Source organism: Podarcis vaucheri (genome assembly GCF_965113315.1).
Source record: "Podarcis vaucheri genome assembly, chromosome: 6".
Lineage (NCBI taxonomy): Eukaryota > Metazoa > Chordata > Lepidosauria > Squamata > Lacertidae > Podarcis > Podarcis vaucheri.
This window is the reverse complement of record NC_138764.1, coordinates 57,930,644-58,219,001: the sequence shown is the minus strand read 5'-3', so window position 1 is coordinate 58,219,001 and position 288,358 is coordinate 57,930,644. Positions and strand designations below refer to the sequence as shown.

The following is a 288,358-nucleotide window of genomic DNA, read 5'->3' as shown; positions in this document are numbered from 1 at the left end:
CTCGGTAGTGGCACCCCCTCTGTGGCACCCACCCTCCCACCAGATGTCAAAGAGAAAAACAACTGCCGTACTTTTAGAAGACACCTGAAGGCAGCCCTGTTTAGGGAAGCTTTTGATTTTTAACAGAGTATTGTATTTTAATATTTTGTTGGAAGCCACCCAGAGTGGCTGGGGAAACCCAGCCAGATGGGCGGGGTATAAATAAATTAGTAGTAGTAGTAGTAGTAATATTAATGTGGCAAGCTACAATCCTTCTGCAAATGCAATGTTCATAATAGTGTGGCACTGAATTCCACCCAGTGTCTCTTTTCCAGAACTTTATGGTGCAACATTCTCTCCCTAGCTATAGCCACATCTATTTTGTTAACAAATGATTGACATGGAGCCACAGGCAGCCATTTAGAGGGAACAAGTGGCAGAGGAAGCAACCACAAGGCACAGTTCTGATAACAAGTTTGGCACCTTATTAGTCAGGGCTTATTATACATGCAAACATTGTCTAGATTTGTAAAGTAGATAGACTAATGAGCTTTTGTGACTTCACAGCTTAAGACAGACAGTTCTTACATTCCATTAATGTGTATTCATTGGTCCATGTCATATTAGGATATGGTCCAGATTTAAGTGTCCTCCAGCCACGTGTGTTCTACAGGTCCCATCAGAAGTCACTTGCAGTGAGAGCTGCTTAGTCAGAGTTCCCAAGACAGACAAGTTCATCATTTCAGTATTTTTCTCCATTTGTGAATCTGTACACATCTCACTCTCCCCCCACCCCCGTTCCCTTTTCCTGCCATCACATCATCAACTCAGCTGATAATGAGTGGGAAAGGATGATAGCAACTGAACCTGCGCCCTCCCTGGTAACCATCACCAGAATACCCACAAAGTCCTCTCTCACTGGAAAAGAAGACCACAACAAACAACCCTTTTTCCTCTTAGCATGGTTGTAACAGACACGTTGCCACTTTAAATGAGAACACACCTAACAACCAATCACAGGAGTGTAGGCAGTGGGTGCCTGGTCACTGGCAGTGGTTTTGACAACCGAATGAATGTTTTGCAGTGTGTGTGTGACTGGAAGGAGTGGGCTGCAGGGTGTGGAAGACTCAGAAATCGCACAACCGTTGCCAAGGCAGAGCTGAGAATCTTTCTGACCTTTACAGTACATGCCCTCTTGACCTCAATACTACGATTGTGTTGATCACTGGTGCTGAGCTCTGTGTGCCACTACTTCTTTATTAAGATTTATACCCTACCCTTCAAGAACATAGCATCATAGAGTTGTAGAGCTGGAAGGGACCACCAGGGTCATCTTGTCCAACCCCCTGCAATGCAGGATTTTTTGGCCCAGTGTGGGTTTCGAACCCATGACCCTGAAATTAAGAATTTCATGCTCTACTGGCTGAGATAATCAGGGCAGCTTAATGTTTTTGTTTTGTTTTGTTTAAAAAACTATAAAATAATACATAAAAGAAGCTAAAATTGTAAGATCTATAAAATTATCATAAAATTAATATCATAGTACAGTGGTTAAGTACAGTGGTTAAGTACAGTACAGTTGTACCTCGGGTTAAGAACTTAATTTGTTCTGGAGGTCCGTTCTTAACCTGAAACTGTTCTTAAGCTGAGGTACCACTTTAGCTAATGGGGCCTCCTGCTGCTGCCACGCGATTTCTGTTCTCATCCTGAAGCAAAGTTCTTAACCTGAGGTACAATTTCTGGGTTAGCGAAGTCTGTAACCTGAAGCGTCTGTAACCTGAAGTGTATGTAACCCGAGGTACCACTGTACAAGACATTGTCAAAGTTTGAATGCTGATGGGGGGAAGTTTCTGCTCTTTCAGATTGTGTGCCAAATTATTTTCTTATCATCATCATCTCCTCACCCTTCCTCCCAAAGGAGACCAGGGATGGCATATACAGCAATGATAATGCATTTCAAACCCCACTGTCCTGCCTTTTTACCCCCTTTCATGTTTCACTTCACTTTCCTTTTCCAGCTGTGAGCCTAGAGGCAGGCAATTGTCCTTTAAAATGCATTGTGGAAAGCCTGGTAATTTTCCAAAGCCTTACAAATTAAAGGGAATGGCAATTATGAGAATACAGTGGTACCTCTAGTTACGAACTTATTTTGTTCTGGAGGTCCGTTCTTAACCTGAAACTGTTCTTAACTAGAGGTGTGCTTTCGCTAATGGGGCCTCTTGCTGCCACTGCGCCGCCGGCACACTATTTCCGTTCTCATCCTAGGGCAAAGTTCTCAACTCAAGGTAACTCTTCCAGGTTAGCGGAGTTTGTAACCTGAAGCGTTTGTAACCTGAGGCGTTTGTAACCCGAGGTACCACTGTAACCAAGAAGATGAAAACCCCTATGATCAGCAGCCAGTTTATGGTTCTAGGAACATAGGAAGCTGCCTTATACCGAGGGCAGACCTTTGTTCAATAGAGCTCAGTACTGTTGGCACAGACTGGCAGCAGATTTCACACAGGGTTCTCTCCTGGCACTACCTAGAGATGCCAGGGATCTTCTGCATCTGAGATCTTCTGCATGGAAAGCAGATGTTCTACCACTAAGACGTGACCCTTTCTGAGAATCTTGGAATATTACTTAAAGCTTCTGAGTTCAGCAGTACTGGCCCTTTAAGAGTGCAGAAAGGAGAGGGCTGCATTGAGCTTTTGTAGATCAATTTGGAATGTTCAGGCAGCTGAGTAATTTGAATGATTGAATCCAGGCGCTCAAAGTGGGAGGGTGGGAAGAAGCATAAGAATTCTATGTAAATTCCAACACCTGCCCCATATGCTATCTTTCAGGGCCCACACCTTTCAGTGCCTCTTCAATTGTTGTGGTTATGATTTGAGGGCGGGGCAGGGGGAGTCCAAATCTTTAAATGTGCTGGATGGTTAAAAAAATATTAAACTTAAATTACTGTTTAAAAATGAAAGTAAATAAAAAGCATGCAAAGCTTTCTGATTCAAAGGAGAGTTATTTAGATTGACAACATGATAACACTTGCAACATACAAACGGATTGCCTATAGATGCAGACTTCGGACAAACATATTCATCTCTGGAATGAGTTTATACAAAATGTAGTAGGTTATTAGCAACCATATCTATATGAGGATAATAGTATCACATATCTATACAATAATCCATAGAAAGGAAATTGATTTTATTTACTGTATTACACTGTACTTTCCACGTGGTTTTACTTTTTTTCTTCTCTTCTCTTTTTCACATTTCCTTTTTCTTTAAATTTTTCTTTTATCACATTATTCCTTCATAAAAGAAAACTTTTCAATAAAATAACAATAAAAAATAAAAGACCTGTAAAGATTTTTTTGATTGAAATGAGAGTTATTTAGATCACCATTTTTACGACATGATATGAAAACTCTGCTTTGATTTTAAAAGCTGCAGATATCCCTGCTGTGACTTCACACACACACACACACACACACACACACACACACACACCATCTTTCCTTGTTCTATGTTCAGGCTGCAGAGCTACAATTTCATAGGGGTTGATACAGAAGACATTAACAATGCAATCTTAACCAATTTCCCTCAGAAGTAAGTTCCATTGAAATTGATGGGGCCAGGAGAGATGCGTGGCTCATGCGTGCTGCAGGGCCTGTGGTGAGTGCAATCTGGCATTTTGTCACCTCCCTCAGTGGTGACACATGGGGTGGCCTACATCCACCACACACCCCTTCCTCTGCCCCTGGATGGATCTTACTCCCAGGTAAGTAGAGGAGGACTGCAGTCTAAGGGTGTACCATTTAAGTTACACCATTTTTCTCTTCCCTGACTTTATACTGTAGGTGACAATGGTGTACTAGAAACCAGCAACTTAAATGCTGTTTCAGTGGTCATTTTGCCTCTCTACCCATGTTCAGGTGGACTGGCAACTTTTTTTTAAGTGCTATATTCATTTATCTATTTTTGCAAAACTTTGTTTTTAAAAGCATGATCATTTGTTAAAAATTATTGTGAAAGCACTTCAAAGATTACTAGGAGGTGGGTTCATCACAGCCACAAACCAGTCAGACAACTAGCTTTTGCAGCAAATTGGTTCAAAGGGATCTTTCCCCCTGAGTTCAACTCCATTTTATTAAAGCAGAATTCAATCAGTCAAATAACATTACCTACAGGACTGCAATCCTATACCTCAGAATAAGCCCCATTGAATTCAGTTGGGCTACTTTTATCTTTCTTTCCCTTTGTAAATATGTATTATTATTTTGTCTTTCCAAAATATAGTGGGACTTACTTCTGAGTAAACACATTGGATTGCACTAAGTTTCTTTTTGTTATCACAGCAAATAGATTTTGAGCCAAATTGGAATTTCATGTTTATTTATTATCATTTAAATATTACACTGCTTGATTGTATTTAGCCTCAAAGTGGGTTGCAAAAGATACAACAGTAAAATCAAGAAAAAAGATTACAACTCTACCATAAACCCTTATATCCACGCTTCCACATTCTGGGAAAATCCAAAAGCCTATTATGATGAAGTTTTAAACATCACATTCATTTAACATGCAAACATGTTAATGTCATAACAGCAGTAAAAATTACCAATGTAGTTTCCCCTTCATTCTGCATGCATTTTATTTTCTCTAGCAGCCTAAGCTCAAATTTTGTTGGGCCTTGAAACAGTGGTTCTTCCATGAGATTCCTCATTGTCTCCCTACATTCTGTAAAATTTTCACGTATGGACACACAAAATGCAGAACAACCCCCACCCACGCACCATCGTGCATGCATTCCATTCACTCTTGTAAGCAGCACATTCATTGCAAAAGCACACTCATGCACCACACCAGAATCTCCAAGACTCAAACCGGATTTTGTGTAGGAGTTTTGCCAATGTCAAAAATGAAAAGAAAAATTGTGACAACCCTATTATAGTGCGTAAGTGTTGTGGTGTCATCAGCATTAAAACGGAGAAGCCAGATTTCATCTCATCTTCCCATCACTGCTCTTCATTAGCGGGCCTTATTTGCTTCTGCTTTATAGAAAAGGATGCTGTAAGGAACTAACAATTGTCTATTTGGCTACAAGGAAAGTACGTGTAGGGTAAATGTAAAGGACCCCAGGACGGTTAAGTCCAGTCAAAGGTGACTATAGGGTTGCAGCGCTCATCTCGCTTTCAGGCCGAGGGAGCCGGCGTTTGTCCACAGACAGCTTTTCTGGTCATGTGGCCAGCATGACTAAACTGCTTCTGGTGCAACGGAACACTGTGACGGAAACCAGAGAGCATGGAAACACCGTTTACCTTCCAACCACAGTGGTACCTACTGATCTACATGCACTGGAGTGCTTTTGAGCTGCTAGGCTGGCAGGAACTGGGACAGAGGAATGGGAGCTCACCCCATTGCGTAGATTCGAACCACTGACCTTCTGATCAGCAAACCCAAGAGGCTCAGTGGTTTAGACCACAGTGCCACCCACATCCTGAAAGTACGTAGAAGTACAAGGTAAATATAGAGGCATAAGATGATCTCAGCTGGTGAGAAGTGGACCACAAGAAGCTTACTTATCTTTTTGATTTTGGCAAATGTAGTTGAAATTGACATTGCTACAAAAGATTCATAATACACCTCTATCTCATTCTTCCAATATTTACTATACAGGAAATGATTGGGTGTAGAATAGACAGGTGCAACAGGTGGAGGAGGTTAATGATATATCGACCTGCACATCAAATTAGCTGATGTTTAGTTACTCTTTGTAAACGTATTAATATGACTGCTGTTTTCTAAATCTGTACAATTGTTCAAGACAACTTTTGTTCCATTTTGTTTTAAACAGATATGAAATCTCTTAGAATAGAATCATAGAATCATAGAATCATAGAGTTGGAAGAGACCACAAGGGCCATCGAGTCCAACCCCCTGCCAAGCAGGAAACACCATCAGAGCACTCCTGACATATGGTTGTCAAGCCTCTGCTTAAAGACCTCCAACGAAGGAGCCTCCACCACACTCCTTGGCAGCAAATTCCACTGTCGAACAGCTCTTACTGTCAGGAAGTTCTTCCTAATGTTTAGGTGGAATCTTCTTTCTTGTAGTTTGGATCCATTGCTCCGTGTCCGCTTCTCCGGAGCAGCAGAAAACAACCTTTCTCCCTCCTTATCTTATTTATGCATAATAAATACAGACCCTAAATAACCACCCTACACCCTGTGGGAATCTTCTGCACAGTGAATTTCTTGAACACATAGAGAGTTTCACTATAAATGGATGCAACATATCTGCTGGAAATTCCCAGTATTGTTTCTTTCCTGCAGCTGGAATTTTATTATGGGGACCAGCCACCACATGTCATTGTTTCCACAACACTAATCAAATGGCAGGTGCCCATCTTGACCCATTTCCTGACTTTTGGTTTTGAAGTGCTTGCATTTCATAGCATGTGACATATGGCTGCCCTGCAGTTTCTCAGCTGGAAATAGAACCCCGTTTTTATGTTTAACAGCACAAGCTGCTCTCTTTGTCTCCATTCTGCCTTCAAGGGCTACAGAAGTGCCTGTAGTGTTTCTGGTTTAGAAGATGAGGAACGGCAGCTTGGATGGTACAGCAGCTGGTAGTTGGTGGCAGAGGGGCTCAGGAACGTGGGGTGGGTCCCAAATGACACTCCCCAAATGAACACCTGCGCTTTTTAAAAATGACAAAAGTGATGTGTGTGAGAAAGAGATGATTGTGTTATGCCAGAGATAAAATAACAATTAACACTGGCATGCAAAAAACCCCAAAAATATCAGAAAAGACAAAACCATTACTCAAAGACATGTGCATTTAATCCAGCATGGCCCAAGGTGTTACTTTGCCAGGACTTCTATTAACCCTTCTCTGTGCGCTAGGCCACTATTATCCTCATTTTACAGGTGAGGTTGCAGGAGCGAGGCCTTAACTAAACGGCTACCGGACTGCAGCCTCCGGCTCAACCTGAGAGCAAGCCCCATTGAACTCAATGGGATTTACTTCGGAGCGGACATGCCTTGGATTGCGTGGGGAAAGTCTCTGCTGCAGCAATTCGGGATATGCGGATGGGGCTTGGCAACTTCTTGTTCCCACGAGAGAGATGTTGTCTTTGCCACACTCGGGACGTCTGGGTTAGGGATAGGAAGGAAATTCCCAGGTGAAAACACACCCACCCGGGCATCGCGATGCGGAGGAGGCCCGTCGTCTGAAGAGGCGAGAAGGGGTCGAGCAGAGGCTTCTTTAAGCGCTTCCTAGCTCTGCAGCTTCTCAGTGACAAATCTGGGGAGGGGACTACAGCGCAAGGGGGAAAAAGAGGCTTTTTTTTTTAACAAAGTGGGGGAGGGCCCGTCGAGAGGAGGGAGCGTGGCGCCGATCCAAGGTGATTTCCCGTAAACCACATGTTCCGGAGGGAGCCCTTTATAAGGCCGACGAGTCAGGCAGGCGGCACTGAGCGGACGGAGGCAGCATTTCCTGGGCTTCGCGCGAACTGAAAGCACACAGTCCCAGCCCCCTTCGCCGGCCGCTGTTGCTGCAAACGGGATTAGCCTGCAAGAGGGAAAGAAGGCGCGCCCGCCGACGCTGCTTTCTCGCCAACCCGGATCTTAAGGCGACGGATTGGGGCGTTTTCGGAGCGGGCTGCGTGCAGGGCCAAGGTAAGGAAAAGCGGAGCCCGTCCGAAGGGGACTGCCCGGGTCTCTTCTCTCTCCCCTCCCACAAAAATATATTCGAGTTGATAAGACTAGCAAGATAGGCAGCAACGCGAGCCCCCCGCCGAAGTAAGAGGGTCTAGGGCGCAGATTCCCCCCCTATTGGGTTTGGGAGACGGGGGTGGTGGGCGTGCTTCCTCGCGAGTAAGTCCGTGGCTGCCCTTTCAGCCGCGCAGCCTGCTCCTCCGAGATGTGTGGCGTGTTTACGCGGCGCTTTACTCCGTAGCAAACACGAGGAGGGCCGTAGGGCTTGGCGCAAACTTTGCAGCCAGGTTTTCTGCTTTGGCTGCTAACGCGCAAAGCGCTACTGCTGATCCTTGTGTGTGAGAAACTTTTCCCATCCAAGTGTCCCGGTTTGTGCATAGGGCATAGGAGCCAATTTCTCGGGGTCCCCCTGCCCCCACCACAAGTTGATGGGCATTGCCATTCAAATTGTATGGGTGAGCCCCGTCATGTGATTGATCATGCAGGGTGGAGCTTACCTGCCCCCCCCCATTCAAGTTGGCACGCTTGGCATTGCTTTGCGCCCACCCGCTGCCTGGATCCAAGTATTGAGGCTTCCCTTTCCCTGCGTTATGCACCGCTTGCTCTCCGCCTCCCCACCTCCCTTTCACGCCCTCCTGTCATTCTGCGCGGCCGACGCTGCAAGCTGGTTATAAATCTCAGGCTTCGGAGGCGGGCGGGGTGGAGGTCTGACCCTGCCGCGCAACTCGGGCGCGTGTTCTCTCGGAAGTAAGGCCCGCGGCGTTTTGGATGCTTTAGTTGAGATTCCTGCGTTGCGGGGGTTGGCCTAGATGACCCCGGGGTCCCTTCCAGCTCCACGATGCTATGGTTCTACTCCCCGTGCAAGCACAGGGCTAAATAGCCTTGAGTAGTTACAGTGCAATCCTACCCATGCCTACTCGGAAGTAAGTGGATTCAATGGAGCTTACTATCCGGTAAGTGCGGTTGGGATTGCAGCCCCAGTTGCCTCTGGCATGATATTTCAGCTTGCCGCACTGTCAATACCTCAGGTTGTTGTATCAGTGCCATCTGCCACGAGACATTAACAGTGCAAATATTGGCTGGAGTGGAGCTGCCCACATGATCCTTGTGGATTACTGTCCTCCGGTAACAAGTGTGCTAGCTTTGCCGCTCTGCCTTTCTATGCTCTAGCTGCAGAAGAAGCTTTATGATGCTCATATGAGGGTGCTCACTCAGAGGAGGTCTGGGTGTGAAGCTGGGCTCGGCCTCCTGCAACACAGAAACACCAGGGGTGCCCTCTAAGCATATGCAGATTGTTATCCCTTGCTGCAGATTAATAGCTGTGCATCTCCACTTCTTTGGAGTGAGAGGATGGGGCATCCGGTTCAGAGGGTGGGACTCCTAGGAAGACTTGGCTTCCAGTATCTCCCAATGCAATTAAATGCTCCCTCTTGGTTTTTAGGCTGAACAAGCAGGGACAGCCCTAGCGCTGGGCAGAGTGAGGCAACTGGCAGCAGATGCTGAGTCTCACTGAAGTGTTTGAGGGCAGAGCTGTGTGTGTCATACACGCAGCCTCCTCTGTGCCCTTGGATGCAATTGAGGTTAAGATCCTGTTCCTAGTGATGAAGAAGGTTCAGCCGTCATTCTGGTCAGCATCTGTATGCAGAGTGCATGTGTGAGTTTGGGGAGCAGAATATTGTCCTCCTTCCCTGATAGCAACATGTCTTGATTCTGAGCTAGATGAGGATTACAGTCTTTCGTTTTACACTGAAATACTGGGGAAAGTCCTAATGTGCTCTGCATGCACTCACCTGCTGAAGGGATAGAAACTTTAATCTCCTGAGCTTTCTGTTACTGGGCAAGGTTAAATAAACAAAGCATGACTCCGAAGCCTCTTCCAAACCTTATGTGTGATGTTTTTATTATTCCCTCCTCCCCTCCTTTTATGTTTCCTGTTTTCTGTGCCCAGTGACTGGACCGGCAGCTAGGTGCATTTGAGGGACTTTCCCAGGACTCAGTGTAATGCTTTCTTGCTAATGAATGTCATGGCATAGAATGAGGCTCATGTGAGCTTGGGAGCAAAGTGTCTTTTTTAAACTGTGGAATGGAAGATGCCAAGGAAAACGGTGGGTGGACATGCAAGGACATGTCAAGGGGAGACTCTGCGCTTGAGTAGGAAGGAAGGAGGAATGAAATGCCTGGGCCAGCATTTCCTACCCCTGTGCCTTCCAGTTGGCTGGGGCTGATGGGAGCTGCATTCCAAAACATCTGAAGGACATCGAGTTGAGGAAGGCTGGCCTGGACTAGGTGGAAGAAGAGCATGAGAGCAGACTAGGCAGAAGGTGGGTTTAGTGTCTCGCTAGGGTGGCACCAGTGGCTTCACAGCTGTTGCTGGAACACAAAATACAATTGCTTGAGAAGAGACAGGGAGGCAGATGTAGGGGGGGGGACCCCATCTGCTAGTCTCTTATATCACACACACCCTGACTGTGTGTGCTGCACCCAAATTGGGCTGGACAACTGGTTTTGTTCTGTGCTGGATACAATCCACAGTATTAAAAGTTCTACTTGGAGTACACCTGTTTAATGGACCTTGGTTAGTCATGTCCATTATGTTTTGTGGGTTTGTAGTTCTGCGTAGAACAAACAATGGTTGCAACCCTTTTTGGTTATGGAGATCTTGTTTTTCCCCTGGAAGTTATTTGCGAGTAACTCTCCTTGCAACAGAAGCACAAGGAAGCTGGAGAAGGTTACAAACTAGCCCCTCCTGCCTGCCATAGGATACCCACCACATTGTCCTAGGCAAAGCCTTCCCGAGGAGGGAATTCCAGAGACTGGTTGTCTCTGCCTTGCCGCAGACAATGAGCAGGACCTCGGAGGCCAGTATCAACATCACGTGGGCGAAGGCAGTTAGCACTCTGGTTAGCAGACTGCTGAGTATCATCCAAGTGCCCAGCTGTCCAAGGGAGCTCCTGGAGATGTGCTGCCAGAACGCTTTGGCGGGGAGAGAAGTAGCGAAACAGACACAAAGTTCCATCTATGGCAGTGGCCAGTGTTGGCTGCTTTGCGGGGAAGAAAGCATGTGACGCTTACATAAAATGACCTCAAGGAAGTTAGTGGATGCTTGAACCCAAGTTAGACTACAGCCCTTCACCCTAGTTTTCCTATTTAGTTTTGTCCTCTGTCTGAAACAGTTGCACAGCCTGTTAACGTGAGCAGAAGTGTCTTCTGGCACTGAGCTCCAGAGCTGAAATGCATTATGGAAGGAAGTAGAGATAAATGCTCCTTTAAAAAGAAAAGGAAAATGCCTTCATGATCTGATGGAATGGCCAAAGATGCGAAGGGGAAATTCCGGGTGGGAAAGCTTAAGGGTGACAAATGATGCTTGCTCGCTTCCAGTGGCACCTGGGCAAGTTTTGGCCGTATGACCCTTGCTATGGAAAATAGAAATTGGTGCTGTGGAAGAAAAGAGGATTGGGACAGAGACAGCAATGAAGGGAGGATAAAATAATTTGGAAGAGGAAAGGAAGGCTGATTAATCGTGAGAGAATTTGAGCAATAAAATCTCAACATATTGCGGAGAAGCAAGAGCTGTTTTTGTTTCCTTCCTGGGGGGAAAAGCCAGTGCTGTCACAGACTGGCAAAGGCATATTTATCTGAATGTGCAGAATCCAGCTGAGGCCTAAGAACTGGGAAATTCCCAGCTTGGCTACAGCTGACCTCTCCTTCTCCTAATAAGAAAGAGGAAAAGGCGGTGGGGTGTGGGGAGGAATGGGAAAGGAATGCTTGCAGGCCAGATTTAACTCTTCCAAAGCTGCTGGGAAGGGTCCTCTTTCTGTTTTAATTCTTACACATAACGGGAGCATCCGTGGAGAAATAGGACACCTCTGTGGTGCAGACTCCATACATAAATAGATGCCCAAGTGTAGCGCTTTCTGCAGGTCACCATGGGTGGCAGAAGGAAACGGTTATCTTTGGAGGCATGCCCAAAGTGTGGAATTGTAATGTATTTATTTATTTTATATAATGGCAGAGTCCCAGCACCAAAAAGCCTAGTGGGAAAGCGCGAAGCATATGGGTCTCGGAAGGAAGTAACGAGATGATAGTTAAAACCTCATCTCTCTTCATTTAAAAAATGTGAAGTGCAGCCATAGCTATAAAGTCTCCATCCAGAAGATGTTAATAATTCCTATACATAGCAATTAACTCAAATCCCCTATAGTAAGATATCCTGGCTAGGTATTGGCAGTGGGGGGGGGGGCAGGAGTGAGAGGACAGAGTTGGGGGAAGCAACTGATTTTCCAGCACTTGTGGCTTGGAAGGATAATGTGCGGCAGACCAGCAGACCACACTGCAGGGGAGAAAGCACTGGATGCTCTTGTAAAAAGAGTTAAGTAAATTCTACAGCACTGTATTATATCTAAAAATAGCAAAACAGGCACATCCCTGGGCTAGCCAGACATACATGCTTTGGGATGCGTTTTTGCAGTGTAGTGTGGATTTATGTTGAGCAGAAACAGAATTTGAATGAGAGAGGAGAAAGCAGATAGTGTTTTCTTTCCCTTCTCATAATGCTAGAACAAAGGCCACCCAACAAATCTGAATGTCGGTAGAATCATAAAATTGTAGAGTTGGGTGGAATCCTGAGGATCATCTAGTCCAACCCCCAGCAATGCAGGAATATGCAGCTGCCCCATATGGGGATCAAATTTCCAACCTTGGCATTATCAGCACCATGCTGAGCTATCTAGGTTGACAGGAACCCTATGGCACTTAGTGTTCCCAGGTGGTCTCCCATCCAAGTACTAACCAGGCCTGACCCTGCTTAGCTTCCAAGATCAGATGAGATCAGGCAAGTAGATTCATGACAGAGAAAACTGCTTAGTCCCTTAGTGCATATGTTAAATCATGGGATTTGCTCCTGCAAGATGCAGTGGTGGCTGTCAATCTGGATGGTTTAAAAAGGGTTCGGACAAATTCATGGGATATGAGGTTGGCTCCTAAGCATGGTTGCTCTGTTCTGCCTCCAGTATTGGACTTGGTATGCCTCTGAATACAGTTTGCTGGGGAGCAACCATGGGGAGAAAGGGGTTGCACTCGGATCCTGGTTCTGGGCTTCCTATAGGCATCTGGTTGGTCAATGTGTGTGGTGGGAGGATGTTGGACTAGATGAGCCTTGGGTCTCATCCAGCAGGGCTCTTCATATTTTCTTAGGTTTGTGTTTATGTCCACAAGGTTAGAGGGTGCGTGAAGGTGCAGGCTTCCCCCATGTTTAATCCTGACTCTGTCTCATTTGTTGCACAGAAAAAGATGATCTCCCACATTGCAGTGGCCTTTCTTCTCCTTGTGGCCTTCGCTATCCATGGAACAGAGCAGAAGAACAGAGGTTGCAGCCGCTTAATCCATGATGTTCACCTGAATCGCCTGCTGGACCTGGTGAGTTTCTTTGCAATTAGTACAGCAAAGGTGGCAAGAAAGAATGGATCAGAAGATGAATCACCTGGATCTTATGCTGGGCAGAGGCACCTCTCCAGACAAGCCACAAACCATAGCCAAGGTTTGTTCTTGGCCTACCACTTGTGGTTTGTCTGGGGGGGGGGGAGACAAACTATGAGCCTGGGTTCAGGCCCAAAACATGGTGATGGCATAAAGTTACCAGTTCCTTTGGTCAACAGAAGGCAGTGCCCCTGCTGTTTGTTAGTTCAGTTTGAGTCGGGATGCTGGATGATCTTGTTCAGTTTGCCTTTTTAAGCAAATGCATGAAAACTACTAAAAACCAACAGGAAATATATTAATCCATCCGTGCCTGGAACTGTTTGTTTCTCTGTTCACAAGCTGTTCTTGCCCTGAGGGCAGAAGTTGAGAAGGGGGAAGGTAGAAAATGAAAGTAGAGAAGACATAGTGGAAGGAAGTTGAAGGACTGCTTTTAATTGAGATAAATAGTGCCATTTTAATTGGGGATAAATGGAGCCAATATTGTGAGGAGGGAGTGTTAACACTGAGCATGCTACTAAGGAGGAGGTTCAGCTGGATGCAGCCTGCACTGTGCTTGATTCTGCAGGCTAAAGAGCTTTTAGTGCAGCTGTGTGCGTGCGTGTGCACTCTCTCACACCCATTTCAGTGCTTCCCCGATGAAGACTTTTAGTAGCTAAAAAGGGAGGTGTGGCATGGGGACCACTCCACAGATGCTTAGGAGGGTAATAAAGCATAGCTCCAGCAGGAAGTGCTAATGCAATTATAGAATGCTAGAGTTGGAATGCACCATTCTAGTCATGGGGAGAGCAGGTTGGGGTGATTCAGAACCACAACATTCTGGGAACAAGTGCCTGGAATTTTCCTGACTCTTGATCCTGCCTGGATCACTGGGGAACTGCTGGGAGGTCTCTGCCAGTGGTTAACTGTCAAAGGTCCTGGCTTTGACCTTGCCTACAAGGAATTCTGTGGGGTTCAATCAAGATTCTTTTCCACTGTCAGTCACAAGTGATTGTGGCAGCAAAGCATGATAGTTAGTTAGGAGAACTAGAAGCAACCAGGAAAAGAAAGTTTCACAGGACCAACTCAAGGGCTTAATCATTGGGAGAATGTGGCTCTCTGTGGCATCCTGGTTAGGAATTGATAACTTGAGAAAAGTGTGTGGAGGTTCTGGCAATTATGGGAATGGGACCTGCTGGCAGTTTACTTCCTGCAGAAGTTTAGGAAGACCTCAGATCCTCCATCCCCTTATCAAAATAACCTCATAAGCCTTGCTGCCCCCCAAGGTGCTGTGTGGTATCTGATAATTGGTGTAACTATATTGAGAGAAGGCTGGAGTGGCTTGGGATCAAAGCTTACAGTTCTTGTACCTGCAGCATTATGCAGAACCCTTAGTTGGACCCTCTTCCATTTTCTAGGTTTGCATAACAGCTTGCTCATTCTGTAGCCCAGACATGCATCAGGCACTAAGATAATAGTCTTGGTTCCAAATATGCTGATCAAGAGCATCTCCCTCTTCTCACAAGACTGCATAGGTTGGCACAAAAGCCTCCAAAAAGATCTTCTCTTTGAAGTCTTTCACCTGCCACAAATTCTTGATTTGTGCTCGAAAATAGGTTTGCCACCTTGACATCCATGTGGCTAACGAAGTGCAACCCTTGAAATGCTTCATGTTTAGTAAGACATTAGTCAGCTACCTTAAAAGCCTTTTCTTGTGTTTATGGAGAAATTCAGAAATTAAATGGTGAGATAAAATTAAATGCTTATATGCTGTCCCCATCCTTTTGCCTTTGGGAGATGCCCACTTGCGGAGGAAGAGGAGTGCAGGGGGTATGCACCGCCCTCGGCAGCACGATCCCAGCAGGGTGCCATCACGGCTGCCCCCCCCCCCCGGCTGGGCGCCACGCCCCTGCAGGTGGCGTGACCCATCCCCAGGACTTGTGACCCGCCCCTGCGGATGGCGCGCCATGCCCTCGGGATGCGCACCAGCCCCGCCACCACCTGCTCTCCGCCCCCTGGTGCCATAGCATGAAGCTCTGTCACTGGAGATGCCTTCTGCAAAGCTTGTTGCTATGAGTTGCTAGTACATGCAGGTTCCACTACTACACAAACACTTGTTACAGAAAATTCACTTATTCAAACATGAGGAATTAGTATCTAAACCTTGCTATACATAATGCAGATTCAGATACCCCAACAGCTGGACCTGTGTGAAGTACTGTAAACAAATAAGCAGCAGAAGCAGTAATAATAATAATAATAATAATAATAATAATAATAATAATCCCATTTGACTTCATTGCCCCAGCCACTCTGGGCTGCTTCTAACAAATTAAAACACTAAACACAGTAAGACATCAAACATTAAAAACTTCCTTGTACAAGGCTGCCTTCAGATATTCAGATAGTTGTTTATTTTCCTGACATCTGACAGGAGAGCGTTCCACAGGACAAGCATGACTACCAAGAAGTCCCTCTGCCTGGTTCCCTGTAACCTCACTTCTTGTGATGAGGGAACAGTCAGAAGGTTCTCAGAGGTGGACCTCAGTATCTGGGCTGGGTGATGGGGCTGGAGACACTCCTTCTGGTATACAAGGCTGGAGCCATTTAAACAAGCCTTTAACTTTTTGTGTTTTGCTGGTCATTGACAGCTGTTTTGCCAGAAACCATGATGGGAGGGAGGGGGAGAGATCAGACAATTAAGAAGGCATTTGGTTTCCTTCCTTGTTTGCCTTTTGCAAGGTTTCCCTGGGTTTTTTCATTCGGGTGTTGAAATTCTGTGGTTGGGAACACCTTAGAAATTCCTCCACTGGAGTCAGTGGAAATCTTCTGCTTGTTATGTAAATGCTCGCTTCACAAACAAATTCCTGAGAATGCATTATGCTTGAATAGCAAGACCTGTACGTATTGTCACTTTCCAGGATTCAGCTCTCTCCCCTGGAAAGCTAATTTCTGGCTATTTAGATGAGCACATTCTGTCTCTAGTACACAAGTTGAGGAATGCTAAAGCACCGTGCAGCGCACAGCTTGCCACTTAGCACACTTCAGCTGCTGAGGTATATTAAAGAGTAACTATGCATTTCAAGTACATTCTTTAGGCTATAGCCAACTACTCTCTTGACATTTCCAAGCAGTGGAGGTGGTCAGCGCCATTGCAGAGTAATTAAGGGGTTTTTACTGCCATCTACAATGTGTAATAGTCAGGGTGTGAGGTTGAAACTGAGTTTTGGTGTGAGATTAGGGGTCTTAGAATCATACCACTAATTTCCCCTCCGAAGATGCCGGAGGAGAAAGCTCTAAAGCCTTAACATTACCTAAATTACTATGTAGAATCAAGGACACAACTGGTACTAATTATCGCTTGTTTGAGAGTGATAACACAGTGTCTGACTTGTACAAATAAACTTCTCTTCACAAAGTCTCTTCTGGGCTAAAAGTAATTTGATATAGTTGGTCAAAGCTAACATTTGATCACTGCTCCACGATTGAGATTCTTACTTAGCTGTAATTTGGGCTTGCAACCCAGTGGCGTAGCGTGGGGGGTGCAGGGGGGGCTGGCCGCACCGGGCGCAACATCTGGGGGTTAGGGTTAGGGGGCGCAAATCCATGGGTTAGGGGGCGCAAATTACTTGCCTTGCCCCGGGTGCTAACAACCCATGCTACGCCACTGTTGCAACCACAAACCATTAAATGATTTCCTCTTTTAAAAAAGCTGAAAAAAGTAACTCGGGTTTTTGCAAAGCTGTTTTTACTTCTGGTGGACTTTGCTTATCTTAAAGGAGCAATAAACCTTAATTAGGAGACTAATGAATGAAGACCTAGATATCTTGTAGCACATCAGGTGAAATGAAAATAGTCTGTTCAGATTTAAGAAAATGCTCAGGAGAGAGCTCTGCTGTAAAATGTGTGGTCTGGCTTGCAAAGTGCTGGAATATTATTATTTTTTAAAGGTTCTGCTGCTGCCCCTTTAAGTTTCTGTGCAAGACGCCAGGATGCAAATCAAAATGTTGTACTGCCTGCCAAGGATTAGGTTGTTTAGCTAGCTGTTGCTGTGCTGACCCCAGAGCTGTTCTTCTCGGTTCTATAGAATCCAAAATCCTGTGATCTCTTGGCCAAATGGAAACGGGACCGCGTTTGTAAAACCAAAACTGAAAGTGAGATGCTCATACTGCTGCATATGCTTCCCTCGTCTTTTAGGGCAGTGAACCTAAACTTTGCCCCTTCCCCCGCCCTCATTCTGCTTGCTTCTGCCTGGGCTTCTCTGTGATGAATAAATGTTGCTGGCGGCTGCTCTCTCCTGATAATGAAGCAATTGTTTCCAGTTTGACATGCCCTCCTGGCAGTCCCATCTCGTGTTGGCCTGCCGCAGAAGCTCCAAATCATTCCCTGGCGTTTTTCCCTGCCGGCACTAGGCTGAGATCGCTGGAGAAGGTGTTCTAAAGTGCTGAGTCAGCACTTGACTTGGAAGGCACAGGGTGGTAGACGCTTGACTTCTGCCTCTGGGCAAAGAGAGCCAGCTGTTTGCTTTGGTAAGGATTAGCAAAGCTCAGAGCTGGCTCAATGGCCACAACATGGTTCTTGCTGGTTCATAGAATGGCCTGCTGCAAGAGCTTGGTGCCCCTGGTGCACTGACACTGGTCAGGGCAGAATATGCTTGTGTGCATGCTTCCACTGCTGCACTAATGTGCAGTGTATGTTTTCTAACAAATTGCAGTTCAGAAAATAGCAGGGTGCACATTGCAGGTGTCCTCTGTGATCTAAATTATATGTGCTCTGCTGAGCGGATGTGATGGGGGAGCCCCCACTGCCTCAGCTGCTTAGTCAGCCAAGATGCTGCACATAGCTGTCCTGCACATAGCTGTCAACCGTCCCTTATTTGGCGGGAAACTCCCTTATCTCAGCGCTGTTTCCCACTGCTGGACTTATTGCTCACCCAATAAGGAGTCTAAGAATGACTGGGGGGGTGGAGCTTGCATGCATTGTGCTGATCAAATCAGCCGCATTGCCTGGGGACTCACCTTTGCTCAGCGCTTCCCAGCGGAGAGGTGACGGTGGTTTTCCTTGCTGCATCCCCTTTGCCAGGTTGTTGTTCTGTGGGAACCACGGCTTGAGGCTTCGTTTGGCTGCTGGTTGACTAAAATCCCTTATTTTGGCTGCTGATCCCTTATTTTCAAATCTGTAAGTTGTCAGCTATGGTCCTGCAAAACTGTAAAAAGAAGAGAGTTCTTAGATACTCAAGCACTCATTTCTAAATCTTGTCATTCTGTCACTACTTGGCTGCCCCTAATCTCCGTAAACTGCTTCAGCACAGAAGGCAGTAGACTATAGTCTAGCCCTTTGTGGTAAGCAGAGGGATGTCATCCTATACCTCCAGAATTGTCTCCCCCCTTCCTCTCCCAGCCCCCCAGCCCAATAAAATATTCCTAGCAGTGTAGCCTGGTGGGGATATTCTTTCCTGTATTCCGGATTCCTAGATGAAGGAAACTGCAAGTCCACTAAAGTTGCTTTGACTTGACTGTGCCTTTTTGTTACAGGTTGATAGTCAGATGATGAAGCCCTCATGTGAGCTGTCCTTTGAGTATGTGGATGAGAGAGAGCTGGTGAGTTGGAATTGTGAGACACACATCTGCTGTGCTGCTGACACATCTGTGGGACTTGGTGTGTGTTTTCCAAGGAATGCCTTGTGTTTAGACAAGGGGCGGGGGGGGGGCATTTTTCATCCCTGTTGGGCAATGTTCTGAGGACCACATACCACTGCTAGGGGTTGCAGAAGTGGGAATGGCCAGACATACATCACTCTCCATCTTCCATCAAGGTGGTTGCATTTTAAGGGCACATTCCAGCCAAGTAACAGCCCTGGAGGAGGAGAACAGAGGGATTGTGGCCTTGGCTGGCTCCCCACCCCCAGTTGAGAACAGTGGCTTTGAACATCATACCTTCAGGGAACACCTTGCGCTATTGTGCTGTTTGTGTTTTTAATACTATACTATGATTTGAGCATTATGAGCCTGTGCAAGCCTTAGGCTTAGGTTCAGGTGCTCCCTCCCCCCACCTACACACACACACACCTCCCCCCTCCTTGCACAGTCACAAGTACCTTGGAAGTTTTCATCTCTGGTTGCAAACCAACCACTTTTATGTTGAAACCCAGGGGAATTATGGTGTGGTGAAGATCCTGACCTATGATCATGATCTTAAGAATCAAATGATGGCTTATGATCCTAGTTGGTTGTCTATTCATTGCTTAAACTAAGCAGACTTCCCCTGAGTTTGGATATAAATGAGGAACTTTGGTTTGGAATCAGGTGCTTCCAGTCTCTTCCTTGTGGCCATTCTAGGTGAGAAGGAACTGTGCAAACACAAGCACAAGCACATCACACATACAACTCTAAACCAGGAGTCGGCAAACTTTTTCAACAGGGGGCTGGTCCACTGTCCCTCAGACCTTGTGGGGGGCCAGGCTATATTTTTTGGGAGGGGAAATGAATGAATTCCTATGCCCCACAAATAACCCAGAGATGCATTTTACATAAAAGGGCACATTCTACTCATGTAAAAACACGCTGATTCCCGGACCATCCGTGGGCCGGATTTAGAAGGCAACTGGGCTAGATCTGGCCCCCGGGCCTTAGTTTGCCTACCCATGCTCTAAACCATACTTCAACTGTTGAACTGAGTCCCTAGCTTAGCTGAGGAACCCCTGTGTATCTGCCAAATAATTCCATTTTGTTATAGATTATTCTGGGGCAGGCATAGGCAAACTTGGCCCTCCAGATATTTTGAGACTGCAATTCCCATCATCCCTGACCACTGGTCCTGTTAGCTAGGGATCATGGGAGTTGTAGTACCAAAACATCTGGAGGCCTGAGTTTGCCTATGCCTGTTTTGGGGCATATCCTGGAACAGACACTCTTCTCCTGTGGGATTCTGGCTGGGCCTGTTGAGATTTAAACACATGCCTGTGCTGTACTGGCATAGCTTGTTTGAGAGGAAGTTTGGTAATGGCAGAAGATGTGCTGCCTTTCCAGCGACTTGTCTCTCACTCCTGATCTTCTTACTGAAGCACCTTTGTTGAAGCTTCTGGGGAACCCTGAGTTCACTTATTTAGAGAATGTGTGAGCTAAAATCCTGCATAGATGACCTTGTGGTTAAGTCACCAGTCATGGATTTGGTAGACAAGTCCTGTGGTCTCTCAGTTTGCTTCATGGGGTATTTCATCCTGAAGGACACTTGGAGAAATTTCTCTGCTGGCTTCAGACTTTGGGGGGAATTATTTTAAAGCAGCCCTTGCTTGGGGGTTCCTCAAAGCTGTTATTGCCCATTCTCTTGGCCTGTTCTTCTGGACCCAATCCAATTACTCAGAGGGAGAAGCCAGATCAAGAGAAGCTGCTCCTCTTTTTCACTCTAACCACCATTCACTTGTTTGGAGAGGGAAGGTGGAATCTGCAGCACCAACAAGGAGAAGTAGCAACTGGGGGCTGATGATGGTAGATGCCGTGCATTGCTGATCTTTGACACCAGCCATGAATCTTTCTATGATGGACACCTGTCCCTGTTGCCTTCTAGGACGACCCCGAATGCTTTCTCAGAGCAGCATACTCGCCTCTAAGAAACATCCTTGAAAGTATTGAATTCAAGCACAATACTCCAAACTCTAACATAATGAAGGAGGTAAAGGACTGGCACATAGAAGTTGGAGACTGCATGGAAATTAATAGCAGTGATGAAGAAGAGAGCAAGGTAACCTCTTACTTATCAGATTTGCAGTTCTCACGGATGCTAACAGATCTGTGGTGAGACTTAGGAGACTAAATGGCCGCTGAAACGTGCGCTCTATGGAAATGGGAAAGAAGCTGGGGACTGACAATACTTGTGTGACGTATGCACTTGCTCTACTGGCTAGGGTGGAGAACCCTCTGGCCCTTCTGATGTTGCTGGACTACAGCTCCCATCATTCCTGGCAGTTGCCTATGCTGGCAGGAGCTGATGGTAGTTGGGAGTTCCACAACATCTGGAGGGCCACAGCTTCCTCATCCCTGAGCTAGAGCATTCTCTTTGAAAACAGCAGTCTGTTAGGCTGCTCTGCACATGATGCTACTCACTTCTTTAGCTCTGGGGTGCAGGACTCCATGAGTCAGATCATGACCCTGATGTAGGGGACGGAGTTTTAATCCATGATGCCTCCATCCAAATTACTGAGCCAGTATGGTGTAGTGGGTGATGTGTTGAAGTAGGACCTGGGAGACCAGAGTTCAAATCCCCATTTGGGCATGAAGCTCATGGGTGACTTTGGGCCAATCACTGTCTCCTACCTTACAGGGTTATGGTGGGGATTAAAGGAGGGGAGAGAACCATGTACACAATCTTGAGATCCTTGGAGAAAAGGGGGGGACGTATAACAGCAGTAACAAAAATTAGGCAGCACCTATGCTGGTTATCTGCAGCTGGAGGAAGACTGTTGACAGTTCTAGCAGCATCACAAGTGATGCAAGTTCTTCTCTGCGCTACTGGGACCTCTTACACTGCTGAGTGCTCTCCAAATGAGGTTCAGAATCCATCGCTGAGAATTCAGAGGTGCTGGAAGCCTGCTTTGTGTAGCCAGATAGCCTTTGCTGGGTCACAGTGACTGCCTCTTGCTGCATATGCTGCCTTGGATATTTTTTATGGTGGCTGTTTGGTTCTGGTAGATTAAGATAGTGGCTCATTGATTCCCACCCCCCTACTTTCTCTTTTTGTCTCTTATAGCACTGCACCAGGCCATTCTCCCGGACTGCAAGGCAGATGCTGAAGCTGGTGCATGAGTACTTCAGCAAAGCTAAGGAAATCTTGTCCAAAGGAAATTTCAGCCATGATTGCAGCAGTGTCTTTGAGAAATGTTCCGACTCAAAAAGGAAGAGTACAACATCTCCAGGTAACAGAAAATTCTGGGTTTTTTTGCATCTCCTGGCAGCTGCTGGGGCAGCATTTGAGGAGCAGGAAACTTCCAAGTTAACTTGGCTTTTCCCAAACTAGCGCTGTCCAGATGTTTGGGGCTACAGCTGCCATTAGTTAGCCCTAGCCATCTGGGGGGGGGGTGTCAGTGCACTGGTGAAGGCCGAGGCAAATGGAACATTCCGGGTTGGGAGGGTATTCCAGAGCTGCTATTTGTGCGCATTTGTTTGTGTGCTTCTGTGTATTTACACTTGTTTGTGCGGTTACTAACTGCTAAAGCCTTAAGTCAACAGAAGTTTCATGTTTTTGAAATGAGCATTATCTCTTTGATCTGTGGCAAGGGCAAAACCGACTATGTTAAGAGTCCAGCAATCAATTCAAGGCCCTCTGCATGCTCATCAGGACACAGTCGGACTTTTAGCTTTCACCTCCCCCTCTCCCAGTAAAATATGTATTTCCCTCACATGGCTTAAGAGAAGATTCAAAATGTGTTGACAAAGGCTGTTCAAAGATCCCTTCTGAAGGGTTTCTTCTAACCTTGGAAGTTCTTTGCTCATGCAAAGTACCCTCTTGATGTACCCTGACCTTTACAAATAACAGTCTTGTCTGCTTGTGGTCAGACCATGAGGAAATCCCAGGTGGCTTGGCATACCATGTCTATATGTGACCTGCAGAAATGGGATCTTCTGCCAGGGCAGAGGTTTGGAGATGTCATGCTTGTGGTGGCCCTCAAAACAGATTGGCCAGGCAGGGAGGCGCTGGGCTACGCAGACCAAAGTGGAGAAGACACTGCATTGCTGTTGATGTTCTTATACACATACATGCAACTCTCAGAAACAGCCTTAAGAAAAAGCCATCCTATTGTCCGCCTTTTAGAAGATGCTCACGTGGTCAGGCTTAATGCTTTGGCCTCAAGTGAACCACTTCCTAGCTTGGTTTGCCTGCTCATCTGGTCCAATAGGCACAATGACGCTGCCCATTCTCTGAGTGGTGCTTGGTTTTGCCGGTGTGGAGAATGCAGTTGCTGTCTTCCTCTTGAGTCCATATTCTATGTTCTGTCCCTGTGTGCACATCACCTGCAATGCTGGGAAGGACAGCGAAGTAGGAGCACCATGCTTCCTCCCTTGATTCTTGCTTGATCAGCTGCTTCTTGCTTGACCAGCTTGCTCCCTCTGCTGTTCTGCTCATGGAGGCATGTGCAGAAGCTGTGGTTGCCCTTGCTTTGGCTTGCTAAACTAGCTGAATCTTGATCCAATGCCGTTCCTCCAGAGTTGGTTGTCTGGCCTCTTTGGTATCCTGTGTGCTCTCAGTAATCTTGGGCTGCATGTGATGCTCTTGGGAGTTGCTGTTCCCAGCTGACCTTGCAGTGTCTTGTTCCATTCATTGGTCCCCTGGAAGCCTTGCTGCCTTTGCTTCATTTACTTGTTTTGTTGCTTTTTTGGCACTGGTCTGCCCCGCCTTAGCATGGTGATTTTTGAGGGAAGGGGCTGATCTCGGCTTGAAGCATCCATTCTGTTCTTCTTGCTGGTTATTCTATGGCCATTCTCTTCTCTTTATCTGGATCTTTCAGGTGTGGTGACTGACCAGGACTGCCCGTGTCCAGCCACAAGCCCCATGAGTGGCAGAGGCTCAGCTTCTCTCCTTCCAACCTTTGAGCCCTCCTCTTCCATTGCAGACCAGCTGGACAGCAAAGAGGCAGCTGCCAGCACTCTCCAGCTCTTTATGCAGCCTGGCACCATGCAGACTCCAGGAGGGTCACAGGGTAGCACCAGGCCCAGGATGCCTAGGAGCACCCAAAGGGGCCAAGGAGCTCCAGCGCCCACGGATTTCGTAGCTAGCACTGAGGCTGTCATGTCCTCACTGCCAGAAGAACTAGCGTTGGCAGCTGTGTCCCAGGGACTTGACCCTCTGTCCATAAACATTGCATCCTTCCTGGACTCAGCCGTAACCCTTGATTCCTGGTCTCCCAGGCTCAAAAACATTTCTCCCCCTCCTTCAAGCCAAAAAAGCATTGAACCTATGGGGACAGGGTCTCCTCTCCCTGGTTCTGGGGCTGGCAGCAGCCAGACATGGCCCCATGAATTCCCTTCCCATTCTTCCCCTTTTTCTGGCTCAACCAAACCCTACCTCAGAAAGCAGTGGCTTCAATCAACTGAAATGGATGTATCTGATTGGGCTGTGACTGACACAAGCAGCACATCTGGCCTAACATTGGCATCTCTTGCCAGTTTGGACTCTGCAGAGAGCGCAGGGGTGCCCTCCAGTGGCAGTGGGGCAACCCTCTCGCCCAGTGACCCCACACTCTTCCCTGTCTCTGAGGATCCTGTCTCTGCTGCACAACAGCTTTCTAGATTGGTGGTGACCACAAACAGTCCATCATCTCACAGGCAGGTACCCCCAGAAAGCCACTCCTGGGGGGCGGAGGGAAGCCGAGGTAGAGCGCCAGGAGTACTGCACAGCACCCAGCTCCGAGAGAGACGAGCGGAACAAGAAGAGGGCCCAGCCAAGGGCAGGGAGCCGGAGGATAGCATTCCAGGTCCCAGCTCTGATCTGAGCTTCATTCCTCCGAACACAGACAAGCACAGCGTGAAGCCGGAAGCCAGAAATACCCAAGGGATGGCTGTGACTTATGTGGTGGTACCCAGTGTCCTGGGAATCCTGTTGGCTGTGGGTGGCCTGCTCTTCTACTTCCATAAATCCAGGGTAAGGTCCAGACCTGACTTAAACTGTTCTCCTTTATTCTCTTTGGGTTGCAAATGTGGGGCATACATCATACCTTGTGAATACATCAATGGAGAAGGCAGAAGTGGCTGAACTCAAAGTACACTCCCTCCTCTCAGGGTAGAACGTTATTGGATGTGAGCAAACATCCAGTTGCATTTCTTTTATTGGGATGAGGGGAAGGATTAGCCAGCTAGGTCTTAAGGGGTATGCGTCTCCCGGCGCATACTTCCCACTGTCGCTGTGTCCTGCAACTGAATGTAATCTCAGACAATCCAAGCAGTTCTACAGCCACAAGTTAGATATGTTTTTTAGAGGGAAAACTTCTGTGGCTCTGCACCACAAAGTCTGGAAGAGTTCTTGGCAGTAAGAGCCTAGTGCTGGGGGTGAATGCTGCTGTCCTTGATGGGTGATGTTGAGCGGATGAGTTCTCCTTCCTGTGACATAGTTCTCTCATCTGTCTTAAGTAACAACGGTCACATTTTCCAGCCTATATGGACTGAAAGTCTTCTGGGAGTTGAAAGTGATGCCTTTTCCAGTAGGAACCAAATGGATATGTAGCAGTGGACCAGCAAGGTCCATTGTACTTCATCTTACCAGTGGTGACTGACCACCTCTTCCGGTTCTGGATAGGGCTTAACCATTCGCACGCACACGCTTGATTCATGCCCACTGCTTAAGAAGTCCTATAGGAAACTGAGAGCACCTCTTGATTTGTGGAGCTGCCTTGCAGTCAGTGTATATGTTCAGAAGGTTGACTTATCGCTACTGTTAGGAGAGGGGGTGTAGTTGTTTCTTGCATGCTAAAATATTTGTTATGCTTGTAGTCCTAATAGCAGCGTTCTTTTAATGCTGCCTTTATTGTTCACCATCTGCAGTGAGATCCCTGTCTCATGTAACGACGGGGGGGAACATGAGATACTTTTTTTTAGATGTAGGAAGAGTGTGGTTGAGATGGTGTTCATGGAACTCTTATGGGGAAAAGTAGATTTAAAAGGCAAAGTGTTAAATACGGTATGGGAAGACAGGGCAGGAACCTGGTGGCATATCCTCACTTGTGCCTGTGACACCAGTTCTATGGATGCTAATGGCATTGGCATAAATAATAAAAATAATTTTATTATTTGTACTCTGCCCATCTGACTAGGTTGCCCCAAGGAAATTCCAGTTATGCTTGGGTTTGGGGCTTGGGATGGGCCTTTACCAGCAACTGGTGAAGTTGTTGGTTAGTGGGTGAACTGATGGCCTCCTGGCCCTCAAAACTACAATGAGAGCTTGCTAGGGCAACATGCCTGCTTGTCCTCCTAGGACAGGCATAGGCAGAATCCGGCCCTCCAGGTGTTTGGGACTACAATTCCCATCACCCCTAGCTAACAGGTCCAGTGGTCAGGGATGATGGGAATTGTAGTACCAAACATCTGGAGAGTCGGAGTTTGCCTATGCCTGTCCTAGGACAACCATAGCACCTCAAACGGCACAGCCAGTTTGACAATACTAGCCATGCAACTTCACTCTTGCTTCATATCAACATTCCTTATAGTAGTAAATATTTCCTTTCTTCCACACAGATGCTAGCCAGGAGGCGACTGCAGAGAAATGAGAGAAACCTGGAAAGACAAGAAGGAAGGTAAGAAGGCGGAAGGTTTGCATAACTCAGATGTATAGGGTGAATTAGGCCCCTTGCTTTCAGATAGCTAATTCCTTGAGATTCCATCAGCCTTGGGAGGTTACAGTGAGTTGTAGAGCCCATGTATGAAAACTTAGCCTGTTCCCCACAGAATGCAGTTATTGGGTACACCAACTATTGTTGAGAGGAAAAGATACCAGATGGATTTCTACCATAGTGAGGGAGATGTAGTCTCGTGATGTATCAGTTCTTGCTTTTAGTCTTCAGTGTTGGATTCTAATCCTTTTTTTCTCTCCTTTCCCCCCTAGGCCACTGAATAGAAGGGAGGGAGATCTGGAATTGCAGATACAGGAGGAGGAACTATGAGGTAAGAGCAGGTTTTGATCTGATTCAGTAGAGCTACCCACTCCCTCATTCTGTATCTGCAGCGGCCAGCCAGACTTCTAGCCATCATGACTAGTAGCCACTGATAGCTTTATCCTCTGTGAATTTGTCTTAATCCCCTTCTAAGTTGGTGGCCATTGCTACATCTTCTGGAAGCGAATTCCGTAGCTGTAACTGCACTGTGTGAAGAATTCCTTTCATTTTGCCTGCCTTGAATCTCCCACCACGCAGCTTCACTGGATGATCTCAGATTCTAGTACTGTGAGAGAAGCTCCCTGTCCACTCTGGCCCTCTTTTCCAAGAGAAGGTCTATTTGCAGGGGTTGTGTATTCGTGGATGCAGCTGAGGCAGATCCTTGTGCCACAAACAAATCTGGATGGGTGTGGGGAAACTGGGACCTTTAGACTCAGAGGCAGCGTCCCTCTGATTCCCAGCTACTGGGAACAGACCGAGAGCAAGGTTATTTATTACCTTCTTGCCTGGCATGTGGTGCCTTGGCAGATGTGTCTGGCTGGCAACTGCTGGAAACGGGATGTTCTGATCTGGTTCCCCATGGCTCCTGTGCTTTTTGTGTGTGGGCTCAGAAATTGGTTTATTGACCAGCCGAGTGCCGTTGGGCACATGCAACCTACCACCTCCTTTCTGCGTAGGGACATGTTTCCCGCAAATGTGTCTTAAGTGCAGTGGAATGTGACTTTGTCCTTGGGGGCAGCCGCAGATAAGGATCTATGCAATTTGTGGTGCATTCTTGGTTTGGGGGTGGGGACTGAGGAATGGCTTAGAGAACTACCACTTGCTTGCAGGACTTTCCTTTCATTGTTGTTGTAACGCTTGGAGTCACCCTTGTGTAAAATGTGGGAGCAGAAAGTGGCCCTCGTAGGATGTGCCGGAGTCAAAGCTGCTGGTCGTTAAAACCTGCCCTGCTTCAAAGACTAAATGAGTCTCATTTGAAGGTCTACTGCCTCCTCCTCCCCACATTCCAGTTTAAGGCTCTTGGCCAGATGCAGACTTTTGTTGTTGCATCTGAGGATGAAGGGCGGTATACAAATTAGATAGATGGATGGATGGCCAAATCCTCTCCCCTATCCCAAAGAAAGTTCTGGGGGAAAACTATACCTTTATTACGTCAACATACTTTGGTTGACCTAATAAAGGTATAGCTCTAATACAGTGGTACCTCGGGTTACATGCACTTCAGGTTACAGACTCCGCTAACCCAGAAATAGTACCTCGGGTTAAGAACTTTGCTTCAGGATGAGAACAGAAACCACACTGTGGCGGCATGGCAACAGCGGGAGGCCCCATTAGCTAAAGTGGTGCTTCAGGTTAAGAACAGTTTCAGGTTAAGAATGGACCTCCAGAATGAATTAAGTATGTAACCAGAGGTACCAGTGTATGGATTTTGGAATACATTTCCCTGAAGTTTTGTGATTTGCTTCCCATGGCTTCATTTAGATCAGCCCCACATGACACTAGGCTCAGCTCAGGGTTTGGGGGGCGGGGAAGTATAACTGCTCAACTTTCTCCTCTTCTGTTTAAAAGTGCACTCCTAAAACTGCCTTCCCACTGGGGGGAAGGTAAGAAAATTTCATACCTGTCAAGAGGCAAAATAAGAAAAATCCTATGAGTTAGTCCTCCATTTCATAGAAACACTGAGTCAGCTCTCTAAGCAAGCTAAATTTGGCTAGTAAACTAGCTTAGTTTTGAAATCTGTATTTGGCAATAATGCTTTCAAAAATCGGACTCTATTTAAAAGAAACACAAAACTTTTGGTAGTCTGTCTTAGTGCTTTGATCCTTCCTATGGTGCTACTGTTGTGATTGTCAGCTGAGAATGGATTTTTAATATTATTGTTGCATTTTTGTTGTTGTTATATTGTAAATATGAACTGTGTTCTGTTCATAAATTGCTTTAATTTTCCCTGAAGAGAAAATTATTAAAATGGAAATCTGCCTTGGCCAAGTCCTGCAGAGTGGCTTGGCCTATGCTTGAGCCACACATGCCCCCTTTGTGGTTAGACATTGTGTCATTGTAATGTTTGTCTTCTTCTTTCCAGCTGGACCCCTTTCCCTCTGGGATGACAAGCCACGTGGGGACTGGGCAGTAAGCCCCTCTTTTTTTAAAAGGACAGCCCTCTCGTTACTACTGGGAGAAATTAACACAAACTGTACTCTGGGAACTGAAGCAATTGCAGTCCCTTCTCACGAAGAGTGTTTTCTCTTCCCAGACATGTTTTAATTTTTTTGCGACTGAAAGGGATTCATCGGGAAATGGACGCTATATTTATTCCTGGCATTCAAGGTTGGCTTTCACACTTAACTGCAAGCTGCCCTCTTTCTGCCAGTCAGACAACAAGCTGGAACTTGGTGGGAAGGGTGGAAACTGTTTGGAAGCTGACTTTGGACTTCAAAAGGCCTCTTCTGATGGTGAGAGAGGGAGTTTCTAAGAACCACTGTGCCCTACTGCCTTCCAGAGTGGAAAGGGTGACATCCTCTCCAGACATGGATGTTGAGTCTGTCATTTGAACAGCTATGTATCTGGGAAAGAAGACTCTCTTCCAAGGCTTCCAGCTCCTTTGGAGAAGACATAGGATCTTGGGCCTTATATCTATATATTTTCCTAGACATAACTCCCCATAGATATGAATAATGGCACGTTGTGGTTCTGTAGAGAGAATGGGCACTCTCTCCCCACCTGCCTTTAAGCCATGTGTATAATGTAGCCCAAGGAAGGACACCCATTTTCCCTCCTCCCCTGCAAAACATCCTCCATTTTTAACTCCCCAAATAGCCTAATGCATTAATCCGAGAGTTTGCTATCCCAGTGGCCTTCTATGTCTTCACTCCAGGGACCCCCTTTTATTAATCCCAACCTACAAAATGGGACCCGCTTTTAACTTTTTAACTTTTTACCAGGACTAGCAGGGGTCACTTAATAAAATTTGATTTTAGTTGCACTTTAGGGCAGACTAGTTAAGGAATACAGCACAGTCTTATGATGACGACTCCTAGCTTAAGATGGCTTTTTAAAAAATGGGGTTAGATAAATGTAGCACCAAGCAACTGCTCCATCGGTGGAAAGATTTCTGCTTGTGCAACGGCAAGCCCCCCAAAAAATCTGTTTTGGGGATCTCCCAACTCTCCAGTGCAGAATAAGGGAGAGAAGGGTGGGTAGTTAGTTGCACAAATAGAAATCCTTGTTCTGTTGGGATTCTGCCCCATCTCTGTTCTAGCAGGGCTTTATGAATGGATCTCTCTGTCTTTATCAGATAAGCAGAGCCCTGCTGGATCAGACCCGAGTAGCCCACAGGAAGCTGGCAAGTGGGCTGTGAGCAGAGTAGTCCTTTCCTGCTGCTCCCCAGCATCTGGCATAGTGAATAGTGTAGAATATAGCGCCACTCCCAGTTCCCCATACCCCACCTGCATTGTGTCTTGACCCAGAGAGGAAGTGATGCCTTGTAAGCCAGGACATGAGCAGATCCGGCACTGAAGTGGCTGCCGCTGTAACTATATCCATAGGAGAGATGCAGCCTCTTCCAGCTGTGTTTAGATTATCCACTTCCCAGAGCCTGCTGAACAATGCAGGGCACTGCAGGGAAGTTCAGCAGTACAGAAGTTAAATATATTGGCCCTGTTCAGTTACCCGCCTCCCCACTAAGGTGAGCTTGGCCCTTGGAACTGCCAAAGCTGTGCCATTTTACAGAGATTGACCCCCCCCCCCGCACCCTTGATCTCTTGTACCAATGGAAGGAAAGTGTTAAGACCCACCCCTCTCATCTTCCACAAATTAATTTAGGAAACTTGGGGACTTTGGTAATCTGTGTTCCCATGCCTACATTTTCCAGGTTTAAGCAGAATGGTGGGGGAAACTTGCAGGGAAACATTGAAAAGTTGGGGTGTACATAACAACAACATAAACTTTCTGTTTCTCCTCCAGATGCCCCTGCGAGCTCTATTCCTCCCAGCTGGGTTTACTTAGAATTTGAGAAGATGGGTGGCAGCCAAGGGTTAAGTTGTTGTTGTTGTTGTTGTTATTGTGTGAAGGCATTTTCAGGGGAGAATCTAATGGGGGCTACCTGCCACCGTACCCACGGCCTATCCCCTGCAGTGCTACACCCTCAATTTAGAGTGCCAAACGTATCATGGGTTTGAGGACCACCCTGTGTTTATTGTGTATTTCTGCTCTGAAGCTTAATAATTGCCGACCCGGGAGCTGCTACTGGAGGCTTTCTCCAGAGGGACCCATACTTTCCTTGCTCCCCTGTGCATCTCTTTCCATGTTGTAGTGGAGAGCTGATGCGGAGAGGGCCAACGGGAGTTGCCGCAGCCCAGCTCTGAAGTGAAGCAAAGCTCTTGCACTTTGTATACTTAACATGTTTTGCCTCCCACGTGCTGAGAACATTCCCACCCTGGATTGAGTGTGTGAGTGTCGATGAGTGAGTGCATCTGGTCCAGCCTCTTGCCATTCCATGCCTCTTCTCCATCCGTCCTCGCCACAACCAGCAGCCCTTATCTGCCTCACCTCTTGCCCTCCCTGCTTTCTCCATCTCTGCTTGTAGCTGTGACGCTGAGCTGGCCTCAGGGTAACGATGCTGCCTTTCCCCATTTGTGCTTTAATGTAATGGATGAAATGTTGATAAACTGTTTGTATTGGAGGAAGGTGTGGGTGCAACTAGCCAGGCTCTGTAAGGGGCTGATCATGCCATGTATGTTGCTCCATTGATGTGAGCAGGCCTCCATGTTTGCACCAAATGCTGGTGACTCTCTTATTCAATATGCCAGTGCATCATACTATGCCTTATAGTGTGTTTGTGTGCAGCGTTCTGAGACCCTGAGGGCATACGGCCTGGTTGGTGTTCAGGGCTTGCACACACTAATTTTGATCTCGCCAATTCAATGACCGTTGCAAAAGTGGTAGAAGTTGCCTTATTTTATTTCTGCTTGCACTTGCATTGCAGCAAAGGGGCCTTCAGTGAAACATCATTTGCCTCCCCTTCTTTGCTCCTAGTTTAGCTGCAGTGCTCATGGGCAGCTTGCTCACAACTCAGAGGCAGACAAGTTCCTTCTCTGTTTTTGGCAGAGACCAAGCATTAGCTACTTGTATAGGTCAATGAGCCATGGCATAGGACTACCTTTTGACATGCATCAGCTGAAGAACAGTCCCTGTTTGTTTTAGCACCCTGTGGCCAGGTTTGCAGTGGCGTTTGGATGCAGCAGTCAGTACGTTCCATCTTGCACACTTATTCACCAGCATCGCAAAACTTAGGATCTGGCCTTAATGCCTTAACAGCCACCCTTCCCTTGCCTCTTTTTATTAATATAGGGAAAAACCAATGAAGAGGAGTTCCTTTTTTAAAAAATGGAGTTGCAATTCTGGTTCAGACTGTGTTCTTTATATATATATATATATTTTTACAAACATTGAAATATTTTATATTAAAGACTTTTTTAAAAAAGCTGTTTAAATGTTTATTTAAAAATAGGAAAGTTTGTATTTAATAATAAAAACACGAATGTGTGTAACACTTTTTAAAGTTCTGTGTGACGTTGTCGTTTTTACAATTGGAGAGGAGGGGTCTACAAGGAATTTATTGGGGTAAATTATTAAGTCATGCTTCCTAAGCAGCTTGGAGGCGGTCAGTCATCCAGACATTGTACAGGGCCAGAGCTGCATAGCTTAAGCATCCAAGCATCTTGTACTGTCACATTTTCTGCGCTACCTAGCAGAAACTACATGAATCCTAAGATGGAACAAGAAGTTCTATGGATATAGCACCACATAGAGATGGACGAGGCATGCAGAGGGTGAGTTCAGGTATGCACTAATAGAAAATCACAGTTAGTAGGGGAAAAGGCAACTTTCCGGGAACAAGAAGTGGAGATAAGGAAGAGCCCTGATGGATTGTGCAGCATCCTATCCCCACAGCAGCCAGATGCCTCTGGGATGAGTAAGTCAGCACCTGGGCATTTTAATATGGCCTATGTTAACAACATTCAGCTTTGTAGTAGCAAACATCGCTGTTAAAAGAAAAGACATGTTAGTGACTTGAAGACTTGCGAAACATATCTTCCTCACTCCTTGAACATATGTTCTCACTTTATGAACAAATTAAGTTCTTGCTCAGGAATGGGAAGCACAGATAAGGAGCTTTGGGGTGGGATGGTTCCCCCCCCCATAACAATTTTTATTTGGCCTTTTGAAGCAGAGTAAGAAAAAGGCCATCTGCCTTGTATCAGGTGTGAGGCATTTTAAACATTTGTGCTTTTTTTGGGGGGGGGGCAAAATACACAAGACTGGGCTGCAATTTTGTCATATTTGCCAGAAAACATTCTGATTTTAAAAGTGAACACGCCTAAAGCATACCTCATCAGTTGAGAAATTTATTACAATTCCCTGCGGGGGTGTATGGGCTCTTCTTTCCTTCTCTCCCTCCCACTTCCATGTTGTCCTCAAAACAACCCTGTGAGGCAGGTTAGCCTGAGAAGTTGTCTGGCCCAAACTCAGTCTAAAAACCTCACGGCTGAGTGAGGAGCTGGGGGTGAATCTTGCCCAGCGTTTAGCCGCTGCTATGCTGCAGTGCAGAATGTTCAAAGTAGTTTCCATCCTCCTTTAACCTCTTGAAACAAATACTTCAAATGAACTTGTAAAATCATTAGGTTTATAGTCCACCTTTCTTCTGGGGAGCTCAAGGTGGTGTATATGGTTTCCCGCTTCCTTTCATCTTTACAGAGCAGCCCTGTAAGGTAGGATTGAGAGATAGGAACTAGCCCAAAGTTATCCATTGGCCCTTGTCCCTGAGTGGGGATTTGAACCCTGGTCTCCAGCACCAACCGCAACAGCAAGTACTTTGCTTGCTGAGAGAAAACTGCCTTTACCAGATCAGGTGCTCAGAGAAAGGCCACAACACCACAAAGACATAAAAGTGTGTATCCCAGTCCTATGCGTGTTACTTGACGAGAATGGCACTGTGTGTAACTTGGCCACTTCATGGTAAGCAGGCTGACAACTGCAATCCTAGCTTATATTGAGACCAGCGATGTGGGCAGCCTGCTTCCAGACAGAGCTTATTGCTCTGTGTGTCAACGCAGGGTGGGGCATAGAATGTGAACATTGCAACACACTTTTCCAGAATGCAACAGAAAGAAACTGACAATTCATTTATAACAAGCTGGAGTTGCAAAACGTTGCAAAATGAGAACTGGAGGCAGTGCAGAATTTACATATACGCTAAACAAGCTATAGCTTAAGGCCCCACTCTCTTGGGGGTCCCCCAAAAAATTAGAGGGGGAAAAAACACCTGGATGTACATTTCAAAATATAAGATAAAAAACAAATAAAACCTGCATACAGTTAAGAGCTTAATAATTATTTCACTATTAATATACTACTTCTTAATTGTATTTCAGTTCAACAATTACTTTAATAAAATACATATTTTGTTATGTGCAAATGGCTTTAGATACCTATTAGGTCCATAAATTACCATATATTCAACATACAAAACAGTGACAATTTGTTGTTGGGAAAGGACAGCTGGACATATAAAGGGCCCCATTACCTTCAGTAGCTTAAGGCCTCATCAAACCTAAATCCGGCCCTGACTGGAGGCAGAGTCAACTTGGAACTAGCCTGAAACGGAGCCTAACTTGAAGAAAGTACGGTAGTTTGATCCTATGTAAATGTAGGCTGCACTTTTTTTTTTTTTAAATGCCAGAATGATTTTTGGGACCCTTTCAGATTAAAAAGCCAGCAGCGCTAGATTCTATCCTCCTGTTGTAAAGCCTTGCTGTGAGGCAGGGATCTGTTTGCAGTTTTGTTTGGGGAAGACCGGAGAAATATGTGGAGACTCCAGCAAAATGCCCCTCCCCACTTGCAATGGGTGTGGTAGATGGGAAACTAAATGTGTATTCCCACAACCTGACATGGTGACTGAGCAACATGCACTATACAAGGATTGTTTGGGCAGATGCTTGCGATACCCATGCTGAACATTGTTGGCAGTGTTAGCACTTGTTAGGACAAGGGTTGCCAATGGGTGCACATGTGCCCACAGAGGCCTTCCCTGGCACCCACAGGGTCCCCTCCCCCTGTTGAAATTACACTTAAAAGAAGCATATTGTAGCTAACAGAATAAGGTTGTGTTGTGTGCTTGTGTATGCATGGTGCCGAACACAGTTTATGCAGCTTGCAATTGTGCCCACAGGACCTGAAAGGATGAGTGAGGTGCTTCACAGAGCAGCTTGCTACATGGCTGTGTGAAGTGTCTCTCCTTCTGTTAAGCCTTACTCAGGTGTGTTTAATGAAGACAGTTCACAGCAACTCCCCACCCTGGACTCCATGAAACAGCTCACCTGGACTGTCTGTCTCCCAGGCTGCATGCTCTCTTGCTCACCTGCCTGCCTGCCTGCCATCCCTCACACTACAGGTGGCATGGCCACCTATTGGTGGTTGTGCTACCTGCAGCATGCTGACACCTTACATTTTTATGTATATAGGAAGAAATGCCATGCAGCACATTTATTATTCATGACAGAACAGTTATCTTAAGTCTATTAACCTAAACTAAAATAGTAAGTTTAAATAATGCTCCTCTTTCTAAGTCCCTAGAGATTTCCATTACCATCTTGTTTTAGTAGTAGATAGGTAGCTGTGTTGGTCTGCCATAGTCAAAATAAAAAAAATTCCTTCCAGTAGCACCTTAAAGACCAACTACGTTAGTTCTTGGTATGAGCTTTCTGAAGAAGTGTGCATGCACACGAAAGCTCATACCAAGAACTAACCTAGTTGGTCTTTAAGGTGCTACTGGAAGAATTTTTTTTTATTTCATCTTGTTTTAATCTGATTTAATTTTTAATCTGATTTAAACCCAAATTCCTAAACAGGAGCACCAATGAAAACACCAACCAGTATACAAAGCAGAAAATTTACACTTGCCCACTGACTATAGTTCAGATTTTGGCCAATTTATTGTATGCTCTGAAATTCCACTTTCACATGCACAAAGCCATACATCTCTCTGTTCTGGCTAATTGCACATGCCAGTGGTTCCAAACATAAATCAAACATCAATGGAGAAAGAGGGTGTTCCTGTCTTGTGCCTTTCTCTAAATATAATGGACCCAAAAGGATTCTACTTGTCCTTACTGGAGTTTTAGCTTTATAAATTCTTCAGGGGAATCCAAATCTCTCCAAAGTAATAAACATAAATTGATAATAAATCTTGTCAAATGCCTTTTTGGCACCACGACAAATAATTGTACCTGGATCCATTCTTTGATTATTCAAAGCAAGCAAATTAGCTTACCAAGCGGAGAGAAAAGAGACTCATAGCTGAGGATTATTAAGTAGGAAGGCCCTTTGCTGCCTGTGGGCATGGCTAAGCTAGAGAGGGAAAGTGGTTGTGGAGCTTTTCTGAAACAAATGGATCAGATTTCTCCAGATGAATTCCTGGAACCCAGAGAAGCTGATAATCTATGGGAAATGAGCATAGCTGCACACCCTCATTCCCTGAAGCACAGTACCTTGTGCATCTGGCAGCAACACTGAGATGTTATCTTCAAGACCCAGTTCAAGCTTGTGAGTTCTCTGGTTTGTCCTTGTAAGCTCTAAGGAGTGTCTGTAGAGCAAATTCTGCCCAACAGGAAAGTAAAGGAAATTAAGTGTTCATTGGGATTCGTCAGAGCTTCAGTCCTTCACAAACTACAACAATTAAAGAAGTAAATTATATTTCCAAGTAGCATTTGCAAAGATATAGCAGGCATTCTCTTTCTCTGAGGCTTATACCACTTCCTTACAGTTTTTTTCTGTAATCAGTGTGGCAGTGATGGTTTGAAAATTTTAAGAGCAGTTTAAGAGTAGTGCTGAGTCAGGTGCAGATAAGTTGCTGTAGCATCGGATAAGGGTCAGGAAACCCGAATGAGTCACAGGAAACAATTCTGATAGAAAACAATGACAAGGTATTCAATACAGTCCCCATAATTCAATCTCTGCCACGTGACCTCAGTGCCCAGGAGTGCCCTTTTACCAGCTTTCATAGAATTGTAGAGTTGGAAGCTTGGCCACTGTTGTCCAGATTGGATTATTGCAATACGTTCTCTGTGGGGCTATCTGAAGTTGCCCCAGAAGCTGCAGCGAGTGCAGAATGCAGCACCTCAGCTGTTCACTGGGGCTAATAGTAACTATAATTATGATCTATTTTATTCATTATTACCCACTCTTCATCCGCAATTCATTGGGTGGGTTACAACAGTTTTAAATTCAGAACTAAAAACAATTAAAACAGATATCAGTCCCCAAAACAGGCTGAAAATACATCTTGCAGTGGCAAAGGCCAGGATAGAAAGGTGTGTCTCCACCATCATGTTACACTGTTGTTAAAATAATTGCACTAGCTTCCAGGCTAAATTTGAGGTCCTGGTCCTGGTGTGCAAAGCCCTATAAATCTTGGAATCAGGTTCCTAAATGATCATCTCACTCCTTATACACCCAACCAATCACTGCACTTTGCAGGAGAGGGCATCTGATCAGTAGATCCAATCTGTACAACGCCAGAATTGGCCCACTATCAAGGTGCCACCTACGCTATGGAACTTCCTCCCATTGCATATCAGACAAGTACTGTCTCTATTGTCTCTTAGGCATCTGCTGAAGCCTCCCCTCTTTCAACAAGTTTCTGAATGGAAATTCTTATGCCAGTGGGTATCTGCGTTGGATTTGAGGTGGTCTGCACTTGTTTCAGCTTATTTATGCAGTCCTTCTACATGTACTTTTATTGTGTTGTGAAATCGCTTTGAGATGTTTCATAGGAAGCAATTCGTAAACAAAACAAATAAATAAAAGCCACAACTATTAAGATTAAAGACCGACGATTCAGTTAAAGATGCCATAATTTTCATGTTCTATGTCTGTTTCACAACTGCACGTCCTTTCAATGTAGAGAATGGCCTTCTCTCACGCTGTCTTTATTTAAACTCCCTCCTAGTGTGTTCTGGAGTGGATCTGGGCAGCCACCTGGGCCTGCCTGGAGCCTGAAGACGGATGATTTCCTTTGCCTCATTTTTTACATGGCCCGTGTTGGGAGGGCTGCCATAGGCTAAGCTTCTGCCGCAAGTGACTTGGGAAGACAGATATGGCTCCCTGCCTTCAAGATGGATATCAAGTGTTTTCTTTCCTTTGTGGGCTTCTGCCTCTCACATATTTCAATCCAAAAACCTAGATTCCAAGCTTTCGGTTGCCAGCAATATACATGCAAATCAGGAGTAGCTGCATATTTAAAATTTCTCCTGCTGCTTGAGCCTGGCTTCTCTCTCCATTTGCAAATTTGTTTGACTGACTGACATATTAGCGCACAAATAGATTGCAGATTCTGTAGTCTGTCTTCCCCTTCCTTTCCAGAGAGTATGTGTGTGGGGGGAGGGGCCAGTCTGCCTTTTTATTTTTAACTAAAGTACCATGTTTACACTTAATCAAATATGTATTGATTCCTCACCCCTTTCTAAAAAATGCAATCTTTAAAAATAATAACCATGGGAAAGGCACTTCAGGAAAGAGGTGGTTCTCCAGCCAATGAGTACTATGTGCTCGTGGCATCTGCTGAAAAACTCCCTTGAGTTCAGCCTAGGAGAGAAGATTTTATGCCTATACAAAACGCAGGGACTGCCACCACCACCTCTAATTTTATCATCACAACCCAGTTTTCCCCTGAGGGGTCATCCAGTGATGTTGATGTTTTAAACTGGTCTACTGATGTGTGATGCAGCTTGCCCAGGTCATTTTTTGCATAGGCTAACCCAGGAATTCCTCTGCAGCTTGTATTTTCCTTCCAGATTCGAAATAATCAAATCATTTATTATTATCTACTATTCACTAATAGACTCTGTTACCTCATATCTGTAACAATATACTGTATATATAAGATGTTTAGGGCAGCCCTGTTTAGGGAAGCTTTCAATATTTGATGACTTATTTTGTTTTGCTGGAAGCTGCCCAGTATGGCTGGGGAAATAGATTATTATTATTATTATTATTATTATTATTATTATTATTATTATAACAATATGTATGGGCAGTGCAGAAAGGTAATAAATAAATAGCTTGGCCCTGGTGAGTGGGTCTACGATTGCACACCTGTCAACAGTCCTGATTTGAATGGGACACCCCGGCATAAGAGAAGCCGTTCTGGCTTCTGATTACATGTCCCGCTTTCAGTGCCGAGCTCTTACGCAAGTCAACTGGTTCCTGCAGGAGCTCAGCACCAAAAGGCACACGTCTTTCATATGAGCCCTTGAGTTGGAGGTGGAGGAGTGGCAACTGGTGGTGGTACAGGCCAGGCAAACTACAGTTCCCAGGATTGGAGGGTGGGGTTGTGGTGGAAGTGATGACTACTAAAGTGGCACCACAGTGCTGTAAATGCATAGGGTGGATGTGGCACAATCACACTGAATTTTAATTGCATCTCTTGTTTCCTCACACAACAATGGATCGCTTCCTACACTGAGGAAGTGATACCATGTTTAGCACCAGACTTTGGGGCACATTAAGTAAACCTGACCTACTTCTCCATTATGGCCCCAGTTCTCCAAAGGGCATCCTCCTCTTTCCACTTCCTCATTCCCTGTTTCCATCCTTCTTTCATTCCCTGTGCTTGGCATTCTCCTTTTTGTAACCATTTCACATTTCTTGGCCCTGTACCGTTCCTTTCTGCTATCCCACTCTGCTAAGCCACTAACTGCCTGTTCTTGCCACAGTCCCTGACTTCTCAGCAATCAGACCTCATTGTGCTTCCTTTTCTCCTGCTTACAAGATCTTGAATCAAGATCTACACCAGAGCCACAAATCTTTAAAACTCCAGTTAGCCTACTTTGCAATAATGAAGTTCTTGGTTTATCTGGACCCTAGCTGGTGCTATATTTCAAGTGCTTTCTAGTTTGCAGGGGAATAGGTTTGCCAGACCTTCAGGTCTGGCCCTATCCCTTTAGAATGAAAGTTATGAAGCAAAATATGTAAGCAGCATTCAAAGCAACTGCTTTGTGGGATATGAGCCCATTTGCACCTTTCAGTCTTTTCAGCCAATGAATGAAGTCATTGTTATTCTGGCACCTGAGACAGAATTCCACAAGGGCCTCTCCCTTTCCTGGCAGCAAGCATATAATGATAAATTAAATTACTAACAATTCCTCATGACACCCAAATTAAACTGCCTGAGCAGGCTGCCTCTTTCTGCCTAATGCTAAGGTCTGCTAACATACATAGCGCCGACCTTTCAACCTCCTTGTTGCAAAGCCCTTTTTATTTATTTATCCTCAGGCAATTCTGGATCTTTTGGAGCTGATCAGGTGTGGATGGATGTTTTATAAAATGGGCTGCTGGCTTTTAGGGATTACCAGCTTTGGGCTGCTGCTGTGATTCATATTGTTACAAGCCACTGCAATCTCCACTGAATGGCTGCACGAGATTCCGGGGGTTCCGGGAACTCATCCAGGGTTGAGATTCCATTGGGAAACCAAGACGCAAGGGAGACGAGTGCCCTTAGGAAATATGGTTTATTGTACACATATTCACACCTGCGTCTACTTTGGAGAGAGTTGAGAGCATCACACAGAGCCGTCTTTCCCATAGGGCTTAGTGGTGCATTGCGCCACAGCACTGGCCTCTCAGGGGCGCCCCAGCGAGTAGGGGAGCTGCGCCGCTTTTTCCAGCGGCTTCCTGTTTTCCTAAAATCCACTCACCCCGTGCATGCACAGTGCTCCTGCATCCTGGGTGACGCAATAGTTGTTCGCTGGCGGGGTTGTGAGGGTGTGTGTGTGCGCGCGCGCGCGCGCTTCTCTAAACTGGGCGGCTGTGCAAGCGCAGCTCATGGCTCCTCTTTGGGAGCCGAGGCCTTCTTGGGGATGGGAATGAAACGAAAGGAGGCACACGTGAGGCTCCTTCTCCTCCTCCTCCTTTCCCCTGTGCTGCACTCGCTCTCTCAGTCTTCTGGTCGGCTTGCTTTTGCCCTCCTGCTCCTCCCTATTTCCTAGCTGCACTCTCCTTCGCTCAGTCGTGTGGCCCGGGCGTGCAGCTTGCCTCCCAAGCCTCCTGTGCATGGCAGGAGCGCGGGAGGGGAGCCCCGAAGAGGCGGGTGGGAACGATTTTGGCTGGGATGCTGACAGCTTCCTGACCACCCTCCTCCTCTCCTCTCCGTTGTTGGGTTAAATGCCCTCTCCTTCCTGCTTTCCTCTGTCCCACTTTCTATCCAGTAAAGGAAGGGGTACGTTCCCCCCACCCCCAGCTCTTGTCTCTCCTTCCCTGTAGTGAAATCTTGTGGAATTCCCAAGCCCAGGTCAACAACTCTGGGGAACCTTTCCTTAAAAAGGTCAACAACTTTGGGGTCCGTCCCCCTTAAAAAGGTCAACAACTCTGGAAAGGGGGGGGGCGGAGGGATCTTTGCACCATGGCACCGGATATGCTTAAGACGGCCCTGGCATCAAATCTCAAGAAGGGCTTGTTCCCCACAGCAGTGCAGCATTGGAGTCCAAGGCATCCTGCGTGCCATCTCTGTGCCAACTTGCCAATATGTTTCTGGCCTTCGTAGCAGCAGCTCATGCAGTTCTGCCTCCACCCTTCTCCTTTCCAAAGACCCTTGCCAGAAAAACCATGAGGCACCTTTTCCCTGTGGGCACAGCCTCCCTCTCCCCTGTAGTCATGGAAGCTGAAATCCTAGACCTTTCTCTGTCCACAGTAACCATGGGAACTGCCCTCTCTGCCCTGATGATGGTTTTCATGGATGGGTTATCGACTTGCTTCCAGGACCGTTTTTGTCATTTTTAATGACTTCTTCTATCCCAGGTGAGGCCCTGGCCTGGAAACGCAGCTCAGCCTGTATTTTTCAGTGGCCTGGAACCTTCCCTTCAATACTCTAAACAAATACTATCTAAATTCTACCATTTATTAATTTCTAACATTCACCCCTAAATGCTGTTACCCCAGATCTGTAACAACACTGACCTAATATAGTTTTTATTGTACTGACTTTTATTGCTTTTATTGTTCTCTGCCCTGGGATTCTAGCACCTAAACATTTACGAAATAATTTAATATTGGCTGTTTCCATAAGGTGATCCCCTTGGACACCTTAAAAAGCCTTTCAGACAGCTGACAAGAAAGCTTGAAAGCTTGAAACAGCCAGGCTTGCACATCATGACACTGGTCCATGATAATGATCACAGCAGATTCTGAGTAGCTGCGACAAGCTGTTTCCAAGAATACAGCTCTGTGGTTTCCTCTGGAGACTCTCTGTGGCTTTACACTTAGTTATTTGCTTTTAAGGTGCTATCAGCTGAGGTCTCAGGGCTTGCTTTGGGGTTGGAGGGGGGCGGGAAATAACCCATAGCTGTGCAGTCATTTTTTTCAGAAACGTTCATAAGCTTGTTTCCATACATGAATGGTTTTGACCTCACAGGCCATCTTGAATGTAATTCCCTTACATTTCAACTTCTGAATTCATGCTACGTTCTCCTCCCTTTCCCTTTCCCTTGCTGCTTAATTCTTTAACAGGTTCAGAGGGAGGTGGAGCAGAGCAGACCCGACCCCAATGGCCATGGAGAAAGTCACTGGTGGAGTGTGAAAGGTGACAAAAAGCAAACTTTAAGAGTTTTTGGTCCATGGTCTCTCCTGGCTTCAGAGGCGCCCATACAGCTCCGTGCCAAGGGTGCAAGGGAGCCTAGGTGTGCCTCTGAACAAGTTCATTGGAAGCGCAGATAAAGAAATAAATACTTTGCATTCCCTTAAAGGACCAGTGATTTAATTGATTGCAAGCGGTTGGATGAGATGACCCTCAGGCCAATTCTACAATTCTAGTGTGGGGGACATACTAAATGGGCTTCTGGGGTCCCCTTCTGTGCTTCTATTAGCTGTAAGATGGGATACAGCAGAAAAAGAGACTGCTAACACTGTCAAAATACAGTAAATTAACTGTTTGGTTTCATTATGTAAGCTGACAATATTTCTGGAAGATGAGCTGAAGTGGGCAAGTCCCCTTGCTGGAGAGGGTGTGTGTCTGTGTGTGTGTGTGTGTGTGTGTATCAAAAAGACAAAGAGCTGCCAGTCCTGGAGCTGGAAATACATAGAGGCCTGATTTGCTTTCTTTGAGATTACAAAGCTGTGGCTTTGGTGCCACCTCCTAGAAAACTAATAGTGAAGCAGGTTCAGTTAAAGCACTGGTGCTGTGAATCTTTGATATGTGTAAATAAACCTCATATCACAGAAAATGCTATCCACCTCCAGTGACACTAATTTCAAGAAATCAAATCCAAGGTTTTCTGTTGGGATGCTTGGAATCTCTTACCACTCAGAGATTTGGTTGCACATAACATACCTGCAAGTCAGGTTGATTCTGAAAAGATTTAAGTGATTGATCCACCCCAGAGAAATAACTGTGTAGGAAATCTGTACAACTGAATGAGTTTTATTGATGGACATAAATCCTTCTTAACTGAAACTAATGCTAACGCAAATGTCTTCAGGATTAGGAGCATAAATGGTACCTGGGCCTTCATGAGACCAAATGCAAAGGCTTCTCGTTGCTCAATAAATCAAAACCTGGAAAGGGTGCCATCGTATCCACCTTTACTGGGAGAAAACTTGAAAAGTCATAAAGCAGTGAGTGAAGGCACTGAAGAGTAGAACCATGCTCAAGGAAGCTCATGTGTCCATTTCGTTTTCAAGACCTGGAATCTAGATGCCTTATTAAGGACCAAGAGGCCTCTGGGAGCATCTGTGGCTTCTAAAGGACCAACACTTGGCAGAAACTGTATAGAGAAGTGCAACATTGCCATCTTAAGGTCAGCAATGCAATGTCCAAGGAGATGTTCATTTCAGTATATTGTGATCTGTTTGCTCTTGACTACATCATCTCCTTCTTCTCAAGACCAGATGCTACTGCCCTCAGGGCTGACCCAAAAATTATGGTACCTCAGGTTACAACCCTTATAAGGGAGAAAGCCTCAGTGTAAATTGCTTCTGAATAAACATGCATAGGATCGAGGCTGATGACACACAGTGGATGTGCTGGACCAATGTTTTGCCTCAGTAATGGACTAGATGAGAGCCAATAAATTGAAGCTCAATCCAGATAAGACTGAGGTACTCATAGAATCATAGAGTTGGAATAGACCACAAGGGCCATCGAGTCCAACCCCCTGCCAAGCAGGAAACACCATCAGAGCACTCCTGACATATGGTTGTCAAGCCTCTGCTTAAAGACCTCCAAAGTAGGAGACTCCACCACACTCCTTGGCAGCAAATTCCACTGTCGAACAGCTCTTACTGTCAGGAAGTTCTTCCTAATGTTTAGGTGGAATCTTCTTTCTTGTAGTTTGGATCCATTGCTCCGTGTCTGCTTCTCAGGAGCAGCAGAAAACAACCTTTCTCCCTCCTCTATATGACATCCTTTTATATATTTGAACATGGCTATCATATCATCCCTTAACCTCCTCTTCTCCAGGCTAAACATGCCCAGCTCCCTTAGCCGTTCCTCATAAGGCATCGTTTCCAGGCCTTTGACCATTTTGTTTGCCCTCCTCTGGATACGTTCCAGAGGAAGGTTTGTGGTCAAGCAAGACTCCTAGATCCTTTTCACATGTACTGCTCTCAAGCCAGGTGTCACCCATCTTGTATTTGTGCCTCTCATTTTTTTTGCCCAAGTGCAATACTTTACATTTCTCCCTGTTAAAGTTCATCTTGTTTGTTTTGGCCCAGTTCTCTAATCTGTCAAGGTCGTTTTGAAGTGTGATCCTGTCCTCTGGGGTGCCACCCCTCCCAGTTTGGTGTCATCTGCAAATTTGATCAGGATGCCCTTGAGTCCATCATCAAAATCGTTGATAAAGATGTTGAATAAGACCGGGCCCAAGACAGAACCCTGTGGCACCCCACTAGTCACTCTTCTCCAGGATGAAGAGGAACCATTGATGAGCACCTGTGGGTTCGGTCAACTGTTACTGGACAGTATACTGTTACTGGACAGTTCCCTAGAGTTGATGGGAGGTTGCTGCTCTTGATAGGGTTACACTCCCATACCCTCCAATATTTCTCCAGTGAAAATAGGGACGTCCCGTTCCATAATGATACTTTTACTATTTAAACCCCACACATCTTATTGGGTTGCCCCAGCCACTCTGGGCAGCTTCCAACATTTATAAAAACATAATAAAATATTAAACATTAAAAAAACCCTTCTTTATACATAATTGCCTTCAGGCGGCTTGGGAGTCGAATAACTCCATACCCTCCAACATTTCTCCAATGCAAATAGGGACATCCTACCATACCCCCAACATTTCTCCAACGATAATAATAAAAATAAAAATAAAAAAAATAAAAATAAAATTTATTTATACCCCGCCCTTCCCAGTTCAGAAAATTGGGCTCAGGGCAGCTAACAACAAATTTAAAACACTTAATTGATGTTACAAAAAAATAGCATAATATACGGTATAAAACGTGAATAACAATAAAATCAAAAATCAATTTAGGGGTGAAATCCATCCAATAACATTAGATGATCACCAGGGCTAGCTGCCTAAATTAGTCCTATTTGGGCCAGCAAGGAGACCAGGGGAGAATTAGCTGTGGGATCCCAGAGCGGGTAATCTTCATACAAAGAGGAGGGGGAGGGAAGAAAGGGGAATAAAAGATCAGGCTAAATTCAAATTGAAAGCCAGGTGGAATAGTTCTGTCTTACAGGCCCTGCGGAAGGAAGTTAAATCTTGCATGGCCCTGGTCTCATGGGACAGAGCATTCCATCAGGTCGGAGCCATCACTGAGAAGGCCCTGGCCCTAGTGAAGGATAATCTAACTTCCTTAGGGCCCAGGACCTCTAAACTATGATTATTCATGGACCTTAAGATCCTCTGGAGAGGCGGTCCCATAAATACGAGGGCCCTAAGCCACAAAATAGGGACATCTTAAGGAAAAGCGGGACGTTCTGGGATCAAATCAGAAACCAGGACGACTTCTCTAAATCAGGGACATCCCTGGAACATAGGGATCCTTGGAGGGTCTGCACTTCCTGTGAATGAGTGGGTATGTCTGCACTCCCTGTGAATGAGTGGGTGTGTAGCTTGGGGGTTACTTCTAGGTCCTTTGCTGTCGTTTGAGGCTCAGGTGGCCTCGGTAGCATCAGCTTTGGCTGGTGGCCCTGTCACTACCTGGACAGGGATAGTCTAACTTCTGTTGCCTATGCTCTGGTAACCTCAAAGTTACTGCAACCCATTATACATGAGGCTGCCTCCAAAGATGATTGGGAAACTTCAGCTGTTGTAGAATTCAGCAGGCAGCTTGAGCATACTGTATAATGTGATTCCTGGCCCGACAGCTCAGGATCTCAATACCTCAGGGACCACCTCTCCCCATATGAACCAGCCTGGACCCTACATTCATCATCCAAGGCCCTTCTTTGTGTGACTCCTCCATGAGAGGTCCGGAGGGTGGCAACACAAGAATGGGCCTTTTCTGCAGTGGCTCCCTGTCTGTAGAATATTCTCCCCAGGGAGGTTTGCCTGCCAGCATCATTATATATCTTTAGGGGCCAAGCAAAAACTTCCTTCTATAAGCAGGTCTGTGGCCTTTGACTGTCTGTGGCCTTTTAGAAGTGGGTGGGATGTTTTTAATGGGTTTCTCTTCCCTCTTGGTTGTAATGTATCCATGTGGGGTTTATGTGGGGTCTGTTTGGTTGGTTGTAAGTTACTTTGGGTTGCCCTGGGCAAGAGAAAGCAACTGACAAATTTAATAAACTATGAATGAATAAATTAATATGTATAAATAGTGTATGATCACTTTTTGTATGATCCTCATTATTTATTTCATAGCCTTTAGACCATGAACAAGCATGGGGAAATCAAAGAGAAATGATTAAACTGGAAGAGTCTAAAACATTACATCTGGTCGTATATATGTGTAAGGAGTTGGTGCTGGCGGGAGAGGGAACAGACCCAAAATCATGGGAAGGTGAGAGCAGAGTTCTGCTTAGTGAGTCTTTCCAAACAGATCTCTAATGCCCCAGAGCACAGATGCCTTTGACAGATGAGTTCATAAAAAGTGTGGTGTGGCAACACCTGCACTTTGGAACTTCCTGCCTAATGAGATCAAGTTCGTGGTACTCTTTACAGTGCCTGCTAAAAACATTTATGTTTAGAGAAGCCTATGCAGATGCTTAGAAAGTTGAGGTAATTCTAATCTGTATTTTAACTTTTGTATGTTTTAAAGTATGGTTGTGAATTTCCCGATTTTATTGTTTGATCTTTTTTGTCAACCGCTTTGAACTTTATTACAATCAAATGGTGTATACATTTTATGAAATAAATACAAATCGTAAATAAAAGAGATAAAATGGAACTGTGTCCTTTCAAAGACATTGGGGTTGTGCTTGACCAGGAGTCAGACTGATATGCCTCCGAAAGTGCAAAATCCCCAGTGTGACTGTACCAGCTCGTGGAAAAAATCTGACAGCTCTTCCAGCCACTTGAAACAGTCATCCAACAGCCACCAGGAGCAGTGCTATTTAATATTTTAAACGCTATTACATTTTAAGTGTTAGTTAGTATTTACATTTTTGTAAGTTGCTTTGAGAGTGCTTTTGTTGCTCCTTAAAGCAACAAATATGGGACGCGGGTGGCACTGTGGGTTAAACCACAGAGCCTAGGACTTGCCAATCAGAATGTCGGTGGTTCGATTCCCCTTGATGGGGTGAGCTCCCATTGCTCAGTCCCTGCTCCTGCCAACCTAGCAGTTCGAAAGCACGAAGTGCAAGTAGATAAATAGGTACTGCTCCGGCAGGAAGGTAAACGGCGTTTCTGTGCCCTGTCCTGGTTCGCCAGAAGCGACTTAGTCATGCTGGCCACATGACCCGGAAGCTGTACGCTGGCTCCCTCGGCCAATAAAGCGACATGAGCGCTGCAACCCCAGAGTCGGTCACGACTGGACCTAATGGTCAGGGGTCCCTTGCACTTTACCTTTAAAGCAACAAATAAATTAATAATACACTACAGTATTAGCAGGGCCAGCCCACCCATGAAACCACATGAGGCAATTGTCTTAAGCAGCAGGATCCATGAGACATCAGATCCTTATGTTGATGTTACTTCCCCCCTTGTTCCTGATGTAGATCTCCCCTCACCCCTTTTTGCTGCGGTGGCGAGGGGAATGCCATTTTGGGGTCCAAGATGCCTTGGGCCGGCCCTGCTCTTAGGGAGGCACAATGCGCAACGACTGGTCGCAATCACCGAAGCTCAGGCTACGGCCATTTCGCGGCGCCTTCCGCCAAGTGGCGCTGCAGCCCCTGAAAGCGAGACTCCTCCGCCAGATCCTTGAGCGAAGGCGTCGCGTGCCCGACCTGTGCGTGTGCGAGCGGCTCGCGGGCGACTCCGAGCGTGCGTGGTGACGTGTTTGGCCCCTTGGCCCCGCCCCTTGCTGAAGCGCGGCGGCCGCAGTCTTGGCGGTTGCAGAGGGAGGTCGCGGCGGAGCCGGTGAGAAGCAGCAGCTGCCTTCGGCCTCGGCGCCCGGACGCTTCCGCGCTCGCCCTCACGATGTCTTCTGTGCCGGACGCCGCCGCCGGCGACGAGCTGAAGCAGACGAAGGAGATGGAGGACGCCGAGAAGTACTCCTTCATGTCCACGCTCACCAAGGCGCCCAAGAAGGTGCGGGCCGGTGGCCGGAGGAGCGGGGAGCTCGGGGGGCGCTCGCGGGGCGGGGCGGCAGCGGCGGGGCTCGGCGCCTCAGGCCCTCCGGCGCCAGAGGGGCCGGGGCTTGAGCCCCCCACCCCTGAAAGTCACGCCCTCTGAGTGGGGGGAAGCCTTTCCTTCCCCTTGACCCCTGACGCGCTTGCAGGTTCAACGGGCGCTCTGCACATGCCCAGGGGAACTCTTTTCTGCGTCGGCGTTCCTCGTGTCCCGGCGCTGAGACCTGACCCTGAAAACTGGTTCCGGGGCTTAAGGCATGTAGACGTGATCCCCTCCGGCGGGGACTGGGGAAGAGGAGGAAACAGGGGGGAAACTCCAGGAGGAGGAGATGTGGAGGAGTCTGGAGCTCTGGTTCAGCTGTGGCAGCTCTGGGCAGGTGTAAGAACTGGGGAGGAAGGTCCTTTAGGACACGGATCCTCAGCTTGGCAGGCCTGGGCGGTGTTCGTGCGAACACTTTTCTTTGCAGCTGAAAGGCTGGACCGTCTGCCTCGAAGGTCTCTATCCCCATGTCTGTCAGTGGAAAGCATTTCCGTCTAGCAGTCGCAGAGGAGATTGGACTCTGGTTTCCTCCATCCACCCGGCTAGCTAGGAACAGTGTGGAGCCCAGCATGCATATGTGATATCTGACTGCTGTCTGTCAAGACTGCCCCTGGGAACGAGGTGCTATGGATGCTGTGCAAGCTAAAAGTGGCCTGTAGCTTTCCCCATATCATTATGTCTCTCTCACATACGTCCTCAGTATATTCTTCCAGTATATTATGGGTCCTAGCATAGCAGTATAGGCTTAATCCAGGCAGTCTTGTGGGAGCTCCCACAAGAGTTATTGCTTGACTTGTGTGAATGTACCTTCAGATAGAGGCATGGTGTCTTGTGCTACCTGGAATATGCTCTCAACTTTTTGTTTGTCATTGAGAATGTCAATCCAGAGTTGAGAAAATGCCTTCATGCTATTCCTAAGTGCTGTTTAGTGGAAAGGGCTATTTTTGCTTTGTATTCCTACCTGGTTTAGGATTTTCAAAAACCATCTACCTGCAGCCTCAGTGATTGTAATTGTTAGTAATCATTGCTGTTAGTGGAGCTGTAACTGTGAACTCTTCAGTTATGCATGGGCAGATACAGCCAGAATTCTCGGCTTAGATTTCCTGTGGGAAGTCCTTCTGGGCTGAACATTGCGTTCTCCCTAGCTTTGTGTTGCATGGCTCTGAACTTAAACCTGAATGGAGTATGAGGCAAAAGCTCCAAAGACAGCAGATCTTTTCTTGGGAGAATGGGCATTTTCCTTTTGATGGCTGAACTGAAGCAGAATTAAACTTGTGAATAAAGTTTATTTCCTTAAACTCACATTTGAAACCTTTTGTGAAACCTTTTGTACAGCCCAGCCTTTCAATGACTAGCAGAAACATTTTGGTGCTAGTTGGAAGATCAAACTTCATGCTTAGCAGGTGCCCAAGGACCACGCCTATAACATTCCAGTTTGCTCCACCTGAATATAATGCAAAACCATTAGTTCCACCTTAGAAAGTAAAATTTGAGAAACTAGAGATGTTATTCCTTTTGGCTTTGGCAAATTCTAAGTTACAAAATAATCACAAGTGTGTTAATAAAAATATACATACATATTTTGCTGTGCCCATGAACTCCAGCAGGAAGCATTCCTGTCCTCCAAAATCAACTGTCAGAAAAGGGATATGGTTACCTATTCCAGACACACATCATCTCTGATAATGTTTCTGTAATTTGTGTGGAGTTGGTGGTTGGGGTACCTATCAGGACTGTTTCTGTGACCTTGTACTTTTGATGATCCAAACATGGATGGAGAACTGCATATATGAGGTTGGCAGAGGGAGGACGACCTCAGGTGGCAGATGCTGGGGAGATGGTGTCAGCAGCCCTCCAGTTGTACCCTTTTGTTGGAGCACAGAGCTGTAGGTGCCACATGAACTTAACTACACCTTCTAAACTAACCTGCTATCCTCAGCTGTGGTGGATGATGCTGTCCTGTCCCTATCCAATCTGTTCAGTTTCTGTACATAAAATGAGGCTGGGGCAGGGGCCTTGTCCTTAAGGTATCTTGGGCCAGCCCTCCACCTGATCTGAGATCTCAGATTATGGAAAAGACATCCAAACCTACCTCATGAGTGTTCCCCCATTAAAAAGAGCTGTGAAGGGCTTGGCATCAATGCTGTACCAGGCATGGCCAAACTTGGCCCTCCAGATGTTTTTGGACTACAATTCCCACCATTCCTGACCACTGGTCCTGTTAGCTAGGGATGATGGGAGTTGCAGTCCAAAAACATCTGGAGGGCCAAGTTTGGCCATGCCTGCATAAATGTTGTTTATCCAGATATAGTTATACCATTGGTATTACAGCCAGTTTGCTTATGTGGCTGTATTTAGGACTGCATTGTATTGTATTTAGTTGTATATGTGTGGCCTCAATATCCCATTGAAGTATAATATGCTATGTTGTTGGTTCGAGTGGTTTAGAAGAACACTGCAGGGAAAGAAGTTCTCAAATTTCTGGTTGCAAATAGTTGCACTTTAAAGTTGCTTTAACTTTAAGCCTGTATTTAACTCCAATGTTGTCATTTATGCTACTTATATGGGTCTCAAGTTTGATTGAAATATTGCTTAGAGAAATATAGAATGTGCAGCTAATGTCTGAGACTCATAAATCAGAAAAGACCGTTAAATCTTGGTTGATCTGGACATAAATTAATGTTTTCAGCTACTGTTTATTCAAATCTTATCCAATATGTAATGTTAATAGTGGAGTTCCTGTGACACACTTTCCTTATCAATGTTTTTAAATGTAACAGAAAGGAGGTTTAATTGGATCTGTGAATTTCTTTGTCCTCATCTATTCCCAGAACCTTGTCTGTTTATTTAAGAAGGTGTACATAAGGTATCTTTTCAAGTTTATAAACATAGTTTATTTATACGCCACTTTCCCGCTGTAAACATATGCCCAAAGTGGTCTGCAATTTGAAAACAGTTTATTAGAAAACATATCAGGAAAACTAAAAGCAGTTAATTAACCTGATAAGTTAGTGTTGCAGTAGAATAGTCTAGACTTAATTTTGATATTGCCCTGTATATATGTATTTACAGGCTAGTAATAATAGGACTAACCAGTGCTAGTAGTTATAGTCTTGCTGCCCTCCCAAGGGGCCACAGCATCCTGGCTTAAATACGATTCAGAGTGGGTGGGGCTATGTTCCCCCACCCCCACCAAATGGTTCAAAGTCAGCTTGGCCACCTCTCCTCCAGAGGAGGCTGGCATCAGTAAAAGGGACTTACTGGGAGAGTATCAGTGATGTAACCCCTCTTGCCAAGCCTTCCAGGTGTTCCAGCTGCTAGCATTGCTCCTACTGTGATCCTTGTGACTATTGTGTCACCTAATTTGTGTCGATTGGCATCAGGATGGATTATTGCCCATACATTGTTAGCCTGCCCAGAGGATCAGTGATGACTACAGCTAGGATGTCGGATTGGTGGTATGGGTGGCCCTTTCTTTATTTTCAAAAGGTTCATTTTTGTCCATGTTCAGGGAATGGCCGTTTCGTGGGTGCAATGCTCTGTAGTAGGCAAGAGGTTTTGTTTCTGACTCCTTTGAACTCTGCTTTTATGAATTTAAATGAGTGAAAACTAGTGCTCAAATTATACTTTGCCTTTCATAAAATAAACAAGCCAAGACTTATGGGTGCAGGCCACTTAAACTGCCAAGGGTGTAATTGAGAAGATTTGTTTAGCCAATGGGCTAAGGCACACTTTTTATATTACAGCAGTTAGAATGCTAATAGTATAGTGCTGCAGCTTTACCATAGTACAGCTTGAGTTCCTACATACAGACTGAGGAGAGAGGGTACTATCTTAGTCACTATAAGTCTACAGCAGAGTACAGCAATACCCCCCACCCCCATTAAAAGAGAGTTCCTGGGTTGCTATGGATGCCACAAAGCTCCCTCATGGCTGCTTGTGATAGATTCAAGAAGAATATGTTCTTGCATTTCTTTCTATCTCCTCTCTCCATCTTCCTAACAGCTGGTCAAAGAAAGTAGAAGGTCAAGCATATTTTGCTCTTCCACCCATACCAAATATTGGATTGTTTCCTTTCATTGTACTGTCATATTCTAGCACTCCTATATAATCCGTTAAAATGCTTCAAGCTGTGGCCTATTCCCCCGCCTCAAAGCTCTTACCACCACAGTGCTAAAATCTCCCCTTGAGTCTTTGTACATTCATATCATGAATAACTCCTTCTTCAGATATTTACAAGTGGCTCGTAGATCTTCTTAGTTGCATCAATATTAATCAATCCCTCTATGCAAATTTGTGTTTCATTGTTTGCTTTTAAAAAAAACCAACCTTACCATCGTCAGCCTGGGTAGCTCAGTTGGTTAGAGCCTGGTGCTGATAAAGCCAAGGTTGCAAGTTTGATCTCTGTATGGGACAGCTGCATATTCCTTCATTGCAGGGGGTTGGACTAGATGATCCTCAGAGTCTCTTCCATCTCTACAACTCTGTGATTAGGACACAGGGTTGTGTTTTACTGTCTTACTCAGAGTAGACCCATTGAAGTTAATAAACCTAAGTTAGTCATGTCCATTAATTTAAGTAGCTCTAGTGTTGAATACTAATCGCAGCTTTAAAAAAATGTTAATAGCATGTAATAAAAGAAAACAAAGAGAGGTTAGGAGTTATAAAAGAGAGATTAATGTTCAAAAACAGCTTTAAGTTTTAGTCACTCCTTGGATTTCCACCCCCACCCCCCAAATCGTGCCACTCATGTAGGTAGCAGACTGAGGCAAGTGGAGTCATGTACTCCCACTCTACAGAATCCCTTCCAGTGACAACATATTAACAAGTATAAAAAAGTGTTACTCTTCCTCTCTGCCCACTTCTTTTTTGTGCTTCTCAGCAATCAGTATTTCTGCTTCTCAGCTTCATTGCTCATTGCAGCTCCCTCTAGTACGTTCCTTATGCTTACATATACACATTGGACTGACACTTTCCGCAGTGATGGGGTTTTTTCTGCTTTACAATTGTATACTGTCAATTTTGTAAATATACTTTTGGGTTTCAGTATCTTAGGTGAAGAATTTTAGCAGCAAGATTGCTATAGGCACAAAGATGGAAAGATACAGCCCTACCTACTATAAATGAATGGTTGATAAAATTATTGGACTTAATTGAGATGACAAAATTAATGTGTTTAATTAGAGAAAAATCATTATTGATATTTATTAAGGATTGGAAACTTCTTATGGACTTTTTGCATGAAAGAGAAAATAAACTTATAATATCTGGATCTGAAGATTGAAAAAATTAGCTAATAGAAAATAGACTAGGTAAAGGGACTCCTGACCGTTAAGTCCAGTCATGGATGACTTTGGGGTTGTGGCATTGATCTTGCTTTACTGGCCGAGGGAGCCGGCATTTGTCCGCAGACAGCTTCCGGGTCATGTGGCCAGCATGATTAAGCCACTTCTGGCGAACCAGAGCAGCACACAGAAACGCCATTTACCTTCCCGCCGGAGCAGTACCTATTTATCTACTTGCACTTCATAGAATCAAAGAGTTGGAATAGACCACAAGGGCCATCGAGTCCAACCCCCTGCCAAGCAGGAAACACCATCAGAGCACTCCTGACATATGGTTGTCAAGCCTCTGCTTAAAGACCTCCAAAGTAGGAGACTCCACCACACTCCTTGGCAGCAAATGCCACTGTCGAACAGCTCTTACTGTCAGGAAGTTCTTCCTAATGTTTAGGTGGAATCTTCTTTCTTGTAGTTTGGATCCATTGCTCCGTGTCCGCTTCTCTGGAGCAGCAGAAAACAACCTTTCTCCCTCCTCTATATGACATCCTTTTATATATTTGAACATGGCTATCATATCACCCCTTAACCTCCTCTTCTCCAGGCTAAACATGCCCAGCTCCCTTAGCCGTTCCTCATAAGGCATCGTTTTCAGGCCTTTGACCATTTTGGTTGCTCTCCTCTGGACACGTTCCAGTTTGTCAGTGTCCTTCTTGAACTGTGGTGCCCAGAACTGGACACAGTACTCCAGGTGAGGTCTGACCAGAGCAGAATACAGTGGCACTATTACTTCCCTTGATCTAGATGCTATACTCCTATTGATGCAGCCCAGAATTGCATTGGCTTTTTTAGCTGCCGCGTCACACTGTTGGCTCATGTCAAGTTTGTGGTCAACCAAGACTCCTAGATCCTTTTCACATGTACTGCTCGACGTGCAGGAGCAGGGATTCGAACCACCAACCTTCTGATCTGCAAGCCCTAGGCTCTGTGGTTTAGACCACAGCACCACCTGTGTCCCATAGAAAATAGACTACTTTAGTGTTATTGAGTGAATACTATATTTGTCTGCAGGACAGAGAACTAGAAGTCTTTTTCATTTTCTTTTCTTTCTCTCTTTTCTTTCTCTTTGCCCCTTTTCTTCTTTTTTCTTCTGTTCCTTTTAAGATTAGATTTTTAAAGCATTTCATTTATTATGGTGTATCATAAAAAGTTACTTTGTATTGGGTATGAACTTTTGTATATAATGGACAAGTATCAATAAAAAAGATATTAATAAAAAAAGAATTTTATATGCTGGTTAATTTACCCTAAATGGTATTCCTCTAGTGCTATATGGGCACTACAACTACAACTGCAACAGAAAACTCAAACTATTTTTCTTATTTTTCTTAAACGAACATTAAGAAATTAGAAAATGTACAGTTTGTTGTTCTGATTAATCAGAAATCAGAATGTGATAATGCATATTTGTGTATTTCCCTGTTCCTTCCTATTTTTCTAGCATATGTTCCATACACGATTTGTCAAAGTCCCAATTCTGCAGAAATATTGCAGTTTGAATAAATTGCGTGTATTTATTTTGCATAAATTTGCAGAATTCAAGCTCTGATGTCTTCTCCACATTAATACATAACATGGATATATTTTGTATAACACAGTCCACTTAACACAAGAATCTCCTTCCTTTTTCCTTCCCTGCATGAATGGATATGAAAAATCATCTTTTTTTTCTTCAAATCTACATATGCCATCTTGAAAAACAGATAGATTTCCTCTTAACATGCAATCAACTTCTCCAGTTTTCATTGGTTTTTGACCAATAGCTTATTTATATCTTGACTAGAAGCAATATTCTCAGCCAAATTGCTTGGGAAAAGATTTGCCCCCTGCCTCAGTTTGGCCAAACCCTATACAGTGGTACCTCGGGTTAAGAACTTAATTCGTTCTTAACCTGAAACTGTTCTTAACCTGAGGTATCACTTTAGCTAATGGGGCCTCCTGCTGCCGTCACACAATTTCTGTTCTCATCCTGAAGCAAAGTTCTTAACCTGAGGTACTATTTCTGGGTTGGCAGAGTCTATAACCTGAAGCGTCTGTAACTGGAGGTACCACTGTATGCCCATTGTTTCCCAATCCTACATTGCCTTTCAATTATATATCTAAGAAGTAGCTGTGGTAGTGTTGCCCATGAGATTGTTGCTCACCCCTGCAGACCCACATTGATTTCTGACCATTCATTTTCATTTTTGTTATGCATAGAAATTGTTGCTCAGAACGTCTTGCAGTGTGTATGGGTCTCTAGTTTTCCTGCTCCTCTCAGCACATTTTTGTGTGTGTGTTCAACATTGTTTGGTTCTAAGCAGTGCTTTTTTTCTTAAAAACTGTTTAGGGGTCCTCTCATTTTGACTCAAGAAAAATCACCATTTTATAGTTCAAATTGGGAAAAATAAATACAGTGAATGGACAAAAGTACAGAGATTCACAAAATGTTTAGGGGTATGTGTCCCCCTAGAAAAAAAGCATTGGTTCTGTGTCTTTCAGAATTGGCCAAAAGCTGCTGCTGACAGGGTTGTTCATCCTAGAAGATAGCTAGGCAACCTTTAGAAGTAGCATTGTAGAATACAGTGGTACCTTGGGTTACAAACACTTCAGGTTACAAACTCCACTAACCCGGAAGTAGTACCTCAGGTTGAGAACTTTGCCCCAGGATGAGAACGGAAATTGCGCACTGGCAGCAGCAGGAGGCACCATTAAGTGAAAGCGCGCCTCTGGATAAGAACGGTTTCAGGTTAAGAATGGACCTCCAGGACGAATTAAGTTCATAACCCAAGGTACCACTGCAAGTACCCGAGGTACTTGCTTGCCGCTTAGTGCTAAAATGTTTGTAGTAATGCAAATATCTGTTAGAAAGGGAAAGACCTAATATGCTGCCCTTTCAACTTCCTGATAGCACAGCCTGACATACGGTAGATAATCCAAGGAGTCCTACAGGTGGACAGATGTGCAGACTTAAAATGGACTTACTAGTGCTTGAGTTGATAATAGTCATTCAACATCCCTTAATAGAAGAAAGTTTTGTCATTCAGATTCTTTAGAGCAACTCTGATGGGTTTCCCAAGAGTCTCATTATAATAAGTTCTTCAGTTGTTGATGAAATGATCAGCTCTAGAAATGCTCAAGTTTGCATATCTCCTTCTCTTCGTTGTTGTGTGTCCTCATAGCAACAATGGAGATGTAGTTATTTAGCTGGTTGTGAAGTCTGTGAAAGACATACTGGGGGATGCTGAAGGGCTGTAGATTTTGAAACAGCCTTATAAACCCACCCACCCCCAATTTTGCATTATAGAGTAGGTTCTAATGCTCCCTTTGGGCTTATGACAATCATTTTGGGGGGTTCCAGTTTGTGTAAACTTAGAGATCCTTTCCTGATTTATTCTAAATATTGCTATGGTAACTGCCTCACAGTGTGTGGTTGGAACATAGCAATCATGTTTATGCATCTAGAAACTCTAGTTGTAAATTATTTGTGATCTATTCAGTAACCAAACAGGAACATGGCAAAAAAAAAAAAAAACTACTAGGTGTTCTTGGGATCCAGTAGCTCAAAATAGTTTTGTCTGATTTGAGAGACCCCCTTACACTGGCAGTATACTCCTCAGGTGGATAATCTATTGTAAGCTTTAAGAATGTCACTTTTTTCCATTCCAGGTGAGAAATGTGTGGCATAAATGACTGATGCAGATGTGTGAGCAGAAGGGCTTGTAAAATACCGTAGTTGTAGTCATAGTGGTAGTAGTAGTAGTGTTGCTGTTGTAGGTTAGCAATTTTGCAGTTATTTTCAAGGCTGCTTTCATTGAATGAATTTTTAAGAAGTTATATTTCAGTTATTTGACTGAATTTTTGCTGATGCCTCTTAAGGTGCAGAACTTCTTCTAAAGTCATTGCATATTATGTACCAAAAGTACTAGTTTATGTTTGAATCCATTAGTTCTTGGGGACATAGCCGCCTTCAGGGCTTACCGGCACTGAACTTGCTATCTTTGGCTGCCCTTTGTGCTGTTCCATTGTGACGTTTCCTCAACCAGAGACCAAGTAGCTTTAAATGTTTGTTTTAGTGAAACACTGAAAGGTTCGTCTGTAGTCTTGTAGCACAGCTTAAAAACCTTTTCCTTAGGATGTACGCAGTTCAGCATGCTACTCAAAACTGTCCCTGATGGTGACAACATGAAAGTGATTTTGAAGGAATGACAGCACAAGGTTGACTTGTGGTCATACAACTTGCTTAAAACGTTAGCCAATCCTTTTTAAAAAAAGAATCTAGTGAGCAGCTTTGTAGAAAGGATATTTCCTGTTGACATGGTTCAAGTTTTAGAGCTCAGGAACTGCCTTTTCTTTTTCATAGTGAGCTAGTTGAACTATATTATGTGTTGTGATCAATACTGTGCCCTTGGTAACAGGCTTATTGCTGCTGCAGAATCTGTTCACTTTAGGCTTGTAACGGGGTGGGGTGGGGTGGGGAATCAAGTAGCTGGCCATGGATTGGGTATTCTAATCAAGTTGGAAGCATGGTGGTGTATGCTGAGAATCCAGGCGTGAGGGTGGGACAGGGTGCTCTATTTCTGCATACAGGTGGATGATCTTGAGCTAAATATCTGGTACCATTGCTCTCCTGGCACTAGAGGTGGGAGGGCTGTCATTCATAGATATCAGAACTAGAGCATGGGAGTTTGCTGTTAGAAATGGGCAGAATCAGACTTCTTGTTGAATCAGTGGGAATTCCTTCTTCACCTTCTTGCAAAATTCTTTATGTAATTTGAACCTATATTCTGGAAGCTTTCACCTTCAGCCATTCATCCCACACACACAAGAATCCTGGTCAGAATTTTGTGCATTCTTTTCCAGCCCCACAGGGAGAGGATTAATTTGGATCCAGGCAAGCTCTAAATAAGAGGGCATTGCCAATTCTTATTAAAGTTGGATTGAATGACTGTATACATAACAAAGCATGACCTTCCTCTGTCTTGATGAAGCTAATTCTCCTGTGTTCTCATTGCTGCAGCTGTGTGGGCTGAATATTGCATTTTGCAATTAAGCTAGGGCATGATTGAAAATACTTTATAGCCTGTATGAGACCAACCAAAAATGCATTTTAGGGATTGCCACCCTTAATACAATAGAGACAGGACAACCACCTCTCATAAACAGTTTAGCATCCTTTTGAAAAGAAGTGCCAAAAATCACCAAAAGGAGGAGGGAAGCGTCTCACAGTAGTGAAAATGTTTGCAAAATCTGCCTCCATTTCAGTTCTCCTCTACTTTCAAACGTTTTGACTCTTCCATTTTTTGATTGAGCACAGCTGCTTGTGTCATCCAAAACCAACAAATGGTGGTTTAGAAGATCACAGAACATCCCTTCTGTCATTTTTATTTGGATTTGTTCATGAGGTCCATAACTTTTAGTATATGCTGAAAGGGGTAAGTACCTCCAGTGTGCAGGAGTTGTGATCTTTTCAACAATAAAGGATGTTTTGCTTTGTGTTTGGTGCTCACCGAGTTTTTCTTGAACCTTGTTACCTGCTTTACAACCTGTGCCTGAATATGTAACCTTCATTAAGATCTTTGCCAAGAAACAACTTTATTTCCCCCCCATTTTAAAAGCAATTAGCTGGTTTTTATTTAAGACCTTAGGGTAATTGCTGTCCATGCATCAGTACACTTAATATTAGCATGTTAATTTATAATGTGGCCCAAGGGTTGGATATGCTGGAAATAATGGCAGTCTGGATCTCCTCTTGACTCTTCCAGGTGCTGCCCTTGGGTAATCAATTAGTATGCACCTTTATTGTGTCCAAATGTATTTTGTGTTTGGCGCAAAATGACATGGCTGCCACTGCACCTTTAGAACAACCAAACTACCTTCCTTCCCACCCGCCCTGTGTCAAACACTGTCATTATCAGTGTCCCATTCCTAAACTTGCTCCTTTTTGATATTGCCCCTGCTTTTAAATGATGCTAGGCCAATAAGAGAGAGCAAAATCATTGGCATGGATGGGAAATCATGACCTCCCCTTTTTTCTTGCAAACTATCAGGTACTGCAAAATGAACTATTATTAATATTCATTTCATTTCTATGCTTCTTTATATTGTTAAGGAAAAAACCCTCAAATGTAACCCTCAAATTGATGTGTAAACTTTACTCTCAAAAGGGAAGGGGGTTATTTGGAACTCTGCTAAGTAAGTAGTCTGAGGAACTGAACATATAATTTCATGTTGAAACTCTGCAACTGACACATCAAGATAGCTTAAATTCATTTGATGTTTAAGTTGACTAAGCTAGTGGTGCCATGTACCAAGCGTGATGGGGTGAGCTCCCATTGCTCTGCCGCAGCTCCTTCCAACCTAGTAGTTCGAAAGCATACCAGCACGAGTAGATAACTAGATACCGCTGCGGTGGGAAGATAAAAGGGTGTTTCTATGCTCTCTGGCTTCCGTCACGCCAGAAGCAGTTTAGTCATGCTGGCCACATAACCTGGAAAGCTGTCTGACAAACGCTGGCTCCCTGAACTGATTTGAGTGCCACACCCCATAGTCTAAGTTTGACTGGACTTAACTGTCCAGGGGTCCTTTACTTTTACCTGCCATGTAAACAAACGGGAACAACAACCAAAAAATGAACTGTAACAGATGGAAGAATACCACTGTGAATTCATTCAAGGCCTTGAAAACTCCAGTTCTGGATCCTGCAGTCTTTCTGTTCCTAAGTGCTTCCCTTTTATAGGTAGCCTTTGGCATTAAAAAAAAAAAGTGGGAGTTAATGAGTTGCAGAAACGATTCACCTTTGCCCAGCAGTATTTGTAAGGCTGTAATGTTCAGCTGCTGGACATGGGCAAATCAGCTTCTAAGTAGCCCTGCTAGAATTCTTGGCTGAAACTTATCAGTATTCTACCCTAATAAATTGCTGGTGTGTTAATACAGTAACAGCACTGAAAGAATAAATGCAGCAACAGGAATTACTACTCCCATAGCAACTGTGTAACTCCCCCACTAATCATTACATTATCCTCTAGCGGCTCCCCTAGTAATCACATACAGAGCATGAGTCGTCTTCATGCTGCAGCACTGAAATTACATTGCTGCCAATACTTTGCTTCCATTTGCAAGGGCCTGGACAAATCAAGGTTATAAGAATAGGGAGCAGCAGCCATTCTCTTTGTTGTATTTGGGCCGGACACTGTAATATTTGGGATAGAATTTCTGCATAAGGGAGATCTAAAAGTCTCTCCCCCCTTCCAACCCCTGATAATTTCAAAGAGCTTCTCTGCTAGACAGTCAGCTTTTGTGAAGCTCTTGAAGGTAACTTTTCCCATCTTCTCCCCATTGCATGACAAATATCCCCTCTCCCAGCACCATTTTGCTTATAGCCTAATGCAGGCATAGGCAGACTAGGCCCTCCAGATGTTTTGGGACTATAACTCCTATTATCCCTAGATAACAAGACCATCAACAGGGATGATGGGAGTAGTAGTCCCAAAATATCTAGAGGGCCGAGTTTGCCTGTGCCTGGCCTAATGTGCCTAAGCAGCCAGGAACATGTAATAGTTCTTTGTTTTAGAAATTTTGTATCTTGGGAAACTTTATAGGTTCAAAATGGTACAAATGTGGTTATATCATGATATTGGCCTTCTTATAGCCATCCGTTTTCTCCATGTTTCTTTCAAAGTAGAATCATGCCTTATCAGAAAATTCTCTTTAAGCCACACAAGGAATTCTTCAGAAGTAGGTGTTTAACTGCTGCCCTAAGGCAAGACTGTTCTGTGTCATCTGTGGACCTCCCTCTGTAAATGTGTGAGGCTGTAGCATCTGCCAGTACTAACTGGGATTTTTGGTGGGTTCTCTTTTGATAATAGGCAATCTAAGGCTGTTTAAAGATAGTAACTTCAAAGACTTGATGTTGCTATCATTGCCCATAGCACACACACACACACACTATTTCTGGTCAAACATGTTTTGCAGGTTTTTGAAGTGCTTCAAGAAATACTTTGAAAGAGCCAAAACTGGCCTCTGAGCACCATGATCAGTACTGCCACAATAATATTAAAATATATTTTATAATGCAGTCCCCCAGTTTCCCTCTCCACCTCATTTAAGAACACTTTCCCACTTTAAAACTTAATTAGGGGTGGATATTTTTAGACCAGAAGCTGCTTCTGATTCTTTCTGGTCAGTTTCACAAGTCATTGACTAGTACAGGGCTCAAGTAAGTGACTGGAATTAGAAATTGGGGACAGGCATTCTCTTTCTCCTTCCCCTCCAACTTCCATTATTGCAATTGCTGAACAAGGCTTGGGTTACAGTAATAGTAAAAGGGAGATTTACACCCATTACTCTACAGAAAAGTATCACAATGCAGCCTAAAATATGTGGCCTAAGCTAACTCCTGTCAGTCATCTCCAATTTTACCCTGGGGGATAATGCCCTGCAGTTCCAGGATGTCAGAGGAGCTTTCATGCTTTTGTATGACTGACACAAGCAGAACTGATGCATTTCCCCCCTCTCTCTTAAATCTGCTTTTTATTAAATATGACAACTTGCTTCCAAAAATAAATGAATTAAAACAATTAACATCCCAAAGTCTCTAAACTTACAAATGTTACAGGAGCTTACAAGGAAACAGGTCTAGGCTCCTAAGAGGAAATTCTGCTGAGATAATGATCTTTTCTATGGGGTAACTAATCTTTACTGATGGCAATAGTCATTCAAAGTAGTTTGGGTCTGCAGCCTAAATTGTAGTAGTAAGGATCACATAAAAAAAAAAAATTCTCTGGTTAGAAAGACTGTGTGAAAAGTACTTATGGTATTTTATTTGTACTTAAAAAAATTATATACTGCTAGATTGTAGTAAAATCTCTAAGCAGTTTATAAGAAATAGTAAAATCATCAATTGTTGTTGTTGTTTAGTCGTTTAGTCATGTCCAACTCTTCGTGACCCCATGGACCAGAGCACGCCAGGCACTCCTGTCTTCCACTGCCTCCTGCAGTTTGGTCAAACTCATGTTAGTAGCTTCGAGAACACTGTCCAACCATCTCATCCTCTGCCATCCTTCTCCTTGTGCCCTCAATCTTTCCCAACATCAGGGTCTTTTCCAGGGTGTCTTCTCTTCTCATCAATAAAATCATCAATAAAAGCAGATAAATGCAATTAAAACATTTTAAAATAATTAGAATTAACAGTTCAAAAGATTAAAATGTGTCAGCATTTATTTGTCTGGGTAGACTTACATAAATGAAACTTTCAAGCCGGTGGTGCAAAGAGTTCCCTGGGAAGAGGAATTTCTTGTTAAAGCATTCTGGAAATTGTAGTTGTGTGAGGAGAAATGTTTAAAATAGCACAATACTTCTTTGAATGTATAATGCACATGGGACCTTATATTTTGTACTCTGGGAAGCTGGGTGCAGCATTTATGTTCATGTCAATTTATTCGTCTCACTGAGTGTTACAGACAGATTTTTTAACTTGGTAGTTTCTGTGCTGCAATTTCTGGGCTTGGAAATTCTCACCCTTTCCTCCATTTTTAATAATGTAACTTTAAGGAGAAATCACAGATTTTAGCAGCTGTGGCTTTTCATGTGGTTATGTAAGGCAGTGTGCATGCAACTTTAGATAAGACGCTTTAAAGTTCCATTTCAACTACTCATATATTGCACCCACAAAAAGCTGTCATATAAGTGGCAAAACCATCATTTACTTGGGCTCTGTCTTGGGACAATTGCTGGCTCTGTTCTGATAAAATGTAGAAGTCTTGTGTCAGAATGAATATGCTGTTATGAGCAAAAAGAACAGGTCATATTAGGACATGCTGTGGTATTTAATTTCTGTGGAAGCAAAAAAGCAGTGTGCAAATTTAGTATCCCCTCAGTGCAAGTGAGCTCCTGTTAGGGATCACTCTGGCTCCCACTCTGGGCCCTGGGCAAAGACAGTCAGTGTCTCCCCTTCCGAGTACCTTGGAGGGGATGCTACATGTGATTAGCACAAAGACTCCAGTTCTGGTGGCTTTGCCTGATGTTTCCTGGGGTAAAGGAGAAAGCACTTTGTTGTTTTGGGACTTCAGTCAATCCTGTGTGAGGGATGGTAGCAGAGAGTTTATTGTCTGGTCTCATTTCCCCCCTGCCTCCAGTAGTAAACCGCTGTCATATCAGGTCTTTTAATTATTTTTAATATATGTATTCTAAACTGTCGATCTTGACTTTCACTACAGTGAACACTCAATTTAGTAGCTCCCCCACCCTTTAAATTGCCATATACTAATGTAAGGGACAGAGAGGTGATGGCCCGGGTACTTGTCCATATTGTTTTGACATTTACATCCAGCCTAATGCTCTTCACATACTTCAGAAACAAACATGCTGGTACTTATAGTCTGCTGACATGTAAGATGTGCTTATAAGGGGGAAGGAAACAAATTGGCATAAATTGAAATAATCCCGACTCCTTACCTCTTACTGTCCAGATTCTCCAGAGTGAGTATGTTAAAGCTTGGGATATGCAAATAAACTGTTCAAACCTTCTGACAAGCGATAGTATTGCTTCTAGAGTTGTATCTTTTGGGACGTTGTGAAGACACTGTTTCCTGTTTGCAGCAGTTAGTAACATGAATGAAATGTTTGTTTGATTTAGGAACTCTAGAGGTGGAGAGGAGTGCCATTCAGCAAAAATATAGAGGATCTGCACAAGGAGATACCATGCCTGCAAATTTCATTTCTGTCCGGCTTTGCAACCCAATTACTTCTTCACTGTTCATGAGTATTTATTTAGATTCGGACACCAACCTTCAAAACAGTCTTCAGTCACACGCTGTTTATTTGCCCAAGTTGCTTTTTCTTTTTATTATGAATGGTGGCTGATCTTACAGGTTCACCCCTACCTTCTTGTCTTAAGTCAGCTGGCAACTGGGATTGGCTCTCCCAATTTGGATGAGATTGCAGAACAAGTTAGTTCACTTATAAATTGCTTCCCTCAACAGAGTGTCTGGAAGCAACTTACAAGCATAGAACATGGTGACACAATTAAAAAAACAAAAACCATACGCCACAAAAGTTTTTTCCTCTTAAGGAAAGACACTGGCATGTTGAGCAATCTCCATGTCTTTGCCAAATGTGCTAGACAGGAAAGACTGTCACAAAATTGCACTAGCAGTTTTAGAACATCCTGGTGGGTGTCTGTATTGTGGGAACAACAGATCTTGGTGCTCTGTAGGTGGGATTGTACCTCTGCTGGAGGCAATATTTAGTCACCTTGAGTGACCAGACAGTAATCAAACTGCAAGCTTGTTTTGTGAGAATGAAATTTGAGTCATGGCTGTGGGGCAAGAATAATGCAAGAAAGTTCAATTGAGGAATGTTGTGTGCTTATCTTCATAAAGCCAGAGGATTTGTCACTCAGCTGTAATGAGTACAGAAGAAAGTGATTGGGGTTACAGGAGCAGCCTACCCATGTCCTTTGTGGGGCACATGTTGCAATGTGTGGTGGGATAACATTATATGGCACCATGTGGGGCGGCCTTCCCCAATCTGGTGCCCCCCAGATGTTTCAGACCAGCCTTTCTCAACCTTGGCACCCTGTATGTTGTTATACTACAACTCCCCTTACCACTGGACCTGCTACCTAGGGATGATGGGAGTTGTAGTCTAGCAGCATAAGGGGACTCAATATTGAGAAAGGCTGTTTTACACTAATTCCCATCAGCATGACCTGTGGTCAGGGACATCTGGAGAGCGGGCTGAGGAAGGCTGGTTTAGAGAGTACAGCTGAAGCTACAACCATGGGATGTTAGCTTTAGCTTTTGACATCCTCATGCCTCTTCATTTCTGTTTGATATCCGCCACTTTACAGGATCAAGAATTTTGACTACTTCTATTTTGGGTGATATCCCTACTCCATTGTTGAATTTACTCCCACATGGTTCTCCCACCACCCCCTTGGGTGTGTTTCAGGTAAAGCTTAACTTCAGTAAAACCAACTGCTGTTCACATGGCTGCATTTCACATAAGGTTGCTTAGAAATCAGAATGACAAAATAGCTCCAATTGCAGATTTTTATGGGCTTATATGTTTCTTCAAGATTAGTTTATTCCAGTCTCTAATTCTGAGCAAAGGGACTGGCTGCTCTAGTTTATTTCATAAGAACCATATGTGCTGAACAAATAAGCCACAAAAAGCTACGTGTTCTATTTTTTTCTATAAAAAGCAATGTAATGTGCCTAAATGAGTATAGTAATCTCAGGTATGCAGAGAACAATTTTTGTGCTGAGCAGCAATAATTTGCACCCTACAGAGCTTTTTCTTCAGTTCGTGTTTTTAAAGGATCTGGAGGCCTGTGAATGTTTTATTTTATGCCCTCGGTTCTTAGCCAAGGATAATCTTCAGGAAAAGATCAGGAGTTGGGCCTTAGGTTTGTGCACCCTTTTAAACATTAAAAGAAGTGAATGACCAGATTAGGAGATTTTATTCTGAGGGTTTCATTCTCTTTCATCTAGAACTAGTCTACATTCCAAAATGGGGATCTCCCAATTTATTGCTCACTTTCCCCTGAGGTAAGGGAATGCAAGAGCCTGTGCAAGACTGAGGCCTAATTCATTTCATTCCTGGAGGATAGCTCATCCAAAGGCTGGGATGGGAATAATGTCGATGCAGGCCTTGAGATGTCCATGTAGAAGTTGCTCTTTTTGTGCAGCAGTGCAGGTCAATAGTAGAAGGATCCAAGCTCTAGAATGTAAATCCTTCTTCCCCATCTTTATCATGGTCATGGAAAAATTTGTAGAAGAATTGTTCTTGTAAGTAATATTTTACTCTCAGGTAAATTTATTAAAATAATGAGAAATTTGGGCTGTGATTCCCCAAACCACTTTAACGGAGAATACTTCCAATTAAATGGTTGGTTCTTTTAAAATGCAGGTTTTTCCAGCTGTACAAATCCCCACCCCTAGAAGAAGGCAAATGAACTCAAAGGCATTCTGTTCCTGGCTTACACCATTCATCGGTGAAGTTTTTGCCATAGAAATCATCTACTATCCATTGATGATTTATTTTTTTATTTGCCCTAGAGTGACTAACAGGTGCAAAAACAGGAGTATTTTAAGGGTATACAAGGATGTGATGAAGTATTTCCTGCCCAAAGATGAAAGTGAAGGAGGTTCTGGCACCCCAAAAAGAAGGGAATTTTAAATTGAGTTGGAGCAGTTTGTTTTCAGTATGGAAACTGAGCACATTCTATACATATATATTTGGCGTATATGCCATCGGTGACGCTACCTATCATTTAAGGGCTTAATAAAACACATATGCCTAAGATGTCTATTTCCTCTCCCCTCATTTTTCCAACTGCACATTATCAGCTTTCCAGCAGCACATTTTTCCAACTCTAGATTTTGTGCCAACTACACACTAAAAAAACCCTTTGTTAAATTGTGATGTTGGTCCTACCTGAGGTAATAAAACTAAAACCTGTGGATTGCAGCCATAAAACTGCAACCATAATTTTCTAAAACAGAAGAAAGTGTCCATCTTGGGGAAAGTCTGTCCGTGAGAAAGAGTTGTAATTACAGTTGTGTTTCCTTGACTCTATTTGTAACACAAGTGGTTTATAAATGTTGGTCTACCATATTAACACATTACCATGCTGCAATAATGGCAGTAGTGCCAACAATACTAGATTATCACCTCTTTGGGTTGAGTAGCACTTGACATTGCTCCTTAGAATCCATCTTCCTGCCTCACCTTAAAGGAGGAACACAATCTCTTCCTCTTGACATAATGTACTAGGGTAAGGGCTGTTCCATTTATTGATGTATATAATATGGTACAGCTCTCCTGCAATTGTACCAATTCAGAACGAAGGTGTGGATAACATGATTAAATGTACTCAATGTTAAAAAAAGCTTTTCAGTGTAGGAAATTAACTCATGAGTTAGGATTTGAGATATACTATCTTTCCTTGTCTCCGGAGTGTTGTAGCTTAGTTCTTGGGAAGCAAATTGGGCCTTAGGACAAATGTGGTAGCTGCAGCAAATCCATTGCATCAGTTGGCCAGCTACATATTAATGCTGGAATCTTAATCCACCTACCTGGGAGCAAGCCCAACGGAATTCAGTAGGACTAACTTCTAAGTGAATATGGTTAGGATTGTGCTATAAATAATCATTGATTAGTTCCCCCCCTTTCCCCCACAAAAGCAATTAAAGGTTGTAGAGTAATAAATATTGAGCCATTCAAATAGTCTGCAATTAAAATTATTGCAGCAGAATGTGGTAATTATAACATTTCCCCCTGCAGTAAACACGTATCATTCTTTCTTTCTGTAGGAAGAGACTCATGAAGTAGTTAGTTATTAAAGAAGTTAGTCTAAATAGCCTCAGGGGTAGCTTTTTGGAACACCGAGTACCTGAGATCTAGGCCAGTCGGATATTGCATTTTTTTGTGTTGCAGTGGAGACTATAAGGTTTAGCTTTGGTTTTAGTTTTTTTATATGTGGTTTAACTGAGAATGTTAGTGGAATGCACTGTCACTGTCAATCTTGCTTTCAGGATTAAGGCCTTCAAACTTGAAACTTTTTCAAGGTGTTACATACAACAAATGCAAGGTGAATTAATATTGGGGTTGGAGTATGAGAGGCAGGGGGACTAATAATGGTCACTAAGAATAGGGGTTGGGGGCTAAGTGAGCCCAGTGGGAGTTTTGTCCAGCTCTCTTGGCTTCTGAATTGTCACCAGACATAGCATGGGTATTTTGGAACTGTTCTTGCAAGTGTTCATGCTGGAAATGAGCTTTAAAAAATTGCAGGTAAAGGGCAGTATATAAATTCAGTCAATCAATCATTCAGTGCAGATCCAATTCCTTATTTGTTTTTTTTTCTTTTTAAAATAATCTTTATTAGGTTTTCAAGAAAAAGTGAATACATAAGTTATCTGTTGAATGCCGATACAATTGCATTGCACTATAGTATTTCCCTCACTCAGCAAACAAACATACACAGAGCTATTATAACAAAAAAATCAATTAATTAGTTTAATTGAGGCAAAACTAAGCTATTATAACAAAAAAATCAATTAATTAGTTTAATTGAGGCAAAACTAAATCCCACTTCCCCCCCAACTAACAGACTTTTTGGTTCCAAGTATCTTTAAAATGTCCCGTTACCCCTCAGCAGGTAAGTGTAGCAAAGAAATAGGAATTTACATGCAAACAATAATACATACGAAAAGAGCAGTTTGGGTCAAGATGGTCACACCCTCATATAACGTGAAGAAGGAGAGAAATAGTTTTATAACTAACGAAGGTGATAAAATCATACCACTCTTCCACAAGATAAACGTTCTTTGGTTGTCCCTAATGGCTTTACAATCATTATTTTTTTAACACGTTCTTGAGCTTTTCCTATTTCAGTCTTCTTTGTTGTCTTCTGCTTCCCGACTCCTTTACCTCTTATTTTTCAGTATTCAGCTGCAATGTGTTTAATCTTTTTCAAACTCCCTGAAGTGAATAGGTACTTAAAGTCCTGCTGCATGGCTTGTAGATGAGAACCTTAATTTTGTAAAAGTTTAGTTGTCAGGTCTATATGTCATAAGCCCATGCAGGCACATCCCAGAGGTCAAACTAGGGTAAGTAGGTCCTGATGCCATCTTATAGACTTGAGAGCCAATAGTCTTCCTAATATTAACAAATGCATTTAACAATTCAGGTTTCACAATAGAAACTCATTTTATATTGATCATGTTAGTATCTCTCAGTTGATATTGGGGATAGTATGTTTTAATAGTAATAATGCTTGGTTTGGTATTAGTCTTACAGTTAACCTTTGTTTACAAAGTAAGGGCGATGCTGACTTAAGTATGTATGAGCTTCATGGATTAAAGGTCGAGGGAGAATCTAAACTTGTTTCCCCCTACATGGTGTTGAAGTATTGGGATCTAAAATATTTTCTTTGCTGCTAAATACTGTGCCACACCCGGTTAGGAAAGCAAATTCCAGCAGCGAAACACTTGTGAGTTCCAATGAAAATATGACATTGTGAAGATTGCTTTTGGCTTTGGGAAAAATTAAGTCTCTACCCATGGTGAAAAGGGGCAGTTTTCTGCTTTCCTGGGTGAAGTCAAACTAGCAGGCCTTGAATATAGCAAGCTGTCCAGACCTTCCCCAAAACACGTGCTTGGCCGTCTACATTCCACAGCTGTGTGTGCAGGAGACACTCTGTACCAGTCAATATTGGTGTCAGAGAGATTTGAGAGAGGATTTTCCTTTTAATGTCATCTAGAGATCACAGCACATGAACAAAGAAGATGATATTGTGAGGTCAACTGTTGAGGTTGCAGTTGGGTCCTGTCTTTTTCCCAGGGTTGTATTCCAGCCCCGTGTCATACACCATTTTGGATTCAGGCTAAGTTTGAAATTGATTTAATGCTGGAGTAATTCACTTCATTAGTAAGCTGCTTGCCATGTTTGATAATATTTTTAGACAGGACAGATTTTACTAAGCTGCAGAGTTCAGATGAGCGCCCTTAAAGCCGGTTCAGGGATTACAGTGGTAAATTCAGCAGTTGATTTCATTAGCAAGCAGTTTCCGAGATCCAAATTGTCCTTTTTAGAACTTAAAAGCCAGATCCAAATGCAACTTGTTTGTTCCTCTTTGTATTCTGAAGAAATAGTGGTGACAAATGGGAGCACTGGCCAATTTTTAGCAAATCAGTCTTTGCTCTGGATAAACAGGGACTTTTCTTGGGAGTAAATGGGAATCCACTGTTCGTCTGGAGCATTGGGAAAAGGTATGCTTATAGTTTCTATGCTTTCTTAACATAGTGGGAATTCGTTTTGACATACAGCATTTGCAAACTTTAAAGTTAGTTTGTTACCAATATGACAAACTGTAACCTGGGTTATTGATTATTTTTGCATGATGTCTCTTGGGTTTTGAATTAGAAGTTTGACTTATGGTGGCTGTCCTGATATTTTTTTTTAAAGTTTCCCTGATTTGTTTTTAAATAAATGTTACATTTATGGTTTACAGCAAAGACATAGGAAGCTGCCTTGTATTTAGTCAGATCATTGGTCTGTCTCACTCAGTATTGTCTACACTGACTGGCACTTTCAAATGAGGCAGTTTCTGAGGACATACCTGGAGGTGCTGGTTATTGAACCTGAGACCTGTATGCAAAGTAGATGCCCTGCTACTGGGGTATGACAGATGTCTGACATTCTAACCACCTGTTAGGACTTGCACATATACTAGGGTTTCCATATTTCAAAAAGTAAACTTCCTGACACCCACAAAGTTGTTGAACTTTTTGGGGGAAGCCTCTCCCCAAAATAGTGATTTTAAGCTTTTGGAGCTGTTTCCGCTGCTTTTCCCACCACGTTGCCATACATCTAGATTTTTCCTGACATTTTGCCAATTCAGCAAAATTCCCCCAACCCCATTTTTACACCCAAAAACCAGGACATGTCAGGAATTTTCCTAACGTATGGCAAGCCTAACATATATAGTGGTGCCTTGCAAGACGAAATTAATTCGTTCTGCGAGTTTTTTCGTCTTGCGAATTTTTCGTCTTGCGAAGCACCATTTCCGATAGGAAACAGTTTTAAGAAAAAGGAAACAAACTTGCAAGACGTGTTCGTCTTGCGAAGCAAGCCCATAGGGAAATTCATCTTGCGAAGCAACTCAAAAAACGAAAAACTCTTTCGTCTTGCGAGGCATTCGTCTTGCAAGGTACCACTGTACCAAATGCCTCTTGCTGGATCTTCATATTAACAATAACATTGTTACCTCTGCCACCCATCTTAGTTTGTTGCCCTTTCCTTGTGCATTTCTCTGTTCTCAAAGTTTCTGTTCTGCTTTTAAGGATGTATTGCCACATATATAAACACATTCATTGTTCAGGGGCCCCGTCTAAGCCTAGATTAACATCTTGATTTGTAGCAAATAGAGGAGTCTGGATTTTCAACTTCAGGTCTTCTACTGACCACCAAAAATCAGCAAGCCTGCATCACACATTGTGTTGGTCATCCAGTCACTTGAAGATAGCTTTCACTCACTTCTAGGTCAGCTGTACTACCAATAGTACAGAACATAATCAGTGGTAGATCCCTTCAGACACTTCTTTGTTGCTTTATAGGATCGGAACAGTTATTCTGCCTTATAGGATTGGGACAATTATGGTGCACATAGGTTTATTATGAAATTTCATATTTAAGCTACCGTTTCTCAAACTGCTTATAGTAGTATAGCCAGTCTTCCTGCCATTGTATCTTGACACCAACTTCATGAAGCAGACTGTCCAAAGGTCACTAGTAAGTTTTGTGGCTAAGCAAGGAATTGAATCTAGGTCTTGCTGTAACTGCAGACTGCTACACCACACTGAGTTACTGGCTAATGATAAAGTTTCCTTATAGATATGCTGATTAAAGGGCCTTTGCTTGGATGCCACAGAACAAAAGCACTTGAGGTATAGCTGAAAAGAGGTGGTATACACACAGAGACACAGACACACAAACACAAACAAACAAGTATGCATGCATACAGCAGACATCCTATCACCTATGCTGAGAATGGATGTAGCTGCCCTGCCAGTTGAGGGCACTCCTTTTCTGACATAGTTTTGTAGCCCTCTTTTTCTTAGGAGGAGAGGGTATTTGCCTCACATGCACAGCTATCATTTGTCTGATTAGGTGGTTGCAGAAGGGAGGCTTTGTGGCTCTTGGGGCAGGCAAAAGAGCCTTTGGCATCAGTTCACAGTTCCCTCTTAATTGCTCAAAGCTTTGTGGTCTGTGTTACATAGAGTTCACAGGACCAGAGTGCAGCTTTACCTAGCCTGTAAAATCTTGTTGAAATCTCATTTGCATATTTATTTATTTATTTAGCAAACTTTATATACCACTTGATAATAAATAAAACTTCTAAGTGGTTTGAAAAATAAAGCAGACATTAAAGTTATCTACAAAATAAATCTGTATCTCTGTCAACTTGTGTGTAGTTATTTTATACTCACAGTAGTCCTTGATTCTTTCAGCAGCTAAATTTCTAAGGACTTCTTGGTGGCCCCAAGTGGTTATTTGACCTCTCACACCTAATGCAGACGTCTGCTCCCCCTTCCACTCTCTGCCTCTGGTGCAGTGGTGAAGAGGAAAGCAGAAACAGCAGTTTTCATTTTAAACTAACCACACATTTGTTCTGTCCATTTTGATTAAATAGTTTGAAGAATAGCAGTTTTGGGAGGAAAATCCATCTTCTGATATCACTACAATTGAAATGAAGTGAAGTTTGTGTTTGTGCTTAAATCGTGAGTGATTTCATGGTGGTTGAGATGCCCAAGTTGTTTTTTAGATTGTCAAAGATGTTTCATAGTTTTGTGCTAGTATAGCAACTGAAATTCCACTCTAGTTGGTCATGGCAGTAGTGGAATACTGTAAAGATATTACGTAGACGCTCTTCTGAATAAAAAGGAAGCTGTAACAATTAAAGCCCTTGTGAGCCTATTCTTTACTTTGGGCCACTCTCCGCTTTCTCAGAGGAGAACTGGTTTTTCTGTGTGGCCTCCAATTGTTGATTGCTAACCTTCATGTTATAGCTGATGGCTTGTCTGGTAGTGCTATAGAGTACAGTTTGTATTCCTGTGCTTTTCTGACTGAAGGAAATTGTATTTACCAATATATCCCTTTTGGTCTAAAGATCTTCACAATTGTGACTGCTCAACATTTACAGTTACTGACTTCTACTGAAGCCTTGAATACTGCCATATAACATGCAATTAATGGGACTTGACAATGCAGTACTTAAAATGTCAGAGGCCAATGAAGCTCTGCCTTCACAAGAACAAATTCTTTTGCTCCCTGTGGTGGTACCCTTATGGTGATAGCAATGGTAGGTGATGTGATGTGAGGGAAGCCTAATTTAGGCGGATAATTTTGAATGCTCTTTCATCCATTTTGGTATCTACTTATTGTGCTTTTTCCATTTTTGAATGTCACAGCACTTCATTAATCCTATTCGTCATGCTTTTGTTCTGAGGGAAGCATGGCTCCTACACATCAGCTGTGGCAAAGAACACACACCTTTATTGGGCTAGTGAAAACAGCTCAGGGGGCCTGCCAGGCAGGAGAGGGGGAAAACATGGTAGATTGAATTCAATCAAGCCAATGTAAACAGATTATTTTAAATCACAAAAGAAAATAGACTTTCTTTATTTTTTCCTATTGTAGAAATCAAACTAACTAGTTGCTGTAGCATACTCCTTATAAAGCTAGAAGAATAATCCAAAACAGTTGGGTGTTTAGCACACATGCTTTGTGAACTACAGGATCATCTCCTTAGGGGCAAATTTGGGCAATTGTGAAATAAACACAATTGTACGTATGCATAGACCCTAAGAAAGAACACTTAAGTAATGGCTAAATTCCAAATAACTTTTCAGAGGCTGGGGTTAGTAATTACCAAGCAGATTAGTGTTTCTCTGTGAGGTGAAAAGTAAGAGAATTGCCCAGCAAAACTTAATTCTCATTTAATTTTATGGAAGAGTAAATCATTGAATTAATACTCTCCCTTTTTTAAGTTAATGGGACTTAAAACTTGGTTGTCCTGTTTAGTTGACATTCTTCAATGCTCACACTCTGCCACAGTTAATACATACACTACTGCATCAGTATAATTCTTGATCAGAGGCCTCCCCCCTTCTTAAATGGAAAGCAAACTTTAATTTTTTTCTGTTGTAGTAATTAATGGATTCTATTTTAAAAGGTTATGTGAACTTTTGTTTGTATTATAACCAGATTTCATTTTCAGAGACACTAGATTTGAGTTTTATACATTCTGAAGACATGTGGAGGATTGGCCTCTACTGGATTTGGCTTTCATTCTTCGTTGCACTAATTCTTTCAACAGTTGAACGGGCCGAAACATTAAACTTTGTTCAAGCTGGAATACTTCTCCCTTCGGGTTTCTCATCCAGGATTTGATTTGCTGAGTATCATTCATTGATAAGATCTGAATGCAGTGCAGAGTCTCTGGTAACTCACCAGCTAAGTATGATAAATTGGTGTTTAGCATGGGAAATACTTTTGAACCTAGTTTTTATTGGTTGGTCTTATCAGTGAAAGTTACAAAGCTCTATGCTAGGCATTTATTAAATAAGGATTAGACTGAAATAAAGCAAACAGGTTTATGAAGAAGGGAGTTCAGCACAATGAATTGCTTACTAAATCTCGCTCATAAACATACTTCCTGACATGGTGAACAATGTGCTGTTCCTCTAGGACTTAAAATAGCATTTGACACAGTCTGTAGGGATTGGTTTGTTCAAAGTTCACTTGTTTTTGTTCCTAGACCTGCATGAAATCAGAGGGCAAGGTTAAAGTAGGCTCTTGGTAGCACTCTTTTCAGCAAAGGGGGATTAACTTTTTACTAACTTACTAACCTATTTTTTACTATTAGGCTTTAGTTAATGACCTCCCTTTTTGTTTTTGAATTGTCACTAGTTATTTTGCTGCTTGACATTAGTGAATTGTTTCAGATATGACACTAAGCCATGATGGGAATCCATTAATTTTTGCCAAAGACATTGTTAAAGCCTGCATTTGAATATAAGAGAGAGAGATGGGGGGGCTGCCATAAATTTTATTATTGAAATAATTTTTGTGCATTATGAAGTTCAGAGCTTAGAAAAGCACCCTTCAGGCCATAATAGTTGAAAGATAAGAGGCAAGCCTTTTCCATTATATCCCAGACTTCTGTTTTTCCAGTTCTGGTTCTTGGCAATCCCATTGCTATCATGCTGTTCTTAAGGCCACACAAGCAGCACATGGGGCTGGTTTGTTGAAATAATCAAATCACATGGTGAGAACTGTTACGATCCTTGAACTATGTGCTTTGTAGAATTCAGGGCAGGTTCTATATTTTGAATCAGTTGGGGTTTTCAGGTTCTGTTCTAGTTTGATGTAACTTTCTTTATGAATTAACTAAACTATAAATGTATAAAACAAGCCTTTTTAATAGAATTGCTAGATGACTTTTTTTTTTTGTGTATCTTGGTGAGTGACAGGGGCTGTCTCAAAAACAACACAGGGAAGTTTTGCAGCAAATATTTGAATTGCCAGTAGTGTGTGGGGTCCAAGATAATGTCACTCCACTTTGTTTCCTTCTCTCAGCCTCTCTGATTCTGTTTTCTCAAATTCCGGAACAAATTCTTTGCTTTCTTGAGTCTTAGAAGTACTTGAAAGTTTGACCCACTTGTTCTAGAATTTTGATAATAGTAAGCAAATTGCAGCAGTAATTCTTTCTTTGCATTCAAATTCACATTTTCAATACAGTGGTACCTCGAGTTAAGTACTTAATTCATTCCAGAGGTCCGTTCTTAACCTGAAACTGTTCTTAACCTGAAGCACCACTTTAGCTAATGGGGCCTCCTGCTGCTGCCGTGCCGCCAGAGCACGATTTCTGTTCTCATCCTGAAGCAACGTTCTTAACCTGAAGCACTATTTCTGGGTTAGCGGAGTGTGTAACCTGAAGCATATGTAACCTGAAGCGTATGTAACCTGAGGTACCACTGTAGTTTTTCCACGGTGCCATTCTAATATTACATGTTTCTCCTCAGCCTAACGCTACAGATTTTTCTCTTGCTCCCAACCGAGGTGCTACATGTGTTTAGTGTATCGTAGTTGCAGGTGGTACAATCCAAACAGTTCTTTTTTCACAGAAAAGCCAAGGTATTGTAAGAGAACAGGAACCAGGTTTTTCCAAGACGTGTCTTGTGCTGTCAGTTGTGAGCTGCAGTTCCTGACTGTATGCCATTGTCAAGATGTTCTAAGCTCACAGCTCTTTCCTGGTTTATCTAAATTAATCTAGGGATTTTAATGTGGAATAGCTAGTATATTTCGTTTCTTATGATCACATTGGTTTTCATTACACACTTTGAATACATGATTGATTGACTTGAATAGCAGTATTGTTGTTGGCATATGACGGCTGTAGTTTAATGATCTAAATGTTTTAACTGTTCTTAAACCCCTGATGTATCTTTGGGTTACTGGGGGGGCGGGCGGGGAGGATAAAGCTGGTATTCATCAAGAAAGTAGCATGAAGTTTGTTATGTCTAATGTAACCTTCTAATAGCACAAGTATATGGGGGCGGGGGGGGGGATTCACCTTTTGCGCAGAGAAACTGGAATAAAAGAGCAAGCCTTTCTCCTAATGGGTTTGAATTTTAGTAAGCAACATTCTTCCCTGGATTGCTTAGTTGTTTGTCTTTGTGGAATGTGTGGAGAAGTGAGCCTGCTCAATAAAATAAATAAAACAAAGTGGTATAACTATGTATGTCTTCTTACTCCTTTGCATTTAGCAAATCCAGTTTGCGGATGATATGCAAGAGTTCAGCAAATTTCCAACCAAGACTGGTCGCAGGTCTCTTTCTCGGTCCATTTCACAGTCTTCCACTGACAGCTACAGCTCTGGTAGGTGTTTTTCTTTTCCAGACCTCTTATTTCCTGTTTAGCTGATATTTTGAGCATTAACCCTGACCCAAGACTTAAAGGCAATTGCTAACTTTCTTTCTGGCAACCTTATTCAAGATTTTCAAAAGTATTGCAAAACACTGGAATACATGGCAGTTGGCAGTGCTAGCCTTATAGTTAGGGGTGCATCTCTTAGGAAAAACACCATTCTCTCTCAAAACTTTGTCACATTCAGCTATGAGCCATAGTGGCTTCCATCTTTTGTACCCTTTCATGGTCTCTTGGAAAGCAAAGCCCCTTTGTATACCTCTGGTTTTAGTGATTACAAGTCATCACCTTTTCCTGTTCAGTTGCACGTAAAGCTTGAAAGAGTCCTGTAGTATCCCTTGTAGCATCCCTTGTGCGTGTATACAATACTAACCTTTTAGTTCTGTCGTGTTCTATGGTAGTTGACATGGATTTAAGAAATTTAATTCCAATTATTTCAGTAGATCTACTTCAAATATGACTTCGATAAATATCACCCCATGTATTTATGCACTGCTCTACCTTTACTGTAAAGCATCCTTGTAAGGTGTTTTAAGGACTTGGTATGTTAGAAAGGAAGCCTATTTTTTAATAAATAAAAAATAAAAATCTGCCTGCCAATAATCTTCGAAGAATGTTGATATCCTGCAGTATTTGAAGCACACACGGTGCCACCTTATGCTAGTGTGTATAAGCCAAGAAGTGAAAAATTTGCAACAGGAAACCAGATTGACCAGGACACTTCCACTGTTTTAAGATGAATGATCAGAATGAAGTTAAAATAGCACAGATGGTAAAATGTCAGCCCTTAGTAAGAAATACGAATTGTCTTTATTTCTTTCGCGTATACTCCTTCCTTACCAAACACTTCTGTTTTGTTCTCTAGCGGCATCCTACACAGATAGCTCTGATGATGAAGTTTCCCCAAGAGAAAAACAGCAAACTAATTCGAAGGGCAGTAGCAATTTCTGCGTTAAGAATATCAAGCAGGCAGAGTTTGGCCGCCGAGAGATAGAGATTGCTGAGCAAGGTAAAGAGTGAGCTGCTGAAGCTTCCTTCTCCTTTGGGTACCACAAATTATATCCTGTTTGTCAGCAAACCCCCTTGGTAGTAGATTAGCTGTGTCAAAATGTCAGCAAGCAATTTAAACTTAAAACAAAAACAAAACTCTCAGGATTGTTTCAGCAGGTGTTGCTAATGATGCCAGTTGCAACTGTCTATGTACTCAGTCTTGTGAACAACAGCTGATGGTCTATACATGAACAGTCCTGTTTTACCACTTCTGTGTTAGGGACAAATTAAAAGGCCTTTATATTCCTTATATTCCTTTTCATTTAGGTTGCAGCCTTGACAACTTCCAGCCTTTTCTGACTTCAGTGTTAGGTTGCCAGCATCCTTCACTGACATCCAATCTGACATTCAAGACAGTTGCCATTACAGATCTTTGCGTTTCTAGACCTTCTCACATATATAAATGTCTTTGAGCTGTCTTACTATGGGAACCCAAGAGGATGACCAGCCAGTGGATGGCAAAAGTTTCATTGAAAATTTCTCTTCTGCTTTTGTAGACATGTCTGCACTGATTTCACTTAGAAAACGAGCTCAAGGGGAGAAGCCTTTGGCTGGAGCTAAAATTGTGGGATGCACGCACATTACAGCACAGACTGCGGTGAGTTCTCTGCAATTTGCACACCAGCTGCCTTTCATCTTAACTGCTACCTATGCCACTCACCTTTGTCCCTTTCTGAATAAAGAGATGAGTGGAAAAGTGACTCCGTTGTCTAAACAAGAGCATTTTTGTTGTTGTTGTTTCTCAACCATCCTGATGTGTCTGTACATAATAGTGTTCGGCAAAGACATTTGCTGTTATGGCAGTTCCAGGATTCAGGTTGTCAGCAGTATCCACTGGGTATGCCTGATTTGATTGGGGGTTGGGTCATAACTCTGGCCTGGTATTGGCCAAATCGAGCCAGCTATTTCTGCTGCGTTTTTGGTTGATTATGCTTGCATCACCCCCAGGTCTTGATTGAGACGCTGTGTGCACTGGGAGCTCAGTGTCGTTGGTCTGCTTGCAACATTTATTCGACTCAGAATGAGGTAGCTGCTGCCTTGGCTGAAGCTGGTGAGTACACGGCAGCAGCACAGAGATTCGGTATCAGAATTAGAAATGCAAATTCTGTTTTTATTAGGGTAGCACTTACTACTTCTGTCAGACTATTCAGTACAGATGAATACATGATGTACCAAGAATATTTGGCTGTGTTTGAAGCTCTGCTATCAGATTTGTACAGCTTGTCACTAATGATGCAAGCTTCTGAACAATTCATTTAAAACTTTGTTTCAGGTAATTACATAAGAAAAGCCCTGCTTGATCACAGCGGCCAACCAAAGGCCTATAGCTAGCCCACATTCCAGGCAGCTGGCATTCAGAGGCACACTGCCACTGATGGTGGAGCAAGAACATAGTCATCATGGCTAGCAACCATTGGTGGAAGCATTATTTTTGAAAGAAGGACCAAATTACTTAATAAGCAGAAATTTTGAAGCAAAATTCCTCAGCGATGAAATAAGTGCAATCTCATTTGAAAGAATTGTAGTTGGATGTAGTCTATCTTTATGCACATGGTGGCCTTGTGGAAAGATTTTTGGTTCTGTTTGTAAAATCACAAGTTCATGCTTTATCTGTGGCTCCATCGGTTAGTCTGCTAGTAGAATTATACTGTACTTTATTAGATCTAAATGTATGGAAGTAGCCATGTTGTATCAGTTGCACTTGCTTCATGTTAGAAATTGACACAAAGACTTACTGCAAATGAGTGGTTTAAGTACATAATTATGTGGAAATAAAACACAAAAACTGGTGCAGACAAGAGAATGAAGACGAATTTACTGTTCTTTCAAAAAAGATTTCTAGCATTTTTCTGTCACTGCTGAATATTGTAAGCTTGTATAACTCTAACCCGTATGTCAGTTTGTACAGACTTCAAGGGGGGAAATACTGTTGCCAACTTCACTGTCCTAATATTTCTGTAAATTCTCTGCATGCCTGAGTTGTTGGGTATTTTGCAAACCCTTGTCAGAGAGACATTCCATAGCCAGATGGACTCCGTTGAACCTGCTGGGAGAACCTAGATTATGCTAAGAGAGCTTGTTCGGCTTTGCTTTATTATGTTGTATATGCATCTCTTGTCTAATGAAACTTCTATCACAATTCATTTCTTATGCTGAAAGTGCCACAGGACTTTGTCTTATACTGGCTCTGTTCCTGCCTATTCTGCCAAGAATCCACTCTGATAGACAGTTTAGAACTAGCAAGCTAGCTACAACTGCTATTACATGTATAGTTTCAAGAGCTCCCAAAGCAGAGTTTAGATTGTACATAAAAAAATGCTTTAATGTAGTCCATTTAATACAATATAATTCTTAACTAGGATGTGCTTTAACTTAGTTACAATTCATTGACCAGAGAAAGCCTCCAGAGATCAGTGCCTTGTTATTTATGTGTTGTATAAATATAAAGTCTTTTCAAATAGCCTGGTCACTTAAATATGCTAAACAGATGACAAAAAAGGCAATCCGGAAAAAAACAGTGGGGCAACTTTCAGCATGGGTTAGATAAAATGGGGTTGAGAGCTGCTTTGTGCCAGAACTGTGCTTATTTTGAGTCTGCTTCAAGCAGCACTGCTATAAGAATGATCCAGCAAATTCATTTTCTTTCGCTAGGTGTTGCTGTATTTGCCTGGAAAGGAGAATCCGAGGATGACTTTTGGTGGTGCATTGATCGCTGTGTTAATGTGGATACCTGGCAGGCCAACATGGTAATGAAACATTTTCCCAGGTTTCCTATATTCTCACACATTTGTTAACTTCTCCTTTGGAAGTGTATTTGGTGGCATCCGAAGAGGTACTTTAGGCACATCCAAGGGTTTTGACATGCCCATTGGAACTTCTGACTTCATCCCTTTCAGCAGACCACTGTGTATTTTTCTGTTTCAAAAGAGGTTTTTCACATGGGTGTGGAGCTAATGTTTAGCAAAGGCATTTTTTGGACATGCAGAACTAGTTCAGTGGTTCTTTGGATCTAGTCTACTGGATCACACTGTATTTAGTGTTCATTGTCCAGCCACATTCAACCCCTTTTCAAGTTTTATCCTCCCTTCTCTTCTCCATTCAGTGGGGCTTAGCTGAAAGAATGGGAAAGTGTATTATGATTCAATACTAGTTAATTCCTGTCCATTTGCAGCTCAAATTGGAGGGGTAAGGTGAAATTCACCCTCCGAAAACGGGCAGCTGCTTTGGGTAATATGATGGGGATTGCAGCAAAATTACCAGTAGGGTCCTGGAGTGGGCTGCTGCTTCTTTATTATTTTGTTCCTCCCTGTTGCAACAGCTCCTCTTTCAACCCTGCAGCCATTTTGTTTCCCCCAGAATGCCTTGGGCACATTGTGTGTTCGTGTGTGTGTTTTCGGGGGGGGGGGGGGAGGGAGATTGGTGGCTCATGGCAGCTGCATTCTTGAGGGTGAATGGCCAGGCTGCTGGGAAAGGAGCTCAGCTTTTTCTGTCACAAAAAACCTGCCCTGGGATCAGTATATTGAAGGGTGGGTTTATAAGTATAATGAAATAAGTAAAGAAAAACCTGCTGCTCATGGTCAGCGCCCACCCTCCACAGGTATGGCGGTGAATTTCACATGTATCAAATCTGTAAAATGCCACTCCTAAATTTACCACCTATAAATGGGGTTTTTAATTTGTTGGTGCAAATTTGCAAGTTTCAATAATTGTCACAGTCATACTCTGTTTAAAGCACATCTCTTTCCCCAAAACAATCCTGGAAAATGCTGTTTACTCACTACAAAGCTACAATTCCCAATACCCTTAAAATAAAGTTCCCAGTCTTCTTTGGGGGGGAAGTCCTGTGCTTTAAATGTATACTGTGAATGTGCCTGGTGAACCAGGGGAATGAAGCACACTTGTTGGTTTTGAGCAAGTCACTCTATTGCAGTCTAACTTAACTCTGAGGGTTGTGAAGATCAGAAATAAACAGAGCTATGTTGGAAGAAGGGCAGAATTTCACTGTGGCAAGGCAGTCGTGATAATAGACAGATATATAGAAAATGAGATTTTCTGAAAGGAGGATGCTGCCTAATGTTCCCTAGCTCTCAGTTATCACACTTCTTGCACAAAGTTGAATCATTAAAAAAGAAAAGAAAAGAAAATGTCTCCCCCCCTTATGTAGATTCTGTTAATTGCCATATAGCTAAATGACTGATCAGAGTCACTAGAAACTAACTGAATGCTTACACACGATAGAATCATTCACATTAAAAAATAAACTAGAGATTGCTCACTTCATAGTATAATAAGTGGGGGCTTATCTGTCTTAGATTATCTATTTTTAAGAGAATGTGAGAATTGTCTGTCATATGTCCTTTGCATCTACTAGAAGAATTACTTCCCATGAAATTAATTGCATGACTTGTGTCCATTGCTGCCATTATGCTTGCCCAACATATATTTTCTTATGCAACACAGCATCTTGTCCTCTCCTCTGCAGTCCCCTGAGCACCCTCAAAATCTGATCTGGGGTGTTGGGGGACCCTCCAGATCAGATTTGGGGTGCATGCAAGAAGAGGAAAGGGGAGTGCTACTGCATGAGCAGAATTCCACATGTGCAGCATTGAATACTCTTTTAGAGTACTGTCAGCAGGACCCGATACCCTTTGACTTGGTGTGCTAGATTTACCACATAAGCATAAATCTGCACTGAAACAATGCCATTGCATTTTTAAGGGAAAATTCTGCTGTGGTTTTCCCTTCCTAATAAAGTATTAGTATACGCAATGACTTCTCTGTTTCATGTATCTACACTAGCTCAGGAAAAAGCTTTTTGTTAATAAACTTTGTAGTTACTGTATAGCAAACCTCTTAGCTGTTGATTGATTGTTGTTCCAGGTTTTGTTTTGTTTTTAAGATAATCGGCTATAGATGAGCATCCCCTGTTTCTTTTTCTGTCAGGTCAGTTATGAAAAGGGTAGATTATCCTTACTCTGAGTATACAGCTCGAACCAGTTTTCAGGCTTCCACTTGAATTTGTGCGATAAAATCTAGTACTGGTTCTCTGGAAGTATACCTTGTAGAATTCGTATATTTCTATTTATATGTTAGAAAACCAGGCCAGGTTTGTTGCTTGGACAACATCCTGCACGGTAATAATGGTTTGTGAAGCAATATCAGAGTTCTGATCCCTTAATGGTTATGTGACTTAACAGTTTAATTGCCTAGAAGTAATCCTTCTTTGTGCCTTAAAGTGAAGTTAGATGTGGCATGCAGTATAAATAATAATAATAATAATAATAATAAATTTTATTTATATCCCGCCCTCCCCAGCCGAAGCCGGGCTCAGGGCGGCTAACAACAATAAAAATAGTTCAACATTCTAAAACATTCATTATAACATTAATTAAATCAAATTAAAATCAAATTAATGGCAACCATCAAGCAAATTTTTGTGCAGATTGCCAGAGGAGGGGGTCAGGCTGCGCCCTGACAAAAGGCCTGGTGGAACAGCTCTGTCTTGCAGGCCCTGCGGAAGGATGCCAGGTCCTGCAGGGCTCTAGTCTCTTGTGACAGAGCGTTCCACCAGCTTGGAGCCGCGGCCGAGAAGGCCCTGGCTCTAGTTGAGGCCAGCCTAACCTCTCTGAGGCCTGGGATCTTTAGGGTGTTTTTATTTGCAGACCGTAAATTTCTCTGTGGGACATACCAGGAGAGGCGGTCCCGTAGGTACGAGGGTCCTAGGCCGTATAGGGCTTTAAAGGTTAAAACCAGCACCTTAAACCTGATCCTGTACTCCACCGGGAGCCAGTGCAGCTGGTACAGCACCGGATGGATATGATCTCGCAGCGAAGACCCCGTAAGGAGTCTCGCTGCGGCATTCTGCACCCGCTGGAGTTTCTGGGTCAGTCTCAAGGGCAGCCCCACGTAGAGCGAGTTACAATAATCCAGTCTGGAGGTGACCGTCGCATGGATCACAGTGGCTAGGTCAGGGCGAGAGAGATAAGGAGCCAACTGCTTAGCCTGGCGGAGATGAAAAAATGCCGCCTTTGTTATAGCTGTAATCTGCGCCTCCATAGAGAGGGAGGTATCGAAGATTACACCCAAGCTCTTCACGGATGATGCTGGCACTAATTGCACCCCCGCAAGAGACGGGAGTTGCCCCCTCAATCCCATATCGCTCCGTCCCAGCCAGAGGACCTCTGTCTTCGAAGGATTTAACTTCAACCGGCTCCCACGTAACCATCCAGCCACAGCTTCCAGACATCTGGTCAGTGTATCTGGGGCCGAGTCAGGATGGCCATCCATCAACAGATAGAGTTGGGTGTCATCGGCATACTGATGGCAACCCAGCCCAAAACTCCGGACAAGCTGGGCGAGGGGGCGCATAAAGATGTTAAAAAGCATCGGGGAGAGAATCGCACCCTGAGGCACTCCACACACCAAGGAGTGGCGCGATGACAATTCCCCCCCAAGCGCCACCCTCTGTCCCCGACCGGAGAGAAACGAGCGCAGCCATTGAAGGACTGTGCCCTGGATCCCCACGTCGGCAAGGCGGCGGTCCAGGAGTTCGTGATCGACCATGTCAAAGGCTGCTGACAGGTCTAGAAGAATCAGCAGCCCCGACCCGCCTCGATCCAGCTGCCTGCGGAGATCATCTGTTAGGGCGACCAGAGCCGTCTCGGTCCCATGACCAGCGCGGAAGCCGGACTGGAATGGGTCGAGAGCAGATGTTTCATCCAGAAACCTACCAAGCTGTTCAGCAACCGCTCTCTCAATCACCTTACCCAGGAATGGAAGATTCGAAACCGGGCGGTAATTGGATAGATCTAAAGGATCTAATGATGTTTTCTTTAAGAGCGGACGCACCACTGCCTCCTTCAGTTCCCCTGGGAATATCCCAGTGCCAAGGGACAAATTGATGATATCACCCAGGGGGGCCCGCACCTCGTCTGGACACGCTCTAATCAGCCAGGACGGGCACGGGTCAAGAGGACAAGTGGTGGGCTTTCCAGCTTGGAGGAGTCTGTCCACATCAGCTGGGGATATATAGCAGAATATCTTTGAGCTAATTATATTTATCTTATTTTCAGATCTTGGATGATGGGGGAGACCTGACCCATTGGGTTTATAAGAAATATCCAAATGTATTTAAGAAGATCAGAGGCATTGTAGAAGAGAGTGTGACAGGTGTGCACAGGTAATCAACCCCAAAGGATCCTGCAAACCTTTGTCTGTCCTCTTCAGTATGAAGCTTTGGGAAGTTGTAGAGCCTTGCCCATATCTGGTAAGCAAGCATCTAAAAATTAAAGCTCACTTTTAATCATGATGACCCTGCGGGATGGTAATAAGGATGGGGGAGGAATAAATAACGCCATAAAAGAGAAAGGTATGGCTGAGGTAAGGCAGAACCTAGGGCCTTTTCTACTATTTTAGTTCCCACACTGTTGAGCCATGGGGCTTCTCAAGTGTAAACTCAAAAGGTGACATGTTCTTCATGCAACATTCCTCTGGTTCCCCTTTCCCACATCTTACGTTTATAAAGAAGGAGGAATGCATTTTAATGTCCCACTGACTATTCTCTTTGGCCCGACTATTCTTCCCTATACTTTGGCTACTCGTAGAAACTGCATGAGCTGCTGCTTGTTCTTTTTTCTCCTTTCCTCCTTCCCCCATGGGTATTTCAGTACCCAGTACTTGGTACAGACGCATTCAGTGCTAAGTTACCAGTGGTCATGATTTTCAGTATGGTTTAAAAGAAACTGGCTTTTGAGTCAGACGATTGCTCCTTCCAGTTCCATATTCTCTACACTGAGTTACAGTGGCTCTTCATGGTTTCTGATAGGAGTATTTTCCCAGTCCTACCTGCAAATGCCAAGGATTGAACTTGGGACTTTTTATTTATTAGATCATTTACTGTTTTGTATAGTTTACCACTGAACTATATTTCACAGTTGAATATAATACGGGGGAGGAACATGTTTCTCTCTCTCCAGAAATCGAGAGGCGTAGTCCATTAATCACTTTGGCTTACTCACTGATGTGAAGCATTTTTTTTTTATTTTGCTAATTACACATATGATGGCTGTAGGAAGATACTAAGGGTGCTATGTACATCAGGCCTAAATACAGCTAAATTCACCTATTTTATTTTTTATTTTTTAAATAGAACTATATGTTTACTGGAAGCAGAAGATGTTTGGGGGAATCAAGTGTATATTATAAGAATTGGTACTTCTGCTGTTGCTTGAAGACAAGATGCAGAGCTGATTAATATGTGGTCTTCAGGCTGTTATTGAACTCTTAACACCTGTCAGCCTTGCCAGAATAGCCAGTGGTCAGAGATGATTGGGATTGTCATCTAGCAACATCTGGAAGGCTGCAGATTAACCACAAATATGGAGCTTGGGTGTTAGCCCAGGGAACAATTTAATGTTCTGCTGATTATCCTGTTTTTTTCTCACAGTATTCATTTCTGAAATCTTCTCTTTCTCTCTTTTAGGTTATACCAGTTATCAAAGGCTGGGAAACTCTGTGTTCCAGCTATGAATGTAAATGACTCTGTCACCAAACAGAAATTTGATAACTTATATTGTTGCAGAGAATCCATCTTGGATGGGTGAGTCTGGCACTCAGCTTTGGGAGTTGGGAGTTAAAACCCTCAGAATCAGCCCCCAGCTTCCATATTTTTCCTATTCAGCTCCTTGTGTTGTGGAGTTGAATACTGCTGTGATCGTATTATCTGGTGGCCGCATAGGGTCATACTGCTGTGGAATTAAGAAACATTGGCCACATTAGGGCATCTTAATAAACCACTCAATGAACTTCGGCAAGTCTTCAGCTCGCATTCTCCACCCTCTCCTCCTCCTTTATGACTGGGAAGAGGACTTCAGAAGCATTTGCTTTTGGTTTCAGCTAATTGCAGCTTCCCGTTTAACCCAAAGATCTGGTTTACACTTAGGATAGTTTACACAAGCCTGTTTCATGAACTATGGCTTGAAACTGGCTTGTTCTTGCCAGCTATAGTTCCATAAACCACAGTTCCCAGTTCAGATGAAACAGGAAGGCTCAGTTAGTTAAAATCAAAAGTATGTGAATGATTCTGAAGTCCTCTGGCCCATGCAGGACAAGGAGAGGCAAGCTCCAGATTTCCTGTGGCTTGTGCACGTTACAGTTTATCGAGACAGCTAAGCAAAGCCATTGTATTGAGTCAAACATGTATTTTGCATGTGGTTAACTTCTCAAAAAGAGTCTCTTTCTCTCCCACAGCCTAAAACGAACAACAGATGTGATGTTTGGAGGAAAGCAAGTGGTGGTGTGTGGCTATGGTGAGGTGAGTTGTAGCCTGGCTGATTCAGCAGCTCTCATTAGTGTACAGTACAGTACAGTTACCTTTGCTTTAGCATTCATTACCTTCTGTATTCATGATCTACCTTTTACTAGTAATGACTCCTTATGTGATTACTATAAGGAGCGTTAGGAACAACTTGTGTTGCAGCAGAAGATTATGCATCCAATTGTAATGGCTCTCACGGTAATTGCAAGCTGATGATACTAGCAAGCGTTTTCACATCATTAGAAGAGTCTCTACTCTCAGCTGTATTTGTACAGTAAAATCTGGAAAGAATTTAAGAGGTGATTAGGGCACACATTATGGTTCAAGTGTGCTAAAATTTGCGCAGATAACAGTGCTTCAACATGGGTGCTTCTAGCAATGTATGAATAGCACAAGTTGAATTATGTAGATTTTAGGGCTAAACTACATGTGCTGCGGCAGCTTTGTATGCTAACCTGATTGGAGCTGCTCTAGTCATGTTAATAGGCCTATGGGGATGGAGGGAGGTCTGATTTTAATGGCAAAATGAGCTCTCTAGTGTGGAGTGGAGAATCTTTGCACAGCTCCTATATTTGCAGCTGAACCTCAGTATTGAAGTTACCTTGTCTGGAAGAAAAGCACTTAGGGGGCAGGATTGTGTAAAGTGATATTAGGGAGAGTTCTGAACTCCTCTTTTTCTTATTAGTGCTTATCTGATTCTTTCCCAACTTTTCATATAGAGAGACAGGAGCAATGGAGCTATTATCCATTTTTTTTAAAAAAAAGATTAGGCTATAATTTGTTTTCTAGTGTACATATGTGGACAAACTAAACTAGTACAGATGGCTGTCTTAACACATGGCAGAGTTTCCTACCATGTGTTTCACTGCATTACTAGGGAAACATAGTGCACATTTTTATGCCATGCATTTTTAATGTACCGTATTTTTCGCCCCAAAGGACGCACCGGCCCATAGGACGCATCACGTTTTTTTGGGGGGAAATAAAGAAAAAAAATTTATTTCCCCCCCAGGCGCTTGTGGGGCAGGCAGCGGGGAGAAGCGCTCTTCTCCCCGCCGCCCGCCTGGAGATCAGATCCGGGGACAGCAGGAAGACGCGCTGCGTCTCCCTGCTGTCCCCGGAGTGGTGGGGCAGGCAGCGGGGAGAAGCGTTCTTCTCCCCGCCGTCAGCCTCCAAACCACTTCGGGAGACAGCGGGATGGCGGCGTTCCGCCTCCCTCTGTCCCCCGACCTTGTGGGGCTGGCGCTGGGGCTCTCCTGAAGCCCGGAGAACGAGAGGGGTCGGTGCGCATCAACCCCTCTCGCTCTCCAGGCTTCAGTGAAAGCCTGCATTCGCCCCATAGGACGCACCCACATTTCCCCTTCATTTTTGGAGGGGAAAAAGTGCGTCCTATAGGGCGAAAAATACGGTAGTAAAGGTTGCCCCTCTCCTGTGGCAAAAGTTTTCACATAGTAGAATGTAGTAAACCATGGCCGCTGCTGTCTGTGAGCAAACAAACAAACGGCATTTATCTGAGTGATGAGAGTTGAATGGTGACATTTTGCTAAAATGAATATTTTAGCTTCCTGTTTTCTTTTTTCATTTTGTTCAAATCTCATATTTCAGAGGATTTATATACTTCAAGTATTTGCTGTTCTGGAATGGTTGGGAGGAATTTTTTTAAAACTGAGAAATAGTGCTATGATGCCTCTGAAGTTAAAGAGACTGTGTCTGTATTCCATTAATATTGACTATAAAGGAGGAAATGCCATATTTTACTCCGTGAAGAGAAAAAGACAGCATTTCCATTCCTGCCTATTTGGCTCTGAGAAAGGAGAGGGGAGAAATGCTGCCTTTTCACTCTGCATCTCTAAAAAGAAGACAGATAGCTTTTCTCTCCCAGTCTGAGCATTATGATTTCTGCCTGCGATTCTAAAGAGCAGGCAGCAGAGATTTTGTTTCCTGATCTCAGAGCTGATTGCCACAGTTCTGAGATCAGGAGATAAAGGGCTATGTCTGCCCTTGGAGATTATTCTCCAAAGAGCAGGCAGAGCGCTGTATTTATTTGTTGGTTTGTTTATTTATTCCTCCAAGCATTTAAATAAGAAGAAAAAAGCAATATGGTAATATTGCATGAAAGCTAGACAGACAGGATAAAAAGAAAAGTATATATATCACAAATAAAACTGAGCATTATACAAAACATGGATTTAAAAATTTAGTCAGGCCCAGGGACCAGAAAAGCTTGGGTAAACTTAAGTTTTATTCTCAGTGCTAAGCTATAGCTTAAAGCTACAGCTGCAGGAACTGGTGGGCCACTTCCCACAACTTGCCAGGCTGGATCTGGGCTGTGGGTTAGCCAACCATGCCATAGCAGCAGTGGGAGAAGCAACTAAGGGTGGAGGAAGAGCAAACCTAAAACCAAAATACTACAAAGCTAGTCACTGGTGGCTGTATTACTATAGTTGAGTATATACAGAAGTCAGCAAACTTTCCAGAATTTCCCATGTGATAAACTGGTCTGAATTCACCCTGTCCATCAGTGAATCAACTGATTGTATATATTTTAATTTTTGCATACAGATATCATATACAGTGGTACCTAGGGTTACATACGCTTCAGGTTACAGACTCCGCTAACCCAGAAATAGCACCTCGGGTTAGGAACTTTGCTTCAGGATGAGAACAGAAATCATGCTCTGGCAGCGCGGCAACAGCGGGAGGCCCCATTAGCTAAAGTGGTGCTTCAGGTTAAGAACAGTTTCAGGTTAAGAATGGACCTCTGGAACGAATTAAGTACATAACCAGAGGTACCACTGTACCACACTTCATGGTCCTTTGGCTGCATTGCTTCCATTTTCTCTCTCTTTACGCATGTGTGTGCTTGTGTGTATGTAGAAGTGTGGGGGGGGGGTGGAAGAAGACAGAGATGGGCTGTAATCCAACAATGTTTCTCAATAAATCCTGTGTTTTTAAAACACTTGTATTTGCTTAGATTTTGTAGTTGTTTTTGTGTATTCCAGGTTGGAAAGGGATGCTGTGCAGCTCTGAAGGCCCTGGGAGCCATAGTTTGCATCACAGAGATTGATCCTATCTGTGCTCTTCAAGCCTGGTGAGAAATGAGGTGTTACAAATGCTGCTGTCTGAGAGAACAAGCCTTTTCTTGTATTGCTTGCTGTTCTTTTTTGGGCTACTTCAAAAGGTTAAAATTAATTAGCCTACTAAAGAAGAGCCTCTCTCTACCCAAAACTTCACAATCTGAGGCTATACATGCAAGAAGACATAAAGCTTCAGGGAATCTTCCATTTCCTTCCATTTCATTTGAGGGTTCCACAATTGTTTGTGACCTTGTACCTCCATATGTAAGAGTCCTTTCCCTCATAAGTTTGACACTGTTCTGTTAATAATGGCTAATGAATAGTTTGCCGAAATGCATTTGTCAATAAGAAGAATATTGGGGTGGGGGGAGGAGGAAATAAACACATGAATATCCTCTTAAAAAAGTAGTAGATGCTAAATACTAGGATAGCCATCGAGAGCTCCAGCAGCACTAATCTGATGTAAGATGGAATAATTGTCAAACTCCAGTATGATTAATAGAAGCAGTAAAAATTAACTGAATATGCCATTTGACTACTTTGCAGGGTTTTTCTAAAAAGTAGGATAGAATGTCTACTTTAAATTTTGAACTCATAAAGATTAATAGCATGCTGCTTTCAATAGATCTTGCAGAACTTTCTTTTTTACCTCTGAACACTCTGATCTTTCTCCAGAAAGCCCATTTCTCTTCAGACTGCCCCACACAACTTGTCCTTTTTCAGAACTGCTACAGATATCAGGAAATGTCGAAGTTATTTCTCTAGTCCCTGCCTACTGAGCATAGGAAGAGCTTCGGTGTCCAATAAGTCAATCTTCTGTAACTTACCCCAAGATCAGCTGCTCTCGAACAGTAAAATGGCATATCCTGTTTCTCTTTATTTCTTCTGTTGCTACTGTTGTTTCAGGCAGTGTCAGTTATTTCAATAATACATGTGAAAAGGATTAATTTATTGGCAGTGGGTAAAAAGAAGGGTGAGGTATAAGTGAAACATCTATATGAAATGTTTGAAAGTATGAACCTTAAATAAATGATGTGTTTCTCCCTCTGTTTCTTCCAAATATAGACAAGGAGATAATGATCTCCATTTTAACTGTGTCTTGCTTTTAAAGAAGCAGAGGTTCAATTATTGTAGAATGGGTATCTAGCAAGTTTTATTAACAATATAACTTGTAGTTCAATAAAATGAAAATGCACATTAATGACCCCTTTCTTCAAAACCTTCACACCTAATAGCTGTTCAAAGCTTAGCTGAAAAAACACTTCTGAAAAATGTATTGGTGAAAACTGCAATTATTGTTATTCATTAAAATAAACTATTGCAGCAGTTTTAGTCAACAGCTATATAGGAATGCATGTACATAACTACAGTGCGACTGTCAGTGGATTCTCTAAGCATCAATCAAATGTTGGGGAACAGAGTTTGAGGTTTAAAACTTAAATAGCCAGAGCAGCTTGTTCAGTTTCACGTTGCCATGTTTGATGTCCCTTTAATCTCTTACCTTCTCTTTGGCAGCATGGATGGGTTTCGGGTAGTGAAACTCAATGAAATCATTCGCCAAGTGGATGTTGTCATAACTTGCACAGGTAAACCAATCTGGGAAGGACTGTGCATGTGTTTTGTTCATATTATTCCCACCTACTCCACACGCTGAAATCCTTCCGATTTTGCCTTTTTGCTCAGTAACAAGTAGTAGTATTTCCCCACTCAAACTGGAAACCTGCAAAGGATATAAAGAGGACATAGGTTGTATTGCTTTCTATTGTAGGTTGTATCCAAATAAGTAATTGTACAAGTAGAATGAGTTCCGCTCATGTAACCCCCTGCACCTTTACCATAGCTGCTCTGAGTTCCTCCCCATGAACCCTCTGGAACAGATTTGGAGGAAGGCAATATTTGCATGGGGGAGAAGAGGGAGGGAAAATTACACTGTGCAAGTAACTCATGCAGTTACTTGGTGGGATTCAATTCACTGTGTTGGGATTAAAGTTGTAGCTATAGATAAGGGGAAATTTGATGGCTCACCTGTCTGAGGCTTGCTTTAACTGCCTCTTTTTACTGCAGGAAACAAAAATGTGGTGACTAGAGAGCACTTGGACCGAATGAAGAATAGCTGCATTGTATGTAATATGGGCCATTCCAACACTGAAATTGATGTGGTGAGTGTCTGTTAATCTTAATTATGCTTTCAGTCATCTTAATAAATCCTAGTAGTTGATCCCTGCCTCAATCTCTCCTAGGCTAGTCTTCGTACCCCAGAGCTAACCTGGGAGCGTGTACGTTCTCAAGTGGATCATATAATCTGGCCTGATGGCAAGCGAGTTGTTCTCCTAGCTGAGGTATGTTGGCAAAGGCCTAAACAGAAGCCTTTATAGGGTTCATCATAAGGAATTGTGTCTCTTATTTTCAGGTTCCCAGGGTATTGGAAGGCTAATCAAATGGGCGGCTAGCTATGTATCAAGGAGAAGCTGTTCTTCTGAGAAGAGAAGAAGATGCAGGTGTCCTTTGGGTAGTTCAGAGATGTTGTCTGACTTGAGCTTTACAGCAGAGTTCCAAAGCTAGCCAGACCAGTGGGAATATGAAGATCTCAAAAGTTTTTGCTAAACAGATTTTATCCTCCTCACTGCTAAATCACGCCTGTCCTTTTCAGTTCATCATAGATCTTAACTTTTCACCAGGAAAGGAACCATTAACTATCTAAAAACATCAGTGGTTATTAGTCCTGGTCTGGCCACATTGCTCCTGATTCAAACTATGCAGTTATATCCCAAGTTTGCTGGGCCTGAAGAGTTTAGCATTGCACTTGAATCTGAAATATTGCATTTCTGTTTGATGGTGCTCTCTGTGCACAAGAGGTGATTTCTCAAAAAAGGTTTTTTGTTGCTGTTTCCCTGTCATTCTAGGGAAGACTTCTGAATCTGAGCTGTTCAACAGTTCCAACCTTTGTTCTGTCCATTACTGCTACCACTCAGGTACATGATTTAGCCTGCAGGTTCCTCTGCCTTGCTTGATGCTGTATTTATAATGTGTTTGTGGGGATGGAAAATATAAGATACCATATTTATATTAGTTTTCCAACTCAAGTCTGAGTAAAAGCCTAGTTAGAGGATTTATTTGAACTGCATTTTGCCTGTTAGTTCTGATCTTTAAATAGAGGCATTGAAAACTATTGTCCGCTAGAGTTCTAGAGAATATTATGTGCTCAGGACAGGCAATGCAGAGCATATGAACTTGCATATTTATTTGAAGTATTCATCACAGATGAAATTAAATAAAATGTGGATTTTGAAGCAAAGGCTCAACTAGAAGGGAATGACATGGAGAACTGAGCCAAATGATCAATTGAGCAAACAGTTCACCGTGGGAGGAAGTTGTGTCGATTGCTGAAGCCCCACCCCTTTACAACTTGAAGCCCTGCCTAGATCTCCCATTCGTTTCTGAACTTTTCTTGTCTTATTGCCTACATGTGTTTCAGGTTCCCCTCCCCCCACAATGAAAGATCAAGGTTCTCAAGATCACCAAATCCAGTGTCCTTTCATAGTGAACCTATAAATGAATGAAATACTTACAATTGCTGCTTCTCACTTATTATTATTCCTTCTTCAGTTTTTAAAAAGCAGCATAACTGTCCACTGTTTTGGTATCTGTTTATGCCTTTGAAAACAGAGTTTGCAGTCTGGAGAGGTTAAAAACTAAGGAAACAGAGTAGATGAATTGTTTGTTCAGCTGAACAGTGTTACACACATACAGGGGAGATTGGCCTTTCCCCTCAGTAAAATGCCTATATGTACCTTAGTTTGTTTAGGCACTAGGGTGAGTCTTAATAACATTTTAGCATGTTTACATTCCCTATTTTTTTCCCTACTGGCTCAGCAAAGATGCAACACATAGATTTCCTTTTCATTAACTTGGTGTATTCTGTACCAACAAACTCCTCACTGCAGTTTCAAAAAAGAAGCTAGATCCACAGAACTGTTGTGTCATTTATCCCAAAAGCTTGGACAACCACCTCTAAGCTCAATGTCTAAAGTATCGGTGCTGAACATAGACTACTAGGCTAGCCACCAGGCATGTCAAAACTACTATAATAACTTTTCAGAGTGTGCTGGAAAGAATTGATAAAGCCTGCAGTTGTTACTTCCAGCATCTCTCTGATCTTCACAGGCTCTGGCTTTGATTGAGCTTTACAATGCTCCTGAGGGACGATACAAACAAGATGTGTACCTTCTGCCTAAAAAGATGGGTGAGCAAACAATGGTAGAATTTTTAGCTGCTGCTTGTTGATCAGTGAGCGGTAGCCTCCTCTCTTGGAACACCAGGCTAGCACAGCATGTACAACTGTAATAAACATAGTTTCTTCACCACATGTTTGTGCTGGGCCCAGCCATGCTTTGAGAATAGGAAGGAATTTTTAAGAACTTTAGTATATCGAGAATTTTAGTATATACAGGCCTTATGGGCAATGCCCATCCATTTCATGTCAGGCTTCAGAGTTGAAATTTAGATGTTTTTAGATAACTTCCCTCTTTGTCTGAAATAGCTATATTTTTATTAGTCTGTTTGCTGTGATTGTAATCCTGGGTATATAAGCTAGGGATGTCCCATTTTGGGGATAATACTATCAAAAGATGGGAAAATAAACCTTTGAAATAAAATTAAAAATGCCAGGGGTCTGCCAGTACCAAAATACAAAATCCACTAAAAGGACTACATTGAATTTTAACATTCTTCTACATCGTATGGTATATACTTTTCAGGGGACATATATTTGTTATTTCTTTCTACATGTACATTGATTGAATGTCTTGAATATGAAAAATACAAGGCAGAAGCATCTACTGTACCCTCTGGCAAGAATTGTTAAATGAAAAACACCTGTTAAAGATTGAGTTTAGAATGAGAGATTCCAAGGTCATTTCACCTCTTAGGTTATAACTTGTCTCATGATTGAATTCAGGGTAAAAATGTTAAAAGCCAAAGTTCCAGACTGAATGCTGTGGGGCAACGCACAGCCAAAAATATACCCTGCCTATTGACTGTCTCTGCCTCAGTATTCATGTAATCGCTGATATTTGTCCATAGTGTGAAATAATTATAGATGAGCTTTGCTAGACCTGCAAGTGGCCTTCCTTATTGAGCCTAGCATTGGTGGGGAAAGCTTTCAGGAGTAGCTGGTTAAAGATGTCTGGGTGCTATAAACAGGACCTTAGAGATTCTAACACGTCTTCCTGTATTCTTTCTAGATGAGTATGTTGCCAGCTTGCACCTGCCTTCATTTGATGCCCATCTGACAGAGCTAACAGATGATCAAGCGAAGTATCTGGGGCTTAATAAAAATGGACCCTTCAAACCAAACTATTATAGGTAACCTTCTCCATTAGGGGAAACTAGAAAACATATAGGGACTTGCCTATAATTCAGATACGACAACATGAATTGTAATTTTTTGAATAGTTTTGTTAGTGTGATGAGCAGGGTAGTTGTGAGGCTTCTCTGAACATCCTGGAAGGAAGATTGGGGTTCAGATAATAGTAATAAATACAGGCAAAATAGAAAACCCTTCTAGCTTAATTGTCTTGAATGGAAATACAAACATCTAGTGCCAGCTAATGATGGATTTATACACCAGGCAAGGGAAGACTAGAATTGGACTGGCAGTTCTGATAACCTAAGGCAGGAGTGCCTCCACTTGATCCTGTGTCTTGGTGGGCACCCAGTGCTTGACTCTGGCTTTCTTTTTCCTTTACTGCAGGTACTGATGGACCATAACGCTGAAGGACCAGACTACATAATCTACACAAGAGCTTTAGCAAGAATATTTTTAAAGAACATATTTTTTGTGTTACTTCTAAAAACTTTTTTATTTTTATTTTATTCATGTGATTTTACTGCCCTCTCTTATTCTCTTTAATATTCCTCTGTCTTTGTGTCTGACTTTACAGACAACCTGGGATTTCCCTGCTGCATCACCACTAAAATAGTACAGTTTCAGCTCCTCAGCTCTATTACTAAGGAAAGGATTTCCCTGGGTAATGAAGGGCAATCCTGTCCTCTGCTCATTTTATTTTTTAATTTAAAACTTTCTGGAGCACCTTAGTTGTAGTTGGTAGAACTGCAAAATATTAAGAGTACTATTTTTTCTGTGTGGAATTATCTACAAATTCTAAATTGCCTTAACGAGCCCCAATTTCTTAGCTGCTAGATCAGTGCTCCTTTTCCTGTACTGGAACAGAGTTATATCTTGTGGCCAGTTAGGTGTATATTCAACAAATGCCTAATATTGTGTTGTGAAGAAAACAGTGGGACAATTTCAAATACTATTTATTTTTAGTTAGGCTATTTTTCCTACATGAAATATGTAGCTGCATGCCTGGTTACACCAATCCTAGGTAGACTTTAACATTCTTTTTAAGTTGCTAGGGTGCTAATCTGAATTGAAATGGCTATTGACTATCCACTGTCTTCACTTTTCCATAGCTTTTATATGTTATGTTTTTTCTTTCTTTAAGTGAAGATGTACCAGAACCATATTTTAAAAGGCAATGGGTGAGAATTCCTTTTCCTTCGAGTTTGGACATTTTTAAGGTAGAATCATAGAATTCTATGAAGATATCAGTAATACATTGCAGAATTGGTAGGGGCCACTAAGAACCAAATCAGTCCTTCTGAGCTGAGATGGGTATCTCCTGTGCTCCATCCTTTCATTTGTCCAGCACCAGGGATATTTGGATGATGTAGTAGCTTAGCTTTTCATATCTTACAAAGCCAGTGTGGGGGACCTTTGGCCCTCCAGATGTTGCTGTACTACAACTCCTATTCAGCCCCAGCAATGGGTGATGTGAGTTGTAGTTCAGCAAACAATTGGAGGGCCAAATGTCATCCCCCCACTGCCGCCCACACCTGCTATAAAGAATTATTCATTGTGTAAAGCACCTTCCCTCCATCTTCAGGCTCCATTTGTAGCAAATGAATATTGAAGGTGGAATCCCTTCCCATTGGCACTGCTGTTTTAAGTGCTCTGCTGCTTTAATTACCTTGGCTTAGGCTAGCCTATTCTGTCTGGTTACCTTGATGCACTGGTACCTCTCCTGCGAAACTACGGTGCAGCCAGATTTCACATTTTAGTGCCATGAAAGAGGAGGGAGCTCATCTTTAGAGAGGCAAATATCAGGCTAAGGAAGGTGGTTCAGGCAAATACTGCCTGCATCTGATCACTTCAGACTTGTGCTGAAGCCTCAAGGGGCAGTGATGAAAAGCTAGAGACTACTGTGAATCATAGTGAATATATGATCAACCTTGAATTTCTGTGGCTTTTTATGTAACCTTTGCAGAAAACTTGATGTAAATACAGATTACATTCCTAGTTCCATCTTCTTGAAATCTATTCCACTATTGTATGGCATTGGCTGTGGTCTTTCCTGATATCCTTCACTGAGGAGAATAATTTAACTGTGATTTGATGAGGAGTCTGAGCCACCAAACCTTTGCACGTTCATGCTTGCTCTCTCTTTCCCAGAGCCCTAGGTGACCTTTCTCTTGTACCTTTGGCCCCAGATAGCTGTCTGCTTCCTTTCTGGCAGCTACAGGGTGGCCACTTGGCCTTGCAGAATGGCTGCAGGCCATTGACTGACTTGAATGTGGGAGATCCCTTTGCCTCCAGCTCCTCCTGCCCACCCCCTTTTCCAGAATCTGACTTCCATTTGGCCAGGCCAAATGAACTCTGTTCTTCCTTTTTGTTGAAGTGATCTCAGACCTGAGCATATGTGCTTCCTCTCAGTTCCTTCATCAGGATGGCGTCTTAGTATTTTGTTTCTCAATTTCACAGCTCTAATACTACAAGTTCTGATCCCAGAATTGGCTTGGATCCTTCTAAGCCAAACAGAGTGCGCTCCCAAATGTCCTCCATGAAGCTCAGGGAGGGCCTCTTCATTCCATTTGTCTGCCTCTGTGTTGCAGTGTCAATAGATACCTTAGCTAAGGGCTTCATCTCTGTATAAGCCATGGAATAAATTCTCATGCCTGGCAACACCTCAGTTCAGTCAGAGGGAGCATGTTATAGCATCAACCCAGGTGGGGATAGGTTTATTTTGTATATGAATGATTTTTAATGAATGCAATATTATTCCTTGCAGATGAGCAATAAATCGTTACGCAAAATCTAAATAAAATGATTAGAAAAATACCTCTGGCTTGAGTTTTTAAATATCACTGCCACAGTTTGCGCTGTCCAAGGAAACAAGTTGCCAGCACACTTTCAACTGCAAGTTTTATTCCATCCACAAAGCAAATCATTTATCTCATAGGATGTCTGTGGGTTGAGAAGATATACAAATCCCTGATGTCAGAGCACAAGGAAGAGCTTGGTCTCCCTGCTTCTCTTCCTCCCCGAAGTAGATTTTACAGCAGGAATGGAGAAACCCTACTCTGTGAGTCAGATGTGGCCTGTAGTTGGCCCTTCAGGGGGTGCTCAGTGGGAAGCAGCTGAGGGGGGAAATGCCATGGTTTTTTGAAACATAACAAAACATACCAAAAATATACACTACGCAAATATGGGTGAGTCCTAATAAAATGTTATCAATCTTTATGAGAAAACAAAATTCTGTATAAATTAACTAGGGCAAATGCTTTTGTTGGGTGAAATGCACACTTTCAAAGTTCCTCTGAAGTAAGATCTGTTGGAAGAAGATCAAAGTAAATTTTTAAAATGTTTCAGCAGAAAGGTAGATTACTGTTCCTTGCAAAGATGCAAAAAAATGTCCAGGCAAACTGCAGTTGCACGCATGCAATTTTCAGGATGCAGATGCATTTTGAAATTTTAGGTTTCAAATAGCTGTAAGACACAGCTTTGCAGTTCCTCTGTACTTTAACATTGCTTGCATTTCTCTGATGGAATTACTGATTACTCTTTGCCTTTTGCACAATTAGCATAGAGACAACAGTGATTAGGAGCTTTACTCTTTTAAAACTTTTTTTTAAAAGCTTATGGAGAAAACGGCAAGAAAATGGATATTTGAGTGGAGTTGCTAAGAAAAAAGCCCCTTGTTTTCATAGGAAATACCATTTTGTATGTCTCTGTATATGTTAAGAATGTGTGATTGGTGTGTTGATACGGCCCCAGCCCTACTTTTCAGGAAGGGAATAACTGCCATTAAGTTAGCATTAGAAACTCTGTCGAAATAGAATCCTATATCCAAGCTTCCAGAAGCAAACACACTTCTATGGCTGTCTAGCCACACTGGATGCAAAACAAACCTAAGCTTGTTCTCATTGCTAATAAAATAGAGATGGTGTTGGGCTTTCCATGCAAGCTTTAGTTGTTGAGTTCACATTAACATATCCTACACTGAACTATTTGGTATGTATAAATGAATGAATGAATGGTCCGTAACATTTCTATTCCTGTAAGTCCACAGTCCGTAAAAGAGTGTATGGATATACCAGACATCTTGATCTTGCTTGCTGTAGTCCAAGAAACTCTTCTCGTGGTGGACAGAGGCAGTTCATATTGTTCCCTCATTTACTTCTTTCTTGTGAACACATTTCACATATTTAATGTTTTCTATTGTTAAATCGGTGTAACTGAATATGGCCTAAAGCATTCTGCAATTATCTACAATCCTTTTCCTCAATGGACCATCCCTGATTCCATTGGACCCCCTCAATCTCAGATGTTCCTATTGCTATCACACATTTCTGTTCTGCTTCTATATGGCTACTAATACTTTAGTAGCCTGGTCATGTGCATACTCGTTGGTGGTCCCCAATATTCTCAAGTAGCAGGCAAGTGAAAGGCTATCCCACCAGTGCTACATCACAGATATGCCAGTGATGCTATCACAAGTGTATATTTCAAGCATTTGTGGCTTTTGCCAATGTTTTTGATAAGGTAAGATTGTACAGTGCTTTTATTAATGTCCTTACAACTACCCTACTGCAGGTTTTTTGTTTTGTTTTGTTAAAAATCAGCTCATTAAAAGATTAAACAAGCTGAAGGTAAAAGTGATAGGATCCACATAGTGTTCAAGAAGGTTTTCTTCTGCACATGAATAAATACTAGCATGAGCTGGTACGTAGGGCTCAGCTTGCAGAGTGTTAATAATGAATGTCCACAGTGTCTCCCTCTTTCCAAGTTCAAGATGCTGTTAAAGATACATAGTAAGCAGGCAGATGTTAAAAACATGCAGCAAATTGTTAACACTGAATAGTGGCTTGCTATGGAAACTATTTAAATACAGTGCTGCATTGCAGTGTTAAAGGTACTGATGACCTATGTGTTTAGATTTATAGAATGTTTGTAAGGCACTGTAAGACTATGCTAAGAAACATTAGGCCTTTTAAGCCCTATCTCAAAGGCACACTGTTCTATTTAAATAGAATGCATGGATAATCGTAAAATCCTTATTGAGCTGCTTCACAAGTGCAACCCTAGTTGCTGTAATAGATTTTCCCAACATGTGCATGTAGGAGTGAGCGATCCAGAAAGTGTGTCTCAGATGTGCGTCTGGGGCTGTTTTTGAAATGTCCAGTTTCTCTTTCTTGCCCTTCCTTTACAGTATTTAGATGCGTAATTTTCAGAGCGCTAGCCAAGTTGCAACGAGAGTCTTGTGGCATATAACGAATTTATTGTGCCTTAAGCATTTCTATTTGAGTCTCCTCTGTCAGATGCACGAAGTGTCCTCAGTTGGCCGGAATATATGCGTAAGTGGGGGAAATGTGAACAGTGGAATCGAATGACAGTGAGTGAAATGCAGGAAGTGCTTTCTGTAATTCACTGCCGTTTGATTCCAGCGTTCACAATTTTTTCTTTCCGCCCCTGCGTGCAGCCTGTGTCTCTCGCACCCTTGTGCACTTGTCCACCATGAAGCTGCTGCTTTTGAGATGACGTTTTGAGAGCTAAACCCTTCTGCATAAGCGCGCTTCACTTGCACCGTCTGCGGGACTTTACGTGACAGCTCCCGGCTATGGCCAAACGAGCCTCCGTTGCCTTGGGAACCATTTCACAGGCTTTACAAAAACCGGAGAAATGCCAGCTTTCAGGCAGCGCCGCCTTTAGGAGGATAACGCGACGCAACCAAGATGGCTGCCGCGCCAGGTCACAAGAGTCCTTTGATCCGCTCGCCATCCTCAATCTGTTCCTGAAACAAGAGCTTCTCATCTTAGCCGCACCCATCCGCCACGCTCAAGATGGCGTCGCTTCCTGCGAGAACCTAGCGCTGCCTCGGCCCAGTTCGCGCGAGAACTGCCGGCGCGTCGAGATGGAGCCAGGCGGCGGCGGCGGAGGTCCGGGCTTGCTGATTGTCAACAACAAGCAACGGGGCGCGGGGCTCGGGCTGGCGGCGCCGGCGACGCCGGGGGTGAAGGGCCGAGAGCCCAACCGCAACCAGCGCAAGGACTCGGAGGTCAGGCGGGGCGGCGAGGGGCTCCGGGGGGGAGGGGAGGACGTGTCCTCGCCCACTCGCCGCTTCCTACCGAAGTCTCAAGGAGCCGGGAGGGAGGGAGCGGCTCCCTCTGGGTGACTCGGGCTTCCCTCACCTGTCGGGCCTTGCATGTCACCAGCGGTTTAAAAATAGAGATGAAATAGACGGGGGGGTCGGGATGTCCCTGCGCGGACGGTGGACGTGCAATCTTTAGTCTCCACCCGAGCCTTTGCTTCCCTCCCTTACTCACGCGAAGCCATTTCCCAAATAAAGGCTCTTTCCCATCCCCATCCCGAAGAGGAGCCTGCCAAGGTCACAAGGCAGCTGCTTCCTCCTCGTGCAAAAAGTGCAACTTTTGAAAAAACCCTCCTCATCCTTTTGCCTTTCTAAAAGGTTTTTGCAGCACAGACGCTTGCTCACAAGTAAGCTGCCCTGTGCCCAAGGGCTCTTACGCTCGGGTAAGGGTTGCCTGTAGGGTGGCAACCCGGAAGATTATAAATCGCCAGTCCTATCTGTACACATTTACTTGGGAGTGGGTTTTATAACTCCGAACAGATCTTGTCTGGGTTGCACGGCAGTCCGCGAAACTTGAGTTCCAGGCAAGCCTTAAAAGTTCGAAGTTGCCGAGCAATGTGGCAAAGCAGGTTTCAGGGAGAGGAGCATTGCTGTAGTCATCTGCAAGTTACCATAGTAACAATGAAGCTGCGTGGGGAAAGTCGAGAGCCCTTTCATGCTGAGCCTAACACCCTTAGGGGATTCTGCCTGGGGGGAAAAAAGTTTTATTCTAAACTGTCCTCTTCACCCAGGGCTATTCGGAATCTCCAGATTTTGAGTTTGAATATGCAGACACAGACAAGTGGGCTGCTGAGCTGTCAGGTAAACTATCACCTTCTTTACTCTAATATTGTGCTTTGTTTCAAAACAGTTTCATTTTATTATAATGGATGTTGCTACAAAGTAAAAATCAAGCCTATTTGAAAACTCAACGGATTTGTTTGAGCTGCTCCTTCCTATATTCATTGTTAGTTGCTTTCAGGTTTTATCTTGGGATTACTGCTGTGTGAGGAAAGTTGTTTTGAGTGGAAGTGATATCCACATAAAAACTCTGTTTATTATTTTCTGACCCACCCTGGATAATTTTTTAATGAAGGGCAAGTTAGAAATGTTCTAAATAAAAAAAATAATTCCGCTATAAATAAATAGTGTGTCTTAGTTTTTGCTTTAAATATACATATGTACTTTTGAACATTCAGTCAGTAGTATATGTTCCTATTTTACTTCAATAGGAGAGATGTGCAGACATTGCTCAGATTCAACTATCATGTTCTGCTTGTAAAACCCAGTGCAAGGACATCTGCTAGAGCAGTGGGGCTTTCCCACCTCCCCTGTGGGCCCCCTGCACCTTCCCAAATTCACTCAGAAAGGTATCCAGTACTAGGAGATATCCAGTAATATTACAGGGAGGGAGGAGAGGAAAGATGGTTCCATCTGGCAAGCAGAAATCCTTGCACTGATGGAACTATTTCCTTTGCGCTATGCAGAATCCTACCCATTATGCTTAACCATTGCTTGTTTCTGTAACTACAGTTAAGTGTTGCTTGTACCTGAATACCTACATCATGATTAAGGGTTGTCTGCAAACTACTTATGTTAAGTCATGAGTCTGAAGTAGGTTTGTTAACCATGTTTTGTATTAACCATGGTACATCTACATCAAGCAGTTTAGTTCTCCCTGCATCTCAAGGATCTTCCCTTGCAAACTTATGAGCAGGCCTCATTGGTGTGGTTCCCACCCTACAGGGGCAGAGCTTAGCTTGAGAAAGCTCACCCATGGCAGTAATTTTCAAATAATACCATCTTCTATAACACTCTGTGTTATGAACATTCTTCCACTTGTTATGACAAATAGCTGTCTCTAGTCATGTTGCTTTAAACCATGCTCAGGTATTGTATAACATATAACTTGGTAATTGTAAGATTTTGTGTATTTATTATCTCATGGCAGAACTGTACAGTTACACTGAAGGTCCGGAATTCCAGCTCAACAGAAAATGCTTTGAGGAAGATTTTAGACTGCATGGTAAGAGTGATGTATTGTCTTTTTGCTGTGAAAATGTCTTGTAGAGTTGCTTGGTGTGTGCTCTAGAAGTTGGTCTTTGTGTGCTCAAAATGTAAGATCTTTCTCTTTGTGATAGAAATAAAATACCAAAGGATTGATTGCTAAATCAAGTATGTTCTTACATCTTTTCATGAAACTTTACTTTTATTTTAATCTATTTATTATTATTATTATTATTATTATTATTATTATTTATTAATTTGTATACCTCCCTTCTTCCAAAGATCACAGGGTGGTTCACAACATAAAAATACAAAATGTGAGCACAAAATACATAATAAAGAACCCCAAAACAAACCAATAACACCCCTCCAAACCAATGACACATTTAAAAGGCTATAGAATGTTTCGACAGCCATAGCCCTGGTTATAGAGAAACCTTTTCATCTGGTGCCTAAAGGTATGTAATGAAGGCTTCAGGCAAACCTCTCCATGGAGAGCATTCCACAAATGGAGAGCCACTGCAGAAAAGGTTCATTCTCATGTTTCCACCCTGGACCTCTCATGGAGGAGGGAAACAAAGAAGGGCCTCAGGTGATGATTGCAGGGCCTGGTATTGTGGTCCTGAGCCATTTAATAGTTTGTATTTTAAGCAAATCTTGAGTTTTTGGAAGCAATGGAAGGTATTTAAGGTAAATGAGAGGGCCTGATCTCATAGCATAGGATTCTTATTTATGAATTTTCTGAATGTTCTAGTGTGCCAGACTGAAGGGTGCTTACCACAGCTTTTAACTCATAAGAATTGTAAGGGCTTTTGGGTTCTTATGAATTCAGCCAGACCTCCCAGACTCTTCTAAAGCAAAGTTGCCCTGTGACTTGTGAGGCTAAAGCTCCCTGATCTTTGAGGGTCTGTTTTGTAGTTTCAGAAAGCAGCCTTATATCAAACTGTTTGACTTTACAGTGCTGGATAAAAAATGGACAGAGTTGGACACCGATCAACATCGTACCCATGCCATGAGGCTTCTTGATGGCCTTGAAGTCACTGCTCGGGAGAGAAGACTGAGGGTAGCCCGAGCCATCCTCTATGTTGCACAAGGTATACCTTTATTGCTGCCAGAGGAAATACAGTGGTGCCTCGCAAGACGAAATTAATTTGTTCCGCAAGTCTCTTCGTCTTGCGGTTTTTTCGTCTTGCGATGCACGGTTTCCCATAGGAATGCATTGAAAATCAATTAATGCGTTCCTAGGGAAACCGCCTTCAGACCAGGTCCGGGGACAGACTGTCCCCGGACCTCTTCTGAAGGCTGGGGGGGGGGGACAATGGCTTTTCTTCCCACCCCCAGCATTTTAAAAAACCCTGGGACAGCGGAGGACTTCTCCGCTGTCCGGGCAATCTTAAAATGCTGGCGGGCGGCATTTTAAAATCGCCCCGGGACAGCAGAGGACTTCTCCGCTGTCCGGGGCGATTTAAAAGCCCCTGGGAAGGCAGGCAGGGGGGACAAAGACTTTTGCCCCCCGCCAGCCTTCAGAAGGTGTTCCCGCCCCCCGCCCCGCTTTGGAGCACCGTTCCGAAGCGGGGCGGTGGGGGAAGGTGTTCCTGCCCCCCCGCCCCGCTTTGGAGCACCGTTCTGAAGCGGGGCGGTGGGGGAAGGTGTTCCCGCCCCCCCCCCCGCCCCGCTTTGGAGCACCGGGAGAAGCGATCTCCCCGCAGCCCCTTACTTCAAAAGAGGTCCGGGGGCAGCGGGAAGCGCTTCCCGCTGCCCCCGGACCTCTTTTGAAGCAAGGGGCGGTGGGGAGAAGCGATCTCCCCGCAGCCACTTGCTTCAAAAGAGGTCCGGGACCTCTTTTGAAGCAAGCAGCTGCGGAGAGAAGCGCGGCCGCTTGCTTCAGAAGAGGTCCGGGGGCAGCGGGAAGCGCTTCCCGTTGCCCCTGGACCTCTTTTGAAGCAAGGGGCGGTGGGGAGAAGCAATCTCCCCGCCGCCCCTTGCTTCAAAAGAGAAGACCCGCTGTCCCCGGGGCAAGCTTTGTTTTGCGAAGCTAGCCCATAGGGAAATTTGTCTTGCGAGGCAACTCGAAAACGAAAAAACCTTTCGTTTTGCGAGTATTTCGTCTCGCGAGGCGTTCGTCTTGCGGGGTACCACTGTACTCAGTTATGAAATGTTTGCTAGTTGCTGTGTAATGTCTTCATGGAATATTTATTAACATGGTACTTGAGTGAAACAAAGCCTGTTTTTTAAAAAAGAAAGAAAGAATAGAGATGTAGGAAATTTGTTGGTTACTACCTTTATTGCATAAATGACTGAGAGCAGTATTCTACTAAATGGATCCACTAGTGCAGAGATTTCCACTTGTACAATGAAACCTCCTCCCTCTCTGCCAAATATGTGTGCCAAATCTGTTCCAGAGAGTTGAGGAGAAACCCAGAACAGATTTAGGAGGTATGCAAGGAGAGGAGAGGGTGGAGAACTTCCGTTGTACTAGCAGATCTATTTAGTTTCATTTTCAGTTTCATTTTTAGTTGTTTGGGGCTAGATTCTAGACTTACAGTCACTTTTCATAGTAAACCAAGATGGTTGTCCATCTTTGCTCATAGTGTGCCTGAACATCAGAGTTGACAGAGGCAGCAGTTTGTAGTTGACTATCACATATGCAGATATAATTAACCTGAGTAGTTGTTATTATTATCATCAAAGTTATTTCCCACCGTTCCACTCAAAGGAACCCAGGGCAGCAAGCGCACAAATAATGAAACAGTTTAAACATCTAAAAGCAATTCCAATTGAAATGCAACCTGTAAAAGGCTTGTTGAAAGAAGAAGGTGCCAAAAAGACAACAGAGGTGGTCCCTGTGTAGTATTTAACAGGACAGAATTCCAAAGAGTTGGTGCCACATCACAAAAGATCTGATTCCTATATTTTGCATAATGGACTGTCACCCCCCCCCCCTGCTCTGTTAGTATCTGTGTGAGGCCCTCACCAACAGAGAACAGTTATTTGCTGGGAAAATAAGGGGTGAGACGATCTTTCAGGTATCCTGGTCCCAAGCTGTATAGGGCTTAATGCACCAAAACCAACACCCTGAACGTAGCCCAGTAACTACCAGTAATTGGCAGCCAGCGAAGTTCTTTTAGCAGCTGTGTAACATGGTGGCAGTAGCCTGCCACAGTGAGCAGTTGAGCCATCTCATTTTGCACTACCTGCAGCTTCAGGACCAACTTCAAGGGTAGCCCTGCATAGAAAACATTGCAATAATTCAGCCTGCAGATTACCAGCGCATGGGTGACAGTGGCCCAGTCCTGAAATGGCCATAGCTGTCATATTGGCCAAAACTGGTAGAAGGCACTCCTGACCACTAAGAGCACTTGGGCCTCTACTGAAAACTATGGATCTGGGAGCACTCCTGGACTATGAGCCTGCTCTTTAAGTGGGAGTACAACCCTATCCAAAGTAGGGAGTTGGCCAGTTATTGGGAACCAGCCACCCAAAACGCTTCCATCTTGCCAGGATTCCAAGTCAGTTTGTTGGCCCTCATCCAGCCCACCACCAAGTCCAGGCAGTGGTCCAGAGCTTGCATGGTCTCCATATTAGTACAGATGCATGATATTGCATTAGTGACATATTTCCATTGCACCAAATATTCAGGCAACAGAGGTTGTTTGGTGGGATTATCCCTTGAGATGTTGGTGTGATCAAGTGCCATCAAGTCCCACTGGAAGCCATGTTTTATTTTATAATTGTGTAACACTCTTGTTCTCTGTCCTGCAGCAGATGCTGCAGGAAGCTGACATTCTAGCCGGTTGTTTTCATAGTACTGTATTATAATTTTTGTGTTATTATAATTTTGTGAATTCTCTGCCCTTAAGCATAAGAATCAGGAAAAACATATCAGTTATGAAGAACAACAACATGCTTTATCTGTAAAATGGAGAGCAAATTGGTATGATTTTTGTTTTTGTGGCTGCAGGCACATTTGATGAGTGCAGCTCTGAAGCTGAAGTTCAGTCCTGGATGCGGTACAACGTTTTCCTTCTGCTTGAAGTTGGCACATTCAATGCTTTGGTGGAACTTTTGAACATGGAAATTGAGTGAGTTCCATGTTGCTGTAGAGTTGGCCTCTGAGAGGAATGTAGGCTGTTTAGATAGCCTGGTTATGATCTGCCCCACCAGGGTATATATTTTTACAGCTTGTGAATGATCAGATGCCAGATTCATTCTGGTATCCATCCAATTTTTATCTGATTCCATAGAAAGCCCTAGAGTTTAGGACTGGAGTATTAAGGCAGCAGGGTAACACTGCAAGTTCTTTTCACCTACCTTTCCAGTATCTGATTAAGAAATGCTATTATTCTGGTAATGGAAATAGAAAAGTAATCTAGAATAACTTGATTTTTAATTATTCATTTATAATAATTGTATTAATATTATTAATGATACTATTATTATTATACTTTGTAGTGCCAAACAAGAATCACTTACTTTTGAGGATGGCTTTGTTGTGCTTGCAGCTAAAAACTAAACATGGATCGATAGAAAGATTAGTATATACTGGACTCAGATGAATGCCTCTGTAGCCCAGTCCTTTGATCTCAGTAGGATCAAACATGTTCCTACTCAGTTATCTAAAAAAAAGGGAACACAAAGTTGTTATCGCATGTCTAGTAATTTGGTTCTATGGAGCAGATGCTTCTCTCGTAGTTGAATTCAGTCCAGTTTGTAAGATCTCATAGCAACTGTTTTGGGCAGCTGCTGTTGGAAATGTGAAGGAATTAGAGCATGTGCAGAGTGGTGCCTAGCTGCAGAGAAAGACCACAGGATATGCAAACTGCACAGTGATGTTTTAATGTTATAATCTTAATGTGACTTGTGTAAAAAAAAGCCTTTGATCCCAGATTGTAGGCAGCAAGAGCTAAGTTGATGTTGCTTCTTTTCTCTCAGCAACAGTGCTGCCTGCAGCAGTGCTGTGAGGAAGCCTGCCATCTCCCTGGCTGACAGCACCGATCTGAGGTGAGGAGTATTGGCATATAGGCCACAGATGTGATGAGATTTCCCTGTGAAGTTTAAAAGAATGCTTTGCTTTGCTTTCCTCCGCAGCCTTTCCTCTATTTGCATATTCTCTTGTGTCTTTTTGAATCATGGCATTTAGAGGTGGAAGGGACCTTTTACACCATATAGTGCAACTTCAGCATAGCCTCCCAGCAGGGGTGGTAATATTTTTTCAGCCAATAGTGGACAGGACAGAGGAAAAAGTGGGCAGAGCAACTAATGTGAATTTGTATACCTTCGTATACTAGGCAGCTTCTTCACACACATCCCTCTGTCTTCCATCCAGGCAAGCAAGAAGCATGATCAGAGTTCAAGGGGCATATTCCAGCTAGGCAAAAGGAGAGGCCAGATGAGGGGTATGGCTAAGGAAGAGACTTGAGTACCTGACAGAGAGGCCTGAGAAACTGCATGTGGCCTCAGGTCTGAGGTTGCCCATCCCTGCTTTCAGTATCTACTTGAATAGTTCTCTGACATTTGTGCAAGAATCAGACTTATAGATTTGATGCAGCATACTGTTGTGCCTTCAGCTGTCTGCATTGATCTAATGGACTTGGGTGTGTGTGTGTGAAAAGATAGGTAACCAAACCCAACGCAGCTTTGCATAGAGTATGTTAGGAACAAACACTGTGTACTAGCTAACACTGTGTGCTAGTGACTGTGCACAGTACAATCACCTCATCTGTAGTGAAACCTCTATAGCTGGAAAATGGCGAGTTCTTCCAGGAGATGCTTGTGGTTTATGTAAAGATACACCCACTAGACTGAGTACATTTTTTTTTTTTAGAAATACAGGTTGCTAAGCAACAGTCACCCTGGCAATATAGACTGGGAGCAGGAGGAAAATGCTGGCTTCTTTCAGTAAAACTTGTCATCTTCTTGTTGTGCCAAGCATATAATGTTGCTACTTCTGATTAAGCTGGGGGGGGGGACATCACTTGTGTACACTTTGCTAGTCTAGCCCCCTCTCTCCTACCCCTGCAGTTTTGAATAAGCTGAGCCATATTGTCAGAGTTTGCCTTTCTAACTTGCTTGGTCTTTGCAATCCATTTTGCAGGGTGCTGCTGAATATTATGTACCTTATCGTAGAGACTGTCCGTCAGGAATGTGAAGGAGACAAGCCTGAGTGGAAGACCATGAGACAGACCTTTAGAGCAGAACTAGGTAAGGATTCTGTTGCTGCCCATTTTGTGTTTGTTAAGGCTGTTTTATAAGTCTCTTGATTTGAAGTAAGTATCAGTAAGCCAGTAAGGTGCAATTACTTTGTTGCAAGAAAAACTGCCCAGCTAGGTATGGAAAGGTATCTTTTTTCATTTGCGCTAAATGGGCAGGATGTTTAGAACTAAACTGAAGCAGGGACGGTGTATACATAGACCAGAAGAAATACAGTGGTTATGGACAATATAATGGCTGTTATGTTGGACCTACTAGTGAATTGACAGCAGAGGATGGGATTGGAATATATACAGCTAGAACTGAGGCATCTTCATGTAACATGGCCATCGCCAATATATTGCCTTTCAGGGGCACCTCTGTATAACAATGAGCCATTTTCCGTGATGCTCTTTGGAATGGTGACCAAATTCTGCAGTGGCCATGCCCCACACTTCCCTATGAAGAAGGTGTTGCTGTTGCTCTGGAAGACTGTCCTGGTAAGAGGTTGTTGCCTACGAATAATTGGTCTTTTAACAGATTGCTTCTTTTGCTGTAACTAAAAACTCTGTACCCTTGGGATATAACCAGGATTACACAAAGAGATGTGGTGCTGCTGTTTTAATTTATTGACTGAGATCAGTTCAGAGACAAGCATGCTTAGCGTTTAAGCTGTAGGATGTGCATAGGTCCGGAGTCCATTTTATTATTAAAAGCTCTATTGTAGCTAACCAATAAATGTAAACCACTACAAGGACATCTGTGTGTTGTATGATAATATCCTAGGTTGAGTTTGCCACCACCATTGAAAAATCTCGTGGAAACTTTGCAATACACAGCAGTGGAGTTTTGGGGATGGGGATATTATACCCACAGGCACAGGACCACTCCCTTTTCATGCACTGTGCAGTGCACCTACAAGCTATGAACAGTGCTGGGTTGAAGCAGGATCTTAGATAGTGACTTGGGGAAAAAATCCCTTACTGATCTCTTCCATCATTGTTGACAAAACAGACACACAGGAGAGCCTGCTCTGTAATTTGTTGGGCTTATTCCTTTCATATATGTCCTGATAATGCCATTTGGCATATCCCTGTAGCAGTGCTGCTGGTTTCTTATGCTGGCTGCTAGCTGAGTCTGGGTATCCTCAGGGCTTTTTGATTGCTTGAAAATAGCAGATGGCATCATGGATCCAAGCCTGAGCAAATCAAGCTGCCATTGACACATTGGAAGGGATATCATTATTAATGTGAAATGAGGCTTCTGGGTTATCTTGTTTAAATTAACAAATTTATACATATTTTGAAACTCGGAAGAAAGAGATGGTGAATATTTTCTCGCTAGCTAAAGTATCTTAGGAAGAGGTTCAGTTTACATGGGAATCCCAGGACTGACAAAGAAGCACACTAGCTGGCCTAAATCTGAAAACCAGGCAGTCCATAGTTTTATTTAATTATGAAATGTTTATCCCACCACACCAAATTGTTTTAATTTTTCATATTGAAAGAAACGATTTCTGGATATTGATCAGAAAAGTATCTCAGGTTAGTTAATAAATGGACTTGCAGTGCACTAATGCATAATCTTTTTAAAAAGAGCATAGAAATAAATGAAGTTATTTTAATTGGTGCCATAATGAAACTCGTGTTGGCTTGCTTTTTCTTTTTGAACTGCTGAAATGTATAGTTTAAAGACGGTGGTGCTACAACTAGGATGCTATAATATAATCCATTTGTGGATTATAAGGACATATTTTCAGCTGTTTAAGACTAAGTGATCATGAAATCAATAAAGTGCAATGTTGTTGTTAGTTTTCAAAGGACCTACTTCTGTGATCAGTACAATGTGGTCCAGCTGCCGCTCAGCTAAACACACCTATTTCAGATAAGCCTGCCTGGCTTTTCAGAGTTCTTGGTGTTCCTCTGGCTGTTTGGTATCTGCCGAGTAAAGACATAATAGTACAGATACCACAGACAGGTATCATATGCTACTGTTTAACCTAAGGTGGTCTTTCCCTGTCAGTGAGTGGATGAGAATTGCCCAGAAGTCTCATGTAAGCCCCTCTGAACTTCTTGAAGAAAGAGAAGGATATGCTAAATACAGTGGTACCTTGGTTTTCGAATGTAATCCATTCCAGAAGACCGTTCGAGTTCTGAAACGTTCAAAAACTGAATACTCAATAACCAACAGCTAGGCCTCAGGATCTTGCACTCAGCAGAAGCTGCATGGCATGTTTGACTTCCAAGGCATGTTGGAAAACCGAAATGTTCATCAACGGAGATGTTCAAAAGCCGAGGTACCACCGTATGTGTGTCTGCTAGGAATGTGGAGCTCTCACCTTCATGAGCGAATGTCTTTAACTTCATTTGTTTGAAAGTTAGCTGTGAAAATGTTTCATATGAGCACAAAGACAGGTTTAAAATGCTATGTTCTTTGGTCTCTGCTGTGCCTTCTCATATACACAAATGGTTCTTTGAAGAATGATAGACATTCCTATAACTGCAGCAAATCCTCCATTCCTCCGTCTTGGTTTACCTTTAACAAACTGGTTTTTGAAGAGTTTATGAGTGACCAAAGAGATAATGGAAGTGAATGACCTGCAATTATCCTCTTGCCATAGTGCACCCTTGGAGGATTTGAGGAACTCCAGGATATGAAAGCAGAGAAAAGGGAGATGTTGGGGCTCCCCCCACTTCCTGAGGATAGCATAAAAGTGATTCGCAACATGAGGGCTGCCTCCCCTCCAGCATCTGCTTCTGATTTGATTGAGCAGCAGCAAAAACGGGGTCGTCGAGAGCACAAGGTAAGTCAGGGTACAATCCGGGTTGGATGTAATCTTCCTTTGTTTAGGAAGACACTGAACCTAAGGAGAAGGCAGACTATAACATCATTTGCTGTGTGTTTATTCTTCCAGGCTCTTATTAAACAGGATAACTTAGATGCCTTCAATGAGCGAGATCCTTACAAAGCTGATGACTCCCGGGAAGAAGAGGAGGAGAATGATGATGACAATAGTCTTGAGGGAGAGACATTCCCTCTTGAAAGAGATGAAGTGATGCCCCCTCCTATCCAGCACCCACCGACTGACCGACTGACTTGCCCAAAAGGTTTGCCTTGGGCACCCAAGGTCAGGTGAGCACCTATATAGGATTGTTGTATTTAAAGAAAATCCCAGAACTGGAAGGCTCTCATCTTCAGCCTCAAACCAGTGCTCAACTACTTGGCTAGTGCACCTAATAGATTTCTGAATGTGATAACTATAACGAAATACGTGCTCTGGCTTCTCTCGTTGACGTTGTGATGATGTTTGGGAGCCTTGATGTCTTTGAGGATGCTTGAGAGCAGAAGAGCCATTCTCATATTTTTGTGTCTAGCATATTAAGGAACTTCATCTCTCCAGGGCTTTGTAGTGAATGAAATAATCTTGAGGAGCCCTAAAGTTCTGTCTGAATATGATTCTCTTCTCTTCTCTTCAGAGAAAAAGACATTGAGATGTTTCTGGAATCAAGTCGGAGCAAATTCATTGGCTACACCTTGGGAAAGTGAGTTAGTGGAGCCCCAAATTTGTTGCCTCTTGTGCTTAGCTTGTTTGTTGTGGATCTCTTCTTACTATGCAGTTACGGTAATGTGTTGGGTAACTGGCAGCATAGACTTTTTCCTGAAAACAGTAAAGACATCAAGCTGTTCAGGCTTCGTTATTTTTTTAAAGCATTCACATAATCGTTTCTCATCCTGTGTTATGCCACTACTGTAATACTGTTCGGACACTGAGTTTCTGCTGCCCATCTTGTCAGCTCCTGAAATCTCAGGAGGTCTGTGCATGCAATCATACATGCATCTGAAAACTATAAATGCAGCTAATATGTTTTATGGTATTGTGCTGTAATTTGAGTAACCAAAAGGACTAAAATACTTAAACAACAAAAATAAGGTGTGCCGGTATACACAAACACACACGCAATATTGCTATGGACAGATGAAGAATAGGGCCAGGAAAAGACTTAGGACACCCACCATGTGTAGAGTTGCTAAATAAATTAGCATATCAAGTGGTAACAGACATTTTCCAGGTTTTTGGCTGGTACAACTAAAAGCTTAATAGGAATGGTGAAAACCTGCTACACTAAGTCACAAAACCATATTGCAGAGGGTACATATGAACTACAGATTGAATCCAGATAACCAAACTTTTTCCAAGTCTAAGAAATAATATTTTTTTCTTTATTATGTATTAGTGCTTCATTGTAATAGAAAAAAAAAATATTACATTTTAGATGCAACCAATTAGATCCTCCTATTTATTTCAGGTTCTGTTCCTGATGCATAATTAATTACACAAACTGAACATTCTTAAAAATCTAGCATGCTTTTATATTTTAAAGTTGAGAGGAAGGTTCCTATAATTTCCAAGCATTGCATTCCTGTTTTTTAGGTTGCTAGGTAGCCTGAGAGAATCATATCTGAACTTACTAATAAACAATTTTTATTGGCTCAATAGGAGCAGGAAGCTCTTGCACAAATGAAAGAGAATTTTATTTCTTGCACAATTTATCAGGACATGCCTAGCAAGTATTGTAAGCTGCCCGGTGATCCTCGGATGAAGGGTGGTATAGAAATTTAATTAATAAATAAAAATAAAAGGTGCTGTTTGAAAGCATTACAGAGAGAAGAGTGAAATCCCTTAATCAGATTGACTAGCTTTCTGTTCACAATTTTACCAAAATAGCTCATTTGTATCACTTATGATATTTACTGGCTGACTGGTTTTGCTTTCACCCCCTCTAGTGACACTAACACAGTCGTGGGCTTGCCTAGACCCATTCATGAGAGCATCAAAACTCTTAAGCTGGTGAGTACTCACTGTGTGGACTTCTGAATTTGCATGCGTAGAAGACATCTCATCTAATTGGTTACTGCTTGCCCAGGCTAAGAAATATATCCTAAGCAGGAAAAGTGCTTGAATTTACGGGGCTTCCAAGATAATGAGGTTAACTTTCTTTGCCCGGTCTCTTTACAGCACAAATATACATCTATTGCTGAGATTCAAGTACAGATGGAAGAAGAGTATCTGCGTTCTCCCTTGTCAGGGGTAAGTATCATAGGGCAAATGTTCAAAAGGGGGAAGACCTGTGGTTTAAAAATCATCTGCATGAAGAAGTGGAAGGAGAAAAGTGTGAATCTCTGATTTGGAACTGGACATTTGGCTGATCTTTGCTATCTGCATATGCTGTGAGTTGGTCAAAGAGTAGATCCCTCCTGATTCCTAACCTGCAAATCAGATTATTGGCTTTGGATCATGAGAACTCTGCCCATGAGACACTCTTATTGGAAAGAGAGACTTAGGATCCAACCCTTATGTGGTATGATGCTGTGCAGCTGCCTCTGGAAGGAGTTCTTTATTAAGGAAAGTTTTGCTGAGTTTCTGGATGAATGCTCATAATATTCAGACTAACTTAGCATGCACTTGAGGTTGGAATGAATGATGCTATTATCTCCTTGTGTTAATAAAGGGGGAAGAGGAGGTTGAACAAGTTCCTGCAGAAATCTTGTACCAGGGTCTACTTCCTAGCCTGCCACAGTACATGGTGAGTTATAGTTTGCTCCTAATGTTCATTCCCAAGGCTTCAGCACACCCTTTTCCCATTTCTTAAACTCTAGCCTTTCTACCATTTTCAAGATGGGAGAAATAGCTAGACTCTGTTTGCATTTCACTGCTGGCTTATGCAAACTCCCATTCTGATATATATCTTCTTTGCTTGCCAGTATGTGACAAGCTATTTTCTTCGATGTTTCATATTCATCTCTTCCCGTTATCTGTGTTTTTGAGTTTCCTTCTCCTCTTTCCTGTTCTTTGGCACTTCTGAAAGCCTTCTTTGCTTCACTCAACTTTCACCCACAGATTGCCTTGCTGAAGATCCTGCTGGCTGCAGCACCCACCTCCAAGGCCAAGACCGATTCCATTAACATCCTAGCAGATGTTTTGCCAGAGGAGATGCCGTGAGTCTCATTCTTAGGGGGAAAGCATATGGTGAATGAAGGGCAAAGGCAATGAATGGATGTTTACTTGACATTCAGTGGTTGGGCGTTGAGTGGGCAGGCTGACATTTATTTGTATATTTAGACATTCCTTTCCTGCTGTTCTTTATAAAAAAAATTCAAATGCTTTTCATATGATGGAACATTTGATTGTCCTGAACCTTGCAAAATGATGTGTGCAGCCTAGAATTAAGAGATCTGCTAGCAGAGAAAAGAAGTGTTTGGACTGGACCTGGAAAGCTGTTTTAAAATGGGTCTCCTTAGAAATAGCAGGCCTCTTAAGTATGGAGAGGGATGTTAAGTCAGCAATCTCTTGAGAAGCTTCAAGGCAGCTTAAGTGCTGATGCTCGTGCTTCAATAGAAGACCTTTTCCCCCTGAATTTGAATGTGTCATTAATACATGCACAGTACTTCTCCATGTCTGGAGCAACAAAGATTTCATAAGATTGGTAAATAGGTTCTGCCACATAGCATACATGGGTTCAAGGCAGTACTTTTTTCTTTTAAACTTTTGTTCTGCACAGTACACCCTGAAGTGCTTATGTTGGCAAATGGAGCCTTCAACAGCTTGTTGAATTCTTCATTTTATTGACATATTAAACAGAGTCAGGAAGGGCTTGGAGAAAAGTATTGAGGAGTTGCCATCTCTTCCTTGATCACCCATATATTAACTAAAATTAAAGCAACCTTCTTTACTGGCCTATAGAAAAGAGAGACCATAAAGTGCTACTTAAAGGAGAATTGCCCTAAAATATAAATAATAGCATTAAGCACAGACAGATCTGCCCTACCACAGTCACCATCACAGGCCGTCGAAGCTAATACTGCTGCTTTGCCTTCCAGAACAACTGTGTTGCAGAGTATGAAACTAGGCGTTGATGTGAATAGGCACAAAGAAATAATTGTAAAGGCCATTTCTGCTGTTCTGCTTCTACTGCTTAAGCATTTTAAGCTAAACCATGTCTATCAGGTAAGCATGAAATGGCATGAGCAATCAGCATTGGAACTGAAAGAGAGATTGAAGTGAATCTGGAATTTGCTTGGCTAACCATTCTTATCACATCTGTTTCCTTGCTCCAGTTCGAATACATGGCCCAGCACCTAGTGTTTGCCAACTGCATCCCCCTTATACTGAAATTCTTCAATCAAAACATCATGTCATATATCACTGCCAAGAACAGGTAGGTGGGAATATCTCTAGCACACCTGTATCCCAAAATGCTATGACAGGAAATGTGACACTATATTTGCAGTGGGACACCTAGATGGTATCTGGATGGGATATCTAAGAATAACTAGTTATCCTTCACAATTTTAACTTGGAGAAAGGAAGATGTTTCATCCCACTGATAAAAAACACCTGCTGAGAAATCCTTCCTCTCCACCAACCCTACTACTTGTCTGTAAAATGGATAGGTTTAAAATGTGCTTGTTTGAAAAGGCATTGAGTGACGTTCATGTAGATCCCATGGCCATGAGCATTACTGGACTCAACAGACAGCATTGCCCTTGTGGGCTAAAACATTACTAAGCAGTTGGCTGATCTGCTTATTTTTGTTGGCAGTAGGTAAGTATCTGGGATAGGCAGATATAGAAAGATGTTCATGTGTGAAGCCTCTTGGTTGTTGCCAGCTGAATAGCAGTGGGTGGAGATGATGTCACAATCATTTTTCTCATATGTTTGAACCTGGCAGGGGCAACCATTTTGGACACGGTATATTTGACTAGATAGGTCATCCATTCTGATCCGTTTGGGGTTTTTTGTGTTTTTTAGCATCTCTGTTTTGGATTACCCATACTGTGTGGTGCATGAGCTGCCTGAGCTGACTGCAGAGAGTCTGGTGAGCTAAACTACCTGGACAGAAACATATATAGCTGAGGGGTGGAGATGGCATTGTCAATAAGGGGCAATTTCTCACTTTCCTTACTTGGTAATATTTCCTTTGTTTTTTTTTTTCCTATAGGAAGCTGGAGACAACAATCAGTTTTGCTGGCGAAACCTGTTTTCCTGCATTAATCTACTTAGGATACTGAACAAATTAACAAAGTGGAAGCACTCAAGGACTATGGTGAGTAGAAGGGCCTCCTCTCATAGGGCTGTTAAGGCTTTATTGATGATGTACCATCCTTTTGGCCTTAAGCAAATGGATGGTGACCAAGGCACAGATGAAGTCTTAGAAAACTGAGAGTGTTCCTTTGCTTTCTCAGATGTTGGTGGTATTCAAGTCTGCTCCCATTCTGAAACGAGCCCTCAAAGTGAAGCAAGCCATGATGCAGCTTTACGTTTTGAAGCTGCTCAAAGTGCAGACCAAGTATTTGGGGCGACAGTGGAGGAAGAGCAACATGAAGACCATGTCAGCAATCTACCAAAAAGTGCGGCACCGGCTCAATGATGACTGGGCTTATGGCAATGGTATGTCCTGGATCTGTCTCTCCTCTTTCCACCCACTCCCAAGTCTTTCATAAGCCTTTAACTGCTATGCCAAGCCAGTTCCCTTAAATCACCCATCTGCCTTCCTGTTAACAGATCCCATCAGTAGTTGCTAGGAGTGTATGGTGATGGCTCCACTTATCCTAAACAGAGCAAGCTGAGGAATGTGCTTCCCCACCTCTAAATTGATGTTGCTTGATAGACAGTAACTATAGTGTTGAACTTGGACCTCAGAAATACGTGTTCAGATCCTTGCAATGAACCATATAGTGTAGTCTTGGACAAGTCACTGGGTCTCAGCCTTAAACTATTTTCTACTGTGGAACCTCAGTTTTTGAGCATCTCGGAAGCTGAACAATTCGGAACACAAATACAGAAAACCTGGAAGTGATTGACTCTGTTTTCAAACGCGCCTTGGAAATTGAACTGCTCCTGCTGCATGTTTTCCCATTTTTTTCAATGGATTTTGCTGACCGCCCATTGATATTCAGTTTTTGAACATTTTGGAAGTCAAACAGTCTTCTGAAACAGAATACATTCAAAAACCGAGGTTCCATTGTACTAGAGTGACCATAAATGACAAGATGGAGTCACTCCATACTTCTTCATAGAAGGTTGGAATACAAGTGTGAGATATTATTGATGTCTATGTCTGCTGGGAAGTCCCTATGCATCTAATCCCTAGAAGTTGTATTTCTTAAAGATCTGCCAAATAGGATGACATAATGCTGGACTGCCTGTATGACATTGTATGGCATTTTCATTGTGGGGGTATGACTGGAGCTCTTTGGCTCCTTCAGCTGATTGTTTGCTTCATGACTTTTGCAGATCTGGATGCACGTCCTTGGGACTTCCAGGCTGAGGAGTGTGCTCTGCGTGCCAGCATAGAGCGTTTCAACTCTCGCCGTTACGACCGGGCACATAACAATCCTGATTTTCTACCTGTGGATAACTGTTTGCAGAGTGTTCTGGGCCAGCGCGTAGAACTGCCTGAAGATTTCCAAATGAATTATGACTTGTGGCTGGAAAGGGAAGTTTTTTCTAGACCCATCTGTTGGGAAGAATTGCTCCAATGACGTTTGAGAAGAGGGAATTGGAGCTAGTACGTGTGCCCAAGGACAAGGCAGCTTCCCTTCGGTCAACCGGGCATAGAGAGAAGAGATAAAACTGGTTTTTCATATGGCTTGTAATCTGCAGTTCTTTCCTTCTCCTCCAGGTGGCGGCATGGATTTATACTGCTCTCAAGGTTCTAGCAAATATGGCTTTCCTACATCTTTTGGGCTACTTCAATTACTGATTGGTTTAGAAGGTGCTAAATGGATTCAGAGCAGTTCACTTTGAGACTCAGATCAATTGAAAAACGCTGAGCAAAATACCAGTGTCAGCTTTGATTGCTATTCACATGCTCCTTGTTGGGCTTCTGTCCATTGACGTTGGCCAGCTATTCTGTTCCAAAAGTAGTATGGCAGCTTTTTTCTGCTATGCCCCCACTCTTATCCCAAAAGGACAGAACCCTTTCTCTGTTAGGATGGAAAACAGTATCATGGTGGTGTGAATGAAAGGAGAAAAGATAGGTGGTGCATACAGTTGTTCATACTAATAGGGAAAGGAACTATCTGGAGTCCCATCTAGTGCTTGTATAATTGAAAGGATTGGGAGCAGGGAATAGGATGTGTTCATAGCAGCTGCTTCCAGTCTCATCTTGTGGATTACAAATGGCTTGGCCCTTCACAGGGAAGGCAATTTAACTGGATCAGGGATGTTACCTTCTTTTGTTCCTGTAGTGGCACCAAACAGCTAAACAACTGCTGATCGTGTCCCAGTATAATTGAATATTAATATCTATTTCTTTCCATTGAGCAATCTTCTGTTTTGAAGGCTTCACCATGGAAAGAGAAACTCTTGACATTTTCCCATTTCCATCAATGTGCCATTCTTTCCTCCTTCGTTTGCTTGAAAGCCTCAATTTTTGAATAGCTTTGCTGCACAGATGTGCATGCCAATGTAGTTTGCTTAATTTGACCCCTTGCCAGGGCACCTTGTTTGTGCCTGTGCTTCTTGGTTAAATGTCGCATAATCCTGGTCTCCTCAGTCTGGATGTTGGTGACCCAAGCAAGTAACCCATCCTACCTTGATGCTCCACCCAGTCTAGTTCTCATAAACAGAAGATGAAGTGGCAAGCCTGTGTCTGGACTTTCCCACTGCAAGTCACGCCCACAGCCATCGGGAATAGTACTGTCAGTCCAGACAAAAGTTTGCCACTTCCAATGATGTTTTGTTAGAACCTAGTCTCTGGGTTCCTGCAAACCAGGACTGTGAATGTGGTAGAAGTAAAGGCATTTACTTTAAGTAGATAAGTGGACCTGACAATAAAGTAGGTGCTTTCACTTCCCTAGGAGATGGTATCTGCTCTGAGAAGACTCACAACCAAATCTAAGTGTAGCCTGCTGTATTTATAAACATTCAGGAATAGGCAAGTACAGTAGGTCATCGCCAGGTGCAATATGGTAGAATGCATTTTCCTATTTGTTTGTTTGTGCTTTGTAGTCTGATTATATGCTCAGGCTACAATTCTAACATATTTGGAAGAGTGCCCCATTGAACAGGCCTCCTGAGTAAATATGTTTAGGTCTGGGGTGCCATTAAAATGCTACTATGGGAGTGGGTGGGACTGCTCCAGCACTCCACATTGAGCCTCGATTACGTGTCCCCAAACACTCCCGGCTGTTTAACTTTCATCGCTGAGGTTACAAAGTGTCTCTCAGGCAGACAGCAGCAGGGACCAAGACACACAGTGTCAGCGTAGAATAAGAATCAAGTTTTAGCAAAGCCAATTCATTTGTTTTGAGCAAATGTCACCAGGCAGACACTTGCTCACAAATTGTAACGAACTACAGATGGGGCTCCAAGCTTCTTCAAGGTGTAACATACTGAGACCGTAGGGCTCCCCCCTCCCCATCTCTGCATTGTTAACAGTGTGATGGTGACATGATCATGCAACAGAAGCACATGGTCGCATAAAAGAATGAACAAGCATTAAAAACAACAAAATGCCTATCAACTTACAGTGGCTACTTTTGTGTATGAATCCTGAGATCTGTACGTATCTCCTGGAAAGAAATCCAGACAATTTCTGCTCAGTGGAAATTAGGGACTTCAGTGGGCGAGTACAGCATCTTTCTTGCTTTGCCCTGCTACCCACAGACTTTATAGGAGGCCTGGTTGCATGGTGGTTCCTTGATATGTACTTGCTCAGTTTATCTGTAAAATTTCTGATACCGGCAAACATCTGGCCATTTTTTCCTTCTGGAGCACTACACTATTGGATTTTGTTTTTAAATTACAGTGAAAATGAAATCCAGCTATTATGGGTAAATTATTCTGTGAGCACTTGCTGGTCTGTGACACAACTGATGGGGACAGTTGCATGATGGGGACAGACAGCAAACTTGAAAGCTGCCTTCCTCCCCTCCAGGAGTCCATTGATGTCTGTGGATGGAGAGGAAGGATACTTGCATTTTCCTTGGTCATTTCAAGCAGACTGAGTTATGTTCCACAGAATTGATCCAGGAATGCAGGCAGTTAAGATCCTTTCCAGCACGGTCCCCTTGCAGTAGTAGATTTGTTTATTACTTAAAGTTTTAATAGGAGACTCTAACCAGGTAGAAGAGAGCTTTCCAAACTTTTTATGTCGGTGACACCCTTTTTAGACAGGTATCACTTCACAATGCAGTAAATTTATTTTGCATCATTTCACAACACAGTAATTGTTTTACTAGCAAACCAGAGGTTAAACTTAACCTCTTTTTAGCCTCAGGAGCAGCTTGGGGAGCATTCACGTGACACACCTACACACTGCAGCCGACACACTAATGTGTCGCAACACACAGTTTGGAAAGCTCTGTGGTAAAGTAAGGAATTGCAAACTGTGGGCAGTATCCAGCTAACATGTCCCGTCATCACAAGGATTTCTACTTATCCCCTGCACATGCCCTGAAGGGGTTGCAGGAACCCCTAGAACAGGCTTCCTCAACCTCGGCCCTCCAGATGTTTCGAGACTACAATTCCCATCATCCCCGACCACTGGTCCTGCTAGCTAGGGATCATGGTTGTAGGCAAAAAACATTTGGAGGGCTGAGGTTGAGGAAGCCTGCCCTAGAACATATTTAAGGGGCACACAAGGGGAAGAGAGGGGAGATCCGATTGTGCCAAGTGGAAATCCTTGTGCTGGAGGGTTATGTTACTCAGCGTTACTTTAGATACCCGCATTTTTTATTATTTACTCCTACTTATTCCTCAAAAAAAAAAAAAACAACGCCTCAGGGCATCTCTCAACAGAAATAATTTAAAATGGCAATGAACAGTTTTATGCCTTTTCTGTGTGATCTCTAATCTTTCTGAAATGTGTCTAGAAGAATTGTTCTAATAGCATACGAAGTGAAATTTTTGCTAAGCTGCTCAGACTATGGTTTTCCTTGCTGAAAAATGAGAAGAGTCTCATAGCAGTGTAATTAGATAAGAAACAGTTCCCCTTTCTGGAAATGAGACAGCGAGTTTATTCTATTTATTATGAAGATTTATAGTCTACCTTTTTTACAAAATACCTAAGGTAACTTACTATAAAGATAAAAATACACTATTAATACAAGAGAATGTGCAGTAAAATGGTAAGTGCAATTCAATGCAAGCAAGTGTAAAGTGATACCTATTGGAGCAAAAAATATTATGTCACATAGTACAGTATAAAACTGCAAATATAATGTTGTTATACAAATCTATTGTGCAACCACACTTGAAATACTGCGAACAGTTCTGGTTGCCTCACCTCAAAAAGGATACTGTAAAGCTGGACAAGGCTTAGAAAAGGGTAACCAAAATGATCTAGGGGCTGGAGCAACTCCATAGTAGGAGTATATAACATTTGAGGCTTTTTAGTTTCAGAAAAAGACAAGGAGGAACATTCTAGAGGTGTAAAAGTTTGTGCATGGGATGAAGAAAGTGGATAGCTAAGTTTTTCTCCTATATAATACTAAAACCTAGAGTCATTCAGTGAAGTTCAATGTTGGAAAATTCAGCACAGACAAAGGAAAGAACATCACAGAGTCCATAATGAAAACACCCAGAAGATGTAGTAATGGTCCCCAACTTGGATGGCTTTTATAAGAAGATTAGACAGACTCTTGGAGCATAAGGCTATCAGTGTCTACTAACCACAATGGCTTTGTTCTTCCTCCACTGTTGGAGGCAGTATGTCTCTAAATACCAGGTGCTGGGAATCACAAGTGGGGAGAGTACTCTTTGACTCATGTCCTGCTTATGGACTTCTCATAGGTATTTAGTTGGTCACTATGAGAACAAGACGATGGAATGAAGAGCTTTTGGCCTGATTGAACAGGGCTCTCCTTGCGTTCCTAATATCAGATGGATCCTGCTCCTCAGTTGCTTTGTTTTCTACAAAGGCAAAGGCCCAGAGATTGTGTATTGATGATTGGAATGCATAAGCAGTTTTTGAGAGACGAATTGATTCATCTAATAATACTTGGAGTGCAGACAAGGCACACTCAGGCTGCTCCTTTGGCTCAGAGGCAACTTAGCATTTTAGTACACATTTCTCCAGATGTAGTGTTTTGTGTGCAACATTCCCCAATATACACATTTTTGTATGCTCACTTCACTAACATTGTGCATTTCTATGCACACTTTCCCCTAATGTTTATATATTTTGGCACATATCATTTCACCGCATAGCAAAATGCAGAGAAGTGTGAATTTCAAAGAATGTCGATTTCAGTTCGTGCTGTATCAGGAAGTGCAAATTAGGGAGTAATCATATCAAAGTGCAATCTGAATTGAAATTATCCCCCATCCAAACTTCCCCCCTTTGTTCAACACCTAAAGTTCACAGTGACTGGCCCTGGTAGAATTGTGACATCAGAGGAAAATCAGCCAATCGCTGGCTTCCTCTTTGTCCCTTCCCATTCCCTCATTCAGGCGGGGCTTGATTTACTAGCCCATTGAGCAAGGCAATGCTGCTCACAGTGAAGAGGCTGCTTGGGCAGCAGTGCCGCCTTCGGGTGTCTGGCGAGGAGAGGATCTCTCTGGTGAAAAGCCTGGTGTGTGAAGAGCTCAATGTCCCCGAGAACCAGCAGACCCTGTTGTTCCAGGGGAAAGTGCTGGAGGGGGAGCACAAATTATCAGACTATCTCATTGGCCCAGAGTCCATCCTCTATCTGGTGATTAAAAAACCTGAGCAAGCTCACCCTGAGGAGCCCTCAAAGCCGACCACTGCCCAGCCCCACTCAGTGTGGTATAGACTCTCGCAAGTCCTGGAGAAACATTTCAGAACTTCCGACGCAGTGAGGGTTCTCGAGCGGGTGCTGAACGACTACTATAAAGGCCTTGGCTTGCTGAGCCTGGAAAGCATCGAAGAGTTAGCCGGGGACCTCCTAAGTCCTGAGGAAGGTGAAGGTGAACTGGTGGCTACAGGTGAGCTCCCCCAGGAAGAGGGGCACCCCACAGCCCCAGTGTCTGAATTCAGGAAGGATAAAGCGACCCAGACTGAGCCACAAGAAATGCTAGGAGGAAGGTGGTTCTGGAAGAACTCTTGAGTAGACTTATTTAGAGATGTCTAAGAGAAAATTAAAATAGTGATGGTGTATGGAACATGGAGCTGTGTCTTTATGTACCAAGGAGGAAGGAGGTGACCATTTTTAAAAGGACCAGAGCTTCAGTTGGTATTGAAACTAGTGCTGTGCCAGATTTTTCACAGGCAAACAGTTTTGGCATGAAAGGGAATCCTTGGGGAAGGAGAAAAGTTCACTGAACAGCCCCTGAATGCATTTACCCCTACTGACTGCTGCTTTGGTGGCATTCCCCCCCCCCCCCCCGGCATCTCATTTCTGGCTGTGTGATCCCAGCTAACTGGCTGCCTTGTTCCTAGTGTGGTGATGTCATGGCACCACACAGCAAATCAGAGCTGGCAATGTCCAATATTCCTAAGGCCAAATGAAGCCCTAATTACACTCACTCTTGAATGAAGGAAGCCTGCATTGCCTCAATGATCCGTGTGTTATCATATTGCACTGGCCATTTAATTGTCTGACAGCACAGCAAGGCAGGACGCATCAGCACCATTGTCTTGGCAGCAGGTTGATATATTCTGTCTTCTCCCATGAATAGTTTTTTGTTTTTTTTTTGGAGGGGAGCCACACCCTGAAAAATCACCATATATGGGGCATTCTGAGGGAGGTGCAAAAACACCTATGAAAGCAGTCTCCCTGTTTCAGACCTGGCTCTATCATAGGTTTATCTCCCCCACCACCACCATCACACTAGGCTTGTATCCAGTTACAGTACATGGTCCTTGGTTCTATCTTTGGCATGGCTATTTAAAATACTGGTGTCCAAAAAGCAGAAGATCTCTAGCAAGACTACATGAACTGGTTGAGCCTGACAGCCCTGGTTGAGATGGACAATTGTCATGGTTTGTCCTTGTACGCCATCTCTCTGTACATTGAATCAAACATTATTTTCTTAAAGTCAGTGTGTCATATGGGAGCATATGGCTGGCTGGCTTCCCAGGACCACAGGCAGGAACTCAAGCATTTCTGTGGCAGCTTCCCAATTTTGTGCTGGAGCTGAAGCAAACAGTTGAAGAACCATTCCCAGGATCCATTTTACATGCTTCCCCCAGCAAATGTGTTGGATTCTGCATGAAAAGTGACTGTTCTCCTACCTCCAAGTAGAGCTATTCCACTCCACTTCCCAAGAAAGCAGTCTCCCAATTAGTAGTGGGTTGTTGTTTCTTCACATATACTAAGCTGGTATCAGCAAGCTGCTTCTGAAATGCTCATTTTGACATGGTTCCCAACTTGTCATTGTGTTCCTCCGCTGAGATAACTACCCAAGAACTCAGCAGAAGTGAAGGAATGTTTTCAGAACTGGAGATTAAAACTGACATTTCACTACAGAGGGAGTGGGGCAATTAAAGCACCAGACTTATGAAGAGTGCTACACCCTGCTGTGGAGATGAGATCGCTGTCTTCAAACATCTAAAAGGTTGCCATGCAGAGAGTGGAACAGACTTATTCTCTGTTGCTCCAGAGGGCAGGACCAGAGCCAGTGGGTGGAAATTGCAGCGAAGCAGATCTTGCATAAAAATGAGGAGAAACACCCTAACAGTAAGAACTGTTCAACAACGGAACAGACTGCGTCAAGAAGGGGGCGGCTGGGGAGGGGGGCGGCTGGCTATCTTTTGCTAGAGGAATTTGAGCAGGGCCTGGATCTCTCATGGATGCTGTAATTGCATCCTGCATTATAGATGTTACATTGAGGCAACAGGTTGGACTCAATGACCTAAGGTCTCATCTGACTTTGTGATTCACATGTGCATAGCATCAAATTGTCTCATGGGGAGGGACATACTTTAAACATAAAACCCTACAAATGTTAAAACGGTACCTTCATGCCACCACATCTCTTGTCAGCCAAAGCCAACCTTTTTTAAAAAAATAGTTTTACATTGCCTTTGGGCTATGTTCATGTAAGGGGAAGGATATTCCACAGCTGAGAGACAGACATGGAGAATACCTCCTTGTCTCCTTGCAGTTCTTACTTGGCATATGTATGGTAAATTTAGTCTATCTTAGAAAGTGTGATGGACCATAATTAGAGCCAGGCTCAGGTATAGATGTTGAATCAAAGGTGTAATATGTGCCAGCAGCTCCAACAGAGCTATTCAGATCAAAGAACAAGCCATAGTTTGTCTGAAGTGATTCAGTGCTTGATGAAGTCTGCAGCCACCACACTTTGGACAACATTTGAGCTTGACCAAACATTGACTGCTGAAGAGAATCAAGAAAACATTATTCTTTTTGATTCTCATCACTCAGTGACTACAGAAGTCATCAAAGCACCCTGAGATCTACAGATGGAGGATGATCTACTATTATTACTATTACTACTACTACTACTACTACTACTACTAAGTACTGGAAAAAAGAGCAACTACTGTATGTTTGCAGAACCATAGTTTGTCTCCCAGCCCTAGGGTATTATTATTTTATGTCTTTTCATAAGAGAAAATTAATGCCCATGTAGAAAAAGTGTCCCTTTGGTAATATATAAAGGGTTGCCTGAGTGTCATTTTTGCAACAGGTACATGCATGTCTGTCATGACTGACCAGCCCATGAATCCACCTTCTCTATACATTACAAAATGCACACCTTTTCCTGTATTGTGCGATGGCCACCCAGATGTTCTTGGACTCCAGCTGCCCTCATTCCTGACCCTTGGCCATGCTGGCTAGGGCTGATGGGAGCTGGGACTGACAAGAGGTGAATCTGGAGGGTCACAGGCTTCCCACCCCTGCTACATGGAAATTGATTTTTCATATATGGAAAAGTAATATGGGAAGAAGCCGTAGATCACATATTTATGTAATATTGGCTGTTACAGCAAGAGTGCTGTGCATTGAGCTTTTCCTAGGCATTGAAACAATCAAGCTCAGCACCATGCACCACTGGTCTAATAACAGCATTGTAGGCACTCTGCCCTCCACAGTTCCCATCAAACCACCAAACATTCCTTTGGGGTAAAATTAAATTGGCAGTAACCAAGTGCTTAATTAGCATGCAGTAGTAATTCTGTTTGTAAACACCAAAGCCAAAGGAATGAAGTTTGAGGCTGTGGAAGGTGGAATTGTTTAATGAGATGAAACGCATAAAAAGGACTGAGGGAGAGGAAAATCTGTCAGTAATATAACCAACACTGGGGCTAATATGTCTGCATCTGTGCCTATATGAGGAGCACGAAAAGTGGGAGCTTTGGCCAGGCAGTGTCCCCTCAACAAACAGGGCTGTTGTATGCTGGTGGCAGGATGCCCCACTAACTGGATGCTGCCTTCAACCCCAGCTTCAGCTTCCTGACCAGACCTCAGGGCAGTTTCCCATAGAGTGCATTGCAGTAAGCTAATGTTGAGGTTACTGCTGCATAGACCCCTGTGTGTCCAAGCTTTTCCTGTCCAGGAATGGTTGTCACTGGCGTCCCAGCCAAAGGTGAGAAAAGGCACACAAGCAGTGATGATGGATCAATGATGATTGTTGTTGTTGTTTAGTCGTTTAGTCGTGTCCGACTCTTCATGACCCCATGGACCAGAGCACGCCAGGCACTCCTGTCTTCCACTGCCTCCCGCAGTTTGGTCAAACTCATGCTGGTAGCTTCGAGAACAGTGTCTAACCATCTCGTCCTCTGTCGTCCCCTTCTCTTAGTGCCCTCAATCTTTCCCAACATCAGGGTCTTTTCCAGGGAGTCTTCTCTTCTCATGAGGTGGCCAATGATGATTACCTCCAAGCTATATACCTGATCCTAAGGGAAAACAGTCCTTTCCAGAGCAGCCAACTGATCTATCACCCAGACCCACAAACGGCTCACCCGCCGCTGGGCCCCATTCTTGCCAGGATTCAGTCTCAGTTTATTGGTCCTTGTTCTACCCAGCGCTATATGCACCAAGGTGCTTGTATGAAATTGCACAGCCTCACCTGATTCAGATATTACGGAGAAATAGAGGGAAATGGGGGAGAGTCATTTTGTTTGACTAAATATAGATCTTAAGCACCCTTCTGAGCACTTGCTTTTTCACGTGCTGAGAGACGCTGCTGTGGTGTGGTCCTGATTTAGGGTGATTCGGGAGGAAATGATGCTTTCATGACCACCGAAGGACAATGGTGAAGAAGAACATCACCTCCCTCCCTCCATCTGCCCATATTGCAGTTTAGTGAGCATTAATTGCCTTATGATGGGAAGAACGAGAGCACGCCGGACAGTAATAGTCTAATCCCTGAAAACCGACAAAACAAGGTCCTGTTGAGATGGAGAAGCGCGTGACGTCAAGGAGAGGCTTAAAATATACTCCCGGGTTGAGGGAAGAAATCACATGACAGTTGTGAAACATGAGCTGCCCTTTTGAAGCACAAACCTAGGCAGAAGATTAAAGGGTGTGAGGGCAGGAGAGTAAAATTGCAGCTACTAAAACATTGTTTCTTTTCCATCCTTTTCTGAAGGCTCTGGCAGCATCCTGGGAGCCAGAACAGAATTATTTCATTCAGTGTACAGCCTTTTTGTACAAATGGCTGGCTAACCAGTTCCCCATCTGCTTTGCTTAACTGCCCCAGCTAGGCAGCCAATGAAATAAAAGCCGGGAGCAGTTCCTGGAAAGGGATAGCACTGAAGGGACCAGCTGCTGGTTCATGTTTGACTGCCCCCTATTAGTTGTTGCAGCTGGTTGATGAATGGAGCTCAGAACTGCATCCTTCAGCTTGCTTGCTTATTTGCAATTAACTATGGACTGTTTGCCTCGGCTTGCTTATTGGCTTGACATTAAATCTATCCCTTCGTTTAGCTGAAGGCTTATATATTTTGTGAATTTTAGCCAGAATCATTAGAATTAGCGCTGTGTAAAAAACAAACAAACAAAAGCCTCCCAGTGTTTTTCAGTTATTCTCCATCAATAAATAATGATTTTCTCCTAGGTGGGGTGCTGGGTTTTTGCTGCACTTAACTTACTTTTGAGGTGGCTGGAGGGTATTTCTTTGAGTGTTGTTTTTTCATTCTCCAAATCATCTCCCTGGTGGTCTGCACTCTGCAACCTTCCCAAGTGCCCCTACATATGGTTTTGAGGAACTGCAGGATGGGAAGACAACAGGCCATCCAGGGGTTGTTCTGTAATGGAAGAGGACATTAATTCATGTCCTCCCCACCCCAAAGCCACTTGTAAGTAAATGCAATCTCTTCTAAACCTAGAAGTTCCTAGAATTTCACCCCGAGATAAAAGGCAGATGATAAACCACCCTCTTTCACAAGAGATAATGATTATCTGGAAATTTAAAGGCAGGACTTGGCACAGGGCTAGTGAAAATGGGATCATCATATTCAAAAGCTGTGAGCCTGTAGTTGATGTGGTGGCTACCTCTCTCATTTGAACATAAGAACTCAAAAAGATATTTCATAGATCAGGCTAAGGACCCATGTAGTCTGGCATCCTGTACCCCCAGTGAACAACCAGAAGTATGTAGAAAGCCTGTGAGCAGGAACTGAATGCAACAGCACTCTCCCTATTTGTGATTCCCAGCAGAGCCATACTTCCTCTGACAGTGGAAGAGGTGTGTGTGTGTGTGTGTGTGTGTTTGTGTGTGTATTTGTGTTTGGACTTGTGTTTGTTGGGGTTCTGGGTAAGATGAGCTTTTGCTCTAATCCAGCCAGGGGTGGAGAACCCAGTGGATTCCAGATGTTGCTGGACTAGGGCTCCCATCACCCCTCGTTATTGACCAGGCTGTGTGGGAAAGGTGGGTGCTGAAATCTAAGAACATCTGGAGGGCCACTAGATTCCAGTCCCTGAGCAAGGCAGTGCCACATTTGCATGCAAGTTGCCATGCTAAAATCTGCCCTGATAATGTAGGGCTTGTTCCCGCAGTCACGTTCTGTATGATATAGTTTCTTCAGCAGCAGTAATGTGTCTCTGCAATGAACTTTGGGAAGCTGAACTAGTCCTGTGAATGCTTTGATGCTTGTTGCAGAATCTGCTCCCTATGTCATGAAAAGTATTGTGGAAAGTAAGTCAGACCATGCATGATGTGAGGAATTGTGACCAGGATACACACTGGAACATTCACTGGATACACTTTAATCTGCCAGGAAAGTTAATGTAGTTTTGGCTTTCCTGTGTAAGAAATGGTTGTCTGAGTGAGCCCCCAGACAAGACTCTACAGAAATCCAGGACATTCAAAGGTGGGGGCAATTTACTTCCGGGGAAAAAGACAGAGGCTCTTTTCTCTAGTCTAGGGAATAGTTCTTCCTAGTTTGTCCATAGGGTAAACCCAACCTTATTGCATTTTTCATTCAGCTAAAATTAGAACAGAGCACAGTACTAATTAGAAGTGTAGTCAATGCAGAGTAACATTACACGATTGTTTTCTACATCTTTCTGAGCTTAGTGCTTCTCAAATAAATCGGCACTTGCTATTCCCATAATTGCATCATGATGACTCATGTTCAGAGTGTAACTCTCTGTACCACCCCAGTTGCAAGTGTAAAGTGATTCCTCATTTTGCCTTTATGTAGCAGCAAATTATTTCTCATTTTGTATGTCGGCATACCAGTGTTTCACTGCATGCATGTACACTAGCCTCAGGGGGCATTCCCCTTGCCTCTAGAAACCTCAGAGAGAAACACCTGAAACCTGAAGAAAATAATCTCTATCAACTCTCGCTGACATTTTATAAGGCATCCTCAGTATCTCTAAAAGACAAAATAACATGATGGTGAAGATTCCAAAGGGGACACTATTTCCTTGCTTCCAGTCTCCTCCTCTCTGTACCATTGAAAAGGGGCTTCGGTCCAGAGCAGGGAGGCATAACATTTCATTCCTAGCGTGTTAATGTCTAGCGCACTGGGGCATCCACTTACCATATTGCTTCTTCAGAAAGCACTAGCAGTGTCTGCTGCTGGGACAGCCATCTAAATGGGTTACTGACCTGACAAGGTGGGCTACTTCCTGGTCTTAAAGATGGCAGCTGAAGCCTGAAAAGGCACAATTTAGAGAAAACTCAGACAGTCACGATGTCTGCATCGTAACCAAAGAAACTGTGCTTGCTGAGCATTTCCCTGCTGCATACAGCTCTCAAAGGGCTCATGGGATGAGGAGACGGCAGCTTCAGCTCTGACCCAGTCTTGTTACTATTAAAACACTACCTCTTTCCTAATGCTTCCTAAAACATCAGCCTGCAAAATCCTCTCTTGTCAGCATCCATACTTGCCAAGATCAGTCTTTATCTCCTTGTGTTTTGACTTTCCTTCCCACAAAGACCCAAATGTTGATTTTTCCAAATTATCCCCCCCCCCGCCCTCATCCTACCTTCCCTCTCCATCAGCTATGAATGAATGGCTGGTGGTCATGTGATTCTATCACCATGGAGACACATGGCAGCTGTAAGATGTAAGAATCAGGATCATAGGAGGGCGGCTGCATAACCAGCAAGTTATTTATAGGTTGCTGTTTGTGAATTTATGGAATCACATCTGTCTTTGAGCATCATGTTTCATATTCACGCTGATTCCGGTGGGGCAGGGCATTATTCTTTACAAGCGTGCATTATACAAATCCCCCAAGTCTATGAATTAATGCAGAGAAGGAAGGGTTCTCGGTAGCTTATACAATCTCTGAGCAAGCTTAGATCAGGCTGGTTTAAAATTCACAATAATTTTTTCATCATGAGATCCTCTCACAAACTTACTCAGACTTCTCAATACATAGGTCAAACCACATCTTTGAACATAAGCTGCTGATGGCTGCTCCATGAACACATGACGGAAAAGCCATACAGCAACCTATGATCATTAAACAAAGAGGTTTCTTTTTGTTTTTTCCATGAAAATAGGAAGCAGGAGCCAGTGCCTGTTGGCAGCACAAGGCGAGATGTGGGATCACCCAATACAGGGTTGAATCTGCCAATTTTGGGTTGCTCGGTTTCTCATTTTTCCAATTCAGTTCACCACATTTCTGCAGCAATCTTTTGGGGGGGAAAGCGTCATGAAAATTATTCAGTATTTTAATGCAAATTTATCCTAATAAACACATTTTTGAATGCAATTTTAGCTGATGTACACATTTTTGCAAACATTCTTTCCGAATATGATGCATATTTGTTTGCTATTTTCACCAATATATTCTTTTTATGCACACTTTAACCTCATATTTGATTTTTTGCAAACACTGGTTGGTTGGTAATTGCATCACAAAATTTGGATGAGCGCAAATTTCAAAGTTTTGTTTCTGTTCTGTTTTGTGATCTGAGAATATTGATTCAGTTCACATTTAGAGGTGAATCTGATGGATTCACCTCTAAATGTGAACTGAATCAATATTCTCCCCCATCCCTAACTATAGGTACCCATTTCTGCCCCCTTTCTTAGAAGGTGAACATAATCTATTCAGCCCAACCTTAAACATTTTGTTATCTCCTAGGTAAAATATGAATAATGTGATCCAGCAGGCAGAAAGTTGTATCCAGATCTGGAGGACTTAGAAGTATCCATAAGCTTTCTTTGGCAGAGCAAATAACAGTTTGAGGTGGGGACTGCTTATAGCAGAAAAATGATGGGAGAGGGTGAGGGGGAAAGAGCTAACCCATTGCTGGTTATTGCTGCTTTAACTTACCACCCACGGGGAAAGATGAGTGGAGGTGTCCGGATATTATTTTCTTAATTTTTGCTTTGCCAGTTCCATGCTTGCACAGCAGAGAGATGCAGACTGAACTCTTCTCTGGAGGCTGGACCAGCTTAGGATCCAGTGGATCCTTGCCAGCCCTGTCCTGCCCCCCTTCTACACTATTCAGGGTTTAGATCATCAGTAGCTTGTGCCCATCAGTGGGCACAGTAGCAGCTTTTGTGGAAGCAGATCCTCACCAGCAGCAGCAGCAGTGCCACAGCCGAGAGTAACACCTGGCTCCCTCCTGCAGTGCATATCTAGGACTAGGATTGCTCTGCTCAGTAGGACATGAGAAACAATAGGAAAGACGGCTTCTCTTTTTAATGCTGTGGTAGCCTTTCTTCATTAAATTGTCAGTGCAGAATCACAAATTTGTTAAACATCTAAATGAGCTAGGTTCTGCACAATGGATAAATAAGGTGATAGGCCAGCTGGAACGTATTTTAGTGGGGTCCTTTTTCTTACTTATAAAATAATCCTGTTTCCACCAAAAAGAGAGAGAGAAAAGACTTCCACCAAACAGAATGAACCACTTGTCACACCTAAGGCTGTCCAGCTGCTCTTGAGGAGTTTCTTTGCCCTAACTCAGACTCCTGCCTCCCACACTGCTTTAGAAAAAATATAAACAAGAAGAGAACATTTGATTTATGTCTCCAAAGACACAGAACTTGACAGTATTTTGTGAGATGTCTCAAGGGACATAACCCACTGTCTGAAGCACACAGGGAAAATTCTGATAAATTGCCATTTAAAAAACCAAGGAAGCCAAATGTCAAAATATAAATAACTTTATTGCACAGGCAGGGTGGAGGTAAAAGGGAAAAGGAAAGATAACAACCATCTATAGATACCCAGGCCAGCAGATAAAATGGATAAAGAAAATCTCACTGAGTCACTAATGTGCTATGTGCTTGGATGAAGTCTTTACCCACAGGCAGTTTTTCTTTTTAAATACCTGCACCATCAAGAAAGACACCCATATTGAGGTTATTGCAATATGGGTGCAAATGCATTTATATTTAATATTTATTTGTTTATTAAACTTATATCCTGCCCTTCCACCCAAAGGAAGGAGCCCAGGGCAGCAACCAACAACTGATATAACAATAAAAACGTCCTTACATTATTCCAGTAGAGATGTAGACAGGGAAAGATCTTGACTTAAAGGCTTGTTGGAAGTAGGTGCTGAAAAGACAACGGAGATGGCACCTGTCTAATACTTACAGGAAGGGAATTCTAAAGGATAGCACTAAGACGCAATTGTGAGAAGCAGACCCTCCTGATAATGTGGCATCTGCAGGAGGACTTCAGCTGCACAGCAGTGATTGGTTGGGTATATAAGGGGTGAGGTGATCTTTCACATATCCTGGTCCCAAGCTGCAAAGGCTTTATACACCAAAACCAGCAGCTGGAACTTGGTCCAGTAGCTTCACATGTTGGCAATATCCTGCCCCAGTGAGCAGTTGAGCTTTTATGCTCCTTGACCAGCCAGGTGCTCGTGCAGGAGGTTGCAAGATTGAATGCACCCTCTCACCAAGCTCTGCATCAGGCAGGGAGGGGGCACTTGCCCCAGTCCTTGCAGCGCTTACCAACTGCCTCGTCAAAAGACAGCAACCCAGAGTGAGACTTGGTGTTTTATTGCTGGGTGGGTCATGGTAGAATTTGGTCAACCATGAGTGGTTAATTACATTGATTGCTGCTGAACTTGGCCTCTCCCTCTCTGCCCTTCGGCAGTGAGCAGACCTCCATTTTGGGGGGTGGGGGAGTAAAGATTGTACCACCATGCAGCAGAACCAATTGCCACAGGTGGCTCTCCCTCCCTGCTCTTGGTCACTGAAGACCTCCAGTCCTGGGGGGGAAATGATTAAGAAGCTCACAGCTGGACAACCGACCATCAGTTGCCAGTAATGGGAGGGGGGAAGTGAGATGGGATGGAGGGCAATGGGTGGGGACACTCATGACCAGATGAAAATAGACTTTGAGTGGAGGATATGCCACCCGAGCAGTGGAATGTGTAAGAGTGGCTAGGAATGTGATTACATTGCATCATTTTATGCAATGTGCTTAGTGGATCCTTCAGAATAATACTGCCATTCTGCCAAAGGCGCTTTACCATTTAAAACACCAAAACAAGGACAAGCGGCCTCAGGGCATTGGTGCCACTTCAGGAGCTGATGATGGCACTAGTTCCTTGGTTTGGGCTTCTTCCTTTTCTGCTTTCCTCTCGGAGCACACAACTTTTTAGACAGATCCCTGTCTGTGTGGTGAGGCTGCCCTGGCTGGATCTTTTCAAGTGTGTGGCCTTTAGACTGCTCCCGAGCTTGAGCTCTCTGAGCTGGGAAGTTCCTGATTCTTCAGACCCAAACTCTGGGCCCTTGATAATACTGCCTTGCCTATATGCGTTGGAACTCTTCTGACCTTCCAGGTGGCAGCACGTCCATCCACACCCCAGGCTGCTCGCGATTGCGGACACTTTCCCGCAGTGCCCAAGCGGCTCGCCCGAGGCATGCCGGGAAAAGCGCGCCTTTCACCGAAGCATCAGGTGTTGGTTGGCCCTGCCAGGGAGGGTCCGCGGAGCAGCAGCAGCGTCCAACCCCGCTCGGGCCCCCATGCCACCGCTCTGGGGCGCCGGGTGTGTGTGCGGGAGAGGCGGCTGGCTGCTCCCCCGCGACCCCCTCCCGCCGCCGGATCCCCGAAGGGCGGCGAGCCCAGACCGTTGCCAGCCGAAGCCCCGCGCTTTCCCACTGACGCGCGTCGGCGAGTGACTCAAGCCTACGTCACGCGCGCCCGGCCAAAAGACGCTCTCCTTGCCTGGGGAAAGGCGAGCCGCGCCAAGGTGCTCTCGCCTCTACGACGACGACGCAGCCTGCTCCGTGGGCTCTCGACGGCGACGAGCCGACGGACCTGAGAGAGCCGCAGGAAGAGCGAGCCTTCGGGGAGGAGGAGGAGAAGCGGCAGCAGCAGCAGCAGCAGCAGCAGCAGCAGCAGCAGCAGCAGCAGCAGCGGAGCAACTGGGCGAAGAGCGGCCCGAGCGCAGCGCGGCCACCTGGGGAAGCCGAGGCGCGCGTCAGGTCAGGGCGCGCGGCTTTGCCTTCTTCCCATTGCCCAGCCGCCAGAGCACTTTCCCCGGCGAGTTGTCACAGGTCCGCCCGGCCCAGCGCAGCCGCCTTCCGTCCTGCGTCCCGCAGGAGTTCCTCGACGGCGCGCCGACGGGGCGGGCATCCCGCTGGTAAGGAAGGTAAGGAAGAGTGAGCCCTTTGGGGGCAGGGGCGGCGCCTCCTCGCGCCTTCTCCTTCGTCTTCCCTCTGTTTCTTCCCGGTACGCAGGTAGGATCTGCTTGTTTCCATCGCTTTACCAAAAGGACACGGGGGGGGGGAGAGAGGGAAAGAGGAAACTCCCGGTTGCTAGGCGAGGATGGAAAAAGGATCTCGCCTAGCAACTGGGGAGGAGGAAGGCAGGTGGACCAAGGGTGGAGAAAAGGGAAAAGGGAGCAAGGCGAGGAGGCGCGTCACCTGAAGCCTAAAAATAGCCAGCGATGCGGAACGGAAGGAGGCACGTTTGGGCGAGATAGATGGGGGGGGGGGGAGAGAGAGAGACGAGCAAATCGCCCTTTGCTGAAGCCCGGAGGGATTGCCACGATCCCTTCCGAAGAGATGCTTGGAGAGCTGACATTTTAAGTAAGTATGGGGTGGGGAGCGGGGTATATAGATCGTCAGTGGCCATCCTGAAATCCACGCAGCCTGAAGTGTGACCTTGATTGTAACATTGGGAAAGGAAGCAGAAACCACTCCGTCCTCATGAATAATGAAACGCCGGCGCTTGAATCCTGGCTCGCTTGGCCCCACCTCTCTCTGGGGTAATTCATCACAGAAGTTAGGGGTATAGAAGACGGGCCACAAGAAGCTGCATTCATTTGACTCCTAAGCTGTGGTTTAGGGTGGGGGAGAGGATGCTAGATGTTTGTCTTGTTTCTTTTTTAAAAAAAGCCTGGGCATTTGTGAAAATGTTGGTTGCATTGGATCTGCTTTTAGCCTTGGTGGGGAAAAAAGATGCCATTGTTTTTGATATAATTCCTATGCATTGAATCTTCCTTTTTTAGTATGCTCTTTTTGAAATGATCAATAAACCCTTTTAAAATACAATCCAAGTCATCAGCTATTGACGTACGTACTTGAATGGGGTTTGGAAGTGGAAAGTGATAGATCCAAATAGCCTTCCTATTAAGAAGCAGCTCTGACTGTAGCATAACTGCCTAAAAAAATAGATTGTGTGTATGGTGTTTGCTCCTGATTTGCATTTGCAATTGGAAGCATGTGTGCAAAGTTCCATTAACACTTTTGCTTAAACCAGAGTGAATCTGGAATAAAATTCCTATCTCAGGAGCTATGTGCAAGCTATGTGGGTGTTTTAGTGCCCCAGAAGAAATGTTTAAATGGTGCCTACTGCACCATTTAATGGCACCATCCTCAGGCTGCTGGAGGATCATCCCCTGTCCCACCTCACCTGGTCCTCTCTGATAAGGCCTCCTTCACTACCATTCCACGTCCTGCAGCTGGATGAACAGACCCCTTATTGGACTATCTGGTTTCCATTTCCTCCAATATGCCCTGCACCCCATGCCTTGATGTTCCATGACTTCCTAACCATTTATGCTTCATATCCAGCCTCAGCTCACTTTCCCACCTCTTCCCTCGCTCATAGCATCAGGTCCTCCAACCTTTGTTCATTCCTTGTTGTGCATAAGCAGCAGAAGCACATGTGCCAAGAGTTCAGGATGTACCTTCCCTCTTCTGCTGCAGCAAGAAAAGTACTGTTCCATATTAGTATGTTCCTAGATCTCCACCACGACCACCTAATTGGAAGGCCAACGTGGCATGTGACTCTCTCTACAAATGACATTGAATTACTATGCAGCATGCCACTATAGCTTAATAATGAACTTAGAAAGCTGACATATATCAAGCTTGATATTGTCCACACTAACTAATAGCGGCTCTCATGGGCTTCATACAAGGGTCTTTCCTAGGCCTATCTGGAGATGCAAGGGATTGGACCTGAGACTTTCTGTATGCAAAGCAGATGCTCTGCCACTGAGCTATGGCTCTTCCCCTGGTTTTGGCCCTTCCTGTTTGCGGACATATGTTTCACAGATCCTAAGGTTAGATAAAACTGTCGGATAATCCAGCAGGGTCTCTTCTGTTGCACAGCCCATATGGATCTTCCTAGCCTGTGACTTATTTTTAGCTGCAGAGAAGCATCCTTTTAGAAGGGCATCTCTATCCATCTTGATGTTCTCAAGGGAATAATAAAGTTTCCATTTGCTTGTCTGTCTTCTAGAAAGCTCATTCTCTGATGCTGAGAGTCAATAGGGACTCTCAGACAGAATGTTGGGTCTAGGAGTTCAGGGTTCCATTTCTAGCTTAGCCTCTGCGTGGCCCTGGGTCTGCTCCCCATTTCTAATGTGACAAGAATAATAGTATCATAGAATTGTAGAGTTGGGATGGACCACAAGGGTGCAAGAATATTTTTTCCCGGCATGGGGCTCAAACCCACATGAGATTAAGAGTCATGCTCTACTGACTAAACTATGTGCGTATGTGTGTATGTGTGTGCGTGCGTGCGCAGAAGGAGGATGAGAGATTTAAAATGAGTTTTAAAATGGCAAGGCACTTGGCGCAGCTAGAAGTGCCACATCCATTATTAATCATGGAGAATGCATTGCTGGTGGCCTCTGGGGGGGTCCTCCTGACATCATTCAGCAGTGCCATCTCTCCATCTGTCCCTCTCCTCTTGCCCTTCCTCAAGGGTGACCTTTTCTCTTTCAGCAGCTTTGGGCCTCACACCTGCATCGCTCTGCTCCTCCTCTGTCTTCATGTCTCCCAGGGGAGTTAGCGAAGCCATTTTTTTTGGCCTCCTTTCTTTGTTATCAGCAACCCTCCAAGATCAGAGACAGAGGGGAGGGGAATGTATATCAGAGCAAGGGGAGAAAGTGGGTATGTATTGGAAGTGAACCGTATTCCTGCGGGTACATATTGGAAGTGAACTATAGTCCACGAAAGCTTGCGCCATTGTAAGTTTTGTTGACCTAATTTAAGGTGCCACAAGACTCTGTTGCTTTTGCTGCAAGACAGTAAGATGGTGAATATAGTTTATGTTGGCAATGCTGTCTTTCATGAAGGTGCAGCCCCCAGTTTTAATCCTGAGTCCCCTGCTTCTGATTTCCATGGGAAGATTAGCCTTCTGTTTTTGTAGTAAAGAACCAATTTGCCCTCAGGCTCTAAATAGAAAAACTCCACCTTGTGAATGCATTCACATCATTAAGGGAGTCATATGATTACTGGCTTTCACTGCCTTCAAATACAGGGTCATATTGTTATAACTTATATATGCTGCTATGATACCAAACAAGAAATGAACATGGCCTGTATTGGATGAATAGCCCCTTTTTACTCATTTTCTGGCCAATGATGGTGCAAAGTCTCTCTCTCTCTCTCTCTCTCTCTCCTTTGAGATATGAAAACAAATGGAGACATCTATGAAAGTATTGATGTGGGGACACGAAGAGTTGAGATGTGTTTTGTAGTTGACTCCCTAGCTCTCCCTGAGAGACTCCCAAATGCAATGCTGTGAAATAAGTCTTGAGCCCCTCATAAGAGTGCTGTTGGAGTAAGCTGTGACGTCTTTTATTACTAGTAATAAAATTATTAATAATAAAGGCCTACAAGTGGAATTCAACATGGCATTAATTGGGGTATCTGTGAGTGGGACGAGGTCTGCTTGGCAAGGGAACTCCCACATGCTCCTGTTTTGGGTACCCCGCCCCCATCCTCCAGAGCAAAGATTTAGGGAGCACAAGGGGAGGAGAGGCAGCTTAATTCTTGTTCAGTGAGTGGACTTCATTCTGCTTGTGCAGCAACACAGCTGAATCCTACCTGATAGCACTTTTAAGATGCTAAAGGTGACCACAGACCAGCCAAGCAGCTCTTAGATGCAGCATAAGTGCTTCTCTGCTGCCAAGTGGAAAGAGGCTTGCTGTTGGGATGTCCCATACAGTGGGGGGGGGGGCAGGGGGGAGGATACTTGGGTGTCTCTGTGTTGAGGATGCACAGGATCCTAAGCACCCTCATTTACATAACATGGCCTTAAGAGGAGTCCTGTACACTGCCATGGTTAATTTCCTCCCACTGACGGCAATGGGAAGGGTGGTGGAAAATGGCAAAGAAAAGGGTAAGAAAAAGCAGTCTCCTGACCCCCACCCTTGCCTGGCAGCAAGCTGTCGGGGTTTAAGAAGTGTTTTTAGCTCCACTGCAGAATCCTTCCCTCTCCCCAATAGGATTGTTCTGCCACCATGCAAAAACACTATTTCCCCACCCCCACCCCTGTATTCCAGCTCACAACAAACCTGTGCCATATGTTGTTATTATCCATGTTTTGCAGCAGAATAATTGGGCTGAGAGAGTGTGATGTGCCCAATACCCAGTGAATTCATGGCTCGGCAGGGATTTGATCTCAAGTCTCTAAGGTCCAAGATTCTGGGCATTGGCCCATTTTTAGCATCTGATAGCAGGTCTTTGGAAAGAAGATCCATTATATTGTTAACAATGTTTAGGGCAGTATAACCAACAGCAGCAACAAAATTCTTCGCCAATTTTGCTCAAATTCTTATTGAAAAATCACACCCCAGAATTGTCTGACTGATGTAAATTTTTAAAGCAGGCCAATTTGACTATTGTTGCATGTTCTGTAGAATTGCTTCTGTTTTAGATTATTACTGGGGAAAACAGAACAAATCCAGGCACAAGAAATCCTGCTCAGCCCTCCTCCTGATATTTGATAAGGGAGTGCCACTCATCTACTTCCAAGCTTGTCTTCATAGCCTCTTGAGAGCTAGAAACTCTGTTTTCCCCATATGAAAGCTGTGGGGCTTTTTAGGGTGCTGAATTTTGTGCCCAGTGTCATTTTTGCACTTGAGAGATACAATCACACCATTGAAGGATATACTTAGCTCTGGCAATATCCATTCAGACAGAAGGCCATATGGGGTGAGTTTTGTGGGTTGTTTGTGTGCTAAAGGTCACCAGCATAAGGAACAATCCCCCTCCCCAAAGAAGCTGGAAGGTGCGAATAGAGAACCTGTGCTAACATTGCACATATCAGCATACAAAGTGTGTCTCTTGTGATACCTCTCTGCTATCCATTGTAAGGCACCAGTGCGAGCTGAACAGTGGGCTTTGCTCTTAAGCAATTCTTACTCACTTCAGTGAGTGCTGCTTGCAGAGGAAATTTTCCCCTGTGAATTGTGCCTGAAATAAATGAAACAGGATAACACAATTTATTTCTTCTCACTCCCTGGGTTAATTTCTATTATTCACATCCGTGCAGCATCAGTGTAAGAAATTAGGATCAGGGGGACTTTAGAAAGCTGACTTACACCAAGTCAGACCATTGGTCCATTCTGTATTACACTAACAGTGGCTCTCCAGGGTTTCAGGCAGGGGTCACCTCCTGTCCTGCCTGGTGATCCAGGGGATTGAAGGTGGCACCTTCTGCATGCAAAGCAGATGCTCTCCTGGCTTGACCTCGCAAAAAACTGCACTAGGAAAACTCATTTTAAGGCTGGGAATGCCAACCACCACAATAGCACAATGCCTCTCATACAGAAGTGCCACTGCAAGCTGACCCAGTTTGGAGCAGCACGTTTTTGCCAACATCATCAGATGCCATGTATGAACATGGCAAACTATAGTATCCCTAGGTGTGTCTACTTTACTGAGCATGCAGAGGGTTGCTGTGCAAGGGTAACATGACATGGGAAACTACTCTCTTCAAATCTCTGCTCTCACATGAATTTATTGAGTGGCCTTAGGCACCTCCACCCTCAATCTGCCTTAGTCATATGTTTAATGGTGATAACACATGCCTACCATACATAGCTGAATGTAACAGCAGTTGCTTGTGGGCCTTGGGGTTCCAACCGTGTCTGCTAAATTCTCTTTAGCCCTCAGCTGCATGGTTTAAGGCTGCTGCCTTTGCAACATCAGAGCAGCTGAGTCGAAGACAGCCAGAGGACTGATGGCACATTACTTGGAATCCCCACGTGGACTTTGGAGCAGATCAGTCAATGGCATCATCAAGAGGGATGGCATGGCAGACAGCAGGATGAAGGAGGAGTTTGCAGGAACAAATGACATCAGAAGACAAAGAATATGTTTTATGGGATAATAACCATGTAGCTCATTATGCTACAGGCATATAGCTATATTGTAATAATATTCTTTTCATGACGTCTAACCTTGATTCAAGACTTGCTTCAAAACAGTTCATTTGATATTGGCACAGAATGAGAGAACTGTAGAGTTGGAAGGGACCCTGTGAATAATCTAGTGAAACCCCAATGCAGGAATATGCAACTGTCCCATATGGGGATCAAACCTGCAACCTTGGTGTTATCAGCACCATGCTGTAACCAACTGAGCTATCCAGGCACAATCTTTTGGATCTGATGGTAGTAAAAGGTGTATTGGTGGTTGACTTCCCAAACCAAGCTGATGGTAAGAATGTAGGTCATTCTAATAAGCTTACTATGCTTATATTTTGATAATTGGGATCAGTGAAGCTTTCTGATGGGCTACTGGCAAATATGAGGAGATGTGTGGCAAAAAGAAAACAAAAGAAAGTCCATATTCTGATATGGCCTGCATGCAGTAAAACAGGAAGCTTACATTGTCCCAAAAGAAGGAAATTATGACACATGGAGAAAGAATTCTGTCCTTGGTGCTGAACGTCTCATCTATTGCAGCATTAGTGTTGAAAAGATAAGCTGGTATCAAATGCAGCACTACGTAACTGTCCTGTCAGCACAAGGATTCTGTTTGTACAATGGGACTTTGCACAGTCTGTTCTAGGGGTTCCTCCAACCTCCTGAGCAAATTTGGGGAGGGTGTGGGGTGCACACAGGTCTTCCCTCTGTGTCCAAGCAAAGTAAATAAGCTATCCACTGCACAAGTGGAAATTCTTGCGCTAATGGGATGGTTACTTAGCCCTGTGCTAGTTACAAATCTCATCTTTTTAACACAGTCTCTCTATCTTATAATTTATAACTGTATGCTGAACTGGATGGAAGGATCAACACCAAGGACAGCAGCTTCCTCCATGTGATCACAGGCCTTCCTTATTTACCAGCCTCCCCACCCCCCTTTACTCCAAGGCAGCCTTACCTTACAAAATCAAATACATTTACTTTGCTGTTGCATGAGGTGTGGAATAAGAAAAGCCAGGTCTTCTGTCCGGGAACAACCTCTCCCAGAGATCTTGAAAAGCTGTTTCCCGTCAGACAGTTCCAGGCTAGATTTGCCTCAGTATAGCACAGCTTTGTCTGTTAAACAGCACACTTTCTATAGGTTTATACACTGCTAAGAAAGTTATTCTTTGCTTGTGTGGGTACTGTTGGAGAGTCCCAGTTCTCCCTAGTAATGTTTATGGAAACCAGCTCAGACAATAACTGTGAACTTGCAGAAGATCCAGTGAATTGCTTGTGGGTTTTAGAAAGCCTCACGAGGGGATAGGAATGCTTAACAGTGAGATATTTTAGACTGGTTTGCTTCTTCACCTCATTATTTCCTTCCTTTTGAGAACTCGCAGTTCAACCATCCGGTTCCTACTTCTATTAGAAATGCTATTTTAAGCTGCCTGTTGCTAAGATACACTGTCAGTTCTATGCACTTGCTGTATCGGTAGTGTCTAAGAACGATGTATCCAATCAGTTTAATTAGTTTCCCCAAATTAAATATAATTTACAATAGGATTTAGTTTGGTAAAAACATGCCATTGTGTTCTCTCACTGCTTACAACAGTCACTTCAGGGATAAGTCACCTTCAGAAAGTGCGTCCTTTTCTGAGCGCCCTCAGATCTCATGTTTCATGGCAGGATCACCACAGCATCAGGAGGAACCTTTTTCCTGGTACCTAGTAAACAGCTGAAACCTTCTTCAACCTAAGGCCCAAGGTTCTCATTGATCCAACCTTTTCTGTTGTCTTTTTTCCATATTGGCTTAAATATGACATTCTTAGAACTTGGTGTACTACACTTCCTCATCGTTACCCCAGTGATAAGGAATACTTTCCACCACAGAGCCTTGTGACTTTCCCCAAGTCACAGAACTACTGACCTGGTTAGGAACATTCATTTCTTTGAAGCACATGAAAGGAGAAGGCCAAGCCAAATGAATCATTGTTCTTGCTATGAGTACAGGTCAATAGCTAGCCAGTTAGGTGAGGTGTCTGCAGTTTGATCCATATGAAGTTGTGTACCATTCTCAGATGAAGAATAATTTCAGATTCTCTTGCTTCTTGGGTTAGGAAGGATCTTGGTTGCTGGTAAAGAAAAAGAAACCTGTCTTAAATGATGCAATTAAATGTACTAAACCCTGCACATTGAAACACAGTGTTGTATAATAGGAAGAGTGTTGGGTGTAGAGCAGGGAGAGCTGGGTTCAAATCCCAACTCAGTCAGTGGTTTTACTGATGACCTTGCACAAATCTTGGTCTTACATACTCCACAGTGGTGTGATGAAGAACAGGAATAATCTCATGCACTGCACCTTGACCTTCTTGGACAGAGTGCTGGAAACAAATGTGATAAATAAACAAACATTGTCCTAAACCTGGACTCTATAATGTGGGTTTCCTCAACTTGGTGCTTCCAGATGTTTTGGATCACAACTCCTATCTTCCTTGACTATTAGCTCTGCTGGCTGTGGCTGAGAGGAGTTGAAGGCATAAGGTTGGGAAGGCTGCTATAATGGATTGCTGGGATGCAGCTACCAACATTCTGCTGTCTCATATTGTGTGTTCCAGTTTTTCTCTAGCGTGTTAGATCAAACTAGCAAATGGCCAAGGAAACTTCTGTTCCACTTGTTGCACAGAAATATTGCAGTTACAGGTAGCTATGGAAGATGACACCACACACATAAAAAGGGTTAGTAAGGGAATTATAGTGTCACATAACATATTCAATGAATTAGTGGGTTCCTTTTCATTCATGGATCTCAGACATTCACGACATATGTGGCATCTGGTGTGGAGTAAGTGCAGATGTGGGTCCAAAGGAACAATCAGAAGCTTGAACTGAACTCTGCTGATGGGTGGTGTGTGTGCACACGCCCAGCTCGAAAGGGCAAGGAGTTTCTATTGATGGGCAGTGAGGGCACTCCTTGTTCTGGGAGCATTTTGGAGGCATTGGCTGTGTGAAAAAGAATTCCCTCATTCAGCCAGTGCCTGAAAATGCAGCATTCCCAGCTGGTGGGCAGGAGAAAGAACTTATTTACTAGGCCTATGCTCAGTGCTTCCCAAAGTTCCAGGCATAGAACTGGCTACACCTCTTGTGCTGTGGTTCCCAAATACCAACAGCCAACTGGCTATTGGGCATTTGGGAATCATGCACAATGGATTTTGACAGATGGGCCAAACAACACAGCTTTCAGTCATGGGATTTCCGCAGTGATGTCACAGGTAAATTGTTCTGCCCATCTGTCAAAACTGGTCCCTGGAGCAGTAATGATTTTCAACCCCTGGTTTAACTAGTCATGCGCTGCATCAAGATCAGCAAGCGTGCCAAAGTGCAATCAAACTTGTATTGTTACCACACACAGACCCATTCTATTTTATCAAGTGCATTTTTTTTTTGATCAATGGACAATAATGATAATGATTGATGGGATTTCTGTCTTCATGGTTGATGAGTCATTCAGTTACAGCTGTAATAGTTAAGAGTTACTAAGGCCTTTCACTGATTCATACTGCATTAATTTGAGACTCAGAACTCTAGTAGTATGGTACTGTTTGTTCTGGGGAGAAATTATTCTTACTTATATCAGCTTTTCACTCTGTATGTATTTTGATGATACTTTGATGGTTATTTTCTTCTTAAGAATGCCCTGAGACATGAGACTTTTTTATAAGGGCATATGTGTGTGCTTGCCCATGAACCTTTCTCAAAATCAGCCTCCCATTGACATTCTGTCCCTTCTGCATTTCTGACAGCATAGTGGTCTTTGCATAGGCTGTCTGCCAGGATTCTGAAAGAATTTTTTTTCCAAGCTGGGATCATGAGCTGCTGCTGCTGCTGCTGCTGCTGTTGTTGTTGTTGTTGTTGTTGTTGTTGTTGTTCTTGTTCTTGTTCTTGTTACTGCCTTTCATGAGGAGCAACCACTGCATTCTGAGTGGTGCAAAAAATAAATAAATATGGCCAGTGTGGGGACAATTATCATAATGAGACTTTGTTGCCTGGTTTAGAAAGTATTCTTTGGCAAGTACATCCCATATAAGCAGAGTGAGCTATATCTACAACTGATAGCTCATTCTACATGAGAAAGCCAATAATGCATAGTCAGATGTTGTTAAGGTAACTCCCACTCTATGGGACCTGAGGTGAAATTTCGCAGAAAACAAATTTGCTCCTAATATTGTCAGGAATATGCTAATAAAAACTGTTTTTAAACGACCTTTTCATTGCCTTATTCACACATGCTTTCAAGGAAACCAAATCCCATAAATCTGGAAATAGTTCAGTATAAAATTTTTGCAGAGTGTAAAACTGGCAGGGTTTCACTGGAGTCCAGGGGACTGGGCTGGTTTAGCTCTGTTGAAAGACAGCAGCCCTTGAATGGAGAGGCAGGAGTAATCAATGGCTTTGCATGCAGTGCCAAACATTTTGCAGATACAATCTGTTGTAAAACTGTCATGGGCAATTTAACCTACAATTCCTGGCCATCCCAGTTGCTCTGATAATGTCATCAGCTGAGAGATAACCTTGGTGCTTGCTGTCGTCATGGAAGAACTGCCGAGGCCTGCCCAGTTCTTTAGTGCAACAATATTTTAAGCTAAATAGCACCTGACACACTGTTGGCACCAAGCACAGGTAAAACAGAAGTTATAGCACTTAGCTATTGCCAAACCTCAGACTTTCACAGATTCCAGACAACAAGGAGGAGGGACTAAGAAAGACAACCGGGTGGTGAATTACAGGACCTTATAGGGTACAGCATTGTGAGAATGTAACCATTTCACGGTCCGTCCATCCCCAGACATACCCCTATACATATATTGCTTCGGAAAAATTCTGCTTAAGTCCCAATTTCTGCAGCAAGTAAAGCTTCAGTTTCTATAGACTATGCATATAGAGAAAATTTGCATATTTATTGAATTTATTTGCTTCTGCACAACCTATGCAGAGCACTGCAATTCTACCTCCTGTATCTCCTATTCAGTCTTATCTCCTCCCCAGAACCCAAGATTTCACCAGGCATTGCTTGCACACTTTCAAGCCTTGAGGACTAGAAGTGTGCTTTTTTAAAAGGAAGAAGAAGAAGAAGAAGAAGAAGAAGAAGAAGAAGAAGAAGAAGAAGAAGAGTTTGGATTTGATATCCCGCCTTTCACTCCCCTTCAGGAGTCTCAAAGCGGCTAACATTCTCCTTTCCCTTCCTCCCCCACAACAAACACTCTGTGAGGTGAGTGGGGCTGAGAGACTTCACAGAAGTGTGACTGGCCCAAGGTCACCCAGCAGCTGCATGTGGAGGAGCGGAGACACGAACCCGGTTTCCCAGATTACGTGACTACCGCTCTTAACCACTACACCACACTGGCTCTCGAAAACTGAATTCTCAGGCAGATGCCTTTCTGAATTTGCATATTGATGAATCACATGGCTCTGGATACTCAAGAACACCGAAGAAAGTAGAGAAGTGTAATGTTTTAATTCATTTGTTTTTTGTTTTTCAGATCTCGTAGATGACCAGGATCTGAGAGCTGACCTTCAAAACCTGCACCTGCCCTAGCAGATACCCACTCCATCTTGGGCTCCCCTCTGCCCCCAAAATCCCTTCCTACATAGGAGTGGCTGAGCCAGACAGTTTCGATGCCTAAGCACAGCAAGGTGACCCAGAAGGAACAAAGTACTGAGCATGTCACTGAATCAGTGGCTGATCTGCTGGCCCTTGAGGAGCCTGTGGACTATAGACAGAGTGTCTTAAATGTGGCTGGAGAAAATTGGAACAAGCAGCAGGATGTGGATGACACTGGTGAGGATCGGCCAGCGTGGAACAATAAACTGCAGTACATTTTGGCTCAGATTGGCTACTCCGTGGGGCTGGGGAATGTCTGGCGCTTTCCATATTTGTGTCAAAAGAATGGCGGAGGTAAGTGAGCAAGGTAGTATAAAAGTCATCTGTTATGGACACATGTTCTGCTTTCCTAATATAATAATACAAGAGGAAGGGAGCATAGGCTTGAAGGCCATAGGATGTTATCTCAAACTGAGGCAGACAATACATGGTACTGACCATGCTGACTGGTAGTAACCCTCTAGATTTCAGACAGGATCCTTTCCTGGCTCTTCCTGGAAATTCTGGGTAAATCATGTGCTCAACCATTAAGCTATAGCTTTCCCTTCAATGGATTGTTGTAGTCACTAGTCTGCATGATCAGGCTGCTCATTAAAGAGTTAAATGAAGAACAGTTATCCTGAATCTTATGACACGTTCTAAGTATCTATTCTATACAAACCAAGACTATTCCTCCACCACGCTCAGCGAGTAAGTCTCCTTTCCTGCTTGATAGTGTGCAAGTATTATTTACCTGGTCATCTTGAGTTCAGGTAACAATTTGTGATGGTGAAAGGCTGCCATTATTCTTGGACTGTGTCTTTTTTTATAACAGCCATGTATTTTCCTTGATTGTGCACTGCAAATCCATGCCTGAACCACACTGAACCATTATTATCTCAAAATATGTGAAATATATAAACAAGCCCTTGCTACAAAAGGCATTCCTCTATAGCTTGGTAATGATTTTCACAAAGTTGAACTCAGCCAACTCTTCTATCTGTTTGAATTTGCCCTAGTTGAGCTGATTATGCACTGTTAATTTATTTCAGATTTACAGGTTGTGCTCTATTTCCTAACAAATTTGCTTTCCATGGTGTGATTCTTGCTCTCTGTGACATAGGATGATAATATTCCATTAATCTTTTTCTTTTTTTTAACCACCGAGTTGCAGGAAAAGCAGATTAAAGGCATAATTGCAAAGGATGACTGTGTAAGGCACATTGCCCTTTGGTTGGCTGCACAGATAGAGGTGACCACTGGTGTTTTCCCTCCTATCAAGTGCTGAGTCTTCAATGTGGTCAATAGAACATTAAATGAATGGTTGTTGCACCTTGAAGGCTTACCTGCTTGCTATTAAGCTTATGCTTCCTGGATTATCCATGGATGAAGCAAAGTGCTGGCTGAGTATCAGTTGGGTGTAATGCGACAGGAATGGATTATTGATAGATAGATGCTTTTGTGATAAATGCAATTCCTTGGTTGATAAAGTCTGTATCGCTTCTTGGTTCAGCAAGCTTTTTCTGCTAAAAAATACTGCTGTATGTGAAAGTAGTAATTTGTGTGTTGTTTTCTTCTCAGTAATGAAGTGTGCATATGTCTAGCAGAGAGAACAGATTTTCATTAGGAAAAGGGTGGTATTGGGCCAATTCTTTGGAACATTGTGTGCTCAAGAACTTACAGGATGGTGCTGCATGGGTTGAAAGCTGAACACCCAGGTTAGGGTTGCAAACGGGAACCCTCTAATTGTACATATAATCTTGTTACAAAACCTGGTTTTCCCATTATGTGTACTGATGGCTACTGTGTGCCCTAAATGTGTAGGAAGCACCTGAGTTTCTCAGCTGACTTGTCTGTCTTTGGAACTGGAGTGCATTGCTTTGCTAGTGTATATGGAATTTTGAAAGCCATTGCCTATTGGGGTCACCAGAGTCAGAGGCAATGACGTAATCAAAGACAAGGCAGTTCCAGGTTCCAGGGAAGGAGGTAGACAAGGACTAGAAGCAGATGACTGGGTCAAGAGGCCCCAGACTAGGCAGAAAAGAAGTTTGAGGCAAGGGAACTGGTGAGGCTGCTCAGGGAGGCAACTTGTTCAGGGTCAAGAACCAAACCTGTCAACAGTTACATAGAACCAGCCAGGCCCTTACTGGTTCCTCTGACCTAACTTGGTTGGAGAGCAGCTATGCTGTCTCTGACCAGGACTGGCCCAATATATTTTGCTGCCTTAGGCAAAGGGCAAGATGGCACCATGCCATTTCCCAGAGAGAAGCTGACTGGACTGGCGGTACTAGCAATGGAGTAGTGTTCGTCTTAATGCCTGAAGGCAGCAGGGTAGAGAAAGGGCTCTGCCCTCTAACAGAAAGCACCAAGGAGACGATGCCAATCACTCACTTCTGCTGCTGTCTAAATTACATGAGATGTGAAGTTACATGTTTAAATAAGAGTCTTCAGTCTGGCTGCTTTTTCTTTAAAATAAAAGGGGACCTGATCCAGAATGTACTCCTCATCCAGATCAAGGCCCTGCAGTGGTTTTCTGCTAAAAAAAAAACCACCCGTACCTGTTTGCTCTTGGTCTCCACAGTTTCTGTTTCTTGGTATGCTGTGAAATGGTTGGTTTTCTTTATTCTGTTTTGAGGTCTTTTTCATATTTATTATGAGCCCTGCTGGAAATTATTTTAAATAGTGTCGTGGAGGAGTTTTATGCAGAGTACTGAGTTTGAGTTTACGGTGGCTTGTGCTAATAGTGGTTGCTTTCAGAGCCCTGAAATGCTTCGGGAGGAAAGGTGAGATATGATGATAATAATAATAATAATAATAATAATAATAATAATAATAATAATAGAAATAATAATAAAATTAATTGTAGCTAAGACCTTTTCCTAAAGGGGAAAAAAGAAATCTTGTTGTCATTTGCTTTGATCAGAGTCTTCCAGTGGATTCTTGTCAGGAGCTGACCCAGTTGTGTGAAGGATTTTTATATCTTTTTGAGAAGCTGTGAGTTGTGTCAAGAATTAACTCGGTGATGTTGTGCTGGGTGCACTTAATCATTTCCAGCCTGCTTATCTGACTACCCTGAATATGAAGCAGGATCAAAATCCTGCCTACACAGCTTTCCTGTCTTATTAGAATTATGAACGTGCCAGGAATATTGATTTTTCCTTTTTATTTGAGTTTTTGGTCAACAGCTCTGTTTTCCAGCATGAGAGTTTTTGGCCTCTCTGGCCAACTGTTTATATTTCTCAGACTGCCCATTTGTTTCGTACTCTCTTCAACTAGCCAGAGATATATGGCCCTGCTATTTAAGTGGAGTCCTTTATGAAGCATTTTCATCCAGCCCTTCCAGGAATTGTTCTCTTTAATTGCATAGCTGGCACTGGAACAGCCATTGTGAAGGCAGAAAATAACCACACTGTATATACATTTAGATATGGAGTGTTAAAGTGATCCTGTGTGCTGTAGTTGTATTAACCTCTCCCTCTATTGTCACGGCACCATTTTAAATTAAGAGACTTGCTTCAAATAATGTTTAGAGACAAATGCTAACTGGAGCTGATGAGAGTTGGATGGGCCATACAAGTAAGAAGTGGTTGTCTCCTAGGAGCAGTCATGGTCACCTTCTCATGCTGGGACCTGTGTGATCAAAGACGGGCATCTCTAATGACTTTTTTCTTTCCTGCCAGGTGCCTATCTGGTTCCATATCTCGTATTGCTCATCCTCATCGGCATCCCTCTCTTCTTTCTGGAGTTGGCTGTTGGCCAGAGGATCCGCCGGGGCAGTATAGGAGTGTGGAATTACGTCTGCCCTCGGTTGGGGGGCATTGGATTTGCCAGCTGCCTTGTAAGTGCTTGCAGAAGGCTTGTGGTGGCTTTGGGACAGTTGTGTGGATGATAGACAAGTGGTCTTCCACATGTGCTGTCTAGCAGACATGTGCATAACAGACCCATTTCCCAATGTAAAGAGGGCTTAGTTATTGCAGAATATAATTAGAAGATACCAGCCTGTGAAGGTGGTTGGTTAGAAGCTCAAGACTGATGCCTTGAACAGTTCTTTCCCCCAACTATGGAACAGGATCAGACATTTACCATCAAGTTCTGATTTCCTTTGATTTCCCCACATGATCCTATATATATCTGAACTAGGATGTGCCCTTCAAGAATGTGCCCTAACTGATCCACTGTTCACACCTGTCAAACAAACCTCTTTGTAGTTTAGTCCTGATGATTCACTCTGCAGAGGGTCAAGTGATGGGCAGGTGGGTGCTAGCAAAAAGGACCATTTCCCCTCTGGGATTGATACTGGAACTCAAGCTTAGCTCCACAACTCACTCATGCCCCCTAAGCACCATTGTGCCATTCAGCATCTTATATAAACTGCTGTGATGACAACCAAAGCCCTGGATTGCCTGTGCAAGAGCAACACTGCTTCCTTGATATCTGGCAATTTTGAGGGAAATAATCACTGGACATGCCCACATCACAGGACAGAGCAGATTTTGAGAATGCATGGGGAGACGAGAGGAAAGAGAAGTCCCATTGCATAGCATTGGATATTTGTTGTTGTTGTTTAGTCGTTTAGTCGTGTCCGACTCTTCGTGACCCCATGGACCAGAGCACGCCAGGCACTTCTGTCCTCCACTGCCTCCCGCAGTTTGATCAAACTCATGCTAGTAGCTTCAAGAACACCATCCAACCATCTCATTCTCTGTCGTCCCCTTCTCCTTGTGCCCTCCATCTTTCCCAACATCAGGGTCTTTTCCAGGGAGTCCTCTCTTCTCATGAGGTGGCCAAAGTATTGGAGCCTCAGCTTCACGATCTGTCCTTCCAGTGAGCACTCAGGGCTGATTTCCTTCAGAATGGAGAGGTTTGATCTTCTTGCAGTCCATGGGACTCTCAAGAGTCTCCTCCAGCACCATAATTCAAAAGCATCAATTCTTCGGCGATCAGCCTTCTTTATGGTCCAGCTCTCACTTCCATACATCACTACTGGGAAAACCATGGCTTTTACTATACGGACCTTTGTTGGCAAGGTGATGTCTCTGCTTTTTAAGATGTTGTCTAGGTTTGCCATCGCCTTTCTCCCAAGGAGCAGGCGTCTTTTAATTTCGTGACTGCTGTCACCATCTGCATTGATCATGGAGCCCAAGAAAGTAAAATCTCTCACTGCCTCCATTTCTTCCCCATCTATTTGCCAGGAGGTGATGGGCCCAGTGGCCATGATCTTCGTTTTTTTGATGTTGAGCTTCAGACCATATTTTGCGCTCTCCTCTTTCACCCTCATTAAAAGGTTATTTAATTCCTCTTCACTTTCTGCCATCAAGGTTGTGTCATCTGCATATCTGAGGTTGTTGATATTTCTTCCGGCAATCTTAATTCCGGCTTGGGATTCATCCAGCCCAGCCTTTCGCATGATGAATTCTGCATATAAGTTAAATAAGCAAGGAGACAATATACAGCCTTGCCGTACTCCTTTCCCAATTTTGAACCAATCAGTTGTTCCATATCCAGTTCTAACTGTAGCTTCTTGTCCCACATAGAGATTTCGCAGGAGACAGATGAGGTGATCAGGCACTCCCATTTCTTTAAGAACTTGCCATAGTTTGCTGTGGTCAACACAGTCAAAGGCTTTTGCATAGTCAATGAAGCAGAAGTAGATGTCTTTCTGGAACTCTCTGGCTTTCTCCATAATCCAGCGCATGTTTGCAATTTGGTCTCTGGTTCCTCTGCCTCTTCTAAATCCAGTTGCACTTCTGGGAGTTCTCGGTCCACATACTGCTTGAGCATTGGATATAACCCAGTGCATTTCAATGTTCCATTCTCCACCATTCATTTTAGTATCACTTTGTTTGGAAATATGTTTTGCTGTCCAGGATCCAAACATTTTCATTCTTCTGTTGCCAGGTCTGCTTGTTTGTTGGGCTCTACTACAATGTGATCATAGGATGGAGCATCTTTTACTTTTTTAAATCCTTCCAGTACCCGCTGCCTTGGAGTGAGTGCCCCGTCATAAGGAATGGCACAGTGGCAAGTGAGTCCTTTCTCTTTCCTGCTTTGCATGTGGTAGAAGGGAAATGAGGCACACTTCTTTAGGTGATAAATAGCGTTCAGCTCTGTGACTTATAATCTTCCAGAATCTTATAATTCAAATGTGATAGTTGTTGCAGTAGTAATCAGTGTTGGCTGATACCACACAGCGCAGATGGGTGGATGCATTCATTTATCCTTTTCCATCATTGTGGGTCTCAAGGAGAAATAAGTCTTCGCTTGCCCTGTGCACTGTAGTTATTATAGTAAGGTAATTCAACATTACTTTTTCTAGGGGTGTTGAGAGTAGCTTCCAGTCAACAACTTAACAATAGTTCAGGTTTGTTTCCAGCTGATAGGGTGTGGGAATTGCGTTTGGGCATTGGTTGGTAGGAAATGGATACTTTCCAAAGAGTGCTATAGAGACACTCTGGAGGTTAATGGAGCATTTAATAGAATGTGAACATCTCCCAGAATATATATAAATCTTTTATAGTGGGTGTAAATTGCCCCATTTATTTAACTTTTAGTTTCAGTGGCAAGATCTTGGATTCTTATTCCTTTCTCCTAAAGTGAATTTCGGCATCCTTCCTGAAGTGCCCTATGACTGCTTGTCTCTCCTACATAGCCTTTAAATGCTGCCTTGCTTTGCTGTGGCACAGGTGTGTCTAAATGAGAAGTCAAAGCATGTAAAAAAACACAACTCCATAGCTTTTGTCCCTTTTCAGCCGTGGAACCAGAATGCGACAAAAGCTCTGCTACTACTTACTTCTGGTACCGGGATGCCCTGGACATCTCCAACTCCATTAATGAGAGTGGTGGGCTTAACTGGAGAATGACTTTATGCCTCCTGGCAGCTTGGACCATTGTAGGCTTGGCCATGATCAAAGGAATTCAGTCTTCAGGAAAGGTAAGTGTTGATGGTGGCAGCCCAAAGCAGAACAGAGATTGCCAGAACCTACAACAGGTGGACCCACTTATAAAGTGGTGGATCCAGGGATGGGAAACCTGTGGCTCTCCAGATGGTGCTGGACTACAACTCTCATCATCCCTTCCCATTGGCCATGTTGGCTGGGGCTGACAACGTCTGGAGGGCCACAGCTTCCCCATCCCAGACCTACAGGTTACAGAAGACAATAATGTTTGGGACGCAATCTTGTAGCCAGGACAAAGCGTTCAGCAGCTTCCACACATCCTGAATGGTTCATGGGGCCCAGGTAACCACAATGGAATAAGAAGCTAGGAAAAAGGAAGGGGTGAACACTTTCCCAACCACCTGGTCCAAGAGTGCTTGCTCCATTTTGCTTGGCTTGTGCCTCAGAGCAGCCACCTGAAAGTAAGAATAACATGTGAAAGAGCCCATAGTTGAATGAATGAAGTCAGCAGTACCCGATAGCAATCACAGGCACAGCTTCCTCTCTTTTGGGATACAGCTGCTCAGTTTACCTATCTTAGGGCATATCCACATCAAACCGGTTAGCAGTCACTTATTTCCCCATGAAGAACCACAGGAATTGTAGTTCTGTTTGGGGAGAGGGCTCGGGATCTTGAACAGTGAATTCATCAAAGTACCGCATTGGCCTGAATATAAGCCGCACCCAAATATAAGCCACTCCTTTAAAATTGGGGGGGGGATACCCAAATATAAGCCGCTCCCTTCCTCGCAGCTCCTTGCTGCATACTGGGGGGGGGGGAGCCCTGCTGTGTTGCCAGCCGCCTTTCCCCTTCCTTGCTCTCTCCCTTCCTGGCCTTGGGGGAGAGGATGGGGAACTACGCATGGGGCAGGCGCCACTTCACCGTGCTCCTGGCGCTGTTTGCCCCGCACTCCTAGCTGCATACCGTATGGTCGCGAATATAAGTCACACTTTAACTTTTCACAGTTGGAATTTGGGCAAAAAGTGCAGTTTATATTCAGGCCAATATGGTATCTCACCAAACTACAGTTCCCAAAATGCTTTGTAGAAAGAAAAATACTGACAGAAGTTTCCAGTAGGGTAGATTTGGGCTTATTGTTCATCCTTAAGACTTTCTTTATATACAGTCTACTGCTGGATTATATATAAAGTAGGATCTCCCGCTTTCTCTCCCTCTCCCACTCAGGTGATGTATTTCAGCTCCCTTTTTCCTTACGTGGTACTGATCTGTTTCCTGGTCCGGGGATTGCTCTTGAGGGGGGCGATAGATGGGATTCTGCACATGCTCACTCCCAAGGTAAGCCCACCACACTCACCATGTGCCTTTAGACCAGTCAGAGAAATGTCTCTTACTGGGAACTATAGCTAGCAAGAATCCTATGTCTCTGGTGATCATCACAATCCATGTCCTATGTTAAACTGATGCCTCTGTGGCGCTGCCTGGATGGCACCAGAGCAGAGCAAATTTTACTTAGGTATAGGTGTTGCTTTTTTAGTCAATGGTGCTACTCTCTCTGAAACTGAAATGCTGATGATTAATTGCTTTGGGCGTGCCTGTCCAGGTCTGTTTCATTATTCTTCCTGCTTATGATCAGAATTGTACCAAATTAACTAGGTTTGCCAAAGGACAGCTGCAAAATGGATTGACTCATTAGCTGTTTAATTAATTCATTAAACAAAGATGTAGGTGATTGAAATTATGAAGCTGGCATTAATCCTGATTAATTTTGAATAAGAGATTCTAAAATACAAGCCCCAGTGTCCAAGTTCTCATTGTAGGTAGAATGATTAGCAACCACACATCTTCCATTTGCAATACTGCGCAGGCCCAAACTGTAAATGGCATCTCCATCAGGTTTGTCCAGCTTCATGGCAGCAGAAGGTCCCACCGGTATCACACTACACACGAGCAGCATGCAATGGATGCTTTAGTTGAGATTCCTGCATTGCAGGGGTTTGGACTAGATGACTATATGATTCTAATTTGGTAGGGCTCACTTGCCATGCCACAAACCATGGTGGACTGAAAGGGAGTAAAGTGCTTAATAGTTTGCTAGTACATTAGTTTGCAGAGAGCACTTGCATAGCTTGCTAGCATAAGTGTGACTATCCTGTGCAGTCTATTAAGTGCATTCTGTAAGCAGCAATCCTTAATCAATAAGGTTAATCAAGCTTTTCTTGATAAAGGGATGGGGGCTAATTGTAACTGGCAGGGTTCATTTTGAAACACTGAGTTTGTTTTCTCTCAACTGTCATTTGGACACTACCTGTGTTTTCAAGCTTTCTTCCATAGGAATCATAAGGGCTAGTGTTTTTTGTTTTTGTTTTGTTTTTCTCTTTTAAAGGATTGTGACATTTTTTCAGGGCATGATATTCCATGCCTAACTGGGTAAGCCCACAAAGTGCACAGGCAGTAAAATTCTAAAATGCAATGATGAATAAGGCATTCACAGTTCTGCATCTGAGATCCATTTATTTCCATGGGACCTGATTCCCTTTCTATTGTGCCCTTAGGCATCAATAATTGAGTCAACAGAGGAGAAAGATAGAGAGCTCTCTCTAGCATATGCACAAAGAACAGATACCCAGGCAATGATGTGTTGTTCTCAGCTGCCAATGTTATACATTTAAATATAAATGTGCCTTATGTGGACCAAGCTGAGCATCTCTGATGCAGGATGGATGACTTGGCTTCCTTCTCATCTCTCCTTACAGCTAGATAAAATGTTGGATATCCAGGTGTGGCGGGAAGCAGCCACTCAGGTCTTCTTTGCCCTCGGACTGGGCTTTGGCGGAGTTATTGCTTTTTCCAGTTACAACAAGCAGGACAATAACTGCCACTTCGATGCAGCCTTGGTCTCCTTCATCAACTTCTTCACCTCCATTTTGGCCACACTGGTAGTCTTTGCTGTGCTGGGCTTCAAAGCCAATGTCATGAATGAAAAGTGTGTGGTTGAGTAAGTACTCATTCCAGTCTCTCTCTCTCCCTGCCTCTCCCTTTCTCTCTCCCCTAAAGGCTTCTCTGGAGGGCACAACAACAGCAACTATCTATTTTTCAGGGTACCTTATAGTTACTTTAAAAAAGCATCCAGTGCAGCGGGTGCAATTCTGTTCTGGCCTGAAGCTTTGATAGCCAGAAACTGTAGTTTCCTTCTGGCCAGGTGGCAACCTAGAGTGCTCTCTGGAACCAGGAAAACAGCTTTTCACCTTATTTTTTGCAGAATGTGCTGTGAAGTAATTGGACTAAATCCTGCCACTTCATTCATTATTATTCAGTATGCATTCAGCTCATTCCTTCACAATTTTCTCGCCTCCATTTTATCCTCACGACAACCTTGTAGGTAGGTTAGGTTCAGAGACTGTGACTGACTCACCCAGTGAACTTCATGGCTGAGCGGGAACCAGAACCTTGGTCCCCCTTGTCTGACATTCTTAACTAACCACTGCACCACACTGGCTCCCATCAACTGCTGGGGTTCATTTTGCCTGTTTTGCTGGAAGAAGATGCCCTTCCCCCAGAACAAGGTGAACAAGGCCAGGCAATGGCTCTATAATGACCTTTAGCTTCTCCTCCATAGGAACGCTGAGAAGATTCTGGGTTATCTGAATACCAATGTCCTCAGCCATGCACTCATCCCACCCCAAGTGAACTTCTCCCATCTCACGGCCAAAGACTACACCGAGATGTATGGTGTGATAAAGACAGTGAAGAAGGATCATTTCGATAAGCTGGGCCTGGATCCTTGTCTACTGGAAGATGAGCTTAACAAGGTATGTTTATAGCCAGACTTGCTTTTCACGGTATATTTATAGCTGGGCTTGCTTTTCATGGTCATTTTCGACCCTAGATGCTGGTTCCGCTCTTGTACATCATTGAAGTCTCAGAGCGAGCCAACTTGCTTGGGAAGTGCACATGATAGAGCTCTCTTGGGATTGTACCACTTCTGCATGGTGCAAGTGGGGGGTCTCATGCTCATATGCACCCCATTTTCTTGTTAAAAACAACCACCTCTCATTGCATATAGAAAATTAACACCTTCTGTATAGAAAATTAGCATATTAGAGAGAAGGCTAAGGCAGAAAGCTTGTGATTTCTGTTTAAGATCACTCTTGGTTGCAGTTCTTACCATGTGCTGATGAAGACTTCACTGACATAAGGAATAAGGAACTGAAGTATGTCAAAATCATTGCAAGAATTGAGCTTGTGAGAGGTGGCCGACTATAACAGTGTTATGGAACAGATGTGTCTGGGTGCTGTGAATAGTAGAGCCTATGTTTCGTATGCTGAAGTTCCCAGGTTTATTCCCCAGCATCTCCAGGTGGGGGTGGGAGTGTCCCTTGTCTGAAAACCTCAAGAGCATCTGATGCTGAGCTAGACGGACCATTGGTCTGACTTGGTTTAAGAAAGACTCCTGTCTTCCTGAGATTACTGAGGGAGGTGAAACTGAGAAATGAATACGTCATGTAATTTCTGTGGGATACATGCATTGAAAAGTCACACCTTTCCATGACTTCTCAGAACATGTATATATGTAGTGAAACAGATGCTTGTTCAATCATTTGTATGCGTTATGCATCATTTTCCTTATACCCACAATGGTTTGGCTGTTTGGTTCTGCGAGCCTATGATTTTACAGATAGAAATCTATTTACATGAATACATGCACACCTGCTTTTATGATGTAATCTTCTGCCCAGAGTAACGCAAGCATCTTCTTTTGGCTGTGTACAGTCAGTGCAGGGAACTGGCCTTGCATTCATAGCTTTCACAGAAGCAATGACCCACTTTCCAGCTTCTCCTTTCTGGTCAGTGATGTTCTTCTTGATGCTGATAAACCTGGGTTTGGGGAGCATGATTGGGACCATGGCTGGCATCACCACACCCATCATTGACATGTTCAAAGTGCGCAAGGAAGCATTAACAGGTAAGTTCTCTCTTGGGGAAACTCAAGAAACCATTCACAGAGTAGCACTGTTGTGCATGCAATGACATCATTTAGTTCTGGCCAAGACTTGTGCTACAAAATACGTTGCTGGATGGGATCAAATTGTAATTCTTAAAAGTCATGGCATAACATCAGAGCTGAACCAATGTTTCTATTACTGAAATATATTTGCTGTCCCCAAAAAGAGCAGAGGGATTTGGGGGTTAAGGGGTGCCTGTCAACATTGGGAAGCTCACACACTGTGATAATGTGGCAGTATCTGGGGAACTGATGATTTTGGGTCATTTCATAAGACCAAACTGTGGAGGGTTTATGGGTGAGTAGATCTGGGCTGAGTTTGGAAAGTTTCAAAATGATTTTGTGAATATTTCATCAAACCTCCACATTTATCATACCACTACAAAGCTGATCCAAATGGCTGCTAGTAGCATATTCACCGTGCAATCTAAGAATGTTTTAGTTACTTCAAAGTAAATCACAGTGGTTTCAATGGATAGTAGCCCAGATGTGCCTCGGGTTATGAATTGACCACTTCATTGCATGCCAAACTCTGGTAGAATCAATTCAATGCACATGTCCAAATTAGCAAGCTATGTAAAACCCCATTAAGCAACCCAGGGTATGAAGCACTGGTAACAAATTCCATTGCAGTGACAAAAGCAAACACCATCATTTAAACTCATCATTCAAAAAAGCATCCACATCTGAAGCCTGATGTGAGCCTTCCAGTCAGGACCTATCATTGCAGATAAGCTCAGTAAAGTTAAGGGGGTGTTTCTGAGGTATATAATACCTTCTCTGAGCTCCACATGCCTACCTGCCTAGATACTTGCAGATTTGTATGTAGCAGATTTTGTTTTACATTTCTCTAAAGATTACATTGCATATTAAAAGTTTAAGAGCAATTTATAGGGCACTCCTATGAATGTTTGCTTAGAAATAAGCCACACAGTGTTCAACGGAGCTTAATCTCAAAGAAGTGTGTCTAAGATTGCAACCTTAAACTTTTAAATAGTGAAATCAAGTACTTAAAATTCACCGAAACCAAATGTTGTGCTTGCCTTAACTCTGTTTCCCCATAGTGGCCAGTTGGGGCTTCTACGTATAGGATAAAATTTCTTGCATAGAAGCCACATGTGGAAAGTTGGGTGAATCCCACACATAGCTTGCCACACACGTGTCTGTTTTACCATGATCACCAAGTAGAGGAGGTGCCAGTGGTGGCCTACTTCTGTCAGGTATATGCACATTAACAAAGTCGATGTGCATTCATTTATCAGCAAGCTACATGCAGGATATGTGGCCTTGTAGGTAAGACATTTTGTCATGTATGAAACTGGCTTTGGAGTTACTTTTTCTGCAGGAGTGATATTATAGCCATAGAGCAACAGACATACCAACTTGAAGCTCACTGACCCAACTCCATGATATAGGACAAACAGGGGCAACAAATGCATAATTTTTTGAAGTTGGCTCAGTCTGAAAAATCAGGAATCTCATCAGCACAGCTCTATTGTATCTTCAGCACGGGGTCATTTTTTCCATGCACCTCAATATATATTCAGACTCTACTCCTATGGTGAATTGAATTGAATGAGTCATGTTGGAGAACTGACATGTGGGTACTATTATGACCAGAGGTGATGTGAAAGATGTTTTGTAAGATTCAAAGTGGGCATTAGACTGCAAAAGTCAGAGTGACCTAGGTTACTAACATCCAAATCCAGTTCATCCTGGCCTGGAAATTGGGAAAAGGGTGCTTTCGTCAAGTGAATCAAGAAATGGGTGACTCTTCAAGAGGAAGTTAAGTTATAATAATTTTTGCAACAATTCTGCAAATATAAGGAACTTGGGATCTAGTTAGTATTGCACAGGTAGACATGAATTTGGGACATTTTAAGTGCTGGACTTCACAGCCTCAATAACACTTAATGAAGAGAAGATGTTTCCCTATATCACAGTGAGCAACAATGTGATAACTTTAACACTTTCCCAGATTATCTAGTATAGCCTCAAACTCTCCCCTGTCGAAGTAGAGCGCTTGTCACCGATATACCCTGAAGCACTTTTTGTACGTTTGAATAGCTCTAACATATTGATGCACTGTTTGTGTATCTGAAGAGCTCTAATCTCTCTCTAATTCCTGCCCTTAAAGTCTTTCCCATGCACACGCATCTCATGATACTTGTAGTATGTTGCTGCTCTTTGGTAGAAACAATATTATCAGTTTGCCTTTTGGATCCTGCAGCAGTTTTGCATGCCCTCGTGTGGCTGACGGTTACTGTGATCTGCTCTTTACAGTTGGCTGCTGCATTTTTGCTTTCTTCGTGGGGCTGATCTTTGTGCAACGCTCAGGCAACTACTTTGTCAACATGTTTGATGATTACTCTGCAACGCTGCCACTCACCCTCGTAGTCATCCTGGAAAACATTGCGGTGGCTTGGATTTACGGCACCAAGAAGTAAGCATTTATTTCCAGGAGGGTTAGCCTGTTCATATTCCTACAGGCTTGTCTGAATTCCTAAGCATTTGGCTTTGAATGCTTTGCCCCTCTTACCACTACAATGGGTTTCATTGTTCTTGAAGCACTCAGGCTTCTTGATGCTTCTTTGGACTTCTGGCCCCACCAGAGTTCCCATCCAAATCTCTCCATCCAAATCAAGGGGAAGTAAAGAGCAAGGAACCTTGTGCTTCATCATCTGTTTGCTTTCTTCCTTTCTTCTTCCTAGATTCATGCAAGAATTAACAGAGATGCTGGGATTCCGCCCTTACCGGTTTTACTTCTACACATGGAAGTACATCTCGCCCATTTGCATGGCTGGCCTGATGACAGCCAGTGTGATCCAGCTAGCTGTCAGTCCTCCAGGTTATAATGCCTGGATCCGAGAAGAGGTGAGTTGGCAAATAAAAGTGCATCCCCCCAAAGGCTACAAATCCACAGGCTGTGTACCAATTGGCAACCAACCCACATACTATACAGTGAAGCCACAGGGTCCTCGCTGCAAATGGCTGTGATCATTTGTGCAATTGTTAGGCCAGCATCCACTTGAAGGACAGAGAGGCCTCATCCTTATACCAGAGTACCTTGCATTTCCTCCTGCTTCCAGAGCTGTGGCCACGGAGGTTGCAGATACACCATAAAACCCAACTAGCCAGTATCCTGCTGGAGATGATTCCAGACAGAGCTGGCATGGATTTCTGGTCATCCTTCCAAGGAATTGGGAGTGAGAGGCTATCTTAGCCATGTAGAGTAACAGTGGTTGAAATCCCAGTGTTGCAAATGCTCCCTTGCTTTTTAGGGTAGTCCAAGGTTAAGGAGCAGTATTTCAAGGTATGGAATCTGAACATTCATGTAAACGTTTGTTTATTCTGCAGGAAAATTGTTGGTCCAGCTTTGTGTAACTATGGGAAGCTACTGCCTCTTTATTAGCATTTTATTTAAGTGGGGGTTGCCACCTGCAAGAGCAAAATGTTCTAATGCAGTGTGCTCTTGAGAGATTAACCCTTTGGCAGGTGTTTCAGGGTGCGTATGCAGAAAAGGGAACAGAGGGGTGAGAAAGACCTTTTGGCAAAAATCCTTTCCATGTATAAGATTTTCCCCTTGCAGTACATGCTGGCCCTTCTCTTGGAGATGGGAATACAAGCAGCATACTTTACTTGCCTTGCTGCCACAGAAATAGCAACTTGATCACTTCAAGGACCTCACTTGTGTCGAGGCTGATGAATGCCAACTGCCAACTGCGTTTTCCCTTCTCTTCCAGGCAGCAGAGAAATATCTCTATTACCCCAAATGGGCAATGGGCATCCTTGTCTCACTGATCATCCTGGCCACCCTTCCTCTGCCGGTCGTCTTCATCCTCCGCCAGTTTCACCTGGTGTCAGATGGTTCCAATGCTCTTTCTGTCACTTACAAGAAGGGGCGTATAATGAAGGACATATCCAACTTAGAAGACAACGATGAGACACGTTTCATCTTGAGTAAAGTACCCAGTGAAACCCCTTCCCCAATGCCTACACATCGTTCTTATCTAGGCCCCGGGAGCACATCCCCAATGGAGATGAGCAGCGTTGCCAATGGACGCTACAGTAGCGGGTACCTTACGGCTACCACTCCCGAATCTGAACTGTGACCGTCAACCAGCAACCTCCCTCTGTTTGCTGGGTAAAGGAGAGGAGGTCCAGGAGAAGGAACCTCTGCTTTAGAACCCCTTCCCAGAATTTACAGCAGACAGGGACTAGATGATGTCAAGAGAGGGTAGACGTGGGAAGGGGCCTTCTCCAGCTGAAATGCCAGATCCCTCCTCAGTGAATAATAGTAATAAGACATTGCAATAAATTTTTATAGGCATAAGGCAATTTTTAGCCAATTGGCATTGAAAAACACAAATTGCTCCTATATAAGAGGCTGGAAAAGGGGGATAAGTTAAGGCAACAGCCAAAGAAAAGAGCATCATGTTTTCTGGATCTCTCTCCTTGTCCATCCCGTTCCTCTAGTTGGGAAAAGAGATATGCCTCATTCCACTGAGTATGTTTAACCACTACCGTTCATAGCACAAGGAAGATCAGTCCTCTTGGTATGGATTCTACCAGACCACCTGTGGTTTTACACTCTGATAATCTCCAAATAGCACATTCTTGGTCAACACTTCTTGCAAGTCTGGGCCAAGATATATTTTATGTAGGCAGCACATTACAATGCCTGGCGATGCCATCATGTGATACCTGCCACGTCATTGCTGATGTTGGATCAAAAACAGTAAGAAACAATGGGATCTCGTTTCAGTGAAGTTTGCATTGGTATGCGTGCTAATGTTACTTGCAGTATTCCTTCACCAAACATCTGCTCACGCAGTGGTGCAAATTCAGGTATGTGCCATGTGCATACGCTAGAATCAGAAAACTGTTCCATCAATGTAAATTTTCTGGAATTTGTGGTGTCACTCCCGATATCTACATAACTCTGAGCAGGCTGTGACCTCAGCCATTTTATCAAATACACCATCTGACATAAACTTTTTCAGTAGCAGCCATACTCTGCAAGCACTGTGAGTGCATGCCGGAGTCTTTTTGCTGTCAGTTTTGCGACATTAAAAGCACCTTTAAAAATAGTAATAATAATAATAATAAAGGTTCTTACTGAAGAGAGTGCGCAACATCTTTCAAGGTAGTCTAAGTGTGTTGGGTCTGTTGCATTTTCCATCAGATGGTGCAGTCATTGCCTTTTACTCTTGTGAATGTGGCTGTGCATGTGTCACAGTCATCTAGGATGCAGCTGATAACATTTTTAATGAATAGTGATTCAGCTCCATCCAACCTCTGGTTAGTCACATTCAGCTGGTGACTGAACCCTATCTTAAAGGTTTTCTGTTATTTTCATTTTAGTAACTAGGAGGTCATGCAGTTCCTGTGTGGGAGTACACACTTAATGGGGTTCTTTAAAAGAATGTTGCTCATATATGCCACTGAATTTTAAAAAATCTCTTAAAGATCTTTCTTTCTTTATTTCTTCATTTGCAGTTTGAGCCCTCCCCTCTGCACAGTGAGTCTGTGGGAGCACACATTTTGCCTGCTGGAGAACAGCAGAAGGGCACCGCTGCCACAAACCTGCCCCCGAAAAATCAAAGTGCAACAGACTCTTGTGCTGTTGCATATGATATTTATGCTGCCAATGGCTAAATGTGCAGAAGCTGCTTTAAGTGCTTTATGGTTAAGGTGATTTGAGAGCATATAGTCATGGTCACTGATCTGTAGAAAGATCCATGGCCAAAAGCTATATTGCTTTCTCCTGCTGGAAGAGTATAAGATGAGGAAAATGGAACTCTGAGAATCTTTTCATGCTTGCTAACATGGGGGCAGCTTGTCTCATGAGCAGCTCTTTCGTGGCCTTAAGTTAGGGGACATGTCTGGCTCCGGAAGCGCATGCTTGCAGCAGATAGCAGTGTTGGTTCCAGTGACAGTTGACTGATCCAACCAGGTGTGCTGTGCAAACCACTTTAAATGGATACCCACAGATACTATCTCCATGCATTCATTGCAACACAGCCTGAGCTTACAATCCTGTGCTCAGGCATTTGGGAGTAGGGTTGAACAGATTGGTCTACTTCTCATCCATGTCAGCTTTTCATGTGTTTATTCATAAGTCAGTTCTACCCTGTTTCCACATTAATTTTCAGATTTCTTTTTAAAAAATCCATATGAAAATTAAATGTAAGTATGTAGATTGAAATACATACTTAAAAGTGGCTGGGGAGGCCCAGCCGGATGGGTGGGGTATTATTATTATTATTATTATTATTATTATTATTAATAATAGTTCATCATAACATGGAAATCATATATTTATTTGGATTAAATATATATATATATCTACACATAAATATAAGGGACGCGGGTGGCGCTGTGGGCTAAAGCCTCAACGCCTAGGGCTTGCCGATCGAAAGGTCGGCAGTTCGAATCCCCGCGGCGGGGTGCGCTCCCGCTGCTCGGTCCCAGCGCCTGCCAACCTAGCAGTTCGAAAGCACCCCCGGGTGCAAGTAGATAAATAGGGACCGCTTACCAGCGGGAAGGTAAACAGCGTTCCGTGTGCGGCTCTGGCTCGCCAGATGCAGCTTTGTCACGCTGGCCACGTGACCCGGAAGTGTCTCCGGACAGCGCTGGCCCCCGGCCTATAGATGTGAGATGGGCGCACAAACCCCAGAGTCTGTCAAGACTGGCCCGTTCGGGCAGGGGTACCTTTACCTTTACCTTTTACACATAAATATATTTCAAGTGTTTCAAAACATATTCAGTATGAAAATAATAATAGCTAAATGCTACAGCCCAGCTACTGTAATTTACAGTACAGTACTGTAATTTACAGCTGGTGTAAATACTAAATTTATTGGGTATTATGTTACTCCTTTCCCTTTCTCTAGTTGCAGGACCCCTTCCCAAAACAGGCATCAGTAAGATCCCCATCCAGATGTAAAAGGCATGTTAAACAGAAAGAAGGCATGTTAAACAGAAAGAAAGAAAGTGAGGACTAAGTTCTGCTGCAGAAAAAAACAATTGTGAATTATGAGTTCCATAGTCATTTTTAAAAAACAACAACAGCAACCACATTTTGGTACATTTTTAGGCCAATAAGTGAATTGTAAAATTAGGAGAAGTGTGAAACAACAGCAACCACATTTTGGTACATTTTTAGGCCAAGAAGTGAATTGTAAAATTAGGAGAAGCATAATTACATTTCAATCCATGTATTAGTCTGGGAGGTGTGAATGAGATCAGTTCACTTAAAATGCAGACTAAACCAAATTCTTCTCCATCCCTACCTTGGTGTAAGCACCACTGAACATAGTGGGAATTCTGAGGAAAAAAATGCACATGCTTGCACTTGTAGTGGGAATTTCTCCCCACATCACTTTCAGCTCTCCCCACCCCCTCCAATCAAAGAGGCTTGTTGTAGCTCAGGAAACCCCCCAGACCTGGCTGTTCTGTGTTGTGGGCCTTGCTGCACTGGGGCAGTTGCCATGGCAAACAATTCTGTGTTACCTGACCAGAGCACCTGCTGTCTTTTGCCATTAGCAGTAGCTACTCTCCGCAGAGTCTCAGCTTGCGGAAACTTTTCGGCACTTCTTAGACTCCCAGGACCTAGAGTACAAAAAAAATAGGAAGACATTTAGTGAGGTGGCAATCCATCCTAGGTCCTGTTGGAACCGAAGGGAATTCGTCATATCAGATGGAAAGCTCCTTGTGTCCTGGTTTGTTTTTGCCTCTTCTTCGGCATGCAAAATCTCCCTGCTACTCTTTCCCCGCTCTCTGCTTTACCCTCTTAAGGCAGGAGTAACCAACGTGCTGTCGTCCAGGTGTAGCTGCACTCCAACCCCCTCCAGCTCCACTCAGCATGGCATGGCCAGTGGTCCAGGAAAATGGGAGTTGTAGTCCAGCAACACCTTAAGGGCATGCCTCCAGATGCCTATCCCTGCTATCGTTCTTCTGATTCAATTCACCGGAAGCCTCTTGCAGCCTCCTTGAATAAATTCCACTCTGTATTACTTGTTTAGTCCCTGTAGAATTTCTCTTGAGTTGCTTCATGCAGACTCTCGGCCTCTGGGGAGCTTAGCTGCTTTGGAAACCAATCCCTTTGCCTGACAATATTTTTTAATAGATGCATCTCTGAACCCCCTAAGCAAAAATTAGCTGAACTCTACATGGCCCTTTGAAAGTGAGGAAATGGAGAGATTGTTAAGTCTATTTCAGTGTGAGTCAGCAACAGAAGCAAGCGAGGAAGCCTGGCTTCCCAACCCAACCCTTTCCTCTCTTGCCTTTATCCCTTTAGCTTAATATAGCTGGAAAGGGTTAGGGTATCGTCTTTTTTTTTTAAAAAAAGAAAACCCTACATTGAGGCACACCAATAAATGTTAGTGTCTATTTTGTATGGGAATGAAAAATGTCAAGGCTTATTCATTATGGAACAGCAGGTTGTGTTGTCAGGAAAATGCCAGGCATGTGAAAAGGGAGCAGAACACCAGACTGTCTAAAATCCACATTCTCTCTGGTTCCTGAAACAAAGAGCTGCTTTACAGGGTTTACTGATTATTTGGTTTGCCTGTGCCATTGCATATGCATGCCAGTAGTTCATCACATTTTACACCTTGGCAAGACAATGGCCCTCTTTCTGTTCTCTGTTCTGATTTGGCTTCAATCTGGTTTGTTTTAGTTTGGTCTGCTTTTTAAAGCAGGAATATCTTGATTTGCACTTCCTAGATGAATACATAGATTTGGGTGCAGCCATCCTTTTGCACTTCTCTGAATTTTGTGATTTTTACACTCAAAATGTAAAAATATGTAAAATGCATATTTTAGGTTAGAATGTGTATGAAAATTTGTGCACTGTGAAAAAATACATTTAAAAATGTTGATTTTTCTGGGGTTTTTTTTAAAAAAACCACTGATCCCTGCAAAAGCATAATGGAACAGACTTATGAATGAACACATGCAAAGCTGATCTATCCATCCCTAGTGCCAGTGGGTGGCAGTGTTTTGCTATGTCCAACCTCAAGGTTGCTCCACACATTTGAGGCTCCCTTGTTTTCTCTGTACAGTTTTGCATGCAGGTACACGGCCAAAGGATGTGAATTAAGCAGTACGCAGTAGCACGTTTGCAGGATAAGTGCAGCACTTCTCCAGGCCCCACCCTGCAATTATGGGAATTGTTCAAAGCCTCTTCATGTACTGCTGGTCTACACTAATATTTCCCCACCAGTGGTGTGATCCTGTGAAGAAAACACGTGGAGACCTTGAATATGTGACATGACCCAAAAGCATCTAAAATAGCAGGGAAGAAGGAATGGTGGTAACCTGTAAGGCACAGTGTGCTGTTTTTACCTAATGACAGCCTGACACACTCTTTTGGAGATCATGACAGACTGCCAGCTCTGTGTTGCTTTTTCTTTAATCCTAAACACATTGCTAAGGAAATAAGCCCCATCAATTCCAATGATACTCCTTTCTACCATCAGAATACTGGTTGCAAAGGTGTAATGAATGCCTATTGCAGGACTTGGATTACACAAATTGCAAAGGGTTCAGAGGAGACCCAACCCATTACCTTTTGTGATGGTTGCTGTTTATAGAAGGTGTGGGTGTGGGTGTGGTTTGACTAAAATTGAGGAGCATGTCAATATAATTGATTTGATCAAGGCTCGGCAGAGACTTGTCCCGGCACCATCTTCGTCAGTCAGAAGCAGAGAATAAATGAGCTTTGAATCTGAGCAATGAAATGGAACATTGTCCCCAACACAATGCCTATCTTGTGATGGGATTTTGAGGCCTTATGTTTTGGGTTGAAGAGGAGGCTTTGGCCTTCCACTTACTGTGTGGTGGTGGCAACTTTGGAGTTGTGACAAAGGAGAGATGTAGCTGAAAGAATTGCAATCTAGAAGTTTCCTTCTTTTGTGTTTCTTCCTTTTGTGTGTCTTTCTCTGGCCCCTCGTTGGCATCCATCTGTCTTGAGAGGCAATGAAAGAGCGCACCATTGTGGGTAAAGCCAAACCATTGGAGGGTTACAGCACCTGCTGTAGCTGTACAGATATGAGAGAGACTTGTTTTATTGCAGCTAGGGCAGATGAAGGCATCCAATTTCGCTGTTGCAGATGCACCATGGCGTTTCCTTGTTTCTTACCTTACAAATATGGTTAATTGAGCTTAGGAGGTGGCTACTGTAGCCTAGTGGGGAACTATGGAAATCAGCTTCAGAAGGTCTGCTGATGAGCTGTTACATAATTAGCCCCCATAGGAAGTCCATTACTAGTTCCATTGTTCTCTTTCCCAGCCTATGCTCTTTCTTCCTCTTCTTCCAATGTTATCTCCTTTAGAGTGGAGGTTGCTAGGGACTTGCAAACCTCTTCATCTATATGTATTTCTGTTGCTGTGCATTCTCAGCTTATGCACATTAGCACATTATTTTCCAAGTTCCATAGGACTAGAACCAATGTAAAGCAGTGCACCTGGAGTGAGTAGTTCGGATGCTCAGGTGAAGCAGATCTGTGCCATGTTGCTATGGATCTTGGCCACCATTTGAGTGGGCCATGCCTCTGGTTCTGAGGTGGGTCCATTGCATTTCCTTCTCTTATCCTGTGGCATAATGCCAGCAGCAATGGGAAGAAAAAGAAACACTATAGTATATGTGTGTATATAGAGAGAGTAACCTATAGTTTCTATTTCTATTGTATATTTATTCTGTAAATGTTGGTGTAAATTCTGTTAAATGACAAAGCATATTCCAAAGTGATCCGTGAACTATTTTCATTCTCAGTGCTGTACAGATCTATTTTACTGTATATTTGATATATTTATAATTTTTTAGTGTACGACTGGTGACCACACCCTGCTGAGCTGCCCACTTGGGGGTGGGGTGGGTGGGGAGAGCACAGAAGGGCACTGCCTTCATTATTTCTGTGGAAATATAACAGTATTACATTGTGGCATTTTGCTAGGCGTTAGAATTGGGAAGTGGTGGGATTAAATGTTAGATGCCTTGAGCAGTTGCTCCATTGAGTCTCCTTGTGTTAGGGCTTGTAACTGCTGTTGTGTGTGTGTGTGTGTGTGTGTTTTATTAGGGTTAGCTCTATCTATAACGCAGTCACTTTCAAAGCCATTCCATAGCTTTACGTTATGATGGATGTTCTCAGTAGATGACCATGCCTTGAGGGTGTCCGAAATTTATGGCTCATTCCTGTCAGGGATAAAACAGGCACACTACATGCTTTTGTGACCATGCCCAGGCTATATTTCATAATTACAAGAATGAGCCAGAAATTATGATCACTGTTGAACTGAAGTACATAAATGGGTGGTGTTAGATGGGGTGCTTCTGAAGTCAAATTTGACCTTCCTCTTTAGTGTGGGGAGGGCCAAGTGGCCTTTATATAGATATACATACCTGTTGTTTGCATGACCCAACTTTGCAAAAATTGTAGCCATCATATGATGACGGATCAGTTGAGAATATTCTCAGAAAAAATAATAATCCTGATCTGCCATTGAGCTGCCCCCTTTAGTTGATACCTGATCCGACCACTTAGGATATCTAGTTTCTTATAGCACACACTACAACTTCCAGAAAGCACAAAAGCCCAGATGGGAAAAAGCAATATTCCAGTGGCCCCTCCATTCAATGCCCCTATCTGGAATGTATCCCATAGTTCTAGTATTTTCACTCTAAGTACTCAGGAGCTATTGAGTGAATCCACTTGGTAGGGGTCCTTTTCTTTTACACATTCATTCTATGTATCCTGATCCTTCAGGCACAATCAGGTCATACCAGGTTTCTGCCTTTTGGTGTAGCCACATAAATACTGAAGTTGCTGAAATGTTTACCCTATGGAGGAATGCCAGTCATACCCAGCACACTAGTTTTATATGTTTAACTTGGCTAGCAGCCTCCAGACAATAGCACAGGCAACAGAGGAAATTTACATTCCAATCCAGAAAATGAAGTCTCTGTGTAGTACCAAGTTCCACATGCAGGTCTAATTCTTTGGATCAAGATCTGTGGGCATGAACTGGCTGCATCCAAATGTGAGTGCCATCAGTTTGTGCTGCGTTGCTTTTGGTTTGATACAGATCCAGGTGTGCATCCCCACCTGCAATGCAAATCAGTCAGATCAGAGCTGGATGGACTTCAGACACCCTCGTTGTTTGATAGTATATGCCTTTTTATCTTGTCACGAGAAGGGCTTGAAGCCAAAGCCTTCCGATTTTAACCACAGCACCTCTGTTGCTTTAGGGTGGAACAGGTGAGCTATTAAGAGTACAGGGAATGTAGTTGCCAATGAAATCTGAAAGCATAGATCCATAGATATGGCTGGTTTCGTTATGTGGATGGAGTAAATAGTCTTATATTAACAGTCCAGTCCTATGCAGAGTTAAATGTGCTTGGTTTTGCATAGGTTCAACCTGCACATTGACCACATGGGGGGGGTTCATCCTGTAACAATGACAAATTGAGTAGACTTGGCCACATCCGAAAAGATCCCAACGTTCTTAGTCCTTGGGTTTCATCCATTGGAGCTTGGCTGAGCTCATCAGTGTTTTCTACCTTAAATTACCTACACCTGGCATTCCAGGAGTTGAGGGAAATGCTAATCTTTACCCAATAAGGCTGCTCTGGATTAACTTTACTCTTACCAGCTGATAGTTTTCACGTTGCCTCAAAACTGCTTAATAAACCTTGGCAACCCCATCCTCCATCACCTTTAGATCAAACTGCTTGTAACATAATGAGCTGCAGTTTTAATCAAATATATAGCTAAAATAAAATAAAGTAGCTGCTAATGCAACGGGGAATCAGGTTCCTGACCCTGCACTCTTAACCAATTGTTCCCCCCTTCCCCTGATCTCTTACAGGGGCAAGCTTTTTCTAAATGATCAAATATTACTCAATCTTCTTGCTAGAGCCATGTCTTTTAGATTTTTAAAGTAGCAGTGGGTCCAATAGGTAGCCATGAGGGATGTCAGCACAAGACAGGAACTCTGAATCCTTCACTCTGCTGTGAAAGGATTCTTACCTCCAGCTGTGGAGCATCTCCTTCACCGCAGCACAGTGACATCACATTGGTGTACTTGACATAGCAGGTCCAGGCAGAACCACTCAGAGATCTGTTCCAAAAGAAGGCCCCCCAATGAGATGTTGTCTTGTTCTGGGAAAACACTGTGCTATTAATACCATGGCGGAGGTTTCCCAGAATCCACTGTGGAGGTTGTTTGGCAACCAAAGCCCAATTCAGCAGGGGAATACAAATATCCATTGACTTCATAGCAAGCCCCAAGAGGTAGATGCAAGTAGTATTGTTAGCCTGAAGACAACTCGGGTGTCCTGGGGGAAAGAGGCAGGGAGAGGGTGCACTTGAGCCTAGCATCCAGTGCCTGACAGGCTGGCCTCCATAGCTGGGCCCTAAATCCCTAACTGGGATGCCTCTAACTGCAGTGAGGAAAGCAGAACTTGGAGCAGGTGTGGTGGCGCTGGCGAGTTTTCTAAACTTTCATGCAATGAAAAAGTACATGTCTCTGATGAAACTTTGCTGTAGAAATAAAAACAGCAGCACAGATTGTAGTGATTTGTCTCATATACAGTGTAGCCAGTGTAAGCACCATATGCACCCTGTGTCAGCGGGAAAATTCTGTTGTATGGGAGAAATACTGTAACAACTCCACAGCAGCCTGCAATTAAAAGAGTTTCTTCTTTATTACCATGCAATGTCTCCTGGGTCTCCTTTTTTACTTGTACATAATGCCGGGTCATTGGAGAGCACTTGTCGTTAAGCTCTTGAGGAAAGAAGAGTATGGCCCGGTGCACAACTCTTAACTCACAAAGAAATCCTTTATTCTGATCACACCAGGACTGGAGAGATGGTGCTGCTACATCAACAGAACAGCTGTTGTATGCAGTGCATGCTAGGCCAGGGGGATAGGGGTGGGGACACACAAAACCAGAGAATGTAAAAAAATAAAATGGCATCAAAGTGGCAGGCATTCAACACACATGTCCCTGGAAACTCCACCAGTGTCCAGAAATTGTGGATTATGCTTGTAATTTTTGTTTGTTTGTTTGTTTTATTTACTTATTGAATTTATATACCGTCCTATCCTGGGGGTCTCAGGGCGGTTCACAGAATAAAATCAAGATATAAAACCACAAAATACATAATAAAAATAAAAACAACAACCCAATAGCCTCCCCCCCCCAACACATTTTAAAAGGGCATAGGATGTAAATCAGATCAACCAAAGGCCTGATTAAAAAGGAATGTTTTTTGCCTGGTGCCTCAAGGTGTTTAATGAAGACTGCAGGCGAAATTCCCTGGAGAGGGCATTCCACAGATGGGGAGCCACTGCAGAGAAGGCCCGTTCTCGTGTTGCCGAGGACGAGGCACATGAAGGAGGGCCTCAGAGGATGATCTCAGGGTCCAGGTAGGTTCATATGGAAAGAGGCGGTCCTTGAGGTGCTGCAGTCCTGAGCCATTTAAGGCTTTGTAGGTCAAAACCAGCACTTTGAATTGGGCCCGGAAACTAATTGGTAGCCAGTGCAGTCAGACCAGTATTAATGTAATACGCTCAAATTTGTATTATTAATTTTGTATCCCTGCCTTCACCCCACAGGAGCCCAGGGTGGCAAGCATCAAGAGGTAAAAACAGTACAATTTAAAATTAAACACATTTAAAACACTTTAAAACATTTTTTAAAAAAACAACAGAAAGCACTTTAAAAACATTTAGAACTTTTAAAAACATTTAAAACAAATAAATACACTCGGTTATTAATGTTATAGTTGCCATGGCTACTATCTATTATCCATCCTGGGTAAACAGGTATGTTTTTAGATTTCTCCTAGTCAGTAATGAGGGAGACAGGAAGACCTCTCCAGGGTGGGCATTCCACAAATGGGTCAGCACCAACAAGAAGGACCTGTACACACCAACTGGAAAGGAGCCGCTGGACTCACATGCCGCCCAAACTTAGAGGGAGCCAATGAACTCATGACAATGGGGACACGTGCCCAGCACACAGCCTACATTGCAACACACAGCAGCATATCACTGACAGTTCTTCTGTCCCAGCAGCATATCCAGGTAAGAGCCCATTTCTGCCTATCCTAGATGTTCCTACAGGTAAAGGGCATCCTCTTGCTCTGGCAAAGACAACTGCTTCAAGAGGATGTATCAAGTGGTGTCAAATGCTAATTGATAAAAAGCCACTGTTCACTGCCCAATGTTGGGAAGTAGGGTTGCCACTGATTCCAGAATATAAAATTTCCTAACTGCCCCACTGCTCCAGGGAAACATGCCTAGGCTCGTGGTGCGCAGGCTGATTTCTGCATGCACGTCCATCACTTACACTTTTGAAACCACAGGAAAATATTTTCCTGCCAAGTTGTTTCTAATGTGGAATATATTGTGGTCATGTTATTAGGTTTAAAATGCCAAGAACAGGGATTTATTTAATTTCTGATTGATTCTACAGAAATTGTCGGAAGAGTTCTGCACTAACAGCAGCCTCGTCCCTGGGATTGGTGAAAGAAGTGACGCCACTGTGGTGTTGGTATAAGCACAAGATGTCTCCCTGCTCCATGGGAACTGGCCAAAGCTCCTCTAATCTTGTTGATTTCCTCCCTTTCCAATACGTTGGCATTTTTGTTACTTTGGCACAAAAAGCATAGACTCCCTACATGTCAAGTGGGGAAAGGGAAGGTACAGTACTTGCTTCCAGACCCAGGGCTGTCTCTTTAAGGACTTCACTTCTCAGCCAGTGGAGTGGGTATGGAGCTGGACCTAAAAGGATATAGAAGGCATAAATCAGAGCTAGGACTCAATCAGGCACAGTGATCTGTCCATGGTCCTGCAAAGCTTTGTGCTTCTATTCCTGGGCAAAAGGGTGAGATGGGAAGAAGGAATGCTGGTAACCTGTAAGGCACAGTGTGCTTTTTTTACCTAATGACAGCCTGACACACTCTTGTTTGGGACTACAATTCCCATCATCCCTAGCTAACAGGCCCAGTGGTCGGGGATGATGGGAATTGTAGTCACAAAACCTGAAGGGCCGGAGTTTGCCTATGCCTTCCCTAAACCATTGCTCTCTCAATTCATCACTCCATCTGCAGGTGATGAATTGGGAGGGGGAGGGTTGGCCTTTTTTTTTCCATTTGAATTTGGGTCCTAAAATACCTCCCAAACAGTTTTTTTTTGGGGGGGCTTGCAATTGTAGTGGGGGCAGTTCTTATCCTTCCTGCTCTTTTCTTTCCTGCTCTTCTTTAACTTTGCCTAAAATTGCCTCCTTTGTTGGCTACTGCCATAGCACATGGGTGGTCGTCAGAACATTGTTGCTACACTATCAAAGCTGCTAACTTTTAAAATCTTACCGAAAAGAAGAAAACAGTTCAAAAGAGCAGGAGGAACATCCCACTACAACTGTAAGCTCCTCCCCATAATCATTAACTCCCTCCGTTTTGGTCTATCTTAAGAGTTTTGGTCACAATGACACCCCAAATTTGGATGAACCCCTCAACCTCACACCACACATATACATGCAAAACCAATCCTACTCTGGACCTGTATTGGTTCTTGCTATCACCCTGACATTGAGGTGGATCCCTCATCCCGGCCCCCACTTCCCTGACTGTCCATAATCTCTGCTGCCTTGGTACAGGGTAATTATCAAGGCATTATCCTTGCTTTATGTTGATAGCGGAGTACAATGCTTTGGCATCCCCCAAAAAAGCAGAGCAGCACCACTAATAATTAGTCAGAAATGAGAGATAATTTGATAAAGACTTACTTTGGAATCTTTCCAATTACACCGGCTCCCTTTTAATGTTTCATGTTTTTGTTGCTGCTTCTAGAGATTAGCCAATTAGTTAACCATGGTATTTGGGGTAGAAAATCTATGCCTAATCCATTCATCATACCAATGATTTCTGCCTTAATGATAACAGTGTTACAGGCTGGCACTTTCTTTAGTTTTGGGGCTGAGCTCTGCACCCTTAACAGCAGACAGCATTGGCTGATGGAGGATCATTCCAAATGTGCAAACAGTGAGCATAACTGCAGTTCTAAATGCAGATACTTTGCCTGGCTGGATTGCTAGTCCTTGCTCTGCTAATTTAATTCCTTCCATTTACCAGGCTCCTTTGGCTCAGGCAGAACTAAGCGGAACCTTTTCCCCATAATACAGTTCTGAGCTGCTCTTTATGACTTAATTACAATCTTTTTTAAAAAGAAAAAACCCCTACTTTCTTTGGGTGATGGAAATAAGCCCAAAGTATGAGGCAATCTGGGCTCTGGGAAATCCAATTATAATCTTATAGATGATAAACTCCACCTCCCATCATCTTTGACCACTGGCCATGCTTGCTAGGGCTGATGGGAGCTGGAGTCTCACAACATCTGGAGGACCACAGGTCCTCTACCCCCGGTCAACTTTATACCTGACTGAGCATTAATTCACTGGGGCCAAGTATTAATGCATAGATGTCACAGAAATAAGCCCATTTGCTTTAAAACAACAAGGTGATAGACCTGTGTTGGTAACATTGCTAGAGTTACTACAATTTTCAGAAACACACACAAAATATACTCTCAAAATATACAGTTTTTTTGGGTGCAATACAATATTGAATACATCCAACAGCAAGCTACTAGCCACAATTGCTCTGCTCTGCTTCTACAGCTGAAGGAAGTATACTTCTGAATACCAGTTGCTGAAAACTGCAAGAGGGGGGGAGGGCTCGCTCTTGTGCTCAGATCCTGCTTGCGGGTTTCACACAGGCATCTTGTGAGAACTCGATGCTGGACTGAATGAGCCATTGGCTTGTGTTTTACTCTAGAGAATTTACCCCATCTCTGAAACTCATCATCTCTAAAATATGAAACTTCAAATTTCCAGCAAGGCTTCCTGGAGAAGTCTGGAAGAAAGGCTCAGGTTTATACGAGAAGCAGAATTTCCACTATGCACCATTAGGAGCAAGTAGGCAGAGAGAAGTTTTTCTCCCTCTCTCCTAATACTCAGTGGTGTCCATTGAAGTTGAACGTTGAAAAGATTCAGGATAGAGAAAAGAAAGTACTTACTCATGCAGCGCACAGTTAAACAATGGCATTTGCTCCCACAAGGAGGAGTGGCCGCCACCAGCATAGATGTCTTTAACATAGAGCCTGAGAAATTAATGGAGGAGAAGACTAGCTTTGGCTACTAGCCATGATGGTTATGTTCTGCCTCCACTGTCAGATGCAGTATGCATCAGAATACCAGTTGCAGGGAATGGTAAGTAGGGGGAGTTCTGTTCCATTTGTGCCCTGCTTGCAGGTTTCCTAAAGGCACCTGGTTGGTCACTGGAACAACAGAATGCTAGACTAGATGGGACTCTGGACTGACTCACCAAAACTGAGGTTCTTATGAGGGCTGTGTGTGCTCAGCATCCTGCCCAGGTAGCTGTGTGGATACTGTGCCATGTGGTCTCTCCTTCCTTCCCTTTTTGTGTGCTGCCCTCCAAACCTATGCCAGGGAGGAGCATAAGGGGATTTGAACCCATTCCTGTATCCCTGCCTGGAGACTGGCAGTTGAGGGTCATTGCTGCCTGCAGAGGCGGAGCTAGGTGCTCTGGCACCCAGAGCGGCATGCACCGGGGGGCAGGGCTAGCTGCTCGCGGGGGTGGGGCAAGTGTCCCAGGGGTGCGGCAAATGTCACAGGGGGGTGGGACGAGCACCCCGGGGGTGTGGGGGGTGTGCCTGCCCACCGCGAGCCTCCCGGGGGTGCACAGCCCACCACGAGCACAGCAATGTCACCCCCCTCAGGGATGGTGCAGACCACACCTGCCTTGCTCCGCCTCTGGCTGCCTGAGCTGTTGGGACTGGTGAATTGGGGATGCTTTGGCATCATTGTACATGTTGTGCTGTACCCCATCATTGTGAGTTTATTGGTCCTCTCTCTCTGTGGGTTGTATGCAGGCATCATCACCAGCAAAGTTCCTAATTGGTGGGTTTTGGCAGTATTTGCAGGGATGGGGGCACCTGTTGTTTTCACACCATTTTTGGATGGTGTGTGTGTGTGTGTGCGCGTGTTTTGCATGTTTTCTCCAGCTGAGCCCAGCAGCTGTTCTGCCAATGTAGCAGCAGTGCGTCTCTCCCCACCCAGCATAATTGGTGTATAGAATTTTTCTGTTTAAGTGATTTTTCTTTTCTCTCTGTCTGCAGCTTGCACATAATTATAAATCTTACATCAACTCAAGTGCCCATTAGATTTAAATAGAGGAAACGCTTTTCTAGTCCACATTAACAACACACACAGTGGTACACAAATAATATACGAGAAGACACACTCTTATTCTTGCCAGCAGGGGAACAGTCAATGGTAATAACAGCTACAGTTGGATCAGAGTCTAGGCACATTGGCCTAGGGAGCTTTCAGACTGTTGCTATTTTTGAGTGGGAATCAAACACATACTGGCAAACTCAGGTTGCATGATCACAGCTAACTGGGGGTTGGTTTGCACAACAAACCCACTTCCCTTCCCCAAATATTGGACTATATGCAAATAATGAAGTGACAGGGAAATATACTGGAAAGCGTATTTAACCTCCCTAAAAACAAATCAGAACAAATGCTTGTTAGATAGCCAACCACTGTCTAACCTTCCTGTGAACAAATCAGTATGAATGCTCAACAAACATGTCACCTTAGAAACAAATTTTGCTGAGTCCGATGGGGCTTCCCTTGAGTAATTTTGCATAATAGGGTTAAGCTGCACAAGGCCTTTTCAGCATCAAAGTTTTGCTTCGCTAGGTAGATAATACATGCCCACTTAAAGACTATATCATGGGTGCGCAGATCAGGAACTACTGACAGATTTCTGGGTGGTTTGCAGTAGATTGGCAAGAGGTTCTGGCCTTCAAGTGTTTAACAACAGCCAGAACAAAACTATTCATTCCACCTAAATTTGGCTGCTAAATCAGATGGAGTGGGGTTGTGTGAAAGCCAGACAGCTCAGTTCTTTTCTGGTTCTGGAAACGAATCCCTAGGTTCAGAATGTGCCCAGAGGCACCTTGTTCTTTTAATGCTAACTGTCTGTCTTTTGCACCTGACTCTAGATGTCAGATCTTGGGGTTCTATTGGAAGAACAAAGTAGATCTCACAAGCCTGAAGTCTGCCCACCCTTTCCCTATATCCAACTCCTAGGCTCGAAAACAACAGAGACTGGTGAATTGGTCAAGGGCGCTCTGCACACAAGATTGATACTGCCTCCAAGCTGTCATTATTGTGGGGGAGGGATTCAAGTGCACATTGCTACTTTAAGTTTGCACAGTTGAAGTGCATTAAAGGGGTTTCATAGTGCAACAAATCTTCTTTAAAAACGAACCGGTTATTACTATTATTTTGCAGTTTGGGAAATATGCATTGAAAAGCATGGGATGAATGAATGACTAACTAACAGGAAGACGTGGGAACACCCTGCAAGCAAATCAGGGTGGATGCTCATTGTCCTATAACTGCCCCACAAATAAATCAGAACAAACTCTCAAGAAAGACCAGAAAGAATCGAACGTCCCCATGATTTTTGTACAAGCAAATGACTGACTGTTCAATAAACAGCTCGTCCAGAGGGACCCCGTGTCATAGATGCAGAGGAAGCAGCCTTATAACCGAGTCAGACTATTGATCCATCTAGTACAGCCTTGTCTACACGGCTTGGTTAACGGATCTCTAGCATTTCGGACTGAAGACTTTTCCAACTCCCCACCAGGGATTGAAACTGGGACCTCTAGGCATGCAACCTACTTAGACTTTGCTTTCACGTGCCATCCTGGGAGCTGGGATGCCCCATTCTCAGAACCTCCAGCTGGGGGGCGGCAAAGCAGGATGTTCGCCACGTTGAAGGTGCTTCCTCTGAGACGCCGAAAGGTGCCGTTGTGTGACGCTGTGGATGATGATTTGGGGCGATGGGAGGACGACCCTCCTTCCCCCTCTTTCTCACGACCGCAACTTCCTCCTCTGAATCTGAAAGGCGGAAAAATTATACTGGTGGGGTTTTTGGGATGGCCTCGCTCGCCCCCTCTCTCATGCCAGCTCCCCAAAGAGGACTCTCCGCATCAGCTCGCCCCTCCCTTCCGAGGGCAGCTTGTTCCCCGTCTCGAGTTGCCCCCCTCCGGAGGAGGAGGAGGAAGCCGCGCCGAAGAGCTCAGGCAGTCCCGCCCCGTCCACACCCCCGCCGGCGCCGGAGCTGCCAAAGCGCGCCGGCACCGACGGGGTTAATCTCTCCCCGCGCAGCTCCTGCGAGGCGAGGGAGACGAGCCCAGCCGAGCCGGGCTGGGAATTGAAGCGCCCAGTATCCGGGCAACAGGCGGCGGGAAGCCACTGGCTGCGGAGCCGCCGGAGCCGTCCTGCTCGCGCTGCCCTCCGCAGAGCGCCCCCTCTGGACAAAGGGGCGAAATGCTCCCGCCTCCGTCGGCTGCCTCGAGCCGAAGGCCAGGAGGAGGCTGTGCGCTCCGGCTCTTCCGTGGAGCCTCGACGCCGCAGGGCATCGCGCAACAGAGAGCCTGGCGCGGGGAGCGCAACTCGGGCGGCAGCTGTCCATGGCTCCTCTCCGCCCGCCCCCAACTTCTGGGCGGCCCCCCAGTTGCCCCTGGTGACCAGCCCCCCCTCTCCCTGCAGGCTGCCCCTCCCAGCCCTGTCGGAGGGGAGGGGTGGCAAGAAAGAGGCCAAGTCGCCCAGGCGGTGCGCGGTGCTTCCTCCCTCCCTTCTTCCCTCCCTCCCTCCCTCTCGCCCTCCCACCATCCGACCATGAGGCAGCTCGGAGCGGGCTCGGCTTCCTCCAGTTCTTTCGCAGGCGCACCTGAAGGCCGGCAAGACCCTTCGCCGTCTCTCCCGGCAGCAGTTGTGAGGAAAGCGCAGTCCCAGCTGGACCCGACGACGGCCACCTCCGACGGAAAGCGCGTCTTGCCGGCAGCTTGAAGCGGCTTCTCCTCATCAGCCTTGCTTGGACCTCGCCGCGCCCCCCTCTCTCCTGAGGGCAACCAGCTCAGTCAAGCAGAAGCAGCGGTGGATGGTGCGCCTGGTTCGCTCGGCTTTCCTCGCCCGGAGGCTCACGTCTAGGAAATAAGCGGCGGCGGCGGCGGCTCCTTCCTCGAGCGCGGGAGACGTCCATGGTTTGCTTGTTTGTTTCTTGATCGCGCGTTGACCTGCCTGGGAGCCAAGGCGAAGCGCGGCAATCCAAGAAGGCAGGAACGGCGAGACCCCGGGAGTGAGTTGTTTGCAGATCTGTGTCAGAGAGAGAGAACCAGCGTGGGAATCCAACACTGGAGCTCTTTCAAAGTTTAAAGTCAAGTCAAGCCCTCTCTCCTCTCCACTTTGGGAAGACTCAGCAACCTGCTGAGGACCAGAAGAGAGAAAAGAGGAGAGGAGATGATTTCTTCCTCCTCCTGTTCCTGCTGCTGCAATATCCGTCTGATTTGTTCCTAACACGGTGTTTTTCTTTACCAGACTCCTGTGCCCTCGATAAACACGCGCGCACCAGTTCCGTTGCCATCTGCTTCCAGTTCTGCCTCCAGGCAGGGGGGGGGGGGCGAATCCTGTAGCTCTCCGGCTCGCCAGCCAGGCCCCTTTCCTTCCGTGTCTGGTCTTCGGCTCCCCCTCCGTCGAGGCACTTGTTGCTGCTCGGTGGCTGAGGAGCAGAACACTTCCCGCTGGCCTCCTCCACGGCCACGCACGCACACACAGAGAGACACGCGCGCACACAAAGACGCTCTCCCTCTCTCTCGAGAAGGAGTGTGCCTGCTCCGAGCTGAATGCCAGTCCCGGCCAACCTCTGAGACCCCCCGCTCCTGCCTGGGAGAGAGCGAGAGCGCGCGTCCTCGCCCAGCCGCCCAGCGCAGCTCCTTGCCGGACGGGAAGGGTCATCCGAGGGCACCTGCGGGCCACCTAACCTGATCTATGATCAGCTCGGTGTGTGTCTCCTCTTACCGCGGGCGCAAATCCGGGAACAAGCCACCGTCCAAAACATGCCTGAAGGAAGAGATGGCCAAAGGCGAAGAGTCGGACAAGATCACTATCAACGTGGGGGGCACCCGGCATGAGACGTACAAGAGCACCCTGCGCACCCTGCCAGGCACCCGCCTGGCCTGGCTGGCCGACCCGGACGCCCAGAGCAACTTCGACTTCGACGGGCAGAGCAAGGAGTTCTTCTTCGACCGCCACCCAGGCATCTTCTCCTACGTGCTGAACTACTACCGGACGGGCAAGCTGCACTGCCCCGCCGACGTGTGCGGCCCCCTCTTCGAAGAGGAGCTCACCTACTGGGGCATCGACGAGACCGACGTGGAGCCCTGCTGCTGGATGACCTACCGGCAGCACCGCGATGCCGAGGAAGCCCTGGATATCTTCGAGAGCCCGGAGCCCGGGGCTGGCGAGGAGAACGAGGAGGAAGGAGCCCGGGAAATGGCTCTGCAGCGCCTGGGCATGGACGACAGGCCACCGGGGGCCACGGGAGCAGGAGGCTGTTGCCGCAGCTGGCAGCCCCGGATGTGGGCACTCTTTGAGGATCCCTATTCATCCCGGGCAGCCAGGGTGAGTTGATGGGCATTTGGTGGGGGCACCTATGGGAGCGGGGGGGGGGCTCCCCACACACTGGCCAGATCCTCATGGGCCCCCAATCACTCAGTTACCCTTCCTGCGCCACCCCATTGTTACGTCTTTTGTTTCTCTCCAGAGACAACAGTTGCTTCACATTTCATTTTTAACATTTGTTTCAAAATGTTGTTACTAAATTATTTCCATGAGTTACATTCAGTTTGAGACATTTTTGTTATGGGCAGTATGGGATTGCATCCACTCTTGAAGGCTTTTGAGTCGAGTTTCTTTCTTTTCTTTGTGATGACCCTCCTGCTCATTCGCTGCTATTTTCTCTTCCTCTTTCCCTTCATGTGACCTTCTCTCCTTGCTCTCCCTTGCTGGCACAAACGTGAGAGGGCAGCGTCTCGGTTCTTATTTTCTCTCTGTGTGTGTGTTTCTTTTCTTTTTATACACACACATAGAGTAAAACAGCACCCCTGAATTTGTATGGATGTGGCTTGCCCCCACCCCAGACAACGATCATCCCAGCACAACTCTCAGTAGGCAAACACAAGGCCTTCAGATTCCCAAGGCAGCCTTGGAGCAGTCTGCCCCAGCATTATGCATGCTGTCCCCTCTTCCACTCATGGAATTCAAGATCTGAAATATTTTTAGGAAAGCCCAGTAATAATTACCTCTATGAGTGGGGATCACATAACAAAAACTACCATAGAGAGATCAAAATTTTCATAAGTCGTGGGTCCATGACTTTTGAAAAACAGGGGTCTGTAGTACTTAGCTGATTAGGGACCACGGACCTATATATTTCCCTCCTATGCTTCTTCCAGGTTCACCACTGGCTTACATGTGTCCTTTCACACCTCTCTCTTGTGTCTATGCTTACATGCGTGTGCACAGAAATTCATGTCTTAAGCAGCCAAAGAAAGAAGAAGCTGTGGGTGGGAGTTTGCCCTTGACGACCCAAGGAGGGTACATTGCCCCCAACCTTTCTTTCTATTTATTGTCCTCTTTGATCCACTATTCAAAAACAAGCTGTCCTTTTGTTTAAGGAAGCTGTGATGCAACCCACTTGTTTCACCCATGATAGAAGTAAATTTTATTTTCATCTTTTAGAATTCTAACTTGCAAGCAGATTAGTGATACCTGCCATTCCTACCTATTTGCAAGTTCCGGAACAAGAAATACAGCCTGATGGGAAGCCACCTGCTACTTGCCTGCTTTTTCGCTTTGAGAGATACTTTTTCATGCCTACTGATGGAGACACACCCACTTCATTCCCATTCAAACCCACACAAATTAATAGAGGCAATCTCCACATGCGTTTGCTTTTTAATGTACGCATAAATCAAATGCATTATTCACATCCAGCCATACGCTCTTGCTTTTATACTCAAGAAGTAGTGGTTCATATCTCTGGTTCCTTAGTCACACCTATCACGTAAATGCTGGCACATATACTCTTAGCTCTCTCTGTCTCACATCCAGAAGCATTGCTGGCATTTAGAGGTGTAAAAAATGCAAGGGAACACTCTGAGCTCAGCCTAGATCCTGGCAGAGTTCACATTAAAATGTGTGCGTTGGTGGGTGGTTGGACTCTCTATAACCATCATAAGCAGCAAATACTCTTTTGGCACCTTAAAGACTAACAGGTTTTGGTGGACATAAACGTTCATGGACTGGGGTCCACTTCATCAGCTGCATGAAACATTATCCTCCATTGCAGGTATGGTATAGGTGTATGCACATACATCCAACATGTTTTCTTCCAGCCAAACAGCCAAATCCCGAAACCAGACATTCCAAAGATGGCATTACCAGCCCCTTCTGTGGTCTCAAAGGTCTTAGATTTCCAAAGCTGCTCTCAATTTATGAGAGGGTCCAAAATAGACTTGCTGAAAACAGCCTCCAGGGATTTTCCCACACTGCCTTTGCCTGTCTCTCGTCTTCTCCTGGAAAATGCTTTCCCCAGCCGTTGACCTCGGTGATGCCTGATGATATGATTATCAGAGCTAGAAACGAAAAAATCTGCCCCAATGTAGTGATAAGTACATCTGTCCCTACCTTCTCCCTGCAAACCATTTAAGAATATGATCAGCCCAGGTCATTGCATGAAAAAAATCTCAGTACCTGTTTTGTTTTTGTTTTTGCAAAGGTTTCTGTTTCTTGGAGAAAGCAAAGCTTAAGGGGCTCTCACTGTCAATGGCAGATGGAGAACCTGGCAGGAAATGTGACTGTCCTCTCCCAGGGACCAAGGCACAGGGCCATAGAAGAATGGCTTCGAAAAGCATCTAAATTAAAAGGGAGAGGATATGTATTAAGATTTGGCGGGCATTAGCTAGATGGCATGACCTGGCAGACTTTGCTGTACTCTGGGGAAGCTGAGAGCAGTTGACCCAGGAAACTTCATTTACCTCCCTCTCCAAACTTCCTTACAACTGTGATAAAGATCCTCATATGGTATAAACAGGTGCTGTTCAACTCATTTCAAGCTCTCAATACTTCCAGCAAGATTACCGGTATCTCAGTTTGTATCAGCTAAGTATCCAGTACTGCTAATGTTACATCCTAGTGTTGAGAAGGGTGTTTTAAATGGTTCATGAAATATGAATGGTTTGTCTTAGAAAGTGCCCTTGCGCTTCATTTAGGTGGTGTAGAAATAACCCCCCTCCCCTTAATGGAATCCTGCTCTGAAAGAAACAAGTGTCAATGTATTATTTGCCACAGAAACAAGATCTCTGATTTTTGTTGTCCACTAAGGCTTGACTTTCCAAAGACTGCCATAGATTCCATCTTTTTCATCACTGGAATAAATTCTAGCTGGCCTTAACTGGCCTTATTAACCTTTGTTCTTCATTGGGTACATGACATTTTGATTTGCTTTCTCAGGCCAGAAAATGTTTTTAATAATAATAATAATAATAATTCTGTATTTTTCTTGACTAAGACAACATAGCGGGAAAGGTACAAAAGTGATGTTACTCAGTCTCGCTCCTTCAGTGTTCCTGCTCAAAAGATGTTGCCCTTTGCATGTAGTTGTATGAAAACATGGGGAGCAAAGGACAGTCCTTTGGGGCCAAGTTGTTCATTGTAATCAATATTATTCATACTTCCCTGGCAAGCAAGAATGTCTGGGTTTTTCAAGCAGATGGCATTGGGATCAGCCAGGCAGGCCCCATTTCTGGCTGGACCCCATTACTCTTAGCCTGCCCCCATTCTCTCCCTCCTGCCACAAACCAGCATCATAAGACATCTTGGTCTATAAGGTTGTGCTGTGAAGGGGAGGAGCCTGTGGCATCATTATCAAAAGTGACAGTTTTATTGGTGCTTTGGCTGGAGCTAAGATTCCCTGCTGTGGCATTGACTTCTGAAGGTTGAGTTTTGAGAGCTGTTTTTTTCACACATCTACGGAAGATATTTATCAGAAAACAAAATGGGCAATGAGGCACAGGGCAACGACAGAGTTCATACTTCTTCTGGAATTACACTAACTCTAGTTAGGAAGTCCCTCAGCACAACAGAAATTGATTCCTCCATACAAAATGCAGAGAAAGCAGCTTTGGCTGCAGGAAGCCAGCTGACTTTGGAGTAACAGTAGGAATTGGCGCTTTGTGCTAGGAAGGAGCCCTGTCCCCCTGCCGCGATGAACAAAGGCATGGCATGCTAGAGACTCACACAAACAGCTGTAATCATGGACATGAAACATTGCAGCAGTCTGCTCAGCAGGAGAGAGCAGAGTTTAAAAGCCCCAAATGAAAGCAGATCTCCCACCTTAATTTCTGCTGCTCACAGCCAGACATAATTTTGCATCCTGACTCACTTGCGGACTGTGAAGAACAGTAAAGGCAGAGCTGTGTAGTGGGCATAGCTCACCAGGAATTCATGCAGAGGTTCTTTGCTCACACTTTGCCTGCCACTAGAAGGCAAATGTTTCAGCAGTAGCAGAGATACTAGGATCTGACAGTGTTGGCCAGTGTGATATTGTGGTAATTGTGTCAGACTAGGCACAGACAAGGGGAGATCTAGAGTCAGTTCCCCACTCAGCCATGAAGTTCACTAGGTGGCCTCCATCTAGTCATGCTCTGTCAGCCTAAACTGCATTGCAGACTTGTTGTGAGGAGAAACATTGGGGTGTGTGGGTGTATGTCCCTTAGGTTCCTTGGAGTAACAGAAGGGTGGGAATGAGATAATAAATTAAGCTGCTAGACTGCTTTTGTTGCATTGCATATTGCATAGAAACAGGAGGAGGAGGAACAATACCCGAAAAGGCCTGCCTCCACCAAAATGACACTTCCACACCTGGAATATACCCCAGGCCAAATGGAGACAATTGCAACAATGTGGTGATGGGGGTTTTCCTTCCTCTTCCTCTTCTTCTTTTCTCTGCACAGAGAAATGTAACAGAAAAGGTAAAAACGTGCTTAGTAAGAGTGGCAATCATGTTAGCTACTGTTGCTGTTCAAGTAGATGGGGGCAGCCCTAGAAACTACACTGAGGACTCAGCAGTAAATAAAATCTTTTAAGTGTGTTATAAAGTGCAATATACAAATGTGACTCTAGATTGCAATGGTGAGCTATGACAAATTCAGTATATTTTTCAAAAAAAAAAAAAAAGCACTTTCACAGCGGTTTTTTATAAGTGTGTAGATTCTACCTGAGTGCATAAAACCACTGAAAGAGGAAACGAGCATGCCAGCAATGCATGTACAAGCCACAGGAAGAGGCTTCAATGACTCTTTGTGTAATCAAGAAAGTGCATGATCTAGAAAACAGGAACAAGCACACTACATATGTGAAATTAAGGTGTTTCCCCACTCCTGTAATGTGCATCACTTTACACTTGCTTACACTGAATTGTATTTCCAATTTTACTACTCATTCATCCAGTTTGGAGAGATCCTACTGGAGCTCTTCACAATCTTGGTTTGCTTTGTTTTAACCACCCTAAACAATTTGGTATTGTCAGCAGGTTTCCTCACTGCTCCTGAACTCTAGGTCATCTATGGACAAGTTTAAAAGCACAGGTTCCAATGGTGATGCTTGGGAGCCTGTGCTTTCTACATCTCTCCATAAAGAGAAGGGTCTGTTTATCCATACTCTCTGCTTCATGTTTCTTAACCAGTTACTGATCCTCTCTTATTCCACAGCTGCTAAGCTCAGGATTCTGTGGTGAGATGAGGTACTTTGTCAAAAGCTTTCTGAGAGTCTATCTCTATGCCTGTTGACATTATTGAAGAACTCTGATAGGTTATTAAGGCAGGACTTTCTCTTGTGGAAGCCATGCTGGTTCAACTTCAGCAAGGGTAGTTCTTCTGTGTGGTTGGTAATTTTGTAGAACAATGTTTTCTACCAGTTTCCCCAGATGTTGAGCGAACCAATCTGAATACCATATGAAAAATGGATGTTACATTGGTCACTTTCCAGTTCGCAGGTGTGGAGACTGATCTTAGGGGCAAGTTATGTGCTTTTGTTATAAAGTCAGCAGTTTCACATTTGAGTTCTTTAAGAACTCTCAAGTGATGGCTACCTGGAGGCAGTGATTTGTCAGCTTTTATTTTGACAAAAAGACATTGAACGTCATCTCTTGACATCACGATTTGCCTCAGTTTCTCATACTCCCTTGCTGTGAAAGTTAGGCACACGGATGTGCCTTATAAGTGAAGACAAATGCAAATAATTAATTCGGCTTACTTCATAAAGTTCATGTAGGATAGTGGTTGATCCACCATTCAGAACAGATGGGAATCACCTTTACCCCAAGTATCTAAGTGGAGATGGCTAATTTAAAGGGGTTGTGCTTAGAGACTGGGGCAATTGTTCCACAACCCCATGAAATATTATGAAATCAATATTTGCTGATGAGTCTCCTCTTGAGCTAAAATCAATGATCCAATGCAATGACTAGATGTTAACTGAGGCCAAGCAGTAAAAATGAAAAGCTCTGCAAGGCTCATCACCAACTTGGTAAAATTGTTAGGTGCACTGATTTGTTAAATAAAGCATCAAATTATTCTGAGAGAAATGGTGTACACGTGTGCGTGTGCATGTGTGCTTGTGCTTATTTCACATTTGTTCCAGTTATTCATTTTCTGAAACATCTTGCATACTATGGAGCTTCAGCCAAGAGTATGAATTCTTCATTAGTATGTAGAATGGAAAGGCCATCAGCTTTGGAGGCAGGGTGTCAAAGCAGGGTGAACTATTGTTATTTTTTAATTGCTTTAGAATTTAAATATGCTTTTATTTTTATTCTAAGTTTCCGTTACCTTGTGAATAGCAGAAACTTATGCATGTATATTCAGTAGCAAGTCCCATTGAAACCTCTCAAGTAACTCTGTAATTCTATACACACTTAGCTGAGAGGATGAGGAATATTTGTGGACAGATATACATAGGACCGCTCTATTACATTTCAGTGGAAATTACTCTCAGGTACGTATGGCTGCAGCCTTAATGCCAGCTACACACACACACACACACACCACTAGCCTGCTTTAAAATGAAATCTGAGTTTAATGCAAATAAATATGTTAAATATTTACACTAATAATCTCAGAAAATTCAATTGATAACTTTCTGTGAAACACATTGAATTAAAGGTTGAATAAGTAGGACGGGGGCGGGGGCGGATGGAGCTGTGGGTTAAACCACAGAGTCTAGGACTTGCCGATCAGAAGGTTGGCGGTTCGAATCCCCGTGACGGGGTGAGGTCCCGTTGTTCGGTCCCTGCTCCTGCCAACCTAGCAGTTCGAAAGCACGTCAAAGTGCAAGTAGATAAATAGGTACCGCTCCAGCAGGAAGGTAAATGGCATTTCCGTGCACTGCTCTGGTTTGCCGGAAGCGGCTTAGTCATGCTGGCCACATGACCCGGAAGCTGTATGCCGGCTCCCTTGGCCAATAAAGCGAAATGAGCGCCGCAACCCCAGAGTTGGCCACAACTGAACCTAATGGTCAGGGGTCCCTTTACCTTTACCTTTAAGCAGGACAGGAGCACACAGAACTTTCTGATTTGGGATTCTCAGCAACTGGCATTCAGAGGCATATTGTCTCGACACTGGAGCTAGTACTCAGCCAACATGACTAATAGCCATTGATAGCGTTTTCATGGATTTGTCTAATCCCCTTTTAAAGCCAACTGAGTAGATGGCCAACTCATCTGGCATTTATTCCTATACCATGGAGGAAAACAGATTTGCCCAATAACCACCAGCCCTTGCTTCTGGAAAGTTATCAGTTTCAAAGGCAGTTTGCCAAGTGATGGGGAGAGTTGTGTTGTTTGGGGAAAAGAAACTTAAAACTCCTCTGTGCTCTCTGAACTAGTTTTACTCAGGATCCTAGCCTTAGCCTTCAAGCAAATCATCTGGCTTAGTCTGCTCTCATGTGGACAGGAAAAGCCAAACTAAAATCTGTGAATTTCACAACAGATCCCCTTGTATCTAAATGGTAGGTACTGTATATATTCCGTAGTACATGTAGCCTCACAGTTTAGGGTTTTGGATTATACTCCTAGGTAGTATGAATCATTTATTTAATTGCAAACCAGTGCTTTAATTAATATCACATCAAAATGATATATGGACTATCAAACTTACTTCATCAAAGCTACCAGACCTTTGCTCCAAGTCATCATCAACCAAAGCACAGAAATAGCCTTCTTATGTTCATGTGGGTTTTAATCCATGCATTGGTTGGCAAACTAATGTGCAGGGGGGAAACAAACAAGAATGAGGTTGGAACACAAACAAACACAAGTAGTCCCAACTGGGTAATTGAGTTCTTCCTGTTTATTGTTAGTATCAGTGGCGTGTGAGACTGGCTGGCCTTTGGGATACAGGAGAAACTAAAACTACTGATGAGTTTCATTGCCATCAGAGGCATGGAAATTTCACGCTGCCCAACAATTTGGTCCAAAAAGGACATCATAAAGCAATGAGGAAGTTGGGTATGGCATGTTCAGTCCTCACCTAATCTTGGCACATACTTATTAGTATTATTCCTTGAAGGTTAGCATAGTGTTGAAGGTAAAAGACAGGAGACAGACTGCCTGCAAGCTCAGAATTTTGAGGTATGAACACTCACTGTTTCCACAGTCTCCTCCCTCCAACTTCTTTGACTGATCAATCTCACTGAGTTGGGGGTGTGGCTGGAACCGAAAACTAAGATTCATTCAAGAAGGAAAGGATCCATTCAAAAAAGATTCCTCCTCTCCTCAGAGACCACGGCCACATCAAGTGGGTAGAGAAAAACTCCAAGCTTGTCATTTGATCATGGCTATGCCTCTTCCTAGGCTCAAATCAAGCATACATCTTCATTCTGTATCTTCTTTGTAGCAATTAATAAGTGCACTGGAGAAAGAGAGAGGTGTTGTTTTCTACATATATTGTTTTTCTGCTCCCATGGCCTGTTCATTTTAATCACTGAGCTTATTTTCTCGTCCTCCTGCAGATAATTGCTTTTGCCTCGCTTTTTTTCATTCTGGCGTCCATAACAACCTTTTGCCTGGAGACTCACGAAGCCTTCATCATAGATGTTAACGTGACTGAAACGCTGGTGACAGGCAACACAACCGAGACCTTTGTGATGCGAAAGCTGGAGACGGAACCCATCCTCACCTATGTTGAGGGAGTCTGTGTCCTGTGGTTCACTCTGGAGTTCCTAGTGCGCATTGTTTGCTGCCCAGATAAATTGGTCTTCATCAAGAACCTTCTTAACATCATAGACTTTGTAGCCATCTTGCCCTTCTATTTGGAGGTGGGACTCAGTGGCCTATCATCCAAAGCTGCACGGGATGTGCTGGGCTTCCTGAGGGTAGTACGTTTTGTTCGGATCCTGCGGATCTTCAAGTTGACACGCCATTTTGTGGGGCTTCGGGTACTGGGCCATACACTTCGGGCCAGTACCAATGAGTTCCTCCTCCTTATCATCTTCCTGGCTCTGGGGGTTTTGATCTTTGCCACCATGATTTACTACGCTGAAAGGATTGGAGCCAAGCCATCTGATCCGAGTGGAAGTGAGCACACCCACTTTAAGAATATTCCTATTGGATTCTGGTGGGCAGTGGTAACCATGACCACATTGGGCTATGGCGACATGTACCCCAAAACCTGGTCGGGCATGCTGGTGGGGGCTCTTTGTGCACTGGCAGGGGTGCTTACCATTGCCATGCCTGTCCCAGTTATTGTCAACAATTTTGGAATGTATTATTCCTTGGCGATGGCCAAGCAGAAGCTGCCAAAGAAGAAAAAGAAGCACATACCTCGCCCAGCGCCGCTTGACTCACCAACGTACTGCAAGTCAGAAGGCAACTCACCCCGCAACAGCATTCAGAGTTATAACAGCCCTCCGGCAGCTGCAACGGCAGGGGTGATGGAGAGGAAAAGATCAGGTGAGGTGCAAGAGCTTGGGCTGAACTAAAGCCAGAGTGAGAAAAATTGGTGGTGGGAGACTAGAAGCAGCTAAACACCTTGCAGAGACTAAACAGGCAGATTCTCCATCATGTATGTTCCTCCATTAGGCCACTCATATCATGATGCTGAATTCATAGTTAAAACAGAGGTTGGCTTTGAACAATTCTCTCAGCACGTCCCTCTATTAAATGTTCCCTTTTGTGTTTATGGATCAGGGTAATTGGATATGTTTAGCCAAAGCTTCTGACTTGGTCAACATGTCAGCATGGTCTCATTGTACCAGCTAGATCTTGAGCCAACTTCTCTACTTTGATGTAAATGAGAAGTAGCTTTATTCAACAAATTACTTTGTTCTCAATATCTAATGGCTCCATGTAGCATCAAAATTAGCAAGTGTTTGCTGTGGGGGACAGAGATGTGTTATGATCAATGATCAAAGACATTATGATACATTTTCACCAATGGCCTGCTTGCATTATTTATTTAATAAATTTATTTTATTAATTAATTAAATTTCTATACTGCCCCTCATTTAAGGATCAGAGGGCGGTTTACAATATAAAAAACCAAAAATACATAACAAAAACAATAACCCTGCATCCATAGTTAAAAAGGCCATAAATTATTTAATTAGCTGAAGGCCTGAGCAAAGATATGCGTCAAAGGCGCCAGGTGAGCCTCCCTTGGGAGAGCACTCCACAAACAGGGAGCCACCACAGAAAAGGCCCATTCTCAACTGGAAGAAGGGCTAATCTTCCAAGTGTCAAATCACCAACAGAGATCCCTAAACTGCTGAAGAGAGTGAATCCTAAGCATAACTACTCTCATATCTCAGTGTCCAAAGCCACTCAGTATCATGTGAAACACAAGGGGAAATTACCTTACATGGATCACTGCAAGGGGCAGTGTTGGCATGCCTCTCTCAGGGGAGTTGTGCAAGCTTCTCCTTTGGACATTACACCAAGGATGTCCTTCTTTTTGAACCTGTGGGGACCCTGATCTGGATCATGTCCAGAGGGGAGAGCTAAGCTGTTCCCTTTATGCTGTTTTCCAATGGAAAATCACCCCCCAAAGCTGCTATTTGCTGCTGTTAATAGTGCAGAAAGATTCCACAGGGAAATAGTGGGGGTGGGGGGTGGGAGGCATAACAATCCCCTGTTCATGGTACTTCCCAAGACTGCTTTGAACCATGGGATTCAAATAGGTTAAGCAGTTTGACCATGTAAAAGTAAAAGAAGATGCATGGTCTCTTGCCCATCAACTCCCAATATCGTGAGCCATTTGACCTTTTCTGTAGCAACAAGTATTGATAAAGGGTCTCTTCAGCACCCCAGAGTCAGCCGAGTAGCCCTTGATATGTGTCATGTGTGTGGGAAGCTTGTGAACATGACAGGCAGGTGATTTGTTTCTGATTGTTGCAGTGCTTTCCCCTTTCAGCAGCTGGCACTTGTTGTTAAGCGAGGCATAGTTGCTGCCCAGGGCTGTGGCTCTCTAAGGGATTCCTCTTGCAGGCTCCTGTCTAGCAGTCGGGAGTGCTCTGGGACCTCTGCGACGATCCTAAGTGTACAGCACCACTTAAAGGGGACGAGAAAAAGAGAGAGAGAGAGAGAGAGAGAGAGAGAGAGAGAGAGAGAGAATAAGAGAGAGCGAGAGAGCTTTATTGTCCTTTGCCACAACAGAGGCAAGAATTTGCATGCAAGAGCCTTCCAGTAAATGAGTCCTAAAGAAACTGAGGTGGACATGTGCCCATGCACGACTGGAACTCAGAAGAGCATTGATAACAATAGAACTGGAGCATCTAACACCCGCTGAGGATCTGCCTTGAACGGATTCTCTCTAGATTTAGTAATAACAAAGGGCTTTCAGACACAGGTCTCAGGAGGATGTCCTTGGCTCACCCTCCACATCACTGCTAGCAGGAAGCCAGCCTTTCAATTTGCTTCTTAAGATTTCCCACCTTGTTAGTGGCCGGATAATGCTTTTAGGCTGGCCTGTCAAAGAGGCTCAATGGCAGGCTGATTGGAGCCATTCTCAAGTGCCAGTCTTGTCACCCAGGTGAAGGAAGCTGTCCGGATATGCAAGCTCTGTTATTGGCAGAAAGTTGGACCAGGTATGACATAACTGGCACTAACTGGCCTTCTTGAGGAATCCAAGAATGTCAGAGCATGGCGGCTGAGCAGCTCACTTGGTTTCTTCAGACTGTGGCATTGGTATGAGGTAATGAGTAACACACTTGTCTATGAACTGGAACAGGACTGTAGGGACGGAATGTAATCAGAGGCATCTCATACAAGGCTTATCAAGTACCTGATACAGTAAGCTGCTTGCAGGAGACTCCAGTTTCTGTAGAAACCATAGAGCCATTGCCATAGCAGTAACATTTGCTATATTGGCAGGCAGTTTCTGCAAGCGCTCTCTCTTTCTGCAGACTTATGGGGAGGAATTTAATGTAGCACTCAGCAGATTGCTCCATCAGTGCAAGCATTTATATTTGCCTAATGGAACCATCTGCCCTCTCCTCTCCTTGTGCCCTATTCTGGGGGTTCTAAACCCACAAACCAATTGGGGATGTGGGGCATGTGAGGGCAGAGAAGGGTGGTGGGGGAGATGCCCCATTGTGCTAGTGGAAGCCATTGCATTATAGAGTCAAATCTTCCATATGCATTACATTTTCTATAGCATACAGTATTTGATAACAGTATTGGGGAGCATTTGGTATGGCATGTTTTGCAATGGCGAAAGAGCTGGATGCAGACCACCTCTACCCCCAAATCTGAAAGACAAGAATTTGATCCTAGATTGTATTGGAAGCATCCCAGGATCATGGCCGGACCATCAGGTGGTATAAACTTGAAGGGAGATGGTGGGATAAGAACGACTGCCTTGTCTCCCACAGCACAGAGGGACTTAAAGTACATGACTGAGTTGCAACTTGGTAGGTCTAACCTGTGCTGCCCATGTAGTCTCCACACTACGGCTGCTGCTTTAGCATCAAGAGAGCATTATCCTTCCCCACTCCCCTCCATACTGTGCAGCTGCCATGTATGCCTCATCTTCTCCAAGGACCTTTGCCCTTGCACTAATGTCCAGTTTGCATCTTCTCAGAGGCATCCTGTCAGCCACTGTTAGAACAGGATGATGAACTAGATGGACCACCGGCCTGATCTAGCAGTCTCACCTTATGTCTACCTGCTTTTGTAATGGGACTTGTGGCTTCTCTTCTTCCCCTCCAACCCCTTCCATGTATCCCCAAATCTGCACCAGAGCAGATTTTGTGGGAACCTCAGGGAGAAGTGCAGGGGAGAAAAGGAAGGAGAAGCCCTGCTGCAAGCATGGATGCGCTGATTATGCTATGTTGGCTCTCTCAGTAGCACATGCCTAACATTTTCCAGCAAAGTGAAGATTTACTTCAGATTCACTGCCTCTCTTTTTCTCTACAGAACTCCTCAGTTTGCAAGGCAAAGTCTCCCCGCCCCAATTTATTGCATTTATAGTCCATATTTTTCTCCAAGGAGCTTGAGGTGGTGTACATAGTTCTCCCTCAGTTAAATCCCACAGCAACGCTGTGAGATAGGTTGTGAGGCAGTGACTGGCCCAAGGTCACCCAGTCAGCTTTATGGCTGAATGGGGATTTGAACCCTAGTCTCCCAGGTCCTAGTCTGACACTAGCCACTAGGCCGGCCCACCCATTGCTTCACACACTGTGGGGAGCGAACTCTCACTGAGCCTGCCAGAAGGTTTTCCAGAACCTTCTGTGTCTTTTGCTTCTTTGCCAAGCAGGTACAGATCCAGTCTCCTCCCCCCCCCAAAACAATTACCTCTTTGCCTATTCTTTCTCCTTTCCAAGATACCAAGCAGAACGGCGATGCCAACGTGGTGCTGTCAGACGAGGAGCAGCCTCTTTCACCGCCTCACGAGGAGAACCAGCCCATGAGGCGCTCCAGTACCAGGGACAAAAACAAGAAAGCGGCTACCTGCTTTCTTCTGAGTGCTGGAGATTTCTCTTCCACTGCTGATGGTGGCATCCGGAAAGGTATGAAGGAGACCTAGAGGCAAGCGCCGGTGGATGGAGGGGAGGTTGTGGACGAAAGAAACATGAGGCAGGAATCCCAGCTGGGCTGCTTTGCAGTCTTTGTCACAGCTGAAAAGGGAAGAAAATACTGCTTTTTAAAGCCCACAGCCCTACATGCTCTTTTCCTGCTTGTGATAGAGTTGCCAGGTTGGGACCTGGAGGACGTTTATGTAAGTCTCCCAGTGAAGCAGTAAACAAAGGTCGCATCCACCCCATGTATTTAACCACTTTAGCAGTCACAGCTTACCTTCAAAAGCACCCTGGGAACTGTAATTTGCTAAGTGTGCTGGGAATTGTAGCTTTGTGAGGGGTCTCCTCTCAGCACCCTTCATGAACTGCAGTTCCCAAGATGCCTTGGGGGGGCACATCTGTTAAAATGTCCTAAGAGTGCTTCAGAAAATGGCATGGATGTGACTAGGGCAGCCGTGACATCTCCTTCCCTCTACCTTCTTGGTCCTGTCAACAACCCTCCTCTGACACCTGCTGTGGCAAGCAAGACTCCAGGTATGGTTGGGAAGAGGATGGAGGGCAAGATCAGGGAGGTAATGCATGAGAGAAGCTGTAGCTGCCTTGCCCCTCACATCAACAAGATATTTCAAGGCATATGAACACTCGGGCTGCGGCTCCGTTTGCCCACAAGAAGCAATACTCTCCTCTTACATTCAGGTAGCTCATCAGAACTATCTTTAACCAAAGCCACAGCTGGTTTGTGCTTCTGTTCCATCTCCAACTATTTAGGCTATGTAACTCATGTCTTTGGAGCAGATTTGTCAAGGTGTTCAGGTTGGGTTTCATAACCTTCCACCCCACCTCATCCTTTCTTTCAATTTTCATCAGACTTTGAGAGTGGCTGTATTTGATTTTACTCTTCTTCATTTCTTCATCCATCTACCCCACCATATGTCTACACCAGAGCCCCTCTAGAGATGGTCCTTCACAGTTTCTTTCATCATGGTTTGCTGCCCCTTGTTCTTCTTTGATGTCGCTTTAACTACTCTTTGTGCAATGCTTGCCTCTGTGTGCTTCCTCCTCTTTGACCGTGGGCTGTTATTTTGGTTAATAGCTATTTTACATGCTGAAGAGGCCCAAATAACGCCTATGTACTCTTACATTTGCATTGAAGTGTGAAAAAATATCAGGTTGCACGCAGCCTCCATCTCTGATGGAATATAGAAACCGTTGGAGCTGTGCAATGACCTGAAAAACAAACAAATAAAATGAGGTGTCTGCTTGTAGGGCAGAGTATGGGGATGCATAGGTAGAAAGAAGAGAAACAGTGAAAATGGGGGAGAAATGAGACAATAGGGTGAGGACATTGAGAGAGATACATACACACAAATATAGGCAATAGTTCTGGAAAGTGAGTAGCTGCTTAACTGTGGTATCAAATTTCACATGGGAGGAGTGGGATCCTTAGAATTGTTACATTAATCAGAACATTTCCAGATCCACCAAGCGTCTCCATTTTCCAGGGACAGTCCAGGATTTACAGAAGCCACCTCAGTTTCTGATCTGATCCCAGAATATCTTGCTTCTCCTTAGAACGTCCCTATTTCCATAGGAGAAATGTTGGAGGGTATGGAGTTATCTAACCCCTAAGCCATCCGAAGGGCAGTTTCTTGCATCTGTCCCTTACATCTTTCTTTCAGATTTGCCTTTGCATAGAGACTCAGGTTAAATGCATTTATCTGATTCCCTTCCACTTTATCTATTAAGCCCATCTACCTGTTTAGTTAACTTCCTTCGGTCTCTGCTCTATTTATGCCTGCCAGCCTTTATTCCAAATGGCTTTTTAATATCCCTTCCCAGCAATAAAGGCATATTTTTCTCTGATTTACAACTCTTGTCCTTGTTAATACCCCATGAGTTCAGAGCATTTGAGCTCTGATTTACACTAGCAAGTATAGGAGGAGAACAGTGGGTAGATTTTAAAAAAAGAGAAGCAGTTCACAGTAACTAGCCTGGGTAAGTTTATTGATTTCAATAACACCAGCAGTCAGCAGCTATTGGCAGTACTTTTAAGACAGACACAGTTGAGAAAACATAATCAAATAAGGCTGAGTCATTAGTATGAGCAGTTCTGCTGGCTCTTTGCCTCTTTGTTGAGAACTGAAAAGCAAGCCTTAGCTCAAGGACAGGGAGCCTGTGGCCCTGTTCTTGTTGCTAGACTGCAGCTCCCATCTTCCCTGATCATTGGCCAAGTCCAACAACCACTGGGTCCCCCCACAACTTTCCCCTCCCTTCCCCAGCCGCTTAGATTTGAAGCCTTGTCAACACACAGCAGCAGTCATACCCTGGGGAATGGCTTCAACCGGCCAGCTAAGCCAGGTGTTGGTAGCCAATGGGTCTCAAACCCTCGGTAAGTTAGGGACTTCCTCTGCATGTGAAGAAAGGCTCCAGCAGATGGAGCAGACAAGACCAATAGTGGGTCCAATGGTCAGGGAAGCTGTGTTTGCATGTGATGTAGAGGCAAGATGGGACTTGTCCACCTTGGAAGGTTGTTCATCTAGGACAGCGGTTCTCAACCGGTGGGTCCCCAGATGTTGTTGGACTACAACTTCCATCATCCTTGAGCTCTGGCCTTGCTAGCTAGGGGTGAAGGGAGTTGTAGTTCAACAACATCTGGGGACCCACAGGTTGAGAAAGGGTGATCTAGGAGAAGGAAAACTCTGACCCTAAACCTCCACTGCCTTGCAGATCATCTTTAAGAAAAGGCTAGGGAGCAAACCCTTCACAAATCTGGAGTGGAATCACCAGATACTGCTTCAGTATCTGCTCATTCCTGTCTCCAAATCTGCAGGTCATCCTGTCCTGTTCCTGTCTGACCTATGAAGTTGACAGGGACCATCATGGGGTGTGTAGCCTTCAGAGGTAGCATCCCACAGTGAACACTTGGACTTGTCCCAAGAGGAAGGGATAGGTGTCTGTCTCAGGAAACATCTAGCTGCATTCTCCAGTGCTCAACTGGGGTCATGAGAAGCTGGTACTGGTGCCACCTACCTGCAAAGAAGTAGCAGAGGAGTTTCCATGCTTTCATAGGATGGTGAGGTGAGCATCAACAAGGTTGCAACAATACTTTCATTTGGGACTGGTATCCAGATGGGGACTAAGAAGGGTATTTTGAGCAGGCTATTTAGATCATGACATGTTTCTATTGCTAGCTTATAACAGTCTAGTTGCCCCTACTCATCATCTGGAAAGGCCCTAACTATGGGATTTGTGGATTTTATATATTAATTCTCTCTCTCTATACATACATATATATATATATATATAGAGAGAGAGAGTTATTTATTAATTATATATTATATTTTAACTATATTTAAAATGTAGATGAGCAAACTACATATGAGATATTTACATTTGGTGTACAATGTAAATCACACCTTTGTTTCTGTGAATGTAGTGAGTCTCTGTTGCAAGAAAGGATCATTTAAAAGCATACTGAGGGTCTTGGATTCAGTCCATGATGGGTCTCCTGTGCTTGTAAATAGTTCTGCAGAACCAGGAGTTATATTGGGTGCTGCTTCTCACAACAGCAGAAGACTGTGGGCTGCTATTGATTCTGGCAGTCCTCAGCTGAGCTCGATGGTGTATGTCTAAGTGCACATACATGGATGTGGAAGTGAGTAATTGATCATGAGGCAATGCAACTCATTTCATGTCTCTTTCTCCAGCATTAACGTATGCCCATAAATCTCTGTTCTGTGCGATGAGTGCCTGCGCGCTGAACCTATGAAGTATTGTGATACCAAAGAATGATCTCAGCTCCCTTCCTGGTGGCCCAGATCTCTTTGTGAAATGCCTTCACGCAGTTCCCTGGCAACAAACAAAACCCATTTTTAACCACTTAGGGTGACTTCAACCAGCGTCTGTGTGCATTGCTGGGAAAGCTGCCTGTCTAGTTAAGCTGCACTCTTAGCAATTAGCAGAGCAAACAAAGCAACAACAAAAACACCTTCTCACAACCATCTATTGCTTGGCAAATTTTCTTATATTTGTTTCAGAAGTAGCTCTGGATCATGTGCTTTTTTGATATCAGTTGTCTATGTCTGGACAGGAGTTTCACTTGCTCCTTCTTGACACAGATATCAAGACAGAAAATGCAAATAAGTACAGTACAATTGTATTCCAACACCATACTGCTTTTTTGGTTCTGGCATTTCCAGGTTGGTTGTGAATTGGAGTCATGGAATCATAGAATTGGAAGGGACCATGAAGGTCATCTAGCCCAACCCCCTGCAATGCAGGAATTTCAGCTAAAGCATCCATGTCAGAAGGCCATCCATCTTCTGCTTCAAAACCTCCAGGGAAGGAAAGTCCACCACCTCTTGTGGGAGTCTGTTCCACTGTGGAACAGCTCTTACTATCAGAAAGTTCTGCTTGATGTTTAGTTGGAATCTCCTGCCTTGTAACTTGAATCCATGGGTCCCTCAACCATTCCTCATAAGGCTTGGTTTCCAGACCCGTTATCATCTTGGTTGCCCTCCTCTGCACACATTCCAGCTTGTCAATGTCCTCCTTAAAGGGTGGTGCCCAGAACTGGACACAGTATTCCAAGTGTGGTCTATTACTTCCTTTGACTGGGACACTATACTTCTATTGATGCATCCTAGAATAGCATTCGTTTTTGTTTGTTTGTTTGTTTGTTTTTGCTGCTGCTGCTGCTGCTGCATCACGTTGTTGATTTGTGTTAAGTTTGTAGTCTTCCAAGGCCCCTGGATCCCTTTCACATGTACTACTGGCAAGGTGTCCCTCATCTTGTATTTGTGAAGCTGGTTCTTCCTGCCTAAGTGCAGAACCTGACATTTGTCTCTATTGAAATTCATTTTGTTAGTTTTGTTAGTTTGATGGCATCCATTTCAAAACTAGGTCACACCATGGAAACAGCACAACTGCAAGCACAGTCTGAAGCAGAACTGGGAAACCTGTGTCCCTCCAGATGTTGTTGAACTACAACTCCCATCATCCCTGATTGTTGGCCACACTGGCTGAGGCTGATGGGAGTTGGAGTCCACAGCATCTAGAGGACCACAAATCCCCCACCCATGGGTCCAAAGGCTTGTGGAGATGTAACGATGACAGTGGCTGGTGTATGCCAGCATAAGGTATACAATTTGAAGTGAGCCTATTTTTTTAAAAAGGATAGCTGTCTTTTCAAAACACCTGCTCCATTTGCTTCCCACGCTAACAGTTTAGCTTATGAAAGCTGAACTTATGCCATGGGGAGCTATTGTTTGGACACAGCTTTAGGCACAAAAATTGAGCTGCCAACCTTTTATTCTGATTATTACTTCCCATCTATGCTGTGTAAAATGGAAATGCCTAAGAGGCTGGGCTCTGTCATGCTACACATCCCCTCCTTCTACACCCTCCCTCTTCCCCCACTGGTCTCTTTACCCATCCTCCTCTCCTGCCTACTCTCAAACAAAACGCACAAATATTATACTGCTGATACTTATTACCATTGCAAGGTACAGTATAGACACAAACAACCAGCAGGACACTTAAGGCTGCCCCAGGGCAGACAGGTGGCACAAGGGATGCCTCTGTTTTGGCTGCCTTGCAATGGTAGTCAAACCTGCTGCCCTCGTCATGCCTCTTAGCTATCTCATACAATCCTAGAGCTGGAAGGGAGCCTGAGGATCATATAGTCGAAGCCCTTGCAATGCAGGAATACACAGCAGTCAGGGACTGAACCTGCAACCTTGGCATTGTCAGCAACATGCTCTAACCAACTGAGTTATCCTGTTGTCTTGGACTGCAACTCCCACCAACCTCAGTTAGCATGGACATGTTGGCTGTGGCTTATGGGAGCTTTAGTCCAAAGCATTTGGAGGGGACCACATTGGTGCAGGCTGATCAAGGATTTCTAGATGGCCTGAGCTGGTAGATTCCTCAGCTTCTGCTTTCTAGCTGCACACATCCCTTTAACATCAAATGGAAATCATTCTCGGATGTGGCTGAGCTTTCTGTTTCTGAAACTTGAGGAAGGTGAAAGATAAAATGCAGAGACTTCCATCAGCCTGTAATTCCTGTGCTTTAGTAGCTCTGAATGAACTCTGTACTACGCCAGTGAATAATCCTCTGCTTACATCCGGCAGGTTTGTCAGGCACTTGTTCCATAGGGGCATACTTGGCACTTGTGCAATTTTTAAAAATTAAGTGTATTCATTTACCTATTAAGCTTGCCATTCTCAACACTTTGTGAGTCATGCAGTAAATATGCTTAATACCGCACACTCTGTTCATTGGAGAGAAATAAAATAGGATTCAGCTGATCAGAGAAATGATACATTCTTCTTGTCATCACTCTGGTGTATCTGAGAAGAATATCATTATTTGTAATCGGCTCAGCTGCATAGCACCCCGATGTGGAATAAGGCCAATTTTGCAAGTCAGAAGTCACACAAGAATGCATTTGACGGACAGGTGATCAAATCCAAAGGAGGGCGTGGCATTTGGAACCTTAACAGTTATGTAGAAGAGGGAATTTTAGCAGACACAACTATTCTCAGCACTGCAGGTCAAGTTGCACTTGCTGAAATGCTATCAAGGTACACTTAGGGCTTTCTCACCCACTGGGCAAAAATGGTGCACCACAGGTGTGCACAAGAGTCCAATCTGATCAGATGTGGGAGCTGAAATAGCATCCTTGATTAATTTAATTTTAATATAATTATAGGAGGTGTAGTTTGCCCAATCATATTTAAATAATCAACTGTCAGCTTTGTTAATTCCTTCTGTTTTGTTATGACACCACCATTTGGGATATTTTCAATAGGTTTTTTAAAACACCGCTGAGTTGAATCAGCAATTTTTTTTTTACCCTTGCTGAAATTTGTTTTCTTTTTTATTAGTTTCTACATTTCCATCGTTTGCTCATCTAAAAGGAATGGCTTAACATCGAGGGCTGCATAAAACCCAAATAATCTATATACAGGAGCCTTATTCTGCTTCACATCTCATCACCCTCATTGCTCTTGTGCACTGTGGGTCTCCTCTGTGACCAGTGGGGGCGGTACAGACTTCCAGCTCTTGATATGTAGATGCTTCTGTAGATGCCCAGTTGAAGCAAGGCATTTAGATCATGCTGCTTGCACTTTAATCTGGGTACAGTAGCACAGAACTGATGCCCAAATGAACAATGCTGTGGACAACCCTGTGGATTGAAACACTTTGTAGCTAGTTAGCCAGAACTTTTTGCCATTTGGACATAACTGAGAAACATGGAAAGAAAAGGGTGCCGCTCGGTGAAAATCCCCTTGACTTTGGAACTTAAACAAAAATCAGTGCAACTTGAAGCTCCTGTCTAGTGCCCTGGGTTTTTAAATGCTGAACATGCATAAACAAACTCCTATGCACTTTTACACACCCTCATTTCTATTAGCTGCCTTCCTACCTGCCATACCTGTGAGTTGAAAAATAGCTTTTGAGCAAGTTGCGGGGCTGGGATGTATACAACTTTCAGTGGTATTCAACTAAGGTGTTCCATCAGTACAAAGATTTTCCCTTGTGCAATGGAACTTCTCTCCTCTTCCCCCTGCCCCATCCATAGATCTGCACCGGAGGGTTTGGGGAACCCCAAAACAGATTTAGGAGACCTATGGAGGCAGCAGAGAGGGCAAAGTTCTGTTGCAGAAGCAGAAATCCTTGCGCTGATGGGAGTCTTTCTTAGTGCTACTTTGGACAAAGTCCTTAGTTTCATTATATCTTGTTTTTATATGGGGCAGTCTATTAACATAGCAAAAATGAAAATTCCCTGCTCCCTCAGAAGCTTACACTTCAACTGTTAGGGAGGACAACAAAGGAAGCAGCCGGTTGTGTTTTATTAGAGCACCTCTGCACAACTCACAATTCCCACCCCCAAAGTCCACCACAGACCTCCAGCTTTATATTGTGGCCTATTGGGTGCATAAAACACCTCTGCTTTTGCAGTCCTAGACAGGCAATGAAAGGAGGGAGGAAGGGGGAACCTAGAAAGTTTATCAAGGCCCTGGTAGGCCAGCATACACAGTGGTGGTTTTGTGGTCTGACATTTTGTGGAGCTGGGCTGCTGCATATGTTCCTTGATAGGTTTTTGCCAACTTGTAGAAAATTGCTGCTTAGTGTCATTTAAATGCAGGCTTCTAGCTCCCCATAGATGAGTTGCAATTATCTGTTAATATAGCAGTCAAGGGTAAAATGAGGTGTGTGTGTCTGCCCTGAGGACCAGGGGTTTAGCACAGTCACAAGCAGCTTATTCGTTACTGATGAGACAGCTGTGGCCTTTGTCCGGCAGGAAGTCCAATTAAATTACCCCAATGAGCCTTCTCCTTCACCATTCCACTTCTGTGCTTGTATGAGGCGCTTGCAGGAAACCTGGAAAGGACATTGGGATTGAAACGTATGTGGAAAATATTTTCATAGTTGTTTTCACAGGGTCTTTGGCACTGAACAAAAGAGTGGGAGCACCCAAGTGGGTTTAGGAGCCATAATTGGGCGATACATAGCCAGGTGGCTTCTGTTATTGGCTTTCTGGTGTTAGATAGCCGGGGGTCTGAATCTGATTTCTGTTTGAACCAAGGACAAGCCTGTTGCTATTTGACATGGAAAATCCTCTGTGGACCAAGCATTCCTAATCAGCAAGGATAATATTGTTTCAGGCAGCGCTTATTAGAACTGACATGCAGCTCTGCTATGCAATTTTTAGACTTGGCATTATGCAACTTGGTATATAAAGCATGACTAATAGCCCTGCTGCTGTGAGAACAAAAACCAGAATTAGGGAGTGAGATACCAAGAGGCTTATTGGAAGCCTCCTTGCTGTTGATAAATCAATAGGTCTTGCTCCCCACCCTGCCCTGCTCTCCTTCTCAAGCACATAACATGTGGGGTCTGTCTGTAATATCCACACAATGGCAGTGAAGAATGTTCCCTAGAATGAGCCTCCCCAAAGAGACACAGTGAGAGGAAAATTTCAAGTTAAGAAGAAACTTCCATGGAATAAAATGGAAGGCCAGAGGCGCAGAGTTAAAGCCACAAAAGAGGGATTAAACAACCCCCCATTCCCTCACCATTGTCTTCTGGTGAAGGCTGCAATTTTAAGTTTATTTATCTGAAATGTTTTCCCCTGACACCAACACACAAAGGTGAAGAAAGACTCAAGGGATCAAGATGTGGCCTGGAGGGAACGAGCCAGAGAACGAGCAATTACCATTAAATATACAGATCAAGTGAAAGACAGTGGTTGATCTTGCGTTCCTCCCTTGTCGCCTTTCACTCTTCCCCCACCCCACTTAGAGCACCAACCAGGGCTACATGGATACCCCATAGGAGGCTGTGGAGTGGGGAGGGCCAACAAAAGCCAGCAGCATCTGCAGCTACCTTGCCTTCTAGTTGATTGATCAGTTTAAAGATAAATGTTTACTTTTCAGCTATCTGGCTGCCATAGTCTTTGCTTGCTTTGGCATCACTGCGTGGTGCAGTCTTCACAGGACTGGGCAGTGCACAACAATCCATCACGTGTTAGACACGTGACTCAGATTTACTGGGACCATCCGCCTTGGGTTTGCTTCTGTTTATTTTGGCAGGGACTCCTGTGCCTTTACCGGCTTTTAACCTCAAAAGCCTTTCCTGGCATGAGAAAACTTACCGTAGTTGCCTGAATTGAGCTGAGAGCCCTGAATACTCTGCCACTAGCTGATGTACAAAGTAAAAATGGCAAAAGTGGCATCTGCAGGTAGAGCACTTCACTGCTGTCCTGCTAGTCCGAAAGCTCTAAATTGATCTTCAGGTTCACCTACTTTTATTGAGACTTATCGGGAAGGGGAGCAAGAGAGATGTTTGTTAGGCATGCTATGCTAAACCTGCTAATTTCAAACTTTGTGCAGGCCACTGGACCCGAAAGGTATTTCCTTCCCTGCTAATTTAGATGGATTAGATCTCATCCCTTGGGAAAGGCCACGCTCACCCGTGCAACTGCTGATCTCTTGACCCATCCCTGGGAACAGGATGCAGCTGCCTGCAACCAATCAGCTACAAATGTGTCAAGTGACTGAGGTTTGAATGCAGAGCAGTCCCAGAGGAGCTGACCTGGGAAAGCATCTTAAGCCCATAAAACAAGACGTGCTAGTTGGGAAGGTTAATACACTTCTATACCAAGAAGGAAGTGCCTGTCCTTTGTGAGTGAGTTATTCTTACACTACATAGAAAACTCTCCCGGATCAGTTCAGAGCAGGAAGTGGGTTCAGATTTGGTGCATACGCATGCATGCATTCAGGGAAAACCTTGTGCGTAAGTGGTCTAACCCAATGACAGGGACCGTCTCCGGTTGGCTATAAAAGGAGATCAGACAAATTAATGGAGGATGAGGCTATTGGTCAAATGGTTGTATACTACCAACAGGATCAGAGGCCAGTTGCTGGGGTTCATGAGCTGGAGAGTCTTGTTTGTGGGCTTCCCATAAGCACCTGGTCACCCACTGTGGAAAGAGGATGCTGGACTAGGGAGGCCTTTGATCTGATCTAGCCAGACTCTTCTTATGCTGTCCACCCGCCCAATTACTGTAACTATTCTTCTTTTGAAGTTACATTACTTGTGCCATTGCAACTGCCATTGCATGCAAGGGGATAATGTTGGAATTCTCCTTGCCTGCACTTTGACTGGGTCTGCTTGCTTTGCTTTTGCAAATCACATTTCAGTTCACATTTAAAGGCAAGCCTACCTGATTTTTCACTTTACAAACAACATGCAAACCAAAGCGCAGTCATCCTTTGAAATGTGCGCTTCTCTGAATTTTGCAATGCAGTTCTCTGGCCAAGGAATATGTACAAAAATGCATATTGTTACATGCTACCCCAATCTCTGAGCAATGCAAGATTCCAGGGGTTCCAGGAGCTTAAATGGGGTTTGTGTTTCCTTCAAATTGTTTGGGTGAGGGTTTTATTACATTTTTTATAAACAGACTGGAGGAGGGGGATACCTACAATATTGTGTGTGGAAATTGCACAAGTGTCTCCAGATAGCCAGCTGAGGTACCAAAAGAGCCTCTTTGCCCTGCTGAGTGAGGAGAGGTTCCCCTTCATTTTTATAAGCAATAGCAGAATTGTGCGGGAAGTCTCTTTCCTGGTAGAGGCCCCAATAAGCTTGCAGCAAGTCCACACATTCATCACTTGATGGCTGCACACCACATGGTGCATTTTATGTGTGAAACCGCCATTGCAAATGAAACACTGTGGCAGACACGTCAGATCACAAACATCAGAATTTTTGATCCACGAAGTTCACACAGCCAGATGCAAATGAGAGTGTTAAGTCTTCAAGAGATGTGACATTAATGATGCATGGCTCAGTTAGTTAGAGGGTGCTAATAACACCAAGGTTGCAGGTTCGATCCCCATATGGAACAGCTGCATATTCCTGCCTTGCAGGGGGTTAGACTGAATGATCCTCAGGGTCCCTTCCAGCTCTACAGTTCTGTGATTCTTTGTGTGAATCTACCCATAGCTACTTCTGACTACGGCCAGATTAAAAGCCCATGAAAGCTTGAAGCAGAAGATGCTCCATTAATGTTCATGTTCATGCACACGATTGCCGCTTCCACCCGGGTTTTGCTTAATGCCTCCCAAAAGAAGTATGACAGGCAAAATTCAACAGAAGAAGCATTACCCAGCAAAAAGCTGCAATAATGGGGAGAGCAGCGCTTGCTGGATAGCTCTTATAAAGCTGTTAATGGCACACACTTACATCCGTAAAAAGGGTTATGAACACACTGAAAGCTATTCTTCTCATAATTGACTGTGCTGTGATATCAGTAACAGAAGGATAACCATTAGTGGATTCCAAGCAAAGACCGGCCTGGCAATTAAGGCTGTGGATGAAAAATCCAGATATTGGCATTTAATTATTGACTGAATGCCATAAAAGCTTGGGCAAGCCACTCCATTTCTCTACACCTAAGTATCTGGCTTGTAAATTGAGGGGAATCCAGGCAATGATTTCTTCTCATCCAAATAGATTCTCTGCAAGAGGCATATTCTATCTATTACTGTCTGGTTCACAGTCATTCAGAAAAGGGAGGGTAGGAGCTGTTTGCTCTAAGCATTTTCACTTTCAGTTCTCGTATCTGAAATATGATGAGAAATAGTTGCCTCAAATGGGCCCTTTTACTAAAGATGTGCAAAATATTTCCACTTTGTTTATAGCATTGTCAAATATCAGAATTGTTTCAACATTTACTCTAAATATAAAAAAGCTATGAGAATGTTTTCAAAATTCCTACCAAAACACCACTCTGAAAGAACATGACAATTCTGTTCTATTGATGTCCCTTTGCTTTATATATCCAGCTCTACTACCTGACCAGGTCCTGCTAATATCTAATATAAGCTGCTTCAAAACATTTATAATTAAAATAAATTCTCTCTCCTTCCTTCCTTCCTTCCTTCCTTCCTTCCTTCCTTCCTTCCTTCCTTCCTTGAACTCCTGAATCAATGGTATAGAAACTAGACCAACAGTGATTATTGATTGATATAGGCATTGTAACTGACAAGTGTCTTTCCAATTGACTTCCCAAGCAGCCTCTGCTGCAATTTACAGGAGCTCTTAAGCCCCAGTTTCATTTCATTCAACTGGGTTGTGTGTGTGTGTGTGTGTGTGTGTGTGTGTGTGTGTGTGAGAGAGAGAGAGAGAGAGAGAGAGAGAGAGAGAGAGATTCTGTTCATACATGACCTTTCTGTATAGTTAACAAGGTGAAAAAAATTGAAATATTGTATAATGAAATTGTCAGATGGGTAGAGCTGAAATATTCTGCTACTCAAAGTAAGGGCAATCTGACCCCTCAATTGGGATAATTGGGATACCTGCCTAGGATATAATCTCAGGCTGTTTGTCCTGCATATTTTTAGTAGGCTCAGTCCAGGGGGCAAATCACAGCCTAACCAGAGTATAGAATGCAATGCTCAAGAGCATTTATTGATGTTACTTTTTTAATACCTAATATCTACAGCAGAGTTATCAAACTCAGACAATGCCCCCAGCCCCATGCACACCTTTTAGGCATCAAAGGGTATGAGCTTTCGGCATGCATGCCTAGTACCTAGGCTGATTCAACACTCTCCTGAAGTTCCATCAAGAATAGTCACTCTGTGCAGAACTAGTGACTTGTACAGAAATATATATGCTCCAAAATCCTTACATGGGGTCTGAAGCATGGAGTCTGTCCTGGCTTTGGACAGATGCTACTATGAAAACAAATTTTATTCATTGGAAGGTCCTACTTCTTGTCTATACAATGATAATATGGTGTTAGTAGGCATTTGTCCAGGGTCGGGGGCATACAGGTAGGGTAACAATGCTTTAACCCTCTCTGTGGTTGCTTCAGCATGGTGCTGTCAGTCTCCACTGAGCTTTTGTCTTCTCCCTCTGACTCAGCCAAGCTACCATATGTGCTGTCTGGGCAGTTTCTCCAGCCTTTAGAAGGCCGAATGACTCACCACCGCTCTTCCCTTTGAAGCACCTCTGGATTCTCCAGCGCACAGCTCTGATTTTCTCCCTTACTATGTTTTTGTTTTTTTTTATAAACCATTCATGTCTAGGAATCAATGGGAGGGGGAAAAAGTATCTAACAGTGTTTTCAGTGCCAGGTCTCTTAAATCAAAAGAGCTGAAAAGATGCCTTCCTGTCTAACCAGCTCCGAGGAAAGCTTTTGTCATGGGACACAGAGACAAGCATACACGAAGCATTGATTGGAAAACTATTTTTCCCCTTTTCTTTTCTTTTTCCCCTTTTTGGAATCTTTTGCTGGGACGGAATCTGAAAATGCTTGTTTTTGCAGGACTGTTGAATCCTCAGTGACTGTCACTAGAAGCTGGGATTGGCTCGAGCAATTATCCTGTTAGAAATGTAAACTGGGAGAATGTAAACTGGGAGGACCTTCCTGTTTGCTGTAATCCTGCTTGCTATGTATTCAATATGTGAAAACATGTCACGGGCATCCCAGGGTTTCTCCACACTGCCAGTGTCATCATGGGCTCTCGTCCTGTACCAGCACCTGAACTCTCTTCCATCAGCAACAGCAGCATCCTCTCTCTCTTTTTTATTGTGTTAACTGACCTGTTGGCTGGCATAGCTACTGAGCTCCACTGTAGTAACTTAAATGGTTCCTGGACCTTGTCATAGATGGACGTTGCTAATCTTAGATAACTTTCTTGCAGGCTCCTGCAGATGCTTCAGTATGTAAGTGCCAAGCATTGTCTGCAGCTCTTGTTTTTTAGACTCTGCCGTATGTGTGCCAGACTTCTTCAATGGAAATGTTCCCTTTCTAAAAATGATATTCGTGGAATTGTTTGGGAACTGGAACCCACGAGATGTTGAGAGGAGAAGTCCTGACAAAGTAGCTTTGTGGACTATTATAACAGGAAAAAGGCAGGACTGTTAAACTGGAGAGGTCGCTATGTTGTTTCCCCCTCAGTGCTACTACTGCATCCCAGACAGTATTTAGTACTATTATCTCCTGTGCTGTACACATGTCTCTTCCTGTCAAACTGTACCTAAAAATCTTAATAAAGAGATGTGGGAGCTGAATTCTAACTTTTGGGTATTCCTGCTGTTGCCTGATTCTTGGTTACTGGGAAGGTTCAAGCAACCTAGCCGTTAGAGTGAAGTTCTACTGAGCTGCTGTGCCAGTGATATAGACTGTAATTATCTAGCCAAGAAGACTCTGATGCCCGCGGCATGGTCATCTTCTGCATCCTGCAGCATCAGTGCAGTGCTCTTGCGGCAAAAGCGAAGGCACACACCAACTCCCTTTTGCACAGCTCACTTCATGTGTTAACACGACTTCATAGCCTCGCTTAATTGAAAGGGCTTGCACAAGGATGTCACCGCATGCTATCTGTTTATCAGCAGCAGTGGAATTGGCTAAGTCAGCTGGCAGCCTCCCTATGGAGGCCTGAGAAGTTCCAGGCAGGGTGGTGGCGATGGGGCTGAGGTTGTTGCGATTCAGCCAAGAGGCCAAGCACAGACATGCCCCTTTTCTATTCCACCCCCCAACAATTACGTGTTTCTACATCACACGATAACCCTAGCAGTTCTTCCGTCCCAAAACTATTATGCTAGAAATGTTTGCATAGCTGGGGAGTCCTTATACACAGCAACCTGGATCCAGCTCCCACAGATTGCAATGCATCACGAGAGCTTGCTCTGTTTGTGTTAAATGCAGAGTGTCTCAGCCGGGTGGCTTAACTCTCACAAAGCCTGAGGTTGTTCAAGGAAATGGGACTGGAACTGAGGAATGTTGCTTTAAACCCAAACCCCACCCAGCCCTGCTGCTTTCCATGAACTGAGGTGAAACTGTAGTTTCAGTAACACATTCCACAGGAGAGCACTCTTTTCTTGCCTGCACTTTTAATCTTACAGACACACACACAGTTCTGCCTCCCCCCCCCCACAGCACACTTTTTCTACAGCTGCAAAAGTCCTAAGGCTACAACTGCTGTTTCTCAGCATCAGTTGCACCCTTGATGATCCAGATCAAGAGGACCCTGTGAGGAAGTGTCAGGAAGACCAAGGTGAGGACCCTAACAAAGTGTGAGTGGGTGCTGTAGTTCTAGGAAGGCAGCTGGTAGCCGGAGAGATTGCCAGATCCACGAGTTCCGGAGTGTGCTGCTGTTTTTCACCTCAAGTGCCAGACCCTGACTGAGAGAAATGTCTTTCCAGCTTTCCTGCAGCAGCATCCTTCTCATCCTCTGCTGTGGGCAGGAAGGCAACAAGCTGTAGACAAGAGCCAGAACTGAGCTGTCCCTCACCTCTGATCTGAGGTCCATCTTTGGCAACAACAGTGGCAGACTGGGTTCAGCCCTTATTGTATCTCCCTGCCCTAGAGACCAAGGACCTTGGAGAGCTGCCAAGGTTCTCTGGCTGCTGGCACCAGCCCTGCTCATCTGAAGCCAAGGCCCTCAATTAAACTGGAAAGAAAAACAGCATCAAATCCTGAGCAATCCAAGCTTTGTGGCTGATGGCCAAGCCTCAATTACAGATAAAAACTCTCTGACGCACAGAGAGAAACTGTATAGTGCCCGCTGAGATGGGGAAAAGCCATTTGTAAATCAGGATGGCCTGAAAGCTGCACTGCTGGGTCCATAATGACATTGAAGGCATTGCTGGGGTGCTAATGATATTATACAGCAGGGCTTGTTTCCAAAATTGCTGCTGATCAATATAAGCAGATGCAACTTTCGATGCCTGAGAAAAATATGAGAGCTGCTCTGTACATGGTACCAGCTTCCTCAGTGGCCAAGGCATTGGTTTAAGTGCAGGTAAGTTGGAGGGCTTGTCCACATTTGAACATTATTTAGCAATTTATTCACTTGTCCCCCGTGCAATTTAGACCAATGTAGTCCATTCCCACATGTATTTGAATGAGTATTGAAGAGCAACTTCAATCTTTCCTGTTCATACTAGTAGGCATTCCCCTTTGTGCTTCTATCCGCCTTCTGATTTGTTGATTCCATTATGCCAATTAAGTACTGACAGGGCATGCATTTGCACCTTGTTTTGCCTTTCTAGTCTACCCAAGACATATGCAAAAGTGAACAGGAAATTGTAGATTTGCTTGTGCAGTTTTCTAGTTTTGTGCAAATCTGAGGAATCCAAAGAAACACACACACAAGCTTGTGATGTGTCCCTACTAGCATGTTAGAAAAGAAATGAAAGCAACTGTAAATTCTCAGCACACAATTTTTCAGACTGCTGCCCAATATATGATTCTGGCATAGGAGTTTTTTATGTCGTTTGCTTGTGCAGTGTTCTGGTTTTGTGCAAATCTGATGGATCAAAAGAGAGAGAAAAGAAACCCCACTGGAAATCATTCCAAGCACAGCTAGAAAAGTAATGGAAGCAATGAGAAAATAGAAGACATGGAAAGGGGAATAGCATAAAGTGAAAATTAATCCACCCACCCCAAAAGAATTAAACAAATAGTCTGCAGCCCTGAGTAAAGTGGTTGGAAGCTTGAGTCTCCACAACTTATCAGATTACCTCTATCAGGTAAACCCCAAATTTACAAGGGAAGAATTATGTTGTTGGAGGGTAATGTTATGTGGACTATAAAAATTAAATGGGAATGCAAACACACAGAAAACTCCAGTGTGGACAAGCCAAAAGAGCTATTTATGTACAGAATGCTCCTTAAATGAATCTGTCATGAAACTCACACTCCATCATTCAAATCCAACTTGACACCAGTGAAATAAAAGGAACATTAGAATGGTGGAGGAATCAAACTATTAACCAAGGTTAGTGACTCAAAGGATACAGCTAAAAATGCAACTGTGCATGCTTACTTATGTATATGCTTCCATTAGGCAGAATGAGGCATCTGCCTCAAGATGCTGATTTTGGATGTCAAAGGGTTACTTAATTTATTATGACTGTATGTTTTTTTATTGCCAGGGGGTGGTGAAAGGGCTTGGGGGAGTTTGTGCTTCATGTGCCAAAATAACTTGATTCTGGGTACCATGTATGATCCCTGTAAGACAGTCACTGTTTGCTGCTATTCCTCAAACAATACTGAATTGATCAAAGCTCCCTGCTTTGTATAAGCAGTGCTTTTGCACCAAAACTCCACAGACTGTGCTCTTGTCTTACTGTTTCAGGTTCCCTGTAGCTCTCCCTCCTGTATGCCACCTGCTCCCTGAACTTTCCTGTGGCTTCCTCCTTCCTCTTCTTACTCGCCCCACCCTCAAATTTCTGTTTTACCTTTCACCTATCCAAACCTTCTTTAAGTTGTCAATTGTAATTGCTCACGTAAAGACTAGAAGGCCCTGGATTCGACTAGAACATGAACATTCAGATCTCTGTTGTGACCCAAAACACTCTTGGCTATGCCACCAAGAGTTGCTCTGCAGAGGCTATGGTCCACCAGCTCCCTACATGACATTTTACTATTCTCGACAGATACCACTGCAAAGGAAACACATTTTTGCAATTTCATCACCAAAGGGTAAGATATCGGGAATCACTTTCAACTCTCTGTAAATATCTCATAGCCCAGCAAGATTGTATGTGCATCAATGACATCTCCATATAGACTTAGGAGCTGTCATTTGAATATTCTCCAAATCTCTCTGCCTGCCAAATTTGATTGGCAGTGGAAGGAAACTCTTTTTACTTCCTTTATACATTTACACTTACTGTCTTCTACCAGCACTTAGGAATGCTTCCGTCAAACACAGTGAAAGCTTGTGCTGAGTGGAATTCAAATGGTTTGCCTTAAATTCCTTCTTACATAGATGAGCCAACGGTGCTAGCAGAGTGGGGTGTTAACAAAAAGCTAGGTTGCAACATGAACCATGGGACTAGGCAAATACATATATCTGGGGTACTGATATTGTGTGTGTGTGTGTGTGTGTGTGTGTGTGTGTGTGTGTGGGTTTGGTTAGATTTGGGATGGGCCTAAGCATTTGTTTGGGGGACCTGTGTGTGTGTGTTGAAAATATTTTTATAGAGCGGGTGCTCATTACAAGATGAAACATGGTGATGATACTAAAAGGTTCTAATGTACCATGCTTAATGGCTCACTTATGATGGCCACACTGAGACAAAGAATTCCAGAGAATGCCCCATACACTGCATAATGCCTCTATATACTCAAATAAATATTTCAGCTCAGTTTATTTGCAGGTCTTACTTCCTGGAACAAGAGCCTCAAGTTCGGATTCGATGTACCCAAACTATATGCATTCGGTGTATAAATATCAAGCATTCCAGTCAGGCTTTAAGGGCCAGAAGGCATTCACAATGTTCTTCAGCAGCAGCTGGTAACTACTGGGCCTGGTGGAGCATCTAATGGGGTCCCTCGAGGCCAAGGGGTCACTAGACGGGGGCCCAACTTTTTATGGTTTTCTCCCCACCCTTCTCCTTTGCAAAGATACTGTTACACACCACCCCAATATCCTAGCAGTGTGAGATTCCAGGGGTTCCAGGCGCTTACCCAGGGTCCATGTTTCCTTTGGAAATGAGGCACAGCAGAGACTGGGGTGTTGTTTCTTTACACATATATACAACCTGAGCCTACGGTGGAGGGGTTCACAGTACTGACATCCCAAGAGGGTCTTGCTTCTCCCATAGTTGCACTATTGGACTCAAACTGACCTCAGCCATGGTTCAGACTCTCTCTCCAGCTTGCTTACTTTTACAGAATGTCACATGTACCAGACATCATGCAAAAATGCCAAATCCTAAACTCAACTCTAAAACTCTACTTACTTCAAAACTCTCTTTTGTCTTCTAAACTATCTCTGAGTTGAGACAGGGCCCCCTCCCATTTGGCTTTCTTAATGGCCGATTACCTTCCCATTGACTTTTTAATGGCTCATCTCCCAGGCGATTTACCTGTCTATTCTGGCAATTGAATATGCACTAGATCCAGGAATTACAAAGGGGTCCAGGCATTCAGCCTACCCACATAACTCATAACAAAATGTGGGTAGTGCTCTGTCCCTGTTGACCAGGCCTCCCATGATTCTTGTATATGTTCATTTAAGTGTGTGTATAAGTAGGTATTTTATTTATGAAGATTGGGGACAGTTTTCCATAAAAGTTCCCTCAATGCCACAAAGCCCTAGAGGACAAATGACAGCTCATTGTCTTTTGGAATAAATTTGCCCCTAGACAATACAAAGGGGAGTGTGTAAAGATTTGTTAAGCAGACAAAAGTACTGATTCAATTCCCAGGGAAAGAAAGGAGACAAGCAAACTAGGCAGAAGAGGGATTAGCAGCCTTTTGAGAGTGTTCAAATTTTACAGAAAATGTTAGGAGGAGAAGGAAGGGAGGAAATAGGTGAAACCTAAAAGGTAATGGGAGCTAGCTAGCATAGGAGAGGAGATAAAAGGCCATGAGACAGACACAGAGGAAGAGAAAAGAAGAAAGCGCAGAAAGCAATGGAATGAATTCACAAACCCCAAAATAGAATCTTCACTCAGCATGCCTGGGTTTTTTGAACTTGTGAGTAGTTGCTGAATATAATGAGAACATTTTGGTAAAGAAAAATACTTTGAAAGTGGGCTCAAAAGAGCTGATGAGACAAAGACTTTTGATCTGGGAAAACAACCCAAACTGTCATCTAACGGGATTGAATCCAAACAGATGTCAACTTTGTTTTTTATTTCTAGTCCACAGTTCAGACATATTTCCCCCCAATCAGAACTGAAAGACAGTATTTGTGTAGCCTAATCGCAAACTTGTGGCAAAGAATCAAAGACAGAAACTGAAACCCGAGTCTAGATTGCTGCTGCCTTATGGGGAAAACATCATGCCATCAGTTCAGTTTGGCATGGAGAGGAGAAAACTCTGGGGTCGTATTCTTCAAATGCACACATGCCTGTCCAACCTCTGCTGCAAGACTTCCTATGGGGGAGAGGCCACCCAGCCTCTGGGCAATTGCTTCCATTGCTGAACTGCTGTTGCTGTGAAGATGCTTCTACTAATGTTCAACCAAAAACTGCTCTTCTGCATCACATTCTAATCAGGGGACCACATGCCAGTGGTGAGCAGAGCAACACATGTAATTTTTACTTTTGTACACTAGGCTCATTGCTACACACATTTGCACAGTAGTGGCAGGTGGGGGTGGGTGGGGCTACACTGCCCTCCCAGCTCCCCAACACCATGGGTTGCTGCTGCTTACCAAGAGGGATGCAGGTGGCACTGCGGTATAAACCACCGAACCTCTTGGGCTTGCCGATCCTAAGGTCGGCAGTTTGAATCCGCACTACAGGGTGAGCTCCCAGTGCTTTCTCCAGCTCCTGCCAACCTAGCAGTTCGAAAGCATACCAGCACGAGTAGATAAATAGGTACGGCTGCGGCGGGAAGGTAAACGGTGTTTCCATATGTCATGGTGTTCTGTGTGCCAGAAGTGGTTCAGTTATGCTGGCCACATGGCCCAGAAAAGTTGTCTGCAGACAAACTTTAGGCATAGCTGTCAACTGTCCCTTATTTGGCGGGAAAGTCCCTTATCCCAGCGCTGTGTCCCGCTGCTGTCCCATATTGATGATGTCCCTTAAATTTCCCGGGTTTCAAAGGAAGCAGCTCCTCTCCCTCCCTGCCTGCCGGCTAGGGAGGAGGGAGGCTCCAATAAGGAGTCTAAGAACGACTGGGGGGTGGAGCTTGCATGCCTTGTGCCAATCAAATCGGCCGCGTTGCCTGGGGACTTGCCTTTGCTCAGCGCTTCCCAGCGGAGAGGTGACGGTGGTTTTCCTTGCTGCATCCCCTTTGCTGGGTTGCTGCACTGTGGGAACCACCGCTTGAGGCTTTGTTTGGCTGCTGGCTGGGCTTTCTGCCTTTGGCTTGGAGGGGCTCAGAAGTTGAACGTACCTGTGCTTGGAAAATCCCTTATTTTGGCTGCTGATCCCTTATTTTCGAGGCTGCTGGTCCCTTATTTTCAAATCTGTAAGTTGACAGCTATGACTCCAGGGCAGGGCAGCAGGGAGCTTGGCACAGTGTGAATTCGGTGGCAGAGCCAGTCTGACCCTTCAGCCACTGCGCCAAGCGCCCTGCTGCCTTGCCTCTCTCCCTTGGGAAGCAGCAGCAAGAGGTTGTGTTGGGAAGCCAGGAGAGCAGCACAGATCCACATGACCTACTGCCCTCTCCTGCAAATCACATTCTCCTCTCTATCCTCCATCCAGACAAGCAAGAGGCATTATCAGAGTTCAAAGACACATCCCAGCCAAGCAGAAATACCTGGGGTGCGAAGCAGAGATCTGAGCAACTGAACTCAATTAAAGCAAGACATAACAGTGGTGGCAGTCGGTGAAGAAAAGAGCATATTTTCTTTCAGAAAACTGAAAACTGCCAAAGAGAATTTGTTCAGGTTGTCATGTTTAACCACGCTACCTCTCCAAAGGTCGCTGGTTCTCCCTTCTTTCAAGTGCCCTTAAAAGGAGAAGCAGAAAGCCACAGCTTTGTTCCATACATCTTCGCTGTGCCTTGGCACAGTGAGATGGAAACTAGAAGCAAGGCCAGTGCCTGAACTTATTGCAACATGAAATCATGTGACATTGTCACTGGAGGTGATGAATGGTCATGATCCAGCTGAAGTTCGCTGGGGCTAGGTCTTGCTTTCAGTAGGACAGAGTAAAGTCATGCTGATCTTATTCTGAGAAGACCCACTGAAATTAATGAACCTGACTTTCTTTTCTGCCAGGCCTTTGGATCTGAATTATCTGTGGTCTTCTTCAGTGGGTGTTTTAACCCTGATTTAAAAATATATATGAATATGTTTTAGATTCTTCTTTTTGTTTTATACTGGTTTAAATGTATGTGTTGTTTGTTTATTGCTGTGTAATAACAACGTAGTTCTATTTATTTCAATGGGTCTACTCTAAGAAACATTTAGTTGTTTAAATATGGTGGTAGAACATGAGACTGTTTAATCTCAGGGTTGTGGGTTTGAGCCCCACATTAGGCAAAAGATTCCTGCGTTGCAGGGGGCTGGACTAGATGACCCTCCCTGTCCCTTCCAGCTGTACAAATCTATGATTCTATGGATGTAACCCAGTGGCTTTAGTCATACCAACGCTAAAAGTTAAGTTCTGTTTAATTACGGTACCTTCTACACTGGAAGGGCACTCTCATGAGATACCCACACCACACAGTAAAAACAGATAACAATAACAATAATTGCAGCATACAGTCAGAAATGCTATGGAAATATATTTATTTCAGAAACAAGAAGTACACAGTGTTTCTAGCCTAGATAGACTAGATAGATTTATGGTAACTACAATGCACCACCTCACTTGTTACTGGGGTAAGAGCCCATTTCATTTTCCCATGAACAATGGCAAATTCTTAATCTAGTCTGCAGTTCTTTGGTTGGACACTTCTTCACGTGTTCCAGTCTGGCTTAATTGTAGCTGATTCATAGAAATTCTGAATCTCAGCAGAAGCTACAGCAAAAGCAGAGTCAGTTTAAGATGCTTACCAAAGTTCAGGAAGAGAATGAATGGTGTGTATTTTTAGCCCATGGGGTAGCTGAGTGGTATTAAAATTCAGTCTGTGTTACAGACACTTGGGTTGAATCAGTATTCCAGCATGAGTCTCGCTCTCTTCATACTAGCATTTTCAACTGAGTGTCTGAAAAGCGAGTGTTACCATGGAGACTCGGCTCCAGGGCAACAGCACTTCCTGTCAGAAAGCGGCTACACAGGTAGAAATATGGCCCAACAGAAACCTAAGCAGCTTAGAGAATGTCATACAGTCCATCTCCACAAAGCAAATGTCTTTAATAAACTCCATCTGGGAGATACAGGCTAAACAAGAATTAGGATTCTTGGTCTGAAGATCCCCTGCAGGAAAACAGGCTTCAAAAGGCATCCATTGAAGCACTGTACATTTCCCCAAATTTTATTTCTCTGGTTTTTTTCATAGTTCCAAAAAACCAAAGACATTTTTCTCTCAAAGACATCTTTGAGAGAGAGTCAAAGACATTCCTGGAAGGAATCAGAAATGTGTAGATGAAATGAGAATAGACAAGTGACAAGATTAGAATAAGGACAACAATTTCAATATTAGAACAGCAGAAAGTTGAATGGGTAATGTCCTACCCTGAGGCTGAACATACTTTTGCATACACCCCAGTTCCAAAATCATGCAGTGTTTCAGGGGTGCAGTGCTTGTCCGGGTTTGCTTTGCTGTGGTAGGAGGTCATTGGAGGCTTACTGTCATTGTGTAATATTTGTGTGCATTTATAAATGTGCATTTATAAACGTGCACCATGAATCTGCAACAGATGCCTCCAAACCTGCTGCATCCATGTCAGATTTCATGGAGAACAACCAGCATCCTAAGATTTCCTTTCCTCAGCAAGGTCAACCCACTTCTTCGCTGCACTGAGGTCTTCACATCAAGTAGCTGGTTAGGATGGGCATAGAATTTGAACACACACCACCACCATTTAGCTAGGAATGCTGCTGCCCCTTGTTCTTGCAGAATAGTGGTCAGCTGTGTTCCTACAGGACTCTTCAGTAGCAGCAGATCACCCATATCTTGCTCTGGGGAAGGGTTCAGAGATTGCCTGCCCCTCTGATACTTTGCCACAACAAATACTGTTTAAGGTTTAGCTTTTAATGTTTAAACTTTGCTTGCTACTCTTAAATCTAAAAAGGATTTGCTGAGATATCTTTGAGGCTGCCTGGCCCACCCTGCTTTGCTTTGCTCTGTAAGGACCCCACATTCCCAAGGGTCATTCATCAGAATGAGGCTTTGTCAGCTGGGAAACCTGGATAGCCACAGAACATCTACACTGCCACTGCTGCTGTAGCTGCAAAGTCATAAGGAGGAGGAGAAAGGATGAGTCAGCACTGGAAGGGAACAGCATGTGGGGTGGTGGCAGCTTTGCTTCAGGTGGTAGAATGTCTTGCGCTGGCCCTGTTTCTTCACACACATAGCTTGATGACATTGCCATCAAAAAGGCACATTCCCTTCTCCAAAATGACTTCCCCCCATTTACAACTGTCTCTGGCCAAGAACTTGCTCATCAGCTAATCTCCACCCAACAAAGCGAAGGTACTGGCAGATTTTCCAGAACTATTAACAAGTCTAAACCACTGAGCCTCTTGGGCTTGCCGATCAGAAGGTTGGAGGTTCGAATCCGCACAATGGGGTGAGCTCCTGTTGCTCTGTCCCAGCTCCTGCCTACCTAGCAGTTCAAAAGCACACCAGTGCAAGTAGATAAATAGGTACCGCTGTGGCAGGAAGGTAAACGGTGTTTCCATGCGCTCTGGTTTCCATCACGGTGTTCCATTGTGCCAGAAGTGGTTTAGTCATGCTGGCCACATCACCTGGAAAGTGATGTGATCCCTTGGCCTGAAAGAGAGATGAGCACCGTAACTCCATAGTCACCTTTGACTGGACTTAACCATCCAGGGGTCCTTTACCTTACCTTTACTGGCAGCTTTGCCAGAACTATGATCGAGTCCATTGCATGCCTCAGGCAACCTACACTGATGAGAAGCCCATTCACAGAAATCTTAAGAATCACAAATCAGTCATCTGGAAGGGATGCCAAGGGATCTAGCCCAAACCCAAACCCAGCATTACAATCAAGACATGTTGACTGTCATGGTAAGTCAAACTATGGCATATCCAAACCATGCAAATCTGCAGCTTCCCAAAGATGACCTCACAGCTACTTTGTTCCTCCAGAGTCTTTTTCCCCTCCCACATCATACTGAGCTTGTCGTCTGAATAGCCTAGCCTAGACTAGCCTAGCCTAGAGAAAAACCTTGGCTACAGTGCATGGTTATTGAGGAGGAAGCTGAACCATGAGTCTGGCTTCAGATAACACACTAAGGCAAACATTGGCTTAGCTCAGCATGCTGTGAGAGAGAAAAAGACCAAACCAGGCCACTCTGACCACAAATGGCCTCCATCAAAAGCATTTTCCTTTGCTTGTGAGTCACCATTGGACCAGGAAGTCCTCCTTGCCATACATTTATTATTCCTGCTGCATTCTAAATGGCATTAGCCACATTTACAGGAGTGTGAAATTGAGCTGGTTATCCTCCATTGCATGTTTAGTTATTCTTTCGTATGAGTTTCTTGCATTTCATTCTATTGATTTTTCAGAGTTTACCATACCTAATTTGGTGCAATCCCTCCATTTTTATGCCACCTAAAGAAACGTTCCACTTCAATGTATAAGTAAATCCATTTTGGCTGTTCCTAATGGCACACTACTGCTATGTGCACAAAGGGCAGCTGTTTCATATTCTAGCATACGGTTAAATACTGAAATTAAAGTGATTGGTCTATAATTTCCTATATAATAATTTTCCCCATTTCAAAACATAGGAATTATCCTTACCTTTTCCCAGACTCCCAGCACCATGTCTATCTTCAATGAAGGCTCAAAATAACTGCCAGCATTTCTGAGTCAGTTCGTTGTTTCTGCTTTTTGACTCCTAAGGCGTGATTTAAATCCATTCAAATGTGGCAAATATTCTTTGTTACCAGGAAGTGCGCTTCTTCCTCCCCTCCCCTCTTTATGTTAATGTTGTTGATTTGTGGCTTTACCTTTTCCCTTTTTGTGACAACAGAAGTACAATCAGCATTGAGCTTTTTTAAAACACACACACACACACACACACACACACACAAAAACAGTTAGCAGTTCATGCTCCCATTATATAACTGACCCCCTTATGCTTGAGGTATGTATTTAAAATCCTGCTTCTTTTTGCTTGCACCCTCCCATTTTGTTTTTTCCCTTTTTCATTTTATTCAAGGGTAAGTACAGATGTACGTATATAGAAATTAAATAAATAAATAAATAAAGTAAAGGAAGTAGTCATTGCACTATGGCACACAATTACCACATTGTTGGCTATGTACAGAGGCAGATTTAGGGCAGTGTGAGTGTTGCGGTCACACTGTGCAGCTGAGGAAGGCACCTTCTCGAAGCCCATTTAGCACTGGACCAGCTTCAGGGAGGAGGCGTAGGGCTCTGATGAGGTTCTAGAGTCCTCCTTTCTTCTTCCCAAAGCTGAGCAAGTGCTTATCGGGCTTTGGGAAGGAGGTGGGTGGGCTCTAGGACCCTGCCAGAGCCTCATGTCTCCTTCCCAAAGCTCAGCTTAAGCTGGCACAGACAGGGTGGCATAATACCAAGGCAGTCTATACTCTGCATTAATAAAATAAAATAATAAATAAAATAAAATAATAAATAAAATAAAATAAAATAAAATAATAAATAAAATAAAATAAAATAAAATAATAAATAAAATAAAATAAAATAAAATGTTTAGCCATATTCTGCACCAATTCTGTGATCTGTATAATTTTTATTTTTATTTTACATAATTTTGCTTATTTGGAACAAGTTATTCTCTTTCCGGTAACCATGGAGAGAAATGAGGAGCTATGTAAGACTGCAACACTGACCCCACTTACTTGGGACTAACCTGCATTGAATTGAATAGGAGTTACATCTGAGTAGACCTGGCTCAGATAGCACTGTAAGCCACTGAAGCCATAACGGCTGAGCATTGGGAAGTTTACTGGGTTCCTCTGTAGTTTCAGAGATTTCACTAGAGGTTGCCACAAGCCAGCTTGTGGCCTAGAAACTATGTGGCCTAGAAACTTGTTCTTAAAAATTAAATTCTGGATTCAGTACCCAGAACCAAATTCTGTAGTTTTTTTGGCACTCGCCGTGGAATTCACCTGCCCCCTAAATGTAGTCTGAAAGATATGGACTAATATGTAATAAGTATTTGAGTGGCATGTGCCATAGCAAGGAGTAATATAGAACAAGTGATACTATACTGGTCAGACTTTTCAACAGTCAGAACTTTTCCAGCACAACTGTTCTTTCATTCTATAAATGATGGATCCAGAAAATCCAACCAAAGTCAGAACAGCCAAGCTCATTCTTCCAGAATAAGAAAGAAGCAGAAAAACATCACTGAAAAAGATTGGACTTCAAAGATATAACCATGCTTATTATATGGAAGGGACGCGGGTGGCGCTGTGGGCTAAAGCCTCAGCGCCTAGGGCTTGCCGATCGAAAGGTCGGCGGTTCGAATCCCCGCGGCGGGGTGCGCTCCCGCTGCTCGGTCCCAGCGCCTGCCAACCTAGCAGTTCGAAAGCACCCCCGGGGGCAAGTAGATAAATAGGTACCGCTTACCAGCGGGAAGGTAAACGGCGTTCCGTGTGCGGCTCTGGCTCGCCAGAGCAGCGTTGTCACGCTGGCCACGTGACCCGGAAGTGTCTCTGGACAGCGCTGGCCCCCGGCCAATAGATGTGAGATGGGCGCACAAACCCCAGAGTCTGTCAAGAGTGGCCCGTTCGGGCAGGGGTACCTTTACCTTTACCTTTATTATATGGAAATGAATAAATAAGTACACTGGAAACAAAAGGGTTTGGACGGTTTGGAGTTATTCTGTATTTTGTGCGTGAACAATTTCTCTGTAGTTGCTCTCTGTTCCCTAGTTCCCTGGTTCATATGTCTGCCTTGCACTAAATGTAGCCTCTCTATGTTGGAAGAGAAGGGAATACTCACCTTAGATACCCACAGTGCAAGAAAATAGAACCCGGACATTAAAGGCCTTCATTCCAATCAGAGGTGACAAGGCACACATCATTAAAAAATGTTTGAGCAACAAAATAGCTTTGAAACATTTCACATTACAAAGAACACATTTCAAGATCAGGATGGGGGTGGGGGGGACTTCTGCACCTTTTGAATCATACCTGCCAGCTCTTGTCAGGTCTAACGTTTGTTTCCAAAGGAAAAAAGCACAATCTCAAACAACATGTGGGTATGACTTTATAAGTTTAAAGAAAGAGAAATTGGGGCGGTGGAGGTGGAGGGAGAGAGAACACAATTCTCTAAAAGATTGTTTTCATTTAATTGAAGATACCCTTTTCTGTGGTGGATGTGATACCATCGTACCAGGCATTGAAGTCCAAAGAGTGTTTGTTGCTAGAAGTGAAAGGGTTTATACTAGCCTCAGAGAGATTATCCTTAGCTTTTGTTGTACAATAAATGCTTGTCCATTTATAACCCAGGTTACTGGGTAGACGGAACAATGTGGAAACGGCTGTCTCGAGGACACCGCGTATCGTATCTGGATCGAGGATCCTAATTGTGTTTTTTGTATTAGGCACAGTTCAATCTGCAGCAGCCAACACCATCTTGGCTCCGTGACCTTGTCAAAGCTCACCAACGAGGCAAGGTCAAGGCTCCTTCATACGGCAGGCATAGGACAGCGGCTGCAAATCATTTCTGTAACTTGACGCACGTTGTATGACTGGCATATGCATGGAAATTGCTTCTTGCTAAAACCTTGAGCTTGATCCTCATGGGAGCTGTCCCATTTCTGGAAACCATGTCATCTGAATTCATCCTTGGGGGTGCTTCATCAGAAACACAAGACATCAAACTCTTCTGAGAAAGTACAGTGGTACCTCAGGTTAAGTACTTAATTCATTCCGGAGGTCCATTCTTAACCGGAAACTGTTCTTAACCTGAAGCACCACTTTAGCTAATGGGGCCTCCTGCTGCTGCCACGCCGCCTGAGCACAATTTCTGTTCTCATCCTGAAGCAAAGTTCTTAACCTGAAGCACTGTTTCTGGGTTAGCAGAGTCTGTAACCTGAAGCGTATGTAACCTGAAGCGTATGTAACCTGAGGTACCACTGTAACTTCCTGGAGTGTGTGCAGGTACAGAGCAGGTACTAGAAGTGCACTTCTAATAGTACTGAGGAGATCACAACATCGGGGATGGCACAACTCAGGGCTGCCCCACACATGAGGCAAGGTGAGGCGACTGCCTCAGGCGTCAGGCTCCACTGCGGCAGCAAATCCCAGTGTCAATCTTTCTTCCTCTTGTTCCTGAAGTAGGTCTTCCCTCACTCCTTCTTCCCTGGTGGGGAGGGGGGTTCCATGTTGGGCTCCACCTCAAGTGCCAAAATGTATTGGGCTGGCCATGGCACAACTTAGCCCCATTGTGTTAATATGCTTGATGCTGTTTAGTAGAGGGTGCCCCACTGAAGGAAGCTAAATGGGTGGCCTTGAGTTTGATTGAAGGTATGTTTTGTATTCCCCCACCCCGGCTGTTCTTAGCATCTGAGCTTGTTTCCTGTTGCTTGAAATTCCTGCACACGTCTTAATGTGTTTTCTGAATAAATGTGTTTCTTCCTTTTGAATTAGTAGGTGGCTTCTGGCCAGAATTATTGTTATTATTTTTTATAAATGCTAAATGTGCATAGAAAACAGCTGAATGCCCCTATAAATATCAAAAATGTTTTTTTCCCTAGAGTGTGCACCCTCCCTCCTGCAAAAAAAAACTTGTTTGTCCACACGAGATCAAAAGCCGAGGAAATGGAACAGAATACGCGTCTAGAGATAGAGAGTTTGATGCAGAGATTGGTTTGCACAAAAGGAGCTTTCATTAAGATGGAGCTTGAGGGTTGAGGACAAGAGCTGAAGTGAGAGGCATTATGGTGTGCTTGCCCAAACAATCATAAGAGACTTCTCAGTGAGGTTAGCACTCATTTTATGAGGTATTGACTTTTGTGCTAAGAAACGGGATGGGCGTGGAATGCTAATTAGATGCAAAGTGCCTAGATGACTAAAGGTTTTTACTGGCACAAAGCATCCAAAACCCAGCTGCTTCAGACACATTGCCAGAGAGAATACTATGGCCTCTTCATCACTTCCTGCCTGAAATATCTGTGAAAAACATGCATGTGTGAAAGAGCCAGAACACAGGTCATACAGTACGATTCCGAGCACAATTCAAAGTGTTGGTGCTGACCTTTAAAGACCTAAATGGCCTCGGTCCTGTATACCTGAAGAAGCGTCTCCACCCCCATTGTTCAGCCTGGATACTGAGGTCCTCCTCAAAGATCTTCTGGATGTTTCCTCAGTGCGAGATGTGAGGCTACAGGGAACCAGGCAGAGGGCCTTCTTGGTGGTGGAGCCCACCCTGTGGAATGCCCTCCCATCAGATGTCAAGGAAATAAACAACTATCTGACTTTTAGAAGTTTTTAATGTTTGAAGTTTTATTGTATTTTTAATATTCCGTTGGGAACCACCCAGAGTGGCTGGGGAAACCCAGCCAGAGGGCGGGGTATAAATAATTTATTCTTAACATTGTGGGCAGAGCTTTTCCATGCCAGCAGTTTGTCCATTTAACTGCAAGCTATAGAAACCAGCGATCAAGTGACTTTGCGCATGTGTGAATTGACCCACTGCCCTTTATCTGTTACAATACCACTCGATCTTAGCCCAAAGGCTGAGAAGTGATGATGGGCACAGCATGAATGAGGCGAGAAGAAGAAAAACCAGACTGGTGAGCCTAAGGTGGCCTGAGTCCCGTTCCTGATTCCATAATGAGAATCCTTTACATCCCTGCTGTTTTTCCACACAGCTACCAGCTTTTCTGCCCTCCCACCTGCTTAGAGCATATTGCCCTGCTTCTCATCAGCATCCCATAGTGAGTAGTCAGCAGGGGTTGTTTCCACAGCTCTGGAATCTTAAAACACCACTGGATCAGAATGTATATGAAATGCAAAGTTCTGTTTTCAGATTTGGATTGCTTCCCGCTGCAGTCGCAGTGGACCTGCATTTTGGCTCAATTGCTGTCATTTGCAGTTCCGACAAATTGCTCTCCATACCTGCTGTTTGTACCTGTTGCCCCCTGAGACTGGGGACAGTGTGGTGTTTCAGCTTTGTCCATCTTTATATGCTGATAAGGTTTTTTGGCTGTGTTTTCTGAGCCAAGGGGTAAAATATCAAAATAGGAGACAGCATATGCCCGCGCTGCCCAGGGCGGGTGCGCTCCCAAGGGGGGCGGGGCACAGAGGGTGCCCTCCCAGGTGTGGGATAGCTGCTTGGGTGCATAGAGCAGTGCGCGCACCCTGCAGTCAGGGGCAGAGCGAGCGACTGCCAAATGTCACCCCCCTCAGCGAAGACACCCGGGGCAATCCGCCTCCACCGCACGCCCCTTCCTCCGCCCCTGGTGGGAGATGGTATTGTTTCTCTTCTGATGGAAAGTGTGCATGCACACAACAAACAGATTTTTAAAAGTACAGTGGTACCTCGGGTTAAGTACTTAATTCATTCCAGAGGTCTGTTCTTAACCTGAAACTGTTCTTAACCTGAAGCACCACTTTACCTAATGGGGCCTCCTGCTGCCACCGCTCCGCCACAGCACGATTTCTGTTCTCATCCTGAAGCAAAGTTCTTAACCTGAAACACTATTTCTGAGTTAGCGGAGTGTGTAACCTGAAGCGTATATAACCTGAAGCATATGTAACCCGAGGTACCACTGTAGTCATGTTAAACTGTAGCAGCAGCAACAGGAAAACCACGGTGATGTTTTAGAAGCTGCCTGGTTTGCTTAACACAAACTCTCTCAGGCAACAAGAACTAATGGAACTGTGGAGCAATGAAGCTATGCAGGAAGGAGTGGCTGTAGTCCGTTTGATACTCAAAGTGAAAGAGCAACAACAATGACAACATTGCTTCTCCCTGTACTGGTCTCCTACTCTGCTTCTACCAGTCAACATCCTATATACATAGTTTTTATTTGTTATATATATATATATATATATATGCTTTCGTAGATTTTCACGGGTACAGGAATGCAGGTTTTGGTGTCTTCGGGTGTCTTCCCGTGTAAGAGTCGGGGTGTCTGGGCGACGTTTCGACGAGGTCTCACTCGTCATCTTCAGGCTGGTGCTTTCGGCTTCTTGTTACTTGTTACTCTGTTCCAGTAACAAGAAGCCGAAAGCACCAGCCTGAAGATGACGAGTGAGACCTCGTCGAAACGTCGCCCAGACACCCCGACTCTTACACGGGAAGACACCCGAAGACACCAAAACCTGCATATATATATATATATATATATATATATATATATATATATATATGTGCTTTCGTAGATTTTCACGGGTACAGGAATGCAGGTTTTGGTGTCTTCGGGTGTCTTCCCGTGTAAGAGTCGGGGTGTCTGTGCGACGTTTCGACGAGGTCTCACTCGTCATCTTCAGGCTGGTGCTTTCGGCTTCTTGTTACTGGAACAGAGCTCTGTTCCAGTAACAAGAAGCCGAAAGCACCAGCCTGAAGATGACGAGTGAGACCTCGTCGAAACGTCGCACAGACACCCCGACTCTTACACGGGAAGACACCCGAAGACACCAAAACCTGCATATATATATATATATATATATATATATATATATAGTTTTTATTACATTTTCTAAATTACATTTCAAAATATCCATTTAAAGGTAAAGGTAAAGGGACCCCTGACCATTAGGTCCAGTCGTGACCGACTCTGGGGTTGCGGCGCTCACTTTATTGGCTGAGGGAGCCAGCGTACAGCTTCCGGGTCATGTGGCCAGCATAACTAAGCCGCTTCTGGCGAACCAGAGCAGCGCATGGAAACGCCGTTTACCTTCCCGCCAGAGCGGTACCTATTTATCTACTTGCACTTTGATGTGCTTTCGAACTGCTAGGTTGGCAGGAGTAGGGACCGAGCAACGGGAGCTCACCCCGTCACGGGGATTCGAACTGCCAACCTTCTGATTGGCAAGTCCTATGCTCTGTGGTTTAACCCACAGCGCCCTTAATTCAATGACTTCCCTTCTTCTCTTTTGGTGGTTCATTTTGCATACCATATAACCCTGCATATTTTACATGAACTAAACCATTCAATAATCCCTTGTTACATCTATCAAAACTTAGTTACACTGTTGAATTTATCTTAATGTTACCAGCATTTTTAAATGAACACAGTTTGTACCCCTATATTCCGTAAACATTTTTCAGTCTTATTTAAACGTGCATTCTTCTTGTTCTCTTATTCTATATGTTAAGTCTGTAAGCTGCACGTATTCCATTAGTTTAAGTTGCCATTCTTCTTTGACTAGGACCTCACTCGTCTTCCATTTTGGGGCTGACAAGACATGGGCCGTGGTCAGTGGCATACATAAATAGTCTTTTTTGACACCTGGGAATTTCCCTCTGAATTATCCCCAACAAAAAGGACTCTGGTGTTTGTTTGGGGGTTTTTTTTGGAAAGGTACTTTTAAACATTTTTTTTTCAATTCATTATATATCATTTCCCAATATTAGAATATTTCCAGTCAACATCCTCTTCTGGATGTGGTTGCTGTCCTTTACCCCAGCAGTAGTGGTGGTGAAGTACTTCCAAGATGTTATAGGGCATGCACATTAATTTACAGTCATATTGAACAGCTCTATAGAGCAATGGGCAATGAAGGGCAATTAGCTAGGGCTGTGCCAAAAATTTATTCCCCATTTTCTTTGGCCATTCTCCATCAACTAATGGGAGAAGAAACTGAATTCACAGGCTTATATCCAATGCAGTGCTAAGGAAGCATCCCATAAGCACAAGGATTCCCACTTCCACAATGGGACTTCCCTCCATCTCCTCCCCCTGCCCTCCTCAATTCTGCTCCAGAGGTTTAGGGGAACACCCAAAACAGATTTAGGGAGTGAATGGGGAGGAGGGCAGGGAGGAGGAAGCGGGGGAAGCCCCCTGGTGCAAGTGGGAATCCTTGTGCTGATAGGATGCTAATGTAGAACTGCCCTGGATACAAGCCAACCATTATCAAATAGGAGGATAAATTCCAGTGGTGATCCCATTCATAGGGTGTCGGGTATTTGTTGTGCTTGCTGTGCCTTTCAGGTGACCAAATGAGCATCATTTCTTTCTTTCCCCAAATCTTATCTCCAGTGCTGTGCATTCTGCAGCCTTGCCAGGTGCCCACACTTTCTGAAAACCCCATAACTTCTTTGGATGGGCTTTCATTTAAGCAGGGGAATCCTGGGAGGCTGTCTACCATGCTCTAGAGTAGACAGCTGTTTATTTTTTAAGTATATCATTTTTTCAAAGAAATCATTGTGGAACTGTTTTTAATGGTAAAAGGCTCCCCTTAGAAACAAAATCACTGAGTGCACTGAACTCAGACACGATAACCAGCCTCCAGGGCTTCCCACACCTTCTTCAAGCTGGAGGAAGATGTTTAAACAACTCCTCCCATTGGGCTGTTTCAGATCAGGAAGTGTGGGCAGCTAGGGAGACTGCAAAGCATTGGAGAAATGTTTAATGGAAAGCAGAAGGAGGAAACACACCACTCTCGGTTACCTCACAACACAACAATAATGTAAGCTCAGTGCCAAATAGGGATAGGTGAACATGTTAATTTCAATTTCTTTCGGTTTCTCATTTTTTCCAACCTTCAGTTTGCTACATTTCCATTTTAGTCTGCAAGTTGTTGTTGTTGTTGTTGTTGTTATCAGGGCTGTCTTAAGCATATGCAGCACCGGGGTGCAAAGATCCGCCTGGTGCGCCCCCCCCCGGTTGTCCAGTCCCAGGCGCGCAGGAGGGCGGAGCCGGCCGGCTGCCTCAGCTTCTCGCTGGCTCGGTCACCCCCAAACCCGTGGCGCAGAGCCGCCCACAGCAGAAGAGCCCGCCGTGGCGCTCCAACCACTGGGTGGGCTCTTCCCCAGACTCGACTCTCGGCCTGACACCCCTGAGAACCCGGCACCCGGGTACCCCGCACCCCTTGCACCTATGGGTAAGACAGCCCTGGTTGTTCTTGTTGTTTTAAAAAAGTTCTCATGATGAAAATTCACCAGAATTTTCATGAGTATTTATTCTAATATATGCATTTTTGCAAAGCAAATTCCCCCAGTATCATACATTGTACTATATAGTTTTCACTAACAGAAACATTTCCCTTAGTGTATGCATTTTTGTGCACAATACTCAGCTGGAGAAATGTGCAGATTTGGAAGGATGGCTGCATTTCAGTTGCCGTTCTCTTTTGAAAAGTATTAATTAGGCAACTTTACCTTTAAATGTGAACTGAATCAAATTTCTCCTCCATCCAGGAAATAAAGAAAATGGATCGAATGTTTCCTAATATTGGAGGTGACGTTGTGATGTTGGACTGGAGGATAACTATTGTAGACTTTTATAATTTTATTTGGAGAATATTCCTTGGACTTCTTGAATTGAAAGAATTGAAAGAATTAATGATCCAAGTGATCTCATGTAGAATTAGGCACCAGAGCTAGTATCTTTCCGGTCCCAGTTCAGAAAGTGAGCTGGCTACATCCACCCCTTTGGAGAAGGTATTTTATTTGCTTGCAGGGGGGGGAAATGCATTTCATTTTGGATACTTGTGCATGGAAATGTTTGGGTTTCTCTCTCGTCATGCAGCTCTTGGGTGGTCCCACAGGGAGGCTGTCTATTCTGCCTAGCTAGGGTGGTTCATGCACCGTCTTGTTGCCGTAAGCTTGGAGCTGCAAGTGGGTGCTCATTCCCAAGGAGGCTAGAATTCTGTTCAGTGTTATGTTGCAGCAAATGTGCTAGACTAGAGTGAATTGTGCCGGAGCACAATTTCTGTTCTCATCCTGAAGCAAAGTTCTTAACCCGAGGTAGTATTTCTGGGTTAGCGGAGTGTGTAACCTGAAGTGTATGTAACCTGAAGCATATGTAACCCGCGGTACCACTGTACATGAGGCTTCAGGCAGATTACCCCCCCCCCACACACACACATCAGTTGTATTGAGTGATGTTGGCTTCTATATTATGGTCCCCACATGAAAGCCACTTTATGTCCCAAGGCAGTTATCACATAAGGGACCATTTGTGCCTTGTGGTTCATTGTGCAGAGTGGCCACTTTCTCTTCTTCTTCATTTTAGCAGCTTGCTGTGACATTCAAAATAATTACTAAGTCTCAAGTGGTGCTACACATGAACACATGTGATAGTGGCCATCCTGAGGACTGATTTAATACAGCCTCCACACTTAAAGTGCAAACTGTGCCCAAGAGTTGTTTCAACATGAGTGCTGATAAAGTGCAAAACTGCTGTCAGTCGACAGATGCCTTGTACAACCCAGCACTCATAACCCACAGACATATCCTGTCCATCTCTCTATCATATCTATACAGGCATATTCGCTTCCTCTTTTTAGCCTTCCCCCATCTCCTTCTCAACTGCCAAGAATGAGCCTATCACCACTCCCATGATCGTTAATTGTGGGACCCTCCTAAGGTAGCTGTTATCTCTTACAGGTATTTAGGCTGGGATCCTCCCAAAGTGGTACAGTCAAACCTCGGTTCCTGAACGCCTCTGTTATCGTACGTTTTGGCCCCCAAACGCTGAAAGCCGGAAGTAAATGCTCCAGTTTTCAAATGTTTTTCAGAACCCGAACGTCCAACTTGGCTTCCGCTCAAGTGCAAGAAGCTCTTGCAACCAATCGGAAGCCATGCCTCGATTGTCGAACATTTCAGAAGTCGAACGGTCTTCTGGAATGGATTACATTCAACAACCGAGGTTTGATTGTACACCTGTACACTATCTCTTGTAGATGTTTAGGCTGGCAAGCAGACAAGTTACATGATTTAGCAGAATAAGACTGCTTAGCAAGATAAGGCGAACTGCTGCCTAGGAGAGCAGTGAAGGCCTCATATCAGTGAAGGAGCAATTATGACAGACCACTATGCCTCAATGCACAATATACATTCCACTGCGTTTCCCATACACCCTTGCAGTACAAATTTTGTCTGCATCTTAACACAGCACTGAATTGCCATCACCACAAGTGGTAGCGTGTGCAGCCATGGGCATTCAACTCCCCCTTCCCTCCTTAAATGGCTTTAGGATGTCTCACGCATCAGGCAGTTTACCTGAGCAGGTGAGCGCTGTGACAGTGTTTCGGAACCGCTGTTAACAAAGCAGAATCTAAGCACAGCTCCACATTTTAAGCAGGCACACGCTTACTGCTGGTGTTCCCCACAACAGATGCATACATAAAGTGTTAGTGACAGATACTCTTCCTTAATGCGTCATAGGGCTGTACCTAATCAGGGCTCCTAGACCAGTGTATATGGGTAAAGGAGCAAATGTGCCTGTTTTCCAACACTGCATTTTCGGCAGGAAACCACAGCCTATCTGCAGCAAACACAATTGCTGATAAAGTACCAATCCACTGTCATTTGGTGGATGACTTGTAGAACCCACCAGCCATAAGCCACTAGTGTATCCTGTCCAGCTCACTATCATGCTTGTACAGGCGCACTCACTTCCTCTCTTTTCCTTTCCCCATCTCTTGCTCAACCAACTCTTGCACAAAGCAATCCCAAAGCAGAAGCTGTTGCTTTGGCTGGGGGTTGGGTGGAAACCCTCCACAGTGGCTGCCTGCCAGGAATGCTTCCACACTGCTATACTTCTCTGTCAGGAAACCCCCTTGAGCAAAATGTTGCCCTTATTCCTTAGAAATGCCTCTCCTGTCGAACATGGCCAAGGAAATATGGTAAGGCTACACTGAAAGCAAGTTGGAGGCAGATTAAAGGCAGTCAAAAGGCCATTTCTGATTTAAATGCCCAATGTGTTCAGGGACAGATGTTTTCTAGTGATCACATGGGCACTTCTATATAAAAACGTTACATGTACCTCTATATAAACGTTACATGTACCTCTATATAAAAACGTTACCTCTTTCTGCGGTTATACATTACAGTATAATATCATAAATAGGATCTGTCAGGTTCTGTTCCTGGATTTAGCTCTGGAAAACTTTAACGGGTGATTAAGCATGCTATAATGGAACTCCTTGCGGGCACTGACAATATCATTTTCAAAAATGTATCAATAAAGCACATGTTTGAATTTTACCAAATTGCTTCTGCCACTATGCCCCAGTTGAGGCAATAAGAAAACAACATTGTTTCCTACTCAGTCCCCCCTTTCTTTCTCTCTAATATTATCAAATGTCTTTTTTTAAAAAAGGTTTTATTTATACTTTTCAAGTTTATACATTTCATTAGTTTCATTAGTTTTACAATCAATTTAACATCTCAAAATTTGACATCCTTCCCCCTCTTTCTGCGGTTAAATTTATTTTTAAAAATATCTTCTGAATATCCAAATTCATTTAACTTGCTCATTTAATTATCTACTATAAATATATACTCTTATGAAACTGCAGGTTGTTACAATAATCCTGCTAATGTTTTTATCTGTTTACAATTTATCTGTAAATATGAAATAAACCATTTTTTATAAAAAGTTTGTTATCTTGATTTCTTACTCTTCCGGTAAATTTCACCATTTCTGCATATTCCATAAGTTATTGTATCCATTCTTCCTTTACTGGGACTTCTGCTTCTTTCCACTTTAGGACTAGTTTCCTACTCAGTCTCAGCTATTCAGAGAATGTCATCAACAGCCTCAGAAACAATCCTGACATCATAATTAAAGAAGCCAAAAAAGGGGAGGGGCTGTCATCATAAACAAGTTGAACTACATATGAGTGTCTGAGAAATAACTCTCCAACAGCACGTCTTATAGTCCCCTTGTCCTCATGCCCAGATGAGGAATACCAGAAGGACCTACATAACTTGATGGAGGAATTTCCTGCAGATGTGCAGGCCGAAGTCTGCATAGATAAGATACATCCCTGGAAACTCAGTGAAGGGTCTTCTATCTGTTACTGAAAGTGCACAAGGCAATTCCAGATGCCCTACAGTTTGGGGCATCAGTACTATCACAGTTGGGGTATCTGGGTATGTAGACTTTATTCTCTGATCAAATGCCATCAATACTCCTAGAGTGAGATCCTAGCCCTACTTGTGAGCTTTGCATAGAGAAATGTTTGACCACTGTGAGAACAAGATGCTGGACTAGATGTGACCAGCTGGGCTCTTCTTAGGTTCTTAGGAAAGTGTATTTGCTGGATGTGCCTCCAGCTACAATCTTATATACAGTGGTACCATGGTAGTCAAATGGCTTGACTTCCAAACAAATCGGCTCCCAAACGCCGCAAACCTGGAAGTTAGTGTTCCGGTTTGCGAATGCTTTTCGGAAGCCAAATGTCTGATGCAGCATCCGTGGCTTCCAATTGAGTGCAGGAGGCTCCTGCAGCCAATAGGAAGCTGTGCCTTGGTTTTTGAACCGTTTTGAGAGTCAAACAGACTCCTGGAATGGATTAAATTCAAGAACCAAGGTATCACTGTACTCTTATGTCACATTGCGATGAGTGGGACTTACTGTTGTGTAACCATGCATATGATTGCACCCGATTCTCTGTTTCCAATATAGAACTTCTACCTCAACACAAGGTGTGAATCTACATGACTTGCCCACTCTAACAGCACTATAATTTTCCATCATTTCAATGAGAAAACATTCTGAGCATAATAGCCAGAACACAATAAAACATAAAATTAATAGTGAAAACAAGAAAATCAGGAAGCAATTAATGCCAAATGGTTACATTCAGAGCACCCTATGATAGAAATATTCTTCACTGTAGACAAAAGCTTGGCAGGGATCAATATAAAATTGATGTATGAATGGGGGTGGGGAGTAATAAACTTACCTACCTCTCCAGAAAAATGCCCATATAAGGGAATATGATTAAATTGGGAGATTAGTAGTACTGGTGCCATGCCAGAAAAATGATAGGGTATCTTTCATGCAATCTTTCAGGGGTTTTTTTTAACCCTTTTACTTCTGAAAAATAAATCAGTGCTTCTGGTCAAGGCTTAATTGGCACTGTTAAAGCAATTCTAGCATGAGTATTCACAACATTCTCTACTACCAGCCCAAGTAGTTCTTAATTTACTATAACAATGAAGAGAAAAGTCAGATATATATATATATTCATAAAAGAAAGGAAGGGCAATTAATGATCCAAGTTTAAAGCGCTGGCACAAAGGCAGCATTACTATAAAGGTTTTTAGTAGGAGAAATCTGGAAAGAGTGAAATTTGAACAAGAGATCAGTTCATCGTTGTTGCTTAAATTGAATTTCTATTGGACCTTGTGCATGGCCTTTATCTGCCTGCATTGCAAATGAGATTTGAAGTGGTTTGGCAATGCAAGGAAGACCCCTGTCAATGCTGAATTCCCCCATGCCACATGTAGAGAGGCAAGTCCACTAAGCAGAAGAGAGCACTGTAATATCAGCCTCAGTCTGCCTTCAGTAAGGAAGAGTGGGAATTAGTTGCCTCTGCCTGCATTTGACTTCTGGCTTCACCTACTGTTTTTGGCCCAAGCAGTCCCAATAGCCAACAGCCACAACTGCATACCGGTGGCGAAGGCTGGCCCATCAAGGCAAATGGGACAGTGCTCCACTAACCAGTGTGTTGCCATCTGCCTTATTGCAGGGCAGATTTGAGGGTAAACCATACACGGAACGAGTCTGCCCCTGCGGCTTGATGGAGATTGAAACTGTCTCTCATGCCTTGTTATGCTGCCGTTTCTACGGGGATACACGCTCGGCATTTATTACCCCTGCTATGCAAAAATCTCCAAATGAATCCGAACTTCAATGTCTAAAATTCCTCGTAGAGGACAAGAATCCTGAGATCACGTTAAGGGTAGCCAAATTCTGTGCGATTGCCATAAAACTTAAGGAACAAGCTGTACTATCATAATGATTAAGGTTTTAAATGATATGTTAGTGACTAAGTTTTAATTTATATATTTTTAAACTGTTGCTATATCTGTATTGTCCCTGTTATACCTAATTGCAAATTCAAATGTATCCCCATCATGTTTTATGACTTCCTTGATATTGTTTGTGGGCTGGAACTGGTCTGTGACCAAAATAATAAAATTCATTCAGTGCTCCACTAACCAACCTCAGTCTGCCCTCAGCCAGACCCTACCTGCCTGCCTTTTTACTTGCAACCTGTGGGGGGGGGAGCACTACCTGTCCATTTCTTCCTTCTTAGCACCAGTGTTGGCATTATAGAACCCAGTAGGGGCAAAACTAGAATTGGCACTACCTGTCTGTCGAGTTGCAGCTCGGCATCCAAAGAAAAATCAGTCTCGCACCATGATAGGTTCCGAAATATGGCTGCTCATAGGGCTAATGCAGCACAGCTTTTATTGTGTGAAATCAGAAAGATACAAAATACAAGCAAGCAATTTGTTCTAAGCCAGAAGATAAGGACCTTCGCACTAGCATCAGGCCATGCTACGTTAGCCAATCATATAGGACAGCACGAGCTGTTCACGCGCTGTTCATGCTCCAAGGATGCTTCTAGCTATGAAATCACCCTGCAACAATAAGAACTTTGCTCATGCTTTCATGTACAAGCAATCATTTTCCCACACCTGTCATTGGCTCTGGCTCAAAATTACTGTTGGGCTACCTGTTTTCTGCCCTACTAGCCTCAATGGGCACCAGGTACTACTGCATAGCTCCTTGTTTCTCTCAATATGAAGAGATATTGGGTCATACTACTGCTTCTGTTGTTAACAACTGTAGCAGAGCTAATAGTACAGACTTCAATAAAGAGTCACTGGGGGTTTGGGGGCTAAAAAGTGTTTAAAGAGAGGGAATGAATTTTAGCACTTCATTCACAACACCATCCCAATATATTTTAGACTGCCATGCAATCTTTTGACAAATTGTGGTATGGATTTTTTTTAATTAAAAAAATATAATTATCAACAGCTTCTAGGAAAGGAAGGAACTTCTGCCATCTTTCCAGTTCAATGAGTGCTCAATTGCCTAGGGCTGCCTGTTCTGCCACTTTCCTCAACTTTTGTCCATTAGTCTCAGAACACTAGAAGAAAGTGGCCAATGATTGCATTAATGGGTCTCTCATTATTTATTAAAACTCGGCACCACCAGTCGTCATTTGACTGAGCTGGAATTGGTACAATTAGGCAGAATTACTCTGGTGAGATGAGACATTTCAATAGATTTTACAGTTCTGTTTCTGGAGGCTCTTGTTACTATTATCTGAGGTCAGGTCATCAACCGCAGATGGAAAAGCACATTTGGAAAAGCAACAGGGAAATTCCTACACGGTTTCTGCCCTCTGCTGGTCAGTGCCAACGAAAAAACATGGTTGTTCCAATACTGTCCATGTATTAGACATATCATAGTGCATTTGTCTACCCCAGTCATCCAGTCATAGACTCCCGAAGGGCAAGGGTTGTAGGAGGAACCCCAGCCAGGTGGAGCAGCTTATGACGTATGCTCAGGACAACCCAGGATTGAATCTAGGTTATTACCTCAAATTAGGAAAACTGGTTAGGTCCTTTCAACAATCAGGCATACCTGACCCCATCAGGAGTGCTGCATGGATCAATCAACCTTTTTGGCCCACTGCTGGCAACCCATGTGACCACCCCTTCCTATTTTACCTGATGGGCTGAGCAGATCTCATTGTCCTCTTCCCTCATCATCCCAGCCTCTCTTCTTCACCAACTGACTGCATCCTATATTCTGCAAGGCTTGCCCCATGCAGAAACCTGCATTGGATAGAGCATACATTGGATATGGTGGCTGTCCTGTGATGCAGAGGCAGCATGTATCTCCACTCCTGGCATGATGTAAGTAAAGGATTGCTCAGTTTTGTTAAAGCACTTGGACTTCGCCAATGGTTTTCTGACTGCTGAAGTACACCGGACTTGCTAATGTTGCCCCTGATAGTATTCTCTGTTCTTTCCATGTCCCAGTAGCTGTGGGACGGTTCCTCTCAGAAAGACCTACCCACCCTACAAAAACAACACAACATAACACTGGACTGAAAATGATTTTTTTAATGTGATTTTGACAAAGGATATCTTAGATAAATATTTTTTATAATACTAATTTGCAACTGTAGAAAACGTTGCATTATTACCTTCCTTGTGAATGTAAAGAAACTTACTCTAGAAGCATTTTTAGTGATAAAATGGTCATTTTGCATCTCTCAAGACTTTAGGTACATTTGAATGCTAAACTTAAAAAAAAGAAATGGGGGCGAGGAAAATGGTTGAGCCTTTGACAGATCCAGCATAGTATTCAGTAAAGCTGTATACAGTAATACTGTATTCAAAAGTGATGTTGAAAAACAGTTTACAGCTGATGACAATCTGGTCTAAATCCCATTAAGATCAAAGCTAGTTGTGTATGCTTTTCTGCTATGTCATCCTTCTCCAAACCCGGTAAAGCTGCTCAAAATAGAAATTAATGGAGGCTCTGTCAATGTGATTTGAAAATAGATTCATGCTAACCATTAATTCGTTTCTATGACACCCAGTCTAACTGAGTATGTTCTTCTGCCTGTCTCCCACACAGATTCGTAAATCTTTATCCACATGAAAGTAACCTATATTGAAATATGAAGTTATCAGCTCTATTGTCTAAGATTAATACATATCGGACTAATTCAGTGTAATAATTCAGTGTAAACTTTGTAGCCCAATTCACTATACAGCTAAGCTAAACATACTTTCATTTAGCCCCAAAAGGACATTTACATCTAATTTCTACATTGGGTGGAATTTCTATGTTTGGATGGAAATTTCTCATGTATTCCACTTGGATGTTTCCCCTCCATATGACCAGGTCCGGTAAACAGATGTCACCATTCACCAATCACAGCCACAGACATCAGCTTAAATACATGAGGCTATAATACAAATACTATTTACTACTGAACTAGGCAAATTAACACTGCTATTAAACAGTGTAGGGGCTAAAACAGAATTAGGGAACCTCTGGACTGGGGGCCAAATTCAGCCTTTCAGGCCTCTCTATCTCAAGGCTACAGCCTGTTTCCCTGCCCCCCATTTCATCCCGGCAAGCTAGGAGCATTGATGGACAAAATCCACCCAGGCAAAAAAGCATTTGATGAAGGCATAGTGGCTCAGGAGGCACAAGGGACCAAGACCTCTCCCATAGCACCAGTAGTAGAGACTCCCATTACGGCCCTTGTCAATCCTAAGTCAGTTTGCCACATCTCAGAATTACTGTATTTTCTGATATTTTTACAGTCCTCCTGAAAAGTCTTCAGCATTTTAGTCCAGGTTTCTCCTAATATACACATTTTGTATATATGCAATTTTGCCTTTTGCAAGCAATTTTCCCATATATAATGCTCTTTTTTGTATGTTATTTTGCTTGTGCAGTTTATGTAATTTCCTCCCTACGTACACAATTTCATATGCATTTTCGGATAGGAGAACTGCAGCACAAAATGTGAAGAAGTGGCAATTAGAAAGAATAATAAGAAATTCAAATAATTGGAATGCTTTAAATCTTTTAAAATCCTGTAAGTTGGTGGTAATCACCACATCTTGTGACAATGAATTCTAGAAATTAATTTGGTATTGTGTGAAGTACTTCCTTCTGTATTCTGAGGAAGACCATCAGGGAGCCTGATGCAGCTGAACTCTCTCTCTCCTCAACCTGGGCTATCTACTATCACATGCCCTGTGGAAAGGATCCTGGTAAAGTATTATATTCCAAAATTGTTGCTGTGGTTTTATTAAAGTATCTCTGTTACTTGCATGCCATCTTAGAAGGGTTTGTATCCTCAAAGATGGGGGGGGGGGGAATACATATATACACACATATAGTGTGCCCTTAACTACTGCTAATCAGTTTCATTAGATTATCCCTGGTTCTGGTATTACGGGAGGTTTTATTCACCATCTCCACACTTCACATAATTTCCTAAATCTCCCTCATACCCACTCCCACCTCCCCCCCCCTAAACAACCCCCTACCCAGTGTACTGGCATTCCTCCTAGCAAAATTGCTCTAACTCCCTTATCATTTTTTCCAGCTGTTTTTTGAGATGGAGCAACCAGAACTGTACATGTGCTTGCACTATAGATTTATATAAGAGCATTATGATACTGGCAGAAATAGCTTTTTCTAGGTAAACTGTTCCTTTTGTCTTTTCACAGATTATCATGATTGAGATAATCACTGGGCAGAACATGACTCTCAAGCTATCCATCTGCTAGGAAATTTTCCTATGCAAATCTCATTGAAATGAACCAAATCTTGTAAGAAATTATTGTCACTATGGTAGAACTCTTCCACACCTCCCACTAATTTCAGTGCAGCTTGTGTATTGAGACTGAGCTCAATGAGACTTGCTCCCGGATGTTATTAACACTTTCGGGGCTTGCTCCTGAGTATACACAGATAGAAGACATTTAAGATGAAATTAACTTTCATAGACAGCGAGTTTTAATACAAGAAATACATTATTTCTTGCAGAGTTTTAATACAACAAATACATTATGCACAATGTATTTTTTTAATCAATAAAAAAGCCTCAATAAAAAAGGCTTTATTCACCTGTTTTTGCTTCTTTTTCTGCTTTAAAACCTCTACTAAAGAGAGAACCCACTAACCTGAATTAGAACTAGGACATGAAATTAAAGCTGAATAAACATGAATTCTGTTTGAACACTTTTTGGATGTTGTTATAAATTATTTTAATTAATTTGATACAAATCGTCTGAAATCCTTAAAAAGCTAAGTAGAAAGGGGAGAATTATTTTAAAGAATTATATAAAATCCCTGACTCTACCTAATTACTATTAACAGCTTCCACTGTATTCAGGAGGTAAGGAGTGTTTTATGTATTGTCAGATACAAAAGATTACAGGGCACCTGCATCTTTAATACTTGTGTACAAGAGGGAGAAGCTACCGGTACACCCTTAATCCCTGACCTCCTTTGCATCTGGCCATCCTAACAAGACAATCTTATCTACGTCCCACTGTGTTCAGTGGGACTTATTGCAGGCAATAATCACGTGACTCCTCCCCAGGCATCTTAAAGATTCATCAAAGTGTTAGGATTTGTTGCATTTCCAGAGTGAAGTGGTATTTATACGGATTTATGTATCCATACACAGTATATGTTTTTGTATCAGGTTTCCCCTGCTACAAATAATGTCAAATGGTGTGACTGTGAGAAGTTTGTAAATCTGCTAGAAATTATTTTGATACTCCTCTTTGGGTACCATCTAATACAGTTACATGGGGAAAAGTTCCATTAAATTCAATGGGGCTTACTTCTAAGTATACATATATAGGACCACATTGTAGATTATGTGGATTCTGTTTGAACGGTACAATTGTTCCTGAAAACTAGGGTCATTACCTGCCAATACTGTGTATATTGCATGAATGGAAAATTCCCGCCCAACTTCAAATGTGGTCTTCAGTGATCTCTGTGCCGCCTGTGCATCTCAGGAGGTCCATTTTATTGCAGTGCAAGCAGCCTAGATCACTTACTGAGCCCTCCACTTTCCAGGAATTGCATGTGGGGGTAATGAACCTACCACTACTGACCAGGGCCAGCCCACCTTGGGCGGCAGGATCCACAGATCCCGCTGTAGATCTTTATCCCCCTCTTGTTCCTGATGTGGATTTTCACTCAGCCATTCTTCTTCACTGGCAGGGAGGAGGATGCTATTTTGTGGTTCACTTCGGGTGTCAAAATATCTTGGGCTGCTCCTGCTACTGGCACAACAGGGCTTGTGAAAACTGTACCACTGGAATACCTGCATCAATTACTGCACGAAGCAGCCTATTTAAAATGTTCAGCGAAAAAAACAAAAAAGAGGGGGCTGCAGCTGTCGCTAGGACTGCATGGAGGTTTAGGATCTGGATACCACAGAAGAGTCCTCCTCAGTTGCAGAACTTGTGGTGGGCGTTAGGACCTAAGCAATTTTTTTATTCGTTTGGACTTTCAAAGTTAACGTTTATTATTTCGAAGTACTGAATGTATATTCATGTTACGGTGTTTTTACTGTATGTAATGTCTTATATACTACTCTCGGAGCCAAGGCAAAGAGGTTTTTATGGACATTTTATCAGTGCGGGACTCTGGGCGGTCTTCCGTATTTCTGCAGCGGAGGCAGGGCGAGTTCTGAGGGACGAAGGCCGGTGACGATGGAGGAAACGCTGTACGCAGGAAACGCCAGGCTCCGAGCTTTTCCCAGCGGAACCACCAACGCCGCCTTGCCTTCGCGCCTCAGCCAAATCAAACGAGCAAGGCCGCGCCTCAACTCTAGCGACAATCCTCGACAGGCCAATGAGCGGACGGCTACTGAATCCCAGCCGCCAGTTGAAACGGTCGAGTTGGGCATCGCCAACATCCAATCAAATCAAAGTTGAAGCGCGAGACCTCCCCGCCCCGCCCGGTCCCACGCTAATAGGAACAGGGAGAGACAGGAGCCCAGATTCGAAGAAAATGGCCAATGAATGCTTGGGCGACTCGGGATGTGACGGAGGGAGAAATAAAGACGACTGACAGGATTTTTGCCCAACCCAATCCCAGCTCCTGCTCGTAGCCTCTCCATAGCCGGCCTATAGTGTGACTCTCCTGCTGCCGCCGTTCAGCGGAGCTCACGGACCTTCGGAGTGACGGGCGCCTCGCCTAATAGGATGATGAGCGCTAGTTAAGAAGGAGGGTTTCCGCTTCCGGGGCTCTGGGCCGATTTTTCCCCCTTCCCCTCGCCTCACACTGACAGACTTTCTGTGCAATTAGAATGGCGGACCTCGGTTAAGTCGTCCAATGGATGCGAAGTGGGCGGAGTTGCCGTGTGCAGGAGGGTTCCAAGATGGCGGCGGGTGCGTGAGGCGCGATACTCGGCGCGCGATTCCCTCTTGCTGGCGCTCGCCGCCATGAAGGGCAAGGAGCGTTCTCCTGCCAAGGCCAAACGGTCCCGGGGCGGCGAGGACTCCTCTTCGGCGCGGAGCGAGCGGAGCAGCAAGAAGCCGAGCAACGGCGGCGGGAAGTCGGCGAGCGGCGGCTCTGGCGAGGGTGGCGGCGGCAGCAGTCGGCGGAGCCTTCATTTGGAAAAGGCCAGCCGGGCCAGCAGCCGCGAGTATGACTCCGCCACGGTGGGCAGCTCCGGGGGCGGCGGGAGCAGCAGCCGCCACGGCTATAGCAACAGCAGCAGCAGCAGCAAGAACGCGGAGTCGTCCTCGCGGGGCAGCCGCGGCGGCGGCGGCGATTCCCGGGCGCCCCCCTCCGACTCCGGCAGCAGCAGTGAGTACAAGACGCTGAAAATCAGCGAGCTGGGCTCTGCGCTGAGCGACGAGGCGATCGAGGACGGGCTCTTCCACGAGTTCAAGCGCTTCGGGGACGTAAGTGTCAAAATCAGCCGCCTGCCGCCCGGCACCGGCACTGGCGACGAGCGGGTGGCCTTCGTCAATTTCCGGCGCCCCGAGGACGCCCGGGCTGCCAAGCATGCTCGCGGCCGCCTGGTTCTCTACGACCGGCCGCTGAAGATCGAGGCTGTCTACGTGGGGAGCAGCAGCGGAGGGGGGAGCGGCCGGCGTCGCGCCAGCCGTTCTCCTGCCCTTTTGGACAAGGAATCTCCCTACGGAGCAGCAGCGGTGGGTGTAGCAGGTGCGGCACCTGCAGCCATCAGACACCCCTCCACTGGGGCTACTCAGAGGGCGCTTTCTCCTGCTGGTGGAGGAGCTGGCTTGGGATACAGAGACTTCAGGCTGCAGCAGCTTGCCCTGGGCCGCCTTCCTCCGCCTCCGCCACCTCTGCCTAGGGAGTTGGAAAGAGAACGAGATTATGGGGGCTTCTATGACCGCGTGAGGCCGGCTTACAGTCTGGATCGAGTTGCCGGGGTGGCAGCAGCAGCATTTCGTGGGGTTGGTGGCACTGGAACAGCCAGCGAGGAAGAGATTAGCCCCGAAGATGACCAGAGAGCCAATCGTACCCTATTCCTCGGCAATCTGGACATATCGGTGACTGAATCGGATCTACGCCGAGGTTTTGACCGCTTTGGGGTAATCACTGAGGTGGACATCAAGAGGCCATCCCGAGGTCAAACTAGCACCTATGGATTTCTCAAGTTTGAAAACTTGGACATGGCCCACCGGGCTAAACTTGCTATGTCCGGTAAAGTGTTGCTGCGTAACCCTATCAAAATTGGCTATGGTAAGGCCACCCCAACGACACGACTTTGGGTGGGTGGTCTCGGGCCTTGGGTACCATTGGCTGCTCTTGCCAGGGAGTTTGACCGTTTTGGCACTATTCGCACCATTGACTATCGTAAAGGTGACTCATGGGCTTACATCCAGTATGAGAGCTTGGATGCTGCACAAGCTGCTTGTAGCCACATGCGTGGTTTTCCTTTGGGTGGGCCAGACCGCCGTCTCCGGGTGGACTTTGCTGACACTGAGCATCGTTATCAGCAACCTTATTTGCAGACATTGCCACTTCCACCGCCTCCTCACTATGATCTGGTAGCAGAGACATCTGCCTTTGGGGCACATCGTGGAGCCCCATCGGATCCACTCCGAGGTGCTCGGGATAGGACTCCACCCCTAGTGTATGGCGATCGTGACAGAGATCTCTATCCTGAGACAGAGTGGGTGCCTCCCCCACCTCCAGTTCGGGACAGGGGGAGCAGAGCAACTGTTTATGATACACTAGAAAGTTTGGAACGCCGACGAGATGGTTGGTCTCTAGAAAGAACTCGTGGGGAAAGGGAGTTAGTCATAAGCAGTAGGGATCTACCCAGGAAGCGAAGGCTAGTGGAAGATGGGGGGCGGCATTTGGACCGTTCGCCGGACAGTGAACGATCATCTTCATCTCGCAAGCGTCACTGTCCTGCTGCAGCCTCTCCACAAGATCGTAGTCCTGAGCCAAGTCTGGGCAGAGACCGCTATAGTAGCGATGCAGAACGACCAACCTCTCGTTTGCTGTTGCTGGAGCGCCCTTCACCCATCCGAGAGCCACGCAGGGGTAGCTTGGAGCGAAGCCAGAGTGAGAAGCGTGACCGCAAAAGCTCTGAGAGGGAAAGAAAGCATCGCACACTTACCACTGCTACCACCCAAGAATGCAAGAGTCCAGCTAAAAAGGATGAGCATGCATCCGAAGGCAGCAGTGGTGGAGGATCTCGGCTGAAACCTCCACCTCAAAAGCAACAGCAGCAGGATGGAACCTCAAAGTCTGGGTCATCCCCCAAACTGTGCCTGGCCTGGCAAGGAATGCTTCTATTGAAGAACAGCAACTTTCCGTCTAACATGCATCTACTTCAAGGGGATCTGAGTGTGGCCAGCAGTCTCCTGGTGGAAGGAGCAACTGGTGGCAAAGTGGCCCAGCTAAAGATCACACAGCGCCTCCGTTTGGACCAGCCCAAGCTGGATGAAGTTACCCGTCGTATCAAAGTGGCAGGGCCCAATGGATATGCTATTCTTCTGGCTGTGCCTGGTACCACAGACAACCGTGCCTCATCTGGGGCTGGTGAAGCTAACACCACCTCTACACAGCGGCCGCTCAGAAACCTGGTGTCCTATCTTAAACAAAAACAGGCAGCTGGGGTGATAAGCCTCCCAGTAGGGGGCAATAAAGACAAAGAAAACAGCGGGGTCTTGCATGCTTTCCCACCCTGTGATTTTTCTCAGCAGTTCCTGGATTCTACAGCCAAGGCCCTGGCTAAATCAGAGGATGACTATTTGGTCATGATCATTGTCCGTGGTGCATCTTAAAGCCCTAATACTTTCTATGCTCTCTCCTGCTGCTTCACACAGCCCCCCTCCCCTCTGTTCCAGTGTCTGCCAGGTGCTATGCGATAAGCCTTAGCCACTTCCCCAAGTATAATTTTTAATTAGATATGTAGTTAATCTTACCTCCCCTCAGTTTTCTATAAACTCTCTAGAAGGCAGACTTGTTAGCTGTTCTTTAGTAAGGCTAGGCTACCATGACTGTCTTGCTGATGTGCAGGTAGCAGGAATGGAAGGTCTGCTTCAACTAAAATATGAATCCCAGAACAAGCATATTTCTTTCTCCCTTCCCCCCTTTTTAAAAAAAATACCCTTTAACTTCTTGTCCTCTTTCATTTCATAACTTTAAAGTAGACGTAAAAACTTCCCTACATTTACAAATCTAAATGGCCAGATTTAAAGCATTTGTGGCTCATACAGAATCACATGCCTAAAGCAAATGCCCATTGTGAGCCCTATGGTTAAGTGAAGGCCTTGGGCTTGTAGCCTTGAAATCAAAATAATCCCTCCATCAAGAACCTGAAAATAACATCTGAGTTTGAATTGATTCAGGATTGACTTCCCCAAGGCAGATGATACTTTATCTTTTGTGGTACACTAGGCTTTTTTCACTGGGTTTTAATTTTGTTGCCAAGTTCATAGAAGTGCATGCCCACAAAGAATGTGTACACAGGTGTACTTTTGAATATCTTATTCATTTTGGGTTGTAGTTGTGATACATGATAAAGAACCAAGAGCATTGCTATAATCCATGAACATCTTGCGCTTCAGTATGTAAGAAGCAGGTGCTTTTAAGACAACTGTGATTACTTGCATTTTTGTTATTGCCCTTGCTAATTGTGGTAGGGACAGTGAATTCCAAAATGTAACTTGGAAATATAATTTTCTGAGATGGCACTTAACTTTTGTAAAAAGTTCTGCCACATAACCATTTCAATATCATTTTATAGCCATGAAAATAGAAGTGAATGCTACCTGGTAGTTACTTTCAGGTAAAAAATGGGCATTATGCAAGGTTTTATAGTCTGGATTGCACTGTTTTAATCTTGACATTTTTGCAGTCTTGTATTTCCAAGTGTTGGGGAAGCAGTTCAGTTTATTCAAAGAACATAATTTGTTTTTTTGGGAAATGAGGTTTTTTAAACTCCACAGAAACATCCTGATATAGATAGGGGGGAAGTAGTTCAGACATGTGGCTTCATTTTTCTAATCTTTTCATTCAAACATTTTATTAACCCTCTAAGGCATTGTACCAGCCTCTGAGTAATGAAGAGTGCTGTTTTCCACTTGGTGTAAAATGGTTTTGCCCAGGTATAAAGATTTACATTATTTGAAATGTGGCTTGGTAAAAGCAACACGTTGCTCATTGTAAGCTTAAATTGAGAAGCATGTTAAAGTCACTTTTTAGATTTCTGAAATCAGTCAATCCTTTCACTTTTTCAGAAAAACAGCTTTAGCACCCTAAAACCCATTGATGAGTAATTGCAAGTTTCAAATAACCACCAGCACACACTGAAAATGTCTGCTGCCCTGTAATAAAGGAAGAAAACTTTGAACTGTGGGCTGAAGAGCCCTTCAATGTGCATGCAAAATCTAGCCACTTTCCTTACTATTAATGAGAATTCTGTAGGGAGTTGTTTTCATATATTCTCTGCTTCCAGACAAAGTCTCAGTAAGATAGGCCTATGTTTCCAATTAGTGCATAACATGACTGTTGCTGAGTTATCCATGTTATTGCACTTGTCAAGCACTGGTGGCATATAGAGTGGATTCTCTTACGGTTTTTGTAACAGAGCTTGATCTCTATGTTAGACTTCTGAGTCATTTATGGAAGGCCACTTATGTAACCCTTCAAAACCTTTATACTTGTGAACAATAGTACCCATTCTCCAATATGCAGTGCTCTTTTGAGAAAAGCCCTACAGAACTTGAATTTGCAAAAAAAATGTATGAATAGTCTTGCTTACAAGCAAGCCACTGATAACTGGTGTCAGAAAAACTCAACACTGTGGGGTTTCCTCTTTGGAAACAAATTATGTTCATTGCTGCTTATCTTCATGACTTGAAGTATGTTAAGGTTATGTGAAATGGGCAATTTCAATTTCCAAATCCTTACTTAGAATTTTTTATTATTATTTAGTAAAAAATCTGGTTCATTTGTTAGCTAGAAAAGGAAACCTAGCATTTTAGGAGCCCTTTGTAGGGTATAACAATTGACAAGCAACATTAAATGTCACAGCACTTAGTTAAAACCGCCATAAAATCTAAATACAAGTTTGGGGGGCTGTATTTACTTTTGAGTGTGCATAGCAGAGCAATTATCATTTTGAGCCATCTGGGTAAGAGTTCACTAGCAAATGTTGCATTTAATGCCACTTTTATACACAACAGATCAGAGTTATTTTCTCTGTATATGGCATTATGGAGCTTCAGTATGAGCGATGCACACTTGATTGGTGCATATATTCACAACTGTTTTCATTCATTACAGTGTATTGCGTTAGAATGGAGAATTATATTTTTCTGATACATCATTTAATAGCCACTTTTTGTTGCTTAGGGGGGAAAAGTGGCATATTGCCATTAATACTTTTTTTTTTTTACAATTGGAAACTTTAAACAGCGGTTTGGCTGTTAGCCAGTGACTGCATGCTTGAAAGTTCAGCATAAAGACTGCTGTTGGCTGGCAACATGGCATGAATTTAAGGCTACCTCATTATTGTGAGATCCACTTCTGTGTTCTGTAGAATGGCTTCCTACATGGGTGGTCCAAATGGGAGCAATTGAAGTGGAGGCAAGATTATAGCATTTTAAAAGCAATCTTCAGTGTGGATCACTTCCCTAGGAGTATAATAGGCAAAAGAGATAACTTATTTGGGTGTCTTAAGCAAGCAGCTGGAGCCTGGCCATGATTTAGAGTGAAAAGGTGCATGGAAAAACCTCCTGGAATTAGATGGTTAAATGGAAAAGCTAGAGGTTACCACAAAAGTGTATCCAGGAACTATACTTGGGGGCACTTGATAAAATTTGAATATGAATTAGAAGTGAAGAAATCAATGTAAAAATAAGATGTATAGTAACTTACCCTGGCTTCCATTTAATTTGTGTAGATAAGAATAGATACTCCAGATGTGTCATGGAATATAAACATTTCCAGTTGTATTTGACCAAACTGCAATACTTTAGAAAAACTGGGGGGTGGAATTGTGCAGATGTAATTTGGTGGAATTTGATGTATATCATTGGCTTCCCCTCCCTCCTGCAACTAGTGGGCTTGCTGCTAGTAATATGCAGTAAAGTGAGAAAATACACATACAAACAGAACAGTTAACTTTCATGTTCTTGTTTGAGTTGCCTTTTTGAAAAAGCGAAATTGTGTGAATTGATTTTCCTCCTGGGTTTTTACCTTTTTTTACCAGTTCAGTTGAATAACTCCGAACTGTATTTTACTCCGAACTGGGCTATTCATTGTGCATCTATATATAGATGTTAATTCATTTCAAAAGTTTTGTGCCAGTGAAGGGTGATTGGTGCTTTCAGACTTTCCCTAGAATATTCAGGAAAAGCCTTGTAGTTCTATAAATTATCTGTTAATGTAGGGAGAGGACAACTCTGTTGTAAACACTTGTACTGAATAACCTCTTCTTTCCTCCTGAAAGCAAGGCTGGTGAACTGCCGAAGACAACAAGGGATTCCAAGCTCTAATGGACCTTTGCGAAGAAAAGCTTTGGCTTGTGTGGAATTTACATGGGCCTCATGGAAGAAAGCTTATCTGTTTAGTATTTGTGCATTTTACTAAAATGGCAGCTTAAAAAAAGTTGTGTATCTGCTAATGTGATGCCAATGCCCGTGTTTTAAGTGGAAAATTGACCTCTTTGCTTTGTGCTGTGTACACAAGATTTCTGCAAAAGTAAAGGAAAAAAAACCTTTTTATGGCTCACACAGCTTAAACTAGCTGTCACTCAAAACATGCGCTCACAGTCGAGCTAATTTTGTTTCATTCTAAATAAATTGTTTCTTTTGAGGAAAGTGGTTTTTCTGCCTGGAAATGAATTGACAACAAACCTTTGACCCCTTTGTTTGCAGCTGTGGGGGTATTTTGCTGCTGCTGCCACTGCCGCCGCTCCTCCTCCTCCTCGATCTGATAGTTATGGGTCTCAGACAAGAAGCAGGGAGACCTACGCATTGATATTGACCATCCTGTTGTATCAGATCTGAAGAATCTAGTCTGTTGTGTTGCTGTGTCCCATTGTTTACGGTGAATGGGGATCAATGGCTGCTATCTCCTCATCTTTACGAGGAAATGGTGCTGTTGCTGGCATGCAAGAAACAGGGAAAGCATCTTTAAGTCTCAGAACAGTGTACAAATCTGGGACTTCATTGATTTTGAAGAGCTGGAGTTCCTGAATTTTAAGTTCTTGATTTGTTTTGTTCACCTAACTTGTTTGGCCTTAGTTCTGATTTTAGTTTGAAGAAAGTTTGAAATTGCTTTGCATCTTGCGCATAGAAACCTTTCCACCAAATTGAAAAAAAGAAAAAGTAACTCAAAAAAATTTAAGTGATAGCGCGTTTCCAGACACACTTGAAAGAGCTCCTCCGCATCCAGGGGCTTTTCACCAGAGTTGTGCAGTCCTGGGTGTAGTTCTGAATGGATGAAGAGTTCCTGAGAGCTAGAATGCTGTCATTAAAACCTGTACCATTGGTATTGGTGCTCTTGACCAGTTTTGAAGCAAATTGTCTACACACCTTGGATGTGCATGCCACCTTGATCGTTTCCTAGGTACCACTGCAAACTTGTAGTTTGTAGTACAGATGATGAGAGGAGGAAAAAAGTGGTGACACTTTGAAAAATGTGTCCCTGCATTTGGGGACCTTGAGCTTTGGAAAGCTGTTCCCACTGTGCAGGAGTACAACTCTTTGCTGCAGGAGACTACGGGGCACGGTTGACGTCACACCACCAGAGGTCAAGAGGAAGCGAACAGTGCTGCACCTGCACCGTGGCTGCAGAAACCGCATGTTTGCCATTCTGTCTTAGAATTAACTAGTTGCCATTTGACATGCAGATGGAAGACATCTTGAAATACAAGCTTGCTCTGGTTGCCTTGAAATGTTTAACCTATTGTGGATAAAGAACACTAGCACTGTCCTGTATTCACGCAGGATGATTGCTAGGCAGCAGGTGCTTATCAACACACGGATGCAACGATTGTGTTCCACAAATTATGTGTTCCCAAGGCAAACTGCTGTTTAAAACACTTAAACAGGTAAGGGATTTTAAGAGGTCAAACTAAATTGTAATTCTAGGGAGCTGGGTTTACTGCTTTTAGACTTTTCTCATTATAGCCGCCTAAGTCCTTAGGTAACTGGTATATCTCTTACTAACTCGCTTTCACCCAAAGTGCTATGACTTCCAGGATGGCTGAGTACTAATTCAAACTTGTCATTTAATGTCACTTTTAGTTGATTTCTGATTTCCTTTTTTTAAATCTGCAAATAGTTGAGCGGTCGAGCTATTGGATGGTATCTAACTTAGTAGTACTGAGAATAGACCCATTTAAATCAATGGACTTAAGTTAACTTAAGTCTGTTGATTTCAGTGAGCCTACCAAGTATGACTAGTTGGATACCACCCATTGTTCCTAATAATAAATGCGGATATTTCTGTTGGGTAAATTAAATACTGGCTCAAAGGGCTGCTTCACACATGGCTTTCTATATGGTCCAGGACATCACTTTTCTGTATTAAAATCAATGCAGTCATGTGAAAATGCACACTTGGTGTTGTGTGCATACCTAGAAACATAAGCAGATGCTCATCATTTGATCATGCCTTTTCCTGCATGGAATATATATAGGAAGGTCATTGAATGTGAAGAGATAGTCATACTTAGATTTTAAGTGATTCAGATATTGTGAGGATATTGAATTCTGGCAAGTGATACAACAGATCTGCTTGAGTAATGATGGAGCATATTAGAACACAGCTTGGTATCAACAGGCACAGTTTAAATTTTTGTCACAACTGTCTTGGGTTTTGGCAAGTAATTTGAATTTCCCCTCAGTTGTCTTTTAAGAAAACAGACCTTTTAAATAAAGAAATGGAAAGAGGTGGTTACACATCCTTTATTGAAATCTGAGTAATTAGGACCATCATCAGCACAATCCTGTGCATGACTCCTTGGAAGTAAATCCTGTAAAGTTCAGTGGAACTTACTTCCAAGTAAGTGTGTATAGGATTGCAGTCTACTCTGATGGTGCGAATGCCACAGATGATTTAGATGTTCACACTTGAAATGCAGTCTGCTATATTAACAGTATTCCTTTAATGATTTTTCTTAGAGGATCGTTCAGGTGAATTGAGTTGATTCACTTTTGAATTAAAACTACACAGTTGTTTGTACTTTCCCTCTTATTGTTTACCCCAGTATCTTTTAATTGCAGTTCATTTGTGATGCTGGGGGATGCTCTAATGGCTGCTCCATAATAGTGAGTTATTTCTTCACAGGATTGGTCAGCCCCTCTGGATTGGTTAGAGGGACATCTTTGTCTGAAAGGTAAACTGTACATTTTTCTTAACATACTGAATTCCTGCTGCTTAAGTTGGCTTGGGCTATGGCATATAAGAATATGAAAAAATGGATTTACCGTATTTTTTTGCTCAATAAGACTCACTTTTCCCTCCTAAAAAGTAAGGGGAAATGTGTGTACGTCTTATGGAGCGAATGCAGGCTGCGCAGCTATCCCAGAAGCGAGAACCGCAAGAGGGATCGCTGCTTTCGCTGCGCAACGATCCCTCTTGCTGTTCTGGCTTCTGGGATTCAGAATATTTTTTCCCTTGTTTTCCTCCTCCAAAAACTAGGTGCGTCTTATAGTCTGGTGCGTCTTATACAGCGAAAAATACGGTAACTCTGTAAGCATACCAAGCAGACAGAAAGTATTTAAATACTGAACCTGCTTCTTTATAACTATGCATTCTATGGTAAGAATATTTTTGAAGTTCTTTGCTTATCTTGAACTGCACACAGAGTTTGCCATTCAGTATATTTAAGAGCGTGATCCAGCAAAAGTGAAGCCTCATTAAGGGGGAGTGAAGAGGATACGTATTTTTTCTCAGAAATCAATGGGACTGGAAAGTGCTTAGCCATTGCTCTTTAGCATTAGTTAATTTTCATAAGAAAACGATTACAAACAGGAAAACATTTTAAATTAATGTACAACCAATTTAAAAAATATAACTGACACAATTGAAAGTGGATTGGTAGATCAGTGTTTAAGGTTCTAAATCTTCAAGCTAAGCATTTCATTATAAAATGTATATAAGATACACCAAAGAAAATATTTCTGCACCTCAGTAAGAGATGGTTTGTAGTTGTATACAAACTCTTACTTCTACATTCTGTCTCTGAATATTCGAGAAATAGCAATTGCTTACACTTCACATTTAGTAGTGTCTGAAGGAGGACTGGGAAAAACACCTATTCTTAATTAAAAGAAGTATCAATTCGATCCCCATAGAATTCACACACCAGTGTATAGTTCTAGATGTTATGTTACCTTTTCACAACAAGGGCTACAAAGAACTTTCTCTGTATTCATAGGATGGTATCCGACTCTGAGTTGACTCCAAATCAATGGACTTGGGTATAACGTAGTTGGATACCTCCTGTTGCTGTTTTGTTAGGCTGTAAAGGAAAATTGATTGGTTGAAAGCTATTATCAGTGGAAGCTTATCTAAAGTGTCCCATCTAATACAAATTTTAAGTTTAGCAATTGGTAAAATGTAGAGGTATGGACATAAATTAGTGTCTCGAGTTATTCTGGTTCAGGTAATTTGTTAAAACTAAGACGATAAAAAGTATAAAATCTTTACTGAAGTCAATATATTCTGGCAGCTGCTAATAGCAGAAAGTAGGCTGTGATCTGTGAGTGGTCATAGACCACTGATTATTTTCTGGCAAATCTCCTTGTACCTGCTGCTTTCTGGGGTTATTGGAAAGAAAGCTTGGGAGTGTGTAGACCTTGGTCAGTCAGCAGGGCACTTGTTGCACAGGTTAGTTATGCCCTCATTTAAAGCTACTCTTAAGTATGTACTTTTGCTTTGAAAATTTAAAAGAAATTGGTGGTCCATGGGGATCCATGGTTAGACCAAACTTCGCTAACTTTGTGACCTCCAGCTATTTTGGACTGATAGACGTTTCAGTCCAAAAATTTGGCATGCACCAGGTTGGTGAAGACTAGATTAGATCCAACATGTAAGAAAGACTAACATTGTTCTTCCCATAGCTTTAGAGCCTTGTGCTCTATAAAGCATCTTCTCCAACCTTTCCCCCCCAGATGTTATTGGATTACTGATTTCCATATCCTTGACAGTTGCCCAACTGATGGGACGATGGAAGTTGTTGGACTACAACATTTAGGAACAAGGTTGGGGAAGGCTGCTTTAGAACATTGGATCATGAGAAATCGGTTACAATTAGCACTAGATCAGGAATGGAAAACTGTAGCCCTCTAGCTGTTGTTGGGTTTTTAGCCAGTGGTGAGGGATTGTGGAAGTTGTCCAGCTGCGCAGGTTCCTCATCTGCATTACATAGTGTCAGTACTGCATTTGAACCCGAGAAGATTGTGTGAGCTTTATGGATCCCATTTTGGACATTCAAACAATGTGAGGACTTTGCCTTCTGATGCTTCCAGATCTGGGGTTTTGAATCAGAAGAGAGTGCTCCAACTAACTGATCTTTAGAGGTAGAGGAGAATGAGCGCATAAGGTATGCCAGGTTTCATACTTGAAGAGTATATCAAACAAGCAGGTAGTACTAACAAGGTGGCCTTAAAAGTGCTTATCCAAATAATGGAGGGTCTTTTGGTAAGAAATCAACCTTGTGTGTGAAATTACTTATATCTTGGCAACTTAATGTCAGGGGTGTCTACAGTTATAGGCTGCATCCATTTACAGCTTTTATTGGGCATGTGGCCCTCCAGGCCTCTCTAACTAGCACTCGGGACTCTCTCCAGGCCACACTCCCTCCTGAGCCACCAGTCCTGTTTGCATTCTCATTTGAGTACTTTTGCCTGGCTGGAATGTTTTTGATCATGCTCCTTGCTTCTCTGGCTGGAACGTAGTAAGGGATATGTGGATGTGAAGAAATTGGCTTAGTATACAAAGGTAAAAAGTGCACATGCATTGCTTTGCCTGCTTTTTCCCTCTGGGCGTCCCCAACAGTGGCACGTGGCTTCTGGAAGGTTGTCTAGAAGGGAATGTGGACCTTGGGCGGAAAAAATGTTCCCCACCTCTGGATAATATTCAGGCTTTTGTTGCACATACAGTGGTATCTCGGGTTAAGAACTTAATTCGTTCCGGAGATCCGTTCTTAACCTGAAATTGTTCTTAACCTGAAGCGCCACTTTAGCTAATGGGGCCTCCTGCTGCTGCTGCGCTGCCGCTGCACAATTTCTGTTCTCATCCTGAAGCAAAGGTACTATTTCTGGGTTAGTGGAGTTTGTAACCTGAAGCATATGTAACCCAAGGTACCACTGTAATGCATCCACACTGCAGTCTTCTTTGGGGCAACGCTTAGATGTATTCAGAGCTTTGTGTGTGCTGTAATCCTGCACAGAGGCAGATTTTAAATATTCTGCCCGAAGGCAGCATTCTGAGGCACTCTGCTTTCATGGTTTAAATTGGGAGTGAAGATGTGTACAGACATGCCTACTACATCTTAGGTAGAGGAGTGGGGACATGTGAATAGGATTCCCACTGGTTAGAAGGGTAGGGTTTTGATGCCCTGTGTAGATTCTTGTTCCTCATTAATAATGGAACCAAAATAAATTATGCAAGATAAGCAAGTATATGTAAGCATGAATAATTTATAATTAGCTAAATTTAGATTTTCTGAGTACAGAATTTTGATTTTGGTGCACACAGCCCTCCATTTACAACCAGTCAGAATTTAATCTCTGGCACCTTCGTCTGTGGCACCTGAGCTTCTGAGAAAATGTAAATGCAAGAAAATGCCATATTTGTTTTCCTACATTAACGTGCTGTGTTTTTCTGATCACTTGGACCTCTTTCACTGCTTAGGTCAGGATGCAAAAGACTAGAAGCTCAGATGTGCACACCAAGCTGTCTTGCATAGCTTGCATATCAATTTCTGCTTTCAATCCAGCCTTGCGTGCTGGAGGTAGATTTTTAGTCTGCTTGGTGTGCGTTTCTGATATTGGGACTGCAAATCTAATTGGAACAGTTTAAAAAATGAACCAGTGTAAAATGAAAGGCTACCGCAGGTTAGATTCTGGTTGCAGCTGAGCTGTTTTATCCAGTAGCCACCAGTCAGTGATATATTGAACACTAGCGATATAGTGCATTTCTCTTACTTCCTATTCTGGGCACCAAGGATTGGGGGATCTGAGAACCATCTCAGTTGTTAACTGAATACAGAATGGATTTGGGAGCGTTCTGCTTTTTCATATTCAGTACTCTAGGAAAAGAGAAATAATTATTCTGTTATATCAGCCTAGTTGATGGTAAGGGAGAAGAGGTATCACAAAGGTCAAGGATTTCTGTAGCCCAGGGGTAGGGAACCTGGTGCCCTCCAGATGATACTGGAAAACAACTCCTCATCCCTGAACATTGCCTGTGCTGGCTACCAGCGATGGAGTCCAAAGATAGATTCGCCACCCCTCCTCCAGCTGCTTCATACCCTAATTCTATTCTAAATACCTCACCTTGACATCTTTCTAGTTGATAATACTGTAGTCTTGCTGAGTCTGAGAATTTTTGTTCTGGGGAGTGAATGACAGGGGGGTGGGAGAGGAATTAGCAGTCAATTGCTATTTTAATGGGAAGTGGAAGAGAGCAAAGTGTGTAGAAAAGCACTTGTAAGGGCATGGTGATGCTCTGGTCATTTGCTTCTGCTGTGTAACACAGGACCAGTAGTGAGCAAAACAACAGACCGTAATTTGTTTATTACCAAATCTGGCTGTGTAAAGAACAGCGTTTCTTCTGATGGAGCCAACCAGGCATTGGGGCAGTGAGGTGGAGCGTAGGACAAGTGTCTTTAAAAATTCCTTAGTCTTTAAAAAAAAAATGTGCTAAAAGGTTGTGACATAGAATTACGTTCATGGAATTAGAGGTCTTGGTACTTTAGGTTATTTTGGAAATTTCCCAAATATTGGTTCAGTAAATGCTGATGCACATATTTCAAGGAAGATCTGGGACTCTTGGAGCCTTTGATCATTTTGGATCTTCTCTAGTTGCTTGGACTACTGCGTGTAGTAGGACACACTAGGAACCATATTTATACTAGTATAAAAATGGATACTCTGGCTATAGATTGTGAGAGAACGTTATTGTCATTCAACTTTTGGAGGCATAAATGCCCCCCTTTCTACATGGTGGGCAGTCAAGTTAGTTTGGTTGTTCCTAGAAAGCTTCAGGAGTTAGGATATACTCCTAGGGTTCTGAAATCTTACTGTCAGTCTCATGGTTGCATATAATAAATGGCTGACCTAGGACTGCAACCCAGGCATTCATGAGTAGCAATGCCCACCAGTTACCCTGTGTTTGATGTGACTGGTTTATGGAAGACCTGAATGACTGGGAAGGGAGACTATTGCTGCAATAAAAGCATCAAAGGGATCACTGATGCTTTCTGTAGTGTGTGATTTGGCCGAAAATTCCAGTTAGCAAATAGATGTGTGAATCTGAGCTTTGCCTACCCAGGAACTATGCATTTCTACACACACTTGCTGTTATTGTGTATACCACTTTCAGTTTGCATTGTGTACACAATTGAGAATGCGCAATATTTGAGATTCAGTATGCACTGCATCCTCTCAGATATATGGGATGACAGTTAAAGTCATTCCTGTCCTGGCTGACAAGGCATTGAAAAGTGGGGTCCTGTGTTTGGAAGTTAATGTTTCAAGGATGTCTTGAGTAATGAGCAGCTGCTCATTGCTTTCCTAGGCCATTTCCTGTAAAGTTCTTTCAGATGGAGAAAGATGGTGTTTGGAGCAGTAGAATAGCACCAAGCTGTTTCTTCTTTTCATCCAAATCAGATACTTCAGTCTTGATGCTCACTCTGTTTGGAGACTACTGACTGTAGTGAAGTAATTAATCAGACATGGCCAAAATAAACATGGTTGGCACCAAACATTCAGTGATAATGCCTGCTTGTGGAATGGAAATGGACTTCTGGTTTTTCTTCTTCCCTGCAGATCCCAACTATCTGGTTTCTTTATCCTCTCTCCAGTGCTCTGCATTCCCCCTCAATGATATCTGATTTGGGGTGTGTGCAAAGGGCTTCAGGGGAATGTGTAAGTGGACACTCACACTGGATCTCACCCTGTATTACTCAGGATGGACCATGATTTAGAGTGGGGATAAATTGCGATGTAACTAGTGCAATTATTCTGTGATGAAAGAGCAATAAAATGTCAGGAGATTTAGTGTAAGTACAGAGGCAATATACAGGGGAAAGTCATTGTGTTAGTGCAAGGAATCCTGTCTGTGCAACAGAATTTCCTCTCTTCTCCCTGTCTGTTTCTCCACCTTGAAATCTCTTCTAGGGGGTTCCCCCAACCCTCCAGAGCAGATTTGGAGATGATGTGCCAGAAGAGGAGAAGGAGAGCAATTTTTCTTGTGCATAGAGAAGTCCTTGGACAAATGGGATGACTTCATTGGATACAAACCATGGATATATACTTGCAGTAAAGTAGAATTTTTATTCTCCATTGAACTATATGTGACTACCTATTGACAATACGGTAGGATCTTTAGTGACTAAGTCACAGAAATTATCAACTCAGTTTAACAAAAGTGGGCAATTCAGTTTGGGGAAAGAGACTGAAAATAAAACAGACATTTCAATACATTTATGGTACAGCTATATTTAGGATATTGGTTCAGTGGTTTCAAAAGGATATGAAGTCGTCCAGAGTCTTTTTTAAAACTGTTTAAATTAGTAGCTGATACATGTTAACTAAAAGTATCCCTATGTCTGTTCTGAATCTACTTCTAGTCAACTTTGTTGGGTGATGTCAATTTCTAGTAGTGAGAGAGAAGAAAAACAATTCACAAGTTTCTACTTCTCTATAGGATTCACAGTTTTTTAGAAATTACAATGATTTATTTTAAATAATTTTTATAAATTGTCAACTCAAAAAAAAATCAAAGTGATATAAAATGAAGTCACTTAAACATAACATTAAAGATAAGGAACAAAGTCCAACACTGAATTGAATTAAACCAAATTAAGTGATCCCATTTACTTCCCTCCTCCCCACTTCATAAACTATAAGGCCACAAATCTTTTACAATTTCTTCCCAAGGTATGCTTACCAGATTTTTTTCAATGAATCCAGGGGACCCCCCCCCTTTTTTTTGGAAGCTGAGTAGAAACAGGGAGTCAGTAGTGGGGATGGTGAGGCAAAAGACCCTGGGCCCAAGCACACATGCATATTGTATAAAGGTGCAACGCCCTTCTTTTACACCCTGTGAAACATAAATGTGCAGAGTTTTAAAAAAACTGGGCAACGGCGTGCCGCCCACCCGTAACTCCCAAGCCTTCCCCAATCTCCTGACCCCTTCCCCCTTTGTTTTGACAGATCGGGGGAGGCTCGGGAGTCACGGGCAGGCGGCTGTTGCCCAGGAGGGGCGCAAGGCGCATGGTTTCTCTGCTACGCAAGGTGCAAAGGGGCAAGAGATCTGTACCACCGGATGTCCCCAGTTCCCCTTTGGCAGCGGCAGAGAGCAGCTCCTGAAGCCAGCCAGAGCTAACTGCGCTACTAGGCTGGCTCCAGGCTGCTGAGGCTGCCGCTGCCACGTTTCTTGGGGACAGATTTGCACATCCTGGGGACATTCCAGGGACTGAATTTGTCCGGGGACAGATTTGCAAATCCAGGGACTGTCCCTGGAAACCGGGGACATTTGGTAACCCTATGACCTAAGGGAGATGCATCATCCCATTACATCATTACAGTTCCTTCTCTGTTCCTTTCTACAGTGGTGCCTCGCAAGACGAAATTAATTCGTTCCGCGAGTTTTTTTCGTGTAGTGAATTTTTCGTCTTGCGAAGCACGGTGTCGGAAAAGTTTTGGAAAAGCTTCAAAAATCACCAAAAACCTCAAAAAAGGCTATCACACCGCATTCTATGAGTTGCTCCTCGAAGTCAAGTCGCAACTGTATTAGCGGTATTAAGAAAAAGGAAACAAACTTGCAAAAAACGCAAGACGTTTTCATCTTGCGAAGCAAGCCCATAGGGAAATTCGTCTTGCGAAGCAGCTCAAAAAACGCAAAACCCTTTCGTCTAGCGAGTTTTTCGTCTTGCGAGGCATTCGTCTTGCGGGGCACCACTGTATCTAACAATACATGTTTTCTAGATAAGTTGCCTGAACTGTACATGAAATTCTAAAAGTTTCTGTGCCATGTATCTGTGTAATGGCATGTCTGGACCGTAAAGTTTTATTTTCATTAATTTCTCCAATACTTAACTTGCCCTTTTCAGTGCTATGATACCCTTAGCAGAGTTCTTCTATGACCTTAAAACATTTCCTGGTGAGTTATTGTTAATTTAGATCAACATCATCTAATGTGTAATGTTAGAGTGTGTGGTACTTAGGTATGTCATTTACACTCAGTAAGATTGAGGGCTCTGCCCAGAAGAAAATACTTGGTGAAGTACAAAGCAGGTTGGTTTGCCTTGTACCACTTCAGAGAATCCCAGCTTGGATTTGGGTTCAAAGCAGAGCCTTGCTGCAGAAAATCTAAAGCTTTCCAGTGAACAGGCTGGGGTCATCAACAACTAGCTCTTTGTCCCCTCTTTACAATTAGATGAAGTTAGCCTCTTCTAAGTAGATAAAGCTTGCCAAATTTCAAACAGATAGGTGCAGGGGTTGTTGTGCTAGGCCCCCTTTAAAGTTGTGGGGTGGATTTGAACTGAATTTGGCACTTTTGCCGCTCCTCCCAGTAACTGCATTGGGGCAATGTGAACTTTGCACCCTCCTGCTTTTTCCTTGACAGAGTGGATGACATGTTCCTGAAGCATGGAAGTATACTGCTTGTCTACAATTATGACATCATAGGCTTCAGGTGCTCAAAAAACAGTTACAGGTGAGAAGGGGATGTGTGCATACTGATGCACCCAATGTCCTTGCTTGCTCTACTCACAACCTTCTTGTGTGAAGTGGAAGGTCTGAATGGGGATTGGTAAGCACATTCAAACCCCCTTCAGACCCACTTTTTGGGAGGGGAGAGGAGAGTAGGGACATGGGACTGAGGATCTCTATGCATGTCCTTTCACCACCTTTGAATATCTGAAAGGGCACACTCACACATAACAAAGTACGCACAGGAAGATTACAGTACTACCCAAACACATATAATGTTTTCTCTCTTTTTTAAATGCTAAACTTAAATGCATGTACAGCTTGGGTCACAGTGGGGGAGTCAGAGGTGAAGGCAATTTACTTCAATATAGGAACACAGGAAGCTGCCTTGCACTGAATTAGGCCATTGGTTTATCTAGCTATGTACTGATTGGCAGTGGCTGTCCAGTGTTTCTGATTTTAAGGCTGTCTCTGAGCCCTACCCGAAAATGGAACCTGGGACATTTTTCATTAAAGGAGCTGCTCTTCCAGTGAGCTATGGCCCTGCCTTGCAATAATAAATGCCCCACTAATATGAATAATGAGAAAGACACAGTAAGTGAACTGAAAAATAAGAGCACAAGGGATTTGTTGGGGAATTATGGAATGATTTTGAGAATGATTTCTCTGGATATAGGGAATGACTGGTTGGGATTGGAATAAGATTGGATGGGGAACCTGTGGCCCTCCAGATGTTTGACTAATGTGCCTGTCATTCTTGGCAATAGGCCATGCTGGCTGGAGCTAATGGGAGTTGGGGACACAGGAGGGCCAGAGGTCCCCCAACCCTGGTTTAGATAACGTAGGACAAAAAGCAACCACCAAAACTTCACCATAAATTCCTTTGTGATCTTCGGATGAAGGGCTGTATAGAAATTTAATAGCTAAGTAGTAACATAATTACTGTTTCTAAAAGTGAACTGGCAAACAACAATGAAGATTGGTGGAATTGTTCAGATGCATAACTCGCAAAAGCACTCATGAGTAAGCCCTAAATGGAAGCTGGAGGTGCCAATCACAAAACTTCACCCTCTTCACGCAGGGTGCTTTCTCTTTCTGGAGAGCTTGGTTGTATTAACATTTAACTGACTGTTTGGGGGTGTCTTATTTCATTCTCCATCCTGCTGACTCCAGATCATTCAGGAATACATTCAGTGACACCAGTGCTAAGACATATCAATGAAACTTCCGTTTACGTACCAAAAGTTAGTTGCACTTGTAGGATTCCTGTGTGCTTCTTTTCTTACCCCACTGTTATTAAACCAGCCTACTTACCTACCACCTCGTTTCACTAAACTTGTCCTCCTTAAGCACTGGATTGGAAGATAACCAATGTAACAGCCAATTTATAAAACAAGATCCAGGAGGAGATCCAGGAAATTACGCACCTGTCAGTGTAATGTTGGTCCCTTCTCTACTGTAAATCCACTTTGCCACAATGTCTTCATCAACCTTAACCATTGTTAAAATGAGGCCAGTGAGATTCCCTGTTAAGCAGGGGTTGAAGCAGTTTTGCAAGACCAGAGTTAAAGGGTGTTTGGTTAGTAACAATAGTTAATGTCACGGCAGAGGTACGGTTAAGGCTTTGAAGGGAAGAGCAGAGATTTATAGATCAACATATTATGGCTGCAGTGACTTTCAGAAGCAGAAGTATGCAAAGTAAGAGAAGCCACTGTGCAGTTAACATTCTTCCAGATGAAATCAGTAGACATAATTAAGAAACAGCAGGGCATAGTCTACTAAAGCCTGTCCTGTCTGCAGCACAAATATTATAAAAAACCTTGTCCATTCTTTATGAATATACCTTTAACTTTTTATTAGAAAAAAATAGGATTTGAGGCTTTTGAAATACTGAAGAACCAAGGGGGGGAAATGATGCTAATGTTTTAAAATACAGCAAAACATGTGGGAATAACCAGGTAGCATCCTCCCCTCCTGCTGCTTCATATACAAGAATTTCCTTGTTCTACCTACCACCACCATCAGCAGCATGCAATCTTTACTCATTTTCAGTTCTTACATGGTTCTTTGTCTGGAAGTTGCAGGCTTTTGTTTTGCTGAAATGACATGGATTCTATACCATTATTTCTGTACAGATGTTTGTACATTACTTGCACTATAGCAAAAGATGAGGTCATGGGGACTTAAGATTGTAAAGTAGCTGAGTTCTAGCATTATGAAACGGGTCAGTTGCACATCAGATCAATTAGCATGATGTCTACAGTGAATACATGCACAAGAAAATACAGTTGAAAAGGAAGTTGCCAAGAAGAAGATGGCTCTTTAAACTAGTTGTGGAATGTTTGTCTTCTTTAATGACAGATGTCTACACAGCTCCCCCAAAGTGAAGCAGTGTATAGAAAAAGGGTGACCAATACTACATTATGGTGTAGTTGACAGCACATTGTGTATGTATTGCAGCAGATCATATGAAAAACAGCTGATCTATTTTCATGCACACATACACATTCTGGTGAGGACAGGGAGCTGATGATTCCATGGATGCATGGGCTACACGCAGCCCTGAAAAGAGCTAGCAAATGAGCTGTCACCCAAAGTAAAGAAGGGTGTATCTGTACATAAACATGAACAAAAGAAGCTAGACTGGTTTTGCCATCTTAGTGTGATTTAATGTTTAGATGGAAGGTATAGGATGCTTTTGAGATGAAGCAAGATTTTGGGCCATACTGTAATTAGTTTTCACTTTGCCATGCTGATGTTGAATATCTGAAATCAGTGCATTTCCCTGGAACATGTATTTCTAGTAAACATGGTAGCAGCCCACTGATGGAATAAAATGGATATCTGTTTTGGTTTCCTTGTGAAACTGTGTCTATACAGATGGTACATATCAGGAATTGTTCCTGTTTGCTGGACAAGGTCTGCCCAACTTGGGATTGCTGGTGATGGGGTTCCCTTCTATATCTTTTTGTCTGCAGTTCAACACCACTCTACCTCTATTTAGTAGAAGCACCTTCAGATCTGGCCTGCAAACTTACCGTAACTGCAAAGTGTCAAGTCTAGGTAAATATGAATGATCCCAATTTCCTTCGTATCTTTGTTGTATTTGCATGTTTCTCTGTTCAGCTCATTCCATTATTTTACTGAAACATGTTTAGTAGCATAGTTAATCAAACCAACTCAAATGAAACTAAGATCAGCAGGCCATCTATTCTAGTGCTGTCTGTTACCAGGCTGTACAATGAAAGACTTCACAAGTCAAACCCAGCCCACCCATCATGAATGGTGATCCACTTGGCCACAATAAAACTAGTGTCTGGAACTGGGAAAGAAGATTGTCAAGTGTGTGACAAGCCACAATTCCTGTCCGTAGGGATACATTAGATTTTTAGCTGGAGTTGCCTGAGATCTTATACAAAAGTATGCACCCTATTATTGGCTTGTGCCACCTTACAGGGTTTAATACCTCACATTTTGGTCAGTTCACCCTCATGGCTAGGAAGTTTTAAATGCCTGCCTGATGTTAAATACAAATGGTAATTCTCTTTGTGCATCCCATTCCATTGGGAAGACAATTTGAGTAGCAGCATTATGTACAAGGATAGATATTCCATTGTTGCCATCTAGTGGGTATTTGCTGGTGGGGTATTCACAGGGGTGATTAGCAAGTGGATACTTTGTTCTTGCTGCCTGGAAAAAGTGTTCTCACATGGAGTCACTTGACATGTTACAAACTTTCTACATCAAAGAACATGGATTTATATTTGATATAATAATTATTACGTTTTAAAATCACTGCTACTAATAGGTAGGAAACTACATCACACCAGGTGATACTTTTGTCCCTGACGCCTTGTGCTGTGTGCTCTGATTGGTAGTGTCTTAGGCAGAGATTTCCCCTGCTACTTTTTGACTTTTAACATTGGAAATGTGAGGTATTGAATCTAGACCTTCTGCATGAAAAGCATGTGCTTCACTTCTGAGCTATGGTCCCTTCCCATAGAATACAAAACATGAGTGTCTCAGTCTTAAGTGTATATGCCAAGAAGTGGTGATGTGTGTGTTTATGTACTTTCAGCAAAACGTGTGTGTGATGATCAGAAATGACGCTGGGCATTTGTAACCTGTGAACTAAACAAATTAAGGGGCCTGTTGAAAGATTTCCTTGTTCATTTTGTGTGATAGCCCCTGTAGGTCATCAGAAGTGACATGATCTTTGATCTTTTTCTGGCCCTTGTTTCCTTTTGAGTATAGGAAAAGATGCTTTCCTGTAGCGTATAGAATTACATATGGAAGCTTGTTCATTCTCAAACTATTACCCCCCACCATTAAACCACTTTTAACATAACCTAAAAGGCCAATATACCATATCTGTAATGAAAAGGTCTGTTGCACCAATATATGGTACTTGATAAAATTTAAAACTTGATGCCTATGGTTAACTTACTCTCTAATCCTTTCTAGGAGACGGTGTAGTGAGAGCCAGCAGTATTGTCTTCTGTCCAGATTCTGAAGACAGTTTGTATTTCACAAATTACTGTTGAAATGGAATTGACTTTCGGAGGCGGGAGGGGGACATTTGCTGTTAAATATCTTTCATCCCCTTAAGCAGCTTTTCCTCCTTGGGTTTTCTGCTTACTCTTTAAGTAGTGACCTCTTTCACACTTTTAGGTTGCTAGTATTTGGACCTTCAGAGGTGAGTTAGCTTTTTCTGTGTTTGGGGATATTGGGAAGGCATGGGATACCAGGCTTGTTAGACTTGGCTATTAAAAATGTTTCTTGCAATTTTGTTTGTACCTAACAATGTGTTAAAAACTCGGTTTTATGGCAGAGGCATTCAGTTGTATGTTCAGGATTTGAAGGTATACTTAATTTCAGTTTTCATAGTATATAAATTTACTATCACACTGGTATGTTAAGGCACCACAGCTTCAAAAGGATATCTTTTGGAAAAGTCCTTTAATTTATTTCTTTTTATTACATAGTCAACAAACTGTTATAAATGTTACATGATATGGCTTCTTCCAATTGCTGCAGAATTTTGCTTGCTTATGTAGTCAGTTCAGCTTTTTTCTTGCCTCCATTTTTGGGCTACTGGTGCAAGGAATAGTGAAAGGGAAGAAACAAGGTAACAGCTGCCCGCAAAAATGAAGGAGTAAGCATATGTCTGAGTGTAATCATGTAGCCAACCTGTAGGAGGGAATCCGAGTTCAGTTACTTAAGTTTTTGATATTTCAGTTGAATATCACTTCATTTCCCACAACAATACTATTGCAGAGCTTATATAGAAGGGCCAAGGAAAATAGCGGAGTTTAAATGTTTATTCTGCAAGACTATAGAAGTCCACAGTACAATACTCAAGATTATTTTTGCCCCACCCAAAGCATTTGTTGTACAATACATTTTGGAGCATGAAACAAATACCAGTCTGGCCACACAGCAATCAGATGAGATACGCTCTTACTTTGAGATATCTGACCGGTGTACTATACATACAAATAAATAAATCCCTGTGGCCTTTTTTAAGTAACACTACCAGTTTTCCTCTGAGCAATATTTTTGTCCTCTGCCAAGATGTTCTTAAAATGTGCCACCAGAGGGCCCACTCTTTTTTTCTTCACTGGAATACATGTCTGTTTCAAGGTATTCTGAAATGAACTCCCAGTGGAGAACTGTTTATACAGATTTCCATTCATGGGGTGCTTCCACATGCAAGTAGATCTACCCCATTCAGGGGCCAGTTGGCAGTCAGAGGCAGGCTCCATTTAGCTATCAGGGCTAATAGTTGCTGATGGAGTTTGATATGAATCTGGTTTTTCTGTGCAATTCTATGCTGGTTTACTTTGGAAATAAGTCTTACTGTGTTCTATGGGGCTTATTTCCAGGAAAGTGTGCATAGGATTGCAGTCTTACCCCAGAAGTTAACTTCATTATGTGAAAGAGTACTTCTGAATCTACTGTGTGTCAATTTTGCTGATTGACTCCATGAAATAATTACTTTTTTATCAACTTCCTCTACACCATGCATAATTTTATAAACCTTTTATGCCACACCATAGTCAACTTCTCCCACCAAACTAAAACACCTTAAAGCCCTAAATCTTTATTTTAGGGAAGTTTATCCAGCCCCCTGTCATTTCAGTTGTTGTTTTTTGTACCCCTTCCAGTCCTTTTTGAATTGTACACAATATTGCAAATGCTGCCACACTAGATTTATACCAAAGAGAGAGACTGTTTTAGTTCTTTTCCTAATAATATTTCGTGTTTTATTGCTACTGTGTCCTGAGCTGACATTTTCAGTGAGGTGTGCACTCAAGCAAATGCATTTTCCCCTCATTAGTTTCAGTTAAGACCCCATTGCTTTGTATAATAATAATAATAATAATAATAATAATAATAATAATTTATTATTTATACCCCGCCCATCTGGCTGGGTTTCCCCAGCCACTCTGGGTGGCTTCCAACAAAACACTAAAATACAATAACCTATTAAACATTAAAAGCTTCCCCAAACAGGGCTGCCTTTAGATGTCCTCTAAAAGTTTGGTAGTTATTTCTCTTTGACATCTGGTGGGAGGGTGTTCCACAGGGTGGGTGCGACTACCTGGTTCCCTGTAACTTGGCTTCTCGCAGCGAGGGAACCGCCAGAAGGCCCTCGGCGCTGGACCTCAGTGTCCGGGCAGAACGATGGAGGTGGAGATGCTCCTTCAGGTATACTGGACCGAGGCCGTTTAGGGCTTTAAAGGTCAGCACCAACACTTTGAATTGTGCTCAGAAATGTACTGGGAGCCAATGTAGGTCTTTCAAGACCGGTGTTATATGGTCTCGGCGGCCGCTCCCAGTCACCAGTCTAGCTGCCGCATTCTGGATTAGTTGTAGTTTCTGGGTCGCCTTCAAAGGTAGCCCCACATAGAGCGCATTGCAGTAGTCCAAGCGAGAGATAACCAGAGCATGCACCACTCTGTCGAGACAGTCCACGGGCAGGGTCTCAGCCCTGGACACAGATTTGACCTGTGCCTCCATGGACAGCTGTGAGTCCAGAATGACTCCCAGGCTGCGCACCTGGTCCTTCAGGGGCACAGTTATCCCATTCAGGACCAGGGAGTCCTCCACACCTACCCGCCTCCTGTCCCCCAAAAACAGTACTTCTGTCTTGTCAGGATTCAACCTCAATCTGTTTTGCACTTACTCAGAATTGCCTTTGCTATTCTTCTGTTAGTCATTCACCCAGTTTAGAGAGATCTTTCTAGAGTTCATCACAACCTGTGTTTCACCACTCATGAGTAATTTTGTGTTATCCGCAGTCCTGACAGCTCCACTGCTTATCCTTGGCTCCAGGTTTATGAAGTTAATATTTATGAAGTTAAATAGCATCTCAACGCACATCCTTTGAGAACCCTACTGCTCCATTGTGAGAACCATCTTTGTACTTTATACTCTCGCCTTCCTGTTCTTTAACTGTGTTAGCAGTTCAGATCACCCCCTTATCTCAAGCTAAGTTTACTTTGTCTTTTGTGACACTATAATGGCTGTATGATTTCTCCTATCTGCTGCTTTTGACCCAAATAATTCTAATTGATTTTAGTCTTTTAACTTGATATTCTCTCTCTCTCTCTCTCTCTCTCTCTCTCTCTCTCTCACACACACACACACACACACACACACACACACACAATTAGCCAACGTGAAAGTGCTAGTAAAAGGGGTACTATCAGTGACCAATATGTGCATGTTCAGTAATTTCATGTTCTTTCTTTTAAGAACTCTCAGGTAATGTGACTGGGTTGCACTCCAGTGACTTGTTAATTTGTAATTTGTCAGTTAGCTTTAAACGTCTTCATTTGTTGCCTGTATTGACACAGCACCTCAGATGCCCTCCAAGATAACAATAGATTCTGATTTGGATCTCTCTGCAGCTTCTACCACAGTGACTAGTGATGCAAAGATTCCGTTTAGCCTCTGCAGTCTCCCTCTCCTTATTCAGTACTTCTTTTACACCTTTCATTAAGGTACTATGTCTCCCTGGTTGGTTTCCTACACCTGCTGCATTTAAATACATGTTTTGCTCATGCCTTTAGCAGTTTCCTCTTCATTGCTTTAATTGTTTGCTTTCTTGTTGCTTGATTCCCCCCCCCCCAAAAAAAACCTTGTGTTCTTTATTTTCCTCATTTTAAAAGTGCAGGTAGCCAGGGTAGTACCCTTCAGTTGCTACTGGACTAGAGAGCTCCCATCAGCCGCAGGCAGCATGACCAGTGTTCAGGGGTGGTGGGTGTTGTAGTTAACAACATGTGGAGGGCACCAAGTTGCCTTTTTCTTCACACTGTTGTTTAACCATGCTAGTAGCCTGTTGGACTTGTATGCCACAGGTTAGAAAGGGAATGAACATTTTATCCGAGTTTCTATTACAATGGTTTTAAACAAACTCCAAGGTTACTGAAGGGATTTGGCCATCCTTTCAACTTCCATTTTATGTTTTCAATTCTGCCTGCTACGTAAGTCCTGAGGCAACATCTAGCCATTTTGAAAAACAGATTGAAGACTAAAATCACACACAAAGCAGGCAACTCGGGGCAGAGTTAAAAGGCATAGCAGCTTCCTGGAGACGAGCACAAGCAAAGGCCTGGGAGCACAAATGTGTTTTTAGAAGTTGCCAAAATGACATTAACTTTGGCATTTTCCTGAACTCAGAGGGCACGTGATTCTACAACACGAACACTACCACAGGAAATGTGAAACTACCCAGTTCCAGGAATGTGAATGTGAATGTGGAGTTGTAGGTGTGTTTCCTCATCCACATTCTCACCCAGTCATGCAGGACTAAAGACAGCTTGAGGTGAAAGTCTCTCCTAGTTGGCAATGAAATTTGCCAGCGTTACAGGACAAGCCAGCATTGGCTAGTTGCCTGAGCAAATGGGATTTATTTTCTCTTTTGAATGGGTCTGTACCACCTTAAAAATCAAACAAGTCAAGTACATTGGATGTCACAGAAAAGGGGCCTTGTATTCCTCTAGTCCCTGTGAGGGCAGAAAGGGAGAACCAACATTGGGTGCCTACTTCTTGCTGCAGTGATGGAAATCACTGCAGGGTGTTGGGAGCAAACCAAGGAAAGAATTGGATCCAAATCCTTTTTAGTCCCCTGACACCCTTTCAATCTAGGGAGGAAACTGTCAGCCCTATAGCTGGCACAGTGAGAGTGCTCCTCCACCTTTTCTCTCACCTTGCTGGCAAGACCTAGCAGGAAAGTAGATGTGATTGTTTGCCTTCCATTCTCCTTTTAAAAAAAGGATTCCAGCCTCATTGAATTCAATGGGGCTTACATCTCAATAGGCATGCAAGGGATTTGAACTGTCAATGTCTGAATACAGAGGTTATTCCCCCACCCCAGCTTTTCTGGATTATCTGTCATTTTGTTCCTGGCTGCTTCCTATGCTGCTGCAACTTGATTGGCTAACAGCTACATATGTTCCTTTTACTGGTATGTCAGTTACATGCTAGAGATGTATTAATTTTTTCCCAGGGGAATGAGGCAAAGGAACCCTTTATCACATGGGACTGTGAGAGAGGATTTAAGGCCTTTTTCCATTATCATAATTTATCCTAATGTGCCCATTGATTCTTTTCCAGAGGACTCCACACAGAAAAGGGAAAGACAAAGTAGGGAAAAGGCTAGTCCATGGGGATAACCAACACGATTCCCTCCAGACGTTGTTGAACTCCCAACTCCTATCAGCCTCAGCCAGCGGGGCCAGTGATCAGTGACGATGGGAGCTGCAGCTCAACACCCAGAGGACACTACTCTGACTACCCCTGGAATAGACAGTCTAGGGAAGACCGTGAGAGCGAAAGAGGGCCAGAGCTGTGAAGAAGGAAGGTAGGAGGCAAATACCCAGCCTGCAGCAACCGTGAGCAATATTTTTCCTTACTATTGTTATTTATATTGGATTATCCATGTACCTGGCATTTCACAAAGGTGCTTTACAATAGACAAAAGGGAAACAGAGGAAGTGGAAGGATATGAGATTGTTTAACATTTAAACTGATGGTGCTACACAGTTGCTGCTGCTTATATCCCTTGTGGGTGGGCAACAGTTCACTGTTACTTCCTAAGGATTTTTTTTCTCTTCTAGAGAGGCTTGTACCCCACAGGCAAGAGGAAGGATTAAAAACACAAATGCATGCTTTATACTCCTTTTCCACACACCTTGAACAGGGTTAAGGAAGACCCTTTTTTGTGCTGACTTTTACTAGAAAATGAATGAAAGTCCATAAATAGGTTGGTCTGTTGATAGTGTTTTGGAGGGGGAAACCCAGTACAGAATCCAGTGAAGTCATTGTGTGAGTGGAACAGCTTAACACTCGTGCAACTGAACTTTCCCTTCCTTCTCCTCTCCTAGAGGACTCCCTGCACCCTTTGAAATCTGCTGGGGGAAACATCAGAGCAGATATCAGGGGATGTGGAGGGGAAGCAGCTGGAGGAGGAGAGGGAAGGGAAGTTCTGTGGCATGAGTGGAGATCATTCAGTTTGTGCAGTGACCTTGTTGGATACAAATTTTACTCAGCCTTGCTTTTGACAAGAAAGGAATTCTAGCACTCTTTGAATGGAAGGAAGAGGTTGTTTTAAGTTACCTGCAATAGGAGGTCCAGCGAGGACTGCAAGGCCAGCAATGAATGAGGCATGTCCCAAAGCACTGTGGAATCTGGAGGCTCCTACAAACTCTACCTGTTGAAGCAATCAGTGTTATTTATATGTTTTATAAATATTTTCTACACATTGTCCCCTATTTTGAAAACAGTTTGCATGTTCCCTTCATTTGCATGTTTAGAAATACATTTTTAAAGATAATAATAAAAACAAATCATCTGCAATTAAGCCATAGGTGACCAATCTCTGGCATAGCCAGTAGAGGTTTATGTGATGTGATAGGCACATGGGTCTTTCTCTGGCATAGACTTGAGCAGGGGTGACAAACCTTTTCCAGCCAGAGGGCTACATCCTGACCCTTCACATACCCCAGGGCTACTTTGACACCTGACGCCCTTATGGTGATGTCAGGTGACATCTTCAAAAGAGCTCACTGTCAGTCCCAACCAACTTCTTGGTGCCCACAGTGAGTCTCACTTTTTTCATTTGCAGGTTTTGTTTGTATTCAAACTCCACCTACAGATGGAGACTTTTCTGCCGCAGACAGGCATAGCTATCTACAAGGCCAGTCTATAGAAGAAAAATGTCCATTTACAGGTACATAAACTACACTTGCAGCAGATGTATAACTTCAAATGAGCTTACTGTCAGCAAGCCTCATTTGATGAGGAACAACCTGAAGCACACTTTAAGCTCCAGATCACAACCGTATGTTTATCTATCCCACACTCCTGACCCCATGTATAATATCAGGTGGGTGATGTTTGGGGGAAATGATTCCACAGAGCAAATTAGGGTCTAATTTGTTCTGTGGGTTGGAAGTTCCCCATGCCTGGACTAGAGTCATATCTCTAGTCCTCCCTGTTTATCCAGTGTTGTACCACTGCATTCTCCCCAGCTCAATATATAATATTTGAGGTCAAACCAACCCAAGGACTATAAATGTATGTAGCTTGCAGTAGAATGGAACAGTCTCATATTTTAGAACTGTGACATGCTTGCTAAAAAAGATTGGCCACCACAGGTTTAAGCAATCTGAAATTAGAGGGGATGACTATGAAGGGGATGATTTTCAGCAGGGAGAGAGCAATCTAGACTCGGAGAACATTTCATACCAGAGCCCTACAACTGATGCCCCCACCCTGCCCAAGTCAAAGGGGTTCAATTAAGCACACTTTCAAAAGTGTGACAGAAGTCATGTGTAGTTTGGTTCTGAGGCCGTACAGAAGACTTGTTTAATTAATGCTTTGGAGGCAGAATCACAGACTCAAAATGCATTGGGTTCAATCAAATAGATCTTCAGAGCATCTGCAAGGTTTTCTCTCTCATGTTCCTATGTACAAATGGAGCCTCAGGTATATCATGTTCAGAGCATTTTTAGTTTTCTGGTTTATCCTCTGTGAACTGAAGTAGGTGAAAGTTTTGGATGGGCTGTGCTTTATAATAATTCTGGATCGCTTTGCTTTTAGCCTTTTGATGATTAATTGCTTTCTTCTGCTTACCAATACAGGAAGTATCAGAGCCAGGTATCCACCACTGAAAATGGCAAAGACTACAGAATAGGTCATAAGTAATGAGAAGGTTGTGGCAAGAGGACACAGCAGGTTAGAGACACCACAAAAAATGAGGTACATCTTGTGGTAATGATATTTCTTGATCCAGTTCTGATCTGCAATCCAACCAGAGAGCAAAAGGCTGACTGTCTCTGTTATACCTAAAGGGAAGCAGAAAAATAATGAATTTTCAAACAGAATTTATGTAGTAGAAGCATTGAAAAACACAGGTCAGAAAGGAAAGAGTTTGTACCCTTCTTTTATTTCTGTAAAATGCATGTGAAAATTCAAAATTTCAAGCCCAGAGGTTGGTGGCAGTTTACATGAAAAAAAGAATGTATTTTACTACCTTTTATCTCTTTAACATTGAATATTTCCTTGCAGAGATCTAATACTTTTTAAAAAAAATTTAAAATATCCTCCCAAAATAAAATAAAAACAGCTCAGGAAACTTTCTGTCTTTTTTATGCCACTTCTAATTTAGCTTACTACTTGGTATTCTTATGAAAACATCAGTGGCTCACATTGATTGTTTTTGTTTTTGTTCAGGACTAATTTGATGATCTGCTTAATTGAAAGGTAAGTGCCATCCATTAGAATTTTGTATTTCATCCCTACTAATCGCCAACAGTGATATCCTGGTAATCTGCCCATGGGGGGGGGGGAGGTCCTCAGGAATTTCCAGATTTTTATATGCCATTTGTGAAATATTTTATGAACAAGTACTAAAAATATTTTCAAAGCCCTGGCTGTCTTTTCCCCTCCTTTCATTTTACAACAAAGTATACTGGCTGCAGTCTAGCAAACTTGTTTATGTAGAAGATTACATGTATATATGCAGCCAGTTTCTTTGTGTTTTGTTTTTTTGTTAAGAGAAAGTTTGCACATTCGAAATTATGGCCTTTTGCCATTACCTTCAATCTGCATGACTCATATTTTGTATCCCTGCTCAGTAACTAGGTTTCTTAAAACACTTTGTTGCATGCAATTGCTGGGTTAGGGCCCAACTCTCCAACTCCTACCTCTCGAAATTGCTTGCTGACAAGTACATTTGCCACAGATGCTACTCCCTTCATATACCACTCTTGGTTTTTGGTTGGCAAATTTCAGATTGGAAGGAAGGGGAGTATTTTGGGTGGGTGACTGGATTTGGCCTTGGAACTTCTACTTGCTGATCCCTATTATGTAGGGATATCATTGTCTTACAATGGGAGAAAATGGCTTCATTTAATAAAGTCTTTTTAATTACTGGAGTTTGTTTCTTATTTCATAATACAAATATCAAATGGGGAGGGGAACAAATTCTGTTCAGAACAATTTACTTAGAAGTTGATTAAGACACATTTTAAAAAAAATTGATGAGGTGGCAGATTAAACACACCAGTTGGCATATAAAACACACATTAGAGACAAAGAGATGAGATATATTCTGTTATTCAGTGTACAGTGGTGCCCCGCAAGACGAATGCCTCGCAAGACGAAAAACTCGCTAGACGAAAGGGTTTTCCGTTTTTGCATTGCTTCGCTAGACGAATTTCCCTATGGGCTTGCTTCGCAAGATGAAAATGTCTTGCGCTTTTTTTTAAAAGCCGCTTGAGGCGCAGTTGCGACGGACCGTGCTTCGCAAGACGAAAAACATCGCAAGACGAAAAGACTCGCGGAACGAATTCTTTTCGTCTTGCGAGGCACCACTGTATTGTATTTACTTATTAACAATACACTCTTACATTCTTGATGGCCGCAGCACACCAGTGTCAATGTTTCTAGGGAGCTATTTATTAATCCAAAATCAGATTCATTTTCCCCAGGATCATTTCTGTTGTGTTGTAAAAAAAATTATCCTTTCTTGTATTGCTATGAGATTTTTTTATAACTAACATTTTGATTTCATACTTAAAAACAACAGGTCTTTGGGTTGTTGTTTTTTAATAGAGTTGTATGTTGAGCCATAAGCAGTGTTACATTTCTTTTCTACAGGAATTAGTTTCTCTTCACCCAAAGTGAATTATTAGTGAAGCTGTCATGCAGAGATCTTTAAAAAGCCACTTTAGAAGTTGAGTTTTTCTTACCAGCCACTGAAATGATGTAAGCAGTATCCATTGGCTCGATGCCCAGTGTTTTAGCTCTGGCTGCAAGGTGGAAAGTGGGGATAAAGTAGGCTAGCTGGCTGAAGAGAAAAGACCATGTGAAAATGTAGAAGAAAGGGTTTTTTAGCTGGGAAAAATCAACATGGCATTGCTTGCAAGAAAAAGGCTGTGGCTTGGAATTTCCCTCCTTGTTTGTTGGAAAGCAGTTTTGATTACCATTCCGATTGGGATGTTTGTTTTTGTGGCTCCCGTTCTCTGGCACTTCAGAACACTTGTTGTTTTCTGGGGCTAATTGTAGTCCAACATTCTGTAGATTGTTCATACTGATGCATTCATGATCGAGGGGATCTGCTCTGTTCGGTTCTGTGGTGCCAGTTTTATCTTGGCTGTCTTCAGTGGTCTCTACAATTTTTAGGTGCACAGTTGTTTGTTTGTCTTCGTGTTTAATATTTACAACTTTCTTTTTCATCATGTTAATCGGTCGTAGTAGCATGCTAGAAGGAACAAGGTTCAACATCACGCCACCATATATCAGTAGGGCACCTAAATGATTAGACAGAGATTGAGATGTGACATTCTGCTGCAATAACAGGGAAATAGAAATGTTAATAAATTCTATTAGCACACCGTCTGAAGGAACATTTTTGGTGACTTTCAGAGGGTCTAAAATAAGTTAATTTTCAGTCATGCTGGGAGAATTGGCATTCTTTAAGGCAAGATATCAGAGGCTTTTCTACTTCCTTCCCAGGACTCCCCAAGGAGTCTTCTTCCACTTGCAAAAGGTTTTCCTGGTACAGAGATGATTTGGGCTTTGAATGACAAAGACGTACACAGGAGTACCCCAAAGCTATGCACTTGTTCCTTTAAGAAGCAAAGCACACTCTCTCAGTGCTACTCTCTAGACTTGACTGTGCAGGTGGGAATGAATCTACTAATAAAGTGCCTTCCTGACCAGGAAGATACCATGGTCAATAGTATAAAAAGCCACCTAGAGATTGAAGAAGAGTAGCAGGGTTGCACTCCCCTGTCCCACTCTCAAAGCCAATACACATAAAGTGGTAATTACAATGAAATGTGGGAAGTGAAAGCTACCAACCTTGCCATCCATACGTTTCTATCAGGACTTGAACAAATGGTGTGAGTATAACACTCAGTCCCATTCCTGAACGGCCGATTGCATTGGCTAGAGCCAAGCGTTTCTTGAAGTACTTGACAATCATCACAGCTGCTACCTGATACAAGCTAGCAAAACCCAGTCCTAAAATGAAAAGAAACACATAAAAAAGATGCTCCTTCACCTGGGCCCATCCGAAGGATGGTAGTCAACCCTAGATTTGGGTGCCACACAATGAAAGGAGAGGGAGGGAAGCTTCTGTCGTACAGACTCAAGTCATTGAGCGAGTGGAACTATTTTGTTGAATACAGCTCAAAATGTAACATCTTGATATTTTAATAAGTGTATATATATATATATATATATATATATATATATATATATATATATTCAATTTCAAAAGTAATCTTAAGAGCCGACAAAAAGAACTCCAGGTGATGTCTTTCTCACCTTATTCAATGTATTTTTTTTTTTTAGGGGAGGGCATGTGCAACAAAACATTTTAGTTTACCTACTGGGGCACATATGAATGAAAGGGGGCACTTACCTGTGGGTGCCTCCAGTAGCCCTACAGGTAGAGTACCTCCCTTTGGTTATCCTTAACTTTTTCTAAGTTGGGCCCTGTGTCTCAGCAGTGCAGGGAGACCATTATTGATTCTGGTGGGGAAGGCCTTTGCAAAAAATAAACAAAAGCCCAGCCCCAACCCAAAATTAGCCTGACTGTTACTCAGTTTTTCTATTTCCAGTTAGACTTTTCTGTTACTGTGGCTGATTCTTAAACATATGGTCAAGGTACGCTCACCTGTCAGGAATCCCATAGACACACAAAGAAAGGGGATGTTTGTGGCCAATATGCTGATAAGACAACCAATGCCAACCAGGCAAGCCCCAATCACTGATGCTGGTCGTTCTCCTATAATTTCACATACTACGGTTACCAGTGGTGCTGCAACAGAGAAGAAAAACAGCTTCATGGTGGCTTGGGGAAAGGGGTACAACTGGCAGAAGGAGAGACTTGGAGGTAGGCATTTTTGCCAGTTTTAGGGAATATTGAACCTGGCATATGCTTAACTTTTGGAAACTATATAATAGAGCTGTCAGGAGAATGTTTTCTGCTGCCTACCCAGAGCTGGGAGAAAACACTTGCTTCAACATGGCTGATGAGAGTAGTCCTTAATATTAGTGGTCTTACTTATCACATGTGTATCCTCTTTTCTCCATGGAGTTCAGAGTCGTATGCATGACATTTCCCCTTTCTGTCCTTCTGCGTGAGATAGGTGAGGCTGACAGACAGTGATTAACTCACCCACTAAGTTCTGTGGGCAGCGTGAAAATTTCAGTTCAGGTGTTCCCATTTTAAGTCCGGCACTATCCACTACATCAGGGGTGGCCCAAAGGTGGTCTGGGATCTACTGGTTTATCTCTGGGCAATTTGGGGGAGACCAGCAAAAGTTTATGTCCTTCCTTGCTCCACTGGGGAGAACTTAGGGTTCAAGGAAAAAATGAAGTAGATCCCCTAAACCTGAATTTTGCCACCATATTGACAGTGTGGATGCCATTGATGTGCATCTATACTAAACAGTAATTTACGCATTGTCTGTTCTTACACCCTGGTCTTAGATGCTTATAAGCTTTCAAGTGTTTTCAGGATGGCTGTATACATAGGTTAATGACAGTAGTTACTTAGACTTTGCTTTCTTATTGTAAGCAACCCATGGGGCAGCAAACAAATGCCGTACATGTGTAAAAAGTACCACTAAAAGTGTTTCAAGACTATTTCTTCAAATAAAGTATTTATTTGTCATATTCAACCGTATTTGTGCTAACCTGCTAGGAATCGAAGTGAGGACATGATAGAACCAATCCAGCTGATTTGTTCAGAAGAACCGCCAACATGCTCTTGAAAGGCCACAAAGAAAACGGCAAAGTTTTTCGCTGTTCCCATTGTAGATACATTTACCTTAAAAGAAACAAAACATCCAGTAAAATTGAAGCACATGTATTGCCTGCTGCCACTTGTCCCTGCCCTACAGAATGTAGCATTTTCCATTTTTAGAATAACACCTGTTATTCCCTGGGAAAATTTGTGATGGCTTTTAACTTTGGATCATTCACAGTTGATATGAAACTAAACGAAATGGTGCTGAACTCCAGTGAGATTTCCCAAGTCCAGAAATTAGCTGACCTAGGAGAAAAAGTAGCCTGGGAGTAGAGGAATGGGAAGAGAGGGATGGATGGTGCAACATCCCTCCCAACTCTCCACTTCTCATTCCCTGACCCATCCACTGTGCTCAATTTATGGCTTTTAAGCAAGCATTGAAAGACAGATTTGCAGCTGGTGGTCTAGTTCCATCCTGGCAAATTGAAAGGGAAATTTTGTTATGCATGAGTATTGAAAGTGTCCCATAGGCTGCCAAGGAAGTTCCCAAGGGGGAGAGTTCTTACTGGGAATGGCTTTAGTAAGAGAGCCCTTTCAGTGCAGACCAGCACTGAAAGGGAGCCCTACTTGCCAAGGAGCAATTGGGAGCAGACTTTTAAGCTCAAGGTTGCTCCTTTTCAGCCATGTCTTTACCTGCCTACATAGGTTGTCCAGTGTTGGGTAGATGGGTCTGGTCTGGGGAAATGTCTCACAGGCAATATTGGGACCCCTGCTGGGTCTGAGGTCTCCCCCACCACTCTGTGGTTGTAAAATGTTAGGTGGGAGATTTAATCTCATGGTGTGCACCCCTCCCCTTAATGTTTCTCTTCTTGGCTATTAATATGTTTTTGGGGGTTGAGCATTCAAATTCTGCCCCCCCCCCCCGCTGTCCCCAGTTTTATTCTGTGGCTTCTGAAAATTCAACTAAGTGGTTGCATGCATGGAACAAAGTCCACCTGTGCAATGGAACACTGCCCCTATGTACTCCCTGCACCCCCTTAAATTTGTGGGGAGGGTTAAGAAACCCCAGAAAAGTCGACAGTAAGGTCTTATTTCATGTGTGGACCTCATTCCCTGTGCAAATACCCCCATTTTTTTTACGTAAAATGTAATATACATAAAGGTGAAGGACTGTAGCTCAGTGGCAGAGCATTAGTCTCCCATGCAGAAGATCTCAGTTTCAACCCCTTGTGTCTCCTGCCTGAAACCCTGGAGAGCCTCTGCCAGTCAGTGTAGAGAATACTGAACTGGCCCGGTATAAGGGAGCTTCCAATGTTCCATAACCAAACCTCCACAGACTTTGTTACAATTCTTACTTACCAGAAAAAAGTTAAGCATAATCATCCACCCCCAGCCTCCATCGGGAGCTTCTGCACCGTCGTGTTGTTTGGTGCTTTCTTCAGCTTCTGGCTCACCCTCTGTTCTCTCCATTCCTGCTGCAGATTTGAGCTCCAGCAAGTAGCTGCAATTGACTTTGTTAAAGGGCTCTTACACCCAAAAGATAATAGTCCACATTGCTGACAAACCCTCAAAATAAAAGCTACCATTGCTGCTTTAACACGGTCTGCAGTTTTTCAACTTAAACATTAACCCAATGTTTTTAAACACTAAAACGGTGGTATCACCCTAGTGAACAAGATGGACCTCTTAATTTTACTGCCTTCCTAGTTGTTTTTGACTGCTTCAAAATTAAAAGAAAAAAATTATCAGAGTGGTTTTGTTTTTTTAAAGCTCTGTGGCGGTTAAGGGGTATTTTTATCAGCCAAGACTTTTGCAGCAAGATCCTTCTGCTTGACAAGGGAAGCCTCAGAAGTAAATGTCAGAAACTGTCCTGTATTGTGAGTCACACAATTGCTGCCTCTCGGGGAAAAGGCTTCTGAATTGACCCTAGTACATCCTGGGCAGGAAATAACACAAAAAGGCTTGTCTCCATAGTGCTTTGCTGAAGCCTGGGCTCTAGCATGTCTTGCATGCTTTTTAATTCAAACTCCAGGTTTCCCTTTCATCTTAATTGTGTTTTGGTCTCAACTCTTGGTTTCAGCATACACCTGGTGAGCAAAAAATTCAGGCATCCAGTAGGCATTAGTTTAAGGAACAGCCCCAGCACCTGAAAAGAAGGCTTGTTAAAGAGGACAAGAAGCAGTTGCTGTTCTTCTGCACAGGCTTTTAAAGCAACTGCTTGCTGCATCAGCTAACTTCTACTAGGCCCTGCTTATTTACTAGCTTCCCCTGCTCAGGTCCCTCTCCCAACCAAGGTGCGCTAACAGCAGAGGCAGGAGCCTGGCCATGCCTCCCACATTCTTAATTCCTTCCTGCTAGAGGGTTCAGGAGCAAGGCAGGATTCATTTATACAGAATCGTTGAATGGTAGAGTCGGAAGGGACCACAAGGGTCATCTAGTTCATGAGTAGGCAAACTAAGGCCTGGGGGCCAGATCCATCCCAATCGCCTTCTCCATCCAGCCCACGGACGGTCTGGGAATTAGCGTGTTTTTACATCAGTAGAATGTGTCCTTTTATTTCAAATGCATCTCTGGGTTATTTGTGGGGCCTGCCTGGTGTTTTTACATGAGTAGAATGTGTGCTTTTATTTAAAAAGTTATCTCTGGCTTATTTGTGGGGCATAGGAATTTGTTCATTTCCTCCCCCCACCCAAAAAAAATATAGCCCGGCCCACCACATGTTTTGAGGGATGGTGGACTGGCCCACAACTGAAAAAGGTTGCTGACCTCTGTTGTGGGGCATAGGAATTAAAAAAAAAAATATTTCAAAATATAGTCTGGCCCCCCACAAGGTCTGAGGGACAGTGGACCAGCCCCCTGCTGAAAGTTTGCTGACCCCTGTTCAACCTCCTGCAATGCAGGAATCTTTTGCCCAACATAGGGCACGATCCTGAGATTAAGAGTCTCATGCTCCACTGACTGAGCGATCCCTTTTGTTCAGTGTTCCATTTTAAATGCCTGCCTGCACCTGTAGAAGCTATAAAGAGAACCTACAGTGCCAGTACCCCTACTAGGAAATGTGTGTTTGGACTAGTTATGCAATGTTCTTTGGTATGAAAGTAAATAATTGCAAAATAACCGTGACAGGTCAAAACACTGGCCATTTCCTCTTAATGGCTCCGTTGTACCTTTAAAATAAGAAACCCTGCATGTTTGAAGGTCAGCAGCTGAAACCTAGCTTCAGAGGAAGCCCTCTGTACCCTGATTATAAGAGTCTTGATATCATTGGCGAAAACAATGTCTTTTTTCCTACAAGTGGATTGAGCCAGTGCCCCTGGAGGTAAAGCCCTTGTCCTGGCTCACTTTGAATTATTATTATTTTTAAAGAAATAGCTCAGCATACCACCATCGGCATGAATTTATTTGATTTTTAGATTACACAATAAAAAATATTCCCTAGCACATGAAAAGGTAGGTTGGTTTTCATCTTGAGGAATATGTGATATTTCCTTCTTTAAACAAGTATCCATAAAAAATAAATTTCTTTATTCAAGTATTCTAGGTTAGAAATGTGTTCTTGTTTTTTTCTAAATAAAAACTACAGAAATTTGATTAAGATTTATCCCCCTGGGGTAAACACTTCATTTTACAGCAGTTACATCCAAAATACAAGTTGGATTGTATTTTTCATGCAGTGTATGATGCACAAGGTAAGGCATTTAATCATATAATTGTTTTGATATGCTCATTAGTAACCACCTTTAGATGGTACTGTTGCTACTATTTCAGTCCCTTTCCACCACAACACTTGCACAATGAGCAGAGATGCATACATAAAAGGAATATAGATAAACAGCACCATATTCTAAACAGGGAGCATGTTCTCTCTCAACTACACAGGTATAAGTATGTCATCTACTAAACAATAATTTCTTGTAGAGAGAGAGCAAGGTATGTATGGATTCTGTGCATATTTCATAATTACATCTCAAAGCAGGTGCAGGCATATGATAGAATACTCATATTATTCAAATAATCGGTTTTATAGGGTAAAGATCCTTACTCAGGCTTGTAGAGTATGATTTGAAACTGCAGAAGCAGCTATCAGAGGCTCATCAGCAAGGAGCCTGTGTAGAATGTCAACTACTTCACATGAATTAGATCAGTGTTTTCCAAACTTGGCCCTCCCATCATCCCTAGCTAGCAGGACCAGTGGTCAGGGATGATGGGAGTTGTAGTCGCAACATAGCTGGAGACCCAAATTTGGGAAACACTCAATTAGATTAGAAAGGGAAATGGAGCAGAGGGTAATGAACCTAGGCATACTCCACACAACTACCACAAGGGACCCACTTTCCAGAACCTCCCTACCAGGTAGGAACAATCAGGACAGCTTCAAATCCAAACCCAGACAGATGGTCCAGGAAAATATGGTTAATAAGGAAAGGTTGAAAGGAGAATCAACAGGATCACCTTCATCTTGTATTTTCTGGCATAGTAATCCGCTAGAGCAGCTAATATATTTTACTTTAACTGGGATGGAAGCTAGATTGAAAAGGATTCTGTTATGTGTTGTGGCTATCCTGCTGCCCTTCATCCTAGGATTAGGTTGTACTTGAGAGAGTGTTCTGATGAGCACAAACCCCACATTCCACTCTTGACATGAGTCCCTACACTATTTTCTTACACATTGTAGTTATGTGCCTTTTTTTTAGTGTTACATTTCTGGCTCTATTAACACTTTCCATTGAGTTAACCTATGGCAGAGTTTGGTCTGAAATGTATTGGTCCTCAGGACTCCAGAGGGGATTCAGATTTGTTCGTTCTTAGGATATCCTAAATGCTAGATGTATAGGTCTCTGGAATTAGAACATAAAATCAAGAATTGTAGAGCTGGAAGGGACCGCAAGGATCGTCTGGTCCAACGTCCTGCAATGCAGGAATCGTTTGCCCGTGGAGCTTGAACCTGCAACTCTGAGAGTCCCATGCTCTACTGACTGAGCTATCCCTGATTCATGAAATAGCCAGGTTTACTATCAACCCTGTGTGTATCTCTTGATCAGCTAGTGGAATTCAAGAAACTCAGAAGAGAGAGCTTTACAGATGGTAGCTAATACACTGCCATCAGCTAACAAGCAGATGACACAAAACAGTTTGTCTCATTAGTCATGCAACTATTATGGTCAAGTCCCTTTTAAATATGTGATTGTTAGTTTTGTACATAGAAGGAAGCTCAGTATACCAAACAACTGCATTTTCTTAAGACAAGTGAATGTCATTGCCTGGCTAGACACACCAAATAAAACAACATTAAGTCAAACGGTAGTGAACAAGCTAAAGCCTCAGCGCCTAGGGCTTGCCGATCGAAAGGTCGGTGGTTCGAATCCCCGCGGCGGGGTGCGCTCCCGCTGCTCGGTCCCAGCGCCTGCCAACCTAGCAGTTCGAAAGCACCCCCGGGGGCAAGTAGATAAATAGGTACCGCTTACCAGCGGGAAGGTAAACGGCGTTCCGTGTGCGGCTCTGGCTCGCCAGAGCAGCGTTGTCACGCTGGCCACGTGACCCGGAAGTGTCTCCGGACAGCGCTGGCCCCCGGCCAATAGATGTGAGATGGGCGCACAAACCCCAGAGTCTGTCAAGACTGGCCCGTTCGGGCAGGGGTACCTTTACCTTTACTAGTGAACAAGCAGTGTGTTCTAGTTTGTTTATTTATTGATTTATTGAGTATTGGGGCCACCTGACAAGGTGCTCTCCCCAGCCATGTAACAGGAAAACATTCCACACATGATAATATGAAATGGCACAAGTTCAGAGCAATTAAGATTCCATACCAACTTGGGAGAATGTTTACAGTCCAATCCAGCTAGGTTCTACCTAGTGATACTGGATATTCAACCTGTATTAATCTGTAGAAGAGTAGTCCACAAAGATGCATAAATGTTGAAGAGCAAGGAGTATTGTGGATGTATAAGGTTAAGATGCCATTTTGTGTACTGCTACTGTGATGCCATCATGCTTCTGGATCATGATATTGCTGAAAGAAACAGAAGGTTTGTTTTTAAACACACCACTTTCATAGAATGAAACAAGTCCCAAATGTTAACCAAAATAACTGCAGCCCACTGTTGTTGCCTTTAGATCTGTTGCTTTTCATATCACACATAGATTCTCTTCACTTGTCATCATTTGTAATACAGCTATAGACATTTTGATGACACCCCTTTAATCACCATTATTTCAAATATTAGCAAAATCAGGTAGACTTTAAACCCAGAATTATTTATTAAACCTTTTTCCTTGTAAACCTTATCAGTGCCCTATTTGGGCATTGGCTCTACTCACATGTTGACCAACATGGGAGTTGGGGTGCATCACCACCTTTAGAGCACTTCAAAAGTTTTGAGGCTCCACACATACACAGTTTAAAGCCCTGTGCTACTGGAGATCTAAATCCACAGGGAGACTCCGTAAGTAGAAGCTTCCCACCTCAGACCTTCCCCCTCAAATTCATGGAAGGCTCCAAATGTGATCATGGTGGCATGCTGGAGGGAAAAAGGCTTGGAAGCACACCCCTGCTTACAAGAAACTTAACACTTAAAATAAGGCTTAAACCAGCCTTATATTTGTGTACTAGCCTGGTACCCATTTCATGTAGGCAACTGAGTGAACTGGCAGAGGAAGGTTGGTACATTCCATCCCTCATCAGTGCCCAACACAGAATGCAGCTCTTCAGCCCCAGGCAGACTAGTAATTGGGAGGTGTATTTACAAGGCTTCAATAAGTATATGTTTAAAGCCTAAAATTAGTCCTACAGAACTCCAAAGTCAGTGAAGCCACATGCACCAAGGAAGAATCTTTCAATTTATTCTGTGATATCAGCATCCTAAACAGATGATCCTATTTCCTCTTATGTTTCCCACAACCCATTAGCAGAAGAGAGCAAATTATTCCATAGCAGAGGGGAAACTACAAGGATGAGGCTCTTGCAACATGCAGTATGATCAAGGGAGGGTGAGGATAGATAAGAAAAGTAGGAAGAACAATAACCTACTTCCCAGCTACACTGAGAGCCTGATGGCAAAACACATTAACTGAGGCTAGTTAAGATCTTTGTGTCTTCTTCACTCTTAAGAGTACTTTTGCAAGTTGG

At 43.7% G+C, this 288,358-nt stretch overlaps 9 protein-coding genes and 4 long non-coding RNA genes across 25 annotated transcripts in view; 9 read left to right on the top strand and 4 right to left on the bottom strand.

Annotated features, from left to right (window-relative positions):
* The first annotated feature begins 6,857 nt into the window (after nt 1–6,857).
* CSF1 (colony stimulating factor 1) lies at nt 6,858–32,328 on the top strand. Its single transcript, XM_082228480.1, has 9 exons — nt 6,858–7,642; nt 12,965–13,096; nt 18,667–18,732; nt 20,699–20,872; nt 21,878–22,043; nt 23,634–24,766; nt 26,353–26,411; nt 26,720–26,778; nt 28,852–32,328. Exons 2-8 carry the CDS (start codon nt 12,971–12,973, stop codon nt 26,775–26,777), a joined length of 1,782 nt encoding a protein of 593 aa, XP_082084606.1. The 5' UTR covers nt 6,858–7,642; nt 12,965–12,970; the 3' UTR covers nt 26,778; nt 28,852–32,328.
* A 15,907-nt stretch (nt 32,329–48,235) lies between these two features.
* AHCYL1 (adenosylhomocysteinase like 1) lies at nt 48,236–98,986 on the top strand (the record flags this gene model as incomplete). 3 transcript variants are annotated; one of them, XM_082228481.1, is made up of 17 exons in its annotated part: nt 48,236–48,466; nt 77,202–77,313; nt 78,227–78,370; nt 78,909–79,009; nt 79,360–79,462; nt 81,064–81,158; nt 85,485–85,591; nt 86,894–87,010; nt 87,661–87,724; nt 90,730–90,818; nt 92,320–92,390; nt 92,869–92,963; nt 93,045–93,143; nt 93,708–93,776; nt 94,969–95,047; nt 96,048–96,168; nt 96,557–98,986. In XM_082228481.1, exons 1-17 carry the CDS (start codon nt 48,356–48,358, stop codon nt 96,561–96,563), a joined length of 1,584 nt encoding a protein of 527 aa, XP_082084607.1. In that variant the 5' UTR covers nt 48,236–48,355. The 3 variants fall into 3 exon arrangements, 2 of the variants coding, with proteins under 2 accessions (XP_082084607.1, XP_082084608.1); XR_014221252.1 differs by lacking the exon at nt 94,969–95,047; XM_082228482.1 differs by lacking the exon at nt 96,557–98,986 and having other exon boundaries at nt 96,048–96,172.
* Nucleotides 98,987–102,035: 3,049 nt separating this feature from the next.
* On the top strand, nt 102,036–122,003 carry STRIP1 (striatin interacting protein 1). 2 transcript variants are annotated; one of them, XM_082228476.1, is made up of 21 exons: nt 102,036–102,203; nt 103,028–103,097; nt 104,227–104,301; nt 105,242–105,376; nt 108,244–108,364; nt 109,221–109,283; nt 110,377–110,483; nt 110,844–110,971; nt 113,092–113,274; nt 113,386–113,603; nt 113,948–114,013; nt 115,257–115,320; nt 115,489–115,560; nt 115,982–116,056; nt 116,371–116,468; nt 117,351–117,477; nt 117,588–117,688; nt 118,282–118,348; nt 118,472–118,576; nt 118,716–118,920; nt 119,767–122,003. In XM_082228476.1, the coding sequence occupies exons 1-21, from the start codon at nt 102,060–102,062 to the stop codon at nt 120,012–120,014; spliced, it is 2,472 nt and encodes an 823-aa protein (XP_082084602.1). In that variant the 5' UTR covers nt 102,036–102,059; the 3' UTR covers nt 120,015–122,003. The 2 variants fall into 2 exon arrangements, with proteins under 2 accessions (XP_082084602.1, XP_082084601.1); XM_082228475.1 differs by having other exon boundaries at nt 109,215–109,283.
* LOC309535429 lies at nt 113,976–118,274 on the bottom strand. Its single transcript, XR_014221253.1, has 2 exons — nt 117,902–118,274; nt 113,976–114,122 (listed from the first exon to the last, which is right to left on the bottom strand). It is a non-coding gene; the product is annotated as an uncharacterized lncRNA (long non-coding RNA).
* Nucleotides 122,004–124,907: 2,904 nt separating the features above from the next.
* On the top strand, nt 124,908–125,601 carry UBL4B (ubiquitin like 4B). The gene has a single exon (XM_082228601.1). The coding sequence runs from the start codon at nt 124,965–124,967 to the stop codon at nt 125,544–125,546; it is 582 nt and encodes a 193-aa protein (XP_082084727.1). The 5' UTR covers nt 124,908–124,964; the 3' UTR covers nt 125,547–125,601.
* An 11,580-nt stretch (nt 125,602–137,181) lies between these two features.
* Nucleotides 137,182–167,241, top strand: SLC6A17 (solute carrier family 6 member 17). Of its 2 annotated transcripts, none has more exons than XM_082228425.1 (12): nt 137,182–137,439; nt 148,980–149,395; nt 152,761–152,918; nt 154,979–155,105; nt 155,830–156,011; nt 157,202–157,312; nt 158,731–158,972; nt 159,594–159,786; nt 160,748–160,940; nt 163,263–163,422; nt 163,691–163,853; nt 164,723–167,241. In XM_082228425.1, exons 2-12 carry the CDS (start codon nt 149,116–149,118, stop codon nt 165,089–165,091), a joined length of 2,178 nt encoding a protein of 725 aa, XP_082084551.1. In that variant the 5' UTR covers nt 137,182–137,439; nt 148,980–149,115; the 3' UTR covers nt 165,092–167,241. The 2 variants fall into 2 exon arrangements, with proteins under 2 accessions (XP_082084551.1, XP_082084552.1); XM_082228426.1 differs by lacking the exon at nt 137,182–137,439 and adding an exon at nt 137,699–137,878.
* A 713-nt stretch (nt 167,242–167,954) lies between these two features.
* LOC309535500 lies at nt 167,955–174,702 on the top strand. The gene is made up of 2 exons (XR_014221268.1): nt 167,955–168,078; nt 168,148–174,702. It is a non-coding gene; the product is annotated as an uncharacterized lncRNA (long non-coding RNA).
* Nucleotides 174,703–183,921: 9,219 nt separating this feature from the next.
* Nucleotides 183,922–241,075, top strand: KCNC4 (potassium voltage-gated channel subfamily C member 4; the record flags this gene model as incomplete). Of its 9 annotated transcripts, XR_014221264.1 has the most annotated exons (5): nt 183,922–184,554; nt 193,003–193,942; nt 197,812–197,997; nt 240,776–240,917; nt 241,044–241,075. XR_014221264.1 is itself a non-coding variant. In XM_082228584.1 (4 exons), the coding sequence occupies 4 exons, from the start codon at nt 183,922–183,924 to the stop codon at nt 240,847–240,849; spliced, it is 1,833 nt and encodes a 610-aa protein (XP_082084710.1). In that variant the 3' UTR covers nt 240,850–241,069. The 9 variants fall into 9 exon arrangements, 8 of the variants coding, with proteins under 8 accessions (XP_082084710.1, XP_082084712.1, XP_082084711.1 ...); XM_082228584.1 differs by having other exon boundaries at nt 240,776–241,069; XM_082228586.1 differs by lacking the exons at nt 240,776–240,917; nt 241,044–241,075 and adding an exon at nt 233,445–233,709.
* Nucleotides 185,932–192,994, bottom strand: LOC309535490. The gene is made up of 3 exons (XR_014221266.1): nt 192,637–192,994; nt 188,818–188,940; nt 185,932–186,848 (listed from the first exon to the last, which is right to left on the bottom strand). It is a non-coding gene; the product is annotated as an uncharacterized lncRNA (long non-coding RNA).
* Nucleotides 241,076–243,651: 2,576 nt separating the features above from the next.
* On the top strand, nt 243,652–252,881 carry RBM15 (RNA binding motif protein 15). The gene has a single exon (XM_082228580.1). The coding sequence runs from the start codon at nt 246,006–246,008 to the stop codon at nt 248,835–248,837; it is 2,832 nt and encodes a 943-aa protein (XP_082084706.1). The 5' UTR covers nt 243,652–246,005; the 3' UTR covers nt 248,838–252,881.
* A 10,454-nt stretch (nt 252,882–263,335) lies between these two features.
* On the top strand, nt 263,336–277,405 carry LOC309535489. The gene is made up of 5 exons (XR_014221265.1): nt 263,336–263,961; nt 266,936–273,859; nt 275,092–275,196; nt 276,110–276,203; nt 276,702–277,405. It is a non-coding gene; the product is annotated as an uncharacterized lncRNA (long non-coding RNA).
* SLC16A4 (solute carrier family 16 member 4) lies at nt 269,020–286,540 on the bottom strand (the record flags this gene model as incomplete). The annotated part of the gene is made up of 8 exons (XM_082228589.1): nt 282,592–286,540; nt 281,181–281,313; nt 280,156–280,299; nt 279,336–279,497; nt 278,222–278,782; nt 276,102–276,313; nt 274,584–274,677; nt 269,020–269,147 (listed from the first exon to the last, which is right to left on the bottom strand). Exons 1-8 carry the CDS (start codon nt 282,700–282,702, stop codon nt 269,020–269,022), a joined length of 1,545 nt encoding a protein of 514 aa, XP_082084715.1. The 5' UTR covers nt 282,703–286,540.
* A 358-nt stretch (nt 286,541–286,898) lies between these two features.
* LAMTOR5 (late endosomal/lysosomal adaptor, MAPK and MTOR activator 5) overlaps nt 286,899–288,358 on the bottom strand; it is a 1,811-nt gene continuing 351 nt past the window's right edge. Inside the window, exon 2 of the mRNA XM_082225355.1 lies at nt 286,899–287,242. Within this exon, the coding sequence (XP_082081481.1) occupies nt 287,182–287,242 (61 nt within the window). The 3' untranslated portion in view covers nt 286,899–287,181. The remainder of the gene's footprint in view (nt 287,243–288,358) is intronic.

Coding starts and splice junctions, on each gene's coding strand:
- RBM15 (XM_082228580.1), top strand. CDS start 246,006: ATGAAGGGCAAGGAGCGTTCTCCTGCCAAGGCCAAACGGTCCCGGGGC.
- SLC6A17 (XM_082228425.1), top strand. CDS start 149,116: ATGCCTAAGCACAGCAAGGTGACCCAGAAGGAACAAAGTACTGAGCAT. Junction 156,012..157,201: donor GAATTCAGTCTTCAGGAAAG/GTAAGTGTTGAT, acceptor TCTCCCACTCAG/GTGATGTATTTCAGCTCCCT. Junction 158,973..159,593: donor AATGAAAAGTGTGTGGTTGA/GTAAGTACTCAT, acceptor TCTCCTCCATAG/GAACGCTGAGAAGATTCTGG.
- STRIP1 (XM_082228475.1), top strand. CDS start 102,060: ATGGAGCCAGGCGGCGGCGGCGGAGGTCCGGGCTTGCTGATTGTCAAC. Junction 109,284..110,376: donor GCTGACAGCACCGATCTGAG/GTGAGGAGTATT, acceptor TCCATTTTGCAG/GGTGCTGCTGAATATTATGT. Junction 113,604..113,947: donor CCTTGGGCACCCAAGGTCAG/GTGAGCACCTAT, acceptor TCTTCTCTTCAG/AGAAAAAGACATTGAGATGT.
- UBL4B (XM_082228601.1), top strand. CDS start 124,965: ATGCTGCTCACAGTGAAGAGGCTGCTTGGGCAGCAGTGCCGCCTTCGG.
- CSF1 (XM_082228480.1), top strand. CDS start 12,971: ATGATCTCCCACATTGCAGTGGCCTTTCTTCTCCTTGTGGCCTTCGCT. Junction 18,733..20,698: donor ATGTGGATGAGAGAGAGCTG/GTGAGTTGGAAT, acceptor GTTGCCTTCTAG/GACGACCCCGAATGCTTTCT. Junction 22,044..23,633: donor GAAGAGTACAACATCTCCAG/GTAACAGAAAAT, acceptor TGGATCTTTCAG/GTGTGGTGACTGACCAGGAC.